This window comes from Sitophilus oryzae, unplaced genomic scaffold (assembly GCF_002938485.1).
Source record: "Sitophilus oryzae breed Bouriz unplaced genomic scaffold, Soryzae_2.0 scaffold_813_pilon_pilon, whole genome shotgun sequence".
Classification (NCBI taxonomy): Eukaryota; Metazoa; Arthropoda; class Insecta; order Coleoptera; family Curculionidae; genus Sitophilus; species Sitophilus oryzae.
Window position 1 is genome coordinate 1,681,956 of NW_022147432.1, and position 237,840 is coordinate 1,919,795.

Genomic DNA, 237,840 nt, shown 5'->3' on the forward strand with positions numbered 1-237,840 from the left:
GTTAATACCATTTTCCCAAAGTAGAAAACAAACGTTCCCATTAAAATTTCTACCTCTTCGGCAATTTTGCCGACTTAAAATTATAAAGTCTACTCGTAAATATTCCCCAAAACGACACATTTTCGAAGATTCGAAGACGGGAGATCGAAAACTGTCTGCAAAGGGGTTTCTGAAGTAGCAGGGAGCGTAGATGATTAAAAATGACATTAGACGATATACATTGTCGCTAGACACTTCTTGTGATGAGTTTTTATATTAAAATTAACTCCAACTCCGTCTACCATGAATGAATACATGGATTTTTTTTGTGGTGAAAAATCTGCACACCAGAGACCGGTATGTGGTACTGTCGGGATGGTTCAGGTACCTTACCGACTAAAAAAAACTCCACCAGCCGCTTTGAATATCTCCTTGAGGAACTACCGGCATTACTTCTCTAGGAGGCGGTTTTACCGCTATGTTTTAGTTACTTGTAGAATGTACCGTATGATCGAAAAAAAACGGCGTCCAGTTGGCTTGGAAATGACGATCCATGCCATTCCCTGTATAATTTTACATATAAAATGACAGCGATCTTCATTTCATAGCCATCGTTGACGCCGTTTTTATTCGATCATACGGTAGAATGTTTAGGAAGGGAGTTAATCACCGTGACCTTACAGATCTATTGTGTGTTCCCCTTTCTTGAGTTATAACGAGTTATAACTCATCATACAGTCTCAGGGCTTTAACAAAAGCAATTATCGGAGACGGCTCCACAGAGGCCACCTCTCCATCCTCGACATCAGCCGTACCAAAGTTCATGGCAAGAATGGTCGTCGTCTCGGCGCACTCAGTGATAAGGTGTTCTGGTGTTGCTATATCCCCACAGAATCTGCATTCGCCGTTGTTTCTCAGCTTCAGCTTACTGAGGTGTTCGTTGAGGAGACAGTGTCCTGTTAGAAACCCCGTGACAATCCGAAGATTGTTTTTACTTAAATCAAGGAAAACCTTTGATTTTTCTCGGTCGTATTCTGAGGAACTTTTTCGAGTGTCTTAGACCGTTGGAGGACACCCATTCTAAGTTACGGATGGAGTCTTCCAGATTCTTCAGTTCCGCTTTCAGTTGGTTCCCGTTTTGAAAACAGAACGGTTCTGGTCCAGTTGGTGGGAGTGTTCGCTCCTTTCCTAGCTAGATAATTTGCTTTTTCATTGCCTTCTATCCCTTGGTGAGCAGGCACCCAGAGTAGGAGGACTTTTTTAGTTACTTCGTCTAGCTTCTTTTTCTTTTAGATATATTGGTGTCTCCATAAAAGTGTGAACACTATTCCAATTTTCTTGGGATCGAATCATCTCTGGAACTAGATCGGAAATCTTAATTTTATGGACTCGTTTTTTGTATAGAACTTTTCGTTCAGCTGATGTCCATCGGTTACATTTCAAAAGGGTATGCTCCACCGTATCAACATCGGATTCGCCATAGAGACATCTCGGGCTATCAAAAAACTTTATTTTATGTAGGTAATACCTGAAACAACCGTGGCCAGAAAGAAATTGACTCACGGCATAGCTCAGTTCTCCATATTCTCTATTTATCCAATAAGTGTGATTTATAAGTGTTCTAGTCCATTTACCTTTGCCATTTCTGTTTTCACTCCATCTTTTACACCATATTTCCAAAACTCTATTTCTTCTTTCTTCCACTGTTCTTCCTGAATGTATAGCATGTTTTTTTAAACTTGCTACCTTTTTTGATAATAGCCCTTTCTCTTTTTATTAGTTGTTTATAAATTTATCTTAATTAATTATAATATTTAAATATGTCTTTATAATTATTTTATATTTATTTAACAGCAGCGGATAACCTACGAAGTGTTGGCAGTTTCTTTTCAATTTATCTTTCTAATATTTTCCCTAAAATACCTGTTTATTTGGTCAGTACGACAACGCCGCTAACTTCCGTTTTGTGATGTCATTTCTGGATTGTTAAAATATTTGGAGGTTCATTTTGGTTGATGTCTGTTTCCTGGTGGAATCCTTGTCGGTATGGTTCCTGCGTGGCGATTGACAGCGTAATTTTTGGATATGGTTGGAGAATATACTAAATTTTAATAAGGATTTGCCTGAACCAAAATAGATTTGTTTTCTTGGTGTGCCATGTGGCCAGATATTGGGTAAGTTAACTTAAGTAAGTTAAACGTAAGTTTTTTGCCTTTTTCTATTCTTATTCTTTTAATAATTTTCATTAGATTTGGACAATTTTGGAATGGGTCCACTAATTTTGTTAATTGTCGATGGTAGCTGGATGAGTTGTTTAGTTACGCTTTGGGGTAAGGTTTCATTACCTAAAATCCATAAATATTAATTTTAATATTGTCCACACTTGCACGTGATTACACGGTGTCGACACATCCACCCTCTTTTTCAACTCAACAAAGATTTGTGGCTTTGCTGATGCAATTGTAGTTCCTGGAGTTCATCCTGTTCAACCCTGTCCAACATTGCCGTGCTCAGCTGATGCTATTGGATAAGTTACCCAGGCTTGCACACTTTTATTTTGGGGTACACTATAAAAGGTATAGATGGTTAAGTCTGATTTAATTTTATTATTTTTTTTATATGTAATTTTTAATATCTGGAATATTTCACTTAATTTTATTATATACTTTAATTACAAATTTAAATCATATTTTAACTTCAATTGACTTTCAACATTGAAACCTATTTCATTACTTTTTTTGATTGTTATAAAACAAACTTATTTTATAACCAAACATTAATTTTGATTAATATATTTAGATTTAGTAGCGTAGAAACTTATTTGTTTTATTGCATGAATGAGGTTGGGCAAATATCTTTTCCTAATAACAGTTTTCTGAATCTTTAATGTTATTTAACTATTAGGTAGATTCAGTGGCGCTCATTTGAGCATAAATTTTACTCACCCTATATAATGCTCTCTAGGCAAACAGCACCGTCGCCGTAATGCATTAGTAAAATTATATTTTATTATTATGTTGCGTTACAAATAATGTTCTTACCTTTCCATTCTTTTTTCGATTACTATCCCATCTATTGGGGCCATTGAGCTCAAAACTTGTGCAGCCTCCGCAGATATTGTCCTGTATCCACGACATACTCTTATGGCCAATCTTCGTTGTACTGCAAGAAGTTTCTCTCTATGTCTCCGAATATTGCAGGTTTCTCCCCAAATTTCGAATCCATACAGAATAATTGTAGATGCTTGTACAGCAGCTTTTGTTGGACCCAAGGTAGACCAGTTTGGCATAATTCTGGACAAAATGGCGCCCTGTTTTTCTGCTTTCAAAACTGTATGGCGGATATGCTCAGAGAGAGATAGAGGGAGAGAGAGAGTAGTATACGTACAGTAGATCAAGCTCTTGGTTTAAATTGTACTTCTTACTTATTACTTGAGTGACTGTAAATTAGAAAATGAGAACAATAAAAGTTCAAAAGTTCAACGCAACAGTTTACACTCTAGATGCTACATAGTCTAAGGACGTAACTTCCATAAACGGTCGAAGAAAAGCGAAACGAACGAACGATTTCTACTCCGCTCCGCTGACTGGCTGGCCAAACAACCGGAAAATGAATTTCCTTCATCGGATCCGGCCCGGACTTAATTTACGAGTGGCTGTTTATAGATAGATATAAGGCCGCGTACACACGTTCTTCGCCTAGCAGGATCAATCGGGCTGCTGATGCCGGAGTCGCTCTTGCAAGAAGACGATAAGATTTATGCCGGGGCCGGGACGTAATAGGAGCTGCCACGATGGTTATGTTACGGAGAAAAAATATCGTGGAGGAGGAGGAGAGCGTCGACTTAGAGAAGATGGGTAATATTACCATCTTGTTATATTAGAAAGAAAATTTCGTTTTTTTCTTAACTCAGAAATATCTATATTTCAAATCCAATTCTTAAATATAAAAAGTACAACTTATAACATTTCATATAATATATTTTATTACAGTTACCTCAAAGTATGTAAGTAAATGGAGTTTTGCAGAGTTCTCAGTTGGAGGCAATTTAGCTAAATTAAAGGTAGTCTTAAGGGCTTGTCTTGATTTAATCCTATTGTATAGAGTGTATCTAATAATAATATAATAATGGATCCCGTATATAGATAGCGTTTAACGTCTTGGGAGTAGCAAGGCACAGCTTGCCATGCTAGAGCCGTTCGGTATACAAGGAAGGTAATGTGGCTAGCACTACGCTGTAACCGCCTATTATTACCTCAGGATTGTGAATCCCAAGTACTCATTTAAGGCTGAGTCGACCTAGGTGCCCAAACCAAACCAAACCAAACTATTTCTATTTTATTAAAAATAGTCGACTGATGAACTACCGGCTCTAGGATTCGAACCTTCGAACAACCTTTAGATTGGTAGACGAGAGGTGTGCCTCTACACCACCGGTACCATCTCAGATGGATAATATGTTTAATATACGTAATTTTTTTTAATTTAAGTAAGTACCGTTTTGCGATTCCGCCGCCGCAGCGCTACGGTCGGCGTTCCGCGCATGCGCGCTGGTTACCTACATCTCTTGTCTATGCACAGACACCAGTACAGTCTGCAGGTGGATGACACTTCTTATGGGAGAACTGGAAATGGTTGAAAACTTGACTACAAGCGATTTTCTAGGAATCTTCCTTACCGATAAATTATTGACAAGAGTGACAGATAAAGCCTTGACGTTCTTTCAGTATTCCAGTTCTTCTCTTTTTCTTTCTAAAGTGTGCGTTGAAAGGAGACAAAAACAATTTTTGGTGACCCATAATTTGTTATTCGAACACCACTTTTCTCCTTGTCGGGTCGTTGACGTTGACTTGTCGCCATTTTATTTCTTTTGTTTACACGCTGCATTTTGCTTTGCAAGTTTAATACATAAATTATGTAGGCAAATATATAGGTTTTTAATAAAACTCCTCGGACTAACGTGTAGGTAAGTGTTGATATTTTTTTTTTCATCTTAACATGCTCATTGTCGTTCTCCTGATTTTAGGTGACAGAAAAGGATCATCAAATCAACTTGAATTTTATATTTTCCTTCCTATTTATCCTTCCTAAATATCAACGAGATGAGCCATCGGAAGAAAGGGACCATAGTACAAAACAGAAAGGTGATCTTTTTTCTTTCCACTTCGGATATTGAAATTATTATATACTGTAGTCGTGTTCGGCATTATGCTCTGAGAAATATAGATAAACAAAGAACAACAGATATAAAGCATCCCAGAGGAAAAGAGAGGCAATACCTGTATGTACTCTCTCTGATATTTGTGAAAGTTACAGCAAAGTATTGTTGTAAATGTCATCTTTTTGATAGACCTGAAAACTTCGAGCAAAAAGATGACACTTTCAACAATATCCTGACAGATATCAGAGACGACAGGTTTTTCCTCTCTTTTCCCCTGGAATACTTTTAATTTATTATTCTTTGTTTATCTAGATTTCTCAGAGCACTATGAATGAACTCAGCTTGTATGTTTGAAATAATCGTCCAGTTGGCTTAAAAATTATGATCGAAGACATTTCCCATATAATTTTACTTTCAAAATTATGATATCTTTTATTTCTAAGCCATCTATGACGCCATTTTTTTCAGTTTTGTTATAATTAATTTTGTCTCTTGATCTACTTGTAACATTATTTTTTTAATTTTATTAATTTATTGTGGTGAAATTAATTTCTGTTGTATATTTGATATTGATATTAAACATGTTTTTAAAAAGTGGTGTATTTTTTGTGTTTTTGCGTATGTCATAATTAAAAATAAATGAAGAAATAAAATTTTTTTTTTTTTTAAACTTCCCGCCATGCGTGACAATTTAGTCCGTAGTTCCTACAAGCGAAATTGGGGGCGCTAGTAGCAGTAGACTTGTCAACAGTGTCAATTTTAAACGTCAATTTCAATTTCCAATATTTAGCAAGGCGCTCGCACTTCTTCTTGTGTATGTGTTTTGTGACAGTCTGATTCTTCATTGTATACGTTGTTTATTGAGTGTTTAAGATGCCTCCGACAATCGTGAGCCCCGCCGATTGTGAAGTACGGGCTGTCATACGATTTCTTAGTGCTAAAGGCGTAAAACCGATCGATATTCATCGTGAGATCTGTGAAGTTTACGGACAAAACATTATGAGTGATGGAATGGTAAGGAAATGGGTGAGAGCATTTAAAGATGGCCGCACAAATGTGCATGATGAAGAACGGGGGTGGGCGTCCTTCGGTCGTTAATGAAGATTTGGTGCAGAAAGTGGACGAAAAGGTGAAAGAAAACAGACGCTTTACAATTTCATCATTGTGCGACTACTTTCCTCAATGTTCTCGTAGTGTTTTGTATCGCATTGTGACCGAGAACTTGAATTACCGGAAATTGTGTTCACGTTGGGTTCCGAAAATGTTGACGGATTTGCACAAAATCCAACATTTAGGCAGTGCATTTAAGCAAACAATTTCTGCCCGGAAAATCATGTGCACAGTTTTTTGGGGCAGAAAAGGAGTATTGCTAGTGGAGTTTCTGCCTCGTAATGATACAATCAATGCAGTATCTTATTGTGAGACATTGAACAATCTGCGCCGTGCAATCCAAAACAAAAGACGTGGCAAGTTGAGTAAGGGTATTGTTTTGCTGCATGACAATGCCCGTCCACATGTGGCTTATCGGACCAAAGATCTCATCAAATCTTTTAAATGGGAAACTCTAGATCATCCTCCATACAGCCCTGATCTGGCGCCCAGTGACTACCATTTATTCCTGCACTTGAAGAAACACTTGGGCGGTCAGCGTCTTCAAGACGATAACGAAGTCAAAACAGTTGTGATACAGTGGTTAACCAGTCAGGCGGCAGAATTTTATGAGGAGGGTATTGAAAAACTGGTGCCACGTTATGACAAGTGCCTCAATATTCACGGAAATTATGTAGAAAAGTAGATTAAGGTACAGGCTTTCATGTAAAAGTAACATTATTGCGATATCTTTGCACGTTTTTTTTTAATTCCAAAACGGTACTTACTTTAAAAACATGCCTCGTATAATAGAATTACATCAAGACAAGTCCTTAAAACTATCTTTAATTTAGCTCATTTATCTCCAACTGAGAACTCTGCAAAACTACATTTACTCAGGACACAGTTACCTGAAAGTATGTCCTGACTCAGGACATACTTTCAGGCAACTGTAAAGATATATCTATTATTGGAAATGTTATAAGTTGATTGGTAACAAGTTAGATCCTTTATAGTATGGAAGAAAGATCAAAAAGGCAATCTGACATCTAATCAATCAACAGAAGATGTGGCGCCTTTTGACCTACTAAAATTATTTTTTTACAATTGCAAAGAGAGTCAGTGCTCTAAAAATTGCTCTTGTAGAAAACTGGGTCTTAAATGTTCTTCAAAGTGTGGTCAGTGCTACGGAATTAGTTGTACAAACTTTTGTATTTTAGTGGAGGACGAAAATGACACGCAGGATGACGACGCGACGTCGCGTCGTAGCAGATTTTATTTAAAACTTTAATTTAATAATAACTTTTTTAACGATAATTTTATTTAATAAATAATATTTAAACGTTATGTTTAATTGTTTTGATGCATAAATTTATACTTGGTTTATCTCTATTAACACTATACTGTTAACGCAAAAATTATAGCTGATTGGTTTAAAAAACCGGAAAATTTATGAAACGTATAGTAACAAATTGCTCTATCTCTATTACTATTTATTTTAGGAAAAAAATGATTGAAGGTAAAATATTCTAAATTTAATTCCCTACAAAAAATATATCTTTAGATTTTTCGAAAAAAGTTATGCAAACGGAGATATTTGAAAAAAACGAAAGAATCCAAGATGGCGGCGGTTTTTTTCAAATTTCCCCCACTGGGACCGAATGGGACTTTTGAGGGGTTAAATAGGAGATCATTATCTACACATTCCCGTTGAGATCGGTTGGTTACTAATTTTTTCCACCTCAACCTCCAGATTGACTGGCCTATATTCTAAACTATAAATTTTTAGCTAGTTTACAACATTCTTATTTTACGGGATCACATAAATCACTGATATAAATAATAGTTATCTTTTATTCAAGACGATAAAATGTTAGCTAAAAATTTAGATAAAATGGTATTTTAATAAATGGAAATCGTGAGTGAATTAATTTCGGGAGACGATAATGCAATTTTATCATCGTGTATAGAACAATATTTTTTTCTATAGCGACTTACGTTTTAAAAAATATTCAGAAATTATGATTTGAAGGAATTTATTACGAGTAGAAAAAATATTGTGCTGGGTTGGCTTTGGTTTCTATGTAATTTGACAAATAAATCTGTCTCTTTAGTTGTCAGTTTTGAGTCAATATGTTTTAATTCTCTTCCGTGTCGATTGCTGATTGAATTGGAGACAAAAATGGCTCAAAACGAAATAAGTAAATTACCAACAGATATTCAGCCATATCCAAACTACTTCCATTTAAATCCCGAATAACTTATGAAAAGGAATACAAAAAAATTCAAAAATGGAAACAATTAAAAAACGTGCGAGAAGAAATAAAGTTTTTAACCTATCCTCGCTTTAAAGTATCAATTAATCTATCCTTGCAGTTAAAATACTATTTTATCTACTATTTTTGATAGATATAAGGCAATTTTAACAGTTGCTATGGAAAAAGGTATTAAACCTCTTTGTTCATCAATCACTGTTCTACCTAGAAAAAAAATAATAATAAAAAAGTTTAAAAGGCCATAATAATCCACTGCAGTGTAGTAGGGTGTGGGGGGTCGTTTGCATCATTAGGTGCTCGAAATGCAAAACTGTTTAAATAAAGAAGGCAATGAAAGGTGTAATTGATAACTGATGAGGGCTTCTGCGCTGCGCGCTAGTTTTCCACCGAGTTTCGTTCGCTTACGGTTCCGTCAGTCGTCAAATAAACCGAGTTTAACTCAATTAAACTTGAAAAGACATTCGGTTTGTGACAGTTGATTTGCATAAGGCATTCTTTGATTTATTTTATTTTTGGCTTTTATTTTCGTTATATTCTTTTACTTCTAGGTGTGTATTTTACGTAGATACTTAAAATACGGAAAATTTATTTATATATATATATATACACATCGGGACAGGTCAACTCTGTGTATAGGATTTTAACGTGTAAGAGAGTGATGTAGGCAGCTTAATGGCAAATCAAATGTATTAAAAAGAGAAAAAAGTTGGGTGGGTATGGGTGGGAACATTTCTTCTGAGCGGTATTGCCAGATTTTGCATTAAAATTTCAAACCGCATAAGTAGACGTTTCAAAAAAATGTGGCATCTAGGGTTGGATCTGGATTTTCGACAATTAGTTACTCATTTTACTACAACTGTAATAGATTACATTTAGCTTAAATATATTATCTTCATTTCAGTAGTATACATGAACATTTTTAACATAGTTTATTTTATTCTAATTTCTTTAAGACTACGTAATATACTGGTCGGCAAGAGAGAATCTTGGGTCGTTTATTTTAGTCATCATTTACCTACATGTCTAGAAGTGAATCGCTATGGCAATCTTGTAAGTCGGGGAGAGAAAATTATTACTTATCCACTTAATCATAATCATAAATTTAACATAGTTTATTTTATTCTAATTTCTTTAAGACTACGATAATATACTGGTCGGCAAGAGAGAATCTTGGGTCGTTTATTTTAGTCATCATTTACCTACATGTCTAGAAGTGAATCGCTATGGCAATCTTGTAAGTCGGGGAGAGAAAATTATTACCTATCCACTTAATCCGGAGCGCAACTTCATACGCTTGGGAAAATTCTTGCTCTTTTCTCTTTGTTCATTTATACAATCACAGAGTCTATAGGCACGACAATCGGCACCCAAAGCCGTGTGTACATTACCGGTTATATCATTAAATAAACTAACCAAAAAATATGCTGTACTACGTAGTAAATAGTGCAAATCCTATTGTCGACCATTCTAATCAGTATTAAATAATAATGGAGTGAGCCAGTGTGAAGAGAGACATTAAATGATTGATCTTTTTGTTAAATTACCTGATATAACTTAACACAATGATGAATCGTTTAATGTTTCATATGCACCTCCATAATTATTTAATCTGTAATCATACTGATTACAGCGTTCGACAACAGAATTTGCGCTTTTAGTACGTTTTGGAATTAATAGATTATCTGTCTTATTATGCAACTAGGGATGTACGTGTCTACGTAATAGAGCATCAGCATCTCTCTCAATATATCGTATTGTACTGAACACGAGATTGACACACGAGAATCAGCAATCAAAGCCGTGTGTACTCTTCATTAAATAAACTAACCAAAAATTATGCTCTGTTACGTAGTTACGTGCATCCTCAGTTACATAATAGGACCGATAATCAATTAATTACATAATGTTGTAAATATCACAAATTCTATTGTCGACCGATCCGGACTAAGTGGATAGGTAATAAACTTCTCATTTTTCTCCCGTATTTTATAGTCTTTTCTCTTTCGGTATATCGTATTGTACTGAACAAATGTTGACTTTATTCTTCATACACACAATCGGCATACAAAGCCGTACGTTGTACGTTTTATTAAACAAATTAACCTTTTTGTTTATTTATTGGTTCGTTTATGCTTTATTTAATGATTGATATTATTTTGTTAAGTTATACCACCAAGTGCTATAAACTAGTACAAAATTAAAAAAGTTAATTTTAAGTAAAGTTCTTTGAAATATATCTGTATTACTATTATGAATAAGAACTCTTATCGATTTTTAATTTGGAATTATATTAATTGCCATGTGTCATGTTTTTATTATTATTGTCAATTTTCTGCAGATAGCTGATAAATTAATCCATTGTCAATTCAATATGATTATAATATGATGTTCAAATACCATTTTGTTATTCATAAAAACGGCCTTTTTATTACTTCTCTGTCATACTGATCCATCAATAAATATTTCTTACGTGTTGCAGCAGAGGAGCAAAATTTATTAATTTTAGGGTCCTTTATATTTACTCATCCCTGATTCCATCCAATTATGGCCGCTGATGAAGCGGGAGGTAGACGTTTGCTTTCGGTCATAGGCGTACTGAAAACTAAAATTTCTTATCCTCGTATTCAGAATTATAAATAGCAATAAAAAGGATAAAGATAAGTAAAACTTTATACTGATAAGTTTGCTGTACCAATATTAAGAAAATTGGTAGTAGGAAATATTATTTCATAATATTATGACATGATAATGTTATAATGTAATACTATAAAGTAATCCGAACAGCGGTCCTCGGTCAATGACCGAGCAAGTGTCTAAATCGACTCTTACTCACGAGATATCCGATCTCATCCGGCCTCGAACCGGCGTGAATGAGCAGTGTGTGTCAATATATTTTACACTTTTGCCTTTATTGGACAACAGCACGATACAAAGTTTCGAACTGGTCACCCGTCTATCCACTAGTATCGCCTTACGTTGCTTAACTTCGGTGTTCTAATGGGAACCGGTGTTTCGACGTAGCTGGACCGTTGGTTGCCCGTAATACTATAGCTACAACCGTTATAACACTAGTTATACCACCCCGCATAAATTCAGTATTATTATAAATAAGTAATTTATTTCACACCCCTTAAAGTGTAGCACAATTAGAATCATAAAAACGATGCCACTTAACAGTTATATAATGTTTATAATGTTAATTTTAAAGGTCGTTTTACATAAAAATTGTTTATCTGTTTTTATTTATGATACAAAACCCGCTTGATCATAAAACTTTTTGATCATGTCGATGATGATCATGTGAAGGCGTTGTTCCACTGTTTGCATCTTAAACATTGTCAGCTGTCATAAAAAGATTATTATTAAAATTCTAATAAATTAAATTTTACAGAATTCATAAGCAAAACTTTTAAACTAAAATTGGCTGTAATACTAAATCTAAATGAAAATAAAATATTAGTACGCCTATGACTCAAGAGTTTGGTTTGGTTTGGTAGCGACACGTGCGAAGAGATATGCATGGCTTCCACATTTCGTGAGGCGGGGTGAGACCAATCAGCTAAGACAAATCAATTGGTGGGAGAGAATATGGCCGTAGATGCCAGGTCTAGGAAATATTCCCTAACATTAAGGTTTCTATCCAGGAAATACATTTTTAGAAAGCATATTTTTGGACACAATTTAGTGTGTGTATTTAATTTGTTTTCTCAAACTTGGCATTTCTAAAAAGTATCATCAGATAAATATTTTAAAAGAATATTTTTTTGTTGGTTGATTGACAGTGCCAACCAGGCTTCAGGAAATTTTCAAAACTTCATCTGGCAACACTGACAGTATCGAAGTCCTAGAAGGTAGACATACTTTGACACATTTATCAAATCAGTCGGATTTGAAAGGGGTTGGGTGTACATCATTCTACAATATATTTACGATTTTGAAGGTTATCCATACATCTCGAGACGTTTAATCTTTTAACAATAAAAATAATTAAACGTCCGGTTGTATCTATACTGCTCATGTTTTTGTTGCTGTTTCAGCATAAGTTAAAACAAGCATTAAAAAAATGACTAAAAATCAACTTTAAAAAAGGACAATTAGCAAAATAATTATAAAAAATTAAATCAAAGGTTCAAAAATACCTCCCTGTTGTGCTTCGCAATAGCCAAGACGGTTATAAAACTCTGACCTAACTTTAGCTAACATAACAGCGGGGATATTTTCTAACGACTGAACGATTTTTAATCGCAGCTCGTCAATATTCATGGGTCGTTCATGGTATGGCCATAAATGGAATTTTTTACATATCCCCACAGAAAGAAGTCATTGGGCGACAATTCAGGAGAGCGTGGTGGCCAATTAATTGTGCCTTGTGTGGAAATTAGCCGATTGGGAAATGTGGTTTGAAGGAACAGATTTACGTTCCGCGCGTTATGCGCAGGACAGCCATCCTGCTGAAACCACACTTCCTCAAAATTGATTGGCAAATTTCGAACTGCTGGTACAATTTCGTTTTGTAGCATATCCAAATATTTGGCAGCTGTTAACATACAATCAATAAAAAAAGGCCCAATGATAGGATTTTGCAGCATGCCAGCCCAAACATTTATTTTTTGTGGATATTGTGTCCGCAGTGCCATACTAAGGTGCTTATTTTCTCGAGACCAATAACGTACTATCGAAGGATTGTGGTAGCCATGTAAGGGAAACGAGTTTTCATCTAAGAATAATATATTTTCCAAAAATAAATTATTCCGATCGGCTCTTTCTCTTACAGCCTCGCAAAACTCCAGACGTCTGTTACAATCTGCGGGAAAAATTTCTTGCGTGGTCTGATTTTGTAGGACTTATATCCATGCCTTTTTAAAACTCTGCGCACCGTTCGAGCATTGCAACCAACTTGTTCGGCTATATTTCGGCTTGAACAAGGTTCGCTTGTTTCGACAGCGGCACAAATATTAATTTCCTTGTCGGGAATTACCTTCTCTGCGCCTTCCTTATTGTCACAATTTCTGCACGCCGCAATGCAGCCTGTTTGCTCAAATTTATGAACAATGTTGCGTACAGTTGTGGCATAAGGCACAGGGCGATCTTGAAAGGTGAACACATAACGCCCAATGACCTCTTCCACACTTGAGGAAATGTAAAACCATTTAACGATATGCACCTTCTCTTCGGTCGTATAAATAGCCATTTTTGAAACACTTAACGTACACACCGAAACAGCTAGGCGAAAAGAATGATGCAAAAATAGTTTGGATCTCAGGTGATCTATTTCCTTTCCCCACCTTTTCATCTACATAAAGGTGCGTATTCACTATCCGAACGAACGAATGCTACTATCCAACGAGCGAACGTCCAGTCTTGTTCGCGCGGTTCTATAATTCTCATTCGTTTGCGAACGTCTTTGATATACCGAATGGAAACAGATGAGGGAGCGAACCGAATGGCGAACGGCCGCATGCATTCGGTTTGCTGTCCAAATATACCGAATTTCATTCCTTTGTTCTTTCGGATAGTGAATACGAACCTTAACATAAAGCACCGCCCCTCTCAATGCGTTCTCCCACCATGCTTATGCTTTACCTTGCCCACACCCGTAAAACCGGCAACACTGTATCGGTCGCCCGGCTCCTCGCCGGCCCCTTTGATGCTGTCTCTCTGTCTGTCAACCGGTCATTTATATGATTCTCTGTCTTACACGTTAAAATCCTATACACAGTAATCAAATGACCAGGTCGGTATATATATATATATATATATATATATATATATATATATATATATATATATATATATATATATATATATATATATATATATATATGTATATATATATATATTTATAGAAAATTAATTAATTATTAAATATCGAATGTAATATATAATGTATGGCAATAATGTATGTAATGTAATGTAGTAATAATGTATGTAATATGTATGTGTGTGTATGTAATGTATAATAATGTAATGTAATAACATGTAATAATAATAATGTGTGGCCAATAATGTCAGCAATGTAATAATATGTCTTCAACAATAATGTGTGTGTGTGTGTGTATGTGCGTATGTGTATGTAATGTAATGTGTGTCTCAACAATATGTAATGTGTGTAATGTATGTGGCCAATAATATGTGTAATGTAAGCAATAATAATAATAATATGTGTGTCAACCAATAATAATAATAATATATGTAATAATATTAATAATGTATGTAATACGTATGTAATAATAATATATATATATATATATATATATATATATATGTATATATATATATATATATATATATATATATATATATATATATATATATGTATATATATATATATATTTATAGAAAATTAATTAATTATTAAATATCGAATGTAATACCACAAGATGTTTCGGGATTACCGAATAGTACTTTTACCTGACACGAAATGCGATACTCGGCAACACTACGACTCCGAAAGAAGAGTATCGCACCCGGTATCGCATTGAGTGTCAGGCAAAAGTATTAGCTGTGGTATTAGGTAATCCCGAAACATCGAGTTTTATTCAAAATATGATACAACGAAATAAAGTACATATATCTTTCTTATCTTAAACAATAATTTTACCAAATCTGTCTTTTGCCATTTTGTAATAAGAATTGACGGGATATTTTGTGGAACTGACAGAAATGACTTCTGAATTAATATTTCAAAAAAATGACAAAAAATTACAATATGGCCATCAAGCGATAATCACTTAAATGATTATCACTTATTAATCACATCTTTCTATACCGGGTGCCTCTCAAAAGTGGCTCACCCCTATTAACTTTTTTATTTTTTCAGATAAAAAATCGAGATTTGGTATATTAATATGTATATGACATAAAGTAGAATTGATTGACGTATTCAGTTGTTTTCTGTCACTTCCTGTTTCACCGGAAATGACTACAATTTTTTATTTTTAAATGGTACTCTCGGTGTTTTGTTGTTTTATTCGATAGAAAATGACACTCTGAATAGTATGACATATCGTATGTCAACTTTTGATATTTTCGAATATGGTTTATTTGAAATTGTAACATGCCATTTATAACGACAATTTGACTCGAAATACCAAGTGTGTGGTACCAAATTATTCGTAAAAAATTTCTTTTTCCAAATATGCTAATGAGCCACTCTTGTTCCATTAAAAAAAATTGAGATATTAAATTTACGATTAAACGATTAAAAATACGATTTGTGCTTCTTTTAACCAGCCAGGACAAGACACGAATAATATTAGACGATCAAATCTATTTTTCCAAGGTTCCTTGATTAAAAATCAGTGTTTTTAACACAATCATGACACTCTAGATGGAAATTTAAAATTCAATTTTGTTTTAAGTAAAAATGTCAAAAGTTGACATATGATATGTCATTCTATTTAGAATGTCATTTTCTATTGAATAAAGTAAAAAAAAAAACGAAATACCGAAGGTGCCATTTAAAAATCGAAAGTTGTAGTCATTTCCACTGAAACAGGAAGTGACAAACAGGTTATGTCATATACTAACACACCAAATTTCGTTTTTTATCTGAAAAAATAAAAAAGTTATTAAGGGTCAGCCACTTTTGAAACGCACCCGGTATGCTCCATCTTTAATATTTTTACTCATAGAACAAAATATTACTAAAAATCCTGTAATCCTGTTTTGAGTGGTCTAGCTCAAATAATAAAGAAAATGATTCAAGAGGAACAAAAAAAAAACACTGCAATGATGTACTTAGTATACAGAGTGATTGCTGTAAGTAGGTCATGCTTTAGGGGAATGATAGGGGACGTCTCGAAATATTAATTTTGATATAGCACACTATGGATCGGAAATGCCTCTTACGTAAGATACAGGGTTTTAAGGTTTTTGAAAAATTAAAGATAATTCTTTAATAGTTTTTTAACAGTTGAAGAGACACTTTAAATGTAAAAAGAAAAGGTTTCAGTTTCAACCAGTAGTACGCCACTGATGAAAACAAAAATTTCAGAGTTTTTTTATTTACTAGGTTTATTTCCAAGAAAAAATGTCTCTTGCAACTTTCTCCTACCTATCAGCAATTTGTCACCATTAAAAACTAAATACATTTATTAATGGGGACCAAACCTAACTTAACTACAGCGCAGAAACACATGTGCATCGATAGCTCCCTTCATCGCTTACATGTGAATTTAAATAGACCTAAATAAAAAAAAAACTCTTTTAAATTAGAAATTTTATTTATTGTTAATAATAAAATTCTTAGTTTTAAAGTAGTTATAATAATTCGCATATTTAAGGTTCTCATTAAAAAATTTATTTATTTTTAAATTGTCATAAAATGGTGTTATTTATAAAAGTTGCAAGAGACATTTTTTCTTGGACATAAACCGAGTAAATAAAACTCTAAAAATTTTATCTACATCAGTGGCGTGCTATTTTTTTTTTTGAAAAAATTACCCGATGCGTATTCCATCTACGCCACTGGTTGAAACTAAAACATTTTCTTTTTACATTTAAAATGTCTCTGTTAGGTAGAATCAAAGACATTATAAATATAGACCGAACATCTCATTCATAAATACTCGTTGGTAGTGTATCAAACATTCCAATGTGTCAAACAAGGACAGAAGAGATAGAGAAGTCTAAAATTTCCGACCCCGGCAACTAGTCGCATTTGGATTGTTCTAATGGCCAGTGGCGTATCGTTTTTTGGAACGAATTTAATTAGTAAAGTAAAAGTAAAATAATTAGTAAAATGTTTACTCCATATTAATATATATACTACATTAACACTTTTTTGTCAGATGAGTTTTGTTATAAGATCTAATATAATAATATAATTAATATCCCACATATACTTATGTTGAAACGTTAGTAGGTAGTTTCTTGTTTTAATAGCTCAAAATTCAACAAATATAATTAGAAATTATTTTAATTGTGAGAGGCTCCCTTGTGGGACGCCTATGTACGGCGATTACGGCGCGGCGGAAACAATACCTACCTGTGAAAAGACAAATTCGGGTAATTTGAGCTTATTTTTCTACACATTTGACACTGTCGTACCATATTGAAAATTCGCAGATTCAAAAGTACGTTAAACAAAAGCAAAAACTACTGAAAAACACTGAAAAGTTCACTTCGGACTTGATTCCGACTTCAAACACACCGTAAGCTAAACGTAGTACACTATAACGAACCAAGGGCCGTCGCGAGGGGTGGTGGGATAGACGGCTCATTTCATTCTGGAAGACTGGAAGCAGCGACGTTGCCAATAGTTCTAGACGTTTCAGCATATTAAACAGTAAACATGTCCTTTAATAGTAACGCATATATCCTCTGGTTAATAACCATATTATTACGCATGCTTCTTTAAAAATAAACTATTAATTTAATTAAGAAATTGAGATTTATTGATATCCGGTGAAGGTTTTAAAGTCACCTTTTCTGCAAATCAAACTAAGTAGATAGGCGCAAATTTGAGATGTGGCAATGTCGCCTTGTCTATCTCAATTGGTTTTTACAGTACGTAGTCAACCTCCGATTGTTTGATCGGATTAAAATGCAAAATGTGATATCTGTTCTTCCTAAATCTATGGGTAGAATCCTATTATACAATTTTATAACGATATCTTTAACTGTTAAAAAAACTATTAAAGAATATCTTTAATTTTTCAACAAATATAACACCCTGTATCTTGCGTAAGAGGCATTTCCGACTCATAGTGTGCTATATCAAAATTAATATTTGGACGTCCCTCATCATTCCTCGAAAGCATGACCGACTTACAGGAATCACCGTGTATTGCCTTAAAAATACCTCCATAGACATTTTCCGATGCACGTCATCAATCATATCGACATTGACAATAAAGTCTATAAACCTGACTAAATTAAATTTTGGCAAAAATGTTTAAATTTGTTGTATAATTTGAGATACCGAGCAGCTCTTCATTTTACATTTTAGAACAAATGATTGCAACATATATTTTATTTAGATTAAAGCTGCAAAAATTAGTTTAAACTGAATTTTATTATCGCTATGTTGGTCACATTGCACCGTTTTCAGCTAGGTTGTCGTTTATTATTTGACAATTATCCTAATGTCAGTCATTATTTTGTATAATATCGTGTTGCTGTGTTGTTGCTGAATCTTTGTGAGTAATTCTCGTTTTTTTGCCTATTTTCATAGTCTTTTTTTTAAATTGTACTTTGAAGCACAAATAGCTCTTTTAAGAACTAAATTTTCGAGTTTTTGTATTGCATTTCTTGAAATTGTATGTTGAAAACGTGATAATAAAGGTCCTTTATTACCCTTGACTGCAGTCAGAGAAGCAAGTTTGTTTGATAAGCACATTACAGCACTTTCAAAGTTATTTCTACGTTAGTTTCCGAGTTAGTTTCTATTAAATTCTGTGATTTTTAGTTTGGGCATTAATAGCACCCTCTTACTTGTTATTACCACTTATGGCGTTGTAAGATGTACATCAATAAATAAATAAATAACCCATTATAATGCTTAGAATAATCTTCATAATGTACTAGTTTTTGCCAATATGTAATAAGTAAAATAAGCTATAAAAAAATCAATTAATTACTAAAATATTAGTTATTAAATTAAAAATAAACGTGTAAAAATCGTATAATAAATATATTGTTTGGCACTTTTAAATTAAGATTCATGTCATAAATCCATTACAATCTGGCAGCGCTGTCGCCATCGTTTGTCACTCAAAGTTGATCACGTGCATCGGAAACTGTTTTGCGATTACTCTAAAAAAATCTTTCAATATAAAACGTCTGCCTCCTCCATACCTCCAAACAGGTATCTCATTCCCCCCTTTCCGCTCTCACGAGCCACAGTCCGGGGTACGCGCCATCGCGTAGGTACGTACGAGTGTAAAGTACACCCGATTTGTCAACACCAAACGGTTTTCCGGTAAAACGGCCACGAAGGGGGTCACGGTCCAGCGGAGCGCACGCCGCGCCCTTTAGTTCCGGAACGCTGGGTGCGAGGCCGCCGCCGCCGGGGCGGCGTCCCTCAAAGTGCACCCACCGATGGACCGACTGTCGGTCGGCGAGACGCATCTGGAGAGCTGAAATAATTACTTTGAAGTTGTAGATGAGAGAGGTGGTGTGGGTATGTATGCGGAGGATTCGGCGAGACGTGAAAGGCTTGAAAAAATGTTTTTAAGCAGATTTAATTGAGGGGAAAGCAAGCCAGTTATTCTGTGCTGCAATGGAATATTTCAATGCCAATGCAAATATTTTAAAATAATGTCTGTAACGAGGTCTATACCTTTGTAGCAGATTAATTTCTCCGAAAAAGTTTTTTGGGTATTTTGCCACTTGCACTGTAAAAAAAATCTACAAAATAAAATAGTTATTTTTTTTACACCCCTGCGTTAATCCAACGGACCAAATAAAACACTAAATCACCACAATACACCAAAACACTTTTACTTTTACAGTGGACGCGCGTTTCGCTAACCATGTTAGCATCATCAGCAGATTATTAAGACTCAGATTTTGTCTTAATCATCTGCAATAATATGTCTAACGGACAAAAAATGCTTAACGTTGCAAGCTGCGTCCACATTGCTCGCGAGCAGGCCGAACGAACACGTGAAACACGAAAAACATGGCAAATAGTCGGAGCGAGATGTTCGCGGCGTGGCGCTCGCGACTTTTTTATTCAGAATTACAAATATTTGTGTTCTGTTCTTGGATTAATAATATTAAATATACCTTTAATAAAATATAACTCTATATTTATATTGCCTACTTATCTTAATCTGATTTTTGAGAACTTTATTTATATTTGGGCATAGACCTGGTATTATTTTTGAAATGCTTTGCTTGGAAACTTTGGATAAATAACCTAAACTGGTATGTGAGTCTCCAGTTGCAAGAAATCTTAATGTTACGGCCAATCTTTATTTGCCTCTTTCTTTACCCGGAATACACTTCCTAAAAGTTGTATTTTTTCTTTCTATACGGGACCGGGGCCGGGGGGTCAATTAAGTTAATAAGTCTTTCAAAATCAGTAGAGGACATGCGATAAAAATTATTAAAAAACATTCTGTTTGTAAATCGCATAGATGTTTATTTTCACTGTGCTGGGATCTACTTTGGAAATTATTAGACTTTCAACACCGCCTTTTTTCACTTTGTCTCCTTTTTGCAATAATATAATCGCACTAGCAACCGCTACTAAAAATAGTTCAGTATCATCCATGCCCGAACAGCACGAACGCAAGCACTACATTACAATGTAGACGACGTTGCTTGCGATCCGACAGGTCTTGAGAAACACGATACACAGGAAGCGCAAGCAACACAAGCACACTCAGAAGCAAAAGCGCGAGCAGGATCACGAGCAATATGGACGCACCTTAAGGAGTCGCATATACTCTAATTAGCAATAGTATATTACATACCGAGGAGGGAAGTGTTTTGTTACTGTCGAGAGATTAACTAAATCTTGAGACAATAATGAAAATTTTCCTCCGAGGTTTGTATACTATTTTGTTTACAACCACATCATTAATTAAAAAATAGGGACAGTATTTTATTTTGAAAAAAAATAAATATGCGAAAATTTGTCGTTTTCTGTTTTGACATTTCCATTAAATCTATAGCATTGCCTGGAAACTTATATGGTGAAATTTTGATAAAATAATTTAGTACACACTAAAAACACGGTATATCGCTAGTGGTAGGAAAAATAATTTTTAGAGGTTACTAGTTTATTTGGTTGCCTGTGATATGCATATACAGGGTGTTTCCTAATTAATCTAAAAAATAAAAAATTGTTAGAAAACGAGTTGCCTGTGATATGCGTATACAGGGTGTTTCCTAATTAATCTGAAAAATAAAAAATCGCTAGAAAACGAATTAAGGCGGGCTCTTAATAAGTATATTTTTTTTCTCGACAACCGTTTGATGAAGAAGAAAAACTCAAAAGATCAATTTTGTTGAAAAAAGATGACCAGTCAAGAAAAAAATATTTTTTCTTTCAAAAAGCAGTGGTGTACCATTTATGTTAAGCAAAAAAATCGATTTTTTTAATTTTTAACACCCTGTAGATCGGAAAGGAAGTACTTTAGACCTAATGGTTATATAAAAATTGTTTTAAGAACACATGAGGAATCACACCATAATTTTTTAGATTAATTCGAAAAAACCCTGTATATTGTCAACTTGACAATGACTGCTGAAAAATTTTGATTTTTATTGAATTTTTCGGCCTGCGTCTGCAAATACTGGTTTGTTTTTTAATTTTCTATCGATCTAAATTTTAAATATCATAGTCAGAAATAGTTTTATTATTTATTAACTGTAAAAATGGTGTTTTCTTGTTGTGTTGCATCTTGCAAGAAACTGACAAAACTGCAAAATGCACGTATTTCCAAAAGACGATAAGGTATGTATCTTAGATAAAAGAAAAATATATGGTATGTATTCGTTGTTTGATTTTTTTTTCGTTTGCTTTAAAATCTATAAATCTCGGTCTATTCATTAGACAGCCAGTCGACTTACGATCATTTACATGAAATTGTAAAATAAATAAAAAAATAAATTGTAAAATATATATATTCTTATGTTTTATTAAAGTTACTCTGATATATTAATATATCAGTGTAACTTTAAAAATAAATCCTTTGAATTCAAATATAAACATAAAAAATATTTACAGTAGAAAAGGCGAAGGCGCTGGGTTAAACGTAGTCTCCACTAAAAACACGGAGGGGCGCTTTGACCCAAAATTTTACTATTAAATTTCATATCTATCTTAATAGTAGATTATTTTCTTTTATCTATGATCTATAGCTACCGGTACCAGTGGTTGTTAAGTGACAGTTTTGAATTTCTCGTTCGCTTTTTCGAATTTATATAACATAGAAAGCCAGAATGTTGTCGGAAAGTTCTGATAATGAAGACTGCTTTAATATTGGTACTCCACCAGAACTTACAGAAGCTGCAAAAAGAGCAGAAGCCAGTTTACTTCCAGTGAAAAGTAGGGAGCGATATGAAATAGCATTGAAAATATACGAAAAATGGTGTGCCGAAAGAAATGCTAAGAATATTGCTTCGGAGACAGTCTTGATGACATATTTTAGCGACATGGCAAGGCAAAAAAAGCCATCTACTCTTTGGTCTACGTACATCATGATACGGACAATGCTAGAATTAAGGGAAAAGACTAACATATCAAAATTTGTTCTCGTCGCTTTTTTTAAAACGCCAGAATGTGTGTTTTAAGCATGTTTTAAGCCAAAGAAGTCTAGCATTTTTACCTTCAACAAATAAATGTATTAAAATCTTCAATTATTATTGTTAATCTTCTTGTGGGTGCTTAATTAAATGAGGCGAGAAATAGGAAAAACCGAGTGAGGGAAATGGGTGAGGAAAATAGATGAGGGAAATGAGTGAGAGAAATGGAAGAGGGAAGAAATGTAGATAATTCGACACTTTCAATTTTTTTAAAAGTCAGTAATGTCAGTATTACAATACGCGGTTGTAAATAAACATAATAATATATGCCTTGATTCCCTTCCCTATTATACTTCCAACTGTTCATTTCTCTATATATAAGAATTATTAATGGACATAACCTTGAAGTCTAATTTTATCCGAACAAAACGAGCGCGATAATCGCGTCCGTCCCCGTTCTTTCACTGCACAAAAGAGTCTCGGAATCGAGGGGCTTTCCGTAAACCGCCCCAAATTTAAACGTCTACATTCAAATGAAAGCCTCGCAAAGGCATTTCTCAACAGCGTGTTGCTGCTGATTGCGGCCTCCGTTACAATAATTGCAAGTTGGTTCACACGTAGCACACCCCTCGAACGGTTTTCGGGGCGCGGAAAGCGACCGAACCGTGCAAAGGCGCCCGCGGAGGAGCACTGGCGGGGTGCCGGGTCCCCGAGGGGCTACCGATCGTAGCCTCGATTAACGAACGTCTAATTAGATGGGAAAGAGTGCAACAGGGTTAATTTCAAATAGTCGAATTTAGGAGTAATTAGGGTGATAATTTATTCCAATACCCATAGTAATCATATAACATTACTAGCGTGTACCAGCGACTTCGTTCGCGTCGAATTAATCATTTGTAATGGTGATGATAAAGTGAAGCAAGACATCCATTAACATAAAAAATGGATAAAATTTTCTCACATTTATGTCAGCATGAGAAAAAACAATATGGCGATATTATTATATAATTTGGTAATATTTGAGGGGTAGTTTCATTTCGTTGGAATTTGGCTTTCGAAAAATCCGTTTGCCAAAAATAAGCTTTTTACGTCAAGCAGTTTAAGCACAATCGTGCTTAAGAAATTACCCAACTTTTTTGAACACCCTGTATGATTTTTTAAAAAAAATTCAAAACATGTAAAAAAAACAAATAAATTATGCTTGTCCAAGCGTTTTCCCGAAAGACTAACCTTTTTTTAAATAACAAATATTGTAATATTTGAGGGGCGTTTTCACCCTCTTGGAATTTGAGATTCGAGAAACCCCTCCTTATCGAACCTCTACACCCTACAGTCAACCCGTTTGCCAAAAATCAGCTTTAAACGTCAAGCAGTTTAAGCAGAATCGCCATTACTCAATGGTCATATTTTATGAAATACCCTGTATAAATTTATAAAAAATCTTAAAATATGTAAATCAACAAAATAAAATTACGTGTTTAAGAGTTTTTCTGAAAAACTCACCGGTTTTTAAATAAAAAATATTTTAATATTTGAGGGATAGTTTCGACACCCCTTAGAATTCGAGTTTCGAAAAATCCCTTCTTATCGAACCTATACACCTTAAAGTCAATCTGCTTTCCAAAAATCAGCTTTTTACGTCAAGCGCTTTAACAGGAGCGTGATTAATCAATGACCAGATTTTTTGAAACACCCTGTATACATTTTTTAAAAATCTTAAAAAATGTAAAAAAATAAAATAAAATATACGCGTTTTTTCGGAAACTTGGCCGTTTTTTAAATAAAAAATATTGTAATATTTAAGGGATGGTCTCTTGGAACTGGAATTTCGAAAAATCCCTTCTTATCGAACATCTACACTCTAGAATCAACCTGTATGTCAAAATTGAGCTTCTTACGTTGAATGGTTTGAGCAGGATCGTGATTAATCAGTATGTCAGTCACTTAAGGATTTTATATATTAGTATAGATTTATTTAAAAAAATAAATCGAAAAGCTATCTAAGGCTGTATTCCGTTATTCCGTTGCAAAACCAGGCGAACCAGACCGGTAAACTACGGTAAAGAGCGGTTCCTGAAAAACATCGGTTTGATAGGGAACGGTTTGGTAAAATACTGAAAACGTCAAATGTTGACGTTTTCTGAATTTCAATACCTCTATTATAAATTTTATCTTTTATGCATTTTTAATGTACCTATTCTCTGCTTTTATACGTTTGCTTCTTTCCAATGGAGTTTAATATTGAAAAGTACTTTATTAATAAACTGTTAAACTCGTTAGCCAGCTGAAGTGAAGATTTGCAGGTCCAATATTAAAACAGATCAATAATAAATATACAAATCTAATCAATACCTATTTATATTTTTATAGCTTACAAAACATTCACGGTTACTTGTTGTCTTGTTTTTCATGTTTTCTTTAAATGTTCCTGACTTTAAGAAACAATGGCTGCATGATTTTTAAATGGTCCTAAAAAGTCATTCTATTTAGTTAATGAAATTTATTTACCTTTGCTGCCTACCTCCATTGCTTTTGGATATAACAAAATATTATTATTATACAAAATTATTAATATACAAATTAAAATATTATACAAAATATTATTACAATTTTAGTTCGGTGACAGTTATAACCGAATTTTTCAGGAACCGTGTTCCATAATAAGAAAACTTTCGAAAAGAAAACCGACAAAAACGGAACATAAAACCATAACCAAGGTAAGCAACGGAATAGACCCTAACAATAAAAAAAATTAATTAACTTTTTTTCCATAGCAACTGTTAAAATTGCCTTATATCTATCAAAAATAGTAGATAAAATAGTACTTTAACCGCAAGGGTAGATTAAATGATACTTTAACAGCGAGGATAGGTTAAAAACTTTATTTCTTCTCGCACGTTTTTTAATTGCTTCCATTTTTGAAAATTTTTGTATTCCTTTTCATAAGTTATTCGGGATTTAAATGGAAGTAGTTTGGATATAGCGTTTGTCGCCTCAGCTTGGATATCTGTTGGTAATTTACTTATTTCGTTTTGCTTAATGCTTATAACTTGCTTAACTTTTGCTTATGTTTTCGTTAATGCTTATTTATAACAACAGAGGCGTTCATTTTCATAACTTATTATTAAATTGATTTCTGAGTCAAATCCACATTTGTCTAGAACAATTTATTAATTAAAACAATTAAGTACCAATGTAATTAACTAATTTTTGGGTGAAGTAATGGTGGTATATTTAATTGGTATACTCTTTTACAAAGATTTAAATACTTTTCTTTTTGTAAACAAATAGGCTTGCAATATTATTATTTTTACCACAGGTACATTTTGTAGATATCTTGCTTTAAAAAAATCTAAAATGTTAATATTCCATGGGTAATAGTGATAAATGAGGTCTAAATTATAATAAAATAGATTTTCTATGAAAACTTAAAGAGATAGGTAAAAAATGGTATAATACAATTTGATAGACAACTAAATTGTGCATCTCATTCACCTAAAATATACAGGGTATTCCATTTAAATTAAACAAGTTATTGCCATTTATATCTAATAATTATTTAATATAAATTTTTGGACACTCTGTATCAGGTAGTATAATTTTTATTATTGCAACACAATATCTAATCAATAAATAATCTTCGGTAAATATTTAGTATTAAAAACTTTGATAACCTAGGAGAAATGAAGCCTTAAAATTGTTACTGCAATTTCAATAAAATTGAAAATATTTCAAAAAGGGTAAGGCTTAAGTGTGATAAACCTTAAACTTTATCAAATTTACCTTTATTTCAATCGTAGAATCTAAAAATAGAATAATATACAGGGGCTTCCATTTAAAAAAATACAACTATAATATTTTTTACTTATTTGGGACACTCTGTATCTTGTAAAATTATTTTTAAATTGTAGCTCTAATAGTCCTTCAACGAACCCAAAACTTACAATTTGTAAAAATCTAATCATTTAGCTACAATACTCCGTGTCGTATGTGCATGGTGAACAACACTGTAGAAAGATTAAAAAGGGATAGAACGTTTCCAGACACACAAATAATTCTATTTCCAAAGTAGCTTGATATTTGTGTTACTAGTGCAAAAAGGACATATTTTTGCACGACCGACGCGACGCATGAGTTTTGCAGTTCGGGACGAACTCGAGAACTGCAACAAACCAAATAAATTGCTTGGAAACTTTGCTGATTAGAACTAGTGTTGCACAAGAGTCTTGAAATAGTAATTCAAGACAAGACTTTCAAAATTTCTTGTCTTGAATTTCAAGACAAGACAAGACTTTAATATGCAAGAAATTTCAAAAGTCTTGCAAGATATCTTGAATTAAAAATTTCTTGAAAGTTAGAAATGATACATTTTTTTAAGTGATAATTGGGTCTTTGGGCAGGTTATGCCGGGTTTATACAACATTTACATAGTCGTAATCACAATCATAGTCATAACCATAAAAATTAAACTATCTACAGTACGTCTGCTGGATCTGTGTCTGTGAAAGGAATGCGGACAAAAAACATTTAAATAAACAGCAATATATTTTATTCGTCGACTTGACGAGTACGGCACCGCAAATCGCTCCGCCCACTCATTTTATTGGCTACTTGCAAATTTGTCGAATTTTTATTGATGGGACGCGTCGTCTAATTTTTTACGAAAAACATCGAGAGATTAGCGTTTCCCCTCTCACGGATACCCCGTAGCTACAGAACGGACAGACGTACTGTACTTCTTATAAACCTGTTGACATCTACCATGAACTTAGCCTTTAATTATGTTACCCAACTTCACTGATATAAAAATTATGATTATGAAAATGTTCTATAAACGTACATTAAAATTGCATGCGTTGTGATTATGACGATGATCAAGACTGTGACTTATGCAAATGTTGTATAAACCCGGCATTAATATTGACTAGTGTTAATTTTTTTTTCTATCATAGTCAGTGTTTTAGAGTTGAGAATGAAATAAAATAAAGTCGAGGCAACAAACCGTATATATCGGTAATTGGTATTATACACAAAATTATATTGGTATATAATGGTATTATAAAAAAAACTGTAATAAAGAATGTAAAATTTTCCAAGCCAAGAAATTTCAAGAGTCTTGCAAGGCAAGACAAGACTTTGCCATTCAAGAAATCTGCAAGACAAGACAAGAAATTGATTTTCAAGACAAAAATTCCTGTCTTGCGCAACACTAATTAGAACAAATTAGTTTGAGTATTATAGAAAAGCATCTAGGCGAATCGGAGACCAACAAAGAAAGAAGGAAGACATAACAGGAGGACGACCACCTCGAAGCAAACGAGACCAAAAAATAAGCCGCCATCGCGTCGAGTTTGTCTCGAAACGATCAAATTAAGCGGAAGGACCGTTCGTTGGTTTCTCGTTCTAAAGCCGGTTTAAGTTAAGTTACTCTGGGAAGCCGCGACAGCACAAGAAGATCATTCTAAATTGAAGTTCTTTGTTGTCAAACTACAATTATTAAAAATTATGTATTATAGGGTAAAGGGAGGATAGATGGACCACTATTTATATAAAAATAAATATAATTTCTTTATTAACCCATTAGTGCATAAGGTTGTAAAAGTAGAAAATTTAACATTTTTTTCTTCTAAAAATGTTCCATTTAGGATCAAATAAAAATATGATTTTTTAACCGAATTATAACGAGAAAACTTTCTTGGACTGGGTCCTTTCGAACTGGATGGCTTGTGTCCATCAGCAGTTTACCATTAGCTGAAGAAGCACGTTCCTTGGATTGGGGGGTAAAAATTAATTATTAAATAACATTATTATCATCAAAAGAATATATTAGAATCGAATTATAACGAGAAAACTTTCTTGGACTGGGTCCTTTCGAACTGAATGGCATGTGTCCATCAGCTGTTTACCATTAGCTGAAGAAGCACGTTTTTTGGATTGGGGGTTAAAATTTAATTATTAAATAACATTATTATCATCAAAAGAATATATTAAAACCGAATTATAACGAGAAAACTTTCTTGGACTGGGTCCTTTCCAACTGGATGGCATGTGTCCATCAGCAGTTTACCATTAGCTGAAGAAGTATGATTCTTCGGTTGGGGGTTAAAAATTATTTATTAAATAACATTATTATCATCAAAAGAATATATTAAAACCGAATTATAACGAGAGAACTTTTTTGGCCTGGATCCTTTCGAACTGGATGGCATGTGTCCATCAGCTGTTTACCATTAGCCAGCCCCGGATCTACAATTTTTTTGAGCTTAAAGTATCACAACACTATTTATTTAAACCAAATATTCGTAATACAAAACTAAAGTGTCAAAACGAATGACAATGTCAAGAAATAAATAAATAAATGCGGCAACTTGACATTTTTTTACAGCAGAGCTACCACCTGAATCCCCAGCGCGAAATTTAAATTCCAGTTAGTCAGCCCGGCACAGAATATGTCCATGGTTGGCAACAATGAATTTAAAAATTGCGCTCTCGATTACGTAACTAAAAGTTTAATTAATATGAAATATAGGTAGGCATTTTTCGTAAACGGGACAGAATGAGCCTTTAGGATGTGTTCAAAAACTAACTGGACGTTTTAAAATTAAATGAATCCTTGATAGAAGAAATTTTTCGCTTTGTGGAGCATTTTTTTTATTTTCAACTATATTATATTATGATTTTAGCGCCCCCTGACATTGGCGCCCGGGGCAGGTGCCCCGGTTTGCCCCTTAGATCCGGGGCTGTCATTAGCTGAAGAAGCACGTTCCTTAGATTGGGGGTAAAAATTAATTATTAAATAACATTATTATCATCAAAAGAATATATTAAAACCGAATTATAACGAGAAAACTTTCTTGGACTGGGTCCTTTCGAACTGGATGGCATGTGTCCATCAGCAGTTTACCATTAGCTGAAGAAGCAAGTTCCTTGGATTGGGGGGTAAAAATTAATTATTAAATAACATTATTATCATTAAAGGAATATATTAAAACCGAATTATAACGAGAAAAGTTTCTTGGACTGGGTCCTTTCGAACTGGATGGCATGTGTCCATCAGCAGTTTACCATTAGCTGAAGAAGCACGAAAAATGTTCCATTATTATAACTCGAGAAATTATATTTCTTTGTATAATATTATACTGTGTATATATAATAAATGTGTATTTTTTGTGTCTGTATGTATGTCATAATTGAAAACAGCTAAAGAATTAAAATTTTTAATTTTTTCACCTTCCCGCCATACGTGACGATATAGTCCGTAGTTCCTACAAGCGATATTGGGGGCGCTATTTCATTTTCCAATATTTAACAGGGCGCTTGCACTTCTTGCTTGTATGTGTTTTGTAACTACGGTACAGTATTCTATAACCGCTGCGCTGTAAACGACTTTAAATCAGTGTGCAGCGGCGCAGAGCAAATACCGGATGTCTCGGACAGGCTGGTGATTTTCGATCACGTTGCGCATCTTCTTATTTCCTCAATCCACGCCAGAAGACCTTTTTGAAGAAACGAATCCGCCAATAATGTTAATAGACATAATTAACATATTCTAAATCATCTATTAAACTAGAATTTTTGCACTTTCTAAAATCTAAAATTAACAGAACACGATACGAAATAATAAGACAACGCCCCGATTTTTTCTATTCACCATTCCGCCCTTCTCACCCCTTTACATACGGCATACCTTTACACTGCAACAAGTCGGTATTAAGTATCGCAGCCAGGTCGGATTTCACGCTTTCCACACTGATCGTTGGCGAACCAGGCGGCATTTTACAAGGAACGATTTTTAAATACCGACGCACGCCAACTAGGTATAGCTATAGTAGAGTAGGTATATCGCTCGATCTTGAATTTTTGTAGTTCTAATGCAGGCAGTTTGTTTTTATTTTCGGTTTTCAATTCCGTCGCATATAGAACGACTTTCATGTAGGTTTTTTATCGTATATGTTACAGTGAAAGTCGAAAATTCAGTGATTGTTAACATTCACTAGGAAATGCTAGCAATTACGGATTGGACCAGTGATCAGTGAATGTGGTATTTTAAAGAGATCTCTCGACTTTTCCTAGTAACTTCTAACATTCACTAGTGAAAGTAACATTTACTAAAGGGTGCCAGTAAAAGTTATTCTATTGCACAGGCCGAGTGTGGTGAGGAAGAATGTTGCTGGAAGTTAGAACAAATAAAACTTTTAAGAATATTGGATCACCTCAATATCCAAGCTGATCCACATATATTAAAATTACAATTTACTTTTTTGGAATATTTAATAAAACATATAAAAAATAGCGTACAAAAGCGTACCTACAAAATTAAAAAAAAGACATTCATAACTGATTTCTTCGACTGATTTTCGTACTGATTTCTTTCGAAAATCGACATCTATGAAACTATGATCCCTTCCTCGACACAAACGGTACATTGTGAGTCAGAAAATTGTGCCCTATAACATAAGATACAAAATTTTAATGAACAGTGCTTTCCATAAAATCAATAAAATGAAAAATATAAGAAATAATATACATGTACTGATTTCTTTCGAAAATCGACAACTATGAAACTATGAACCCTTCCCGGACACAAACGGTACATTGTGAAACAGGAAATTGTAGAGAGAAACAAGCCTATAACATAGGATACAATATTTTAATGAATAGTGCTTTCCATAAAATCAATAAAATGAAAAATATACGAAATAATATACATGTACTGATTTCTTTCGAAAATCGACAACTATGAAACTATGAACCCTTCCCGGACACAAACGGTACATTGTGAGATAGGAAATTGTAGAGAGAAATAAGCCCTATAACATAGGATACAATATTTTAATATCTTTTTCTCTTGCATGCATGCTTGATTTTTGTTTGCTATTTGCTATGACTTAATTATATTTCAAAAATGAATAACAAACACTATTACATTCTTGCGAGTGCCTAGTTTACTTTAATTTTTTACAGAAAATTTTTTCCATAAGAAAAATACCGCACAGCACTTTTTACAACGATAACAAACAAATTATACATAACCACAAAAAACAAAACGAATTTAGGCCAGATGTCTGTCAACGTTGCCAACATTTATTGTTATTCTTATATTGCCTATTATCAGAGATACAGGAATTTAGTTTATCGCGGATACAGGAATTTTATTTATTATATCGCGGATACAGGAATTTATTTAGGGGCGGCTCAAAAAAAAGTAACGTAGAATACGCTTTTTAGGGCGCCATTTTTAACCCAAAAGGCTAATATTTAAGCAGATTTACAGATTTTAGGGAGGGGGGCAGGCCCCATGGGCCCTCCCTCTGTATCCGCCACTCCCTATTATTCAACTTATCCTTGTTTATCTTTACATTTTACAACATGTGGCAATACCGCGCTAACTGAATCTTTCAAACTCACTGCTAACATCCAGGGAATGCTAACATCTGTGGCTAACATTCACTAGTAAGAGTTGGTGTCAACAATACAATATTCTTTCAATTTTTTTACTCTCTCTTTCATTTTCGTTACAGTCACGAGACTACGAGGACCCTACATAAATTGGCTGACTATTGAAGTGTTATTTTCGATAATGTTATTTTTGAAGGGGAACATTACTTGATTGTATCTGAAAACACCCTTTGCCCAATATCTCAGTTTCCTTCTCCTCCACCATGCGAGTGTTGGCTTCGTCCCTTATAATTAAATGTTTATGTAGTTTATGCATATTTAATGTTTAACTCCCCTCCTAAACATTCTACATTCTACAATAAAAATCAACGTTTTTTTTAATCTCAAATTTTGGAAATAAATAACTAGTAGTATTGTTTAAAAGAGTCTCTTGTAAGAATTAGATTTCTAGAAAGACTATGAAGTTACAAAAGAATATAGAAAAATGTGTCCTTTTGTGTAGTTTTAAAGTGGCGGGTAATATGAAATAGGTATGGCGGGCAATATGGGATAGGATAAATAATTATACAAAATGGACGGTAAACAAAATTTACTACCTACTACTGTTTTATGTACAAAAATCGCACAAAAATACTTCCGTCTCGGCATTTGTGCAAGTTTAGATATAGAGAACAACTTAGAAACTTAGACAATGGAAGGTAATTCATTTTTACACTAGATAGATTTTGACCCGCTTGGCTCATTTTGTCACGCTTGGTTAGTACCAACAGAGTGTAGATAATAGTTATAGACAATTGTAGATAATAGTTTAGTTTTAATCATCTGCTGATGATGCTGAAATGGTTTGCCAAACGTGCGTCCATTGTTAAAAGTAATGTGTTTTGTTGTATTCTTTTGTGAATTATTGTTTTATTTTGCTGTAGTAAAATCAAAGGTACTAACCCCTAACTATAAGGTTTAAAAATAATTTTATTAAAAATATTCTATAAACTATTCACCCTTCAATGATTATGGTCGCGCGATATGAAATACTCACATGTCGTGTAATATGAAATATTCCATATTACCTGCAATACGTGTTTCAGAAACAACAGAATATTATTAAACATTAACCCGAAGGTATTAACTAAATACATTGTAAACGAATAGAGTATACATTGTTTAGCCTTACCTGACCAAAGAAACAACTCTTTTTATTAAAATATCTACACAATTAAAATTTAACCAACACCTGTAAAAAACTTTGGTATAACCGTCAATTTGTAATTTTCAGTTTTATGAACGACTGAGACATTAGTGTTTAAGTTTTTCCAATCATGTGAGCTGTAATTCATCTACTATTAGAATTTTAACTATTAGAACATTGACGGCGCAAATTGTTTTCGAAATACAAGGTATTCGGCATTACCCGGTCTATTCCATATTACCCGAAATTACTCTATTCCATTTTTATTCTACAAGTTATACTTCTGTTCTTACGCAGACCTATTAACGTTTTATCGACTGACTTATTTATTAGAATTGACAGACCCTGCTACCAACTAACCCAAACCCACCCCAAGCACAAAATTCCCTTTTTTCCATCAAATAGCGAACATAGTCGTCCGGCAGTTTCATTGTTCCCTTTTAAGAAACATTTAAATTCGAGGCGATTTTCTAAAAAGGGCCCCTTCGTTCTTAGACCTTGGGCCTTAGAGTGGTCCCCCTCCTGCAATTATTACGCACTTTAACTAAATGCGCTCTTAAACGTTTTTATTCTGGGAGGGCGTTTTTCGTTTAAGAAAAGGGAAGAAAAGAACGGTAAACGGTCCATTCTTTTCTACAAGAATCGCTCTTTTTTCTCACTAGATTCGATAATGCTGGATAGACATTCTGAGTTTGTACCTACTTTGTTGGAAGAGATTCTGTCGTTCCTATAAAGGTTGTTCACCACATACGACACGAAGTATTGTAGCTAAACGATTAGATTTTTATAAATTGTAAGTTTTGGATTCGTTGAAGGACTATTACAGCTACAATTTAAAAATAATTTTACAAGATACAGAGTGTACCAAATAAGTAAAAAATATTATAGTTGTATTTTTTTAAATGGAACTGTATATTATTCTATTTTTAGATTCTACGATTGAAATAAAGATAAATTTGATTAAGGTTTATCACACTTAAACCTTACTGTTTTTGAAATATTTTCAAAGAGAAACCCATAAGAAAAGTCTAGACACTAAGTATTTATTTTTATTTATCTGTTTGTTATCCCCACAGCCGATCTATAAAAGAAATTTTGTACATTTCTGTTAAATAAATCATTTTGCCCCCAAGCTAGGTCGCGACAATACACTTAAACAAATTTAAATGACCCTAACATTGACAACTAGTGATGGGCATTTCGATTCTTTTTAGTGAATCGAATCACACGATTCAATTTCTCATATTGAATCGACTCCTACGATTAGTTTATTTGAACAAACCACATGTACCATTTACGATTCATAAAAACAAAAATCGTAATCGTTGGTAGGACAATTACTTAAGGGACCAGAAAAAGAAATATACAGTTAGTAGTAAATTGAACAAACCGTATTCTAAGCAATGAATCAATTCTCACGACTCTTTGAACGCACGATCGCGTTATGATCCGATTCAATTCTCACGATTCTTTTTTACGGCTCAACGTTCAAATCTTATGGACCCGTGCTGGCCACGATTTAATTGAAGAACCGTATTGTAAGCAATGAATCAATTCTCACGACTCTTTGAACGCACGATCGCATTGTGATCCGATTCAGTTCTCACGATTCTTTTTTACGGCTCAACGTTCAAATCTTATGGACCTGTGCTGGCCACGATTCAATTGAACGAACCGTATTGTAAGCAATGAATCAATTCTTACGACTCTTTGAACGCACGATCGCATTGTGATCCGATTCAATTCTCACGATTCGTTTTTACGGCTCATCGTTCAAATCTTATCGATCTGTACTGGCCACGATTCAATTGAACGAACCGTATTCTAAGCAATGAATCAATTCTCACGACTCTTTGAACGCACGATCGCGTTAGGATCCGATTCAATTCTCACGATTCGTTTTTACTGCTCAACGTTCAAATCTTATGGAGCCGTGCTGGCCACGATTCAATTGAACGAACCGTATTGTAAGCAATGAATCAATTCTCACGACTCTTTTAACGCACGATCGCATTGTGATCCGATTCAATTCTCACGATTCTTTTTCACGGCTCAATGTTCAAATCTTATGGATCCGTGCTGGCCACGATTCAATTGAACGAGCAGCAATGAATCGAATCTGACGATTAATTTTTAATACTCGTTCAAATGAACGACTCGTTCAATCTTTGCCCACCTCTACTGACAACTACTGACCTGGAGCGAGACAACAATTTTCTGAAATTAACTATACTATTTAATAATAAACTACTTAATATTGCCACAACAGTTGAAGAGAGGTATATTATACAGATAAGATATAAATATAGAAGAACTGGTCAAATTTCAAAATTATATTTTAGTCATTTTAGTCACTTCTGATTCATATTATACTCACCCACTTTTATCTAATATATTGTTCCCTACTATTATGTTGCTTGCATTTTCCACAGTTGTCTCCGGACCACATTAGCCGTCTTATTTTGCACATGATGTACGACCGAGACTTCGAGCCTTTTTATTAGCGTCGACCCTAATTTCGAGGCGATCCCATTGTACACCCCGACTAACTGTAACTAAAATGGTTAAGTGTGAACTTTATTGTGGCGATTCGTTACGTACTTAATACGAGTGTGCGGGACAAATGGAGATGGCGCGACATGTTTATCAGCATCGTTAATGGTCAACAGTGCGAAAACACGCATTTTTTGCTGTCGTTAGATCCAAGAGTTTATTATTGGAAGTAGACGGTCCTCGGGATATGTTATTTTTTATAATTTCTTCACAGTGACTTTTAAAAATTTCTTTTTGAAGGCTACAGCGGGGGTGTAAAACTTTAGAAAAAAATTGTCAAGCGATCAAGCTCTGAAAACTCTTATGATCAGATATACAAAAATGCCGTTTTCACATTACAGTTCATATACCAAATAAATTTTAGTTACGTGATTAAGCTTGACCGGCACAGCGTTGCCTGCTTTTATACGCGGTGTCCCAGAAATAAGTGCAAGTATGTTAACTGGTAGTATAGTTCAACCCCAAAAACACGCCAATGAGGTTTTTTTCTCGAAATTTTTTTTGAAAATTCTAAATTTTTTGAAAAATTTTTTGGAAATTTTTTGAAAAATTTTTTGGAAATTTTTTTAGTTTTTAGTTAAAAAAACATAATTTCTATTACATTAAATTTACAAGAAAGAAAATCCAGAAAAGATCCGGTGGTTCTCAAAACTTTAGCAAAAAATTCATTTTTTTGGAAATTTTCAAAGTAAAATAACTCCGTTATTTTGGACTTATTTGAAAAACGATGTAGAGAAAATATGTTTCTTTTATCGAGATCTACCAGCCCTTAAAATACTTGCACTTGTTTCTGGGACACCCTGTATATTTTCTTTTTATTTCAAAATATTTTTAAGGAAACAAAAATAAATTAATTATAAATAAAAATAAATTAATTATACCGGGTGGTGCACCGTCGCGTCGTTGGAAACATAGGAAATCCCATGCAAATTTTGAACTGTCCAGATATTGGCTCTCCTACTGATTTTATGGGGAAATCGTAAACCGATTTTTTTAAGGTCTACATTTGTGGTAAACACACATGCCAAATTTGAACAATTTTTTATCAGTAATTTGGGAAAAAACTTTGTAGTGTAACAACCCAAATTCGTCAACAGAGTTGAAGAGGTAATATTTTGGCCAACTGTATAACAAGAAATTTAAATGCAAGAAAAAAACCTACGTTGTGTTAAATATTTTTTTTATGATTACCTCGGATGCGCCTCGATAGAAGCAATATTTTGGGAAATTTAAGGAGAATAGGTTATGTAAATAAAACGCTAAATTTGTAAATAGCCCTACTTATTTTATTAAACGAAATGAATGGAGTGCCGTACTCTGCCTGGAATTCACATGTAAAAGAGCACGGCAGAGAAAACCATGATCACTATTCCAGAGAATCTAACTATGCTGTCCTGAACTTTAATAAAAGAGAAACAATAAAGAAACTGTCCTCATACCTAGGTTTATAGTTTAATACATTCAAAATATGCCACATTTATATCGTTCAAAACTGAAGAGTTTTTTGTTAGTTTAACTGGTCCCCACCCCGGTTTTAATTTAAAAATATAGATGCAATCTTTTTTAAATTACTTAAAATAGGCTGGTCCAAAATTGTTCAAATTTGGCATGTGTATATTATTTACCATACATAAACCTTTAAAAAATCTATTTCCGACTTCGCTGTAAAATCAATAGAGGAGCCAATATTTGAATAATTCAAAATTAGCATGGGATTGCCTATGTTTCCAACGACGATGCACCTCCCAGTATATATTATTTCACAGACCTGGAACAGTACTTAAGGGACATAAAGGGCCATCACTACCGCTTTCCCGTTTAAAATATTCTAATAAAGTTGCGATGAGTTTTTTACGACTATTAAGCTATCTTGTATAGGGTGGTCGAAATTGGTCTGTTTTAACAGAAAAAACCTATTTCCTGACTAGATAGAGCAAAACCGACATAGATGTCATGGGATCGATTTCTGACACACGTTTAATGGCGTAAACGGCCTGTCGATATTTACTGCCAACTGAGATACGGGGTCTTTTTGATTTTTTTACCATTGTGAAATTGCCCATAACTTTTTTATTTCGTGGAATAATAAAATTCTGCAAAAACGTTTTTAAGGCACTTTTTTAAGCACAATCCAGTGGCGTAGTCAGTTTTTTTCTATACTTGCTCTTTTTGTCAGAAATGATAAAAAATATAATTTTTTAAATGGAAATCATAGTTGGCTATGAACTTAAAAAAATGATGGCGTTTAACCCTTTCCAACGATATAAAGTTATGTGTATTTATTTCTAAGAATGTGGGAAATATTAGGTTTTTTATCTTTGTATCGAAGCGGGCCCTAATTGACTTAGTTGCCTAATTATTTTTTATCACAATTTAATATTTTATATTATTATTTATCTGCATAATTAAAGACTTTTGAAAAGGTAAATCACCATTCTATATTAGTATTACCATTTATAATTAAAACGCCAGGGTTACAACTGAACTATTAAGTGGAGAATTTAGAGAGAATTGGAACGTCCCTTGTTCCATACCTTAGCCTGCTAGGTCCTGTGATTTAACTCGTTTCGACTTTTTTTATGGGAGAAATTAAAAGACCTCATACAAGGGAAGAACCATTGGGACGAGAGAAGAATTGCAGAAGGCTACTAGGCAAGCTTTTGGATCTCTGTAATTTTGTACGCAAAAGATGTTTATTGTGTATTCAACAAGGAGCTGTTTGAACATCTTTGATGCTTTTTTTAGAAAACTATATTCGTCATTCAAAAAATACGTTTTCTTAGTTTTGTTCTTTGTTTATTGTATCGATTTCAATTGTAATAACCTACTAATACTAATATATTTTAGAATGTTAATTTACCTTTCCAAAAGTTTTTAATTATGCATATATGATAAATAATAATATAGAATGTTAAATTGTGATAAATAATAATTAGGCAAATAGGTCAACACAAAATCAAGGCCCGCTTCGATATAAAGAAAAAAAACCTAATATTTCTCACATTCTCAGAAATAAATACACATAACTTTATATCGTTGGAAAGGGTTAAACTTCATCATTTTTTAAGTTCACAGCCAACTATGATTTCTATTTAAAAAATTACATTTTCTATTATTTCTGACAAAAAGAGCAAACATAGAAAGAAGCTGACTACGCCACTGGATTGTGCTTAAAAAAGTGCCTTAAGAACGTTTTTACAGAATTTTATTATTCCGCGAAATAAAAAAGTTATGGGCAATTTTTAAAATGGTAAAAAATTCAAAAAGACCTTGTATCTCAGTTGGCAGTGAAAATATCAACAGGCGGTTTACGCCATTAAACGTGTCTCAGAAATCGAGCCCATGACATCTATGTCGGTTTTGCTCTATCTAGTCAGGAAATAGGTTTTCTCTGTTAAAACAGACCAATTTCGGCCACCCTTTACACTTCGCACTCAGAGAGGTTATAAAAAAACAATGTTCGGCTGCAAGGTCTGCCAGTAAAAATTTTTAAACTTGAAGAATCACAACACTATTTATTCAAACCAAAAACTCGTAGTAAAAGACTAAAGTGTCAAAACGAATAATAATGTCGGTAAATAAATAAATGCGGCAACTTGGCATTTTTTACAGCAAAGCTACCACCTGAATCCCTAGCGCGAAATTTAAATTCCAGTTAATCAGCGAATATGTCCATTGGTTGGCAACAATGAATCTAAGCTGGGAGAGAAATTATTTGGTCGCCAATTAGGCAAGTTCATTTTAGTATACATAAATAATCAGAGGCTATCCAGAGTACACCGCGAGAAGGCGAGCTAGCATAAACATCGTTTTAAATCGCTTTAAATCTAATCAACCACTTTAACATAGTTTATGTGTAAAGATGAAATCTCTAAAGATCCTTCAAAATATTATATCCCCCACAATCCGCATTATCCACTCATCTACGCAAACAAACTCTACCTACATCCACTCACTTGCTTTTCAATATCACACCGACACGTGAAAATTCTCTCACCGCAGATTTAGAGATCTCTCTTTCCAGATACAGCATCAGTCAGCGACGCGTACATCTATGACCCAGATTTAAAATGGTAACAAATTGGGATTAGACCGCACGGTGATTTGCACTCGCAACAGCCCCTTGGGCGCTCTTTCGGCGCTTCTCTAAAACGTTCGATCCCCTCTTTACGTTGGCGGTGGTTCGTGAATCATCTCTACGGTGACGAAGGGGGTGGGCGAATTAGCGTTTGGATCCTAATCGGAAAGATTCCAAAGTAATTTTTGAGTATATTCAGATTTAACGTGTGATAATTAAAGGGGTAAGATTTTTATTATTAATTGTGTAAGTTTTAAAGTTTTTTTAAGAGTTTAAGTTTTAAAGGTCGTTGTACTCGACAATAAATTAGAATGGGATATTTGTTTTATTATTTACATTTAATTTTGATTTTTGATCATGAGCTACCGTTTTCAGAAAACGAACAGAATTCGAAAAAGAACACAAAATGGAAACGGTATGCCACAAATAAGAAACATTTTCGAAAATCAGCCTGAAATAATCCTGAAATTGCTACATCTTGAAATGTTTCGATGCGGAATCAAAACTTTTAGAGGAAATATTTCGAAACATTTTTTGCATGAAAAAATGAAAAATCTCGAAATATCCTTATGGCTCAAAAGTTAGTTGTGTAGTCGCTAATGGTAACCGACTTTCCGGTGATAATAATAGGAGGACCGGTGATAGGATTGTTTTAAAAATGTTGATTTTTATATAAAGGCACCTGCTCCATCTATTTAAAATATTATCAGGGTTACAGTGTTACCGTATCATTTGAAAAGTGGTAGCAGCTTTGTTATTTTAAATGGAAGTATATTATTACATTTTTGTAAACTACTCTCTATCTCTTAAGTCTCGTTTTCGAGATAAAAAATAAAATATGTGTAAAATTGACAAAAAAATAATTTTGAATAAGCATTGGTAAAATCATGAATTGAACATTTTTATAATTGATTTTTCAATTATAACGAAAGTCGGAAACACAAATCGTTAGAAAACTAGAATTAATTCAATTGATGTTATCCGACTTAATTAATTATACGATAATTTAAAGTTTATGAATTATAGTCAAACTTCTTTAATATTATTTTGAATGACCCGAAAAAAATAGAAGGATAACCTACAAAAAAAAATAAGATCCCATCAAAAACATAGAATGTAAAAAAATGCCAAGTCTCACAACACAATTCCTCCGGTAGGTATAAAAAGTTGTGAGATCTCATGTAAAACCAAGTCAGTTTATTTTATTTAGTCTCTCTTTAAGCACCTATTCAACAATGTTGTTATAAATTATTGTTAGTATCAATATTATACCTAGTCATTTTTATTTCTATAATAATTATAATGACTTGGTATACGATATAATAGGTATTCTATAGTAATTAAAAAACTTCATTCTTAAGTACATCGCACCGTTTAGATTTACTTAATAATCGAAATAGTAGATTATTCTTTTTTATAATTATGGTGCCGTGCATGCAATTGCCAAGTCATCTTTATTTCTATAAGAATTATTATAATGACTTGGCAATTGCACGATATGATATTCTCTAGTAATTAAACTTTAGTCTTAAGTGCACCGTTTATTAGATTTACTTAGTAATCGAAATAGTAGATTATTCTTTTTTATAATTATGGTGCCGTGCATGCAATTGCCAAGTCATCTTTATTTCTATAAGAATTATTATAATGACTTGGAAATTGCACGATATGATATTCTCTAATAATTAAAAAACTTTAGTCTTAAGTGCACCGTTTATTAGATTTACTTAGTAATCGAAATAGTAGATTATTCTTTTTTATAATTATGGTGCCGTGCATGCAATTGCCAAGTCATTATGATTATTATAGAAATTAAGATGACTAATATTGATACTAACAATTTATATCAAAATTGTTGAATAGATGCTTAAAGAGAGACTAAATAAAATAAACTGACTTGGTTTTACATGAGATCTAACAATTTTTTATAGCGGAGGAATTGTGTTGCGAGACTTGGCATTTTTTTACATTCTATGTTTTTGATGGGATGATATTTTTGGCAAAATTCTGACGTTGGTTACTAGAAATAATGCAGTGGTATGATTTTAAATACAAATAACACCCGTAGAGTTTAATATCGATTCTTTTTGTGCAAAAATATAGAGCTCGGGATACGTCCCTGAAAATGTTCCTCGTTTCGTTCGTAATGCTTTCGTAGGGTGCGAAGCATTCGACTGAACGTAACAGCTGATGTCACTCTGTCCCCTAAAATTCGGCGGCCGCGCGCGGCCAGAGACAGAATTTTCATTAAAATTATTTGTGCGCCCTTCGCCCAAACTGCGATAATTTCGTAAAATATGTATTCCGCTTCCTTATCTTCGCTATATAAATGTCGCGGATGAAGGGGGTTGGGTTATTAAGTTATCTGCGTTGGGTCCTCCGAATGCGATTCTATTTTTTGTTACCTTTTTCCTATTTTTTTTTGTATTTTTGTATTTTTTATAACTGTACGTTGTTAGTTACTATCTCAGATAAAGAATATAAATAGACAAAACTTACTGTAAAAATCAAAAACATGATCTATATAAATGTTGCGAATTTTGGAAATCCTATTTTCATATGTTTTATGGGGTTTCTCGTTTATGATGTTGTGGTTTTCACATCACTGCACTTTTTAATTAATTTCGACAAATTACTGACATTATTTTTGTTTTAACTGACAGAAAATGATAATTATATATTATAATATTAATCTTGTCTCATCATGTATAACTTATTAGGACAAGTTTCTATTTGATTTAAAGTCAAATAGTTAAATAATAGATTATATTAGGCTATACCGGGTAAATTCCAATCAGGGTTCGGAAGTAGTTAATTAAGACGTAATTTACTTGATTAACTACGTGTAGTTTTTCTTCAAAAACTACGTATTTTCCTGTTCATTAACTACATGAAAACTATGTTAATAAACTATGTATTGAAATTATGAATAATTTCCCTTTGTATGAGGTGTAATAGAGATAATATGATGTAAATATTATATTTAAAGTCATATTTCTTCTGTTTTCTTAAATACATTATGTGTTTTTAAAGCTTCAACTTATAATAACCTCACCTCAAACCTTTGATATTTGAAAGTTACATACATAGGTTACATAAACTACATCCTCTACATAAACTACATTAACTACATGTAATGTAGTTTATGTAGTTTTTAAAAGTAACATGTAGTTTTCCGAACCCTGATTCCAATTTAGGTAGGTTTTATTGCAATTTAAAATTTGTTCTTCATTTTTAGAAAATGTTAAATATGTCAAAAACCTTTCATTTTAGTCATATACTTCACTAATAAAACTCACCATGATTTGTCTCCTAGAATCCATAAATCAATTAATATATAGGGTGTGCCATTAAAAAAAAGCCAACTTTGATGTGTAACTTTCTTTGTAGTCATCCTGTAGAACTCTCTATGTTTTTAAAAAAATGGTCTAAATTAACCTACATATGCTTACAAAATTTCATTTCAATACAAACTGTCATTCTCCTTGGAGCCTCCGCGACGTATGATAAGCGCCACCCTCTATACTAATTCATTATAATAAAATTAAATCATAAAAATATTGTAATTATATTCCTGCAGTCTGCAGTTTAAGTGAAAAGTTTTGTTCTTAAATATTTACTATACATATTATAAACGTGATGTGTTCAAATATTAATTTTGTGGAATATACATTTTTTATTTATTTGTTAATATCTCTCAAATTATTGAAATATATTTACTCATATCTAAGGATTATGTAAAGTGATCTGAAAAGAAGCTAAAAATGCAATAATACACAAGGTGTTCCATTTAAAAAAAATCATTCTGATTCACTCACACTTTTTTGAGCCACCCTATAGAAGTTAAAATATTTTCCTGGAATACATCCTAGAACATACTTTAGATTTGCACTTAAATAAAATTCTTAAGTTTTTTATTCTGCGAACTACAGATACCCGACGCACTATTGCCGGACCCTGTATATCAACATAAAACGAGATGTAATTAGCGAAATATCATCGTAACAATAGATATTTTAGAAACGTCTAGGTTTACTTATTTCACTGAAATTTATGAAAAAAAAAATCTTTGCCTCCGGTACAGATACCGCCACGTTTTGGAAATAGCTTTAAACAAAACTAAATTGAACGAGGCAACAAAAAACGGCAAAAAATCCCCCCTCGCCCTCCTCACGAGTAGTTTTCAGGCGCTTTTAAGAATCGAAAGTAGATCCAGGCAAACCGAAGTGGGTCAAGACAACTGGAAATAAATTGAAATGCGTTCAAAGTTGGGCAACGAAATGCGATCTTGACATGTTTCGAATTGCTTCTGGCATAGTGTGTATGCTGTTTAACATAAAACATTTATTTGCATCTAAATAAAAACCTTGGCCAACGTTTATTGAAAGGGCTGTATGAAAAAACCTTAACCCGATTTAAGTAGATAAGTAAGATATATATATATATATATATATATATATATATATATATATATATATATATATATATATATATATATATATATATATATATATATATATATATATATATATATATATATATATATATATATATATATATATATATATATATATATATATATATATATATATATATATATATATATGTAGCTGTATTAGAGAATAACACCACCAAGATATACTGGGACTTTACAGTAGAAACAGATACAGGAGTAGAACATAATAAACCCGATATGGTAATATGGAATAAACCTGAAAAAACCGCCATCATAATCGACTTCTCAGTACCGCAGGATTATAACGTGGCTAAAGCCTATGCAGATAAGATAAACAAGTACGCTGCACTTTCTCAGGAAATAAAAGCAATCTGGGAACTGCGGAAGGTGATTATAGTACCGTTAATAATAAGTGCCAATGGACTTGTGCACAAAATGACAAACCAACATATCAAAGAACTAAACCTCCCGAACAACACCATAATGTGGATGCAAAAAGCAGTTGTGCTTGGTACCGTCGGAATTATTCGAAGAATTGTCTCACCTTATTGACAATATTCGTCGTGCCCTTGGCTGGTTACAGCCCGGACATGGACTAGAACTACCACTAACAGTGTGAAAAAAAAAAAAAAAAAATATATATATATATATATATATATATATATATATATATATATATATATATATATATATATATATATATATATATATATATATATATATATATATATATATATATATAACCACCTTCGCTAAGAAATCATTACAAACTTAAACAGAAAGCAAAAATGTCCCAACATAGACTATTATACTCGTAGTATGATTATAACTAATATAATGATTACTACCGTGAGTTGTCATAACTAGTAAAGTTATGATACGCACTTAACCTAACCTCCGCTCCTGCGTTTCAAAGAAATGGCGCGCTTTTGCTCGCAGCACCCCCAGGCGGCCGCTCCGCTCCCGTCCCGCCACAAATCGGTCACCGTGGCGCCCTCTTAGCGTCAGCTTTACATTCCGCACGAATGAGCACCGCGATCGATACCACGCCTCCGCCTACCTTCCACCCCATTGGCCCTGCGTCCAACGTCTGCGTTCCCATTGGCCGACGCGGACAGGCGAGTACACCTAGCAAGGTGTGCTGCTCGCCCATACGAGGGCCGTCAGTCGAAAGTACTCGGTCGAGAAGGGTGTTTGGGGAGTTTGCGGTGGCCCGCTTGATGAGGGAAAATAGGAATATTCACGTGGAGGCTCATCATCAGCTCATTGAGTTCGAATTCGTCGATTCTTCGGAGTTGTTGACTCGAGCCTAATCGGGTAAACGGGAATTGGTTAATTGCCTTTGAGTAATTTTTGTTTTTTTTTGTCTTCGTTTGGAATCATCGATTGAATCGAAATTATAGTTTTGCCGTCGCGTCGTTTACTGTTTTTGATGATATATGATGGTGCTATAGTGATGCCCATTTGAATGATCATCGTAACATCTCTTTGAATTTTGTAAGTTTGTTTTATTTTTTTCTTCTATTTTTAATGTTAGTTTTAGTGACCTTTGTTATTAAAAATATCTAGTTTATGAAATCATTCGATTGCTGTACCTGCGTTTATAAAAATTTCATATTTTAAATAAAAAAAAATAAAGAAAGTTGATAATTCTATAAAATTATAAAATTTATTTTTTCAAGCACGTCTTTATTTTAATGTACCTATTTAATATCTTGTTAAATATTATTACACAGATTTATTGGTACTGTTTAGTCTATATCAAATTTTTACTTGGTATTATTTGAATGATCATCGTAACGTCTCTTTGAATTTTGTAAGCTTGTTTTATTTTTTCTTCTTTTATTTTTAGTGTTAGTTTTAGTGACCTTTATATTATTATTATATTTATATTATTTTTTTTTATATTTAAAGAAATATATATTTTTTAAATTGCTTTTTTTAGTTATTTTATTACACTTACTTTGTTTTTATATATTAGATTATTTACTTAGATAATTTTTTTTCATTTTGTTTAAATTTTTGTTTTATCCAAAAACATTAGTCGAAAGTTTATAACAAAAATAACAATTAATATCTAATTATTACATTCTGATTTTGTCAACAATTTTTTTAAATATAAAATAAAGGCAATTAAATTTAAAATTGCATTACCTACCCTGTGTGCCCACCAGTAAAAATATAGGTAACTAAAATCTGTAAAAAAGTTAAATATTAAATTTAATTTTAATTTATTTTAATATTTTTTTGAGTTTAAACTCAAGGTTAGATATTCAACCTATAATTATTATATAATATATTTTTTAAATAATAGGAAATAATATAAAATATATATATAAATATATAAACAGTTATCATTTATATCAACAAAACTTACCTTATCAACAGCACTTAAGGAACATGGCCATTTACCATTACTACTGCTCTGTTGAAAATATTGTAATAAAGTTGCGATGAGTGGTTTACGGCTATTAAGCTACCTTGTACACTTTCGCACTAAAAGAGGTTCTAAAAAGAACAATGTTCGACTGCAAGGTCTGCTAGTAAACATCTTCATAAAGTATCACAACACTATTTATTTAAACCAAAAACTCGTAATACAAAACTCAAGTATCAAAACGAATCGGTGTCAGGAAATGAATAAATAAATTTGGCAACTTGAATAAATAATACTTAAGTTTAAGAATACAAAAGAACTTCGCGAAATATAGACTGTCCAGTAAAATTATTAGTAACTATCGAACATTTTCTTCCAAACATAAAATTAAAAAAATATGGGATTAGGAAGTAATCCAAAAAATAAAAATGTCATAATTTTCTTCTACTCATAAATATATTTTTTTCTTAATATGTTTTTCTTAGACTTAAGTTTTTTAGTAATTTCTATACATATATGCAGAGTAATCCTCCATGCATCATTTCGCCATTAATAATTGAAGACCTTGGGGGAAAATAGTAATAAGCCACATTTCAATCGTTTAGAGAAAAACACGATAAACGTTTTCCATTAAATCCTGAAATGAGGATAATTAAAACATACCTATAAATAATTGTTTTTCTTGTTTATACGACAAAATAGTATCATTCGTTTCCGCAATAAGAAAAATGTCGTGACGGATTTTGAAAAAAAGATGAAATTTTGGAAAAAATGTGGCTTGTTACCTTTTTGCAAAATATTATACATGTTAAATATTTACCAAAGAATGAAAAGCATGATAAATATAAGTAAAGTAAAATATTTATTGAAATCAAAATGTCAATGCAAAATCAAAACAGATATTAGGTTATTTGATTTTAACGAGAAAAATAAACTACTTAATCGGATTCAGAGTCACCATCGATATTTTCCACTCCACCTTCTTGGTCTTCACCGTCATCATCGATTTCATTAACAGTAGTTTTGACACCAACACTAGCATAATAGTTGTGGTAAACTCCAGGAATATATGGAAGTAAAACCTTCAAATTCGCCAACTTTTTTGCATTAATAGGAACTGGGCCAACATACTTCTTTTCTAATGCATTAAGCTCTTCTATCTGTATTTTTTGTCCTCTTCCCAATGTTGACTGCCTTGAATGCTTCATTCAAAAAATGCTTAATAAACATTGTATTATGATGACTTTCTTCGAACTTGAAGCAACGTACTTTGGAAAAATCTACATTTTCTTTTTCATCAGTCAACTTTTTCTTGCTTAGAGATTTACTTATTTTTTCAAAAGAAAAAATGTCATTCTGATTGATTCTATATACCGTAAATGGATTTTGAATTTTCGAATCTTTGACGGCCTCTACCCAACATTCAGGAGAGTAAACTTGTCCCAAGTATTTTTTATGCTTTTCAATTGCAGCAAAGTCTCGATCGCATGGTAAGTGGGTGTGCCCAGCGACAAGGAATCTATGTTCAATAGATTTATATACTTTAGTCCTTACTAGATGAAGCCATAATGCCATAATAGTCCAATTTTTATTTTGGCCCCCACAGTTATCAGTAAACACTATCAGGTGTTGTTGGGAGTGGGAGGATGCTCCTTGATATATTTGAGAAGGCAGCTGGCTATTTCATCGGAGCCTCGTTTCGCCACATCTTCCGTCCACATATTCATATAACTTTTTCCAGTTTTACCGTCATAAATTCCTAAGTTATACATCCAGATTTTTCGTAAGTAGAAAGCTTTACCTACTGTCAGCTGAGGAATAGGCAAGACTTGTTGTAAATCAAAGCATATAACTTCCAAGTTATTTTCATTTTTAGATCTTTGAATTTCATTCTTCATGTTTGTCTGCATCGCTTCTGCTCATCTTTGGTGTAGGTCTAAATTTGTTTTGATTTCCTTCAATTTGTTCTCATCACCTTTGTGGGTATTAAGCAAAGTATTATATTCATCACACGTTGCACACGTGTCGCTCTTAGGGAGTTTAAATCCGATGTTGTATTCAGAACAAAAGATTCTGCGATATCTATCTTCCTTTGCGGGAATAATGTTCCGTTCTTGACACCAAGGGATATAGTATTTTTTGTATAGAGAAGATATAGATATATCGTGATCAATATAGCATTTTTGTCGGTTACGTTCTCTACTATAATGACTACGATATTTCGGAATGGCCTTAATGTGGTCATGAATAGACTGGATAGTTTCTTCAGGTAACCTGTTTTTCCGATTCTTGTGTCTTCCGCGACCATCGCTCTTTGGTGTGTGAAGTCCTTGGTTTATCTGGGTACAGATATTATAAACTCGTCTTTTTGAATTTTGCAAACCATGGATAGATAAAAACTCTTGTTTACAAACTTCTTGGTCTTTTCCGTTGATTTTTACAAAGTACCTAAACGTAGTAGATCTTGAGGATGTCTGCCTTTTGGTTTTCTTTGGGTAGACTCGTTTTTTACCGACACTCTTGATTGTGCCAAATAAATAAGCGTTTTGTTTATCGAACGTTTGTAGGTCCCAAAATGATTGAAATATCGCCATTTCTACTCCGTGTAGTAATTCTCTGCATTTCTTCTTGCAGCTACATGGTGGGCCCGAAGTTCTAGGTATTTGAGTCTTTCCTTGTGTAGTGGTATATCCATGTCCGAGATTTCGTCTATGTTGGGCTTTAACTTTCTTCCCGCATTCTGTGTTGATTTGTCTTTTCCTGGCGGCCTTCTTTTTCTCCGGCGTTTCGATGAATCCTCTAGTAGCACGTCCACCCTGGATAAAAAAATAATACATTACCTTTTTATCGGTTGTTTTCACCAAAACTGAAATTGATAATTTTTTATGCAAAAAGGTAATAAGCCACAAGCCATCTGAAATAACCTAACCTAACCTCTTTCTATTCAAAAATCTTACGCCTTTTTTAGAATAAGAGTACGTTCCATAAACTCAGGTGGAAATAAATACCCAACGCATATTCCAAGTTGCAATAATTGAAATATTTTTAAGCTTTCAAAAACGTTCAAAATTTTAGTTAAAAACGTAACAAGCCACGTTATATTCTATTTACCTCTGAGGTGACAACACTGCTGTCATCGCTGCTGCTACTCGAATTAAAATAGTCCTTATCCCTTACACTATCATCCGTTTCACTCGAAATATCACTACTGTCGCTGTTTTCATCATAAATAAACAACTTTCGCTTAACCGCACTATCTCTGCCGGTCGCCATGATTAAAATATGTGGCTTGTTCCGTTCTTCCGTCAACATCAGACAGCATTCAGTCCTGACCGAAGAACGTCACTAGATAACTGTGGCGCCATCTGTTGCCCAAATACCGCACTTTCTTCCTTGTGGCTTGTTACGTTCTTAAATCAATAAATCATAATATTAAATCAATTTCACTCATGTTGTGGCTTGTTACTATTTTCCCCCGAGGTCTTCAATTAATCCAACAGAAAGTATTTTTTTAAGTTAACAAAATTTTAGTTAAAAAAAAATTAAACTAAGTTAGTTTTTTGCAAAAAAATGCCTCATGAAATTTTTGAAAATCATACGTATTGCTTATTTTAAATGGAATACACCGTATAGTTTACCTAATTTTATTATTAAAGAGAATTTCTGTTCAACTGTTTTGTATCATTTTCTCTAACAGTTTCTCGATATACCTATAACCTATACTGTAAAGCAATATACAGACAACATTATTTCGTTTTTGTAAATCACCGACGCATAAGGGTTGGGACTATTCTAATATATACGTGTCGGTACTTTATCAATCATCAGTCACTGTACCTTACCTAATCCGAGCGGCTAATGTGTCGGCGAATTCCGAATCCCGGAACAAAAGAATAGAGCACATCAAGCAGTCACTGCAAATCCATACAATCCAAGACTGGTAGACAACTTTAAAACTGCCAACAACACGCTTCAAAGAGAACTGCGCCAACTAAAGGATAACTGGTGGTCACAAAAAGCGAATCAGATTCAAGAGTACGCCATGCATCACGATTATCGTAAATTCTTCGGGGCTGTAAAAGAAGTATATATACGGTCTAACCAAGAAGGTAAGCTGCCCAATCATGGCACAAAATGATGGCGTAAGAGGTAGAACAAATGAGAAATCGCTGGAAAGAGCATTACAGCAATATCCTTAACCAAGAAAACAACCTCAATATGGAAGCACTAAACACAATACCTCAGTATAACAGCCTCGATGTATTAGACATCCCGATAACAGAACAGGAAATAAAGGCCTCCGTAAAACAGCTTAAAAACAACAAATCAGCTGGCTGTGACGCGATTCCGGCGGAAATCTATAAGTGTACAAGAATAGAACTCATTGGTCATCTTAAGGCTCTCTTCGATGTCATATGGGAAAACGGAGAGGTAGGTACCTCAGGACTTTCGCAACGCGAATATAGTGAATATATTTAAGAACAAAGGAAGTGCATCAGACTATTGGCTATCGAAGGAAAAATTCTTGCAAAAACTATGTTAAACCGCCTGCACCTATATATAGAAAAAATCCTCCCAGAATCGCAAATGGGTTTCCGTACCAACCGCGGCATCATCGATTCCATATTTTCTATCCGCCAACTACAGAAAAAAGTAAAAGAGAAGCAGCATAACTTCATGTTGCGTTCATCGATCTAACAAAAGCCTTCGACTCTATGAACAGAGATGCGCTTTGGGCAATTTATGAAACTGTTCGGAGTACCCAACAAATTTCTTACATCAGTGTGTAAAAGCCTCCATAACAACAAGTCAAGAGTATCACCATCATGGATCACTGAGCGATCGCTTCCTAACAAATACAGGAGTTAGGCAAGGATGTGTCTTAGCGCCTCTCCTATTCACCATATTCATGGCAGCGCTCTCCATTATAGTGGACAGCAAATTGCAGAAGAGAGGTTTGGGCATTAGACACAGATACGAGACGGCCGGCGCCGGTCGCGGCGGTCTGTTCAACATAAAAAGACTCATGGCAAAAACACGTACAAAATTCATCACAAAACTTCAATACGCTGATGACTGCGTTCTAGTTGCAAACACGTTACAACAATTACAAGAAATGTTGAACGCATATATACCTGAGCATACGAGGCTTTGAGTCTTAAGCTAAACATCGACAAAACCAAAAGTATGTGCACTCCCCGGATGATCACAACAATGCTGTAAAAATCGGAGAAGAACTATTAGAGTATGTCGCGGAATTCAATTATCTCGGCAGTTTGATTTCGGAAAAGGCCAATATTGATTCTGAAATTCAGCACAGGATTAGCAGCGCCTTAAGAGCATTCTGGAAATTAAAAGACAGGGTTTTCTACAATCATGAAACTTGCAGTGTGCCGAGTAATTATAATCCCCACCATGTTATATGGGAGCGAAACCTGGGTGCCGTACCGCCGACACATAAACGCATTAATCAAGTTGCAACAGAGACACCTTAGACAACTCACATCATGTCTCAAACGTATCAGTCTTTGAAAAAGCTAACTGCGAGAGTATTTAAGTTATGGTTACAAAATCCCGCTTAAGATGGGCTGGTCACGTATGCAGAATGCAAGAAAATCGCATACCAAAATCTCTGCTTTACGGTGAGCTTGTAGTTAAGGGGAGGTCGGGTGGACAACTGAAAAGAAACAAGGATATTTTCCACGGAAACTTAAAAGGGATTAACATGCAGAATGAGTGGGAAGAAGCAGCTCACAATAGAACTCAATGGAAAAGAATTGTAAACTCAGTTAACAGCGAAAACCAAAAAGTAAAGAGGCAACAACAGTGCGGTAGGCAGATAACATCAAGTATCGTGCTTTTCAGTCACAGAAAAGCTGATGAAAGACAACGCCTTGCGTGACCATCTTCTGATGCGTGTCGAATACTCGTCAGCGAGTAATGGCAGTAGAATTCCAAATATGCGGCCGGGTCTGCTAGTATAAACTATAACAATTAAAATTGCAACTAGATTTTTTTCGTTATATACATTGTAATGCCAAAAGTTCCAACTATATTGTGCCTTTTAAGTAATACCTATAAATGATTAATTAAATGCTAATAATTGTTCTAATTTCAGTTTTTTATGACATCTATACAACATTTTATATTTTAGATCATTTTCACAAATTTGAATTAAACTCTGAAATGTAATTCGTTCGAATTAAAGTTAAAAAAACGCTCTCCGAAATAATATAAATTTCCCGAAACAAAATCCCGGATAAAAAAATCGCTTGCTGGATTTATGGCGCCCTATATTTTCCAAATTCCCCTTCTGTCTCGTATTTCAGTAACCCCCTACAAAGATAAATTGTTACTAATTAGTAGATAGGGCAAATCTAAAGTATTTCAGCGTTGTTGGCTCTGCACCGTCCACAAATACACTCTAAGCGAATTAATTTCATTAACTCTATCAATAAGGGCCGATGCAGTGACACGAGTAAAGGAATGCCACTTAAAATATTTTCGCCCTTAGGAATAATACTATCGAATTGTATTTTGTCGTGATTTTGTCTTTTAAGTTAATGGAAATTTGTATTAATAACATGAGCTAATTCAAAAAGAATTCTTGATATTGTTTCGAGTAGCGGCAAGTGGTTCTTTGGGGTGCACATCTATATAGAAAAATATGTTAATAAAAAGTTGGTAGGCAGTTCTTTTAGTTTCAAAGTAAAGGAATTTTCCAATTTTTTTTATCTCAAAAACTGAGACTTTGACTGATTTTGATGTTATTACAAATTTTGTTGCAAATATTATTCCTAATCTTAAATTGAAAACCGCGTTTCGCTAGCTACTGTAATTTCGGAGTTACGATTTTTTTTAAATTTTTAACCCCCTCCCATATCCCTTTACCAACCCCCCACCCCAACCAAAAAACTAATGGCCAGATTCTCGGGTGCCACAGTATTTTTGTGCCAAATTTGGTTAAAATCGGTTTAGCGATTTTTGAGTTATCGTGTTACAGACGGACAGACAGACAGACACTATGAAAATATTTTGTATTTAGGTCATTTATGACCCAAATAACTCATTTTGAGTGAAATTAAAAAAAAAAATTTTTGCCGATCTTAATAGCCTCCATACGTATTGGTATAGTCGGCTAAAAATTACTACATACTACTGCCATTACTCGCTGACGAGTATTTGACACGCATCAGAGGATGGTTACGCAAAGCGTTTTCTTTCATGAGATTTTCTGTGACTGGAAAGCCCGATACGTGATGTCTTCTCACAAAAACGGCAAACAAAAACAATAAATAGAATGATTCATAGAATAATTTATAAAGATTCTAATACATACAGGGTGTCCCAGGAATAAGTGCAAGTATTTTATAAGGGGTGGTAGTTCTCGATAAAAGAAACATATTTTCTCTTTATCGTTTTTCAAATAAGTCCACAATAACGGACTTTACTTTGAAAATTTCCAAAAAAAAATATTTTTTGCTAAAATTTTGAAAACCACTGGATCTTTTCTGGATTTTCTTTCTTGTAAATTTAATCTAATACCTATATTGCCATATTGTCAAGAAATTATGTTTTTAACTAAAAATTAAAAAAAAATTCTAGGAAATATTTTTCAAAAAATTTGGAATTCTCAATTTTTTTTTCGCGTAAAAAAACTCATAGGCGTGTTTCTGGGGTTGGGGGTTGAACTATACTACCAGTTAAAATACTTGCACTTATTTCTGGGACACCCTGTATATCTTCTAAAGATATTGGCACCAAACCTTCAACTTTAGCGTCGAGCTCGCAACAAAGACATTCGTACCTACGGGTGGGCACCCGTTAAACTAACTTTCTTCAGTTTTGAACGATATAAATGTGGCATGTTTTGAATGTATTAAACTATAAGAGAAGAGTTTCTATATTATTATTATTTCCCTTTTATTTAAGTTCAGAACAGCATAGGTGGATTCTCTGGAATAGTGATCGGGGTTTTCTCGTGCTCTTTTACTCGTTAATTCCAGGCAGAGTACGGCACTGCATTTATTTCATTTAATAAAATAAGTAGGGCTATTTACAAATTTAGCGTTTTATTTACATAACCTATTCTCCTCAAATTTCAAAAATATTGCTTCTGTCGAGGCCGCATCCGAGGTAATCACAATAAAAAAATATTTAACACAACGTAGGTGCCTTTCTTTCATTTAAATTGTTTGTTATACAGTTGGCCAAAATATTACCTCTTCAACTTTGTTGACGAACATGGGTTGTTACACTACAATTATTAATTATTTGGTGGGGTTAGTTGCGTTGGTTAGGTTAGCTCCCGAATTTTGGAAGCCGGCGCCGGCAGCTTAGTCACTTCCAAAAGTAAAACACGATCAGACAATAGTGCACAGTTATTAATATATGTTTTTTCTTTGTGATTGCAGGATCTTTGGGGGTGCGTAGTGACATCCCAGGAGCACCATCATTCTCCCCGCACAGCAACTAGGGGCGGCCGTGGCGCCATGGCCCTCTGGGATCACCTCCGTCGACGATATGGCACACAAAGGTAAAGGTAATAGTAACCATTACTAATACATTTTTATACTTATCCCATTTGTCTGACTTATCGCCATCATTCCACCTTCCTAGAACCAATAATTAATTATTATATTTTCTTATATTTTATATTAAACATGGAAATTTACTGTTATATCTTTTGTATAAAGTAATTCTGACTTTATTTGAGTATCACTCTTTATGAATCTAAATTATGAATCTAAACATTTCTTTGGCATTATTGAAAGCCACGGAAGAAATCTATAATTGGGTTGTCGATCTTCAGTAATTAAACCCTTCTGAGAAAATGACCACCTTGGACCAAAGACAAGCTAAAAGAGGCTTTAACATCTTGAGGGGTAAATTTAAGCTCTAGTGAGGTGACAGGGATATTTCTCCGCTTAACGACGCTTGTTTTTTACGTTTTATTTTAGTTTAAAAATTGTATTATGTACTCTTTTATCGACTGCTTTTATATAGCCAAGGATGCAAGTGTGTTCAGTGAGAAGTTAATTTTAAGTTTGTGCAATTATATTTCTATTTTTTTTTTCGCTGGACTTCCTAAATACTCGTAAAAATGACTAGAAAGTGTTTAGTGTGTGAAAGTTCTAATATAAAGGTCCCCGAATTATCTTTTCATAGGCAAGTAAAGTATTCAGTTGTTCTTTTATTTATATTAAGCCACATGGATACTTTCTGGTTAGATTTCCTAAGAATATTAATAGTCGTACGGAGTGGCTAAATGTATTTTTCATATAATTTAATTTTTGTGACAGTAAACATTCAATTTATTGTTCAAATATAAGCATTTTACAAATTAAATTTTAAAAAATAATGTTCAAATTAAGGCCGATAAATGTACTAGTCATAACTAGTAATAACACTTTTAATACCAGCGATTTATTTCGGGTAAACTGCCCAAACAAAGCGTTTGTATATGTTCAATCTAACACGTTTTTGGTCTAGAGTGAAAAAACGCGCCATTTAAGACACGGGCAGCCAATTTCTATCAAGATCTCTATCTATCTTGATTCCTGTCTACTGCCATTTAAGGGATTTGACTCTCTTGGTCTTTTGTCGTATCCATTTTATTCTTTTACAATCTGGTTATTCCCAGTATTTGTTAATAAATAAGTTGCCATCAGTAATTGCACTTTTTGGACATTCCGAACGCAATTCACTTTTAAAGTTGATATTATTTGCAGATTTATTTTATTTAGCTGCCCAAAATTTCACGGTGGCGGAAGGTGGTAAATAAATAATGCAATAGTGTAGATTCACACAACACATTCTTTGAATTGCGTATAATATTATGTGTATTTTCTTTAAAAAAACGACTACTTTTTATGACTGCTCGATACTCGACTTTCCCCCACAATTTTACAGTAACCTTCCAACCGTGAAACTATGAAGCATCGAAAATGGCTCAAATTTTAGTGGGCGGCTTTCAAAAGATGGGCAAACAAATTTTGCAGATTTTGTTGCATGAATGTTGCCATACCTATACGTGGTGATGTCGAAAACTTTTTTAACTAATCATATTTTAATTCACCAAGATGCCAACAAAAAGTTTTAAAAATATCAAGGATTGCTGAGTTTTTTGGAAAAAAACGGATTTTTTTGAAAACTAATTTTATTTTTTCCTGTCGTTACTTTTTAGAAATTCAAAAAACTAATTGCATATTCTCATACCACTTTATTAGGGCTATCTGATAGTATTTTTAGATTTTCAAATTAGCTGATAATTTGTGTGATACAGAGGCCAACTTAATTTTTTTAAATACGGATCTGCATTTTTTATTTCAGATTTTGAAAGAACTCAGTCTCCTGAGTGTAATGATATGCCACACTTTATACTTTTTTTTTGTTTTGGGTACCTTAACAGCAACAAAACTATTTAATTATTATTTAAAAAAATATCAAGTCCGACTCTGTTCTTTAAATTATTTAATCTGTTTATATTCATCGCAACAATATTGATCAGTGCTAATTATCATCGAATAAGGAAAATTGAGCCAACTGAAAGATTCAAATAAATAATATCCATTTTTAACTTTTCTTATTGTGAATTTGAAATTCTCAGTGTACGATCTAATAATTTGCATAATATTAATCGTAGTTATTATGAATAAATTAACTTCTACAAACTAGTTTCTAATGCTTTACATAGTCTACATGTTCGAAAGGGTTACCACCCTCCCTATTGCACAAATTTATTTTTTGTTTGGTTTGGTTCAATTTTATTTATAGCTTTTGAATAGATCTTCTTATACTTTCGAATGCATTTTGTACTCTTTATTGCAACTGCCGAGATGTGTTGATTTCACTTTTTTGTAAAATTTGGACCTGTCAAATTACTTGACGTCATCAGACGGCCCAGGTACCTCACTGGCCATTATACTGCTCTATCATTTCCAATCCTTCCAGGGAAAATGATTGTCTTGATGATGATCTTCCGGGGAAATGATTTGATTGTTTATATTACATTTTATTCATGTTATTTTTTATTATTTTTAATATTGCATTTTGATATTGCATTTGATTTTCCGTATTCAGCCCATGTCACTGTTAAGTTTGAAAGCTTATTAATATTGTAATGATGAATGTATTAAATATTAAAAAAAAACAGAGACGGACTTGAAATTAGTTTAAATAAATTGTATCCAAATTTCCAAAACAAAAAAAAATATTAAGTGTGGCATATCATTTTACTCAGGAGAGCGAGTTCTTTCAAAATCTGAAATAAAAAATGCAGGTCTGTATTTAAAAAAATTAAATTGGCCTCTGTATCTCACAAATTATCAGCTGATTTGAAAATATAAAAATACTGTCAGATAGGCCTAATAAAGTGGGTATGAGAATGTGCAATTAGTTTTTTGATTTTCTAAAAAATGTCGACAGGAAAAAATAAAATTGATTTTCAAAAAAATCAGTTTTTTACAAAAAACTCAGCAATCTTTGAAATTTTTAAAACTTTTTTGATGGCATCGTGGTAAACATCCCAAAGCACAACTTTGCCCCAATTTAATCATGGTCGTATCTATTACGGTTACCGAGTTATCAATGCTCGTACCTCGAATTTGTAGCACCCTGTATAGAATTCAAGTTTCGAAAAATCCCTTCTTATCGAAGCTCTACACCCTAAAGTCAATCCGTTTTCCAAAAATCAGCTTTTTGCGTCAAGCGCTTTAAGCAAGATCGTGATTAATCATCAAAGACCAGATTTCTCGAAACACCCTGTATAAATTTTTAAAAAATCTTAAAATATGTAAAAAAACAAAACAAAATATACGTGTTTAAGCGTTTTTTCGGAAACTTAACCGTTTTTTAAATAAAAAATATTGTAATATTTGAGGGGTGGTTTCACCCCCTTGGAACTGAAAAACTTCTTATCGAACCTCTACACCCTAGAATCAACCTGTATGCCAAAATTGAGATTCTTACGTTGAGTGGTTTGAGCAGGATTGTGATTAATCAGTGAGTCAGTCACTTAAGGATTTTATATATCAGTATAGATACGAATGAAAAAAAAATTATCTACCATTACGTAGAAAGAAACCTAAGCCATAAATCAACACAAAAAAAATACATTTTTTCGAAGCGATCCCAACAAAAATCTCTCATCCTTCATCTTCTTCTTTCGGTATATATGTGTTTCTCAGCGGCCGTGACAAATGGAATCTGCTCGTGAAAGGTGAACACTTCTCCATTTTTCTATATAGATATCGTCTGCACGCGCTGCGAAGAAGGTACGAGAGGGTGCGGGTGACGTCTTGAGCCCCATTCTCTGCACAAAAGTCGATTTTAGGGCCACAAAGCGCCCCCTTGGCGTTTTAATGCCTCCGGCGCGTAAGACGCCGCCGCGTCACATCCAGGGATTTTATGGGTATCGTTTGCCGTGGCTGATGGGTATTATGAGCCCACTGCGGGTTCTTTGTGAACCGCGGAGAATGAACTGAGTGTAATTAATGGCCAAGAGGGGGGATGTAGTATTGTTTATTTTGTAATTGTGTAGGATATTTCGTATTTTATGTCCTTTTCTTTGACAAGTCTAGATATTTTGAATTGGTAAATTAACTTGAATTTAAGTATGCGCTTATAATAGGTATTATTTTTTTTCTGTGTGGCGATGGCGCCTCTCACATGCTGCGAAGACTCCAAGAAGAACGGTAGTTTATATTTATTATACAGGGTTTCAAAACAATAGTGTATCTAATGCCGGGTCCAGACCAAGCAGACAAAACAGTGACAAGACAGAAACATTCATGTTTTACGACAATGTTGTGACAAATCCAATACATTTCTGCGACATTTTTGTCTCATTTTTGTTTTGTTTCAAAATTCTGAGACTTTTCAATGTCCCGTCTCGAGTCGGTAAAGATCAAAGTGTCTATGTTTTGTTCGTATATTTTGCGACAAGTTGCCGGCGCAGTGTGGATGGCGTGTGCTGCCAACAGTGGGAGACCAGTGAAATCATACATGGTTAATAAAACTCATTCGCAATAACTAAACTTTTGACTTTTTTGTACTTTTGTCATTGCGGTGTAGACAATTTGTCTCGAGTTGGTCTTGTCAGAAGGCTCCATTTTTTGTGACAAGTTTGTCTTGTTTTTGTCTCAAAATCGTGTTTATTTTTTGTCACCTTGGTTTGGACCCGGCATAACGTATTAGTAAAATGATAAAATGTAAAGAAATTTTCTATAAATTAATCTCTTGATTTCGCTAATACTAAAATTTTAATCTATAGAATCGTTTGTTGTTTTTGACACCCTGTATTATAGTGAGTTCTACAGGGTGACCTCCAAAAAATTTGCTTACCAAAGTTGTTTTTTTTGGAACGGTTAAAGAGGCATATATTTCACATGTTTTTTTGAAAATGAAGAATATAAACTTTAAATTTTCAAAAAAAAGCTACCCAAATTATAATTTACCCTTTATAGCCTGATATTCAGTTAAAATAGCTATTGTATGTTAAATCAAATTAAAATTTGACACGAAAAGTTATACAGGGTGAGGAAAAATTAATACTGAACATTGGTCATTTTTGAAACGAAGTTTTTACTTTATTTTAAAAGGAACACCCAATATATTATTTTGATATTCAATGGAGAATGCATTTATCTGCTAAATACTTTTACGGTTGCTTATGCCAAAGACAAAGATTTTTAGCTCTGTTCATTTTTATGATTTATTGTCTTAGCTAGATGAAATCAAATGCTCAAAAGATCAAACTGCTTCCTTCCGGTTTACTGCATAAAATGATTCTCTTTTCAAAAGATCGTTTTATGTTAAGAGACATATGTGGACTTATACTTATAAAAGCAGCCACAATCCTTTCTCTCATGTTGTCGACAATAATTTGGTCGAGTGTAAACACTCTTTTTAACATCCGCATAAAAAAGCCTGAACTAGCTAAATCAGAAGCATTTAAGCATTCGATTAATTGGAGAATGCACATTGCAATCACCAATTTATAGAACCATATCAATTCCCTCTGATGTAGGATAAGTTTCCATTTTTTTTGTTTTAACTGACACAAAATGATAACCAGTTTTTAAAATTAGACTAATTTGACAGTTATGTTGAAGTAATGTCAGGTATATCTCCAACAACCTATCAAATAATAAAGACCTACTGACACATAATTATAAAAATGAAAATATCTAGGAAAATCTTTGTTTGAGGGGTAGAAAACCTTAATAGTATTTTGTAGAGACATGAATTCTCCATTGAATATCGGAATAATATACTGGGTATTCCATTTAAAATAAAAGAGTAACTTGTTTTTAAAGGAGACCAATGTTCAATATTAATTTTGTCTCACCCTGCATAACTTTTGGGACAAGTTTTAATTTCATTTAAAGTACAATAAACTAAAGCTTTCATTGAAATTATGAAATTAAAAATTAAGAAATTAAGAAGAATTAAAAATCGTTCACAAAAACTTTACATTTTAGTCACAAACTTAAAATCCTTTTTTCCATAGCAACTGTTAAAATTGCCTTATATCTATCAAAAATAGTAGATAAAATAGTACTTGAACCGCAAGGGTAAATTAAATGATACGAGGATAGGTTAAAAACTATATTTCTTCTCGCACGTTTTTTAATTGCTTCCATTTTTGAAAAAAAATATTCCTTTTCATAAGTTATTCGGGATTTAAATGGAAGTAGTTTGGATATGGCGATTGTCGCCTCAGCCTGAATATCTGTTGGTAATTTGCTTATTTCGTTTTGAGCCATTTCTGGCTCCAATTCAATCAGCAATCGACACGAAAAAGAATTAAAAAATATTCACTCAAAACTGACTAAACTGACAGCTTTATTTCTTTGTCAAATTACATAGAAACCAACGCCAACCCAGCACAATATTTTTTTTACTCGTAATAAATTCCTTGAAATAATAATTTCTGAATATTTTTTAAAATGTAACTCGCTATGGAAAAAAATATTGTTTTTTACACGATGATAAAATTGCATTATCGTCTTGTATAAAAAATAACTATTAACGGTTCATCATGAACATTTAACCTATTATCGCCACGAAATATCCCAGTATAATATTTGTATCTAATTCAATTTTCTCTAAACGTTGATTCTAATTGAGTAATCTGTTCATTGTAGCCCTAATAGTTATGGGTATGCAGTGACCCTTTCTATGTTATTCCTTGTCGCTATCTGTCCTTTCTAATCCCCAACAAGGGGTATTACAAGGGATCAGTCGGTGTGGCATAAGAGACCAACACGCACAAAAGTAACAGTTTCCTTCCCAATCGAGATTCGTTACGCTTTTCAAGAAGGGCCGCATCTGGGGTGACTGACGGCTTTTTTGATGTCTCTATTTTGTTGTTTGTGTTTGCGGTCTGCACTGACGGCTTGTTTGCGTGATTTTCGGAAAACGGGTCCTAATACGCCGAAAAGGACAGATGGGAGCTCTTTACAATGATTAGGTTGTACTATGAGGGAATTTTTAAAATGTACCGACAGGGTCCACTTTTCTTTATTATCTCTATACAGAGTGGTCCGAACTGTATTCCGGAAACTTCGGCAGCATATTTTGCAGATAAAAATAAGTAAAAAATTTCGTATAAATGTATATCCTATAATGCTTAGTTTCGGAGATACAGGGTGTAGAAGTTTTATTTTTATTTCAATTTTTTTCAAATAATTTATAAAGTAACGTAAATATTTGGATGAAAATTGGTGTCTGGGACTTCTTTGATGTGAAAAATTTGATTTTGATGTCAATATGCCTCCTATTTATAGGGGACGCCATCTACATGTGTTTTACCTGTTTTGAAGACTAATAACTTTTCGTCCGTTTACCTGAGTGAAAAAATACACATTTCCGTGACTTTTTACGTAAAAAATGTCTCTTTGTAAGAGATATTTTTCTTTATTTTTTGTCAATAATGACATGTATTGACTATTTCCATTCTAAATATCTTCGTCCCGTAGAACAGTAGATTTTTTAACGATTGTTTTTACAAAGATACATTTATTACGTAAAAAGTCAGGGAAATGTATATTTTTTTCACTCAGTAGTTTTATACAGGTACGGACGAAAAGTTATTACTCTTCAAAACAGTTAAAACACATATAGGTGGCGTTCCCTATAGATAAGACTCATATTAACATCAAAATCGAATTTCTCATGTCAAAAAACTCCCAGACATCAATTTTCATCCAAATATTGACGTTACTTCAGAAATTATTTGAAAAAAATCGAAATAAAAATAAAACTTCTACACCCTGTATCTCCCAAACTAAGCATTTTGGGACATACATTTATTTTTATCCGCAGAATATGCTGCCGAAGTTTCAATCATTTCAACAGAAGTCATCAATCATTTCCCTATATCCATAAAATCAAATCTGATTTTCTAGAAAACAATCGGTATATATTGCATTTAATCTCACAAATCATTTATCACGACCACCACCGCATCTGGCGCCAAAAAGAAATATATAGAAAGAAAAACGAACGGTTTCCTTAAATTTTTCATCAATAACGCCTACCAGACAGGAAGAGAAACTCGGCTGAATTCCATAAATCAGCAAAAAGGCGGCCTTTAGAAGTGACTCGGGCAAAAGAGCGACATTTTTCATTTTTTTTGTCCGTGTATATGGTATTTCTCCAAAGTGGTAAATGAATCTGGCATAGAGGAGCGAAATTGTATTAGTAATAGAAAGTTAAGTTTTTAAGAGGCGATAAAATATAAAAGGTCCAGGCGGAAAACATGATATAAGTGCCAATTTCTTAATTAGTAATACAGTAAGTCTAACTACCCTGGCCCCTATTGGTACGAGAGCTAGCAAGGTCGGAAAAACAAGTATTTTAAGACGACGGGATCTTTGATATATCTTTTACTATGCTCTCTAGAACAGCATGCGGCCCGTCTGGCTGCCGATAAACGTTGCGTTTCCTACTGCGCATTGAAAGAAGATCCTATATTTTTATTAGTCCTTTAAATTCTAGTATTGAATATAAATCGAACATGTCCCCATAGCGCAGTGTGTAGAGTTTCCGACCACGAACCGATGATTCAGATTTCGAATCCGGGTCAGGATAAAGACTTTTTTATTTTATTTTCGTTTATATTCTGATAGTAAAGTATTAAATATTTGTTTTTTTTAATCACCAGATTTATTTAATACTTTACTATCAGAATATAAACGAAAATAAAATAAAAAAAAGTCTTTGTCCTAAACCGGATTCGAACTCTGAATCATCGGTTCGTGGTCGGAAACTCTAGGGAGAGCGCACTGCGCTATGGAGACACGTTCGATTTATATTCAATACTAGAGTTTATAGGACTAAATTAATAAAAAATATAGGATCTTCTTCCGATGCGCAGTAGTGAACGCAACGGGTATCGGCAGCCAGACGGGCCGCATGCTGTTCAGAGAGCATAGCAAAAGATATACCAAAGAGCCAGACGTCTTAAAATACTTTCTCGAAAACGTTGTTAGCTCCTAGCTATTAGAGAGAGACAAAATTAATATTGAACATTGGTTACTTTTAAAAGGATGTTACTTTTTTATTTTAAATGGAACACCCAGTATATTATTCCGATATTCAATAGAGAATTCATGTCTCTTCAAAATACTATTAAGGTTGCCTACCCCTCAAAAAAAGATTTTCCTAGATATTTTCATTTAGATGATTTGATCTGAGTAGATCTTTATTATTTGATAAAATCTAGGTCGCTGGTGATATGTCTGACGTTACTTTAACATAGCTGTCTAATTAGTCCAACTTTAACAACCAATTATCATTGTGTGTCAGTTAAAAAAAATTCTCAGAAATTTGCAAAAAATTGAAAATGCAAACTTATCCTACATCAGAAAGAATTGATATGATTCTATTAGTTGGTGAATGCAGTGTGCATTCACCAATTAATAGAATACTTAAATGCTGCTGATTTTATCTAGTCTGGTTTTTTTATGGGGATATGTTAAAGACAGTGTTTAAAAAACTCGACCAACTATTGTCGACAACATGAGAGAAATTATGGTAGCTGTTTTACGAGGTAGAACTCCACATATGCCTTTTAAAATAAAATGAACAGGAAAGGAAGCATTTTGAGCATTTGATTTCATCTATCTAGTTTTTGTCACATAATTATAGGTTTATATCTAGTTTTAATTCTGTAATAATTAAAATATGTTTTAAACGTGTACCTTTTTATTACCGTTGAGTATTTTACTTTACAATCTTTAATTTTTGTTAAATTAATAAAAGGTATATCACACAGCCACCTAGATTTTTTCAAATAATAAAGATCTGCGTCAGTACGCAAAATCATAAAAATTTAAATATCTATGAAAATCTTTATCTGAGGGGTACGCAACCTTAATAATATTTTGAAGATATGTAAATTCCCCATTGAACACCGGAAAAATATACTGGGTGTTCCATTTAAAATAAAGGAGTAACTCGCTTTTAAAAGTGACTAATGTTCCATATTAATTTTGTCTCAATCTCTATAACTTTTTGGGTCAAATTTCAATTTGGTTTAACAATGGTTACTGTGATTGAATATCAGGCTATACAAGGTCAAATAAAATTTAGGCAGCTGTTATCGAAATTTAAAATTTACTCTTTACTTGCTGCCAAAATTTCATTTCGATATAAACTACTGTTCTCCTTGGAGCTTCCGCGGCGTATGAGAGGCGCCACCCTGTATAGAGGGTTCAGTTACCAAGTTGCTAGACTTTTTGAAAACTATACCACTGGAGAGTGTAACTTAAGGGATCAGAAGAGGAATACAATAGATCTGGAATAAGATAAATCAGGTCGAGAGCCACCTCGAAGAATCTAAACTAGTGTTTATTAGAATCATTAGAGATAGGTAACAAAAATCGTCTGCAACTTTGAAACAAAGGTACATCTTTAACACATTTTGCATAAGGTTTTTTAGATATGTTTTATTTTATGAGAATTCCGATTTTTCTTCAAATCGTGAACTGCTTCCTATCTAAATTAGCCCTTTTTCGAAGTCCATTTAAGAGAAAAAGCTAAAAGACATCGTAAAAGCCCTTTGCTGCGTCCCAAAACACATCCGAGTGACTCTTCCTTTATCGCCGTCGATAAAAAGGGCGACGGCACTTTGCCCTTTTCTTCTCTTTCAGGCGAGTCCATCGCTGGTCCGCCCTTATTTTCTCGCTTTGCCGTCTCTTCAGACCTGAATTGTAACCGGTGCTTAAGGATATTTACGGCGATGGAAGGGCTAGGGTATTTGGGGACATTATATCGATTCCGACGTCTCATCCAATTTGTTGGTTTCCGTTGTTTCTACACAGTTATTTTTTACTTTTTTTAACAGAAAAAATTATTAAGTTTACACAAATAATTTTGTTTATAACGGTTTTTGTTTATACAATGTTTATACACGCCGCATTTTAATAATCATGTGAGCACTATCACCAATAAAATTGATGAAAGCTTCATTCAAAACCTCCCAATTAGTGGAATAAATTAGTCACTTTATACTTTTTAGTTTACGATCATTCACAACGTCTAAGAAACACAATTAAAATTAATAAAATATCCTAGCAACAGCTTACGGTAGTCTGTTGTATCCATAGAGAAAGCATAATATTTAGCTTATAAAACAATAAACTTGATTTCTAACCAAACTTTTTCTTAACGGGTGATAATCAAAGGCCAAAATGACATTCCTCGCAAATTTTGAAGTATAATTAGTGGAAAAGTCAAAAGTTTGTTAACTTTTTCCAATAATTGGAAATTACTACCACTAATTATGACGTTCTGAATGCTTACATTAAAATTCGATGAACAAACTTCTACGGCTGATTGAAACTACTAATTTATTCCACTGATTTCGAGGTTCTGAATGAAGCTTAAAGCTTCATTCGGAACCTCGCAATTAGTGGAAAAATTCGCCGGGTTATAAGCGAAGTTAAGTGCTTTCTTCAAAGAATGGCGGCAAATTCGGCGGCGAATGAGCATTTTGTGGTGAAAACAATTTATTGAAAGTTAGTTGTTGTAATCAAAAATTACTATGCCAAGTCCTTGTTGTGTGCCTGGGTGCAAATCCAATTATAAAACTTGTCTTGATGCAGGAGAATCAGCGGTATCTGTTTTTACCTTTCCAAAGGATGAAAACCTTAAAACCCAATGGCTTCGGAATATTCCTAGGGAGGCATGGTCACCCTCAAAATATTCTGTGGTTTGTGCTAAGCATTTTGTAGAAAGTGACATTATTAGGGACGAGGATTATCGCTTGCCAGATGGATCAATGCAAAAGGTACCTACTAAAACTAGACTAAAGTTAAATACAGTGCCTAGTATCTTAATTGCCACATTACTTATCAAAAACAGTCCCTGTTCCCCGAAAAAGTCCTGCTGAAAGAACCAAAGAAATGCAAGATCGAAGTGAGCAATTTAAGCATTTCTTTGGTTCTTTCAGCAGGACTTTTTCGGGGAACAGGGACTGTTTTTGACAAGTAATGTGGCAATTTTTTTTAGTTTTATGTGGCAAATTTGAACAAACTTTAAATTAACTTAAAAATACGCGCCTCGATAGCCGGTAAAACGGCCCGTCGCGCATTCCCGCTCGCTAGAAACCGAGCTGAATCTCTTGCCGGTTGCGGCATTGCCAAATGGTTGTTCACGGCTTGTTAAGTAGAGTCGGGCTGTGATATTACGGTCAAAAAAGAACAGTCCTGTGGAATAGAGGACGGTTGGCAACCCTAGGTTTAAGCTTTAACGCGAGATAAGCAATTCAATGATGTTTTTGTGTATAAATTTCAAGGCTATGGTGAATCGACTTGAACTAAATACAATGAAAGAATATTTTTTAAGAACAAGCATTAAATTTGGGTATTCGCCACTGAAAATAAAAACACGTTGCAAAACAAGAAACGGTATTTTTCTGGATAGCTCTAAGCGTTTAATATTCTCAGCGGCACATCCCCCAGTCTAGATCCTGTGTCTTTCCCCCTTTTCCGTGAAAAGTTTGCGCAAAATTTTATCGCCGACCCGAGACGGGGATGATTGACGTTTTCGTCGGGATTTTGCCATTCCTACTGATTTCTCAAAGAATTTCTTTACACTTGTCGATTCCTTTATTTTCGACGTCGTCTAAACCGTTTCGACATTCGATTCACGTCGCCGCAAACTATACACAAGATAAATTTTAGAATTCGAGAGTGTAATATCGACGACATTTTATTCTTCTTTGAGGATGGGGTGATTTTTTTCCCTTTTTTTCGATGGTTCGATTCTGTTTGCGTGGTTCATGTCAAAATATCGGCAGTCAAAAACAAAGAATCCTTTTATTTTTTTATTATTCTTATGACAACCATAGCCATCTCAAAACGTTGATAAAATATAAATATTTTTTACATTATTGCATGTAATCGGTTTAAAATATTTAAAACAATATTACGAAAATATTAAATCAAGCAGCTAATCGCATTAACACACAATATCAGAATAACAGACAAAAACGAAATAATAAGCCTGGTAACAAAATTCTACAGCGACCTATATAAAGCCCCAGAAAACATATATTATGAAGAAAGACTGTCCCTACCACAAGACGATGCCCCAGAAGTTGGTTAGGTTGTAGAAGTGGGAAAAGTAGGGGGAAGTAGAAAAATCGTGGTCTAAAGCAGAGTCCCGTGAGAGAAGTAGAAAAATTTATAAATAAATGCCTTTATTGTCAAAAAATTTAAATTATTAAAAAAATTATTAAAAGGTAAAGTAAACAAACAAAGTAAACAAACAAACAAACAAAAGAGAATACAAAACATTATACAAATTACATTGTCAGTCTTATTGTTTAAAATAAACATTTATAAATGTTTACAATGTCAAAGAATAAAAAAAAATAAAAATAAGATTCAAAATATTTAGTAAATTTTTAGTAAATATCAATGACCTCTAAATAAATTTATTTCAATGTCATTGGTAAATATAGTAATAGCAAACATTAGACCAGTGTTTACAAGATCAAATTCGATTATCAAAATATGTCATTTACGGCGTAGAAAGCCTTGTCTAATAAATAAGATTTCAATGCTTTGTGAAATGAAGAAAATGATGTTATGGATGATTTCAAATGGCAGGCGATTGTGCATTTTTTTCGAATTGTAGAATATTGAACTTTTAACTAACTCTGAGCGTGGGGTAGGTAGATAAAGATCTTGCTCCGCGTTCCTGAGTGGATAAGTGTAAGGTGGCCTTTCTTGAGAAGCTGATACATGCTAACGTATTAGGCAAACGGATTCAAATATAAATAAGGAAGGAAGATTTTAGTAGTTTTATACAGGTACGGAAGAAAAGTTATAACTCTTCAAATATACATTTATACGAACTTTTTTACTTATTTTTATCTGCAGAATATGCTGCCAAAGTTTCCGGAATACAGTTCGGACCACCCTGTATATTTATTAATTTAACTAGAAATATAATAATTACATTTCCTCCATTCCTATCCTAACCCATAAACATTATAAAATTTAGATTTAGAACCTAAATATGTAATATATTTAAATAAATAAAAGCTGAATATTTTACTTCACGTTAATATACAATTATTAAACATATCATACATATAAGTTTTAATATATTTTTTAGATATTATATTATCTTGTATCGATCAAAGATTTTAACCTTATTTCACTTCGAAATATATTCAGCTTTTATACCCGTTCTATTTCTCATATTAGTTGTCTTTTTTACAGGTAATTCAAGATGAATAAATACATCTTGATGCCTGAGGTAATATAACGAGGATCCAGAAATTAGGTGCCGATAGGTCTACTAATTTTTACAAGTCATTTTTGTACAATTTAGGTTAAAATCCTTGCTGTTGCAGGAGGGAATTACGCAAATCTAGAACAATACACTAGTTTATTTCAAACTTAGACTTATATTTTGCTTTACATGTTGACATTATCTGTTAATGATTAAGTGCAAAGTTAGTTTTAATCAGCTGTTAATGATGCTGACACTGGTAGCAAAATATGCGTGTGAAGTTAGTTATATTTTAAAATCTGAGTTGCCAACGTTTAGCCCAATTTAATGTTATTTTTATATTGCCTATTATTCATCGTATCCTTATTTATATCTACATTTTACAACATGTGGCAACCGCGCTAACTGAATCTTAGAAACTCACTGCTATTGCCCAGGGAATGCTAACATTCACTAGTAAAAGTTGGTTTCAAAAATAGCTGTCGAACTTTTGCTGGCGCAGTCTTGGCAAATCAGTGAATCAGTTTTTGCTAGTGATTGTTAACAATCACTGATTTCCAACTTTTACTGTAATGTTACAGTTACATATAATCCACAGTTTATATAGAAATATAGGAATATTTTTACTTTGTTAAGAATTGGTGGATATCTATCGATATTTTGACTGATGTTTCTGTATCCCCGTTGTCGAGCGAGGTCGTCAGTTGACGACAGATCATTCTTTAGCTCGTTATTACACCGGTGATAACATGTGCACAGTTACATTGTTCTTTGTGTGTGAATATTATATTTAACTCGTCATACATGATCTAAGTTTTTACAAAGGCTATTAAAGTAATACAGCGATTACATATTTTCTATAAACAAACTATTTATAATCAGAAACGTGAAAATATATACCTTATAAGATTAAAAACGGAGTATCAGAAGTAGCTAAGTTGTGAATAAAAACATAAATTTCAGAAATTAGAGTATTTTAGATAGTAATGTTGCTTGTTTGAATTTACAGTTAAAGTACACTTGATCTAAGTTTCTGTGTATATCAGGTAGATAATTTTAATACATAAGGGGAATATAATCAAATTAATGAGTAGCAAACTATAACTTGGCTTATTAATTAATTCTCAACATATTCTGTGAACAATCAGTAATCAGACTATTTAGTACAGCTACTGTACCTTGTAAACTCTCTTTGTAAACTAAATATTTAATTATATTGTATTAGAGCCAATAATAATGTTCGTATTAAAATTTGAGTATATTTTCTTCCGATCAGGGTAAGAAATTATTGTTTTTTTTTAAATAATAACTTAGATCTTTTTAAGGCGACTCTTAAATAAGTGCAACAGAAAGACGTTAATGAGATTTTTTTCGCAAAAAAATGAAAATTTGGATTTTTTTGAAAAAAATTTTAGAACTTTTTTATTTCTAGTTAAAAAACGTAATATCTTCATAATATGACAACATAGGTAGTAGATAAAATTTACAAGAAAGAAAACCCAGCAAAAATCCAGTGGTATTCAAAATATAAGCAAAAAATCTTTTTTTTTGAAATTTTCAAATTAAAATACATAACTCGGTTATTTTGGAATTATTTGAAAAACGGTAAAGACAAAAAAGTTGTTCCACTGCAAGTTCTGCTAGTAAACAGCTTTAAGCTTAAAGAACAACACTTAGTGCTTAAAAAACACAAAACTATTTATTTAAACCAAAAACTCGTTATACCTACAAAACTAAAATGTCAAAACGAATGAAAATGTCTGGAAATAAATAAATAAATGTGGCAACTTGACATTTTTTACAGCAGAGCTACCACCTGAATCCCCAACGCGAAATTTAAATTCCAGTTAGTCAACCCGGCGTCGAATATGTTCATGATTGGCAACAATGAATTTAGAAATCGCATCCTCGATTACGCAACTAAAAGTTTATTTGGTATCAAATATATGTCAAAATATCTTGCACACATACAAATCTATTTGATATGAAATATGCTTTTATTCGAATAAAAATCAATTTCAATAAACTCATTTAGTAAGCATTCGATATTTCCCATCACTAGCAGATCGGGGAAGTTAGCAACTCACTGAAAGCAGGAATTATAAAATACGATCCTGCTTGGGCTGCTACAATCCTGCTTTATCCTGCTTCAAATCCCAACCCAGCCACACCTACCAATTTTGAGCTATAGGTATTTTTATTTTGGTTGCTAACTTCCCAGTTGGCAACACATGAGAAACAGGATCGCCAAAACTGGTTCCTACTTACGCTGCTATACCCCTGTTGCATCCTGCTCTAAATTTCATCCCAGCAACACTTGCTGGTTTTAAGATACAGCAAGTTTAAGTCTGATTGGTGACGTCACACATAGCAACACAATAAAAGCAGGATGGCTGAAACAAGTTCCTGCTTTTGCTGCTATAATCCTGCCTTATCTTATTTCAAACCCTATACCAGCCTCTTGCCGTTTTTGAAATACAGCAAATTTCGTTTTGATTATTGGAAATCGGGAGTTGGGGAATTGGAGTTTTCCAATCATGTAATCTGTAAAAGATCAAATATAAAATGCTTCTAATGATTCCTTTCACAACGAGACGGGCACCATTTACGGACAAATTACGTAAGAAACCCCATGGGCTCGTTGGGGATGTGAACTGGAAAAAAACATTAAACAAATATCTATGAAAAATAAAATTTTTATTAAACAAAATACTAAAAAAACTATGAATCACGAAAGATGACCATCACGTGACAATTTTACTGTTTATCAAAAACAATCGATACCGCTAATTCAAATGTGTTAGACAGAGACAAAAACAAACACTCCAAAAGCCGCGAGAAATACCAACATATATTGCAAATTAAATAAAAGCTTTTAAAAACATTTTTAAAAACAAGCTTTTATTTAAATGTTCTAAAAAGAAGAAAATAATTTTCTGTAACACTTTTACTATCAACTTATAATCTCATTACACAATTTATATGATATAAAAGCTTGTTGCTGACTTGTCCGCTAGGGCACGGAACAAAACGTAAAAAACAAAAGTTTAAGGATAGATTGACAAACAAAAAAAACAAAATAACACAAATCACACTTGCGAGAACTATGAATTCAAATTCATAGTAGAAAACTGGAAAATTTGAGGTTTTGGTTCGCGGGTACGTTAAGGCGCTTTCGGATGACTAAAAACTCTAAAGTTACTCCTGAGAATACTGAACCTGCCTTATTTTGTTCAACTGTTCGGAATAATTATTTATGGCTTGGAAGCTTATACATATTTTAAGCAAATAAAGCAAAAAATAGCAGCCTAAGCTGAAACTTATCAAGTTAAAAAAAATCATTCCTAATCTTAATGTGCGACTGATTACCAGGAATCGATTCGTTCTATTTTAAAAACGACAAGCGTGGCTGGTATGAGGTTTAAAGCAGGATAAGGCAGGATTATATTAGCCAAAGCTGGAACATGTTTCAGCCATCTTGCTTTTATTGTGTTGCTATGTGTGACGTCACCAATCAGACTTAAACTTGCTGTATCTTAAAACCAGCAAATGTTGCTGGGATCAAATTTAGAGTAGGATGCAACAGGGGTATAGCAGCGCAAGCAGGAACCAATTTTGGCGATCCTGCTTCTCATATGTTGCCAACTGGGAAGTTAGCAACCAAAATAAAAATACCTATAGCTCAAAATTGGTAGGTGTGGCTGAGTTGGGATTTGAAGCAGGATAAAGCAGGATTGTAGCAGCCCAAGCAGGATCGTATTTTATAATTCCTGCTTTCAATGAGTTGCTAACTTCCCCGATCTATCACTAGCTGTCAGTATTAGGCAATATTCTCTAAATTAAGGGATTTTCTTAATAATATAGCGATATTGTAATTATCAACAGCAAATCAGTATTTTTTAAGTGGTTTTAAACAAAAAACCAAAAAAAGCTAGACGAAACTTAGATCATTTTATGGCGAGTTGGCCTAATGAGTTCTACTTAACCTAACGTTGCGTTATTATGTGACTGTGGACAGGCCATAGCGGTGTGAACCAGCTAGGGGGTGTGTTCGTCAGCGGGCGCCCCCTGCCCGACTCCACACGGCAGAAAATCGTGGAGCTGGCCCACTCGGGAGCCCGACCCTGCGACATATCCAGGATACTGCAGGTGTCCAACGGATGCGTGTCCAAGATACTCGGCAGGTATATCTGGTTCATTCAATGTAGAGCGTGTTGATTTTTTTTATTTTGTATTTAATTTTTTTTTTCGTAATGATGGTGTCGTGTGGTTGGTTGATTTCCTTAGATATGATTTATGTTTTTTATTGTACTGTTCTGAATATACAGGGTTGCCAAAAAGGTACCAATAAATAGTAGTTAAATTATGAAATAGAATATTTATGAGGTGTGTAAGTTATAAGTACTAAGGATATCTAAATCGGATCTCATACGATCGAAAAAAAACGGCATGTTGTCAACATATTCCAAATATCGTATGATCGAAAAACAAATAGCCTGATATACAGCTGGGCAATCACAATCGATGATTATTGCGGTAAGGTCAAGCCCTAGACGTCATTTACTGGGCCCGTACTCTTCCTTATTTTTTAATGGCGCTCACTGTCAGTTGGCCTGAAGATTTATTAGCTATTAAGATCGGCAAAAAAAGTTTTTTTTAATTTCATTTAAAATGAGTTATTTGGGTCATAAATGACCTAAATACAAAATATTTTCATGGTTTCTGTCTGTCTGTGTGTCTGTCTGTCTGTCCGTCTGTAACACGATAACTCAAAAACCGTTAAACCGATTTTAACCAAATTTGGCACAAAAATACTGTGGCACCCGAGAATCTGTCCATTAGTTTTTGGCGGGGGTGGGGGGTTAAAAAATTTTATTATGGCATGGGGTTAAAAATTTTAAAAAATCGTAACTCCAAAATTACTTAACGTTACTTAAGTTAATTACTATTAACGCGGTTTTCAATTTAAGATTAGGAATAATATTTGCAACAAAATTTGCAATAACATCAAAATCAGTCAAAGTCGCAGTTTTTGAGATATTCCGTGTTTCCGTAGTCCGTTTTTGAGAAAATCGGTGTGGAGAACTCCAAACTCCCATCGGACTCAACCCCAGGTGGCGGATAGGGGAGATAACCGCGGACCAAAATTGGAAAAATTCCTTTACTTTGAAACTAAAAGAACTGCCTACCAACTTTTCATTAACATATTTTAGTATGGGCGGCTATACGTGTCTACCTGCGCCGGCGGCAATTTTTTTTATTTTGAATACAAATGATTTTTAAATATTGAAGGTATATTCTATATAAATTCGAGAAACAATATTTTGTTCTTTTTTAATTTTTCTATGATTAGTGTTAATTTTTGACAAGTTTAATATCAATTTTTAGTAAATGAATTGACCTATTTAAAGGCCAACTGACAGTGAGCGCTATTAAAAAATACGGAAGGGTACGGGCCCAGTAAATGACGTCTAGGGCTTGACCTCGCCAAAATTATCATCGATTGTGATTGCCCAGCCGTATTTGACGCATTGTTTTTTCGATCATACGATATTTGCAATATGTTGACAGCAACTTTCATATTTGAAATTAATACACCCATTTTTTATAGAATTAAATTTTCTGTAAAATTGGGTGAATTTTGATATCAAATACTGTCTAATCTAACGTAAAACTATATAGTCTATTTTGATAATAAAATAAAGAATGTGTGTGATTTTAATTGAAAAAAGTGAGTTAACATAACTTTTTTGAACTATATTTACTATTCTTTGACAGAGATATCGCATAACATACTAATACGTAATAATACTGTATGATCGAAAAAAACGGCGTTGAAAAAAAGTTGGCTTGAAAATGACGATCAGTCACATTCCCCATATAATTCTACATACAGGTTGTTAATTTGTTTATTACTCGCAGCAAGAGCTTTATGGTTGAAATATGGCAACCTCGACCCGCTCGTCGACGAGACGGGACGAGTAGGCAGTGTTGCCATTCTGTTCCCCAATAAGTAACCGTCCAGTTAACAATCTGTATAAAATAGCAGTGATATTCATAGCGTTCATTTCATAGTCATCGCGGCACTTTTTGTTCGATCATACGTACTGTATGATCAAAAAAATTATTATCGATTTTATTAGAAGTAAAAATGATACTTTTTGCGGGGAGGCTCTACGTTTTAATCATTTTTACTCTGAAACGTCACAAATAATTTTAAACAATTTTAAACGGTGCAAATACTATAAAAAAAATATTTAAAAGTATTACCTTCTAAGTACATAATTATATATCGAGAAACTATAGTTACAGTCGTTGAATTTAACACTTTATGTCAGTTTAATAATATTGTTTCGTATTTTTGCACTAGGCGTAAAACCGTTTTACTTTTATGCCTAGGCGTTAAAATTACTATTTTATATTGTTAACCACGTCCACGTCGCAAAAATTAATACTTTTATGACGTTTGAAAAAAAAATATTTTAATGTATATTTTTTGATATAAAGAATGCTATATACTTAATTTTGATAACTCGATATTAAAAATAGTCAACATTTATTGCGAATTTTTGGCAATCCCTCTATTTTCTATACAGGGTGCGTCTCAAAAGTGGCTCACCGCTATAACTTTTTTGTTCTCTTAGATAAATAACGAGATTTGGTATGTTAATATATGATATAAATTAGGATTGATTGACATATTCAATAATTGTTTTCGGTCTATTTCTGTTTCACCGGAAATTACTACAACTTTTGATTTTAAATGGAATTTTTTTACTTTATTCGATAGAAAATGACACCCTTAATAGAATGACATTATATGGTTTATTTAAAACTGTAATATACGGTTCATTTGCATATGTGCAAACAAGAGCCACCCTCATTCCATTTGAAAAAATTGAGATGATTAAAAATACGATTTGGGCATTTTTAGCCGGCCTGGACAACACACTAAAAACATTAGGCGATCAAATTTATTTCTCGAAGGCTCCTTGATTAAAAATTATTGTTTTTAACACAACCATGGCACTCTAGATTGAAATTTAAAATACAGTCTTTTTAAGCCATGTGATATGCCTACTACTAATGAAAGTATCATTTTCTATCGAATAAAGTAAAAAAATGCCTAGGGTGTCATATACAAATCAAAAGTTGTAGTAATTTCCTGTGAAACAGGAAGCAGCGGAAAAGATTTGTATGCGTCAATCAATCCTAATTTATATCATATACTAACATATCAAATCTCGTTTTTATAACTGAAAAAATAATAAAGTTATAGGGGTGACCCACTTCTGAGATGCACCCGGTATACCTAATGTAATTACAACACTATAATTTCGGATATAATTAGTACCAAGGAATTGATTAAAATTCGATGCTTTTCGTTCTTTTTTTCTTTTTTATAGGTACTACGAGACGGGGTCCATCAGACCGCGCGCCATCGGCGGGTCCAAGCCTCGAGTAGCTACAGCAGAGGTCGTCTCCAAGATCTCGTCCTACAAGAGAGAATGCCCGTCGATATTCGCTTGGGAGATCAGGGATCGGCTGCTACAGGAAGGAGTGTGCACCAACGATAATATTCCCAGCGTAAGTCCATTTATAATAATTTGCCCATTATTAAAATATTAGTATTGAACTTTGATTGACTTGGTATGCAATGTTTCAACGCCGTTTTTAAATGCTAAAATTTATCGAAAATTTGACTATTTCAATGTAATAAAATAATTTCAATTTTTTTTCCATAGCAACTGTTAAAATGTCCTTATATCTATCAAAAATAGTAGATATGTAGTTGATAAAATAGTACTTTAACCGCAAGGGTAGATTAAATGATACTTTAACAGCGAGGATAGGTTAAAAAATTTATTTCTTCTCGCACGTTGTTTAATTGCTTCCATTTTTGAACATTTTTGTATTCCTTTTCATAAGATATTCGGGATTTAAATGGAAGTAGTTTGGATATGGCGTTTGTCGCCTCAGCCTGAATATCTGTTGGTAATTTACTTATTTCGTTTTGAGCCATTTCTGGCTCCAATTCAATCAGCAATCGACACGAAAGAGAATTAAAAAATATTGACTCAAAACTGACAACTAAAGAGACAGCTTTATTTATTTGTCAAATTACATAGAAACCAACGCCAACCCAGCACAATATTTTTTCTACTCGTAATAAATTCCTTGATAAAATATTTTCTGAATATTTTTTAAAACGTAACTCGCTATGGAAAACCATATTGTTTTATACACGACGATAAAATTGCATTATCGTCTCCCGAAGTTAATTCACTCGCGATTTTATCGCTCCTGAATTATTCTTTTCGGTTGACGATAAAATATAATTTTATCGTCTTGTATAAAAAATAACTATTACGTATTTCATGGAAAGCAAGTACCTATTGCTACAGATTGGCTCCTAACTTTTTTTGAGTTGAATGGGTTATGCGGTGTTTACACGGGTCGATTTTCGCCGTGTGGCAAGTTGCTTCGACAACGCCTTGCCAAAGCCGCATAGCTTCCCCATTTACACAGTCTACTGAAATCGCAAGTGACTCAGTCTATATTTTTCGAAAATGTTAAGTAGAGCAGGTGTTTTACGTGCTGGCATCAAAATAGTTAGTAAATTAATTACTCAGGAATTGCTGAAAGAGCAAAGAAAGAAGAAAAGGAAAACAATACACCAGCTTTGGCTTGGTAAAATAATAAATACTTACTTATTAAACTATTGTAGGTAAATTAAATAAAAGTAGACCGTTATAAATTTAAATAAAGTCCATGAACTAATGTCGATTTTGAAAATAGCTACTAACTGTCACTAGCAAATTGCTATGGCGACATAAGCCATTACGATTGCCATTTTATTGAAAAATAGCTTTTTATTCAAAATCTGAGCCAGATAGGTATATAGGAAACCCTGATATAGTTTGAAAGAGCACTTAAATCTGCTTCGACTTATTTAAAAAAATACATAGTGTTGTATTTGAAATAACGAAGTTTTTATGTAATATAAATATTTAAAATAGACCAGCAATTTCTGATACCCCTGTACACATTTAAGGTAGCAATATTTTTTTTTAGTAAAGTTTATTTCTCTGGCTTCAAAGCCAGCACAAGAATTAAATCTACAGGGTGTTGACAAACTTTTTTTATTATAGCATGCATATTTAAATATCTTTAAATATCTGAAAAACCAAAGCATTTAAACATATTAAACCCTTATAATAAATGCCTTATTCTATGCCCAAGAATTCAAAAATGAAATAAAATACCGGGTGTTCCATAAGAAAAATATAACTTTGGTATGGATTTTAGTTCTGACACATCCAATTTGAAAACAATTTTAAATTATGAACATTGTCTCTCTACATTAACCCATAAAAAATTTGTTTCTACATCTTTCCGTTTTCGTATAATAACCGAGGCGAATGAGGTGCGCCACCCTGTAAACCAAAATTGTTGAATAGGTAAGTGCTTCAAAGGAAACCAAATAAAATAAAGTGCGTTGGTTTTACATGAGATATGACAACTTTTTGTAGAGAAAGAATTGTGTTGCGCGACTTGGCTTTTAGTATTGAAAATACTTCTGGCCGCGTTTATATGGGACCCATCTTTGAAAAAACGACATGCTAGAAGCAACATGGGTTCAATAACCTGCCTGTCAACACGTACTTAAGTTGATAGAGCCGGCATTGATGAGCGAATAGGGCAAGGTCGAGTCTAGACCGGCGGATAAAGACAGCGATATTATTTTAAAAAAAATATGTCAAGGCATGGGTTGTTAGGTACAGTTTGGCTATTTTAATCTAACTATTTCCGTACGAGAAACAAGGGGCAAATTATACGAGAAAGAGCAGAATCACATAAATAATAAATTTAGACTAATTACCATATTTTTTTTATATGATTATTATATTTTTAATTATAAACTTAGGATAAAGAAAAAGTTTGCATGGTTTCCACCGCGAACAGGCGTTAAAACAAATAAATCCAAGGCGTTGTCAAATATTTATTGGGATAAGTTGATAAGTTTTTACCGTTTGAATATTGTTGTAAATAATAATTATTATCATTTAATTAGTGCTAACTTATCAAAATTCACAACACGGCGAAATTTCAACAAAATCGGCCAACGGATCTTTGAAATATTAATTAAAAAATGTCTATTAGGACTTGATACCCTGTATCTTTAAAATTATGCATTTCCGGATACATGTTTATATTAACATTTTACCTTAAAAACACATAGAATCACCTTCTGAAGTTGGCCAGATACTTAATTAACAGCCTGTATTTAAAAATGGCTAGCTAGCAATTTTGTAAGTAAAGCTATGTTTATTTTAATAGAAAAAAAAAAATACATTTCATAAAAAATAAACAAACCCACAATTCAATTACTATACACTACAAAATAAAACAGTAAATCACAACAGTACACCAAAACACTTTTAAAACACATGGTTAGCGAAACGCGCGTCCAGTGTAAAAGTAAAAGTGTTTTGGTGTATTGTGGTGATTTAGTGTTTTATTTTGCTGTGTAACACCAAAGGTTCCAACCCTCAACTGTAATACTATACACTAATTAATTAATTTTAAATGTATCTAAATAGGCACTTTAATAATTGAAAAATGGACATGAGCACTTCATAGAGTATACCAAATATGTAAACAAATTCCAGTAACAAAACCACAAATGGCACATTAAAATCTGCATTATCTGAAATCAAACTATAGGTACCTAAACGGCCAATCAGCCAGACAACAGTCACAAGACGCCGACATCGATAACGCCGATGAGCAGTTTTTAATAATTATTCCGAGTTAATACTTCAAGTAGCATTCCTTCAAACAAATTTTAATTTAAGTATTGTTAATACATATATTCATATTAATGATTATAGCCTGTATGATTTCTAAAATAAAAAATCCAGCGTGTTTTTATCAGAATAACTATTAAATGATTAACTAGAAATAATTAATATTTATTAACTTCGTAAGTGTTATTTTTTAATATAATTATGAATTTAATAATTAAATAATTATCTTAAGTTTAAATTGTGGTAAACTTGTTATGAATTTCAATCATTTATATTTAAAATCTTAGGGAAGGCAATATAAATTTTAGGCAGAAGAACTCAAGGGAAGGACTGTGTATTAGTAATTAAAGTTTTACATTTTTTTTACTTGCCATTTTTCTTGTTTTTCACGTTGCACGTTCACTCTTCGTTGTGTCACACACAATCTGAATTTCGGATATGATGCAGAACTGATAAATTAGACCAAATATATTAATTGCAAGGTATGCAAAGAAATATTTTTCTTAACTTTGCAAATACTTAAGGCATGCAATAATTTAAAAAAAATTGATTGAACGTGAGATTACTTCATAATTCTTGAAAGTCTTGGATGATAAAGATTTGAATTATTATGGGTCTGTTTTGTTTAAGAAGCTAACAAATAATTTCAAAAACTTAACTATCAAAATATAATGGTAGAAAATGTTTAAAAGTATGTATAGGTATAATATTCCATATTAATTGGACATACTGAATGTAAACTAGGAATACATAGTTGCTGCAGTCGATAATATATTTTGCTGTTTATTTTCCTCATAACAAAAAACCGTCAATGCCGCTACTCACATTATGGGCACCTTTTTATACTTAAATCTCTTAATGATGTTTAAAAATACATATGTAGGTACATACTATAAGTAGTGGTTGTCGTGGTTTTTTTATTAGGTATGATGAAAAGAAGCTGCAAACTAAATTATCGTTGGAGCCAACTATATTTTAATTTATTTTTATCTACAGTAACTATGCACGGTAAGGGTTCAAAATATGCCTATACTGTAAGGTAAAAATACATTTCCTCCATAAATTTACATCGTAAGTTCGAATATTAGTTAAACCTAGGAATACCCAGGTAATAGTCGGAAATATGCAAAAGAAGGGGTGAGTTTAGGTTAGATTAGAATTAGGTTTTAGTTGGTTTTGAATTAATAAAAATATAGACCTAATCTAAACTTAACCGAAACTGACCCACTTTTTGGTATATTTCTGGCTCCTACGTGGGCAACTCTACGTTTAACCAATATTCGGGCTTTTACGGTAACATAATACTCATTCTGATTGGTTTAATCTGGCTCCATAACAAAACTGTGGGTTCGAAGTGCTATTGCAAATTAATGCACTTAATTCTATGTATACACTCTCATAAAAAGCCATCACGATACAAATTAAATATCAAAATTATTTAACGTTGCTAACGGTTCACTTGTTCACTATACGTATCTGGAATATATTTGCGAATGGCGATCAGCGATACGATGGTGCGTCCAAACCTGGGGAGACGAGCGCGAGACATTCCAAATTCGCTGTGTGGACGAGTCTCGCGAAAGCGTCGCGAGTCAACCTCCGGAGCCTCGTTGCTATCCGTCCCCTGTCGGTTTTCCAACGGCCGAGAGATCAAAGAAAGCTCGAAAGTCTCGACCTGTTTTTGGTACGCCCCACCCGACTGCGAGATATTAGCTCTGATTTATAAATTTCGACCATTTAAAATTAAGTAATCTCAAATTTCTATTATCATTTTTTCTGATAGAATTTACAAATTTGATGTCACTAATAATTTTTACCCTACCGAAATCCAACATTTCTTTAAACAAATTGAATTATTACAACATCTATTAATTTTAGATATATAATATCAAAAAATGGTAAGAAAAGTTACCGAATTGTATGTACGTATGTATAACCCAATAATAAAATAAAAAATAGGGTATTCCCATTAGAAAATATGTTATATCCGCAACACTTTTTTGAATTACCCTGTATACTCTATAGTAATGTTAAAATGTGCTTCTTAACCTTACCAATAACTATTTTATTTAACATTTTGTTCTAAAAACGTTAAAAAACGTATTATGTATAAAACGACGTGTAAGGGATAAAGGGGAAAACAGCCAAAAGGGGAAAACCGACGATGAATACCATGTTAAAGACCGAATATCATATTAAAGATACAAAAATGTATTACTGTATGCGTTGTTATTTGGCCATCGTTTGTTATATTCAATTGCAATTTAATATGTGTTTGGCTTTCTTTCACTATGATCCCACTCGGCTTGTCTCAGGTTGTGGCAGGTTGGCGTAAAAAATGGATAGAAAATGTCTCGCTCTCGTCTCGCTCTTGTCTTGCTCTCGTCTCGCGCTCGGCTCGTCAGGTCTGGACGCACCATAGACTGCCGGAGTGGTGACGTCACGAATGTCAAATTGCTTTCCAAACAAGGTTTAGTTCTTTATATTTCTATTGAGCTCTTCCAAATGACGTCACAAATTAATATAAAATGTAAAAAAACAGGTGATTGCCGACAACCGCCGACTTGTATCTGGTATTTTCAATACGCCTATGATGGTTGCGTATGTTGCAAAATCTGGGATTTTTTTTACATTCTATGTTGATGGAATAAGTAAATTACTCCTATGATAAGAAACCGTCAGTTTCTTGTTCGTGTTTCATCAGGCTATAGCCTTGCTGGGTGGCACGGCAGTGTCAAGTAATACCTCTCCCTTCTTATTTTCCTCATCTCGTCTCTCCCTCGCCGTCGCGTCGGTCGGCAGTATCATATGACGGCGGCTTTTCCACGTCAACAGAGCCTCTGCCGTGTCGGCTTCACGGCCCACCGGATTCCGTCTCATCCGATTACTCGCGGCCTGCTGCGCCGCCTCACCTTGCCGCCCCGCCGCCCACCGCATCTACAAGGCAAGCCTTTTCCTTCTTCAGTTTCCGCACAAACTCGAGTTACTTGTTTACTACGCTGAATTTTTACTTTTAATTCTCGATTGTAGTTTTTTTACTATCGAATAGCTTGCTCTACTCGTAAAGAAGAGAAAAAAAAAGAAATATATTTCTGTTTTCTAAATTTTAGTTATTTAATTTTTTTAAATAAATTTTATTCTAAAATTTATTTTTATTTTATTTTAAATTTAATTTTTTAATTGATATTAAACATACAATAAACAACAAAATAGCTATTTATGTAACAAGTTGCGAAATGAATGTGTTTTAAGCACTGGACGCAAAATTCGTCGCAATGCGTCGAGTGCTTAAAACACTCTTTACGCAACGAATTTCATACAAGATATTTTGTGCAAGCGGATAATTTGAGATTTTCATACTATTATTATTATTTACTAGCTTTTTCCCGCGACTACGTTCGCGTTACACCTCGTTCATACATTGATTTAAATGATTGTTTACATCTTTATAGATATAGAGCTAGTGAGCCTTACAAATGCAATATTAAAACTATGTTTTTAAGAGTTTTAGAGCTACTCGTATTTTATATGAAAGTTAGCAATTGTCGATTTTCTGGGTTTCATACAGGGCGAGTCTTGAATAAGCGCAAATATTTTCAGGGCTAGTAGATCTCGATAAAAGAAACATATTTACTCTTTACCGTTTTTCAAATAACTCCAAAATCACCGAGTTATTTTACTTTAAAAATTTCCAAAACAAAATATTTTTTGCTTAATTTTTAAGAATGACTGGAGTTTTTCGGGTTTTTCTGTCAGGTAAATTTAATCTACTACCTATGTTGCCATATTATAAGAAATGATGGTTTTTAACTAAAAATTAAAAAAAAACCTAAAAAGTTAAATAATTTTAATAATTCTAGAAGTTGTTATCGAAATCAAAGTATTTCAAAGAAGTTCAATTTTGGCCCCAAAATGATTTTGATATCTTGCTTTTTAACACTTTTTCTCAAATTTCAAACTACTTCCATTGACTGAAACTAATTATGTATGGTTGGAAAGAGGGTGGATGTGGTTTTTTATTTCTTAATTATGTATAGGGTGTTTTAGAAATCAGACCAAAGTCGAAATTTTGCAAAATCTGAAAAAAGAAAATCTCTTGAAAATAATAAATAGTGAAATGACTATTTACCCTCTATAGATAGAGCCCTACCTATGGTCCCATATAAACTGTACTACTAAAATAAAGAGCTTTGCCATATAAAGTTTTCAATTGAATATTTGAATTTTCCAATTGTCGCTTTTCTTGAATAGGTATTCTCCTGATTTATTTTTATTTTTCAAGAGCATTAATATTCTCTTTATACGTTATTTTTTATTCCTAGAAGGATGGTTTGAAGAAGAAAGATTTCGTTTATATTATTGATGTCACTAAATAAACCCTTGTATAAAATTTTATACTTCTAGATGTTATACTTAGTAATGCATTTTCTTACAACCAAACTTTCATTCCCTATTCTACTCCCTATGGGTATGAATTTCATAAATTTTCTATGTCCAAATAATTAACTAATGTCTTTTAAATGACCCTTTGTGCAAATTTTTATGTGTGTAATCCAGAGGTCACGAAGGTTTATACAAATTTTTACTAACTTTACCCATTTGGTTGATAAATTTCAATAATCTCTTCTAATTCTTTCTGTAGAATTTCATTCTTCTAGACTAGATAGTAAGGAATTTTCATACAAAAGATTGTTCGACATAATTTTACACTCAAGAGGATGAATTTCCTAAAATCACTTTGCGTAGCTAATTCACTAAGCACTAATGCCATAAACGAACCTATTGTGCTAATATTTATGTATCTAAAGCTGGCAGTATTAACTGACCCCTAAAATATCTAAAAACTTGATATATAATCTAACGAATCTAACTGACATACCACTGACAATGACAAATAATTTATTTCTGGAGGTATTGTGTATAGGTGTTTTTCAGGTACGTTTTAGTATTTAGTCGTTTTATACAAAGAAATAGCCATTAAACAATATAAAAATACTTCATAACAAATCTAGACATATATACCTTTTATTTAAAAAAAGAATCATCAAGATTGGTGAAGCGGTTTCGACGGGATGGATGTAACAAAAAAAACCTTTGAGCTTTTCTATATGTATATGGATTTTTAAACATTTTTTAAAATGTTCTGGTAATCGGTTTCTAAGGAATTGTTTGTGCGCATTGTTTAATGACAAAGTTCTGTGAGGTTCAAACGTCGCCGTATTTCCTACAAAGTTTTGTGAAAAAATGAGTGATAATGACGAGTCTTTGGATATTCAACAAGCTGCTGAAACTGCGCTATCCACGTTAATGCCCGAGAAGTCGAAAAACTTATACGAGACCACCTACAACAACTTTGAAACCTGGGCCAAAGAAAAACATGTTGAGAATTTCGCAAAAGAGGTGTTGCTAGCCTATTTACTGAAGTTATCCACTACCTTAAAGCCGTCAACTCTGTGGAGTAAATATTCGATGCTCTCCGCACAATTATTTACCTGAACAGAAACGTAGATATTAGCAAATTCACATACTTTATTGCATTTTTAAAAAGAAAAGCTTCCGGATATCAGGCAAAGAAATCAAAAGTATTTACAAAACTGGAAATAGAACGCTTTATGAAAGAAGCCGATGACAAAGAATTCCTGTTAGCTAAAGTTGCCTTAATCGTTGGAGTATTTGGAGCACGTAGGAGAGAAGAAATCACGTTTTTGACCGTAGATGCCATTAAAGATTGTCAGTCATTTATTAGTGTGAAGATTTCGAATAGAAAAACTCATTTTCCAAGAGTGTTTACGATTACTGTGGGACCAATAGATGGTATCAATTTCTTACATGTATTTCGTAAGTACGCAAAACTTCGACCACTCAATGTGACACATCAGCGATTTTTTTTGACGTATCGAAAAAATCAATGCTGTACCCTGCCTGTTGGAATCAATACAATTGGTGGTATGCCAAGAAAGATAGCGGAATTTCTAGGACTCTCCAACGCCATTGAATACACTGGTCATTGTTTCCGGCGCAGCTCTGCAACAATGCTGGCAGATTCAGGAGCGGACATAACAGTTTTAAAGCGACATAGAGGTTGGCGATCAAGCTCGGTTGCTGAAGGTTACATTAAAGATTCTATTTGGGATATCCTGTACACATACATGCCCTTTAGTGAGCGACTTTAAAATTTCTGGGTCCTTAATACTTACTTGACGCATTCTGCATTGTATTCTGAATCTGCAGTAGAGGCGAAGGTGTCCAATAAGTCTGCAACTTGAAGATATATGTTTTATTAATATTTTTCGAATTTTATCTGTAGCTAATAACGACCCCCTTAACCCACCTCCATCTACAAGCGCAGCCGCAGCCGAAAGAATTCATATTAAACGGAGATTTAATCGGATTTCTTTTTTAGTTTAGACGAGTAACGAGTTTTTCGCTCCGCAACCCGCCAATAGCGGAGGCGCGTGGCGGCCACGTGGCCCTTCGCGCACTCGGATTATTGCGCATTAGAATTTTCGACGCCGCTCTGTAGAGCGTCGCGGCGCTCGATCCGATTAGGCGCCGGACCGGAAAAACTCTGGGGATATTGAGGAAGGGGGTGGCGCGAGTTTAAATCGCCGCTGGGGCACGTGTACCAAATTGTAAAAAGGAGTCGTTTTTATTAAAACGGGTGTTTTATGTTATACTATAGCTTTTTGCCTGCAGCTGTCATTTTCCAATGATCAATTATGTCATAAAATAATATTTTATATTTCTAGAACCAGACGTAATAAATGTATACAGGGTGTTTCAAAAAATATGTGCCATCTCTTGTAGGAAGATTTGTCATATAAAAATAAGATTTATTTTTTATATCAATATAGGTCCGATTCTGCTTTGTTTCGTAGATATAGGAGGTTACAGTTATTCAAGTCTTTATTTTTTTTATTTATTATGAATTTCTTCTAAATGCTTTTAGTTTAATAGCTAAAATTTTGTTGCTACTCTAATGAGTTGAGCAACAAATGGCAAACTGCGATTCACTCGCAGCGATTTTAAAATCGCTACCGTATAACCTGCGATTGGCTCTTTTAAAAAACTGCGCCTGCGGTTTCTTCTATTTGCAAGTTCCAATTTAGGCAACCAATTTTGCTATAGTTGCGATTTGAGACTTTGCTGCGATTTGCTATTTCTTCTATTTTCGAATTTCAATTTAGGCAACCCATATTACTATAGTTGCGAATTGCGTTGCATGATAACCTTCTACCTGCGAGTATGATTTTTTAGGAGTTGAGATTTGCGATTTTGTTGCGAATTAAATTTTGTGGTCCAAAAACCAAACCAAACCAACAGGTATGGTAGGCTATTAAGATCGGCAAAAAAAAGTTTTTTTAATTTCACTCAAAATGAGTTATTTGGGTCATAAATGACGTAAATACAGACACCATGAAAATACAAAATATTTTTATGGTGTCTGTCTGTCTGTCTGTCTGTCTGCCGTCTGCAACACGATAACTCAAAAACCGCTAAACCGATTTTAACCAAATTTGGCACAAAAATACTGTGGCACCAGAGAATCTGGCCATTAGTTTTCGGTGGGGGTGGAGGGTTGGTAAGGGTGTATGGGAGGGGGTTAAAAATTCCAATCTCCAACTCCAAAATTACGAGGGTAGCGAAACGAGGTTTTCAATTTAAGATTAGGAATAGTGATGGGAATACCGGTTCCACATAAGTCACGTTACAATAGCGACCGTTCCAGAAAAATACCGCGACAAAATACCGCGATTTTGTAATCGAGGTTCCAACTTCCTAAGTGTCGCGGTCCTCGCTTATGTAGTATTTCTGGCATTGGTACCTACTTTTATTTTATACTACCTACCTAGTCCCATAAACCACTGTCAAAAAAAAATCTTTATTGGTTTGGTTTCGGCAATTCCAGCCATCATCAGACCTTAAAAATAGATATAAACAATAAAACTTATATAAATGTATAAAAGCAAATAAATTTTTCATTTTATTTTATTTGCTTTTACGTTTCATCTTTCAAACAACACTATTTTATACCATGCTTAGTACATACCAAAAATCGCTATTTCAAAAGTAACGTAGCGACGGGAGCACCAACGCCAATAGTAACCGACCAAATCGCTACAGGCGAAAACGAAACCCTAGAAGCGCTACAGCGACTGCTTGAACGAAGTAAGCCGCCTCCGAGGTCGAGCGTCGATAGCCAGTTACAGCAGTTACGCGACGGGGAACTACAACTCTAGGAGCGCGACGGCGACGGCTGGAACGAACACGTCGCCATCGAGATCCCCGACGCTACGTACAGTTCCAGTAACTATTGTAGGCGACCGACGAAATCGCGACGGCTGGAGCTAAACACGTCGCTATGCTCGTTGTTCTTCAGTAACAGGTTCCCTATTCGTTGTGGAGCGCGACATGGCGTTACAAAAAAATACTGCTCCAAAATCGCTTTACTCAAATACCGACACATCACTAATTAGGAGTAATATTTGCAACAAAATTTGTAATAACATCAAAATCAGTCAAAGTCGCAGTTTTTGAAATATTCCGTGTTTCCGTAGTCCGTTTTTGAGAAAATCCGCGTGGAGAACTCCCATCCGACGCGACCCCAGGTTCCGCGGTTATTTCCCCTATCCGCCGACCAAAATTGGAAAAATTCCCTTACTTTGAAACTAAAAGAACTGCCTACCAACTTTTTATTAACATATTTTAGTATGGGCGGCTATACGTGCCTACCGGCGCCAATTTTTTTTAAATTATATAGAGTTCTACAGGGTGTCCCCCAAAAAAGTTACACATCAAAGTTGTGTTTTTGTAATGGAACACACTATATATTAATTGATTTTCGGATTCTAGTAAAAAAACAAAGGCGAGTTTCATTAGAAAAGTATATGACTAAAATGTATAGTTTTTGCAACCAAACCAAACCAAACCAAACCTTAAAACTTTGATGTAATTTAAAGTTTAATATATTTTGTTCTAGTAGGCCGATTTTGATGATTTTTTAGTATCTCTTTCTGAATTAAAAATGAAACTCTCCATCTGTTAAATATACGAGGGAAAACAAAATGTAGATATTTTAGTGAAAGTTTGAAACAACCTGTGGAATATGTTAAAACAGTAAGAAATTTAGAAATAATTTTATCATCTAGATACATCCTGTCTCGATAGTTTGTTTTTTGGTTCATATCATTATCTTTATTTGTGTTGGAGATATTCGCTTTTGAATAACACACTAACATTTTTTCGTAATTTTTACATTAAGACCATGCCTTTGCTTTTGTTCCTAGTCAACAGATCTAGTAAGTTCTGGTCACGAAGCAGGCATACTTGACATAAGATTTGCTTCATTTAGTTTTTTTCTTAGAGTCCGTTAGTTAATATGTACCTTCCTTAGGTGCAATTCATTATAAATTTGAAAAGCTGGCAATGGCGGTTTCTTAGCAATAAACTTATAATAAGTCGATCGTCTCGATTAGAAGTTCTCATACGAAGGTTCCTGGACGTCTAGAATGACGTCCTCATTAGTGATGGGAAAACCCGATTAATTTCAATAATCGAGTATACTCGAGTTTCAAGCGATTGCAATAACCGAGTGATCGCTCGAGCGAAATATCACTCGTATTTAAAAATACGGGTTTTCACCTGTCGCTTGTTGTATAAGTACTCGTTAACGCCAAGCGCCAAGCAGTAAGTTGCGTGCGCAGTGATGATTGTCAAGTAGCAAGCGGCGAGCGATTCGCTTGATCGCTTAATTTAGTTTATTTCAAAGTATTGTCGATGTAGGTCGTAAAATTTTGTCTCTCAGATACGCAACGGATAAATATATATACGGCGTCGTATAAATTTGCTACCTGCAATGTATGTAGAAAATTCGCACGGCTTTTTATCGAGTATGTTACATTAAAATCGGATTTCAATTTATTTCATTCTAGGATCGCTTGCGTTCGTCGCTTGGTACTCGTCACTTGCATCGCTCGTTCATAATCGAGCGATGTCGGTTATGTCAATAATTTTCGCTCGAGTATCCATCACTAGTCCTTATGAACGTGATCATAATTCAAAAATCACTCAGTATACCATACGGAACAAATACAAAATAAATAGAAAGCGATGACAAAGAGTATATAAGTTAATTAAAGAGTACATGTTGGGGGTCAAGGCGATCTTTTTCCCCCCTTTATAAACTTCGTTCGCTTGGGTCGGCGCGTCGCATGGGGTGTCGATAGCCATCCACCTCCCCGTCTTCGCTTTCTTAACGGCAAACGAGCGTCAAATCTATGCACCCTCCGCCTGGCGAGTTCACGGTTTGCTGCCCGCCACCCTTGGACTTTGCTCACAACAGTGCCAGGGTTACGAAGCGTCAGTATTTCGTTGCAGGATGAGTTTATGAGAGAACATCTCTTAACAGGCGTTATTTTCTCATATTTATATTAATTCTGTGTGTCTCTTACTTCAAATTAATAGAAATACCTACTCTCAGTGAGGTAACGCTTAATTCTATTTCATTTTTTTTCTACTAATGTTTTCATAAGTCAAAATATACAGGGTGGTCCGAACTGTATTTCGGAAACTTCGGGAGCATATTCTGCAGATGAAAACAAGTGAAAAAGTTCGTATAAATGTATGTTCTAAAATGCTTAGTTTCGGAGATACGCTAATTTCGATTTTTTCGCGTTTGGGAGTTTTTTGACATGACAAATTTGATTTTGATATTAATCTTGCCTGTAGAGGGCGCCACCTACATATTTTTTAATTGGTTTGAAGAGGATTGAAAATTTTTGTCCGTACCGGGTGGCCAACTAAGAATGGACGCCGGCTGTATCTCAGAAACTACTTATCGTATAACTTTGGGAAAACAATTATATTAAGTAAATTGACCAAGAGAAATCGCTGTAAATTATTTTCGAAAAGTGTCCGCTAGGGGGCGTTTCTTTGATAGCCAATCAGAAAACAGGGATTTTCTCAAAAATATGCAGGTGAACAGGTATTTTAAATATTACTATTATAATCATCGAGAAATTTGTAATTTTTTTGATATAGAATATTTTGCTCTATCTCATAAAATAAAGTGGTGGGGGAAGGTTAAACTTGCTTTTATTAAAATAAGGATAACTCTGGTTTGGGTTAACCGATTTAAACAAACTAGGGCTTGTTTAAAAGAGTTTTTCTTCTTTAATGATCTCCACTATACATTTTGTTTCCATACATTTTTTTAGTAGCTAGAGGGCGCCGTTTGACATCAAAGCAGATACTGCGCTTTTGCATAAAAAAAACTAAATAGGAGTCTTTGTACACAGTTAAATAGAGCACAAAATTTCCAAAATATTAGCTCAAACCGCAACTTTCTATCTTCTCTCTAACCGGAGATATTAAGAGAACAAATCATGTTAGGCTGCCGCTTAGGAATATATGGTCTAAAAATTATAGTAGTAGGCTAGGAAACAAAAAGAGGTAAATTGGTTACGTCAAAATATCAAAACGTTTAAGTTCAGTTTTCTGAACTTAAACGTTTGTTCTCTCATTTGTTCTCATTTGTGAACTCATGATTTGTTCTCTTAATATCTCCGTTTAGAAAGCAGATAGAAAGTGGCAGTTTGCGCTGATCTTTTGGAAATTTTGTGCTCTATTTAACTGTACAAAAAGAAATATAGCCTCCAATTTAAATTTTATATGCAAAAGCACAATATCTGTTATGATGTCAAACAGCTCCCTCTAGCTACCACGAAAAAAATTATGGAAACAAAATTTATACTAGAGCTCATTAAGGAAGAAAAGCTCTTTTAAACTTTTAAATCAGTGAAACGCCCCCTAGCGGACATTTTTCGAACTTGAAAATAATTTCCAGCGATTTCTCTTGGTCGATTTACTTATTATAATTTTTTTCCCAAAGTTATGCGATAAGTATTTTCTGAGATACAGCCGGCGTCCATTCTTAGTTGGCCACCCGCCTAAGTAGCAAAATCAGTTTTATAAGTGCATTAAAAACTGCTATACAGCATATCTTATAGAACTACGAAAGTCTTATAACGCCCTTTACAGCTCTAATCGAATAGCTATACAACCAAAAAAGGCCCAAATTATAAGCCCCTATTCAGTTCTTTAACATATACTTATATCCTCCTTATATCATCCTAATAAAATATGTTTCTGTTTTATTAAAAAAACTATTTTATAAGGATGTTTTTTCGAGGTGTTAATACAACCTATCCAAACATGCACTATACGACCATTATATTTATATTTCTTGACGCTCCTATACCGCAAGCATAAAATTATTTTATAAGATTGATAAAACGCTGCCTGTTTTAAACTTAATCTATATATATAAATCTGACTGTCCTGACTGATACTGACTCATCAACGCCCAGACCAAACCCTTGACCCTAGAAAGCTGAAATTTTGCACAGGGGTTCCTTTTATGATGTTTACGTAAGATAAGAAAGGATTTTTTTAAATTCATCCCCTAAGGGGGTAAAAAGGGGGGTGGAATATTACAATATTTTTTATTTAAAAACGGTCAAGTTTCCGAAAAACGCTTAAACACGTATATTTTATTTTTCTTTTTTACATATTTTAAGATTTTTAAAAATATATACAGGGTGTTTCCAAAATCTGGTCATTGATTAATCACGATCCTGCTTAAAATGCTTGACGTAAAAAGATGATTCTTGGAAAACGGATTGACTTTAGGGTGTAGAGGTTCGATAAGAAGGAATTTTCCGAAACTCGAATTCTAAGGGTGTGAAACCACCCCTCAAATATTAGAATATTTTTTATTTAAAACCGGTGAGTTTTTCGGAAAACTCTTAAACACGTATATTTTTATTTTGTTGTTTTACATATTTTAAGATTTTTTAAAAATTTATACAGGGTGTTTCATAAAATATGGCCATTGAGTAATCACGATTCTGCTTAAACTGCTTGACGTTTAAAGCTGATTTTGGCAAGCGGATTGACTGTGGGGTGAGAGGTTCGATAAGGAGGGGTTTCTCGAACCTCAAATTCCAAGAGGGTGAAAACGTCCCTCAAATAATCTATACTAATATATAACATTCTTAAATGACTCACTGATTAATCACGATCCTGCTCAAACCACTCAACGTAAGAAGCTCAATTTTGGCATACAGGTTGATTCTAGAGTGTAGTGATTCAATAAGAAGGGATTTTTCGAAATCCCAGTTCCAAGGGGGTGAAACCACCCCTCAAGTATTACCATAATTTTTATTTAAAAAACGATCAAGTTTCCGAAAAAACGCTCGCACACGTATATTTTATTTTGTTTTTTACATATTTTAAGATATTTTAAAAATGTATACAGGGTGTTTCGAAAAATCTGGTCATTGATTAATCACGATCCTGCTTAAAGCGCTTGGCGTAAAAGCTGATTTTGGAAAACGGATTGACTTTAGGGTTTAGAGGTTCGATAAGAAGGGATTTTTCGAAACTCTAATTCTAAGGGGTGACACCACCCCTCAAATATTAGAATATTTTTTATTTAAAACCGGTGAGTTTTTCGAAAAACTCTTAAACACGTATATTTTATTTTGTTGTTTTACATATTTTAAGGTTTTTTATAAATTTATACAGGGTGTTTCATAAAATATGACCATTGAGTAATCACGATTCTGCTTAAACTGCTTGACGTTTAAAGCTGATTTTGGCAAACTGGTTGACTGTGGGGTGTAGAGGTTCGATGAGGAGGGGTTTCTCTAATCTCAAATTCCAAGAAGAAAACGCCCCTCAAATATTACAATATTTGTAATTTAAAAAACGGTTAGTCTTTTAGGAAAACGGTTGGACACGTATAATTTATTTTGTTTTTTACATATTTTTAAATTTTTTAAAAAATCATACAGGGTGTTCCAAAAAGTTGGGTAATTGATTAACCACGATTCTGCTCCAGTTTGTATGTTAATGGAAATTCTTGCTTTGCTTTATCATATCACCATTACAAATTTTTAATTCGACGCGAACGAAGTCGCGGGTACATGCTAGTACGATATATTTGTTTTTTTGTGTCACTGCTTGCAATAAAAATATCGAATAAAGCATATATAATGTAGAAAAATATTTTCACCTACTTGTTCACCATAATCCGAAAAGATGAAATTATTAAAGTGTCGCCATCATGCGAAATGGATGATAAGAAAATTATCTATACTATCTATACTTAGTGTAGGTATATTATGACTTGCGATAATTGATCTAGCGCCCAGAATTTGCTTGCGCAACAAATTTTTCTGATAAAATATATGTATGTATTATCAAAAAATAGAAGCGCCTTAGATTCGACGGTAATTAGCCGATCTGATAAAAATATGAAAATATTTAAATATTTTTGAAAGGTATAATTTTTGATCTAAAGGGCCTTTGAACTCATGTTTTAACTCAATAAATCCGATATAGCACCTTACATCTTTATAAAAGGCATGAATATTGTGCTAATTTGGATTTTTTTATTTGTCGTGAGCAATGGCGGCCACTGATAAACCCTTAAATTCACATAAACATGGCGTTAAGTAATACAACAAATATGTGTCATTTAAAAACATTATAAACCATAATATTCAATAAAATTGTTTTTACAAGCCCTATGAAATTATTTTTCAAAAAAGGACAGTCAGAGATTGTATTCATTTCAAAGGTTGTCAAATTTAGTATTGGATTCATACAATAAGAATATTCATGTAAATAATTTGTAATTTAGCATAGGAAGAGAGAGGTACCAGGTACCTAGGTATTAATTATCATTGTATGTATTACCATACCTTTATCCTTATTAAATACTGATGCTGATTTCTTATCATAATTTTATTAAGCTGCAATAATCAAAATTAATTCAATTAAATTAGGGGTCAAATTAAATAGATCTTATACAGGACTTACAGATACACGCAACTTATCAAAAAATATAAAACAATATCATATTGTACAATATCAATATTAACCCACATAATTAGGTAATAACTTTTTAAGTAGGTACTAATTTCGGTATATATTTTGCTAAACGTGGCAACCCCGTATCATATTTTTCGGTGAGTATCGTGTAAGGAAGTAGTAAACATCTTTAAGAAACAGAATGCTTTCATAGAGTTCCGTCTATAGTATTTTTAATACCTATTTAGAGGTACCAGCCGTCTTTGTAACTTAACGTATGCGGCTTCTTGAACCATCTGAACCCGCATGAAAAACTGGAACTTTTAGTGCTTCGGACGCTTTTTAACGGAATTGCCTTAAATCGAGATCCTAAATCGTTTTGAAAATAGTTTACTACATTAAGCATAAGTTTTTTGGATACATCAGAATATCGCATTTTTATATCTTATTTTGCGTTATGACATTAACATGAAATCAAAATTTGACGTAACTTCAGAAACGTGACATCTAACAAATTAGTTATCGACGTTCATTTTTGTTGGTAATTTTTTGTTTCAACTCATTTATTAATAAGGATGGTGTTATCGTAAATAGGTATTAAAAATACTATAGCTGCACTTTACGACTAATCGGTTATTTTGTGCTGCATTATCTGTTTTATAAAATATTAGCGGGGTGTGACTCCTGTTTCGTTTGACGGGAGTTGGTAGTTTTGTGAAACGGAATGCTGATTATTAATTATAATTATTTGTCAACCGGTAAACGAATTTAATTTTATTGCTTGTTATTCTTTTTCATAATTTACTAGGTATGCCCACCTATATTATTCAAACAACGCAATATCAATTACGATACTCTTTCGCTTTACATGCGAAGGACTAGAATAATACTTCTTCCGTTTAACGGATAGGAGTCACGGCCATTCAAATTCTAACCTAACTCAACTTTTCCAGGTTAAAAGGTGGTAAATTAATTTGTCTTATTATTTTGTCCAAAAAGAGAGCAATAATATTTAAAATTGTGGAGACTATCGAGAAAGGCAGAAAAGAGTTGACGATTGTGTCGGAAAGCTGGGATAATGGCTAAGGAATATTATTTTGGCCCAAAAAATTTACTACCAAATTATAAAGGGACTCTACATCTTCTCCGGACCCAAGTTGGTACACTTTCTACTGCAAATTGAAAAGGGGTAATTTGGCTTTTATTTGCGCTCCTTTTGAAATGCCCACTCCTTTTCATCTTCTTCCATGTGTAATAAATCCATATTGGGAATTTCTCGCAAAACATCAATAATTATGATGGTGTTAATCTTTTTTGAGGTTAAGAAGACATTAATTTTATATTGAAGTAATGTGTGACTCTATAGTTCTTTAAGAATTTTATAATAGTGCAAACATGGGCAGTTATACGGCATTTATAAAAATATTTTATTTAGTATTTATAGTGCACAAAATCTTTTTAACCCATTTATTAACATTGTAAGCAACGCCCTTATAGATATACTATAGAACAATTTTATAATTATTTCATAAAGCATTTTGTCTTTGTCCTAAAAAACTGTTTTATTTATCACCTTACGCAGCCTTTATAGAGCTTGTATATAACTTTTACAAAATTGTTTTTTAATGCGGAAATTAAACATGTTATACATAAACAATATAAACTTTATAAAGCTTTTAAAGAACTTCCTTAAACAGTTTTTAAAGCAGTTATATAATGCGCTACACAGCAGTTAAACAATATTTCAAGCGAAAAGAACTTTCATTTTTATAATGCAAGTTGTATAAACAATTATACGATATGAATATAAAACGATTTGCTATAAAAACAAAAATGTCGCGGTCAACCTCCTTAAATGATAAATTACTTCTTAATTCGGCATTAGAAAATACTTATAAAATACTTTAGTTTCGTAAAGCAATTATTTTGTTACTTGGGCGGTACATATAGTTATTAGACTGAAACCAAAAATTTGAAATGTTTTTGTGCCAAAGGTTCAACAGAAATTGTTTTATCATCATTTTTTGCGAAGAAAAAATTATGATTAGTTTAAAAGAATAAAAATTTCCCAAATTTATAATTTCAATCAAATAACTATCTACTCAACATGTATTGACTATTTCCATTCTTCATATCTTAAGAACGGTTACTCGTAGCGATTTTTACCAAAAGAGATTTTTTACGTAAAAAATCATGAAAATGCATATTTTTTCACTCAGTAGTTTTATACAGGTATGGACAAAATATAATTATTTCATACTTTCACACTTAAAAAAACTTTCCTTATTTATTATTATATTTACCGTTTTGTGGCCATTCTCGTGACTGCTTTTGCAATACCACAGAAGGCTTCTGGGCCTATTGGAAAAAAAGCATAGTGCCTTCCTGCAACAATATTGTGTTATATCAAAGTAGCCAGGAAAAGCAGTTTAATTCTAAATTCATTTCGTATTGAACCAGAAACAGGTTTATTCAAATATCTTTTTCCGATTTTTCCCTTATTTAATTTAACAACGCTAGCGTTCGGGTTTGATTACGCTTATGATGTTGCCTATCGCAGCCCTCATTAATATCATCCCTCTAATGTTAAGAGCGTTGAAAATTGAACCGGCGGGCGGCGTATCTGCGTCCTGACGCCGCAGAAATCGACGCCAACGACGACGCCTCTCCTTATTGTGCCCGGTTTAAGTAATTGATTAGGAAGAGATTTATCGTCTTTGAAATTCATCCTCGCAGCAGCTATTGAGCAGGAGTTTGCTCTTTTCCCCTTTGGCATGCTAAAGACGCAGCACGATTGAGGTTGAATAGGTTGAAGTTTATCCTTATTTATAATAAAAGTTGAGGGGGGGAGGTTATTAATACTTACAAGCATAAATTACTGATTTATACAAAAATAAAATAACGTTTGTTAGTCTGATTAAAACTGGAAAATTTTAATGCTTTGCGAAATGAAGAAAATAATGATAGGAATTTGATTTCAAATGGCAGTTGATTGTGCATTTTTTTCGAGTTGTATAATATTGAACTTTTAACTAACTCTGAGTGTGGGGTAGGTAGATAAATATTTTGCTCCGCGTTTCTGAGTGGATAAGTGTGAGATGGCCTTTCTTGAGAAACTGATACATGCTTACGTATTAGGCAAACGGATTCAAATATAAATAAGGAAAGAAGAGTTAATATTTTTTAAAAAAGTCCTGCATGGCAATGAGTTCTGCTGTTTAGTCCCAGTGAATATTGAACAGCTCTCTTCTATAGCTTGAAAATGCGGTCAAATTTAGTCGCACAACACGCACCCCAGAAAGGAAGGGCATATCTGAGGTGCAACTCAAAAAGTGCATAATAAACAGTTCTAGTCACCGACAAGTTAAGCTCCTTAGAAACATATCTTAATGCAAAACAGGCAGAGCTTATTTTTTTCGACAAAGCGTCGATATGCATGTCCCATTTTAGAGAATTGTCTACAACAATCCCTAAGAATTTTACAGATTTTACGACGTCAATGGTGGTGTTGTTAAGTACAAAAGGCTGCAGCGAGTTTTTATACGACGAAGCTTTAGTTTTAGAAATGTTGAGACTCAGAAGGTTCGAATCGCACCAAGATTTAATGGTGATTAAGTCATTTGACATAATCCTGTGAAGTGCCGTGACGTCTTTGTTGCTCCAAGTGAAGCTAGTGTCGTCCGCAAAAAGACCACTATTTTACCACTGATGTTTATATTAGTAATGTCGTGAATAAAAAGAAGAAACAAAATAGGGCCTAGTACTGAGCGTGGTATCCACCCTCACAAGTTGACTTCTGTTGCTCAGATATGACTTAAACCATTCGAGAGATGTTCCCCTGAACCCATAGTGCTGCAGTTTATTAATTAGAATCTTATGATTTACACAGTCGAACGCCTTAGAAAAATCACAGAAAATTATTGCTGTAGAATGATAGTTATTTAGGCTGGAGTAAACTTTATTAAGAAGAGAAAACATAGCGTCATTTGTGGACTTGATGCTGAGAAATCCAAATTGATGTTCAGTAAGTATTTTGTACTTAAACAGAACAGATACCAGCCTCTTTTTAACCAACCTTTCTATGATCTTAGATAGCGGTGGAAGGAGTGCAATTGAGCGATAGTTAGAAGCTTGCTCTTTGTCTCCTCCTTTATGCAGAGGAATGATTATTGCCGTCTTAAGATATTTTGAAAAAATACAATTTTGGAATGACATGTTTATTAAAGTAGTTAGGTCACTCAGAGTGCTTTCTGGCAGATTCGAAAACATTTTTAAAGATGATTCTTTTTTTCTTTTGATGATTTCTATTTTGTTGGATTCGTCCGACGTTTACATTTTCTTGACACAATAGTAGACGACAGGTTTTTGTCTAGGTGAGCAGGTTTGTTTTTTTAGAGGCGTAAAAACAGAAGGCAGATTTTTATGCTTTTATATACTATTTTTGTTTTATATAGAACACTACTTTAGGTCCATGTACGGTTACGTTGGTGAAGCAAGCTTGTTTGTTCCAGTAGGCCGCAGGTTTTATTTGGTGGTACGGTTCGAAGGATGTGTGCGACTGTCGCTAGATGGCGAGATCGTCTAGACTTCGTCATTGTAGTGGTACTTTTCTGATATTCTCTGATTGACAATTATGATGGCGACTGAAAGTATATGATTGAAAAATGCATTTCAATGAGATCTCCTCGATCTAATAAATCTTCTTCATTTCCGCTCGTTTAACTTCATGGTACAAAGAATATACCCTATTTTTTTCTCAGGTAAGATTTCGACAGACGATGACAGAAAAAAAGCAGATGACTTCCATACCAATTCATTTATTTCACTAAAAAAAGTTTCTAATATTTTTTAAGTTAACTATGGATGGGTTTATAAATAAATACGTCATGCGTCGTCTCTTGTTGTTTTTAACCAGTTTTATTGGTTTATTTCAAAAATGACATCATATTTCCATATTATTGGTTTCACGCAACCATGAACGACAAACGGACGCCTATGCGTATGAACTCGACATAAGATATTTGAGAATTGTCAAACTCTTGCCAAGTTATAGGTTACAATTTTGTGTCAAATTATGTCAAATAGAAATGATAAATGTTTTGCATTTTGGACTGTGTTGTTACTTGTGTTTCGTGTTTTTTAAAATTAAGTGGAGGAAAACTCGAGGGAAAATTAAGTGTTGACCCAGACCATAGTTTACAGTTAATATTCGGTGCACAGAGACCGCCAGAGACACAGTTTGCCAGAGACTATGGCCAGAGAGTTGTATTAGCCACAAATAAAGTTGTATACCATCTCATATATGGTACCAAAAACTGGAGTATCTGTAAAATAACATCACACAATAGGTAAATAATACATTTTAGTTCTGAAGACCAACCAACCAAACCAAGATTAGATTTTTTCAGTTTTATACAGTTTTTGTTCACAATATTTTGAAGTAATCACTTGTCACTCAAAATTTAAATATATTAATTATGTGTCCCAATTGTACCAACTTATTTCTTTGTAAAATAAAATAAACTACTTTGAAATTAAAATGACAGACACATCTATCACTGTCAAGGATTTTGTCGTTGGACAGACTATACAAGGTATGATCGATAGCGGCTCCAATTTCGTTCAGTTCGCGCATACCACCTGTGACGTCGCTAGGAAAATATTAAATAAATAAAAAGTTGACAGGAGATCTGAATTTTTTGTATTTTTTAGGGTTAGGGTTAAGAATTGTTTATTATTTCCGACTTTTTAGTTCGTTTAATTTAATAATTACTAAACCAGCAGTTCCAAAAATATATTTAAAAATAAAAGACAAAAATTCCAAATATTAATTATCTATTGACATGGATTTGGACGATAATAAGTAAGAATACTAAGTTTATTTTTATATTCGGTATAAACTTGTTTCTTAGGTTTTTAGTTTGCGATGTTTATGGGGACAGAGATGAGGATATCATGGAAAAGTAACCACAAAAGGAATTGTTACATCGTTTAAAAAATGTTGGGAAGTTGATTGTTTTGGTTTGGTTGAAGAAGTTTTTATTGTTTATCTAAAGCCGGCTACAGACGGCATGGCAAGCCATGGCCAGCGTTTCAGCAAACGTTTGTAGAAGCGTTTGGTCTTTGCTTGATATTCGCGCATCGACGACCATACACACTACATGTTTTATCTTTGCCAGTCTTTTCGCGGCAAGTGAAGGCGAGCGTTGTACAAGGGTACAAATAACACAAGAAATGGAGTTCGACTCCGATGATGAAGTATGAGCGTCTGCTATACCTTTAATTTCAACTGCATTACTTCTGTCAATAATAGAGTACTTTTCATATAAATTAAGGAATTCCATAACGGTTTCATTGCTCCAGTTTTCAGTCATTTCTGTCTTTTAAAGAAAACAATAGTTGACAACAAGAAATATTATTAAATGTACTGCAGTACTTTACCGTGCACGACAAACTTCTTCAAGGGATACCATAAACTATTCAAACGAATTAGAATTGTAGTGTCATTTAAACTCAAGCTCTCTTGGACTAACATATGTCGTGTGTACGGCGATCAAGCCCACTGGCGAGTTTCAACAAGTCCCTTTGATTTGTGTCGAAAATACCGCTTCATAGGCGAATCCTGGCCAGCGCCAACCTTGCCTTTGTTTTGCCATATGTTTTGCATACACACATCATACACACGATGCGCCAACGTTGTAACGACGTTGTAACGAGCGGACACTGGCCAAGGCTTGCCATGCCGTCTGTAGCCGCCTTAAGACTGTTTCCCATTGAAAAGTAGAAAATGTCAATGCAGATGAATGTATTGTAATTGTAATAGAAGTAATTCCAAGGGTGAAATAAGTGAAATTTATTATAATTAGTGGAAGTAATTCCAAGGGTGAAGTTTATTATAATTAGTGACCTGTGCTTCTTTTTATATGTAGATGTTTCAGGTTTTGAGAATAAATCGGTTGAACGAAACTCAAAATTTAAGTACTTGCATACCCAGAATATGCCCATCCAGGAGTATAACTCAAATTTCCTTTAATGGTAAGCAAGTATTCAATACAAATTAACTTTTTAAGTGACTGAAATATTAAATAGTTTATAATATGGTATATCACTGTAAAAATATATTACTTTTAGGTACAATTAGGGCCCGATACATTTCAAAAATTAGAATATTATTTTATATTAAATGATGTATTGTACCAACAATCAATTTATATTAATAACGGATATTAAAAAATAACAGAATAAATTGTTCTTTTTTTATACTACAAAAATAAACTATAGAATACAACAGTATTTAAAAAATTAAATAAAAAATTCACAGTCCTTTACAAAGATGCAACCGGGGGGCATTGAAAATGATGAATAAAAACGTAAAAATATGATTAGTGTTAATATGAGTGTATTACATACATATGTTTAAATAACGAACTTAACAAAAAACAACAGATTTAAAGATTCACTGAAAAAGTAGTAATGTTAACATTAAATAAAACATTATAAATAATAATTATCCGATCGTACCTATCCGTAAAACAAGCAAGCAACAAGCAAAAAAACAAAATAACATACAAAACATCAGGTTAACATGATGACAGATCATGATCGATGACAGATATAGAATTCTTACGGAAAGTTACATTTTACGATATAATTTTTTAACTGTTAAAGGCAAACCCCATTTAAACACAAAACTTTTTAACACCTACTACTGTATCTAAAAGACATTTTTTTTAAATTACTAAATTCTTAGCCACGCTTCTGTTTTTCTTGGCTGTTGTGCGTCACGTCACAGATTAACAGGCCCACGTTTGCACCAAAGGCGATGCTGCAGACTACTAGGTAGACCGGTCGTAGAAATTTATGTTATACAACTTGTAGTCAATCTACACAAATATTATCAAAAACTTTTTTTCTTTTAAAATGTGTTCAGATTTTATAAAAAGTATAAGTCAAAATCGCAAAACTTAAATTTGATATGAGTTTCTTAGTTTTTAACTAATATAGTGGCGAATTACAAAAATTCCTTTTCAATGAAAATTAATGAGTTAAATAAAATAATTTAATAAATTACTAGCTTTTTCTCGCAACTACGTTCGCGTTACACCTCGAATCGTTTATGCATTGATTTAAATGATTTTTTACTTCTTTATAGAGAGCTAGTGAACATATAGATGTTTTTTATTTTTCATCTTTTTTTTATTTATTAAGAGCACTAATACTCTCTTTATAGGTTATTTTTTATTCTTTGAAGGATAATTGAGGAAGATATATTTCCTTATGATGTCACTAAATAAACCCTTGTATAAAATTTTATACTGTCTGGTTTATAATGTTATAGTATTGCATTTTCGTACAGCAAACTTTCATTCCCTATTTTACTCCCTAAGGGTATAAATTTCATAAATTCGCTTTACCTTTGTGCCAATTTTTATGTGTATAATCCAGACGTCACCAAGTTTTATATAAATTTTTACTAACTTTACCCATTTGGTTGATGAATTTCAAAAATTTCTTCTAATTCTTTTTGTAGGATTTCATTCTTCTAGACGAAATAGTAAGGAATTTTCATACAACAAACTGTTCCGAGATAATTTTACTCTCTAAGAGGATGAATTTCCTAAAATCGCTTTGTGTAGCTAATTCACTAATGTCGTTTAAACGAACCTTTGTGCTAATATTTATGTATCTAAAGCTGGCGGCATCAACTCACTCTAAAATATCTAAAAACGTAATATATAATCTAACTGACACACCACTGACAATGACAAATAATTTATTTCTGGAGGTATTGTGTGTAGGTGTTTTTCAGGTATGTTTTAGTATTTAGTCGTTTTACACAAAGAAATAGCCATTAAGCACTATAAAAATACTTCATAACAAATCTACACATATATACCTTTCATTTAAAAAAAGAATCATCAAGATTGGTAAAGCGGTTTCAGCGGGATGGATGCAACCAAACCGAAAAAAACCCTTTGAGCTTTTATATACAGGGTCCGGCAATAGTGCGTCGAGCATCTGTAGCTCCTAAAATAAAAAACTTGGGAATTTTGTTTAAGTGCAAACCTAAAGTATGTACTAGGATGCATTTCAAGAAAATATTTTGACTTCTATAGAGTGGCTCAAAAAAGTGTGAGTGGATCGGGATGCATTTTTTTAAATAGAACACCCTGTATATTATTGCATTTTTGGCTTCCTTTCAGATCACTTTACATAATTCTAAGACATGAGTAAATATATTTCGATAATTTCAGAGATATTAATAAATAAATAAAAATTATATATTTTTCAGCCTTTCTTAAAAAAATAATTAATAATACAAGAACTGTCCTGAAATCAAAACTATATTAGATATTTACTTTAGATGGTCTGTACTTACTTTGGTATAAATATGGAAATCGTAAATCATACAGGATGTTTAAAATTAGACGCCAAACTTTTAAAAATATATAATAATTTTTCTTTGTTTTTTTAAATGGAACACCCTGTATATTATTTTTTCAATAGATGGAAAATTAAAAAATGAACATTTTTAGCATTTAGAGTATTTCAAAATTTTTAACAGTTTCGCAGATATTCCCGGTTTTGTATTTTATATGGCATTTTCCACAGTAAATTTTTATCAAAGCCACCTGATGATTTTTCTCTCGTATTTTACCATTGAAAGAGCCATATGAAATAATACTGCGTGTATCCGGAAAATTATTAAAAATTTTGAAATACTTTAAATAGGTACAAAAAATGTTCATTTTTTATTTCTCCATCAAATAGAAAAATAATATACAAGGTGTTCCATTTAAAAAAATGAAGAAAAATTATTTTATATCTTTGAAAGTTTGGCACACCACTGACAATGACAAATAATTTATATAATTAGGTGACTAAAAATACACTAAAATAATTAGAAAAAAAATCTTGTACTTATTTAGTAATTACGTCATTATTAATTAATTGACTTTCTAGTCTATTTTATTTTATGTACAAATATATTATTAAATTTTAATCTAAGCATTAAGTAATAAAACACTTTGTGCCCTCTTATATCGTAAGAGGTTACGAAATATACTCCTGGTTACACCCCTTACAGAAAACAGTGTAAGTAAATTGTATAATCACTGTTTTTTATAATAAAAACTATAAAACATTTCTTATTTGTGAGATTAAAAAAACAAAACAATGCATTGGTTAAAATATTGTCAAGAAATGCTGGCCTATCTGTTATAATATAATATAGCCATACTATTGCCTGCACTACTTTATCCGCCAGAAATTAATATGACTGTGTTCAGGCGCTATTTCTTTAACGAATTAACTCCTTGTAACAGACATTTATATGCCCAGTATATTTTTGTTTAACAAACGCAATCAGAGAAAAATCGAGAACCTACCGTCAATAGGCCTCACACGATCAATCGATAACTGTCAATAAGTTTTTGAAATTTCAATATACCGCGTCAATATTTGAAAGTTGGACAATTACGGTCCAATACATCTTATATCAATATTAAGTTTGTTGTGTGATATTAAGTTAATTATACCCTATGCCAAAAAATTTAGAAGATAAAAAAGTTAAGTCATTTTATCGTGAGTGTCAATCAGTGGACCCGGAATATGGAACAACATAGAGGAAAAATACTTAAGAAAAAGTGTTATAATAAAATATGGATATCCAAAAAGAAAAAAGGCTCGGCCTTAACTAAATCTTCTTTAGAATACGTTGAAAGAAACGGTAGCCTGATAATTGCGACGATCTAAAACTGGTGAAAACAACGACGGCGATGTTCCGTCTTCTCCGCCATGGTTACGAATAAACTAGTCAAATTTTTGTCAATCATGTGCGACTCAACGATCAATATATTGTCCATTACTAGGCTCCGCCTTTAATATTGACGATAATTTGTGTGAGTACCCGATTTCTCCATCAATATATTGTAACAGATATTTACAACATGCCCAGTATATTGTCAATAATTCAAAAATATTGAGGAATATTATTGAAAACCTGAGGGCCGCTTTATTATAGGAGGTATAAGATGATTAAACTTATATAATGACAATGATGACAACTACTTATCGGATAAGAAATTAATTACTACTGTCAGCTAGTTCAGCTACTGTCTAGGTAGAATATACCTAGAGTACCTACACCTGGCCGATGATGTAGGTAGATTAAAGCTTATTTTGACTTTACCTCTCACTTCGGTATCACAAGCTGAATTTTTCAGGGATGGAAGTACAGTACATGATATGGGGACCCTTATTCCGAAAGTAGTACAAAATTAGACCGGGTAAAAGGGCACTATCATCAAAAATCGATATATTAATACCACCGTATAGAAAACAAATACTTATTTTTTGATTCAGTACACAATAAAGTCTTCGCAGGGAGTAATTTTTTATAATTATTTACAAAAAAACATCTCCATTAGCGCTTATGACCAAAAAAAACTTTAAACATGAATAATCGTTTCAATCATGCGAAAATTTAGTTTAAAAATAGATTTTTTTTTTAATATAACTTTCATTTAACGAAAAACGAAGGCCTAAATGAAAAAAAGAAACAATTTAAAAGTTTCGCTTATGTCTTGACAAGGTATAAAAGCAAACCCCATATTTTTTGCTTTTAAACTAATAAAGATATATCAATAAACAATTAGCGATGTAATGGTTTTTGCGCGCGCTGGCCGACTGCCGCCGCTGCGCCGAGATTTCCTATACCCTTGTATATATGACGTCATGGTGTGGCAAATGTAGCATTTTAATTCGATTTGGGCTCCCTTATATAGGATAACAGAAACATTTTCAATGTTAAAAGTTATGCCCCGGCCGAGATTCGAACTCCGGTCTCTCGCTTCCTAGCCTGACTCTTCACGCACTGCTCCACAGTAACTTGCTTAGCGATAGTTCAATGATGGTATATAAACAAAAAAACAGGTTCATTACAATATCTTGATGATTTGAATTGGTGCGCGGAGCGTGCTGACCAATATCGCCTGTTATCACCTGTGACGTAGCGACCAACCTGCGCAATATCATACCTTGTTTTCTTTGTACCATGGTTTCACTTCATGTAGTACAAGTTGTTTTCTATGTTTCCTACTCAATCGAAGAAACCAAAACCCTCTACCCTTAACACTCCCTTTCCCCATCCACCAGCACCGGCACCGTCGTGAGACCCATGGCGTTCACATCGCGATTACATCGGCATTTCGAAATTAAAAAATCTCGACAATTGCCCCTCAGACTCCCGGTATATTACTTGCGCCAGTCGGCGTTTTACTCCTCGTAGTCTGTCGATGTTGTCAATGCAATAGTGGACGGCGGGGGGCCACCATTCACCCTGTCGCCCCGTGATACCTATTGTGACCTTTTTTCGCTTTCAGCAGCTTCTTTGTGCCCGAGGACGTCGGAGAGAAGAAAACATAAAGTTCTATACGGGCTTTTCTGGCTTTTATCACTCGGAGCGATGCTGATATGTGTGTCGGCGTTCTTTAACTTGTTTTTTACATTATTCTGTTGGATTTAAAGTCTGACGGGACTGTCGAACGCACGAAAGAATTATTTCGATAGACGACATTCAAAAATTGACTGAAAAATCATTTTACTTTAGAAATAACTTGCAATGTTCAAATACAGGGTGTTTCAAAAAACATGTGCCATCTCTCGTGGGGAGATTTCTCACGTAAAAATAAGATTTATTTTTCATATCAACATAGGTCCGATTCTGCTTTGTTTCGTAGCTACAGGGTATTAAAGTCTTAATATTTTTTTGATTTATTATAATTTTCTTCTTAGAAGTACTTTTATTGTTTCGAATGAAATTTTGATGGTGAAAGTTGCTATAAATGCGACATATTTTAAAGCTAAAAAAGTGTCGACATATTCACCACGGACGTGTATATGGGTTATCACTGGAATATCATTTTAAAAAAAGCATGTACGGCACTGACTTTTTTTTCTCTTGCTAGCAAAATAGTGTAAGCAGTTTAATGCCGATTAAAAGTTATCTCTTGATATTTTGTCGATTTCGACCTCCTTGATGAGATAAACGCAATTTTATTAATTTGCCTTGATCCAAGTCTAATAGCAGCCTTTAAAAAAAATTAATATTATTAACTTGCAAAAATTTTAAATAAGTACTCATTGATTTCTCATAAAAAATATGAAAAAAGTTCCTATAAACATGGGTACGGAAATTCATAGTTTTAGAGTTTATATTTTTATTATAATTTTATTAATTGTATATATAAGTCCGGTTCTACAGCGTGATCCGCCTTCCGGTTCCTTGCCGCCATTGCCTTCTGTCCATCCAGTCATCGGCCTGTAAATTGCGCAATGACATTGCCTTTGTTACCCCCTTTAACCTTTAAGCTTTTATTAATTGTGATTAATAAAATTGCGTTTATTTCATCAGCAGGCCGAATTCAACGAAATATCAAAAGACAACTTTTAATTGGCATTAAACGGCCTTTTTTGATATCAAAAGAGAAAAATTCAGTGGCGCACATGTTTTTCTTTGAAAAATATTCCAGTGAACCCATATGCACGTCCCTGATGAATTTATCGGCACTTTTTCAGCATTAAAATATGTAGCACTTATAGTAAGATTTACCCTCAAAATTCCATTCGAATCGCTAAAAGTACTTGAAAGAAAATTATAATAAATCGAAAGAAAATATAAAAACATCCTGTATAAATTGTCCCTTTCTAAATCTGCAAATAATTTTTCAACTACTTCTGCCAGTGTTGCCAACTGTCCGAAATCTATATTTCCTACGAAGACGGTCAAAAAAAAATTTCCCATTTTTACCAAAAATTCCCACGAATTACTCAATATCAGTTATAGTTTTGTCGAGAATCAATATTTTTTTCTTACATCCGACGAACTAGACATTATAAAAATATAAAATTAATATAAAAATTGTTTTTTTTAAATTTGAGAGCCACTGGATTTTTTTTGTGATAATTTGTTCCTCTAATTTTAATCTAGTACCGATGTTGTTACGTTTTTTTAGATATATATTTTTAACTGAAAATTTCACACCTCTACTTTTCAACCAATAACATGCTTTAATGTTGACTAGTTACCATGGCAACTGAAAAAATTTCCGGAAATTTTTTCGAGGCGCCACGAAACTTTAGTGGAAATTTTTTGACAGTTGAAAAAGTAAACATAAGATCTACAATCATAATGTGAATGAACTACGATGTCTATATATTGAAATATTACCCATTTGAGTTTTAGCATTTGATGTAACTAATTAAAAATATAATAATATTTGTTAATATTATTAACAAATTCAAATTATTTTAAAATGTCATGTTGGATTAATATTTTTTTTTTCAAATTTAGGTGTGAAATTTTCTTACCGAATACCACGCAAGCTTAAATTATTCCTGGAAATTTTCTTTCGGGCACGAATATTTTAGGAAAATTATCCCTCGTCTTCGACTCGGGATAATTTTCAAAATATTCGTGCCCTCAAAAAATTTCCGAAAATAATTTAAGCTCTTGTGATATTATAAGTGAAAATTTCACACCTCTACTTTTCAACCAATAACATGCTTTAATGTTGACTAGTTACCATGGCAACTGAAAAAATTTCGGAAATTTTTCGAGGCGCCACGAAACTTTAGTGGAAATTTTTTGACAGTTGAAAAGGTAAACATAAGATCTACAATCATAATGTGAATAACTACAATGTCTATATATTGAAATATTACCCATTTGAGTTTTAGCATTTGATGTAACTAAGGTTGGTAATATTTTTTATTTAAGGAAATATGTTAGATATACCTACATATGAATTTCTTCGAAATTGCCATGTTCTAAAAAATATAGTTCTGCCGCCTTTATTTAACTAAAGCTGGTATTTTTCTATTTAACGAAATATGATGGATATATCTATATGATTTTTTTAGAATTTATTTCATGTTGAATTATCTTCAATGCCAAATCTTTAATGATATCGACTAATATAGCAAAATAATAACGAAACACATTTAGTAATTATAGGTTTTATTAATATTAAAAACACAATTATTGTAAATGTTTGTAGGCTGGCTTGAATTGGTGGTTTGAATCTGGGTATTTTCTGTTTTATTTTGCATTGTGCTCTGATCATGATTGAACTGGCTAGTACTTGATGAAATGCTCCTCATGGATTCAATCATCTGTTGATGATGTTCAGCGTCCAACTGTAAGTAAGGTTTGATCGACTGACTATTACTATGTCCAGTAATTTTAATGAGCTGTTGTTCACCAACTCCTTTCTTGGCCAAATTCGAAACAGCTGTTGCTCTTGCAGAATGATTGGTTATTTTAACTTTTTTAGTGTCAATTCCTATATCTGAAGCTGCTGATTTAAACCATGAAGATACAATGTTCTTACCAACTGGGCTATTCTTGTACCATCCTTTCGAATTGGGTTGATTCCAGTATGGGTTTGGTGTTAAGAATAGTCTGTCGGTTTGAATAAGATTTCCCCTTTTTTCCATCAACTTTCTAAACAAGCGAACCGGACACATTTGTGGATTTTCGAAATTTCTAATCAACCATTTACTATCCGACAGTTTTTTAGAACCACCTTGTGTGGTTTTAGAGAAAATTGGATTATATTCTATCCGACCTTTTGGGTTTCCGAAATTATCAGTTTCTTCTTTGAAGTATTGGATACAAGCAGAATGTCCTTCCCCTCCTCTCCATGCCAGCTCATGTGAAACTATGTGAAAAAATTTACGCTGCAACCCATCTGGAGTATTTTCATCCCACATTTCAATAATTTTTTTGTATTCGTCACTGGTTAAGGCTGAAGCACTCACTTTTCTTTTTGCTGAATCTCTCTGTAGTATTTTGCGCTTAGCATCGCGTGCAGCTCTGGCGGTCACAAATTCCACATCAGAAAACGGATTAAATTTTATTTTATATTTTTCGTAATAAATTTCTTGCAACTGCTTAGCAGTAGAGTTCCACATCACTTTGACCACACTTTCCTTATAATCTTCAAAATTTTTCTTTTTCATATTAAATGCGTAGTCCTCCAGTATAGTAGCCAGCTGTACTACACTCATACACTCATGAATATTATACGACTTTTCATCACAAAATTCAACAAACTGTTTCCATACACTTGATTTTGATTTTCGGGTGTTATCTGGTTTTATATTTTCAATTTCTTCTTTAATGACTTGTTGGTTTACTTTTCCAAATCGCGACATTTCGCTATACACTTCTTACTCTACGTACAGACGTTTTAAAACTAGTAATAGCTTAATGACAGAATCGCAAACAAAAATGACAAAACACATAATATGTCAAAAACATCAATACCTTGGCCAACTTAACAAATTGAAATTATTTTAAAATGTCATGTTGGATTAATATATTTTTTTTCAAATTTAGGTGTGAAATTTTCTTACCGAATACCACGCAAGCTTAAATTATTCCTGGAAATTTTCTTTCGGGCACGAATATTTTAGGAAAATTATCCCTCGTCTTCGACTCGGGATAATTTTCAAAATATTCGTGCCCTCAAAAAAATTTCCGAAAATAATTTAAGCTCTTGTGATATTATAAGTGAAAATGTTCGGAAATGCAGTGTACATTCACCAATTAATAGAATAACATAAATGCTCCTGATTTTATCTAGTCTGTTTTTTTATGGGGATATGTTAAAGACAGTGTTTACAAAACTCCACCAACTATTGTCGACAACATGAAAGAAATTATTGTAGCTGCTTTTTGAGGTCGAACTCCACATATTCCTTTTAAAATGAAAAGATCCTTTTGAAAAGACAACCATTTTATGCACTTTTATTAGAAACATTTTGAGCATTTGATTATTTCATCTAGATAATTTTTAGGTTTATATCTAGTTTTAATTCTGTAATAATTAAAATATGTTTTAAACGTGTATCTTTTTTTATTACCATTGAGTATTTTACTCTACAATCTTTAATTTTTGTCAAATTAACAAAAAGTATATCACAACCACCTAGATTTTTTTCAAATAATGAAGATGTACTGACGCAAAATCATAAAAATTAAAATATCTAGGACAATCTTTGTTTGAGAAGTAGGCAACTAATAGTATTTTAAAGATATATAAATTTCCCATTGAAAACCGGAATAATATATTGGGTGTTCCATTTAAAATAAAGGAGTAACTTGCTTTTAAAAGTGACTAATGTTCCATATTAATTTTGTCTCACCCTGTATAACTTTTCGGGTCAAATTTGAATTTGGTTTAACATACAATGGTTATTATAATTAAATATCAGGCTATACAAGGTCAACTAAAATTTAGGTAGCAGTTATCGAAATTCAAAATTTACTCTTCATTTTCACAAAATGTGAAATATGTCAAAATCCTTAGATTTTAGGTATATGCTTCTTTAATAAAACTCACCTTTATTTTTTCCTAGAATCCGAAAATCAATTGATATATAGGGTGTTCCATTAGAAAAAACACAACTTTCATGTGTAACTTTTTTTGGGGACACACTGTATAATTCTGTATATTTTTATAAAATGCTTTCAGTTAACTTACATATGCTGTCAAAATTTAATTTAGATATAAATTACCGTTCTCATTGGAGCTTTCGCGGCGTATGAGAGGCGCCACCCTGTATATGGCTGCAAATTTTTCTTTATTTTAAAATATTATTCTAATATACAGGGTGGTCCGAACTGTATTCCGGAAACTTCTGCAGCATATTCTGCAGATATAAATAAGTAAAAAAGTTCTAAAATGTCCTAAAATGCTTAGTTTCGGAGATACAGGTGTAGAAGTTTCATTTTTATTTCAAAATTTTCTCCAAATAATTTATGAAGTAACGTAAATATTTGGATGAAAATTGGTATCTGGAAGTTTTTTGACATGAGAAATTTGATGTATAATGAAAATGTATAATTTTTCACTCAGTAGGGGGCCCTTTTATACAGGTACGGACGAAAAGTTATTACTCTTCAAAACTGTTAAAACACATGTAGGTGCTGCCACCTACAAATGGGAGTCATATTGACATCAAAATCAAATTTCTCGTGTCAAAAAACTCCCATACACCAATTTTCATGCAAATATTGACGTTACTTCAGAAATTATTTAGAAAAAATAATTATTATATCATATATACAGTGTGAGTTTCCTACGATGTTTTTTTACCAAAATTTTCTCCAAATAATTTATGAAGTAACGTAAATATTTGGATGAAAATTGGTATCTGGAAGTTTTTTGACATGAGAAATTTGATGTATAATGAAAATGTATAATTTTTCACTCAGTAGGGGGCCCTTTTATACAGGTACGGACGAAAAGTTATTACTCTTCAAAACTTTTAAAACACATGTAGGTGCTGCCACCTACAAATGGGAGTCATATTGACATCAAAATCAAATTTCTCGTGTCAAAAAACTCCCATACACCAATTTTCATGCAAATATTGACGTTACTTCAGAAATTATTTAGAAAAAATAATTATTATATCATATATACAGTGTGAGTTTCCTACGATGTTCTCTATGGGTATCTCGGAAACTACTGGAGATAGAGAGTCAGTTAAATGTGGAAAGAATTGCAGTTTTGTGGGGTCAGTACGTTACGTCGTGAACGTTACGTTTTTTAGAAAACGGTTTTCAAGACATGTTAGAAAAGTTAAATTTAGATACTCGCGCATTAATACAGTGGTTCCAATATGACTTTCATTATGACGCACCAACACCCCCACAATGAAAGAAATGTTATTTAAAAAATTATTTATATCATAATTATGTAGACTCAGGGAGGTGGACCAATTGCATGGGTCCCCTCGGTCACCTGACCTATCCATTTTAGATTTTTTTATGCGGTATGGTTAACAACAAGGTTTACAAAAAAACTTATGAATTAAGAGAGGCACTCGAAGAGGCGGAACAGGAGAAGGTTAAATAAGTCGACCGGTCGTTCTGTGACAATAGCTAGAAATTCAGTTTTAAAAAGATGCATTTATGTACTCAAAATAATTGCGGATTTTTTAAACATTTTCTAAAATAACTTAAAGTGTACGTAGTGATATTATTTTTTTGAGTTTTAGTTTGTGTAATCTAAATTGTAAAGAGCCGTTTAATAACATATTTTGTCTTTTTATAAGTTATAAATCACAACAAAATTTGAACACCATGGAAAAACCGTTCTCTAAAAAACGTAAGTAACTTTCACCGGTCAACGTATCCTGTATATCCAAGAAAAGTTGAACCAATAATCCTACACGCTTTTCTTCATTTGAAAAATTTTTATTTACAATTTTTGTTTATTTTAATTTACAAAGATTGGATGTGACACAATTTCACATTTCTGAGAGCAACGACGATTGAACTTGTTTCCATGGCTAACTAAGTGAAATTAGTCAAGAATTATAAGAATTGGCTATAACTGAGTAATTTTGTGAATGAAACATATTATAGCTTATATTGCTGAAAAGCTTAAAAAATGGCGCTTTTTATGAAGTCATGGCCAAATATGGTTTCAATTTAAAAAAACATATGTTTGTGTCATATGTCAAAAATGACAGGTTTTATGAAAAATCGAAGAACACAAACTCATTAGGAATATGATTATCTACAACTTTTATCTGAACACTTTTTGTCTAAAATAGATTGTAATGGAATTAGGGACAATTTTTAAAATAGCCAAAATTTGTTTTTTTCGCGCATATTTATGACCCCACAAAACTGCAATTCTTTCCCCATTTAACTGACTCTCTATCTCCAGTAGTTTCCGAGATACCCATAGAGAACATCGTAGGAAACTCACACTGTATATATGATATAATAATTATTTTTTCTAAATAATTTCTGAAGTAACGTCAATATTTGCATGAAAATTGGTGTATGGGAGTTTTTTGACACGAGAAATTTGATTTTGATGTTAATATGACTCCCATTTGTAGGTGGCAGCACCTACATGTGTTTTAACAGTTTTGAAGAGTAATAACTTTTCGTCCGTACCTCTATAAAAGGGCCCCCTACTGAGTGAAAAATTATACATTTCCATTATACATCAAATTTCTCATGTCAAAAAACTTCCAGACACCAATTTTCATCCAAATATTTACGTTGCTTCATAAATTATTTGGAGAAAATTTTGAAATAAAAATGAAATTTCTACGCCCTATATCTCCGAATCTAAGCATTTTAGGATATATATGTATACGAACTTTTTTACTTATTTTTATCTGTAGAATATGCTGCTGAAGTTTCCGGAATACAGTTCGGACCACCCTGTAGAGACTATTCTTATTATAATATGAGCAGAACTGTATATTAATATAATGTAATTGTTATAAAGGTTTTCTATGGTTAATATAATAATGAAGTAATTTGATAAAACCGCCAGCTATTTGGCGGAAAGTGTACTTAAATCCTCCATCCCACTCGAGACCAACCAACATCGTCGAGTCAAAACTTTTCTCCAAATTGATAAAGCGCGGCGTCGATCGGCGTCGAAATTTCATTTTAATATAAACGTTCCCCTCTTGGATCTCCCCTCGACTCCCCCCACACTCCGTCACGGGAATTTATTTAATCCGGTCTCCTCCGGATGCGAAATCATAAGCTGATGAGAGCCTGGCTCTGCCTCGGCATTTCCCCCTCCTCAGCCGGTCGACTCCCCTTCTCGCCCCCCTATCCAAGTTTCTCTAACCGTAGAAGTCGATGTTATGAGAACGCCAGATGGAAAACGAAACATGGAAAACGGATCGATAGTCGAACGAATGTCTTGGATTGTAACCGAATGGATCGGAATTCTTGGCGTGTCCTAACCGATTTCTAGACATTACGGGTATTTTTAAATTTAATAGGCTATTATATAGCGAGTAACGCCGTGGAAGGAAGAACTGGAGCTGATTTTTGGATGGGAGGTTTATTTTGTGTGCTCGGTCGGCTTGCAGGCTATCCGATTGACGGAAAAGGATTATTTTATATAAAACGTGGTTTTATACCTATGTTCAGCAATAAAGTAGTCGAAAAAGAAACGCTACACAGTGTTTTATGACATAGGAACTAGGGGACAAAAATAATTTATTTTGCTATACAGCCGGTATAATAATACTATTACTCTATATTTGTCAATCATATATTCAAGGGTATCTATACACATAATTCATATTTAAAAAAAAACAATATTATTAGTTAATTAAATACAAAATTTAATTCATAATTAATGAAGTTTTCTATGAGTCAATTAATAAAAGAATTCTGCCCGCGCCATAATTGATTGTATTCATGTTTTATAAATAGTGGTTTCTTACTTTTTATTCACTGAACTGAAATCAACTTAATATATTACATCTATGTATACTTAACACTAAATAGGTTCATAACAGAGATCAATATAAAAAATGTAGAAATAACAAATTAGTCGAAGGATACTGCTCCTGCTAATTGATTATATTAATGTTTAATAAATAGTGTTTTCTTACTTTTTTTTTACTGAACTGAAATCGACTTAATATCTATCTATATTTATGTATACTTAACACTGAATAGGTTTATAACAGAGATCAATATAACAAAAATGTAGAAATAACCAATTAGTCGGAATCTTCACTTTCTGAATCATTTTCCACTAAATTAGACAAATCAAGAGGCAGGGATAAATCTGTTCCCTCACCAGTATCAGTCACATCAATAATATCATTAATGATCACAATAATCAATATTAATTATTAGGTATCACATATTAATATCATTTCGGCTAACATTAGGTAACATTATCCTGGTGTTCAGCCAAGTTTTATTATTTTCCACACAACGCGAGCGAATTGCTTTCCTTCCACTTTGCGACCATTTTTAGATAAACAAAAATATTTACTTGTCTGCTAAATGAGTTTGTTTAAATTCGTGTCTTAACCATTGGGTATTAAAAGGCTTTACAGTTTTTCGGCAACACAAACCATTCCTCAAATAAGACCGATTTTTTACATGAATCTCCCTTCCTAAAAAAAATTAAGAAAAAAGGTTTGGGGCAAGTTGGGGCAAATTTGTATTACGGTTTCGAAAACTACATAGTTTAAAGATTATTATCAGCCAAAAATCCTGAGGGGGTTTTTGGGGGTATTTTTGAAAAGCCGTAATGAAACGTAAAAATATATATTGTTTTCGCATTTTAACAGGCAAAATTCTAGATACATAAATATATATGTATAGAACATAATTTTCATATGAAAATATTAAAACCATAAAGTACATACCTTGGATAATATTATCCATTATTTACACGATTATATTCACAAATTTACCTGTCACAAAACAACGTCAAAATATAGAAATGACAGAGCTGATATGGCGATCAGAATCCGATCCGAATATCGCTTGTTTTTACAGCCTACTTATAACTAAAATATTCCGTTGCTGAAGTTTTACGTTTACATTTCCTTGACTTCAATAAGTTATCATAATAAATAAGAATATTATAAACATTGATACGTAATTTTTTTTATTTATGTCCATTAGACAAAACACTGTGCGCTGTACCTATAGCCCTAGCTATAAACCCAAGGAATATGTAAATGAGCTAACTTGAATCATATTATTGAACGCATTGAGGAAGAACTCACTCGAAGAACATCGTCGTGGAAAAACAATGAAACTGAAAAAGCTAGTTAACATTGGAAATTCTTCATAAATATTCTTAATTTGTAATATAGCAAATGTTCTTTCCCAGTTTTTAATCACGGAAGATCCTGTAAATAGAATAGATGAAAAAATATGAAATTTAAAATGAGAAGCATTGAAAGGGGTTTGAGAACCAATGATTCATACAAATGAGCTGAATAAATATACGGGATGTCCCAGGCTGAGCGTGCATTGGAAGTTTCTAGAGAACTACAATATCTAGACCGGAGATTTTTTGCACATCACTGTTTCACAACGAGATCTATCGATTAAAAATATTTTCTATATGGCGGCACTTCCGGAAATACCGGAAGTTGACAGCAATTTTCTTATTTTAAATGGATGCTCCCATTTTTTACTACACACTACTAACATTAACCGTTTTGAGAAAAAAAAAATATTTTAAATTTTTGGAGGAAAAAAACTGCCTGTCTAAAAACTCTGTATAGTCTAAACGACCAATTTTGTGATTACCACAGCCACTATGGCATAATAGTCTAAGAGCTGGCTACATAAAAAATCTTATCATCGTTACATGGCTATTTTTTTGTGTGAAGTATCCTTTTGTGTAGCCATTATGAAATAGTCATCCCGGGGCTTAAAGCGGGGACGACCAATTGAAAGGGTGAAATTTTGACACTAAAAATATTATAAGATACATGAGTTATAATTGCGAAAATCGCTTTTATTTATTATTAAGAAACGTGGAAAATCGTTGGCAGACATTTTACTAGTCGCTAAAACAGACAACGCGAAAGAGGCATGAATTTTTAAAAATTATTAAAAAATGAAATTTAAAGAATGAAAAAAATTATGGCATATTTGCATGCCGATTGGTGAAATGTCATATTTATTTATTTTAAAAGCCGTATGCAAAGGAATGCAAGGAATATGCAGGGAACGCTGGCCGCCTCATCCATTTAAGTATAGATAGATCATATAATAGGATTATATTATAAATACATTTTTTTTATTTCAATAACGATTTTTTTGTCTGTCCTTTTGCACATACGGCTTTTTAAATGAATTAACAATAAACATGACATTCCACCAACCGACATGCATGAATGCGATGATTTTCTTTTGTCAAAATTCTATGCCTCTTACGCGTTGTCTGCCGGCATTTCAGCCACGAGAAAAATGTCTGTCAACAATTTTACACGTTTCCTAATAATAAATAAAAGCTATTTGGCAATTATAACTTGTGTACCTTATAATATTTTTAGTGTCAAAATTTCACCCTTTCGATTGGCCGCCCCCGCTTTAAGCCCCGGGATCGCGCTGGCAGACATGATTATTTCACAATGGCTACAAAAAAGAATACTTCACACAAAAAATTAGCCATGTAACGATGATAAGGTTTTTTATGTAGCCAGCTCTCGGTCTATAAGGAGAATACATATGGCTATCTATTTCAAAAATTAAATTGATCGAATGACATATAATATTGGTCTAGCTGTCCTGGAATTGTGCGATTAAAAAATTATCATAAATCATTTTTTTTTAAATGGAAACCCACTTTTTTATTTAACTAGAGAAAAGGTTCTTTTAATTCATTACTTTTTGATTATGTATACATATACATGTTCCTATACCTAAAATAAATTGTTTTTAAGACATTTAAGATTTAGTTTTAAAGGTATATTTTTTGTTTTTTAACCAATAGCTTATGACTTTAAACGTCACGCGATATAAAACTTTATAGATATAGAAATTCATAAAATTTTACAGAGAATTTAAGCACGTAATAAAAAATGGGGGTACCCATTTAAAATAAGAAAGTCGCTGTCAACTTCCGGTATTTGCGGAAGTGCCGCCATATTGAAAATATTTTTAATCGATAGATCTCGTTGTGAAACAGTGATGTGCAAAAAATCTCCAATCTAGATATTTTAGTTCTCCAGAAACTTCTGCTGAACGCTCAGTCTGGGACACCCTGTATACATGCATGTACCATACGATCGAAAAAAAAAACGTTAAAGATGACTGAGGAATGACAATCGATAATAATTTTAGTGAGGTCAAGCTGTACGTCATTCCTTAGCCCGTACTTTTCTTTATTTTTTTATGGCGCTTCAGTCTCAGGGACTGTCAGTTGATTTTAAGAAGATTGTAATTTATTTTTATATTGAGTAGAAATTATTTTTTGGTGTAGTTTAAAATTCGAGAAAATATAGATTTTTGAAATGGGGTTCCAGTAATGTTTCTACCAATGACTAAAGAATATAAGGACATGTAACGCCCATATACGGGCTGGAGCAGAATTTGTGAATTTAGACGCCATTCTTTTGATGGCAAACAATGAGTCATCATCTGGTCAATTTTAACGATTTTTAATAGTTTGTGTATAGTGAACTTTGTATAAACTTTATTACAATGGCGATTAGTTGTTCAGCTTTCAAGTGTAAAAGCAGCAGCGATAAGTAAGAGCTAGGAGTTATGTTTTCATAGGTAAAGAAACAGTCCGCACCACCTTTTTAGCGTTTTCTTAGTTTTCTTATTGAATTCGATAATTATTTTTCTGATATTATACATATGTACTTGATGTGTGCTATACGTCGATACTAGTTTTGTACCTTTGCTTAAAATTTTAATACGTTTTTTTCGTAAGTAACGTATTTTCGTATACATCATATAGGCGTAGTGAAAACATTTATCAAAAAATATAAATATCTCTTCAAACAGCTAGGTTAAGAAAAATATGTGCCACGGCACTGTTTGGTGACATCGTCACAATTGTCTCTCAGGTGTTATTTGTCCTTGGATTCTTTAGTCATTGGTTTCTACAAATCCCCATTAATGGACTTTGAACTATCGGGATTAGGTTAGGTTTGGTTTATAGATTGGTTGTTTGGTATTATAGATTGAAGCTTCTTTCTGTGCAGTTTTGATCGTTCTGTATATCTAACTATTCCCACCAAAATTACAGTTCGAAAATTCACACAAATGACCGCATTTTCGATGCCTTCTTACGATAAAGTGCCCCTTACGCACTTTCAAGTCGGTATTCCGGTTCCACCCAGCAGCGGCGCCCCATTCATTCATCGCAGCCCCTCAATGGGAATAACGGCAGCAGCCAGCCACTTGTTGTTTGCATTATTATATTTCTATTAATTGGCGAGTCCTTCGGCGACACAAAGAACACAGCGGAGGGATTCTGTGACTGTGCGACCCGCACAATAAACCAAGTAATTTAATACTGAGGTTTTGAAGGACGAATGTCAAAATATTGTCTGGGAGGCTTTATTGAGAGTTTTCCTTTTATTTTGGTGTTTAGTACATGAGTTCTTAAGTGACACGATAACAATATCCCAAAAATTAACTTTTTTCCATAGCAACTGTTAAAATTGCCTTATATCTATCAAAAATAGTAGATAAAATAGTATTTTAACCATAATTTAAAGGGTAGATTAAATGATACTTTAACAGCGAGGATAGGTTAAAAACTTTATTTCTTCTCGCACGTTTTTTAATTGCTTTCAGTTTTGAAAAATTTTGTATTCCTTTTCATAAGGTATTCGGGATTTAAATGGAAGTAGTTTGGATATGGCGTTTGTTGTCTCAGCCTGAATATCTGTTGGTAATTTACGTATTTCGTTTTGAGCCATTTCTGGCTCCAATTCAATCAGCAATCGACACGAAAGAGAATTAAAAAATATTGACTTAAAACTGACAACCTGACAACTAAAGAGACATCTTTATTTATTTGTCAAATTACATAGAAGCAGGGTTGGAAAAAATCATGATTTTTTAAAAAAAAATAAAAAAAATCAAATTTTTTTGATTTAAATCAGATTTTTTTGATTTTTTTTGATTTTAATAGAAAACATTATTTAAATCGGATTTTCAAATAATTAGGACTTAATTCCAATTAAATTCTTATCCTAAATGGTTAAATCGTCATAACTCTGCCCAATACTGACAACATTAACAATTCTACGGGGCGTGCCATTTTCCCAGACATCGGTCACCAATATATTCTGCAAAAAAAGTCGCTAGCTTCAGATCAAAAGGATTTTTTTGAAATGCCACAAGAGTATTAATTTTTGTCATTTCAACGCCTAGGCATAAAAGTAAATCACTTTTACGCCTAAGCACAAAAGTACCAAAATATATTATTAAACTGATATTAAGCGTCAATTTCAACGAGTGTACAAATTGTTACTCGATTACTTACAAGGCATTACTTTTTATATTATTTGCAACGTTTGAAATTGATTAAAAAATTATTTGTAATGTTTAATTTGTAAAAATATAGTATATTCTACTCGGAGTAAAAATGTACTTTTGTGCGTCCCTGTTTACGCTATATAGTCCGTCAAACGTACAACCTCGTCAAAAAAAGTATAATTTTTACTCCTTACACAATACATTATTGTTCGGAAATAGTCTTAAGTCGAGAATGAAATTAGTATTATCTATTGTCAAAGTGTAAAATAAAAAGATATAAAACAGCATATTTTCTGACAACAATTTGAAGATATCGTCTAACATCAAAAGAACCTTTTTCTGCACTAGAGGTTGCGAATGGAATCTATTCGAACAGCATTTTTTTGTCACTTGTACATAAATTTCAAAATAAATCCCTGCCCTTTAGAAGTCTAATGGATTCATACGAAATTACTTCAAAAGTCGGTCCAACATTTTAATCGCTGAATAGATATGTAATAGGTATATTATATGTGTTATACAAATCATTTTTATATAGTTTTATAACATTTACAATTTTTTTTCGATTTATTAAACGTATTTAAACATTACAATAGTAAGTGTAACATTTCATTTAACCAATATATATAGGGTATATATGTTATAGAAATATTTTTATAGTTTTCTATGACACATTTTTATAACTTTTATAGTTATTTTTCGATTTATTGTAAAGTTTTAAAAAAGTTGATTTTTTGATTTAAATCACATGATTAAAATTAAAAAAATCACTTGATTTAAATCACGATTTAAATCATGCCAACCCTGCATAGAAACCAACGCCAACCCAGCACAATATTTTTTCTACTCGTAATAAATTCCTTGAAATAATAATTTCTGGATATTTTTTAAAACGTAACTTGCTATGGAAAAAATATTGTTTTATACACGACCATAAAATTGCATTATCGTCTTCCGAAATTAATTCACGACCGATGAAATCGCTCGTGAATTAATCTTTTCGGTCAACGATTAAATACCATTTTATCGTCTTGTATAAAAAATAACTATAACTTAAATACTGTTACCACCTGTTACTCTGTATCAATAAACCATGATAAATGAATAATTAAATTATGAGGAACTCTTTATAGTGTCAATTATTTAAGGTAGCTGATACTGCTGATTGTGCACTCGTATTTCCTTGACGTTGACTAATTAACAGAACATCAGAAAAATGTAGCAACAAGTATGTAACATCTATACAGGGTCCGGCCATAGCGCGTCGGGCATCTGTACCTCCTAGAATAAAAAACTTGAAAATTTTGTTTAAGTGCAAACCTAAAGTATGTATGAGGATGTATTTCAGGAAAATATTTATAACTTCTATATGGTGGCTCAAAAAAGTGTGAGTGGATCGGAATGTTTTTTTTAAATGGAACACTCTGAATTCACTTTACATAATCCTAAGATATGAATTAATTATGTTTCGATAGTTTCAGAGATATTAATAAATAAATAAAAAAATTCTATTTTTCAATCTTCATTAAAAAAAAAATATTACAAATACAAGAACTGTCCTGAAATCAAAACTACATTAGATATTTACTATATATGGTCCATGATATGAATATCGTAATCTTAAATCATACAGGATGTTCAAAATTATACGCCAAATTTTCTAACATATAAAATATTTTTTTATATTTTAGAAAATTTGGCGTAGCTATTTTTTTTTATTAGATGGAGAATTAAAAAATAAACATTTTTTGTATTTAAAGTATTTCAAAACTTTTAATGGTTTCGCAGATACACGCAGTATTGAAGAATTTTGGTTTTTCGGGTTATTAGGCCGTCGTCGGTTAGAATTGCTTCCTAACGTTTCGCTAGCACGAGTGGCTAGCATCTTCAGAGGTGTGTTTGCTCCGATTGCTCACACTAGACTGATGCCTCCGCGTCGGCGTAGCGCGTATTTATGCGTCGGCGGAGGGGGCGTGGCGCCATATGAAATATAAAATGGCGAATATCTGCGAAACCGTTAAAAATTTTGAAATACTCTAAATACAAAAATATTTTATTTTTTAATTCTTCATCTATTGAAGAAATAATAGACAGGGTGTTCCTTTTAAAAAAACGAAGAAAAATTATTTTATATTTTGGCAAGTTTGGCGTAAAATTTTGAACATCCTGTATGATATACGATAACCATTTTTATAGCAAAGTAAGTACAGACCATCAAAAACCAAGTAAATATTTAATATCAAGATCAAGTAAATATTTAATATAATTTTGATTTCAGGACAGTTCTTGTATTTTTAATAATTTTTTTAAGAAAGTTTGAAAAATACATATTTTTTATTTGTTTATTAATATCTCTGAAACTATCGAAATATATTTACTTATATCATAGGATTATGTAAAATGATCTGAAAAGATGCCAAAAACGCAATAATATACTGGGTGTTCCAAAAAACCATTCCGCTCCACACACTATTGAGCCAGCCTAAAGAAGTTAAAATATTTTCCTGGAATATATCGTTAGAACATACTTATACAAGGTGTTTCAAAAAACATGTGCCATCTCTCGTGGGGAGATTCCTCACGTAAAAATAAGATTTATTTTTCATATCAACATAAGTCCGATTCTGCTTTGTTTCGTAGCTACATGGTGTTAATGTCTACGTACCATGGCCGTAAATCGCTCTGTATAGTCTCATTTGTATATCTGTATCTTTCCCTTTCCAGTTTCGGCAAATCTCTGTTACCGTCAGTAAAAATTTCAAATTTTGTAATAATACCCAATTTTTGTACAGTCATGAAATTTTAATTATTTGTATATTAGAGTTCAAAATGACATATTTTGGTACATTGTGGAAGATTTTTGTAATTTTCATTGGTAAAACATTTTACCTTCAAGTACCCCAGATTTACGATTCAATGCAACTATCAACCGATAAAATCACAGCCCCTCAAAACCGAAACCTGACGATATCCGATTCCCATGCGAGGTGGTCCGACCCGGTGACACGGCGACGTTTCGAGGGTACGGGGCGCAGCAGTAGTGTTCCGGTCTGTCAAAAGCGAACAAAGTGGAGAGAAAGGGCCACTTGTCGTCAGTCGGCCCTAAATGCCATTTAATTGCGGCCTAGTACGCGAAATAATTGTGAGATCGTGCGACCTTCCTTAATAGGGCTAGCCCAAGTTTGTTTTTGCGTTGACCGAGGAGGGGCGGGAACGGTTTTTGTCCAGGCGAAAACTGAGATTGTAAGGGTGTTAACGTCCTTGCTCAATACTTCCGGCGTTGTTGCTTCTAGTTTAATTTAATTTACAGAAACTACTTAAATTAGTATTTAAGAGATGAGGACATTCGGATTCATCCACTTCTGGATATAGGTCCCTCCTATCCGTTTCCATGTCTCCCTGTTTTGTACTGTATTTAACCACCGTTTACCTGCCACTTCCCTCATGTCATCCAGCCAACGTTTCTGTGGACGTTCCAAACTTTATTTAGTTTGTCTTTGTCTCCACACTGTTATTCTGTGCGCCGATCTGTCTTTATCCAGAAGGGTGTCCGTTATTTACAAAGTTGACCATTTCTCTTACGACGCCCTCTAAATTTTTAGTTTATTGTCTAAAAAAATAACAGACCATTGTAAACCCTTAATATTCACAATAAACCTTGTTCCAAAGACGATTTATTTTCCATTTAAATTACCTATATGGGAATTTCCACTTTTTGCAAATAATTTTTTTTCTATCGATCTTGTTCTCTAGTAGCCATAACAATTACATATTCCTGTACAGAATTGAACGTTCTAGAAAAAAGGCTTCTTACAATTTTTCGATAAACCTACTCCTTCAAAAGTTATTCACGGTTAAATTTAACCACTCAGTAAATTCCTAAATTTTTCAAGTTTTTTGACAAAATTATAATTATTTTAAAAAAATTTAATCTATTATTTGAAAAAAAAGCAATTTTTATGATACCATGATAAACAATTTTGAATCATGAAAAACAGTTGAATGCATGACAGGTAGTTAATTCTAATACTTATTATAGTAGGTATCAGGCAGAAAATGGTTGAAGCTTTAAAAGTGAATAATGACGAAGAGTTCGATATTTCTAGAAGCTTAATTTTTAATCAGGATGATTTTAAATGGTTTATAAACAAAAACATTGATTATTTCATAAATTCAAATTCGTTACAATTTTATACACGGTTTAATATTGATACCGATAGATAATATAAGTTTTCTGTAGTCAGACAGTACGGAATGGTTAAAGGACCCTGGAAAGAGGCTTAGAAATTGTGAAAAAATTGAGAGTAGTTAATGATACTGCAGAAAGAGCTGTTAAATTGTCAGAAGAATTCATTAATATTTTATCTAGAAGTGAAGAGGAAAAACAATATGTGATTCAGATTGTAAGCGAGTATAAGAAGAAATATTATAATCCAGCTAAAGAATGTTTATTAAAATAAATCAGCTATAGTTAAATGGTTTAAACTTTATTAGACTTGAAGATTTCATAATTCCCAACCTTAACACCATCAGAATTGTATATTTTTACAGTAATAGATTAAATTTTTCAAAAATAATAATCATCATTTTGTCAAAAAAGTTAAAGAATTTAGGAATTTACCGAGTAGTTAACTTTAACCGTGAATAACTTTTGAAAGGGTAGGTTTATCGAAAAATTGTAAAAGACCTTTTTTGTAGAGTGTTCAATTCTGTACAGGGATATGTAATTGTCGTGGCTGCGAGAGAACAAGATCGAGAGAGAAAAAAATATTTGCAAAAGGTGCCAAATTCCCATGTAATTTAAATGGTAAATGAATCGTCTTTGGGGCAAGGTTTATTGTGAATATTAAAAATTGTTAAATCCAACAATGATCTGTTATTTTTTTTAGACCATAAACTAAAAATTTAGAGGGCGTCGTAAGAGAAATGATCAACTTTGTAAATAACGGACACCCTATTATCCAGTCTAGCAAAATGACCAGCCCAATGCCATTTCATTTTAGCCATTTCCTGAATTATATTGGTAACTCTTGTTTGTCTCCTGATGTTTTCATTACGAATTTTGTCTCGTAGACAGACCTCTAGCATAATCGTTCCATAGCTCTTTGAGTTGTTAAGAGCTTATTTGCAAATGATTTTGTTAGACTGGTCGTTTCCAGTCCGTATGTTTGCACAGGCAAAATACATGGGTTATATACCGTATGATCAAAAAAAAATGGCGTCCAGTTGGCTGGGAAATGACGATCAATGATATTTCCCATATAAGTTTACATATAAAATGACAGCGATCTTCATTTCATAGCCATCGTTGACTATTCGCTTCAGATTTATAGGGATCGTATTGTTTTTCAGAATATGTCCCAATTTGCCGAATGCTATCCATGCTAATCGTATACGCCATGTAAGTCTAATATTGTCGCCTAAATATACATGGTGGTCCGAAATGTATTCCGGAAACTTCGGCAGCATATTCTGCAGATAAAAATAAGTAAAAAAGTTCATATAAATGTATGTCCATAAATACTTAGTTTCGAAGATACAGGGTGTAGAAGTTTCATTTTTATTTCGATTTTTTCCAAATAATTTCTGAAGTAACGCCAATATTTGGATGAAAATTGGTGTTTGGGAGTTTTTTGACATGAGAAATTTGATTTTGATGTCAATATGGCTCCTACTAGTAGAGGGCGCTACCTACATATTTTTAACTGGTTTGGAGAGTAATAACTTTTCGTCCGTACCTGTATAAAACTACTGAGTAAAAAAATATACATTTACGACGTTTTTTACGTTAAAAATGTCTCTTGGCAAAAATCGCTACGAGTATTCGTTTTCGAGATATTTGGAATCGAAATTATCAATACCTGTCATCATTGACATACATTAAACATATGTTGACTTATTAGTTATTAGACTGAGATCATAAATTTGAAAGTTTTTGTGAGGAAATTTCAACAGAAACTGTTTTATCATCATTTTTTGCAGAAAAATTTATGATTAATTTAAAAAAAGAAAAATTTTCCAAATTTATTATTTCAGTGAAATAACTATCTACTCAATTTGTTTATTGCTCGTCAATAACGACATGTATTGACTATTTCCATTCTAAATATCTTGAGAACGGTTGCTCGTAGCGATTTTTACAAAGATATATTTTTTACGTAAAAAGTGACAGAGATGAATATTTTTCCCTCGATAGTTTTATACAGGTACGGACAAAAAGTTATTACGCTTCAAAACATTTAAAACACATATAGGTGTCGCCCTCTACCAGTAGGAGTCATATTGATATCAAAATCAAATTTCTCATATCAAAAAACTCCCACACACCAATTTTCATCCAAATATTGACGTTACTTCAGAAATTATTTGGAAAAAAGCGAAATAAAAATGAAATTTCTACATCTCTGAAACTAAACATTTTAGGACTTACATATATACGAACTTTTTTACTTATTTTTATCTGCAGAATATGCTGCCGAAGTTTCCGGAATACAGTTCGGACCACCCTGTATATATTTTCTCACACATTCGATCTCTTTTGAATATGTATCTTCAGAACTCAGTACTTTTGTTTTATTAAAGTTCATGTTCAGTCCTATCTTTGTAGCTGATAGATGTACATACATAATTCATTTAACATTTCATCTATAGTTCTGAGAAGTTACCTATTAGAACTATAACATCTGCAAATCTGAGGTGGTTTAGTCTGATATCACCTATGCTAATGTCCTTGGTGTCCCATTCCAGCTTTTTAATACCTCTTCTAGAGCTAGAGTAGACAGTTTAGGTGACATGGTGTCTCCCTGTTTCACATCTCTCTCCAAAACTATTCTGTTGGTCGTAGTTGTTGAATCTAATCGAATATGCATTGTTGCTTCCTGGTAAATATTTTCAATGATTTGAGTATATCTTGAGTTGAGAAACTGGATATATTGCTATTTAAACGTAAATTTATAGGATACAAGTTTTTTTTGTCCAAATGCCACCTCATCTGTCTATTACAAGTGGAAAAAAATATTATTATAGCAGGATGTTTGCAACACCCTTTTAAATGGTTTAACAAATTAAGTTGCATCTTTTCTCAACAGTTTTTTTAGGTCACCTCAATAGCTTTATTTTTATTGAAGATATTTACTTTTGAAGGCAATAAGTGGTCTCCGGTATGATCGAAAAAAAAACGGCGTCAAAGACGGCTGAAAAATAAATAAATGCGGCAACTTGACATTTTTTGCAGCAGAGCTACCAGATGAATCCCCAGCGGGAAATTTAAATTCCAGTTAGTCAGCGCGGCACCGAATATGTCCATGGTTGGCAACAATGAATTTAAAAATCGCTCCCTAGATTACGTAACTAAAAGTTTAATTGGTATTGAATATAGTTATATTTGATTGGATTAAAAAACACTATATTATTTTTAGTTTAAAAAATATTGGTTCTTTCATTAAAATTGTTGTATAGTTATTTGAATATTTTTTCTGTTCAACAACAAATAATTTAAACAAAGGTATATAACACAAGAAAATGAGAAGAAAAAGAAAGTAGAGCATAGAGATCCCGAGGAAAACCAACTTCTTAACAAGATAAAAGCTTTAATTAACTTTTTCATGGTTTATCGTCTCTTAACTTCCTTTTTTATCCTCTTTGGACGGTAAACGTGAAACTTTTACTGTGTAGAATCTGACATTGGACTCTAAATCTCGCCGAGATGGTGGAAGATTATTTTTTAAAGTTAAGAAAAGTAACAATGCTTTTTATAAAAGAATTATTAAGTTTCTCTAAAAAGATATTTGCTTTTGAACTAAAATCCAAATATGAATCATCTCAATAAAGTTGTATGCGACAAGTGCGTTGACTAGGGAGAAGATACAAGGTGTCCCAGAAATAAGTGCTTAGCTTAATTTATATAATATAAGCTTAATTTATATTTATATTATAAGCTTAATAAGCTTATAATAAGTAAAATAAGTTTAACTGGTAGTATAGTTCAACCCCAGAAACACGCCTATGAAGTTTTTTTGGATTTGTTTTTAGTTTTTAGTTAAAAAACATAATTTCTTGGTAATATGGTAACATAGGTAGTAGATTAAATTTACAAGAAAGAAAATCCAGAAAAGATACGGTGGTTCTCAATATTAGACCAAAAAATCATTTTTTTTAATTTTCAAAGTAAAATAACTCCGTTATTTTGGATTTATTTGAAAAACCATAAAGAGGAAATATGTTTCGTTTATCGAGATCTACCACCCCTTAAAATACTTGCACTTATTTCTGGGATACCCTGTAGGGGGAGAGGTAGTAACAGTGAGACGGCTAGAACACTGAGACAATTGCCGTACCGAGCAAGCAATTTTAAATTTGACGCCAAAATAAACAAAATCCGTTGCAGATGGCGTTGTCTGATACTCGCCGGTAAAGTCCCTAGATATATAAAGTACCGCAATTGGTTTGTTCAATGTTATTGGCGCCAAAATGGCGGATTTTTGGGGTATTTCTGGAAAAACTGTAGTGGTAGGACTGTTTAAATGTCACATTTGTCTGAATTTGTCATGTCAAATGTTGAGAGGCTGTCAATTTCAGGATAAAAATATCGTTGTTTATGTTGAACCATAAAGTAGCACATTAAACAGTTATTTTTTATATTGCTAGGATTATATATTTAATAATTTGTAAAATATTTTATTTAGGAACAATGAGACATTCTTTGTGATGGAACACTAAGACTATGCTATTAAATAGTTGTGCTTGTAGAATTTAGTGCTAAACAGAAAGTGTGTGTAAAAAAATAATGCTTGTAGAATTTAGTGTAAACAGAAAGTCTATTATGTGGGAAAAATTATATCACAATGCAATGAAAATGAATATGAAGTTTTATTCATGAGGAAGAGTACAAAAGGCTTTGATAGTTTTTTTGCTCCAAATGTCCCAGATTTGTCATTGCTCGTGGAAAAAGATATAAAAATGATTGAACACAGGGATTAACAAAAAGGCAAACATCTTTGTTAAAATTTGAAATTAATTTCACTAATTTAAACATAAAATAGATTTTAAAGTAATTAAGATAATGTTACATTGAATTAAGAAGCAAATTTTGAATGTTTATTTAAGTTTAAAAATACGTCATAAGCAATGTCTCATTGGTCTGACCAAGAGTTAGAAGAGTGGGACATTTCCGTTTTTTTAATAAACATTTTTTAAGTTTATTTTTCGTTTTTTCATTTGAACTGAGTTTACTAATTAGTTCCTAACGACATACAAAAAACTGAGTTTAATTTGCAGTGAAATATATCTTATAATTATAAATATTAAAAGATATATATATATATATATATATATATATATATATATATATATATATATATATATATATATATATAATATATATATATATGCTATATATGCTATATATATATATATATATATATATATATATATAAAGATATTTTGTCTTAAAATGTTGTGTCTCACTGTTACTACCTCTCCCCTATATAGGTCGTTATTAAAACAAAAAAACTGTATAAACTAAAAAAATCAATTTCAATTCTTACACCTGACACATAATTCTTATCAATTTTTTTCATTTTGTATATTTTTTGACTTGTAAAAATACTTTTTTTCTACAAATGTCAGTAAAAATGTAATTTTTAACGCATGCTGTCAGTGCCTAAAATGTGACATTATGTCACTGATGGTAAAAGTAATTTACTTTTAGCACTGGTGCTAAAAGTAAGTCACGTGATTTACTTTTAACACTGAAGCGATAATTGTTACCCTAGAAACCATAAACTTCATAATTAATTTGTTTTCAAAATGACATATTATGAATTATTCATTAACGTAAACAGTAATAATACCTTGATATATACAAGCATAAACTTTTGTTTGTAGAAAAAATAGTGCTAGATAAAAGACTTATACTATTAAATAGATAGGCAACTTATAATACATTTCAATTTTATTATACAAGGGCGCCTCTGGTAGTCGGAGGGAAAAAATACTAATGGAAGAGAGGGGCGCGGGGAAGAGGGGTTGTTTTAGTTAATTTAAAATAAATTTAGAAATACATGTAAGAACACTTTGTGTGCTTTTAATTAGGTCGATACATAACATACATATTATAAACGATAAACATATTATAAACGATAAATCAACTTAATTAAAAGCATACAAAGTGTTCTTATATGTCGGATATTAATTAAAAAAAAAATATTAAAAAGACTAAAAATAGTATATATTAAGTTGTTACAGTTATAATTTAATCTTTGGCAATTTTCAGCAAATAGCAGGCAGTTTTACATAATTTTCCTCCCTTTGAAGTGAATTAGAAAGAGCTATATAATTTTGGTATAGGCGAGATTCCCAGTTTGTTTCCGTTTGAGACCTGAAATAATAAAAACAAATTAAATTAGATGTAGTCATCTGTTGATCATGCTAATATAACGCAACGCGCGTCCTTAATTCCTTACATGCACCGTAAAAAAATTAAATAACTGCTCAGCAAGTAGCATTTATTCGCAGTACTAATTTAAAAAATCTATTACTGTAAATAGATATGTTTAATTTACTTACCATTGTATCCTTCGGAAACCAGGTGTACAACAATTAAACTCCATGATAAAAAATAATTAAGAGTCTATACAAAACACAAATTGTCCCTCCATTTTTAAAAAACAAATTGTCTAAAACAGAATACTGGCAAAAAATCTGAAGGAATTTAATTTTACAATAATTCGACAAATCAAAACGAAATCAAACCGTAAAATCACAACAAAAGCGTCTCTGAGTGACAGCATAGATAAATGAAACAAGTTTAGATTGAAAGTACCCATAAGGATAATGTAAACACTATTTGGCGCTATTCTTGCAACGGTCGCGACCCAAAACATTTGAAAAGTTCGGAGCGGTTCGGCTTTTTCCGGAATTATATCGCCAAATATTGTTTATTCAAATTTATTATTATTTGCTTTTAATTTTATAAATAAAATACAGTATGTTGCATACAAGAAACTTTATTTTATATAAGGATATGTATGAAATACCTATGAAACATTGGAAACCGACGTTATGCCACGATCCACGATGGTTTTTGCAGTTCACAGTTCACAGCACAGCTTTTTAAGTTCTTAGTGCCACTTTTTCACAATTATCACCAGTTGGAGTAAATAAAACTTGAATTAAACTCTTAATTCATTCATAAAACTCGAATTAAACAACAAGATAGAAATAATTACTTTGAAAATGGACGTTATAAACACTTTTCGGAATTTCTTTAATGAGAGCGGTTTAGATTTTGACAGATTTTATGATTTTTGAAGATTCTGACTTTGACAAGAGAAAATTATTTCTGTTTTTGTTTGCCGTTGTTCTTGGCGATCGCTATAGCAGCGCCAGATCGCATATAACGGTCGCGACCCAAAATAATTTCGCGACCCAAAATTTTTACAGGCTTTCCAAACCGTAAAATCACAACAAAAGCGTCTCTGAGTGACAGTTAAAAATCAAATTTTATTATTGTCAGATATTGACATTTGCATTGTTAATATTGACAGTTTTAATATTTTGCGCCTCTGCATCTTGGAGGAAAAACTATTTTTAATGAACCGTCATTTCCATTTAAGTTTCCCAGCCATGAAATAGTGTATGGTATGTGTGCTAAAAGTGATCTTATTTTGTTCGAAGGGATGGTTTGGTTTCCCAAGGGATGGGAGCTTCCCTTCTCACAAAATAAAATACCACTTTTAGCAGTTATCATAAGTAACTATTCTTGTATGCTATTATCCAAAGCTATTATCCTTGTTTAATATACAAGGCTATTACTAATAAATAAACTAAACTAAACTAAGAATATTATTAAAAAATCAGAAATTCTTAAATATCAGCCACAAATTATCTCATCCAGGTTATATCCGTATTTTTCGTACCTGTCTATTTAAAAATCTACAGAATAACAAAAAATGTTAAGAAGAAGGGGAGCAAAATCCTTTTCTATTTTCATTTAGTTATCAATTCAAATTTGACGAGACCACAATTGCATAAAGTTCCGGATTTTCTTTTGTTTGTCTATCCGTCCATCCACAGAGTTTTCAACGTTGCCCCAGCGGCGTACGTAATAGATTTTTTTTTATTTTATTATTGTACAATGTGTGCAAGATATTTTGACATATATTTGATACCAATTTAACTTTTAGTTACGTAATCGAGGGCGCGAATTTAAATTAATTGTTGCCAACGATGGAGATATTCAGCGCCGAGCCTGCATATTCGAGCGACACATTAGCCCCTCGGATTAGGTCGGGTACAGCGACGAACGGTTGATAAAGTACCGACGTATTAGACTAGTCCCAACCCTTATGCGTCGGTGATTTACGAAAACGAAATACTTTTGTCTGCACATTGCGTTACAGTAGGTTATATATCGAGAACTGTTACTGAAAATGATACAAAACAGACTTAAATAGAAATTATATTTAATACTAAAATTAAACTATACGGTGTATTCCATTTAAAATAAGCAATATATGATTTTCAAAAATTTCGTGAGGCAATTTTCAATTTGTCATTTTTAGTATAAAATTCTAACTAAAATTTTGTTAGCTTAAAAAATTTTTTTCTTTCTGTTAAATAAATATTAATGGCGAAATCATGGTGGATTTTACTCTGTATATTATAGAAATACTATATAACTTGAGTCAAAGAAAAACATATTATCAAAAAAAACATATGAATAGAAAAAAATTAAGACGTGTTTTTTTGGATTTATTACCTCCCAATCCCATATTTTTTAATTTTGTGTCTGAAAGAAATTGTTTGATATAGTTACTAATAATTTTACTAGATTGTCTATATTTCGGGAAGTTCTTTTGCGGCTTGGTTTCTTATTTTTCTTTTGTTTGTCATCAAAATGGTAGTGATACAATCTCTTAAATGCTTATTAGACGCAGTCTCAGAGCCAATCTTAAAATGTTTTTGAAACTCTTTCAAAAATATTTATCTTCCAACATTTAACAAGGCAGTTTTCCATTCTATAATAAAATAATAATAAACTAAAATTTACTCGCTAACCAGTTTTAAGCTTCCATGTCGATAATACAATGATTGGAGCCTTAATAAAGGGAAAGTTAAGTTTTATGACTAATCGCAAAAACCGTATGATAAAAAAAAACAGCGTCTAGTTGGTTTGAAAATGACGATCAATGAATGACATTTCCTATATAATTTTACATATAAAATGACAGCTATCTTTATTTCCAAGGCAGCTCTGACGCCATTTTTTTCGATCGTATGGTATATCTAACATTCACATGAAAGCGTACAAGACTTTTGCGCAGTATAAACAAAAGCATATTATCTGTGCTATTACTATTTATTTTGTATTAACGATACATTAATAACATTACTGTTATTATTTAATTTCTCTGCAAAAAGCAACATATATGGAAATTGGAACAATTTCCGTTGCACGTCATCAATGACACCATGCGTCGTCTTATGGAGTTTGCTGGTGGTATTACTATGATGTGCAACGGAAGTTATTTTAATTTCCTTATATCTAAAATTTGTTATTATCAGTAATCTGCAATCTAAGTTTATTGGAGGCTATTTCTTTATCAGGTACAGCTGGTAATGTCCTAAAATCCATGTTTTTGAATTAGCAATCTGCTCGAAATGTGCTAATCACTGGAAAACAATTAAAACTACCTACAGACGATTACTTATTGATCATAAAAAATTACTAATACCCATTACAGACGCAGATCAAATTAATCCGATTTACAAATTTGCGAAAAAAGAAACAATATTTTGAGCGCATTATAAATCGCCGACGTATTAGACTAATACGTCGGTACTTTACGCAGCACCCGAACTTTCCCGAGCGGCTAATGTGTCGGCGAATTCCGAATATGCGCGCCGGGCTGACTAACTGAAATTTAAATTTCCCGCTGGGGATTTAGGTGGTAGCTCTGCTGAAAAAAATGTCAAGTTGTCACATTTATTTATTTATTTCCTGACATTGACATTTGTTTTGACACTTTAGTTTTGTATTACGAGTTTTTGGTTTAAATGAATTGTATTGTGATAATTTAAGCTCAAAAATTTTTACTAGAGAAAGCGGTGATAATGGTCCTTTATGTCCCTTAAGTGCTGTTAAAGAGGTGAGTTTTGTTGATGTAAATAATAACTGTCTATATATTTATAATTAATTTATTTTTTATTTTCTAAAATACTTTGATTAAAAGAAAATATGTAAAAGTTGGCAACGCTGTGCCGGTCATGCTTAATCACGTTACTAAAAGTCTATTTGATATGAACTAGTATATACTAAGGATTGGCAAAGGTTAGTTTTGGGTCGAGATTTCCATATGTAAGAAGAGTATAATGCGTTTATAATGTACTGAACAGAGAGATAATAGTAAAAACGTTGCCAAACGTATGAAATAAACCGAGAATCTGTGCACATTGCTAAGAGACGTGGAAGGGGATATAGCAGATTCGTCGCGGCTAACCGGTACTAAAATGCTAGAGAAAGGTACATATCAGTTCAGCTTCACGATTTAATTACGTCTAGTGATACTTTATTGTAAGCAGAATGCATTGTTATTATTAGAAAAAGAAAATCCTAATTCTTCCTCTCGAGAAATATCGTTTCATACGTTCATCGTTCATCGTTTTGACTCACACTGTATATATAAAACCAGATTGCAAATTTTTGTAGACTGAACTTTAAAGAAGAGACTATTATACAGTAGTTTCTGATAAACCATTTAGAATTCTTGAAATTTAAAATTTTGAAAGGATTTTAAATAAGCATATAGATTTAGTTTAAAAACGGTTATATTTAAAAAAAACACGCGGTATAGTATATTATATTATAGTATATCTGGAATGGAAATTTAATGTAAAATCCACTGAGCTAAAACAATATATACAGAGTGAGTCTTAAATAAATGCAAATATTTTCAGGGCTGGTAGAGCTCGATAAAAGAAACATATTTTCTCTTATACCATTTTTCAGATAAGTCTAAAATAACCGAGTTATTTAAGTTTGAAAATTTAGAAAGGAATTGATTTTTTTTTGAAAAAATTTTGAGAGCCACCGGATTTTTTTTGTATTTGCATCCCTTTTATTGCTGTAACCATAGAGCAAAGCCGTAACTATGGTAATATCTGAGATAAAGGAATTATACGGCGGGAAAATTTGCGGTGAACAGGCAGTTCTAAAAAGTTTTCGAAAATATACAGGGAAATTTAAAAGAAAATGTACGATTTTCAACCTCTTTTTTTAGCGAAAAAAAAACTCATAGACGTGCTCCTGGGGTCGAAATATACCACCCCTGAAAATACTTGCACTTATTTAAGACTCACCCTGTAGTATTCCGTTTAAATATATCTGAACATTTGTACAAAAAATAGATCAATTATTAAGTTATTATATCAAGTGATGTGAAACAATATAAATTATGAATTTTAATATGTAATTAAAAAAATTTGCCACCGTAATAAATATATTTAATTTTTTACGCATCCCAGCCCTAGTTATGATTATCTTCCACGCTGGCCCCACACCGACGCATTGATTGGAGCATCTCGCAGCCAGTGGAGCGAAACAAATCAACTTTAAAACGGCCCCTCGCTCGTTTCTGCCCTCCTTTCCCCTCTTATCCTCTGTCTGGTTTTTCCAGTTTTCCATCCCTTACATTTGTTTTTCTCTCGCATTTAGCATTTTCCTAAACCTCCCTTTTTACTTTCTATAATTCAAATTTTTTTGTTGAATGCGGATACACTATTTAGAAAATATTGGCTTTTCTAAAGTAGTTTGGCACTTATAGGAAAGTCGGTTGTTTTATTAATTACCTTCTCAATAGTTAGTGGTCGACCGTGGCTCAGTTACAAGTATGTTTGCTACTGATAATATTGAGTTTGGTTTTTTGACCGAAAATATTGGGTTTGGTGCCTAGCAACCATACCCGCTTTATATATTGAAATAATACAATACGGTCGAAAAAATTACGGTGTCAAAAACGGATGAGGAATGGCAATCAATGATTTTATTAGGCGCTTACTTGGTCTTGAATTACAAGAAGGTTGTAACTGTGGTTGTAATTTATTTTGGTTGTATTTGGTTGAAATACCATTGATTGGCAATCCATGACTGACACAGCCCATTCTTTGACGCTATTTTTTTTTTGATAATACTGTAGGATATTCTTTTTATTAGGAGTAAAAATTATACATTTTGTGGCGAAAGTTTACGTTTGATACATTACAAGAAGCCATTTTTTACTCCGAATAGAACATGCTATTTTTTCAAACGTCACAAATAAATTTTTAAACAATTTAAAACGGTGATGTAAGAAAGAGATAGCATAAGGAAATAAGATACGCAACCTAATGGGCGAATTCGTGACAAGGCTGATTTGATTTCCCTTTACGTCTCAAGTGCTGTACGATGGAAACACCAATCGTTCTGCGGTCAACGCATAAAACACTTATTTTCCCTAATCCGGTTAGCGAAAGCATATCGAAGACGGTGTGGAACCAGAGTACGTAAATCGACGAGTAGCGACAGTCCGGTTTTCAATATTTTTGCGGATGCGCGAAATAGATAGTCTATCTGTCATATGAAGAAGGGAAGTTGTCACTGTTGCCATTTATCAAGTATCTCTATACACTGCTGGCAAAGGAACATTAGCAATAAGAGGTTTTCAATGCGATAAAAAAGATGGTAAGGCTGCAAAATACACTGCAGTGCAACGGAGACGGATAAAGTGTCTTTTCCCTACCATCCTATAGGGGAAGTGATCATAGAAGTGATACGACGAGAGAGCCTCTGCGAGAGAGGGCGCCGGGCGGGTCTTTAAGACGCTTGTGTGGGGGCCACCGCCTATTAATAGAATAGCATCGAAAAAATAGAAACAGGACGGACAGTGTTGCCATTCTATTAAATCGAAATTATGTTGGCTTATCCCAAATCCCAAATCTTCTAACCCCATTATCTTGCCTGCTTAATGAAACATTAAATAAAGTACGAAACAATTTTAAGAATGTTTTCTCTAGGCACATAACTTCTTTCTAAAATGAAAAGTAACATGTAAAACTTTGAAATCATTTCTGAAATAGCAAGTGCAATTCTATGAAATGGCAATACTGTACGATCTTCCTAGTAGTCGCCCCGACACCGTCGGTCGGCGGCGGCGGTGACAAAGGAATTAGCCCAAAAAAACTTTATAAACGAATAGCCGAACAGGGTTGCCGGGTTTGTTAGATTATAATTCCATACGAGAACAAAATTCTCGGTAGATCTTCAACAAAAATCAGTACAGAAACAAAATAAAATATAATATTTAAGTCCAAAATTAGCATTCCTATATGTCGTAATAATAGATCACTCAAATAAAATACAAATATAATAAATATAACAAGAATTAGAAATAGCTAGGTATATTATATATATTGATATTAAAAAAAATATTGAATTAAATAATATTAATATCGAGATTAATATATTAATAAAACATATAAAACTATAACAAGTATAGATAGCAGTCACAAATTAATGTAGCAGTCACTCTTTACCTTTGTACAAATTTTTATCAGTGATATCTAAAATTAATTTCATTTCAATGGGAAAGCTGTAGCAACTCACAACTCTTTTTTCATATTAATATATTTTTTTGACAGGAAAATCACTAAAATATTTGTCCGAATTTAGGTTGTTTCTTAACTTAAATTTTGTTTTTTGTTTACATTTTTTTGGGGAAAATATGGGTTCAACTTTAGTAGATGAATGAAACAAAATCTTTTCAAAAGATATCAACTTCTTCGGGTATGTCGCCAATACCGCGCCTAATAAAGAGTAATAAGGATTTTTAGGAATATCGTTGTAACTCTGCAACTAGACAGAACGATGACATGTATGCGTGTTATTACTAAATAAAATTTAATGAAACAATAATAAAGTCAGATTATACAGATTCCAACACGGCAGTCGCTTAATTTTTAGTCAAATAAGTCAGCTTTTTAAAAGTGCTTTCATTGTAAAAACTAAGGACGCAGTTGAACATATCGTTAGATTTTTCTTTAAATCGGTAGATCGGTAGCTTACAGACGAAACTGGTAGACCTGACAACTCTGTGATGAACTGACGGGAGAGGGAATAGCGAATTGAGGTGGCGCGGGAAGGGAAATAAAATAATGGCGATAAATAAAGGGCAGGGGGATGGGTATCATGAGTGATGGGAGGTGGCGGAATTTCCAAAATTTGTTATCTTATTGGAGTTTGTCTAAGTAAACAGTCGTAGTGGACGTGGAAACGGGGAAGTTGTTGTCCATCTCTGTTTAAGCATAGACTTTTTATAGGCGTTTCATTCCAATGCATGTAATTCCTATGCCTAGAGATCCATTACTGGGCCTGTATACTCTATTTCAAGTACCTACGCATCAGGCAAAGAATTAATTTTCCTAAATAATTTTTTTAATTATTTATTAACTGTAAGATATTTTATGAGATTCTTATTAATTATATCATTATATTCCAAAAAATATTATCTATACTTAATTCCACTTCAAATTATGAGCAGTGTATACCATGTTTATAGGACCACTTCATAAGTTGACCAGTTATATAGGTAGTCTATCTGTCAAACACGTCAAAAGAAAGAGAAAGAAAATTTGGTCCCACCCAAATCGTAACCACCGTAATAACAAGGCCGGACAGCTGTGACGTAAAAATCTCGTGACGTCACCAACTGGAAGCCCAACTCTATTTAGCAGCGTTGATCATCACCAGATATATTTCGAAGTTTTAAAATGTCTTGTTCCGAGTTTTTAAAAATATTATAGTATCTATATAAAAATAGTTTTAATGAAGACGGCAAACAGACGTACCAGTGAATACATGTTTATCTATCACTTTTTATCAATCAAATTTAATAAAGGAATATTTTAAGTTCACAATAGTGTATAATATGAGAAAAAAACAATAAAAAAATAGATATTTTTTATAGTATATATTAAATTATTATTTTCTCGATATTTTACACCCCACGGCGCCGTGCGGCGGCTCCTGTCGTAGCGCGGAGCGGTGAAGAGCGGGGTGGTACTGCCGCAGTTGACAGTCATCGATTTATCGGTAGGTGTGCGGACGTGGTAAGTAGTAATTATAATCGATAATAGAAGGGTGAAAAAAGTTATAAATCTGTAAAAAGAGGTGTTTAAACTATATAGTGATTATAAGTGTGTGCAATTATACAATTTAAAAGGTATAATGCCTTATAATGTTCCGTGCCGCGCTGTAAATTACGGCCTAACCTCAAAAACCACGTTTTTTGCTTTCCTAATGATAGGAATATTCAGAAATAGTGGCTCCAAGCTCATCGTGATGAATTTATGGTGACAAAATACAGCAGGATGTGTGATCACCATTTTGATAAGGAAAGTATACTTTGGTTTATCACATATACAGATGAAAAATCCGGCTTTTTTTAATTATTAAATACATAGGATATTTAGATCTGAAATTAGAAATCTATTTTTATGGCCAAAATATTACAGTTCAGGTAAATGAACGAAAAACACCATTTGAAAGATTTATTATAAATGAAATTAATGAAATTGATAGATTCACTAGTTTTACAAAGCTAATAGTAAATAGTAATACTGATCAAATTATTAGTCATGCTTGTTATTTACTAAATTTTTTAAAATGCGATGAAAATAAAAAATTTCTAACTTTTATCTGTGTTCAATATTAAAGTTATTTTAATTTCAGTTGAGTAACAGGTTGAGCTTGAAGTAATAAAATATTGTTTTAATGAGTAAAATATGAGGTATGTTTTACTAGAGAACTTGCAAACTGATCCTCTTGAAAGTAGGTTTGGAAAATATAGACAGTTAGCTGGGAGTCAGTACAGTATTTGTGTTGGACATGTATATGAAGGCGAAAAGAATCTTAAGATTCAGTCATTAATGTACCTAAAAATAATTTAACATTTTCAGACCACATTGATATTGAACAAAATTCACTTATAAAAAACCTTACTTAAGGCAGTTTTGGGTTTCCAAAAGATGAAATTACTAATATATGTTAGCGGCGTTTAATAAATTATTGCATTCTAAACAAATTTTTATCAAGAAGGTTCGTTGTCAAGAGCGGGAACCGGTGGGAAAATGTCGCCTTATTAAAAAATGTCGCCTTACTTAAAGTGTCGCCTTAAGTATTTGATCCAAATTTTTATCATATAGTTTTATTTGAATATATAATTTTTAACAAAGTTTTGCAAAGCCATGAGGAGTTTCTCAAAATTCACAATAAAAAAATATTTTCATCAAAAATATCTTTGGATTACATTAAAAATAATAACACCATTATTAAAATTTCCGCAATGTACTATTTATAATGCTAAGTTATTGTAAAAATTATCATAAATTCTATTAGAAATACACGTCTTAAAAACTACTGTTGTTAAAAAATAATGATAGACTTGGAAAAGGAAATAAAAGAAACTTAGACACACTTACAGCATAAATAAATACAATGACGATGGATAATGTGAGATGGGATATCAATCTGATGTTTTTTAAATTTTATGTTTAATTATTATTTATTAATAATTCAGTGGAATTAAAGATTATATCCGTTATACAGACCTGGTCATTCTATTACTGTGTATAGGATTTTAACGTGTAAGACAGTGATGTAAACAGCTTAATGGCAAATCAAATGTATTAAAAAGAGAAAAAAGTTGGTTGGGTATGGGTGGGTACATTTCTTCTGAGCAGTATTGCCGGATTTTGCATCAAAATTTCAAACCGCATAAGTAGACGTTTCATAAAAATGTTGCATCTAGGGTTGGATCTGGATTTTCGATAATTATTTACTCATTTTACTACAACTGTAATATATTACATTTAGCTTAGATATATTATCTTCATTTCAGTAGTATACATGAACATTTTTAACATAGTTTATTTTATTCTAATTTCTTTAAGACTACGATAATACTGATCGGCAAGAGAAAATCTTGGGTCGTTTATTTTAGTCGTCATTTACCTACATATCTAGAAGTGAATCGCTATGGCAATCTTGTAAGTCGGGGAGAGAAAATTATTACCTATCCACTTAATCCGGAGCTCAACTTCATGCGCTTGGGAAAATTCTTGCTCTTTTCTCTTTGTTCATTTACACAATCACAGAGTTTATAGACTCTGTGCACGACAATCGGCACCCAAAGCCGTGTGTACATTATCGGTTATATCATTAAATAAACTAACAAAAAATATGCTGTATTACGTAGTCACGTACATCCACAGTTACATAATGAGACAGATAATCAATTAATTACATAATGTAGTAAATAGTGCAAATACTATTGTCGACCATTCTAATCAGTATTAAATAATAATGGAGTGAGACAGTGTGAAGTGAGACACATTAAATGATTGATCTTTTTGTTAAATTATGTGTGTTATATCACAATGATGAATCGTTTAATGTTTCATATGCACCTCCATAATTATTTAATACATAATTTTATACTGATTACAGCGTTCGATAACAGAATTTGCGCTTTTAGTACGTTATGTAATTAATAGATTATCTGTCTTATTATGCAACTAGGGATGTACGTGTCTACGTAATAGAGCATCAGCATATCGTATTGTACTGAACACGGTGACACACGAGAATCAGCAACCAAAGCCGTGTGTACGCTTCGTTAAATAAACTAACCAAAAATATGCTCTATTACGTAGTTACGTACATCCTCAGTTACATAATAGGACAGATAATCAATTAATTACATAATGTTGTAAATATCACAAATTCTATTGTCGACCGATCCGGATTAAGTGGATAGGTAATAAACTTCTCATTTTTCTCCCGTATTTTATAGACTTTTCTCTTTCAGCATATCGTATTGTACTGAACATACGTTGACTGTATTCTTCATACACACGACAATCGGCATCCAAAGCCGTACGTTGTACGTTTTATTAAATAAATTAACCTTTTTGTTTATTTATTGGTTCGTTTATGCTTTATTTAATGATTGATATTATTTTGTTAAGTTATAACACCAAGTGCCATAAACTAGTACAAAATTAAAAAAGTTAATTTTAAGTAAAGTTCTTTGAAATATATCTATATTACTATTATGATGAGAACTCTTATCGATTTTAATTTGGAATTAAAATTAATTGCCATGTGTCATGTTTTAATAGCTATTGTCAATTTTCTGGATAAGCTTATAAATTAATCTATTGTCAATTCAATTTGATTATAATATGATGTTCAAATACCATTTCTAGATTATTCATAAACAGCTTTTTATTACTTCTCTGCTACTGATCCATCAATAAATATTTTTGATAAAAATTGAATAACGGATTTATATTTAAACCCATCCATAGTTAACTTAAAAATACTGCTCAGAAGAAATGTACCCACCACTGCAACCAACTTTTCTCTTTTTTAATACATTTGATTTGCCATTAAGCTGTTTACATCACTGTCTTACACGTTAAAATCCTATACACAGTAATAGAATGACCAGGTCTGTATAATGGATATAATCTTTAATTCCACTGAATTATTAATAAATAATAATTAAACATAAATTTAAAAAGCAGCCAGATTGATATCCATCTCACATTATCCATCGTCATTGTATTTATTTTATGCTGTAAGTGTGTCTAAGTTTCTTTATTTCCTTTTCAGTCCTATCATTATTTTTAACAACAGTAGTTTTTAAGACGTGTATTTCTAATAGAATTTATGATAATTTTACAATAACTTAGCATTATAAATAATTTTGAAATTTTAATAATGGTGTTATTATTTTTAATGTAATCCAAAGATATTTTTGATGAAAATATTTTTTTATTGTGAATTTTGAGAAACTCCTCATGGCTTTACAAAACTTTGTTAAAAATTATATATTCAAATAAAACTATATGATAAAAATTGGATCAAATACTTAAGGCGACACCGTAGTCAAGGCAAGACTGAGCTCTGCCCGGGGCAACCGATCTCATTTTCCCACCGGTTCCCGCTCTTGACAACGAACCTTCTTGATAAAAATTTGTTTAGAATGCAATAATTTGCAATAATTTATTAAACGCCGCTAACACGGTATATATATATATATATATATATATATATATATATATATATATATATATATATATATATATATATAACTCTTCATATATATATATATATATATATATTTAATTTTAAACAAATCAGAAAAGATGTGAGTAGGTAATCTGAATTCGTCGCGCCTCTGGTAGGCAGTTTTAATTGAATTAGGGTCCGGTGTGTGGCGCTGCGCAAACGCCGCCTGCCGAAAATGGAAACGATTTTCCACGGAAAGCGATAGTGAAAAACTGATACTGGGGAATTGCCGGCGTCGGGCGTCGGAACGCGTCGAAAACGGAGCGGAAAAAAGGGTAGTGGCGTCCTTTAAGGGTGTCTTTTGAGACGAAGATCGTTAAAAACAGGAACTGCCTCCTGCTTTTTGGGGACCGATAACGGCGTATTTAAGCTCCTCGTTCTTTCTTTAAGATCCTTAAGTCAGAGACGTGCACTTTAAAACTTTCCAAAAAAATGTTGCCAATTATTAGGTCAGTGTATGTTCATCTTATTTGTTACGTACTTACTTTCAGTATATTGTATTGTTTTGGTGCCTTTTCTATTTTTAGACGTTGACGATCATCATATATATTATGATGATCGTCATATTATAGTCTGTCCAACGACAAGATCATTGACAGTCATAGATGTGTCTGTCATTTTCATTTCAAAGTAGTTTATTTTATTTTATTTTACAAAGAAATTTCACTGATAAGTTATTACTTTAAAATATTGTGAAAAAAATGTATAAAACTGAAAAAATGTAATCGAGTTATTTTATTTAAAAAAAACGGTATGTGTTAATACAAAACAAACAAGAACAAAACACCACATACCAAAAAAAGATAAAAAAAAGGACTATTTCTTACTTTCAAGCTTCAAGAAACTTTCTCCATTTATTATTATATTTATCAATATAACTTATGTACAAATACAAATTTGTAATATTCTACAGGAATAAATAAAACAACATAAATAAAATAAATTATTTTATTAATAATAACACTTACCAAATTTTATACCTTAAAGGTTAATTAATTACAACCTTTTGACATGATTTTTCTGCAGTACTAAAATCCATTATTTACATATCGTGTGATGTCGATATTTTACAGCTACTTCAGTTTTTAGTATATGTTTAGTACGATTATTGTACCATATAAAAGATGCACTTATTTACGACGAGATGGTATACAAACTTTATTGATGGTAACTTTATTGGTGTATAAGACTTTCTGCCTGGGCAGTGAGTATTAACTATAAACTGTACAGGGTGGATCAAATTCGACGCTTTTAAATGGAAACACCTTTTTCTATAGGAGATAGACGAAAACTAATATCGGTGTCTGGAGCTCAATTTTTATAAAAAAACATGATGGTGAAAACCGCACATCAATATCTGTTACCGTTTCGGAGTTACAGGGTGTTTTTCAAAAATGTGCATTTTTAACAAATCGCTGTAACTTTTTTGCTATGGAAAATTTTGTATTTCCATGAAAACATTTCCAAAGCACCCTTTTTCGTAGGATTTAATGGTTTAAGTATAATTTTTTTAAATTAATAATTTAAGAGTTATCAACTGAAAAATTCATATTTTATTTGGGACACCCTCTATATTTTAATTAACTGAAAAGAATTTAAAATTACCTATCCAAAAATATAGCACACTTGATATTTTGTTATAATCCCCTTCCAAATACAGAATTTTTAAAAGTTGGCTACTTTTAACTAGTAGGCTTTGGACCCCTTATTAATGATGCCCTTAATGGAACTCGAAAACATATTTTTCCAGCAAGACGACGCACCGCCTCAGAACGCTGAAGTTGTCAGCAAATTTTTGTAGCCAATTTCAAGAATAATTGAGTAGCTAACCAAGATCCCAGCCGTTGGCCGTTGAGGCCGCCTGACTTAGTGCCCATTGATCTAATCCTACGGATATATTTGCGGAAAAATAAAGGTTTCTTATTCTTCCGTATAATCTAGACAAGAATTAGAAATACTTAGCAGTTATGAGGGGATATCTTTCACCCTTACTGAGTTAATGAATTCCGCGAGAAATGTTCAAAAACGGCCCCGTCTGTCCATAACAGAAGACGGTCTATATGTCGAACACCTGTAGCAAAATCTCATGTCTTGGTTTGCTATTTATTTTTATTGTTATTAGATATTATAGTTTAAATGTGTTGCTGTTGGTTAAATATATTTTAAATTGTTATAAAATTCTGCATCTCTCATAGCAAATATTATTTTTGTTTTAATTGATGCTCACAGCTAAAATTATTTGGCATTACAGCCGGTGCCGTTCCAATCCTACTTATTTTAAGCCGGCGAATTTTTATAATTCTATATCTCGAAGAGGAATCGAGCAAAATATCAAGTGTGTCATATTTTTGGAAAGGTAATTTTAAATTATTTTCAATACATTAAAAATATACAGGGTGTTCCATATAAAAAATCAAATTTTCTGTTGATAATTCTTAAATTATTAATTTTAAAAAAATTATACTTAAAGCATTAAATTCTACGTAAAAAGGTGATTTGGAAATGTTTTAATAAAAATACAGAATTTTCCATAGCAAAAAACTTACAGCGATTTGTTAAAAATGCATATTTTTGAAAAACACCCCGTAACTCCGAAAAGGTAAGAGATATTGATATGCGGTTTTCACCATCATGTTTTTGACAAAAATTCAGCTCCAGACACCGATATTAGTTTTTTTCTATCTCTTATAGAAAAGGGTGTTTTCATTTAAGAGCGTCGAATTTGACCCACCCTGTACTCTGGGTCTACAGTTAATTTTCCCTCGATTTTTCCTCCACTTTACTTCAAAAGACACAAAACACACGTAATAACACGAATCAAAATGCATCATCTTCCAAAACACAGATATTTGACATAAGTTGACACAAAATTATAACCTATAATTTGGCAAGACTTTGACAAGCCTCAAAATATAATAAAACTGGTTAAAAACAACAAGAGACGACGTATAACGGATTTATATTTAAACCCATCCATAGTTAACTTAAAAAATATTAGAAACTTTTTTTAGTAAAATAAATAGATTGGTATGAGACGTCATCTGGTTTTCTTCTGTTATCGTCTGTCGAAAACTTACCTGAGAAAAAAAACAGAGTATATAACCATGGTTTTGGAATCTGTCTCAGCCGTAGGCCACTCTAAAAGGTGCTCAAGTTGCAGACCTGTCTACTGTCTTATATTTCGTAATCACATTTTTTTTTCGTTTAATTTAGCGTGTTCCTTACACGTTTTTCTGAATAACAAAGAGAAGTAAGAAGTAGTGATATGTCGGTATTTGAGTAACGCGATTTTGGAGCGATATTTTCTTGTAACGTCGTGTCGCGCTCCACAACGAATCAGGAACCTGTTACTGAAGAACGACGATCGTAATAACGACAAAACTATAAATTATTTATAATTTGCGAATAAAGTCAGCCGTCGCGCTCCTAGGGTCGCGATTTTATCGGTCATGAACAGTAGTAACTCGAACTGGTAACCACGTAGCGTCGCGCGATCTCGACCGGTTCGTCTGTTGCGAAAAGATGTAACTTGTAACGTTAAAAATACTTACTGTTTTCGATTTAATATTTTTGTTTCTCTATTTAAATAAGATTTAGTTGTAAAAGTGAAAACAATACATACGTATAGCGCCCATCGGCCGACTATTTGATTGCACGTGAGCACGGCTCCATAAGAATTATATTGCTTACAGATCTGCGACTAAGAATTGCCTATGTCACCCCCAGGCTTATTTTCCAATATTTCCTTTTACAGTATCCAAACTATTTAAAAACGTAAGTCAGAGAATTCAAGGTGTCTTGTTTTTCAAATTAATATTGTTTTTTAGAAAATATGCGATAATTGTTTTTAGTAGTTTATATGCAATAAATTAATTACTTTAATAATTATTAATTATTACTTTAATTAAAAAACTCATCTTATTTAAATAGAGATACTTTAAATAGATATTTTAATAGAGATTTAAATAGAGATACGACTAAATACTTTAGTCGGAAACGCGTAGTTCTCCCGCGCTCATAGTCACGGCTAAATAATTTTGGTGTTTAGAGAATGTTTGGTCATTACAATCTGTCTGACTGATTAAATATAACTTTATAATAGCTGTCTTAATTACATATGTAAAAATAAGTAAAGGTCATTTATTTCTTTTAGTTATCTTTCTCACCTGGTATCTGCCAAGGTTTCACAGGGAAAACCCCACAAACACGCCGGTATTGAAAGCACTTGAGAACACTACTGAGAGCCTAAGGTTTCATCCTTGTGAAAATAAGTAATGTCTGATCGCTCTGGAATATTGCACAATTTTATGTTAAATATTATTCCACTTTATAATTGATAGTATTGTAAATTTTTTGTTTTTTATATTTTAAATAAGCTCAGAAATTAAATAAACCTTTACTAAGAATACCAAATTCTTTTTTCAGGTATCTTCTATCAACAGGGTACTTCGCAATCTAGCAGCTCAAAAAGAGCAGTCTTCTCAGAACCCGCCTTCTACAACAGCCAACGACAGTGTCTACGACAAGTTGCGGTTGCTCAACGGAAACCAACCCAATTGGAGACCAACACCATGGTATTCTGCAGGGAATACATTTCCATTACAACCGCTTAGTCCACCTCCTACCATTCTCTCAGATGACACTAACAAGAAAGGTGAGTCACACATTTAAATATTATGGTAAATGGTAATAAATGTTATTCAGTGTTATACATTCTATATAAGTATTTTTAGCCGACCATACCAAAAGGTATGGTAGTTTCACTCAAAATGAGTTATTTGGGTTATAAATGACCTAAATACAAAATATTTTCATGGTGTCTGTATGTCTGTCTGCGTCTGTCCGTCTGTCCGTCTGTCTGTAACACGATAACTCAAAAACCGCTAAACAAGAAACACTGTGGCACCCGAGAATCTGGCCATTAGTTTTTGGTGGGGGTGGGGGATTGGTAAGGGGGTATGAGAGGGGGTTAAAAATTTAAAAAAATCGTAGCTCCAAAATTACAGTAGCTAGCGAAACGCGGTTTTCAATTTAAGATTAGGAATAATATTTGCAACAAAATTTGTAATAACATCAAAATCAGTCATTTTTTGTCGCAGTTTTTGAAATTAAAAATATTGGAAAAATTCCTTTACTTTGAAACTAAAAGAACTGTCTACCAACTATTTATTAACATATTTTAGTATGGGCGGCTATACGTGCCTCCCGGCGCCAATTTTTAGAAACAAATTTAATCATATTTTCATGTTTTTTTTTATTTTCTGTAAAACGATATGTAAATTTAGAAATGTATAAACGAGTTTTACAATTTTAGAGCAAACAAAATGTTTTTATTCAGAATGCATTGTTCTGAAAGTGTTAATTATAAAAAAGGTTTTCTTCTTGTAAAGGCAATCAAGGGACATACTGTAGATATACATAATGATATTCCCGCCAAAAAAACAAGATTAAGTGTACCGTATGATCGAAAAAAATCGGCGTCAGCGATGGCTATGAAATGAAGATCGCTGTCATTTTATATGTAAAGTTATATGGGAAATGTTATCGATTGTCATTTTCTATCCAACTTTTCGATCATACGGTATTATTAGGAGGAAAATAGGGTATTTTAGATAAGAAAAATATCAGATTTCTTAAAATATTGTATAAATATCTGAGAAATAGTTAATTTGAGCATAAGGTTTACATTTCAAACTAATATTTCTACATTTCTTGCATTTATTAAAATAAGCAATTTACTAACCAAAATTCCTATATTTATAAATAATTTTTGAAATAGTGCTTACTATATTAATAAAATATTTTAATGTTGCATTATTGTTATGAAGGTTATTTAATTTAGAAATTTAATAAAAGAATATCTGTGAATCATTTGTTGATAAATTATGCATAGTAATTCCTTCCAAGGTTCCTGGAATCTATATCTTAAAATTTATCTTATGTTTTCAAAATATATGACTAAAATTTCTTTTATTGACTTAATCTTCAATTATTATTTTTTGTATTTATAAATCTGTAAGTATCTGTTTGATATTAATTGTTAAAATTTAAATCTAATCTCATTTTTATTCGCGGTACTGCCTCTACATTTTTGCATTTATTAAAATATTTACTTTAACTAGCAAAATCGTTATATTATTTATAAAATATTCTCGAAATACTATTTACTATATTGATTAAAGATTTTATTTTTAAATAATTTTTATAAAAGTAACTAAACTAGAAATTGAATTAAGAATATCTGCGAATCATTCGTTGATAAATTATGCATAGTAATTTTTAAGGCACGGTTTCTGGAATATAAATCTTAAAATTTTCTATATTAAAATACATAACTAAAATTTCTTTTTTTCATAGCAGCTGTTAAAATTGCCTTAAATCTATCAAAAATAATAGATAAAATAGTACTTTAACTGCAAGGGTAGATTAAATGATACTTTAACAGCGAGGATAGGTTAAAAACTTTATTTCTTCTCGCGCGTTTCTTAATTGCTTCCATTTTTGAAAATTTTTGTATTTCTATTCATAAGTTATTCGGGATTTAAATGGAAGTAGTTTGGATATGGCGTTTGTCGCCTCAGCCTGAATATCTGTTGGTAATTTACTTATTTCTGTTTGAGCCAGTTCTGACTCCATTTCAATCAGCAATTGACACGAAAGAGAATTAAAAAATATTGACTCAAAACTGACAACTAAAGAGACAGCTTTATTTATTTGTCAAACTACATAGAAACCAACGCCAGCCCAGCACAATATTGTTTCTACTCGTAATAAATTTCTTGAAATAATAATTTCTGAATATGTTTTAAAACGTAACTCGCTATGGAAATAAAAATATTGTTCTATACACGACGATAAAATTGCATTATCGTCTCCCGAAATTAATTCGCTCGCCATTTTATCGCTCGTGAATTAATCTTTTCGGTCGACGATAAAATACCATTTTATCGTCTTGTATAAAAAATAACTATTAATTAATTTATTATTTAATTATTATTTTTGTATATAAATTAAGCACATAATATCCATGGTACTAAAGATTTAATTAGTAACATTTTGGCGAAATATTCAGCTTTTTTGTTTTCCCGGAATACTAGTATATTGTAATTTACAAAAAAAACATGTATAAATGTATTATTAGACACTAAGTAGGGTAATTTAGACAAGAAAAATATCATATTTCTTAAAATAATACTTGTTAACAATGGATATATTGTATAAAATTCTGAAAGCTGAGAAATTGTTAATTTGCGCAAAAGGTTTACATCTAAAACTCGGAATTTATAAAGATATTTCTTATAAATGCACTGTGATTTCTGGTAATATTCGAACAAAGACAAATTCTAAAGTTCAATCAAGCGATTTTTTGCTTTTGAAAATAAAGAAAACCGAAAAAAGACGGATCAAAATACACAAACCCTGCCACAAATTTATTACAAATTCAGCGAATAACGCAGAAAGGAGACTAGGCGTCCCACAATGCGGATATCTACATTTTTTACTGTCGTATCAATCTTTCTTGCATCTACAGAGTCGCACTGGAAATTCTAATAAAAGGAATTTGGTTCTATAATGTTCTTTTCTTTCAGTTTTTTTAGCCATTTAAAAGATAATAATTTATTGTATTATAGTCAATTATAGTCAAAACCATGACAAATATTCAGACTTTATAATAGTCCAAAATGCCAGAGCGATCTGACATAACTTATTTTCACAAGGATGAAACCTTAGGCTCCCAATAGTGCTCTCAAGTGCTTTGAATACCGGCGTGTTAGGGGAGTTCGCCCTGTGACACCTTGGCAGATACAGGGTGAGAAAGATAACTAAAAATAAGAGTTACTTAACTTAAATTTGTATGGCTGATTTTTGTATAAATATTGTAGAATATTACTCTGAAGTAGTGTTAAAAGTATCAGACACTTTCCATGGACCTGAACTTTTATCAGACGATAGCAAATCAAAAAGTAGATCTTTGATAAAGATAGACTTTATCAAAGCTACACAAAAAATAAATGAACTTTAGTTATTTTTACATGTCTGATTTTTATATATTATGTTATTAAGACAGCTATTATAAAGTTATATTTAATCATTCAGACAGATTGTAATGACCAAACATACACACCTCTAAACACAAAAATTATTTAGACGTGACTATGAGCGCGGGAGAACTATATGCATGCGTTTCCGAGTAAAGTATTTAAATATTTTAAAAATACTTACTGCTTTCGATTATTTTTGAATCTCTATTTAAATAAGATGAGCTTTTTTATTAAAGTAATAATTAATAGTTATTAAAGTAAATTAATTTATTGCATAACATAAACTATTCAAAAACAATTATCGCATATTTTCTAAAAAAAATATTAATTTGAAAAACAAGACACTTTGAATTATCTGACTTACGTTTTTAAATAGTTTGGATACTGTAAAGGGAAATATTCGAAAATAAGTCTGGGAGTGAGATGCAATTGTTAGTCGACCGATTATCTTTAAAAAAGTTTTCTAAGCCGTTGGGACTTCAAACACCCTGTATATTATTATACTTTTTTTCTTACGCTTTTCACGCGTACCCTTATCCTCCAGAAGAAAATCAAAACGTCAACAAACAAATGACATTAGGTTAGGCCTTCTTGATCTCTCCCTTCCGGAATTGAGCCCTCGGGGTCTAACAATCAATATTTCCTTTTTTATTTGAGAATGTAAAACAGGAAGTGTATAAAAAAGGGGAGAGGTTTAAACTATATGTACTGTATTATACTCTTTTGTTAACGAATATCCTATATGTAGATATTTGGAGAAAGTATTGAGCGTAATCAAAACAATCATCATATTTTATTTGTGAATGAAACACACGAAAAGTAAAATCAGTGATGGTCCTTCGATAAGCGCACATACAGGGTGTTCCAATATTGCGTGGATATAGAATTTATGGAATCAAAATAAGTTCATTCGACACAATTTACCTACCTATACAAAAATGCTTCGTGTTTTTTTATTTCGGGAGACGATAATGCACCCAAGTAGCATTTTGACGACTTGCGACCACATGTTTACTAAACACAACGTTGGATTAGTTACAAAAAATAGTTAGCTCCCTACCTTGGGTATTAAAATAAATTTAAACGTTTTTATAACGTTGTGCCGACGTTGGACTAGTACTACAGCAAAGTAGAAGCTTCTGCGACGTCGAATAAACGTTGTCTTGTAACCTTTTTGCTTAAGTGATCTTTAGGTGATTCGGACAACGTAATTACAACGTTGGACAATATAGAGTTTTCCGACGTCAGTTTCAGGACCTATTCCAACGTTATGCAAACGTCGTCTGTTTTACTAATTCCAACGTTGTTTAGATTTCCTTACTCTTACGTTGGTAGGACGTCGAGTCACTACCTTTTTGCAACTGTATTGAACCATAACCTTAAATCTTAAATTTTCACTTCATTGTTCTGTTCAGTCAGATAGTTCAGTGCTGTTTTTATTTTTATAAAAAAAACTTAATTAAAATGGGACATAAGAAAGGTACATATAAAACTAAATTTAAATATACATCGACATATATTACCGATAGTTTATCCACTCCCTCGTTAATTTAGATTATAGAGGGCGGCACAAGCTAGACTCTAGGATGACTAAATTAGGCAATCTTGCGACTAGTATACTACTTGTTAAGGCCGAACTGCGACTTTATTAGTCCAGTATGCGACTACTCGAACTACTCCATCTTAATCTCCAAAACAACAAAGTTAAAGCCGCCATGTTGTTAAATAAGAAAATGTTTCGTTCCTAAAATAGCAATTCCTGCTTTTTGAATACGTTAACTTGAAATATTTGACCCTAAAAAACACGCGGAAACAATTTTTTCGACTGCGAATAAATTATTCACATTTTACTAAAAAAAAAAATCAAGAAAATTTTTAAAACTTCTTTAATTTTAAGGCCCATTAGTATTTTTCAAAGTAGAAACAATACATTTATCAATAAAGTTGTTTGCGTTTAACTTTTTTGCCTTGGGTAACGAGTTACAGAGTCGGTTAAAGTGTTTTCAATAATTATGATCTTCAAACATCCTCCACGCTTAAATACTTTTGTTTTGTTTTTCCTTCACTGCCATCTGACATATGTCTCTAACTAAATCATAAAAATAATATTTTTACTATAATTATCCCAATTTAGGATAAAACGCGACTTAGACGCCATATTAGTTTTGTATTTCTGTGAATTAGGATTTTAAACAACGTTGCAGTTTGTACTAAATTAGGCTTCTAGCCAACGTCGGTATCCAACGTCGTTTCGACCCAAAAATTATTCTCCAAACTAGTGCAGACTAGGGTTGGCACGAGGTTGTGCCGACGTTGCGCCCCGACGTTTGGTCGCGTCACACAACGTTGTCCCGACGTCCAAATGCTGCTTGGGCAATTTTATAGTCGTGTATAAAACAGTTTTTTTTTCCATAGCGAGTTACGTTTTAAAAAATATTCAGAAATTATTATTTCAAAGAATTTATTACGAGTAGAGAAAATATTGTGCTGGGTTGGCGTTGGTTTCTATTTCTATGTAATTTGACAAATAAATAAAGCTGTCCCTTTAGTTGTCAGTCAATATTTTTTAATTCTCTTTCGTGTCGATTGCTGAGTGAATTGGAGCCAGAAATGGCTCAAAACGAAATAAATAAATTACCAACAATAAAAAATAAAATAAAAATAAATAGACTTTGAATTAATGTACAGGTTGATTTTTGATTGATGCTTTCTAAAGGGCAAACAAAGCATTTTTATATAGAGGTAAATTGTGTGAAATTAACTTGTTTTGATCCAAAAAATACGTAGTGGTTCTATGTCTACGGAATATTGGAACTCCCTGTATATTTTCTAGGTCTGATTTGGAAAGAAAATATTTTCTAAAAATGTTTACCTCAAAGACGATATGGTGTTTTTTTTGCAAGAGACTAAAATTGTAGTAAATACTAGGGGACCATTTTAGCACCGGAAATTTTTTTCTATGCTGTTAGTCACGGGCAAACGCTAGTATATTTTAAAAATATAATTCCTAAATGCCATGCTTGTTTGGTATAGATATAACATTGTACAAATCTAATTTTCTGGTTATCAAAAACGCACAAACATCCGGCGATATTAACCGAGTGCAAACAACAACCGCCACCCTTTTCCATGCACCACCCCCTCTTTGTCTTTGTAGCATCGAAATGCCGCCAACCCTGAGGCTCGCCTACTGCTACTGTATCGGTTAGAGCCCGGTTTTGATTCTGCAAGTGACACATTTGTTAAAAATTCAAAACCGGCGCTGCCTGCCTCCGCTTTGCTGCCCCCGGGGAGACACGCCGCTAATTGAAATTTCACCCGTCCCCCACGACCCCTCTGCTTTGTTGCCGTACTGATGCAATTTTGTTTTGGGATAGGCAACCGCCGCGGCAGCCGCAAACCGTTTTCGGAACGGCCTCTAATGAAATTATTACGCATTAATTAAAATTTATTCAATTTGCTAAGTTATGCTTTGTGCACCGATTACGCGCGTTGGTATCGTTTTGCCGGTTTTCATTTTCGAGCTGTCGCTTTTGGCTCTCTGTTTTCCTTTTTTGCTCTTTCTTTTAATGTTCATACGATTTTTCGATGTGTCTGTTGTTGTTATTGTTGGTAGTTATGTTTTAATTTGTTCTGTGTTCATCGGTTTAAAAATAAATAAATTTTTTCCATTGCAACCGTTAAGATTGCCTTATATCTATCAAAAATAGTAGATAAAATAGTACTTTAACCGCAAGGGTAGATTAAATGATACTTTAACAGCGAGGATAGGTTAAAAACTTTATTTCTTTTCGCACGTTTTTTAATTGCTTCCATTTTTGAACATTTTTGTATTCCTTTTCATAAGTTATTCGGAATTTAAATGGAAGTAGTTTGGATGTGGCGATTGTTGCCTCAGCCTGAATATCTGTTGGTAATTTACTTCGCTTTGAGTCTGGCTCCAATTCAATCAGCACAAAAGAGAATTAAAAATTATTGACTCAAAACTGACGACTAAAGAGAAAGCTTTATTTATTTGTCAAATTACACAGAAACCAACGCCAACCCAGCACAATATTTTTTCTACTTGTAATAAATTCATGCATATACTTGGGCATTAGAGGCTTTGGGCCTTAAGCTAACATCGACAAAACCAAAATCATGTGCACTCCCCCGGAAGATCACATCAATGCTATAAAAATCGGAGAAGAACTATAGGAATATGTGGCGGAATTTACTTACCTCGGCAGTTTGATTTCGGAAAAAGCCAATATTGACTCTGAAATTCAGCACAGGATTAGCAGCGCCTCAAGAGCATTCTGGAAATTAAAAGACAGGGTTTTCTACAATCATGACTTGAGTACAAAAACGAAACTTGCAGTGTACCGAGCAATTATAATCCCCACCATGTTATATGGGAGCGAAACCTGGGTGCCGTACCGCCGACACATGAAAGCATTAAACAAGTTGCAACAGAGACACCTTAGACAACTCTTAAGAATCCGGTGGTTCCATCATGTCTCAAAGGTATCGGTCCTTGAAAAAGCTAACTACGAGAGTATTGGAGTCATGGTTACAAAATCCCGCTTAAGATGGGCTGGTCACGTATGCAGAATGCAAGAAAACCGCATACCAAAATCTCTGCCGTACGATGAGCTTGTAGACGGTAAGAGGAGGCCGGGTGGACAACTGAAAAGGTACAAGGATATTTTCCACGAAAACTTAAAGGGGATTAACATGCAGAATGAGTGGGAAGAAGCAGCCACAATATAATTCAATGGAGAAGAATTATAAACTCAGTTAACAGCGACAACCAAAAAGTAAAGAGGCGACAAAGCAATGAGATTTTTGATTGTCTGGAGTGCGGTAGGCAGATAACATCACGTATCGAGCTTTTCAGTCATAGAAAAGCTCATAAAAGTATGTATGTACATTCACAACACTTGCCAAATCTTATTAACATTTCCGAAAATTTAGAGAAGACCCATAGTTTTGCTACCCGTATATTGTTAACGCGGAATCTCCAGGCGCAATTCCAAGATATTAAATGCGCCTCTGACGTGTCTGTGTGTATCTCTACGCCCAAGTTTTAATAGAAACAGAGCTGGACTTGCCCCGCGGGGCCCTAGCACAAAACAGGGCCGGGACAAAACAGAAGAGAAATCCTGGAGCGGAGCGTGGGAGAGACGTTTTTGATGAAAGGGAGACCCGGTCCGTACCTCTAGCCCGACTGTTAAGATATTTACCACGGGAATTGCAAATGAAAAGGAAAAACGGGGAGAAGGAAATAGAGAAGTACATAAATGTCTTTTAAAGTGATTAAAATCTTCAGAAATGTATTTTTTCTTCAGAATTTTAAAATTTACAAGTCTTACAAGTTACTTCTACGTTTAGTTAAAGGAAAATAAATCTAAAAATAAATATAAATTCTGTTAAAATGAAACCTATCCTTACATTTTTAAACAGGCCGTTCGGTGCCATTTCACTAAAAATCCAGAATCCAGTCAATGTTCTCTACACAAATTTTCCACGGTAGGATTTAAAATACACATAAATAATAATGTCACAAAAATATAAATGCATATATACACATACACAATTCTAAAAGTTTTATTTCACATTTTTTTTATATTTTAAGTCAATGCGGCGTTCTTTCTCTAAACGTTTTTCGAAATTTAAGCAATTGTTTTCTTTTAACCGCACGATTTCACAAACTAAACACCATGTTGTCTACTTTAAAATATCTATTCCAGAATCAGTCAACCACAGTTCATCATTTATCCATAACTAGAAAATTATGAATTATTACTTACAGAAATTTTGCGCTACACCTCAAACTAGATGGAATTTCCTTCGATATTAAAAATTCAAATATTGCTTTATATTGACTAAACCAAACATTATACGCGATAAACTATACAAAAACCTAGGTTGTTTTATAATTTGAGTTTATATAAACACCGAAACTGCCCAAACGACGAAATTTTTCTAACGACTGAAATTTAATTAAAAAAAATACTAAATTTTCTACAAGTAGTATACCTTACCTTGTTGGCGTTACAAGCCGAGGAATTTGGAGTTTAATACGTGCAAAACATAGCGGGAACGAAGGACAAAATTAAATTTTAACCGGCAGTAGAGAAAATGGGTAAAATAAAACGTTTTGAAGCAAAAATTGGACAAATTGATGGTTTTTATTTGAAAAACGATAGAGAGAAAATATGTTTCTTTTCTCGAGATGTAACCTCTTAAAATACTTGCACTTATTTCTGGGACACCCTGTATATTGAAAATGACAGACCCGCAGAACAGAACTATAAAATCGCCATTTCTGTTAAGGAAAATCACATTTTTAAAACAAAAAATTATATACACCATATTCTTTGGAATTAAAAAAAATATCCTACTAAATCATACCATAACAAAGTTTATTTAACAAACTAAAATAAATAAAAAAACAATAAATAATAATTACAGAAATTATCCAAAAGTGTTAAAACATACTAATCACTGAAAGCTCTGGACAAAGCTCGAACTGTACGGAGTATTAATAATGGCAGTATATGCAGAAGACACCACTGGAACAGCTTGCACTGGAGCGAAATTTTGGTATTCTACCACTTGGGCGACTTGAGGAACTTCCTGGATTTTAGCAAAAGCTGGAACAGCTTGTACTGGAACCAATCTGGGTTGCTGCACTTGTTGAACTTGGGCTGGTACGACTAACTTTGCCGAGGTAATAGGGGCAGAAGCGTATATCAAGTTTTGAGCTTGTGGTACTACTACATAGAGGGCGGCAGGATTGATTGAAGCTTGTGGAGTGTCGGTTAGTTTGTCTTTGGTTGGGGAAACTTTGAAACTTTCAGCCTGTGTTAAATAATTAAGAATAAATATATACTTACAGCATATATACAAGCAATAGAAGGCTTGTTTTAAGATGTAAGAGAGAAGTATGATGAAAGAACAAGTTTATGCTATCTCAAATAATAATTAAGAATATTCGTGTGAAAAAAGTAGTGAATTATTGCAAGAAGAAAACCTACAGGTTTATGAAAAATATAAGTTATACTATACCTGAGGTTCCAAAGTTGTTGTGGCTTCTATGGTTTCAGTGGTAGTAGGTGTTTCAGTTGTTGGTTCAGCTGGTGGACCATACTCCTGAGGGGGTGGACCATAGGAAGCCGCTGGTACAGGAAGTTGTTGTTGCCTTTGAGATCTACAATTCAGAATATCGTATAAAGTAACGTATAATATCGTATAAAGTCATAGATAAAGGGAATAAATTTAGATTGGAATGGCCGTCAAAATTTTGGGTCGCGAAATTGTTTTGGGTCGCGACCGTTGTACGCGATCTTGCGCTGCTATAGCGGTTGCTAAAAACAACCGCAAACAAAAACGGAAATAATTTTTTTTTGGCCATATCTCTTGTCAAAGTCAGAATCTTCAAAAAATATAAAATCTTTTAAAATCTAAACCGCTCTCATTGAATAAAATTCAAAAAGTGTTTAAAGTGTCCATTTTCAAAGTACTTATTGCTATCTTGTGAGTTTAATTTAAGTTTTATTTACTCAAACCCGTGATAACTATTGTGAAAAAGTGGCATTAAAAACTTAAAAAGCTGTGCTGTGAACTGTGAACTGCAAAAACCATCGTGGATCGTGGCATAACGTCGGTTTCCAATGTTCCATAGGTTTATCATGCATGTCCTTATATAAAATAGAGTTTCTTGTATGCAACACACTGTATTTTATTTATAAAATTAAAAGAAAATAATAATAAATTTGAATAAACAATATTTGGCGATATAATTCCGGAAAAAGCCGAACCGCTCCTAAATTTTCAAAAGCTTTGGGTCGCGACCGTTGCAAGAATAGCGCCAAACACATTTACATTGCTCTTATTATATACCTATCCTTATGGGCACTTGACAAGCGCGTCAGGGAATATTTTGACTGATGACATAAAAAATTTACGATAATATGAATATAATTCATGGTACAAAGAAAACAAGGTATGATCGATAGCGGCTCCAATTTCGTTAAGTTTGCGCATACCACCTGTGACGTCATACGCCATACAAAAAAATATCAATATTGTTCAATTGCCACTAATATAAAAAGACCTAAAATAGGGAAGAATTAGGACACAACCCCAAAAGTTATGTTTTGACATCGAGCTTGACATTTGAAAAATTATTTTCACATTTTGACACAATCAAATTTCACAGATGACACAATCTGTTTGACAATTTGAAATTGGCGCGCAAAACTTGCCGACCAATGGTGCCGTTTATCACCTGTGACGTAGTGACCAACCTGCGCAATATCATACCTTGTATTCTTTGTATCATGAATATAATTTAAAATTGTAGACAACATCTGTCACTGTCTTGTATCTTTTGGTAGGACAGACTTTACCTCCTTTATTTCATTTAAATTATCTAATTCAGTATTCACTATTGCAACAATATGCTATTCTATACTAGGGTGGATTCAATTTTGAATGTATATGATTAAAGTAGTCTAATTTTAATATATTATCAATTATTTATAAATTTATTAATAATTTTTATAATTAAGCAGATAACTGTTGATGTTCTGATAAGCTGGTAAGCTGGAACCGTTACAAAGACGTGTCACTGCAAAAAATGTAAAACATTTTCTTTATATGCTGTTAGATTATGTATAAAAAAAACACTTACTAAAATGTTTATGGCCCTTATAACATCAATGGCTTTTCCAAGAAATTAAGGTATATTTTTGTGGCGAGTTAACCAACCGTTTCCAGAAATAAAACCGTCAGAAAAGTAAAGATATTATTTATTTTAAATTTTAATAATTTGTTTACCTTTGGGGTAGATTGAATGCAGGTCCTGCAGGTCTGAACCCTCTTGCTTGGTAAGGCGGTTGTTCTTGGCGTGCCAGAACTCCACCACGTACTGGCGGTTCTGCAGCTGAAAGGCTGATGATAACAAGAATAAAAGCAACGGAGTACTGAAAATAAACAAAAATAAATAATTAAATATACAGGGTGAGTCTTAAATAAGTGCAAATATTTTCAGGGATGGCATATTTCGACCCCAGGAACACGTCTATGAGGTTGTTTTCGCAAAAAAAAGATGTTGAAAATCGTGCATTTTCTTATAAATTTCCTTGTATATTTTTCGAAATCTTTTTAGAACTGCCTGTTCACCGCAAATTTTCCCACGGTATAATTTCTTAATCTGTGACATTCATACAGAAAAAAATCCGTTTTTTTTTTAAATTTTAAACTTAAATAGCTCGGTTATAGGTTGTAACCGATGTAAGTTACATATTTATATTTCAATGATCGATTGAGACTCCTGCTTGGTTTAAAACGAAATAAATAATATTAAGATATATATTGAAAACGGTCTATAAATTCACAGATTTCTTAATGGATAAATTCATTTAAATAAAGCAACTAGATTCGAAATAAAAAAGGCTAGTAAGGATTTTCCCTATATCTACAATATCGAAAGATGCGTACACCTTATTTTATATAGGAACTATCGGAAACAAGAAATAGCCATCTTATCTGCTAGTCAGCAGCGTTAAAAGCGATCAACTCAGTATCCATCAATTCGAAGTTGAAATAACCCCAATTATGACCCCATGCACTAGCAAAACCAATGCGTAAAACCCTTGATTATGAATAGATAATGATAAAACTATGCCCGCTACTATTTTTTATTTAGAATAACAATTTATAATTCAAGTTAAGCTTGATTTTCATGCATCCGTTATACGTTGATACGATCGATGGTCCGACGGTGCTCGGATTATGTCATAGCGTTTTCGCGCCACTTTTCATCCGTAAGTATTTTACTTCAGCCCGCCAACGGACCCGTTCATACCATAACGGACGTTTTGACACTTTTTTGACCAATTTAATCTAACCTTAATAAAAATATAAGTAAAATAGAAAAATCTTTATGGAAACGAAAATATAAAATAACACCGACGTATATCCGATAAACGGAGGCATGAAAATGCAATAAATTTAAAAACTGCGATATTTTCTAACCAATAAAGTCTTTAAATTCTACCAATAAAATTAATATCGTATCAACGTATCGTCAGACAACGGATGCATGAAAATCAAGCTTTAGACCTTCTAAAGATATCAAAATATTTACTTTTTATTTATACTGCTAGGGTTTACACATATTATAATTACACTTTTAGAATAATTATTATATAATAAATTTTTCATATATATATACTCGCTATTTAAACCCGTGTATATACCGGGTGCGTCTCGAAAGTGGTTTACCCCTATAACTTTTTTATTTTTTCAGATAAAAAAACGAGATTTGGTATGTTAGTATATGACATAAATTACTTACTTACTGCCATTACTCGCTGACGAGTGTTTGACACACATCAGAAGATGTGTGTCAAATACTCGTCATTGGTTACGCAAGGCGTTTCCTGTCATGAGCTTTTCTGTGACTGAAAAGCCGATTGATTGACGTATTCAGATTGACGTATTCAAATGTTTTTGGTCACCTCCTGTTTCACCGGAAATGACTACAACTTTTGATTTTTAAATAGCACCCTTGGTAGGTATATTTCTACTTTATTCGATAGAAAATGACACTCTGAATAGAACGCCATATCATATGTTAACTTTTGATATTTGCGCTTTAAAAAAAATTATATTTTAAATTCCAATCTAGCCGTAGCTGTGTTAAAATCACTAATTTTTAATAAAGGAGCCTTGGAAAAATAAATTTGATTTTCTAATGTTTTTCGTGTCTTGTCCTCGCCAGTTAAAAGATGCCCAAATAGTATTTTTAAACAAATCTCAATTTTTTCAAATGGAACGAGTATGGCTCATTAGCATATTTGGAAAAAACAATTTTTTACGAATAATTTGGTACCATACACTTGGTGTTTCCAGTCAAGTTGTCATGTAGCGCATGTTACAATTTCAAATAAACCAATGCGAAAATGTCAAAAGTTGACATATGAAGTGTCATTCTATTCAGAGTGTTATTTTCTATCTAATAAAGTATAAATATACCGAGAGTGCCATTTAAAAATCAAAAGTTGTAGTAATTTCCGCTGAAACAGGAATTGACCAAAAACAATTGAATACGTCAATCAATCCTAATTTATGTTATATACTAACATACCAAATTTCGTTTTTTATCTGGAAAAATAAAAAAGTTGTAGTTTTTAGTCGTTTACGATATTCTCCGATTTTGGTAGCACTGGCGGAGAATGCACTAAGCCTATATTTAACAAATAAAATAAAATAAAACCTTGTTTCAATCCTTAATTCGTACGTACATCAACAAAAGTAAAGAACTCCCATCTATTACTATCAGCTTCTACCGGTAGTACCCTAGCTGCATTTCTGTTATTCGGTCTCATCTCCTCACTAAACCCGACTTTTGTTTCTTTTTACCCCGTTTTTTACGCTGAACTGAACCCGATCACTTCGAATCTATCTAAAATCGATGGTTCGTACGTACCTTCATGGTGGTTCTTTTTTTGTGTCGGCTTTTGGCTTCGGCTAAGAAGGTTTTTGGTGGTACTCGTTCGCTATCGAACCCAGAACTGATAACCATCGGTCTAGTCCATGTCGTATTTATATTTGGCGCTTGATAGGATGGGACGTGATTGGCCTTAAATGACATAATCGAAAAAGACGGTTGGGTTTGAAGGTAAAATTGACCTATTGTTGTTATTTTGTTTGATATATGTTGTTACTATTATACTCTTAATAGTAATTAGTAATAGTATATTACTATAAATACATACATGGCCAAAATTATTGCATATATCGTTTAAAAATATATGGAAAGGAATTTAAAGAATCTTTTTTTATACATAGCTTTGATAATCTGTAATAAACATTTTTTTGTTATAAAGGATCTGGTAAACAATGTTTATCATTCAGACCCAATATTATTACAAATTCTTGCACATTTCGATTTGTGGTCTCTAGGGTTTCAGAAGAAATTTGATAATTGTTTTGGCCTTAAAATGCCTAGAAACATTTTTTCACAGTTTAATAGAGTCAGAATAGTAACACTGTCTCAACAGGGCTGCCCGCAAGTTGCAATAACTGAAATTGTAGGAGTTAACCAAAGCGATGTTTCGCGAATATTAAAAAAATAAAGGGAGACAAACGAGGTTACAGACCGGCCTGGAAGAGGTAGAAAGAGAGTTCCTACTGCTGTGCAAGACCGTCAAATATCCCTAATTGCACGACGCAATCCCCTGCTTTCTAATACTGCTATTAAAAATGAGTTAGTTGGCCTTGAAGGAGTAAATGTTTCAAGAAAGACCATAGCAAGAAGATTCCATGACAGGGAATTACATTTAAGGAGGCCTCTACGTGTTCCGAAACTTAATTTAGTGCACAAAATTACGCGACTACAATGGGCTGAGGAGATGAGAGCAAATGGACTTAATTGGAATTTCGTCATGTTTAGTAAGAATAGGCCTAGTGTGAAACTCGCGACGAACTTTAGTCTGGAGAGCATCTGGAAGACGAGCACGCTTGAATGCAGTTCAACCCCGTGTCCCGTTTCAAGGGGGAAGCATTATTGTATGGACAGGTATAATGCACGGAGTTCGAACTCCTCTTGTTTCTATTGATGGCACAATGACATATCTTAGAGACGTTTTAGAGCCTATTATGCGTCCATTTCGAGGGACAGTGGGGGATGAATTTGTTTACATGGACGACAATGCTCCTCCCCATCGCACTTAAGCGATTCGCGAATTTTGTAAGGAAGAGGGTATAAGAAAACTGTGGTGGCCACCGATGTCTCCAGATATGAATGTGATCGGGCATGTTTGGGACATGCTAAAACGCCATATTACCAAAAGGAATGATCTCCCCGTACCTTAAATGAATTGAAAATTGCTGCGCACGTAACATAGGAAGTCGTTCCCTTTATTTAGTTTATTTCAAGGCATTGTCGAAGTAGGTCGTAAAATTTTGTCACTCAGATACGCAACGGATAACATCGTCTAAATTTGCTATAGTCTGTCCAACGAGAAGATCCTTGACAGTGATAGATGTGTCTGTCATTATAATTTCAAAGTAGTTTATTTTATTTTACAAAGAAATAAGTTGGTACAACTGGAACGCATAGCAGCAAATTAATATATTTAAAATTTGACTGACAGTGATTACTGCAAAATATTGTGAAAAAAACTGTATAAAACTGAAAAAATATAATCGAGTTATTTTATTTAATAAAAAACGGTAGGTGTTAATACAAAACAAACAAGAACAAGGCACCACATACGAAAAAAAATATATAAAAAAGAACTATTTCTTTCTTTCAAGCTTTATGAAACTTCCCGCATTTATGATTATATTTATCAATATAACTTATGTACAAATACAAATTTGTAATATTCCACAGAAATAAATAAAACAGCATAAATAAAACAAACTATTTTATTAATAATAACACCTACCAAATTTTATACCTTAAAGGTTGATTAATTAACTTTAATCTTAATTTTTTTAAACCAGTACCTTTTGACATTATTTTTCTGCAGTACTAAAATCCATTATTTACCTATCGTGTGATGTCGATATTTTACAGCTACTCCAGTTTTTAGTATATGTTTAGTATGGTCCTTCTACCATATTCGAAATGCACTTATCTACGACGAGATGGTATACGAACTTTATTAATAGTAACTTTATTGGTGTATAAGACTTTCTGCCTGGGCAGCGAGTATTAACCATAAACTGTGCTCTAGGTCTACAGTTAATTTTCACTCGATTTTTCCTCCACTTGACTTCAAAAGACACAAAACACACGTAATAACACGGATCAAAATGCATCATCTTCCGCTTCCAAAACGCAGGGTATTTGACAAAAGTTAAAAGTTGACACAAAATTCTAACCTATAATTTGGCAAGACTTTGACAAGCGTCAAAAATCTAAAGGCGAGTTCATACGCATCGGCGTCCGTTTGTCATTCATCGTTCCGTCAAACCAATAAAATTGAAACACGATCTGTCATTTTTGAAATAAACCAATAAAACTGGTTAAAAACAACAAGAGACGACGCATGACGGATTTATATTTAAACCCATCCATAGTTAACTTGAAAATTATTAGAAACTTTTTTTAGTAAAATAAATAGATTGGTATGGGACGTCATCTGCTTCTTCTGTCATCGTCTGTCGAAATCTTACCTGAGAAAAAAAAACAGAGTATACCTGCAATGTATGTAGAAAATTCGCTCCGCTTTTTATCGAATATGTCACATTAAAATCGTATTTCAATTTATTTCATTCTAGATTCGCTGGCGTTCGTCGCTCGTAACTCGTCACTTGCATCGCGCGTTCATAATCGAGCGATGTCGGTTATTTTAATAATCGAGTACTCGAGTGAATTTTCGCTCTAAATGACTTTTTTAAGGTTGGTTAATCACTCTTTGCTAATTTAACGTTAAAAAAGTAAAAAATATATATCTAATTCATCTGAGAACACGCATTTAATGGTCCTAAAGTCCTGCCTTAAGTATTTTTATTATTTCTTAAAATTAGATTATAAAAAAAAGCTCTTAACCATATTCAATAAAAAAGCTTATTACAAGTTTGGAAACAAATTAATGTTAAGTAGATTGCTTGTGCTTACAGTTTTCTGGTAGTACAACTCGTTAAAATGCAGTACAAATATTGACATTGACCCGCTACGCGTACACAACCGTTTAGTTACTTTTTTGATGCGTGAGTTATTTTGTTTTGGGTTAAACGATCTTGAAGAACTTTATTTTTAGATGGAATCCTAGAAACCCTTCTTCCTCCTTACGATTTTAATCGGTCTAGGTCTTTGAGTTTAAACAATGAATTATTTATTAATTTTAAGGGGTTTATCAAATTGCCAAATCATACAGGGTGTCCCAGAAATAAGTGCAAATATTTGAAGGGGTGGTAGACCTCGATAAAAGAAACATATTTTCTTTTTATCGTTTTTCAAATAAGTCCAAAATAACGGAGTTAGGGAATGCAATCCCGCACCAAAATTTCAATTCCGCAAACCCGCGGGATTAACGCAATCAATCCCGCGGATGCGCAAAATTGCGGGATTGTAAACAATAAATGCTCTTCTTTTCTCTCTCCGATTTTGGGATGAGGTTTGGACCAGGTTTTAGACACATCGATTGTGATTAAGATGCTATGTGGTTTTCGAAAATATATTTAGCGAATTCTCGTATACAGAGTGGTTTATAATAGTGTACAAATTTGGTTAAGAATTTTTTTACCGAAAATTTACAATTTTTGAAAAATCGAAATTTTAACTATGTACGACTAATCTGTATTGAAATTAGAAAAAACAATTTGGTGTTTTTTTTTAAATTTTTTTGTTTTAAGGAAAATACGATTTTTTTTCGAAAAATATGCATTTATAATCATACATTTGGTCCTAAATGGTACAAAAGGCATTGTACATTTTGCATAGGCCCTCAATATACTGATATAGGGTGTATCTTAAACTAGCTGAACAGAAATTTGGACCGATGTATATGGGGTGTTCAAAAAATATATTTAATATTAAATAAACTTAAATTTTATTATAATTTATCTACTTATTTTATAAATAAAAGTATTATTCTGATGTTGAAGGTTTTTTTTCAATTTGTGTTAGTTATCTACTTTTAGATACACTCTATATCAATAATTTTTTGGCATATGCAGAATGTACAAAGCTTTTTGTACCATTTAGGACCATCGAATGACTATAATGCATATTTTTCGAAAAGACGTCGTATTTTCCTTAAAACAAAAAAAAAACAATCAAATTGTTTTTTCTAATTTCAATACAGATTAGTCGTACTTGGTAAAAATTTCGATTTTTTAAAAACTGTAAATTTGCGGTAAAAAAAATGCTTAGCCAAATTTTCAAACACTTTTATAAAACACCCTGTATATGAGAATTCGCTAAATATATTTTCGAAAATCACATAGTATCTTAATCACAATAGATGCATCTAAAACCTGGTCTAAACCGATAAGCGTGTTTCTGGGGTTGAACTATAATAACAGTTAAAATACTTGCACTTATTTCTGGGACACCCTGTATTATATAAAACGTAACTTTTTATTTCATTCAAGTGTTTACAACCCTTTAATTAAGCTTCCTAAGTTAAAACTGTTATGTCGCAATTTCATTGTCTATATATCGTTAATCTAAGGTGTTTTTGGTTGAATTTGAATAAAACAATTTCTTATTATATTTTTATTCCAATGCGGTTAATCCGGTTCAGAACCGGTAAATTCCGGTACTGAAACATCGGGAATCGCCGGTTCTTTTGAAACATTAAAGAACCGGCACTGGAAATTATTAATTCCCGGTCGTTCCCGGTACTTTCGTGACTCGCTACTTCGAGTAACAATAATAAAAAAATGATTTTTTGTTTCATGCGAAAGGCCATTGATACTTTCTAGCAATCAGAATCAAACTCTTTTATACAGGGTGTCCCAGAAATAAGTGCAAGTATTTTAACTGGTAGTATAGTTTCTCCAAACCCAGAAACACGCCAATGAGTTTTTTTTCGCGAAAAAAAAATGAAAATTCGAAGTTTTTTGGGTCTTTTTTTAGTTTTTAGTTAAAAAACATAATTTCTTAATAATATGGCAACATAGGTATTAGATTAAATTTGCAAAAAAGAAAATCCAGAAAAGATTCAGTGGTTCTCAAAATTTTAGCAAAAAATTTTTTTTCGTTTTTTTTTTTTGAAAATTTTCAAAGTAAAATAACTCCGTTATTTTGGACTTGTATAAGTAGTGATGCTATATTATTGTTTTTGCTTCTGAAGTTCTTTGAAGTTCCTATTATGTTTGTTAGCAATTATTGAAGTTTAAATGTAGATATTATTTTATTATTTAGTGTGATGTTGCTAAATGGCTGTTAGATATATTTATGTTATGTTTTTATAGGCATTTGATTTTTAATTGAAAATGTAAGGTCGAATCTGCTTGCTGTGTGAAAAACTAACTATCCGAAAAGTCGGAGTTGTTTAAATCAGAAAACAATTTTTTGAAAGTACGAAAGCTCGAATATAACAATATATCATTTCAATTGAAATAATATCTACCGCCTTTAAAGAAAGGTTACTAAATTGTGTGGATTTTTGGCAATAAAATATTCCTAATCCGTATAAAAACAATTAAGTCTATTTGTTAAGTGTATTTATTAACTAATTATATTCACATCACATTATATACATATATTATTTTGTTATCTAGGCGATCGATACGATAATTACCCAATTCGTAGGTTAGGCGCCATGGTAAAAAACGAATTTTATTTTAATTAAATTCATTAATTGAGTACATGCTTTAAAAAAGGGAACATTTTTTAACAAATTTGATTACACTTGTACGTTTCTTATGTCTTATTTTTAGTTGATTAGCTGATAGTGGCTTTTGTCAAAGTCCTGAGAGTGTATGATGAGTCATAACTCGTTATAACTCAAGAAATGGAAACAGAATGTAAGGTTGCGGCTTGAGGTAGGTTGCGGTGATTAACATCCTTCCTAAAAGTGGCTGCTCGTCAGGGCCTTAAACTATGGTCAGGGTATGCAAGGTAGGCGGCGCCTACCCTAAAATGTTGGCAGAATTTAAGCGGTTTATTACATTACATTATTTACTATTAATGTTGCCAATACATAAAAATATAAAAATACCTTTAATACACGGAAGTGTGTTGTAATAATCATTATTATTTTAATATTTGTGGTCTTGTATATTAAAATATTCACTACCGCTTGTGTACAGGGTGTCCTTTTTTGATTGAAATCATACGGTATCTCTGTTATTCGTAAAGATAGAAGGGTGCGGTTTGCACAAACCTGTGCCACTTTTTTGTCAAACGGAAGATGCCGTAAACAAAATTTTCATAGCTCTCTTCGTTTCTGAGCTACAGGGTCTTTTTGAAAATTTTGCAACTTGGGATACCCCCTGTATCTCTGTTATTGTTAAAGGTATTGAGACGATGAAAACTGTTTATTGTAGAACTTTTTAGTAGAATACAGTGGCGTAGTCTGTTATTCTACGAAAAGAATATTTTTAAAGAATGAACTAAAGTTATGTTTTGTTAAATGTAACACCCTGTATATTTATAAATTATATGATCTGGCTTGCCATAAGCTCCTCAAAAATATATAACACTCTATATTTATTTTCATTATTTAATGCAATATTTAAAAAAATATATTAAAAGATCATATTTATAAGTAGGCCATGATTGATAATAAAAGAAACTAAATAATTCTTAAAATTAATACTGCTATCTATCTCTTGTTTTATTACGTGAAATATACTTTCAGCCAATATGGGACTCCCCCTCACAACTTAACTTACAACGAAATATTCGAATTTTTTTAAATTATAATTTCTCAAATCAATTAATTGGAACCAATCTACCCATATGATGGCCTTCCTGATTCCCGGATTTGTCCGTTCTCGATTTCTGATTTTGGGGATTTTTGAAATATGAAATATATCGTGGCAACTAATACGATGTCGAACACCTAGAAAATGCTTTAATAATGCTAGCTTTTAGATATTTGCAAACCCCATCACATTATAATAAATTCCGTTATAAAAAAGGGAAAAATATATTCAGAGATTCAGTGGTAACAGTTCAAAAGTAAAATATATCAATTCAAATTAAAATTTTAATATGTGTCTGTCTGTTTTAGTAAATACCATTTTGATTTTGTTATTTATCACGGCCTACTAATAAGAAAATGATATATTTTAAATATTTCAGTAAATAGTGAAAATAAATATAGAGTGATATCTTAGAGTGATATATATATATATATATATATATATATATATATATATATATATATATATATATATATATATATATATATATATATATATATATATATATATATATATATATATATATATATATATATATATATCTTAATCACAATAGATGCATCTAAAACCTGGTCTAAACCGATAAGCGTGTTTCTGGGGTTGAACTATAATACCAGTTAAAATACTTGCACTTATTTCTGGGACACCCTGTATTATATAAAACGTAACTTTTTATTTCATTCAAGTGTTTACAACCCTTTAATTAAGCTTCCTAAGTTAAAACTGTTATGTCGCAATTTCATTGTCTATATATCGTTAATCTAAGGTGTTTTTGGTTGAATTTGAATAAAACAATTTCTTATTATATTTTTATTCCAATGCGGTTAATCCGGTTCAGAACCGGTAAATTCCGGTACTGAAACATCGGGAATCGCCGGTTCTTTTGAAACATTAAAGAACCGGCACTGGAAATTATTATTAATCCCGGTCGTTCCCGGTACTTTCGTGACTCGCTACTTCAAGTAACAATAATAAAAAATGATTTTTTGTTTCATGCGAAAGGCCATTGATACTTTCTAGCAATCAGAATCAAACTCTTTTATTAATAATTATATATATATATATATATATATATATATATATATATATATATATATATATATCGCGTCGATGTATCTGAGCGAGTAGACGTGTATGTCACGATGTATGTTCGTCGATGTATGTTGAGCTACTGACCGAGTAGACGTGTCTTTTAGCACGCTCCCCATATTTTCTAAAATTTAGTTATTTTTAGTGGTTTATAGTAAAAAATAAAACCTAAAAGACTCCGTTAATGAGTTTTTAGATTTAAAAACCAACTAATATTTATTGGCTAATTAAAAATTGACCAATCAAAACTCTGTATACCATATTAGAGAAGTTCAGCAACATGGGACGGAATGAAACACCTCCTGTTCCTGCTCCCAGCACCAGAAGTACAAGTAACTCACGAAAAACTGAGGACGATCTGGAAAAACTGATCAATAAGGTATGTGCTACTTTTATCAATCAACTAAAAGAAGAATTAAATGATAAAACCAAGCAAATTGATGTTAAAATAACCCAGGTCTGTGAGATACTAAAGAACATTGAAAATTGATAGCAATAAAAAAGAAATTTCCGAACTGCAGCATCGTGTCCAAAATTTGGAACAAAGATCAAAGGCGAACTCTCTATGAATATGTGGAATTAAAAGAACTAAAGATGAAGACCTACCAGCCATCCTGACTGATATTCTTTCAGAAAAATTGAATATACAAGTGTCTTTAAAAGACATTGACTATGCTTTTCGATTAAAATCAAAAAATGATGAACGAGATGGACCGACGCCGATTATTGTAAACTTTGTAAGCAATATGACACGTAATAAGATTTACCAGGCGAAAAAAGAACTGAAGCATACCCCTATTTCGATATTTGAAGACTTAACTCGAGCCCGATACAATTTATTAATAAAAACCAAGGAAAAATTCCGAAAACACATGGCATGGACTGAAAATGATAAAGTTTTCGCTTGGGATGCTCCAACAAAGAAGAAAATAGCTGTAAATATTAACAGCGACAACGCGGTTTCTCTCTAATATTTTTTGTTTAAATGTTTGGTTTTTGACAAAAAAAGGAATAATGTATTTATTTTTGAGATAGCAAATACTTTTTTATTCTTAATCTTGGCAAATACCATGGAAAAGGGAATTTAGGTATTGTCCTGCAATAATCTGATTTCATTTCTAATTTGTTTACTTTTTTAATACGGAATTTATAGCCTGTAATTTTTTATTAATTATATGAATAATAGCTTTGTTCGCGGAGGTGATCCCTGACTAATCCCTGACTGGCGCGCCGGCGCGCTTTGAATATGAGCGTTCGCGGTACAATAAGTTCCGGATTCTGACAAACAATCAGTCGTTCGCGGAAGCGCTTAATCGAATCGAGGACTGGTACGGGATCGATCAGAATAGTCAGCGGATAGATGCCTGTACTTCTTGTCAGGTGCATGCGTATTGCGGACTATGGCATTTGTTGACAAAAGCACTTCTCTGTGAGAGGCATTTTTTTAGTTCTGTGTGTTTATAGAGATCCAAAAAAAGTAACGTATCACCATGACTCCATCTATAAAATTTTTCTTCGACAGTACTGGAATTAAATTCCAAAAATTCGCTTATCTCTGTAGCAAAAAAAAACATCGGTTAGGAATATAAACAAATAATTTAATATTTTAAAAAATATAAATGTTTACCACGTTCTATATCACTGCTCATTATTAATCAATGTATTTTGTTTATACGATTAATAATTACCAAGAAGTTTTGTGGATTTTACTGCGGTTTTAATTAACTGTCGTAATTTTATCCGTATCGTTAATTTAAAAGTTCAAAACAAATGTACAAAACGCGTTCGCGGAGAAATGTCAATCCCAAACCTGTTTTGAAACGCGCATGCGTATAGTCTGTCCAACGAGAAGATCCTTGACAGTGATAGATGTGTCTGTCATTTTAATTTTAAAGTACCTAGTTTATTTTATTTTACAAAGAAATAAGTTGGTACAACTGGAACGCATAGCAGGAAATTATTATATTTAAAATTTGACTGACAAGTGATTACTTCAAAATATTGTGAAAAAAACTGTATAAAACTGAAAAAATGTAATCGAGTTATTTAATTTAATAAAAAACGGTATGTGTTAACGTTAATACAAAACAAACAAGAACAAGACACCACATACCAAAAAAATATAAAAAAACTATTTCTCACTTTCAAGCTTTATGAAGCTTCCCGCATTTATGATTATATTTATCAATATAACTTATGTACAAATACAAATTTGTAATATTCCGCAGGAATAAATAAAACAACATAAATAAAACAAACTATTTTATTATTAATAACACTTACCAAATTTTATGGGTACCTTAAAGGTTGATTAATTAACTTTAATCTTAATTTTTAAAACCGGTACCTTTGGCATTATTTTTCTTGTGCAGTACTAAAATCCATTATTTACGTATCGTGTGATGTCGATATTTTACAGCTACTCCAGTTTTTAGCATGTGTTTAGTATGGTCCTTCTACCATATTCGAGATGCACTTATCTACGACGAGATGGTATACGAACTTTAATGATGGTATCTTTATTGGTGTATAAGACTTTTTGCCTGGGCAGCGAGTATTAACCATAAACTGTGCTCTGGGTCTGGGTTTACAGTTAATTTTCACTCGATTTTTCCTTCACTTGACTTCAAAAGACACAAAACACACGTCATAACACGAATCAAAATGCATCATCTTCAAAAACGCAGGGTATTTGACAAAACTGACAAAAGTTGACACAAAATTATAACCTCTAATTTGGCAAGACTTTGACAAGCGTCAAAACTAAAGGCGAGTTCATACGCATCGGCGTCCGTTTGTCGTTCATCGTTCAGTCAAACCAATAAAATTGAAATACGATCTGTCATTTTTGAAATAGAATAAAATAAAACTGAAATAGACCAATAAAACTGGTTAAAAACAACAAGAGACGACGTATGACGGATTTATATTTAAACCCATCCATAGTTAACTTAAAAATTATTAGAAACTTTTTATAGTAAAATAAATAGATTGGTATGGGACGTCATCTGCTTTTTTTCTGTCATCGTCTGTCGAAATCTTACCTGAGAAAAAAAAACAGAGTATAGTTGATAAATCAGTTATTTGTCGCGGATTTGTCAGGGGTTAGTCAGGGATCGCTACCGCGAACAAAGCTAATGTGTAAATATTGTTTATCTCTCTATTGTTATTTTGGAACTGTCTAGTATATTTTGATTTCTTTACATTGAAGATCATCCTGGAAATTAAATTTATTTTTGTTATTATAATTTCTCAATATAATTAATTACTGGTATAATTATGAATTATGAATAATTTTCAGCTGAGTTAACTATCAAATATATATTTTAATATTGTTATATTTTTGGAATTCATGTGCTATATTGGTGTTAGGTTGAAAGTATTATGCATTTGTTCTCATATTAAATTCTTTTTATTTAAGAGTAATGGGGAACTACAATTTTAATTTTAGGAGTGTTAATTGAATAATGTTTATTCCCAAAAGCATTTTTTTATTTGATAGTTTTTTGTTTTGTAATTTGAAGGGTATGAGCGGATATAAGAGGGGAGGCATTTTCTTTTGGATGGTTTATTTGTCTGGGGATGGCTAGCATCATGGACTCGGGCGGTCAGCAGAGCAATAGAACGAGTAAAAAATTTTGTGTAGGACATTTAAGTGTTCGTTCTCTTAATACCGGTTTTGACGAATTTGTACACTATTTGAATGATTACCGGTTGGATGCCTTGGGTCTATCTGAAACTTGGTTGTCATCTAACTATGGAAATGATGCTTTCAATGTTACTGGATATTCTTTTGTTAGAAAGGATAGAGATGGTCGAGGAGGGAGTGTGGCATTATATATAAAAAAACATTTATCATACGAAATTGCTCATTTGGGCATTGCTACTAATTCGTGTGAATTTATAGCCGTCCAGTTGACTATAAAGCAAAGAAAGTTTTTATTTTTCAATGTATATAGGCCTCCTTCGTCAAGTATTGAAGATTTTATTAACTTCCTGGAAAACTTGTTGAGTTATACTGTGCCATTTTATGATAATGTGATATTTATGGGTGATTTTAATATTAACTTTTTAAAACAGTCTCCTGTGACATTGAAAATATCTAAAATTTTAGAGTCTTTTAATCTTGTACAAGTTATCAACGAACCTACTCGTGTTTCGGATGGTGCCTGCAGCCTAATTGATGTAATGATCACAAATAATAATTTTAATTATGATTTCAGTACTTCCGTCCCTGTATCTGAGTCAGTTTCTGATCATTGTTTGATATATGTTATATTTACTCTACAAATATCCCATAGCTCTACGAAATATATTGAATATAGAGATTATAATCATATTAACCAGGAAAATTTTAAAAAAGATGCAATTATGTTACCTTGGGAAAATATTTTTTATATAGCGGATATTAATATTAAAATAAAAACTCTATATAATTACATTTTTTATCTCCTCAATAAACATGCACCGTTGCAAAAGAAGAAAATCGCAGATAAACCATATTTACCCTGGATAAGGGATAACATTAAATTATTAATCAAACTTAGAGACAAAGCACATCAAAAATATTTAAAACAACGATCTGAAGCCAAATTACAATATTATCGTCAACTCAGGAATTTTACAAAACATGCTATGGTTTATCGGAAAAGACTGGTAAAGACTTCTGGAAAGATGCTAAACGACTTAAGTTAACATTTAAATCAAGTCCGGAAGTTCCTGAAAACTTAGCGGATGTAGATAAGCTTAATATTTTTTTTTCGAACTGTCAGAATTGCATTAATAGTACATCAAATAAAAAAAATAGATTTTTATAGACAAAATAAGCATGAAAAAATAGGGAATGATGTTCTAAATTTCAAACTAATAGATGAGGTATCGTTACATCAAATATTCGGTCTAATGCTGTCGGTGAAGATGATTTATCAATTAAAGCACTAAAGTTGTGCATGCCTTACTGTGGTAAAGCGGTAATAAATATAATTAATACTTCTATTTCAGACACTGTCTATCCCGAAATATGGATTATAACACCTCTATAACACTATTATAACACCTCTCTGTAAAATTTCCAAACCTTTAAATAACAACGATCTAAAACCCGTGAGTAGTTTGCCAGCAATTTCTAAAATTATAGAAAAACATCTACATAATCAAATTGTTTCATTTGTAGATTCAAATAAACTAATACCTGAATGCCAATCTGGTTTTCGTAAGAACTACAGCACTACCACTTGTTTACTGAAGCTGGTTAATGATATTAGAGCAAATCAAGAAAATAAAAATATGACGTGTCTTAGCTTACTAGACCTTAGTAAAGCATTTGATACTCTAGACCATTCATTGCTCCTAGCAAAATTACAGTATTTTGGATTTTCAGACGGCTCTTTAGAATTGGTAAAAATCCTTTTAAAAGATAGATTACATTGTGTTGTCATGAAACGGGGAAGTTTAAAACAAAAATCTAGTTATATTCCTATGATTTCTGGGGTTCCTCAGGGATCTATTCAGGGGCCACTTTTATTTTCGTTATATGTAGCTGATATGAATAAGGAATTATAGTTTTCTGAATTGCAGCAATATGCAGATGATTCTCAAATTTATTGCAGAATAGATACTAATAATTTGGCACAATTTCAGTTAAATTTTAACGACGATCTTAATAAAATTATTAATAAAAAAAATCTTAATAAAAATAAATTAATTAATTTGAAATTAAATGCCGGTAAATCTTGTGTTTTAGTATTTAGTAGTGATATAAACAAAATTACAAATACGGCTGGTAACATGAATATCCATATAGATAATGTTGCGATACCCATTCTTACAGAGACTAAAAATCTTGGAGTCTATTTTGATGCACATGCATGGAGTCTTTTCAGGCACATATAACTACTAAATTAAAGGCTGCTTATATACGGTTGAAGAATTTTTCGTCTCTTAAGAAATATATACCATCAAAGACTAAGTATCAATTATGTGACACACTTATTTTATCTTTATTTGATTATAGCGATGTTGTTTATGGTACATCCATAAACGCTAGATTCTCTAGAAAAATCCAAATACTTAAAAACTCGTGTCCACGGTTTTCTTTTAACATTCCTTTTAGAGATCATATAACGCCACATCTTAAAAATTTATCTATTTTATGCATGACTAACAGACGACAATTTCATTTAATGACATTCATTTATCGAATTTTAACTACAGAGCAGCCTCCCTATTTGTTCTCATTGTTTCACTACGTTGACCATGATCATTCGACTAGACAAGTGCATTATTTTAAAATTCCTCAACACCGAACAGCACCTTTCAATCCTTTACAGATTATAAAAACAAATTAAAAATAATTTACTAAATTCGTAAATATTATAATTTCTTCGACTGATTTGTCAGATCTTGTTCTTCTGATATGCCCGTCATTGGTTGCTGTTCCGGTTTTTACACTGTTTCATTATGCCTCTCTGCTTATCTCCGCTCATCCCTGATAAAATTATATTTTCACTTTTTTTATATAATTTTAATTTTGTTTATTTCTATAATTTAATTTATTTCTATTTTGTATTTGGGGTCTCACCACTCTGGCACTTTGTGCCATTGTATCGGTTTTTTAATCGCGGTGCGATCCCTTTAGACACACATTAATTAATACTAATATTATTCTGTAAAACTTAATGGGGTCTAATAAAGAAATTTGAATTTGAATTTGAATTTGAATATATTTGAGAAGCTCATAGCAAGGCGGACCATATAATTTATAAATATACAGGGTGTTCGATTTGAAAAAACATAACTTTAATTCATATTTTCAAAAATATTTTTTTCGTAGAAAAACAGACTACGCCACTGTATTCTACGTAAAAATTACTACAAGAATCAGTTTTTACCTTCTCGATATCATTCAAAATAACGGAGATACAGAAGCTGTCCCAACGTGCAAAATTTTCGAAAAGACCCTGTAGCTCAGAAACGAAGAGGGCTATGAAAATTTTGTTGACAGCATCTTCCATTTGACAAAAAAGTGGCACAGGTTTGTGTAAACCGCACCCTTCTATCTTCACGAATAACGGAAATACCGTATGGTTTCAACTAAAATGGGACAACCTGTACGCTGACTGTGCCGTTGCGTTAGAAAACAAAATAATTTTGACCGTTGGAGGGAGTCATGCAAACGCCTTTGTTCGGCGATTTCTACATCACCTACTATCAGAGTCGATGCACGACGTACGGCAGTCTTCTGTCTCTATCTAACTCATCGTGAGGTAGCGACGCGACGTAAGTCGGAGTTGTCTCGTATTAAGGCGGGGCTTAGGCGAAATCTCCGGTCGCCTTCGCATGAAGCCGTGGAGGCTCGATAGGCTTAGAAGTTAAGGGGATATTCCCGATATTTCATAAGGGGATATATTACATTTCGTTAAGGGGATATTTCATATGATTCATTATAATTATACGTAGCATTTAAAACTTTTATATGAAAATTCAAAAAGCGTTTAAAACAAATTGGAAACGTTATTCAAAATGATATAACCGATTGTATTTCAGAACACGCCACAGAAATAAACGAATCCGAAATAAAAGAGTGCGTTATTTTATTCGGTGCAAGAAGACGATACAACAGATATTACAGAAAAGTCTAAATGTTTTTAACCCAGAAACCAAACAATATATACTGACGAACTGGGTTAGGGTATTATGTAAATTTAGGAGGGGGGGGGGGGGGCAAATAGACGCAACTAAATTTTTGTCGCCTACCCAGTCACACGGGTCACGAGCCGCCACTGCTTCCTAAACATTCTACATTCTAGCACATATTGCTATTTTCTATGGAATTTTGCTCAATGTATTTATTTTCTATGGAAAGTTGTACAGCTTTTTAAAACAATATGTTAATACGAAAAAAGATTCAGGAAATAGTATCTAACAGAACAACAACAAAACAGAATGTACAAGGGAGGCAACGTCATCGTAATAATAGAAGATATTTTTTCAGAAGAATTGTCAAATAATATTTTTAAAACTCCAATCTCAGTAATATACAGGGTGGTCCGAACTGTATTTCGGAAACTTCGGCAGCATATTTTACAGATAAAAATAAGAAAAAAGTTCGTATAAATGTATGTCCTAAAATGCTAAGTTTTGGAGATACAGGGTGTAGAAGTTACAATTTTATTTCGATTTCTTCCAAATAATTTCTGAAGTAACGTAAATATTTGGATTAAAATTAGTGTCTGGGAGTTTTTTAACATGATAAATTTGATTTTGATGTCAATATGACTCCTACTTGTAGAGGGCACCACGTACATATTTTTAACTGTTTTAAAGAGTAATAACTTTTCGTCCGTACCTGTACAAAACAACTGAGTAAAAAATATGCATTTACAACGTTTTTTACGTAAAAAATGTCTCTTAGTAAAAACCGCTACGAGTAATGGTTCTCGAAATATTTGGAATCGAAATTATCAAAACCTGTCATCTTTGTCATAAATTAAGCATGTTGACTAAATAGTTATTAGGCTGAACTCATACATCTGAAATGTTTTTGTGCTAAAAGTTCTTTATCATCATTTTTTCTCAGAAGAATTTAAGATTAATTTAAAAAAAAAAAGTTCCCAAATTTATCATTTCAGTCAAATATCTGTCTACTCAACATGCTTATTTTTTGTCAATAATGACATATGTATTGACTATTTCCATTCTAAATATCTTCAAAACGGTTGTTCGTAGCGACCTTTACTAAGAGACATTCTTTACGTAGAAAATCACGGAAATGTACATTTTTCACTCAGTAGTTTTATACAGGTACGGACGAAAAGTTATTGCTCTCCAAAACAGTTAAAACACATGTAGGTGGCGTCCTCTACAAATAGGAATCATATTGACATCAGAATCAAATTTCTCATGTCAAAAAATTCCCAGATACCAATTTTCATCCACATATTGGCGTTACTTCAGAAATTATTTGGAAAGAATCGAAATAAAAATGAAACTTCTACACCCTCTTTCTCCGAAACTAAGCAATTTAGGACCTACGTTTATATGAACTTTTTTATTTATTTTTATCTGCAGAATATGCTGCCGAAGTTTCCGGAATACAATTCCGACCACCCCGTATAGTCTCAGAATATATTACTCGAAAAAGGAGCCAAATAAATTAAAAAATAATACAATTTTCAAAGTCGTTTTCGCTTCCTCGGCTACCTACGGTAATTTTCGAAAAATCCGCCAAGCAAATCCGCAATTTAAACTCCCCAATCGCTACCAGTTCCCCATATTGTGCCTCCGCCCGTTTAGTCAGGCTTCGTTAAACAGCCATTCTGCGAAACATTGCCGGTCAGGCTTGTTGAACACCGGTTTCCACTATAGACTTTAGAAAATGTAGATTTCCCAGTCGAAATAGCAGTCTAACAGATAACATCATGGGATTTTTTATTTGTCGCTTTTTTCCATATAATTTTTCTTTCTAAGTACTCAACTTAAGTTTAAATTTTTTTTAAACTTAAACCCTAAATAGTATTTGGTTAAGTTCGCTAAACACATGTTTTATAACATATTTTTTATAATTTGATCAGACACCGTTTTTATGGGGAATATACCTAATAATAAGTAAATAATTTTACAAGTAAGGAAACCTGAAAAGTACATTTTGACATGTAGTAAAAAGGAAATAATTTCCAACGATGTGGTCACATTAAGAATGAACGCCAGGTATATATCAGAAAGTACTTATCGTATCACTTTTTGACAAAAAATTCTAATAAGTAAATCGGCTAAGAGAAATCGTTGGAAATTATTTTCAAGTTCGAATAAAGGGGGGATTTCTTATGGTCAATCAGGTAACTTGCTTTTTTAGAAACTATTTAATCTCGATTTAAATATCAGATCAAAAAGAGACATAAGCCTACCATTTAATTTTTTTTTGCAAGCTCGCAATATCTAGTATGATGTCACAAGCCGTGATAAATCCACCCACCACTGTAAATTTGTGGAGACAAAGTTTATATTGCAGATTATTCAGGAAGCAAACCTCCTTTAAAAGAGAGCCTCAGTTTGTTTAAAATAAAGACATAGAGCGGTAAGCATATTACTGTTCTAGGTATTTAGTACTTATAATATCAATAGTACCCCACCTCCTTCCTTCGAATTTTAGAGTTTAGTTTGGCCCTGGGACCACTTAAAATCTATCGGTATGACCATCTACCGCCACCCCCTGATATAAGACCCTTGGGGTAGTTTTAAATTCGATTGTGAGGGTTGCCTCAAGCAGTTTGTTAATATCAATTTTATTAAGATACTAGCGTGTACCCGCGATTTCGTTCGCGTCGAAAAAACAATATGGCGATATTATTATATAACTTGGTAATATTTGAGGGGTAGTTTCATTTCGTTGAAATTTGACTTTCGAAAAATCCGTTTGCCAAAAATAAGCTTTTTACGTCAAGCAGTTTAAGCAGAATCGTGGTTAATCAATTACTCAACTTTTTGGAACACCCTGTATGATTTTTTAAAAAATTTCAAAACATATAAAAAAAACAAAATAAATTATGCGTGTCCAAGTATTTTCCCGATAGACTAACCGTTTTTTAAATAACAGATATTGTAATATTTGAGGGGCGTTTTCACCCTCTTGGAATTTGAGATTCGAGAAACCCCTCCTTATCGAACCTCTACACCCCACAATAAATCCGTTTACCAAAAATCAGCTTTAAACGTCAATCAGTTTAAGCAGAATCGTGATTACTCAATGGTCATATTTTATGAAACACCCTGTATAAATTTTCAAAAAATCTAAAAATATGTAAAACAACAAAATAAAATATGTGTTTAAGAGTTTTTTTCCGAAAAACTCACCGGTTTTTAAATAAAATTTATTCTAATATTTAAGGGATGGTTTCACCCCCTTAGAATTCAAGTTTCGAAAAATCCCTTCTTATCGAACCTCTACATCCTGAAGTCAATCCGTTTTCCAAAAATCAGCTTTTTACGTCAAGCGCTTTGGGCAGGATCGTGATTAATCAATGACCAGATTTTTCGAAACACCCTGTATACATTTTTAAAAAATCTTAAACTATGTAAAAAAACAAAATAAAATATACATGTTTAAGCGTTTTTTCGCAAACTTGACCGTTTTTTAAATAAAAAATATTGTAATATTTGAAGGGTGATTTCACCCCCTTGGAACTGGAATTTCGAAAAATCCCTTCTTATCGAACCTCTACACCTTAGAATCAACCTGTATGCCAAAATTGAGCTTCTTACGTTGAGTGGTTCGAGCAGGATCGTGATTAATCAGTATGTCAGTCACTTAAGGATTTTATATATTAGTATAGATGTTGGTTTGTTATTATTCTGATTAAAATATAATAATACATAGTTTTAAAATAGTAAATTAAATAAGGGCAAAAATCAATCTTAGTCTAATAGAACTTACGTTACTAGTGTGGCGTTTATGATTTTTTTTAAACAGATAAACATTGTGTTATGGAACGGAAAAGATTAAAATGTTACTATTTGTTGAATTTTAGACCACTGAACAATAAATCTGTACACTTTCAGCTACCTTATAGCCTAGGTACCATTAGCAATCTTTGTATGCCATACATATGTAAGTAGTAGTGTATATGTAAGTAGACATATTCCAGGATAAAAAATAAAACTGTTTTAAATACAAAACCGATACTTTAACGAGTTTCAAATAAACGGAATGTCGATGAACCATGGACATATATGTATAAAGTTTAATATGTAAAGTTTAGATCACATTCTAAAGAAATAAACTTTCAGATTCAATAAACCAGATTACTTGAGCAGAAAATGTTATAGTTTGTATTACAAAGTTGAGTTATAACTGCTTTGATTACTACTGCTTTTATCCGCATTCCTTTTGCAGCTTCAGATCCATTTGTCATATAATAGTACATAAGTACATTTTTGGTATTTATTAAAACGAAATCTACATTTTTTCTTTATTATAGGACCTATAGATGTTCCACGGTCCGCTGCAGACTCCTGCAAGAAATAACGTATGGTCGAAAGAAAGACGGTTGGCAAAAGATTGTTGGTTAATTATCAATGGCAATCATCTAAATGATATAAAATCTTCATTTCCAAGTCAACGCTGACGCAGTTCTTTTTTCGGTCGTATGGTACTTACCAAATTATTTTCAACGCCAATATCGTAAGCGTAAAGTGTACAATGTGTTCAAAATATAATGTCAAAATTGTAGTGCTGGCCACGATTCAATTGAACGAACCGTATTGTAAGCAATGAATCAATTCTCACGACTCTTTAAACGCACGATCGCATTGTGATCCGATTCAATTCTCACGATTCTTTTTTACGGCTCATCGTTCAAATGTTATGGATCCGTGCTGGCCACGATTCAATTGAACGAACCGTATTGTAAGCAGTGAATCGAATCACACGATTCATTTTTAATAGTCTTTCAAAATGAACGACTCGTTCAATCTTTGCCCACCTCTAGTACAGATTTAATAACAAAACATCTTGCTAAATGGGACAACGAGATTTAACCGCCCGATTAAATACACCGACCCCACCGCCAAATTCCTCGAATATTGAGGAATTTTCTTCCATCCCCCGCTTTCTCCCTCGCCTCCTCCAATATCCCCAAACCTCTTTGTTTGTTTGTTCTTCTCGTTACGACACGCACACTCTCACACGGGGCCGCTATACTCTCGCCCTCTATCTGCGTATCTGATACATGCATGTTACTGTTTCCGTCGGCAAACCGGCAGGCAGGCAGGCGGCCTGATGACGGAACGGAGCCCCCCTTTTCTTTGTCCCGATATTGAAATGGAACCGTTTGGGCGTAAGTAATTCGCTTTACCGTGGCCCCGCTGTTGCCGTTCCGCGTCCCTTTCCCTTTCGCTTCGGTCGCTGTACGCCGCTTTGGCTCCTCTGAACGTAAACAGCGCCAGGTTTGCTTTTTGCACAGGTCCGGCCTTGGCATTTTCTAACAACGCGCTTTTTAACACGTTTTCATTAGTTATTTTACCTTTAGAATGCAGACTGTGGAATGTATCGGAGGGGGGTTAATCACCGTGACAGATCTATTGTGTCTCCCTTTCTTGAGTTATAACCTCATCATATAGTCTAAGGGCTTAGACAGAAGCCAATATCTGAGACGGCTCCACAGAGACCAGTTCTCCATCCTCGACATCAGCCGTACCAAAGTTCATGGCACGAATGGTTTCCCAATTTTTTCCACAGAATCTGCATTCGCCGTTGTTTCTTAGCTTCAATCTACTGAGGTGGTGGTTGGGGAGACACTGTCCTGTTAAAAACCCCGTAACAATCCAATGATTGTTCTTACGTACAGGGTCTCCGAGGCTTAGCGTGCATTAGAAGTTTCTAGAGAACTACAATATCTGAAACGGATATTTTTTGCACATCACTGTTTCACAACGAGATCTATCGATTAAAAATATTTTTAATATGGCGGCACTTCTGGAAATACCGGAAGTTGACAACCTATTTAGGTACCCCCATTTTTTTTACATACTTAAATTCTCTGTAAAATTTTGTGTATTTTGATATTTAACACTCTATACCTAATATTAAATGTTTTGAGAAAAAAATATTTAAAATTTTTGGAGGAAAAAAACTGCCTGTCGAAAAAATCGGGTTAGCCTAAACAAATTTAGTAATGTTGTTCGAATGTCATACAATATTGGCCGTAGCTGTCATGGAATTGAGGGATTAAAAAATTATCGTAAATAATTTTTTTCAAATGGAAACCCACATTTTTTATTTCGCCAGTGAAAAGATTTTCAAATTTATTACTTTTTGATTATATATGTTCCTATACCTAAAATAAATCGTTTCAAGTTATTTAAGATTTAGTTTTAAAGGGTATATTTTTTTGTTCTTTAAGCAGTAGCTATAACTTAATGGTGCGTTTAGACTTGAGCACGCACGCACTGATCCTTCGCGAATGCTCAAGTATAAACGGCTGTGCGCGCACGCTCACTCTGAATCTGTCTATGCGCGAGCAGCCGCGAACGTGAGTCATCTAGTGTCGGTTTTTGATCCGTGCTCAAAGAGATTTTATGTGTGCGCGAACGCTCAGTTTGCACCGGCAATTTGTTTTCTCTGCGTGCGCGCGTGCCTTCACCAACACAACTCTGCTGTTCGTGCATAAATGGATCACTCCATTCGTCGAAAAATAAGTTGTTAATTTAAACGGAGTCGAGAGTGCGAACGAATGCCGTTCGCGTACATTCAGCTCGTGCGTGCTCAAGTCTAAACGCACCTTTAAACGTCACGCCATGTAAATACTATATCTGGCCATGTCATATTGCCATTAGCTATCACTAAAATACGAGATATATTTTTATAAATACACGTTATAAAGTTTTACCAGCAGTATTTATAATATACGAAATTCAAATATTTAGTTTTTTGACAGAAGGAAGTATATTGTCTGATGGTTTGACACTTAATGTCAATGGAAGCTAGATAAATAAAATCAATAAAAAAAATACGCTTTAAAACTAAATCTTAAATAACTTAAACATATTTACTTTAGGTATAGGAGCATGTATAATCAAAAAGTAATGAATTGAACTTTTCACCAGTGAAATAAAAAAAGTGGGTTTCCATTTGAAAAAAATGATTTATGATAATGTTTTAATCGCTCAATTCCATGAGAGCTACCTACGGCTAATATTATATGACATTCGAACAATTTAAATTTTGAAATAGATAGCCACATGTCTTCTCTTTATGCCATAGTGACTGTGGTAATCATTAAATTTGTGGTTTAGACTATACCAATTTTTTTGACAGGCAGTTTCTTTCCTAAATAAATAAAGGCAGATTCTTTTCTAAAAAAAAAAATAATAATTTTATTTTTTTTTTCAAAAACGGTTAATGTTAGATATAGTGTTTGATATTAAAATTCATAAAATTTTGCAGAGAATTTAAGTATTTACTAAAAAATGGGGGTACCCATTTAAAATAAGAAAGTTGTTGTCAACTTCCGGTATTTCCGGAAGTGCCGCCATATTGAAAATATTTTTAATCGATAGATCTCGTTGTGAAACAGTAATGTGCAAAAAATCTCCGATTTAGATATTGTAGTTCTCTAAAAACTTCTAATGCACGCTCAGCCTGGGACACCATGTATATCTAGGAAAATCTTTGATTTTTCTTGGTCGTAAGTTCTGAGAAATTTCTTCGAGTACCTTCGACCGTTGGAGGATTCCCATTCCATGTTATGGCTGGAGTATTCCAGGTTCTTCAGTTCTGCTTTAAGTTTTGTTTTCCACTTGGGAAGAAAACTGTTCTGGTCCAGTTAAGTGGAGTGTTTGCTCCTTTTCTAGCTAGATGGTTTGCTTTTTCATTATCTTCTATCCCTCGATGGTCTGACACCTAGGGTAGGAGGACTTTATTTTCTTTGCCAAATTTGTTCAGCTTCTCTAGGCATTCTTCGACCAACTTTGAATTGATGGTTAGTGAGTTGATCGCTTTTAATGCTGCTTGACTATCATTTAAGATGGCTATTTCTTGTTTTCGACAGTTCTTACTTAAGATAAGTTGTGGGCATCTTTTTATAGTGTAGATTTCTACCTCAAGGATGCTAGGGTAGGTGCCCATTGGTTTGGAGTGTTTAGTTTTCGGCCCAAATACTCCTATCCCCCTTTCAAAAATATAAAAACATTATCAAACAAAGTTTCTTACATCAAAATCAAAATCAAACAAACATTATCCACAAATTATTATTTTTCTTTCTTCATGTGTCAAATTTAATATCTAGATGTTAGGTAAATATGGTTAGTATTATAAAAGCTGGTTCAATATCACCTGGTTTACCCTAATATTACTACTGAACAGAAATACAATGAGGCATCAGTAATAATTGGTTTAATTGAAACGAAATAAAGTGAACAAACTGCACCCCTTCACCAGAACAATTACAGTTTACATTTCAGCATGCAACGCTCTCGATTTCAATCGGGTAAAAAAGCGGAAACAAAAAGTATAATATTACCACTCAAAACCCAACAATACGCCGAGCTTGCACCTTTCCACTTGATAAAAGTCAGAAAGGCAGCACAAGCCACCATCCAATGAAAAGAGTCACAAAATGCCAAAGTAACATTAATATTGATATATCAATGTGCGCGTTTCACGGTATAAGGGGCGGCACCCGTACGTACGTTCTCACCCTAGCGTATCTAAAAAGGCCTTAAGTACTGTTCGCTTATGAAATATGGCTACCGAATGACAATGATACGTTTTTCGGCGTACAGAGGGCAGCAAATTAGTATTGTAGTTGACGAGTGACTGTGAATTGTTCCCATTAATAAAGCGGCACTAAAGAGGTGGCGGGAATGTGGGGGGCGGAGGGGCTGAAGTGTCGAAAGGGGGCAGGAATGTAACCGATACGATTGAAAAACGTCAAACTCACTTAACGCGAGATAATAAAAACGAGACATTTATTTTAAACTAGCTGACCTAACAATTTTTCCATTACAGCTGTTGAACCTCTGGTGCTACAACAGCAAAATAAACTAAAACACTCTACTTTTAAACGCTGAACGTGCATTTCGCTAACCATATTAGCATCATCAGCAGATAATTAAACTTTAGTTTTAAAATGCAGTTTTAAATTAAAACAACTTTTTTATAAAATTTTGATCCTTTCAATGCTCTTGCCTATAAACAACTATGCTTAACGTTTTGGGAGGTATATGTCCCCCCGTCGGTCGTCAGAAGCAAAAAAAAACAAAGAACAAAGAAAAAACTATTTAAAATATCTATATACAACTATTCAACATGTTAGTCTTTTATCTGCCGTCAGTGAGTTAAGAAACTCTTAACTCACGCATTTTCATTACCGCACTCCTTGTTTAGATGACTACCAAAGAGAAAAAAATATTTTGTAAAACATTTATTTTGCACTAAATTATGTTATGAGTACCTTTTCATTTTCATAGTTGTGTACTTTTTTTTCGGTGCACCATTTTTCATAATTGAGAGTATGTAGTTCATACTTCTGCTTCGATCTTGCTGGAAGCAATCCAGAAATGGCTCTGAATGCCTCTTCTTCAATGTCAGAGGGAATACTTTCTGAATCGCTCATTTTTTAAACTAGTGACATCAATATTATTTACTGTCATATTGGCATTTCCATGCATGGTGTTATTTGAACAAAGGTATTAAGGTAATTGATTTTTAGGATAGGTATATAGTTAAGTACAATAATTTTTAAAATTCATTGTATGTTTTTATAGTTAGACGTAGATAAAAAAATATTGTACAATACACGCGAGTTAACTCCATTTAAAATACTTGAGTGGTTACACAACTCGTGCTACGCACTCGTTGTGCAACTTTCATACGCGTATCTTAATGGTGCTGTTAACTCACTTGTATCGTAAATATCTATTAGCAGATATTTAGATATAACAGAACAGATAGAACAGAAAATGACATTATATGTGCACCCCGTAGGTACGGCTCGTATATAAAAATGAGAGATGTGTAAAAGAATCACACAATTATTAGCAATTGTGATTGTGATAGATGTATGGGAGGGAACCTTATTCATTCATTCATTCATTGTCATTAGTCGCTGACGAGTATTTGACACGCATCAGAAGGTGGTCACGCAAGGCGTTTTCTTTCGTTAGCTTTTCTGTGAATGAAAAGCCCGATACGTGATGTTATTTGCCTACCGTACTCCAGACATTCAAAAATCTCATTACTTTGTTGTCTCTTTACTTTTTGGTTGTCGCTGTTAACTGAGTTTACAATTCTTCTCCATCATTGCGTTCTGTTGTGCGCTGCTTCCTCCCACTGATTCTGCATGGTTATTCTCTTTAAGTTTTCATGGAAAATATTGTACCTTTTGAGTTGTACCTTGTACCTTTTGAGTTTTCCACCCGGTTTTCTCTTACCGTCTACACGCTCATCGTAAAGAAGAAATCTCGATAGGCGGTTTGCTTGCATCTTACATATGTAACCAGCCCATCTTAAGCGGAATTTAGTAATCATGACTTCGGCACTCTCGCAGCTAACTTTTTCATACAAAGACCGACACGTTTGAGACACGGTGGTACGTGGTACCATTTGATTCTTAATAGTTGTGTAAGGGTTCTCTGTTGCAACTTGCTTAATGCGTTCATGTGCCGGCGGTGCCGGTGGTACGGCACCCAGGTTTCGCTTCCATATAATATGGTGGGGATTAATATTTCCCGGTACACTGCAAGTTACGTTTTTGTGCTCAAGTCATGATTGTAGAAAACCCTGTCTTTTAATTTCCAGACTACTCTTGAGGCGCTCCTAATCCTGTGCTGAATTTATTCAGAGTCGATATTGACAATCTTGAATCTCTTTTTTCAGGAGATAAGGGAGATAAGAGATATTCAGGTATAATTCATCATGCAGGCTATAATAAAAGCTAATATCTGAAACGGTTTTCCAGAGGGTAGTTTTCCATCTTCGATATCAGTCATTTATGGCACGAATGGTTGTTGTCTCGGCGCACTCAGTGATTTTCCCCATAGAATCTGCATTCGCCGTTCTTTCTCAACTTCAATTTACTGAAATGTTTATTGAGGATTATATACGAATAACAGTGTCCTCTCCAAAAAAATCCTCTATGGGTATTTCGCCACTGTAAGAAAATCTACAAAATAAAATAGTTATTTTTTGTAAACACTTCTGCGTTAATCCCAAACGGAAACTACTTGTCAGAAGTTAGGTTTACTGTTATACAAATTTGCCTAACCAACAAAAAAATGCTTAACGTTTCGGAAAGTTTATCTCTTTCCGTCGTCTAGATTGTTAGCATTTTTTTGTTCTTTAGGCAAATTTGTATAACTATAAACCTAACTTCTAACAAGTAGTTTCCGTTTGGGATTAACGCAGAAGTGTTTACAAAAAATAACTATTTTATTTTGTAGATTTTCTGGCAGTGGCGAAATACCCATAGAGGATTTTTTTGGAGAGATGAATCCGCCACATAGGTATAGACATTTTTTATAAACATGTTATCTGTGATAATATTATATGTAAATAAATAATGCTGTAATATGAATGAGATACTGTTCACCTTTTACAAGATAGAAAAACTAAGAAAAAAGAATCTTAAGCTAGCGCTCGCGTCACTGCACAATAACTTATTCGAAAATCCCCCATTAAATGGCTACCTTTTTCAATTATATTCACAATCTAGCCGCTTTCGGCTCGATGCCCAAACAGAAAGACCAGCTCTCCGTTTTTCACCCTCTCTACGTCGTCGATCGGGTGACTTAAAAGGACATGTGTTCCAGGAGAGAGAAGAGAATTACACATTTTTTTCCTTTACGGCCCTTTTCCCATGCAAAAAAGACGTCAGGCAGAGGTATGTTTTCGTGTTTTCGAAATATTTCAATGGGATATGGTTATCGAGCGGATATTTTGACATCTGTTTTGGTTTAGCGGGTGTCAAAAGATGTTAGGACACGGTAATAAAAGAGGATATTTCATACAAACATATGCGAGGGAAAAAAATGGTACTCAAAAAAGTTCGGACTTATACCAATACTGGACGAGCAGAAGCACAAAAGAAAAATTTAGGAGGAGCTAGATAAAAAGTATCTTCTGTAAAATAAGGTTTTTTAATTTATAGTATACATACTAAGGGCTGGCAAAGGTTAGTTTTGGGTCGAGATTTCCGTATGTAAGAAGAGTACAATGCGTTTATAATGTATACCCCGTTTTTTTTTCTCAGGTAAGATTTCGACGGACGATGACAAAAAGCAGATGACGTCCATACCAATCCATTAATTTAACTAAAAAAGTTTCTAATATTTTTTAAGTTAACGTTACCTTATTAGTTAAAAAATCTAATGGAGAGTATAGATTTTGTTTTGATGGACGATTTTTGAACGCTATTACTAAACATGACAGTTTTCCTTTACCTCACGTATATAGATCGTATTTTATGTAACTTACGTAATGCTAAATTTATCTCATCTATTGATCTTCGTAAAGCATTTTGGCAGATTCCACTGGACGAGGCATCTAAAGAAAAAACCGCTTTTTCTATTATTGGTCGTGGTCATTATCAGTTTAATGTCGTAACTTTTGGTTTGTGTAATGCCGTTCAGACTCAGCAACGTCTTGTAGACTCCATATTTGGTCCAAAATATGAACCTCATATTTTTTCTTACCTTGATGATATTTTGATTTGTTCTACTTTTGAACATCATATAGAACTTTTAAAAACAGTACAAAAATTGCTTAAGGAAGCTGGATTAACTATTAATGGACGGGTTTATATATAAATGCGTCATATGCATCATCTCTTGTTGTTTTTAACCAGTTGTATTGGTTTATTTCAAAAATGACAGATCATATTTCAATATTATTGGTTTAACTGAACGATGAACGACAAACGGACGCCGATGCGCCGCACATACCGCAATTATGGCTATTTAGCGTGCCAAAAGTAAAAAAATATGATATTTTTAAAACATATTTTGTCCACGCACGATTGTTCTGAATACGCTGAAGCTCTTATCTGTCGGCATGCCATCAAAAACCGCGAATAAATAAAGTAGCAATAGGCGCGGAAATAGCGCGCTTTAACTCTGAAGTTTTGATAACGTTCGCGATAACATGCAAACACTTGTTTTTAAAATTGGTACTGTTGTTTATTGTTATTACCCAATAATTTCTTTAAAATGGGCTGTGAAGCTTCAGGTTAGTACTTGTTATTTATGTAATTATAATGTATTTTTCTTTTTTATTTGTAAGGAAGGCTTGTCATGGAATAAATTTTATTCATTTTTTTGTGTAAATGACTAGTTTGTGTGAGAGCTATAAAAAAAGTTCCACCTAGTACCACTCTCGGTTCTTCTCTTACAGTTAGATTAGACCTTTATCTTTACAAGCATTAAAAGATTTGCGTCCCCGATTGTCCTCCGTCTGATACAGGGGGTTTTCTTTATAGGTAGTCGGGAGAACATCGATCCGCTTTCCCCCGTAGTAAATGCGTTTTGGATATGTTGCACAATTTATTTTTTTATCATTTTTTGCCCTAATGAGTTAATTTTTGCACTAGTGCCAAAAGTTAAACTTTTAACATAGTACCTAGATAGTGAAAAAGGTAGGAACTTAAGAAAAAAAAATTATCTAAAATGTGAAAGGATCCTGTTAATAAAAAAACTCTGTATATTTTATGTCTATTTGATTGCTCACAATGATATTTCAGGCAAATTCAAGCATAAAAAATCACTTGAATATATACAACTATTTTTGGCACGCTAAACTGGCAGATTTGCCGTATGTGCGCCGTATGAACTCGACTTAAAAATTTTTGAGAGTTGTCAAACTCTTGCCAAATTATAGGTTATAATTTTATGTCAAATATAAATGATAAATGATAAATATTTTGCATTTTGGACTGGTGTTGTTACGTGAGTTTCGTGTTTTTTAAAATTAAGCGGATGAAAACTCAAAGAGGAAATTAAGTGTTGACCCAGACCATAGTTTACAGTTTGCCAGAGATTATGGCTAGAGAGTTGTATTAACCACAAATAAAGTTTGTATACGATACTAAAACTGGAGTATCTGTAAAATAGCAGCACACGATAGGTAGATAATAGTCATATTGAATAATTATATTGATGAATGTAACAATAAATGCAGGAAGTTGCTTGAGCTTCAAACACGGCTTGAAAGTAGGAAATCTTTTTTATATCTTTTTTTGGTATGTGGTGTTCTTTAAAATACACCCTTGCTTGTTTTGTATTAACACATACTGTAATTGTTTTTAATAAAATAACTCGATTAGATTTTTTCAATTTTTTATACATTTTTTTTCACAATATTCTGAAGTAATCACTTGTCACTCAAATTTTAAATATATTAATTTTCCGCTATGCGTTCCAACAAGGTTCCAACTTATTTATTTGTAAAATAAAATAAACATAAACAAAGAAAAAATAAACTACTTTGAAAATAAAATGACAGACACATTTATCACTGTCAAGGATCTTGTCGTTGGACAGACTATACTGAACAAAGAACAAAGAAAGAACAGTTTTATCATAATTTTTATTGGCGCCCTGTATGCAACAAAATGTTTTTAGGATATGCCCCTTTATAAACCATGCAACATCTGTATAATTTTTTTTTTCGTATCTTCGACAACGACGACGATATTGGATTTCACACACGTAAATACGGCCCCAAAAGTAATAGTTGCCAGCAATGTAGAAACATGAATAAATACATAAATTAGTTATTTTTTATACAAGACGATAAAGTGGTATTATATCGTCGACCGAAAAGATTGAATTCATTTCGGGAGACGATAATGCAATTTCATTGTAATACAATCGTTTAATAATGCAATCGTCGTGTATCGTGTATAAAACAATAATTTTTTTCATAGCGAGTTACGTTTTAAAAAATATTCAGAAATTATTATTTCAAGCAATTTATTACGAGTAGAAAAAATATTGTGCTGGGTTGGCATTGGTTTCTATGTGATTTGACAAATAAATAAAGCTGTCTATTTAGTTGTCAGTTTTGAGTCACTTTAATTCTCTTTCGTGTCGATTGCTGATTGAATTGAAGCCAGAAATTGCTCAAAACGAAATAAGTACATTACCAACAGATATTCAAGCTGAGGCGACAAACGCCATATCCAAACTACTTCCATTTAAATCCCGAATAACTTATGAAAAGGAATACAAAGATTTTCAAAAATGGAAGCAATTAAAAACCGTGCGAGAAGAAATATAGTTTTTAACCTATCCTCGCTGTTAAAGTATCATTTAATCTACCCTTGCGGTTAAAGTAATATTTTATCTACTATTTTTGATAGATATAAGGCAATTTTAACAGTTGCTATGGAAAAAAATGGTATTTAAACTTCTTCTTAAACTCCTCTTAAACAATAAATGCGTTTAAGAGGTGTTATACTTTGTCATTATCCTACTGTTAACTAATTTCTTGTCAACTCAACCTTCTGATCCCGAACCCAAACAAAAACACAAGCGAAACCTCGAGAACTAATCCTAAACAAACACGTACACGCAAACTGAAACGGAGCGCCACGCTCGGGGCACAACAAACGCGACGCGACGACAAGCAGATTAGGCCGTGTCGGGAATCGACGAGGGGGCGAACGTGCGGCGCCCCCGGGGGGCACGTCTCCCACCGCTTATTGAATTTGCATCGATTACCGCCCCGACGGATTAAACGGGAAAATACGGGAATTAGACGTGCGGGAAGTTGGACGAATTTGTGTCGTGGTGTGTGACGGCCTTTAGCGGTTTTTTCTTCGATTGTAATCTAATTATCCCATCAAAAACATCGAATGTAAAAAATTCCAAGTCTCGCAACACAATTTTTCAACAATAAAAATCAGAAATGTTCAAGCCGCCGTCATGTTGATCGGATTAAAATAATATTGAAATCGGGGTTTTGTCATATTTAAGTATTTTAGTTTTTTGCTAGTGTAGTTATTGAGACTATAAAACACTCAGGTACAAGGTTTGTATGATGTAACGCTGTTTCGGGTAGTAAAAAATAAGTGAAAAGGAATTCGAACTAGGTGTCTTGTTGTGTTATGACAATTTCAAATGTTAATAAAATTGTCTAAAAAAATGTTAAGGCGTAAAGGAGAGCGTAATTAGGGCGTTGTTGGGTGCAATAACATTCAATAACTCAACTTTCCCGGATATTCAACTCTCCCAAAACATTTTATAGCTTCATAATTTCTGACACTGGTTTGATCAATAGTGTCGCGTCACTAAAACTACCCGTCTTAACAACACGTCTCCTTTGAAATAAAAGTCGCATTTACTTACATATACTATACAACATTTATTAACTACTGAGCTTACTTGCAACTAATAATAAACAAAATCCACGAATAAATGATTAATTAAAAAGAGAATGAAAAAGCGTAAATTTGACAAACCCGGTACGAGTCCGCCTTCAGCTTCCCTTTAAAATCTATACGATACTAAAGACTAAGATCCCAAATATTCAGTTTTCTAAAAAATAAGGCATATGTTTTTAACCCAATACCTACCTCATAAGCCACTTGAACTACGTCCTCGAAGGAACCCTTGTCTTCGATCAGAAATTAATAGACAAGGGTTCACAAGACCAACCGTCACCAACAGTAAATCCATAAACTTTCACTTTTGAATAGGATCGAAGAGGATGAAATATAACTTGCAATATTAATGGTATATGCTTTTTTAATCAACTAGTGATTAAATGTTTTATGGACATCTTCTAAAATTATAATTATGTACCTTTAAAAAATTTCGTTATAGGCGAAATAGCTCCAATTATACCTCACTAGCAAAACCGGTGATAAGACATAAAATTATGCTCGCTACCGTAGTTTTGAACTCATCTAATTTTTTTTAACTGGAATAATAAATTATAATGCAAGTTAGACCTTCTGAAGATATCAAAATATTTACCTTTTTATTTTTTTGTTTAGAATTTCCACGAATTATACTTCCTAATGCTGGAAGTACACACCGGGGCCCGAGACGCCACAAAAAATGCGAGGTCCAGCGAGGCGCCCCGAGACATTGAGCAAAAACACACTATAAAATTTTGCAGTACATAAATAAATATATTCTGAAGAATAATTTTGTAAAAATAAAAACAATCAGCCGCTCAACGAGATAAACTTAATAACACTTATTTAAGAAAGACTGAAAAATATATATTTTTATTTATTTTTAATATCTCTGAAACTATCCAAAATATATTTGCTCATATCTTAGCATTATGTTAAGTGGCCTGAAAGGAATCATTCCAATCCAATCCATTCACACTTTTTTGAGCCACCCTATAGAAGTTAAAATATTTTCCTGAAATACATCATAGGACATAATTTATTTAGGTTTGCACAGGAGCTACAGATGTCCGATGCACTATAGCTGGACCCTGTATATACATATTATATTATAGATTAATGTAAATAATTATTTCCTTATTTTATACAAGGTGTCCCAGAAATAAGTGCAAGTATTTTAACTGGTAGTATAGTTCAACCCCAGAAAGACGCCTATTAAGTTTCCTTCGCGAAAAAAAAATTGAAAATTCGGAATTTTTTGGATTTTTTTTTAGTTTTTAGTTAAAAAACATAATTATTTCTTGATAATATGGCCACATAGGTGGTAGATTAAATTTACAAGAAAGAAAATCCAGAAAATATCCTTCTTCTTACGACGCCGTCTCCTTTCGAAGGTTGGCGATCCAAATAGCTAACGTCATTCTAGATACAGCCATACGAAATATGTCGATTGATGAGCAACCAAACCATATACGAATGTCCTTTAGCCAGGAATTCTGGCGTCTGCCGATAGATCTTTTGCCCTGGACTTTGCCTTCAATTATTAATCTGAGAAGTTCATACTTTTTACCCCTCATTATGTGGCCTATGTAACGTGTTTTTCTTTCTTTGATGGTAAGCATGAGTTCTTTCTGTTTTCTCATTCGATTAAGAACCTCCACATTTGAAACTATTTGGACCCATGATATTCTTAATATACGGCGCTAAATATACATTTCGAAGGCATCTAGTTTTTTTTCTAACGATATGTCAAGAGTCCAACTCTCACACCCGTACAGGAGAACTGAAAAAATGTAGCATCTGACCATGCGTACCCGTAGCTCCAAACTCAAATCTGACCTTGTGAAAAATTGTCTCATATTTATAAATGTTTTTCTAGCCTGTTCTATGCGGCTTCTAATTTCTTTCTTCGGGTCGCATTGATCATTTACAATACACCCCAGATACTTGTATGAAGACACTTGCTCTACTGGGTCACCGTTGATATCCAGGTGAATCTGCACAGGTGTTTTGGTGAATGCAAGAACCTTCGTTTTTGTGGTATTTATGAGGAGACCGCAGTTTTCACTATGCCGAACTAATTCATTCATTAGCCTCTGCAAATCTTGTTCATTCTCGGCCAGCACAACTGTATCGTCGGCATACCTGATATTATTGATCACTTTCCCGTTAATCTTAATTCCACATTCGATTCCTTCTAGAGCTTCTTTGAAGATAGCCTCTGAATATATATTAAATAAGAGCGGTGACAGCACACAGCCCTGTCTTACACCTCGTTTAATCGTGATTTCTTCTGACGATGTTCCTTCAATTTTAACCACTGCGTTTTGCTGCCAGTAGAGATTTATAATCAATCGAATTTCTTCTCTATCTATTCCGGTTGTTTTGAGGACTTTTATAAGTTTTTGATGGTTAACGCAGTCAAAGGCTTTTCTATAATCTATAAAACAAGCGATTACATTGACATTCATGTCTCTCAGAAAATATCCAGTGGTTCTCAAAATTTTAGCAAAAAATCATTTTTTTTTTAAATTTTCAAAGTAAAATAACACCGTTATTTTCGACTTATTTGAAAAACGATAAAGAGAAAATATGTTTCTTTTATCGAGATCTCCCACCCCTTAAAATACTTGCACTTATTTCTGGGACATTCTGTATAATAACATGATCAGAAGGGCATAGTCTAGTGTTGTCGCTATACGGTGGTCTTCCGTCGTGGTCGTCATCATAAAAAGACAGATTGATAGTGAAATCACAGTCGAAGCTATGAAGTAACAGTAAATAAAATATAACGGACAGGTTATTATTACGATAACGATATAAATCACAGTCGCTGTGAGTGTAAAATCACGTTTTCACCCAAATCTAGTCTAATGTACCATGGCCATGAATCACCCTATATAAGAAAACATTTGAAAGAAGTAATATCCAAAACAAATATTCCTTTAAAACATAGAAATTCCGGGCCTGTACCCTACAAACAACAAGCAGAGCCTCACGCACATATTCGAATACCGAAGCGACCCTTCAAACGAGAGAGAAGAACCCTTTTCCTATCCGCCAAGTCCCGCCTCTGTCTGACTTCCTTCGGCCCTTATCATTACTTTCTGGTTGGTTGCGTCCGCCGCCGCCGCCAGCGGGGGAGGGGGTAACGGAGAGAGTCTTATCGCGGGGGGCGGCACTCCTTCTGGCAGCCTCCGTGACGTATTTAGGGGAGCCAAGAAGGGAGGATCGTGTCCTGAGAGATTGTGAGAAGTGGCAGATTTATTTTTTATATTATATTTATCCTGGAAGACTGTAAGGTAAAGAATGTCTGATTGAAAATGGATTTATATTCTTAGAAAAAAATTAAGATTTAAGAAGAGACTTTAAGATTTAAGAGAAAAATTTATGATTTCAATCTAATAATAATAATAGCTCCCGTATATAGCGTTTAACGTCTTGGGAGTAGCAAGATACAGCTTGCCATGCTAGAGCCTTCGGTATAGAAGGAAGGTAATGTGGCTAGCACTACGCTTCAACCGCCTATTATTACCTCAGGATTGTGAATCCCAAGTACTCATTTTAAGGCTGAGTCGACCTAGGTAACCAAACTATTTTTATTTTATTAAAAATAGTCGGCTGATGAAATGCCGGCTGTAGGATTTGAACCCACAACCTTGACATTGGTAGACGAAAGCTGTACCTCTACGCCACCGGGCACCTCCATATTTATTTTTACCGGTGGTAAAATATAATTTTTAGGAGTCTCTCTTTTTGAAACCCTCAAGAAAAAAGGTTTTTTAAAAGCAACATCTAAGTTTGACCAATTCTTGCATCACAACTCTCTTAGTGACGATGAACAGAAAGGTGTTGAGACCCAGCTGCGATCATTTTTCATTGTTTTACATCGAAAGTGGAAAAAAGTTGCTTTTCCTTAAACAAGTTTCGTAAATATAATAAAACGTAGCTATAAAGCATTTTATTAGTCACAGGGATTTCAAGTTTAACCCCCAAAAGTCTCATTTCAACCGGTTAGTATAAAAACAAAACAAAGACTCATTAAAGGGTTAATGGAAGAGCATTCGAAAGAACAATTGGGTTTTGCAACTACTATGAGCTTTAAGGCTAGTGGGAATAAGGATGCTCTTGTAATCGTTGAAACCTTAACTGAAACTCTATCGAAAGGTACTGAGTTCAAAAAATCAATGAGTGACACCAATATTCAATTCGGCAATTTTTCTCCTGAAGAAGCTCTGGCTGTATTTACGGATTTGTAATTGACACAAGCTCAATACCAACTTCTTAAAAATGCGTTAAAATTAAAAAGTCTTAAAGATGCGTTTCCCAGTTACTACTACTACTACTACTACTACTGCCAACTGAATTTACAATTCTCCTCCATTGCGTTCTATTGTGCGCTGCTTCCTCCCACTGATGCTGCATACTTATCCCCTTTAAGTTTTCATGTACAACATCTTTGTATCTTTTGAGTTGTCCACCCGGTTTCCTCTTAGCCTCTACAAGTTCACCGTGAAGAAGAGATTTCGGTAGGTTTCCCAGTTACAATCATAAGCAAGCAAAAAAATTGTAAAAAGGGGCTAAGGCAAATTGTTATCCAAATGGCATGACAATTTCGGAGGAGGTTTCAGCCATTAATCTTCAATCATTACTAAGCCATACCTCAAGAAGATTGATAGAGTTTCAAAAAGAGGTATTATCTTCTTTTGCATCAAATGGCGTATCATTGCTATTTTGTAAAATAGCAATGATACACCATTGAATGATACGCATAGTATCATTGCTATTTTACAAAAATAAGCGAATTCTTACAAAATATCATGCTTTTTGTTAGTATGCATAATAGTTGGTTAGTTTAACACTAGACAAGTATCCTTAGCATTAAGATAATAACCTTAGCCTTAACATAATACACAGAAGTTATCATACTTTTTTTCTAAAAATCCACTTTTGTTTCAGTTATTGATTTGGACGGTCTGAATTCAGATGAGACAAACTCAGGAGACAACTCTAATGCTGGATCTAGCATAGGAACGGATGACGATCAAGCGAGATTGCGGCTCAAAAGGAAACTTCAAAGAAATAGGACGTCATTTACTAACGATCAAATAGACAGTTTAGAAAAAGGTCAGTGACAAATGAACACAATTACACGTTTCAACGTTTTGCATTAGTTTTACAATTCTCTATCATTTTTCAATATCAAGTAGATACTAAAACATTTTGAGCTTCACAATTTATACGCAATTTTATTTTAAAAATTTTGACAACCACTAGATCTTTTCTGGATTTTTTTTCTTGTCAATTTATTCTACTACCTATGTTGCCATATTATCAACAAAATATGTTTTTTAACTAAAAACTAAAAAAAAATTAAAAAAATTCAAATTTTCCAAAATTCATGTTTCTGGGGTCGACATATATTACCTCTAAAAATATTTGCACTTATTTAAGACTCTCCCTGTATAATTATGTTTTCCGTGGTAAATTAAACATTAAATAAATGTTGTACTACTAAATTAAATTCTATTTGTCATAGATTATTGTGTAATCATATACTAAAATATATTAAATGATTTCAAATTATACAGGGTGGCGCACCTCATTCGCCTCGGTTGATTATACGAAATATGTGGCGAGGCAATGTGCACAATTTAAAACTATTTTGAAATATACAGGGTGTCTCAGAACTAAGATCCATACCAAAGTTATATTTTTTCTTATGGAACACCCGGTGTTTTATTTCATTTTTGGATTCTACAAGAGAATTGATTATTAACACCCCGTACATTACTTTTCAGAATTAATTCTGGTGCTGAGTTTAAAGGTAAAGAAATAAACTTTACTCAAAAATGTCATTGCTTCCTTAAATTTATACAGGGGTACCAAAATTTGGTGATCTATTTTAAGGATTTATTTTACATAAAAACTTTGTTATTTCAAATGCAACACCCTCTATTTTTTAAATAAATCGAAGCAGATTCAAATGCTCTTTCAAACTATATTAAGGTTTCCTATACCTATCTATCTCAGATTTTGAATAAAAAGCGATTTTTAAATAAAATGGCAATCAAGATGGCTGCTATCGCCATGGCAATTTTCTAGTGACAGTTAGTAACTATTTTCAAAATCGAAATTTGTTTATAGACTTTATTTAAATTTATACCAGCTTACTTTTATTTAATTTACCTACAATAGTTTAATACTTGTAGATATATGGATTTTCTATAAAAGAGCCAATTACGGCAAATTCAATTCCTTCACTTCCAATGACAGGTTTCTGCCTAATAGGTTTTTAATAAACTACACTACCAACTCTGCGAAATAGGAAATAGGACAAGTTGTTTTTCAAAGGAACACTTATCAGGAAGATTCCTATTTGGATATCTCTGAGCATAAGCTCTTAAGGCCAAGAAATAATTTTCCTCACAAAATAAAATCACTAGTAACATATCCATTCGTTCCGCCAGCAGATACGGCTTTATTTTTCTTCATAAAATAAAGAATACTTACTTATTAAACTATTGTAGGTAAATTTTAGTAAACTGTTTAAATAATAATGTCCATAAACTAATGTCGATTTTGAAAATATTTACTGTCACTAGAAAATTGCCATGGCGATACTAGCTATCTTGATTGCCATGCCATTTTATTTAAAAATCGCTTTTTATTCAAAATCTGAGATAGATAGGTATAGGAAACCTTAATATAGTTTGAAAGAGCATTTGAATCTGCTTCGATTTATTTAAAAAAATACAGGGTGTTGCATTTGAAATAACAAAGTTTTTATGTAAAATAAATCCTTAATATAGATCATAAAGTTTTGGTACCCCTGTATAAATTTAAGGAAGCAATGACATTTTTCAGTAAAACTTATTTATTTACCTTTAAACTCAGCACCAGAATTAATTCTGAAAAGTAATGTACACGGTGTTAATAATCAATTCTTTTGTAGAGTGCATATTTAAATATCTTTAAATATCTCAAAAACCAAAGATTTTAAACATATTTACCCTTTATAATAAATGTCTTTTTTTGGGCCCAAGAATCCAAAAATGAAATAAAATACCGGGTGTTCCATAAGACAAAATATAACTTTGGTATGGATCTTAGTTCTGAGACACCCTGTATGTTTCAAAATAATGTTACGTTTTTCGTCGGTTCCGTGTGGATAGAAAGTCACAATTTATTTAAACACTATTTATTTAACACTAATTAACAAAAACAATAACGATAAGAAATAACGATAAGAGATTTATAGAACTATGTACAAACGATTTATAACTAAGAATTTATTTTGAATTTTAGCGCGTCAACTGCACTCGTCTATTTATAACTGCCCTCTCTAAGCCACAGCCGCCGGCTTTTATACCTACAGTTAAAGTTTACTAGAATAGTCCATAGATCGTTAGGTGCATAGAGAAGGTTTCGAATGTTCTCGTATGTACTACTCCATTCCAGTGGAACTCGATTTTTCTCGAATCTTCGAATGAATCATTACGGTGTCTATTCTTTAATGCGATGTTAAGGTCATCCGAGGGCGGGCCATATAGTTAGGTTAGGTCGAGTCCACACCGGTCCGCAACACTGCCCCCTTCTTAGGTACATGCTCGTCCCGAGATGTACACGGTGAATGAAGGTATTTGCAAAGCTGGCCCCTGGTACATTGCGAAGTCTGGTAGAAATAGCAGTCTACAGTTTTCTCTCCCGATCTCAGCTTTGGGTTGTAGCAGCAAACGAGGATCTCGATTCCCGTAAATCTGAACAAGACTTCAATCATGTTCCGGATTGTACGCCAACTCAAACCATCGAGTCCACACGCCAGCTTCGGAATGGCTAATCGTGCAATGTTGTTGTTTAGCAGGGCTTCTCTCAGTTCAATCAGGGTCTTCCATAGATTGAGATAAGTCGGCTTACTCGGGGACCATTCCTTGGTGACCAGGTAGAAGATGTGCCTTGCTTGACCATGTGCATTGTCGGTTAGCCTCAAGACGCTTCCAACCTCTGGATCCTGTCGGCGTAGTTCTCCGACACGCCCAAACTTCTCATTGAACGTCGCAGCGATTCCTCTGGACATCCGCAAATCTCGAGCCACACAATGAGCGAGCGAATAATCAGGAGGCACGGAAAAGAGGTCTCGTTGATCTTCTTTGGTTACACCATAGCGAGCCTTCTCACTGCTGTTGTATCGGGCCATGAAATCGTCAAAGGACATCTCCGAATCAGGGGGATCAAAGCTGCAGGTTCTCACGGTCCCAGCACGATCTTCTATTTCGCCTTGGTAGGGGCTCAAACGGTTGAAATGGACTACCCTCGGTTTTCCTTTTGGCAATTTTCTGATACGGTATACGACGTCATTAATTCTATCCATGACTTCGTATGGCCCTTCCCACGAGGATTGTAGCTTCGGAGATAACCCACGACGTCTCTGCGGGTTATATAGCCACACCAACTTCCCTGGTTGGTATCCTCCATGCTCAGCTTGAATGTCGTAGTGTTCCTTCATTCGGTCACTAGCACTTTGAATATTTAGGCGGACTCTCTGATGAATGTCGTCCATCCTTTGACGTAGTGTGTGGACATAATCTTCTCCGGCGACTTCTTCTCCCGGTCGGCAACCAAATTTCAGATCACAGGGTAGGCGCACTTCCCGTCCCATAACGATGCTGGCTGGAGTTTGCCCTGTAGATTCTTGGACGGATGAACGGTAGGCCAACAGGAACAGGTGAAGAAATTTGTCCCAGTCTCTTTGGTGGTCAGAGACTACTTTGGCCAGATAACGGTTGATAGTTCTGTTCATGCGTTCAACCATCCCATCGGATTGTGGATGTAGAGCAGTCGTCCTGGTCTTGCGGATGTTCAGGACTTCACAGACGCCTTGGAACAGATTGGACTCAAAGTTTCTTCCCTGATCTGAATGAAGCTCCATGGGAACACCAAACCTGCAGATCCATTCTTTAACAAGGGCATCAGCAATCGTGGACGCTTCTTGATTTGGCAACGCGTAGGCCTCGACCCATTTGCTGAAGTAATCCATTACTACCACAATGTATTTGTTGCCATCGTTCGTCTCCGGGAAAGGACCAGCCACGTCGATCGCTATTCGTTCGAAGGGACTGCCTACATTGTACTGGCGCATAGGGGCTTTACCACGCTTTTGTGGCCCATTGATGGCTGCGCAAATGTCACATTTCTTACACCAGGCCCTCACATCTTCTTTGCAGTTCACCCAGTAGAACCGTTCACGCAGCTTGCCAAGTGTCTTGGTAACACCCAGATGTCCACCGCTGGTTCCATTGTGAACCTCCTCCAAGACTTCTGAGACCATCTTCTTTGGAATGACGATCTGCCTTCTCTCTTCTTGTCTCTCCTGTCTCTCGATCACACGGCGAAGTAGTCCGTTATCTATTACCAAGGAATTCCACTGGGCCAAGTACGACTTTACGTTCGGCGAATATCTGCAAACTTCTTCCCACGCTGGTCTTTGGCATGCGCTTTTCCAGTTAATTACTAAACCTAATTCTGGGTCACTGGTTTGGTCATTTGCAAGATCTTCGGGTTGCCAACTATCATTAACCACAGTTGTTCTTAGGAGTTTCACTTCTTTCTCTTCTGCTCGGGAACAATGTCTTCTGGAAAGTGCGTCGGCATTCCGATGGATTGCCCCAGCTCGATGTTCTGTGTCGAAGTTAAATTCTTGTAATCGTTCAATCCATCTAGCTACCTGCCCTTCGGGATTCTTAAACTGCAACAGCCATTTCAAAGTAGCATGGTCTGTTCTTAACAAGAACTTTCTTCCATAGAGATACTGAAACAGAATATATTAGGTTACTGATTATTTGTTGTTAAATTGCGGAACTACATGGGAATATTTTGGTGTAAATGTAGTAAACCTTATTAACATTCAATGCGTTGAAACACACCTCTTGTAGATGTCGCCGCTCATACCCATTTTATTAAATAAATCTGGTATGCGGATAAAAAATATCTTCGATTTAAGTAAATTTATTTCTACATTTATTCTTAACTTTTGCAAATAACAGCGGCAGCCTGTGGTTTAAAATTTCACCATACATCTTATTAGTTATTATATTTTGTATGAATTAACTTGGTGCTAGGTAAGATTTATCCATAATATTTAAGATCAGCAAATCATTTATATAATTTTCTAGCCATTATAGCAAAGAGTTACTAAAGAGAAAGAGAAATACACGAGGAACTTAAACTATCGCCTTTTACTTCATCAGACCGACCCTCAAAATTTCTCCCTGTTACAATACTTGTAGAAGTGTTCCACTGTTTTAACTACTGCTAGTAATTCTCGTCTGGTTACACAGTAGTTCCTTTCCGGTTTTGACAAGGTCTTACTAAAATAACCAATGACTTTTTCTTGACCATCCTGGATCTTAGACAGAACAGCGCCTAACGCAACATTGCTAGCGTCGGTATCCAATATAAAGTTTCCGTTGCCAAGAGGGTAGCTAAGTATGGGCGCACTAGTCAGGGCCTTCTTCAATTTTCGGAATGACTCGTCAGAATCTGAGTCCCAAGAGAAACGCCTCTCGCCTTCGGTAAGTCTGGTCAATGGTTTTGCGATGGTGGCGAAACCCTGTACATAGCGGCAATAATACTATTGCCGTGCATAGTCCCATAAAGCTTCGTAGTTCATGTTTATCTTTAGGTATTGGCCACTCTTCCACTGTCTTGGTCTTCTGTGGATCTACCGCAACTCCTTGGGAGGAGACTACATGGCCCAAGTAGTGTACCTTTTCTTGACACAGATGACATTTCTTGGGGCTAAGTTTCAAACCAGAGCTCCCTAGTCGCTTGAAAACTTCTTCCAAATTCTTCAGATGATCGTCAAAGGATTTCCCAACCACCATGATGTAATCCAGGTACACTAAACAGGTAGTCCAGGATAGTCCCTTTAACACAGACTCCATTAGTCTCTCAAAGGTAGCTAGCGCGTTGCACAATCCAAAAGGCATGACGGTAAATTGCCACAGTCCGGAGCCCACCGAGAACGCTGTCTTCTCTCTGTCTTTCGGCGCCATGTCGACTTGCCAATATCCACTCTTCAGATCTAACGTAGAGAATATCGTTGACCCCGCCAGCGTGTCTAGAGTATCGTCTATCCTCGGCAGGGGATAACTATCCTTCTTGGTAACATTATTGAGCTGCCGATAATCAACACAGAACCTGGTGGTACCGTCTTTCTTCTTTACTAGTACTACCGGCGATGTCCACGGGCTGTTAGATGGTTCGATGACACCCTCTTCTTTCATTTCTCGAAGGATTTTATCAGCTTCTTCACGTTTGGCGAGCGGAAGTCTTCTCGGATTTTGTTTGATTGGTCGTGCATCTCCGGTATCAATTTTGTGTTGTACTAAATTGGTACGACCTCTCTGTCCTGCTTCTCCTTTATCAAACACATCTTGATACTTGATTATCAGGTTTCTCAATTTTCTTCTATTTTCGGGAGATAATCCTTTAACGTTTACTAACTCCTTCACCATTTTGTCCGGAATTTTTGAAGTCGAAACTTTGGAGGCTTCCACGCTTCGAACGACTGAGGAGACCGAACAACAGTACCCTAAGAGGGTTCCCTTCTTCAAGGATACAGAATAATAATTCGTGTTCATTACTCTCACCGGTACAGTTTTCTTCGCTCGTAGCAGGGCTTTTCCAACAGCGATCCCTCGTCCTATTTCGCTGTCATGGTTCCTTGGCTCCAACAGAATAATACTCCCATTATTCATTTTACCTTCTAGGCAACCATCCAAAAATATCTCACAGCGCTCAGGGATCGAAACATCTTCTGCTACCACCACGCGAAGCGTCTCCTCACATTTTCGATGTAGAACCACTTCTTCATTTATTTTCAAAATTCCCTGTTTGAAGTTTAGTTCAAAACCTCTAGTGGTCATAATGTCCATTCCGAGAATAAGTTCATCTTCGATATCTGCTACTAACACTGGATGTTCAAAACTGGTGCTCCCAATAACAAAATTAAGGCTTACTTCTCCATGGACAGCAGCGGAGCCCCCTGTAGCAGTATGTAGTCGCCATTGTGTTGTTTTAACCTTCTTCGATATTTTAAGAATGTCCGGTCTGATGATAGTTTTCGTCGCACCTGTATCCAACAGCATGGTCCGGAACTCTCCATCAACAAAACCATCCACAAAAATGCTGTTGAATTTGTGTTGTAGCGAGGCGTCTCGAGCAGTTTTCGTTGGGGCATGTTGGGTACAGGTCGACGTGTGCCCCTTCATTTCGACCCTTAGTAGTTTTCCGACCTCGACGAAGCCGGTTCTTCGTTCTTCTCCTTATAACGGCTTCGCACGTGTCCTACCTGTCCGCAGTTCCGGCAACGAATCGGTCCCTTCTTGCCCATGTACTGGTCCATTACTTTCCGAACAATTCCTTCCACGGATTCGTCGGAACATTCGTCGATGGCCCGTACTCTTCCTAAAGACCGAGAACTTTATTTCGCGGCCTCGAATTCTAGGGCACGTGCTAAAGCATCCACCGATGACGTTGGGTGGGCTAGGAGAAGCGCTTGTCTTGTATCGTTGTCACGTAAGCCGTCGGAGAATGCCTGTACTGCCAACCGCTCCATAACATTCTCAGGCGTAGCAGGGTACAGGGTACGCAAGGCGAACGAGGCGGGCTACATCGGCTTCAAACTCCTGCAGAGACTCATTTGCCTTTTGAATGCGATTTTTTAGCTGGGAATGATAGACATGTTCCAAATGAGCTTGGCTGTACCTCATTTCTAAATGTCGTACCAATTGCTGATAATCTCCCTGTTCCGATGGTGACAGTGTCTGCAGGATATCAGTCGCATCTCCTCGCAGTGCGATAGTCAAAGCGGTAGCTTTTTCAGCGATTGTCCAGCCGTTCGCTCTCGCAGCGGCTTCAAATTGGCAAAAATAATTGGCCCAAGCGGTTTTTCCGTCAAACTGTGGAGGTTTCATAACTGATTTTGAGGCATACCTATTTTCGACTAGTTTCGGTCCCTCCGATGTTTCTTGACATTTTGGTGAATTTGCTTTTGCTATTTGTTCTTTCAAAATTTCGATTTTTCTATTTACATCTTCCTCAATCTCTGTTATTTTGTCTTGTAGTTCCGTTGAATTCTCTATAATCTTATTGTTTAAACTTTCTTCTAAATTAAGTATTTTGTCACTAAAACTGGCTTGTAGATCTTTAGAATTTTCTATGATTTTATCCTCTAAAATATTAATTAAATCCTGGGAATTTTCCATAATTTTATCTTTCAAACTGTCTTCTAAATTTTGAGAATTCTCTGTAATTTTATCGTTCAAACTGTCTTCCAATTTTTGAGAATTTTCCGTCATTTTATCTTCTAATTGTTGTAGGCACGAGTCAAGGTCACCTTCCAATTCAAAGCAAAATGTGTCCGGATCCTCGCCTTCCTCCCTCAAAACGTCTCTCAGTCTGGCTTGCAAAATGCTTTTCTTTTCATCTGTCTCGCACTCTCTCTCTTCCAATATGCATTTCAGTTCGGACACTCTCAAGAATTTCAACAATTTTTTCGGAGCCATTATTAGTCTTTTTATTTTTCTAGTCTATCACACACACCACACTTGACACCAATTGTTACGTTTTTCGTCGGTTCCGTGTGGATAGAAAGTCACAATTTATTTAAACACTATTTATTTAACACTAATTAACAAAAACAATAACGATAAGCGATTTATAGAACTATTTAGAAACGATTTATAACTAAGAATTTATTTTGAATTTTAGCGCGTCAACTGCACTCGTCTATTTATAACTGCCCTCTCTAGGCCACAGCCGCCGGCTTTTATACCTACAGTTAAAGTTTACTAGAATAGTCCATAGATCGTTAGGTGCATAGAGAAGGTTTCGAATGTTCTCGTATGTACTACTCCATTCCAGTGGGACTCGATTCTTCTCGAATCTTCGAATGAATCATTACGGTGTCTATTCTTTAATGCGATGTTAAGGTCATCCGAGGGCGGGCCATATAGTTAGGTTAGGTCGAGTCCACACCGGTCCGCAACAATAATTTTAAATTGTGCACATTGCCTCCCCACATATACCCATAAATTTTTTTTTCTACATCTTTCAGTTTTCGTAGAAACAACCGAGGCGAATGAGGTGCGCCACCCTGTATATATATACAGGGTGAGTCTTAAATAAGTGCAAATATTTACAGGGCTGATAGATATCGATAAATTATAATATAATAATAAGGATTTATTTGACGTTTTTCAAATAAGTCCTTATGGTTTAAAAACTAAAAAAATCCAATTTTTTTTTCAAAAAATTCGAAATATACTACCCCTAGAAATATTTGTACTTATTTAAGACTCACCCTGTATATACAAATATTAGGCAATTTTTTTGTGAATTATTTTAGTCACTATATAAGCAGATAACAACAATACCTTGTCTAAAAAGATCAAGTCCTCTCTAAACTACTTATAATGCAGCAACAATATACATGGTGGTCCAAACTCTACTCCGGAAACTTCGGCAACATATTCTGCAGATAAAAATAAGTAAAAAAGTTCGTATACATCTATGTCCTGAAATGCTTAGTTTAGGAGATACAGGGTGTAGAAATTTCATTTTTATTTTGATTTTTTCCAAATAATTTCTTCTTTTTTTTGACACGAGAAATTTGATTTTGAGGTCAATATGACTTCTACTTGTAGAGGGCGCCACCTACCTAATATACAGGGTCCGGCAATAGTGCGTCGGGCATCTGTAGCTCCTAGAATAAAAAACTTAGGAATTCTGTTTAAGTGCAAACCTAAAGTATGTATTAGGATGTATTTCAGGAAAATATTTTAACTTCTATAGGGTGGCTCAAAAAAGTTTGAGTGGAACTGGATGATTTTTTTTAAATGGAACACCCTGTATATTATTGCATTTTTGGCTTCCTTTCAGATCACTTTACAAAATCCTAAAACATCAGTAAATATATTCCGATAATTTCAGAGATATTAATAAATAAATAAAAATTATATATTTTTCAGCCTTTCTTAAAAAAATTATTAATAATACAAGAACTGTCCTGAAATTAAAACTATATTAGATATTTACTGTAGATGGTCTGTACTTAACTTTGCTATAAATATGGAAAACGTAAATCATTCAGGATGTTCAAAACTCTACGCCAAACTTTCTAAAATATAAACTAATTTTTCTTCGTTTTTTTAATGGAACACCCTGTATATTATGTTTTCAATAGATGGAGAATTAAAAAATGAACATTTTTTATATTTAGAGTATTTCAAAATTTTTAACGGTTTCGCAGATATTCGCGGTTTTATATTTCATATGGCATATTCCTCATTAAATTTTTATCAAATCCACCTAATGATTTTTCTCGTGTATTTTACCATTGAAAGCACCATATGAAGTAATACTGCGTGTATCTGCAAAACTATTAAAAATTTTGAAATACTTTAAATACAAAAAATGTTCATTCTTTAACTCTCCATCCAATAAAAAAATAATATACAGGGTGTTTCATTTAAAAAAACATAGAAAAATTATTTTATATTTTAGAAAGTTTGGCGTAGAATATTGAACATCCTGTATGATTGTATGATCTACGATTACCATATTTATAGCAAAGTAAGAACAGACCATCTAAAGTAAATACCTAATATAATTTTGATTTCAGAACAGTTCTTGTATTTTTAATAATTCTTTTTAAGAAGGGCTGAAAAATATATATTTTTGATTTATTGATTAATATCTCTGAAACTATCGAAAAATATTTTGCTCATATCTTAGGATTATGTAAAGTGGTCTAAAAGGACGCCAAAAATGCAACAATATACAGGGTGTTCCATTTAAAAAAATCATCCAGATCCACTCATACTTTTTTGAGCCACCCTATAGAAGTTAAAATATTTTCCTGAGATACATCCTGGTACATACTTTAGGTTTTCACTTAAACAGAATTTACAAGTTTTTTATTGTAGGAGCTACAGATGCCCGACGCACTATTGCCGGACCCTGTATATTTACGACGTTTTTTAAGGAAAAAAAATCGCTACGAGTAATGGTTTTCGAGATATTTGGAATTGATCTTATCAATACCTGTCATCATTGACATAAATTAAACATGTAAACTAAATAGTTATTAGACCAAAATTATAAATTTTAAATGATTTTGTGTCTAAAGTTCAACAGAAACTGTTTTATCATCATTTTTTCCGAGAAAAATTTATGATTAATTTAAAAAATTAAACATTTCCCAAATTTGTAATTTCAGTCAAATAACAATCTACTCAACATGTTTATTTTTGGTCAATAATGACACGTATTGACTATTTACATTCTAAATATCTTGAGAACAGTTACTTGTAGCGATTTTTACCAAAAGATATTTGTTACATAAAAAATCACGGAAATGTATATTTTTTCACTCAGTAGTTTTATACAAGTACGGACGAAAAGTTATGACTCTTCAAAACAGTTAAACACATGTAGGTGGCGTCCCCTACACATAGGAGTCATATTGACATCAAAATCAAATTTATCGTGTCAAAAAACTCCCAGACACCAATTTTCATCTAAATATTGACGTTACTTAAGAAATTATTTGGAAAAAATTGAAATAAACATGAAACTTCTACACCCTCTTTCTCCGAAACTAAGCAATTTAGGACATACATTTATACGAACTTTTTTACTTACTTTTATCTACAGAATATGCTGCCAAAGTTTCCGGAATATAGTTCGGACCACCCTGTAAACGTCTAAATATAATATGACCAAAAAAAACGGCGTCAAAGTGAAGGTGAAAATCGCCTGTTACTTTATATATAAAACTATATCGAAATTTTCATTGATTGTAATTTTCAAACCAATGTTGAATCGGAATTGTATTGAGTGGAATAATTCTAGACAAGAATACTTTCTTAATTACAATCTCCGTTATAAAAATTAAAATAAGAACAACGAATGCAATTTTTTAGAATTTGAGCGGACGCACTATCCGGATGTCTTCGCCAGGGAACGACTAGCTGCCAAGATCGGTTTGCCCGAAGCCAGAATTCAAGTATGGTTCTCAAACAGGAGAGCAAAATGGAGACGAGAAGAAAAATTGAGGAACCAAAGGAGAGGAACCCAGGCACCATCGGATGGGCCAGGACCCAATACGTCCCCTCCTAGATTACAAAACTTCGGAAATACTAGTCCAGCAATGTACTCGCCTATCGCACCCTCCATGTCTATAACAGATACTTACAGGTAAACATAAATTAGACTGTTTTATTATAAATGTCCAGAGTAGTTTAAAAAATTAGTAACATACAGAGCGATCAACAATGACTGAAATAGCTGGCATTTTGGCTATTCTGATTTGGCTTGTTTGGTTGTAAATGAATTAAAGTAATTCGAATATTAATCGGCTATTATCACGAACTTTAAAACAAACAAAAAATTAAATATTTTATTTTTTTTAACGATCTTTACATTCCTTTTCCATCTATCTATCTATTCAGCCTCTTCGGTCCATCGTTGGACATAGGCCTCCCCCAATCTCTTCCACTCTTCCCTCTCTGTCACCGCGCTCATCCATCTTGTGCCTGCATGTTTCCTCAGATCGTCCACCCATCTCATCTGAGACCTTCCTCTACTTCTTCTATTCTCCCAGGGCCTCCAGCTTACGATGCATTTGTTCCATCGATCATCCTTTTGTCTGACATTGTGACCGGCAAACTTCCATTTCAATTTTGCTACTTCACTTCTCACATCCCTTACTTTAGTTTTTCCTCTGATCCACTCATTCCTTTTTCTATCTGCCAGCCTTACATGTAGCATTTGTATTTCCACAGCTCTTTGATATTTTGTTACCTTATCCATATTTGATTTTGTCAGTGTCCAGGTCTGGAATCCGTAAGTAAGAATAGGGAGCGAGACAGGGAGTATACATTGATTATATACTTTGGTTTTGAGGTACTGTGGATAACTTTTGTTTTTTAATATGTAACTTAATTTTCCAGTGCTGCCCAGGCCAGTCTCACTCGTCTCTTTATTTCAGCTGTTTGGTTTTCTTTTTTGAGTTTAATCATTTGTCTCAGATATATATACTCTTCAACTTGTTCTATTTTTTCTTGGTTTATTCTGGTTGTTATGTTTTCATCTGTGTTTGTTATGATTTTAGTTTTAGTGTAGTTCATATTTAGGCTTATTCTTCTAGCTGCTGTGTCCAGTTCTTCCAGCATTTCTACCAGTTCTTCTTTCTTTTCTGTTATTAAGGCGATATCATCCGCATATCTTAGGTGATTCAAATATTGTCGACATATTTTGATACCTTTTTCTTCCCAGTCTAAATTTTTGAAAACGTCTTCTAATGCCTGGTTAAAGAGTTTAGGGGATATTGTGTCACCCTGTCTGACACCTCTTCCTATGCGAATTGGCTTTGTTCCTTCGTGGATTTTAATTGTTGTTGTTGCTTCGCCTACGCGTTGCCAAATCAAGAAGCGTCCACCATTGTTGATGCTCTTGTTAAGGAATGGATCTGCAGGTTTGGTGTTCCCATGGAGCTGCATTCAGATCAGGGAAGAAAATTTGAGTCCAATCTGTTCCAAGGCGTCTGTGAAGTCCTTAACATCCGCAAGACCAGGACGACTGCTCTGCATCCACAATCCGATGGAATGGTTGAACGCATGAACAGAACCATCAACCGTTATTTGGCCAAAGTAGTCTCTGACCACCAAAGAGACTGGGACAAATTTCTTCACCTGTTCCTGTTGGCCTATCGTTCATCCGTCCAAGAATCCACGGGGCAAACTCCAGCCAGCATCGTTATGGGACGGGAAGTGCGCCTACCTTGTGATCTGAAGTTTGGTTGACGACCGGGAGAAGATGTCGCCGGAGAAGATTATGTCCATAGACTACGCCAAAGGATGGACGACATCCATCAGCGAGTCCGCCTAAATATTCAAAGCGCTAGTGACCGAATGAAGAGACGGCGTGGGTTATCTCCGAAGCTACAATCCTCGTGGGAAGGGCCATACGAAGTCATGGATAGGATTAATGACATCGTATACCGTATCAGAAAATTGCCAAAAGGAAAGCCGAGGGTAGTCCATTTCAACCGTTTGAGCCCCTACCAAGGCGAAATAGAAGATCGTGCTGGGACCGTGAGAACCTGCAGCTTTGATCCCCCTGATTCGGAGATGTTCTTTGACGATTTCATGGCCCGATACAACAGCAGTGAGAAGGCTCGCTATGGTGTAACCAAAGAAGATCAACGAGACCTCTTTTCCGTGCCTCCAGATTATTCGCTCGCTCACTGTGTGGCCCGAGATTTGCGGATGTCCAGAGGAATCGCTGCGGCGTTCAATGAGAAGTTTGGGCGTGTCGGAGAACTACGCCGACAGGATCCAGAGGTTGGAAACGTCTTGAGGCTAACCGACAATGCACATGGTCAAGCAAGACACATCTTCTACCTGGTCACCAAGGAATGGTCCCCGAGTAAGCCGACTTATCTCAATCTATGGAAGACCCTGATTGAACTGAGAGAAGCCCTGCTAAACAACAACATTGCACGATTAGCCATTCCGAAGCTGGCGTGTGGACTCGATGGTTTGAGTTGGCGTACAATCCGGAACATGATTGAAGTCTTGTTCAGATTTACGGGAATCGAGATCCTTGTTTGCTGCTACAACCAAATCGAGATCGGGAGAGAAAACTGTAGACTGCTATTTCTACCAGACGCAATGTACCAGGGGCCAGCTTTGCAAATACCTTCATCCACCGTGTACATGTCGGGACGAGCATGTACCTAAGAAGGGGGCAGTGTTGCGGACCGGTGTGGACTCGACCTAACCTAACTATATGGCCCGCCCTCGGATGGCCTTAACATCGCATTAAAGAATAGACACCGTAATGATTCATTCGAAGTTCGAGAAGAATCGAGTTCCACTAGAATGGAGTAGTACATACGAGAACAATCCAAACCTTCTCTATGCACCTAACGATCTATGGACTATTCTAGAGATCTTTAGCTGTCGGTATAAAAGCCGGCGGCTGTGGCCTAGAGAGGGCAGTTATAAATAGACGAGTGCAGTTGACGCGCTAAAATTCAAAATAAATTCTTAGTTATAAATCGTTTGTAAATAGTTCTATAAATCTCTTATCGTTATTGTTTTTGTTAATTAGTGTTAAATAAATAGTGTTTAAATAAATTGTGACTTTCTATCCACACGGAACCGACGAAAAACGTAACAGTATTAACTACAGCTTCTCCGCCGTACTTTAGCATTTCTGTTGTTATTCCGTCTTTTCCAGGTGATTTGTTGTTTTTCATTTTCTTCAATGCTCTTTATTTCCGATTTGCTTATTTCAGGTTGTAGTTCTGAGTTTCTTATTTTTGTTTGGAGTTTCTTTACAGTGTCTACCGGCGGCGGCGGTTCCCGTTTTGTTTCGTATAGTTCTGTATAGAACAACTCTGTGATTTTTATAATGTCATCTTTAATGTTAGTTTCTATGCCGTTCCTGTCCTTTATTTTATTTATTTCGATCTACCTAGAGTGGGTTTTAGACATTTCATACTTTTGTTATTTTTTATTACCCTCTCAATTTGTATTTCTTGGTTCTTTCTTTCATTTTCTTTTATCATTTTTCTTATGGTTTTATTTATCTCTGTGTATTCCATCGATGTCCTTTTTCCTTCTTTGTTCAGGTTACGCCTTTTATCCATGAGATTTTTTATATCTTCTGAGATGTAATTTTCTTTCTTTATGTCCTTTTGTGCAACTTCGTTTCCTACTTTTTTCATCGCTCTTGGCAGTGTATCGTTTATTTCGTCTACAGTTCCGTTTTCACTTCTTAAGGTTTGTTCTAACTGTTCCTTTAGCATTTCTTTATAAATCGTTTTATTCTCTGCAAGTTTATTCATGTCCAGTTGTTCGTGGTTGCTATTAATTTTCTTTTTCATTTCGAAATTACTATCAATAGATATGTTTGCTTTGACCATCCTGTGATCAAGCTGTTTAGGACTGTTATATCCCTAACGATCTTTTTCTTAGTAGTTAGTATATAATCAATTTCGTTTCTCGTTGTTCCATAAGAGTAGCCATGTCCACTTTCGTTGCGGTTTCTTCTTATAGAATGAGTTCATTGCGTATAGGTGTTTTCCTCTAGGTAATTCATTACAGCCGTGCCTCTATCATTCCTTTCTCCATATCCAAAATATCCTTTTCCATAATATAGTGGAATTAAAAAAATAAAATGAGAAATAAATGGATTTAATCTAAATAAATTAAAAAGGAAAAATGTACATTTCTAGACAGGGTGCTACAAATTCGAGGTACGAGCATAGGTATCTCGGTAACCGTAATAGATGCCATCAAAAAAGTTTTGAAAATATCAAGGATTGCTGAGTTTTTTGGTAAAAACCTGATAGAATCTATCTGATAGTATTTTTAGATTTTTTTTTCACCGGAAATGACTACGACTTTTGGTTTAAATTGTAACATGCGGTTCATAACGACATTTTGACTCGAAATACTAAGTGTGTGGTACCAAATTAATCGTAAAAAAATGCTTTTTCCAACTATGCTAATGAGCCACCCTTGTTCCATTTGAAAAAATTTAGATAGGATTAAAAATACGATTTGGGCATCTTTTAACTGGCCAGGACAAGACACGAAAAACGTAAGATCATCAAATCTACTTTTCCAAGGCTCCTTGTTTAAAAATCAGTGTTAAAGTTAAACATAGCCGTGGCACTCTAGATTGAAATTTAAAACACGATTTTTTTTAACAAAAACATGTCACTCTACCCAGAGTGTCATTTTCTATAGAATAAAGTAGAAATATGCCGAGGGTGCTATTTAAAAAACAAAAGTTTTAATAATTTCCGGTGAGACAGGGAATTGACCAAAAACAATTGAATACGTCAGTCAATCCTAATTTATATCATATATGTACTAACATACCAAATCTCGTTTTTTTGCCTGAAAAAATAAAAAAGTTATAAGGATGAGCGAGAAAACTATAAATATTACTTTTGTTTCCACCCAGCATGGTTTGATATAAATCATTTCAAAAATAAGAAATAATTAGACAATTTTTATAATACAAAATCCTCTAAGACAGTATTATCAGCTATTTCAATCAGTGTTGATTGCTCCGTATAAACATTTGGAATATAAAGAACTATTAGATATTGCAAACTTTTTAGTAAATGGTATACTTATCTGTGTTATTAATATAAACTCATTACTATCTTCAGCACAATGTCACCTATGTCCAATTTCACTCACGGCGGACTAGCAACCAGCATGGGTCCCTCACCAGGCGCCTGTCTTCAACAGAGGGAAAGTCCAGGAATGGGAGGCGCCATGGGAAGTTATTGCATGGGTAGACCGTCAGGGTATGACCTTGGTATAGGGTATGGTTCTAGACCGTCACCTTGTAGTCCAGGACAGCCGTATCACATGAACGGACATCAATATAATACGAATGGAACTTCCACAGGTGAGTTGGCCAGATTTAAATAAATGTATTAAAAAGGTGTGTATCATATCCAGATAAATTATGAATTTGAATAAGAAATTAAACCTATTTATATACATTGTTATTACTTTACTTTGGTCCACTTTTAACAAGATTTGACTTTTTTTGTAAAACATTTATTAAAATACAAATTATAGGGTTTTTAGGCGTTAAGTTTTCATCCGAATTGCTGTGTCCCATGAATGTTAACAAATTTATTTAGTAAAAAAACTTCCCTTTTTTAAATAATTCATATGTTCTCTTCGAACATCTTTAAGGTCCATTTTGACCAATTCAATCCTGATCTAAGCTTTTTTTTCAAGAAATGAACTATGTATAAATGATGTAAAGATGAACTATGTACAATAGGGTGTCCGTTATTTACCAAGTTGATCATTTCTCTCACGACGCCCTCTAATTTTTTTTGTTTATTGTCTAATAAAAATAACAGACCATTGTAAACCCTTAATATTCAATTCACAATAAACCTTGCCCCAAAGACGATTCATTTCTCATTTAAATTACATAGGAATTTACCACTTTTTGTAATTTTTTTTTCTTTCGATCTTGTTCTCTCGCAGCCATGACAATCACATATTCTTGTACAGAACTGAACTCTCTAAAAAAGGTCTCTTATAATTTTTCGATAAACCTACTCCTTCAAAAGTTATTCACGGTTAAAGTTAACCACTCGTTAAATTTCTAATTTTTTCAACTTTATGATTATTTTTGAAAAATTTAATCTATTATTTGAAAAAAAGCAATTTTCATGATACCATGACCCAAGTAGCATCTATCTGACTTCGAACTAAATCTGACCTGAAGCGACGTCAGACTTTGTGCAAATTTAGGTCGGGTGCTGGTGATGCGACCTGTGACGTCGCTTTCCTATTAAAAGCGACGTCGTTGCATCCGAGTCGGTAAATCCAACGATCTGTCGACGTACAAAATAACAACGTACCATTTTTATTAATTTCCCAACGTCGTTCCCACGTTGGCTTGCACGACGTACATATACTTGAACTAGCCCGACGTCTACCCGTTGTCCGAATAGGATACGTCTCACTGATAATCCCTAAAGTAACGTCCAATATATTGTTCATATTTATAACCTAATTTACGTATCTCTATTTACGTCGGTAAATACAACCCATTAAGTGGCATTTGCGACCTAATGAACATCATGAACATAACCTAATAAAAAGTTTTTGAAAACAAACTTAATTTTTTATTATGCCTAAAAAAACACTAAAAATGCATTTAGACGTTCATCTACATTTTACAGAAAGAGGTCGAGGCTATTGAAAAATAATAATAGTAGTAGTGATGTCTTGCCTCCACCCGTAAAAGCTTTTTATCCGGAAGAGATGCTGTATTACACTGGTGCATCTTAATTTCATTTTTTAGCTTAGGAAACTAGCAGACCCCATCCTCCGACGACATGTGAGGTTAGGCTTAAAAAAGTGGCTGACAATTTTTTTTAAGAAGAAAACAAAAACTAAAATATAGTTGCACAAATCCACAAATCACTGATACGCAAAGTGAGGTTACGTGGCGTACGTTGGAATTATATACGTCATAATACGATTGCCGGTCGTCCGGTTTGATGACTTCGATCGTGTGAGACGACTAATGTTGGAGACCCGGTCGGAATTGGTATATTGGTAGTTCATATTAAGTCGGACACAGAAATCCGCCATTCTTAACACGTATCCGATTGTCAGCCATTTTAAAATCGTTTTTTGTTTTAAAATTTATATATTCACATTTCGATTTCTAGTAGAATAATATTGATAAGGTTGAGTTTGGGGGGAACCACAGTACAGTTTTATGATTAAACCAGCTAGAAAATAAAAAAAAATATTTTGCGAGTTACTTTTTATAGATATTTTTATTTCATAAATCTACCTAATTTTGAAGGCGCTCGTTGTTTTCCGGAGTATTTTAACCAGATATATCAAGAAAGTGACTTCCGTTGACAAAACTGATGTCTGGATTAATGATTCAGAATTATTATAATATGAAATTAGATAGGCACTTATAGTTATATTCGAGGAGTGATTATGAATCCATTTGTAATTAGGTAGTTTGCTTAGGTTTTTATGTATTTTTGGTAGCGAATATGAAACCAAACGTAACGTAAGTGCTTAGCGACGAATTTTAAGTGACTAAAATCCAACGTAATATGACGTTGGTAATTGGTAGACTTACATTCCCTATTAGGTCAGATACCGACGTCGAGGCGACCCGAATCTGTATTCCCCATTTAGGTGCAAATAAGGGTCGTCAGGCGGTCGAACCGACGTTGGTACCCGACGTCGGGTTTATTGAACGCGACGTATACCCGACGTTAGATAACGTCCAAATGCTACTTGGGGATAAACAATTTTGAATCATAGAAAACAATTGAATGCATATGACAGGTAGTTAATTCTAATACTTATTATTTTTGAGCTTGTATTCTTTTGCAGTACTTAATTAACTATATTTTAAGTACCTCAGTTCGGTAAATTTCTGTTATTTTCCTAACATTTTTTTTCTATTGAGTCGACGATTTGAATTTATTTTTACAAACATTTTTGCCAACATACGGATTTTTTCTACGCAAGCGCACTTCAACGCATTTAGTATATCGACTATACTCACTTGCCTCTAGCCAGACCGGGCAACTCTCCAACTTCCAACCCACAGTTCTGATGGCGGTCGAAGTATCCCGATCATTTTCCAATAATGCCCGCCAAATTTAAAACGTGAGTTATTTTCTTGTCTTTTATTATAAACTTGTAACTTTCGAGAGTAAGTTCTTCAGTAATAGTAGCATAACTTAACCTAAACTTCAAGAACGTACAAATTATAATAATATATAACAGTTCTACAAAATCGGTCGGGTATTTCGCGGGCAATCTATAAACTAAAAAAAATACCCCAGAGAGTAACCAACGCAATCAAAATACGACGTTGTCACAAAAGTTGAAGAATTTAGAAATTTACCGAGTGGTTAACTTTAATCGTGAATAACTTTTGAAGGAGTAGGTTTATCGAAAAATTGTAAGAGACCTTTTTTGTAGAGTGTCAATTCTGTACAGGAATATGTGATTGTTATGGCTGCGAGAGAAAAAGATCGAGAGAAAAAAAATATTTGCAAAAAGTGGCAAATTCCCATGTAATTTAAATGGGAAATGAATCGTCTTTGAGGCAAGGTTTATTGTGAATATTAAGGGTTTATTTACAACCACACATGCAATACTGACATTACTGACTTTTAAAAAATTTGAAAGTGTCAAATTATCTACATTTCTTCCCTCTTCCTTTTCCCTCACTCGGTTTTTCTTATTTCTCGCCTCATTTAATTAAGCAAAATATTCTTGTAATATCTTTATTAAATACTTCTCTAACATCAACAAAAATAAACAAGAAGATTAACAATAATAATTGAAAATTTTGATACATTTATTTGTTGAAGGTAAAAATGCTAGACGTTGGCTTAAAACCTATACATTCTGGCGTTTTAAAAAAGCTACGAGTTTGTGATATTTTGATATGTCAGTCTTTTCCCTTAACTCTAGCATTGTCCGTATCATGATGTACGTAGCCCAAAGAGTAGATGGCTTTTTCTGCCTTGCCATGTCGCTAAAATATGCCATCAAGACTGTCTCGAAAGTAATATTCTTAGCATTTTTTTCGGCACACCATTTTTCGTATACTTTCAATGCTATTTCATATCGCCCCCTACTTTTCTCTGGAAGGAAACTGGCTTCTGCTCTTTTTGCAGCTTCTGTAAGTTCTGGTGGAGTACCAATATTAAAGTAGTCTTCATTATCAGAACTTTCCGACAACATTCTGGCTTTCTATGTTATATAAGTTCTAAAAAGCGAATGAGAAATTCAAAACTGTCACTTAGTTGTCTGTTTTGCTGTTGAAGGTTTGCACCATATCAACCACTACCGGTAACTATAGATATGGAAATGCCAAAACAGAAAACGACAAATTTTATCATATTTATTTTATTTCTGCAAAATAAAATACTGTCCCTATTTTTAATTAATGATGTGGTTGTAAATAAAATAGTATACAAACCTCGGAGGAGAGTTTTCATTATTGTCTTGAGATTTAGTTAATCTCTCGATAGTAATGAAACACTTCCCTCCTCGGTATGTAATATACTATTACAAAGGTCTGTTATTTTTTTTAGATAATAAACTAAAAATTTTATTTAGAGGGCGTCGTGAGAGAAATGATCAACTTGGTAAATAACGGACACCCTAATGTACAATGATGTAAATAAACATGCATAGCAGAGTGCATAATATATTATGACATGTGCCATTATTTTTAACTATTTTGTATGCTTGCTTTGTTTCAGGTCTTATATCACCAGGCGTTTCAGTTCCCATAGCCGTACCAGGTCAAACTGATATGACGTCCCAATACTGGCCGCGTATACAGTGACCCTGGTGGAGTTAAGTGCCACAAACTAAACTCAAAGAGTAATTTCTATCTAACTTTTAACTAGAATTAAAGTGAATGTACAAAATGTAACTCTTACGGATACGAGCGCTAAAACTGTTTCATAATATTTTTATCAGAAAATTTTTAAATAGTGATATAAGAAGGGTAAAAAGCGTTGGATGTTTCAATAGTTAAGGCGACTAACACTTTCAAGTGTTTTTATAACTATTTTTATTTTAACGTAATGTAGATATTCTATTTTTGATCAGATCACTATTTTTATTTTTAGCTTAAAGAAAAATATACAGGGTCGTCCGAACTGTATTCCGGAAATATCGGCAGCATATTCTGCGGATAAAAATAAGTAAAAAAGTGCGTATAAATGTATGTCCTAAAACGCTTAGTTTTGGAGCACAGGGTGTAGAAGTTTAATTTTTATTTCGCTGATTTCGATTTTTTCCAAATAATATATGAAATAACCAATATTTGGATCAAAATTTGTGTCTGGGAGTTTTTTGACATGAGAAATTTGATTTTAATGTCAATATGACTACTTGTAGAGGGCGCCACCTACATATTTTTAACTGGTTTGAAAAATAATAACTTTTCGTCGGTACCTGTATAAAACTACTGAGTAAAAAAAATATACATTTATGACGTTTTTTACCTAAAAAAAGTTTCTTGGTAAAAAATGCTACGAGTAATGGTTCTCGAGATATTTGGAATCGAAATTATCAATACCTGTCATCTCTGACATAAATTAAACATGTTGACTAAATAGTTATTAGACTGAAATCATATATTTTAAGTGTTTTTGTGCCAGAAGTTCAATAGAAACTGTTTTATCATCATTTTTGCGCAGAAAAATTTATGATTAATATAAAAAAATAAATATTTCCCAAATGCATTATTTCATTCAAATAACTATAGTTTGTGAAAGCTTTGAATAAGAAGACTAAGGAAGGAGCATAATGCTATCCATGTATTCATGCATGGTGGGCGGAAAAAGGACTCTAGGGTGGGGATCCGTGACAGTTCTGTCTGACGATTTATTTGACACATTTGAAGTTGATTTGAAATTTTGTGGATTTGTCAGTCTTTACGGAGGTTATTTTATGTTATTTATTATTTATTCTACTACTGATAGTTGCATAACGGTAGCAAATCTAGATGGAAATTGTGGCAGAACTTAAATTAACAGTGACACTATCGCGATTTATCGAAAAATACTCTAAAATAGTTGGTTATGTAGCGTGCGGTAGATCTCGGCAAAAATCGAGTGAAATAATGGAACAACTTTTCGCTAGTAAGTGACTACATAATATACATACGTATAGTAAACTGATCATTTATGAAATTCACTTAAATTAACTAATTATATATCTTTTTCTTGCATTTTTGCTTTTATTTACTAGTCAAAGATTAGATGTCAAGGAATTTAGATACATCAGTTTGACTTACCTGCTTCAGTAGCGTATCGGATGTTTGTGTTAATAATTATTATAACTTATCTATTTTTATTAGAATTTTATATTTTTATAACAATTTTAATAACTACCAACATTTATTCACAACGTAAAATAAAAAAAAACAAATTATTGAGTCTACCCCACGTCTACCCTACATCATAGTTTTACATTTTTTAAATAAAATTAGAACGGCACTGATAAACCGGAATTTAAGTCGGCCATATTTGAGTCCCTTCGGTGGACCTAAGATTTTTGCTATGCTCCTTCCTTAGTCTTCTTATTCAAAGTGTGAAACGAATAACTTTGAATTTGACAGTTCCCGCGGGCTTTTCTAGTATTCATTTTATTAGGTTAGCAACTTGCGCCCATGCTGACGCAATGCCGTCTCTAATAGAACAGCCTCGGAGCGAGATTTATGACGTCACGCTAGTTAGATACTACAGATTTGCATTCGCAAAATTTATATGTATATTTTGCAAGTATCAATGTTCGAAAAATTTGTAAATAATACAATATTATAGAAAAAAAGGCGTCAGCGATGGCTATGAAATAAAAATCGCTGTCATTTTATGTGTAAAATTATTCTAAGATTTTTGATTTTCTTGGGATTTAGGTTCGGGAAAAACGCTGATTAAGTTTTCATTCGGTTTTTTATTATTTTTTTTTGGTTTAAAAAAATGACGTTTCGGCTAACATTATAGCCTTCATCAGTGTTGTGTCATATGAACAAATAGTGTCGAATATAATCCAAAAAATTACATATAAAATATTCACAACCTAACCTAACACCACATAATGTTAACTGCAATTAATAAACTAATATAAACTTGTCAAAAGATGACCACATATTTTTTAAAATTATTATTCTTAACACTAACTGCACTATCTACATTGACTATGGAGTACGATTTCAGCCATAGTCTATGTAGATATTTTTAGCGTTAAGAATAATTTATTATTAATTATTATTAATTAATTGCAGTTAACATTAAGTGGTGTTAGGTTAGGTTGTGAATATTTTATATGTAATTTTTGGATTATATTCGACACTATTTTTTCTAACTAGCGTGACGTCATAAATCTCGCTCCGAGGCTGTTCTATTAGAGACGGCATTGGTCTGATATTTAGAAATGTCAAAAGCTGATGACATTTTACTTTTGACAATTATGACATTTCGTGTTGATTTTTTGCAAGAAGTGTCACTTGTTTTATTATTTTCCTTTTCTATTTCAGGAAAGTAAAAAGAGTTACCTATCTGATTCGTTCAAGCACTCAATTTAAAAAATTTCAGTAACTTTTTTGACAGAGGGTTTTATATTTGCCATGTTGGTAAAAAATAACGGTCAAAATTCAAAGTTATTCATTTTATAGTTATCTACTCAACGTTTTTATTTTTTGTCAATAATGGCATGTATTGATTATTTCCGTTCTAAATATTTTCATAGCGGTTATTCGTAGCGATTTTTACCAAGAGACATTTTTAACGTAAAAAGTCACGGAAATGTATATGTTTTCACTCAGTAGTTTTATACAGGTACCGACGAAACGTTATTACTCTTTAAACAGTTAAAACACATGTAGGCGGCGCCCCCGACAAATAGGACTCATATTGACATCAAAATCAAATTTCTTATGTCAAAAAACTACCAGACACCAATTTTCATCCAAATATTGACGTTACTTCAGAAATTATTTGGAAAAAGTCGTAATAAAAATGAAACATCTACACCTTGTATCTCCGAAACTAAGCATTTTAGGACATACATTTATACGAATTTTTTTCCTTATTTTTATCTGCAGAATAATTCTGCCGAAATCTCCGGAATACAGTTCGGACCACGCTGTATAAAAACAAAACACTTGAAACTGATACAATGGGAATGTGCAAAGGCAACTTCATTTTTTATTAGTACTAAAATTATCAGAGTACTCACTATCAGTCATCGCCAATCAGATATTACAATATCAGTTTGCAAACTGTTTTCTGATTGGTTCTGAATGTTTTGAAACCTATAATAAACCAAGCACATTGCGACATCTAATACTTCGTTTTGTAATTTGAATGTCCATTTTGTAAAAAAATAACCTTATTTTAATCGACACTTGTTAAAAACAAAACGTACTTTAAGCGAAAACAAATTACTGTTTAAAAATAAAAAAATATTTTTGCCAAAAATATTTTCCTTTCCAAAGAATTCGATTGAATGCATGTTTGTATGTATGTCTGTGATGTGTTACTGATGTTAATATAAAGATTTATTTTAAATCTATAATAACTGCTTCAATATTTACATTGGCAATATATCTTTTTCTTATTCCACTAAGTTATGTATTATTAGTTATAATTATTGTCTTTAAAGAAAAGATTATTTTCAAATGATAGCCGAATTGCATTCAGGCAATGTAAGGTCCCTACACATTATAAAATACCGCGATTATTTTACCCCTATTTTGACTCTAAATAGAGGCGAGAAATTTAAAAATAAGAGCGCACAACAATGCAAATCAATGAGAACTAGATCAATGCGATAATTCAACCATCCTACTAATAATCCAGTAAAATTACATATAGGCCTGTTACTTTATAAAGCTATGCCAACAGGAACTAATATACAATTCGTCGACAAACCATTGAATATAAAGATTCCCAACAACCAATAAAGACAAACTAATTGTTGTATTCTATTTATCTAAGGGCTTTATGATTATGTGTCATAAAAGCATCATGTAGTTTCTTTATTATTATACATAATAAAAAATAAAACACTAAATCACCACAATACACCAAAACACTTTTACTTTTACACTGGACGCGCGTTTCACGCACGTAGCATCATCAGCAGATGATTAAAACTAAACTACAATCTACAATTTGAGCGTTTATATACCCGCTCAGTGGGCACCGAGTGGGCGTGGCAAGATCTAGCCAACCGAGTCAGAGCCCACTGAGCGTAACAGTTAGATTTCCGCCACTAGAGTAGTGTAGGAACAAAGAACTTGAAGGAATTGGACCGTTGTCTCTGTTCATACTATCTTTACATTTATTAATTCTGATGCTTTCATATGCATCTAATTGCCTGTAATTTGAGACTTGTTTAATTAATTCTAAATTATTAAGATCTATACAATGTTCTTATTATCAACAATATGTTCAGCAACGCAAGATTTATCCGATCTAACATATCTTATCTGAGCTAAATGTTCTTTAAATCTAGTTAAAATTGATCTTCTAGTTTGCCCAACATATTTCTGATTACAATCTTTACAATAAATTTCATAAATACCCGACCTTTCCAGTGGAGGTGTTTTATCCTTTGGATTACCTAATAATTGTTGTAATTTATTATTAGCACTATACACGAGTTTATAATTGACATTCTTAAAAATAGGAGAATATCCATTACACTCAGCTTCTCCTTCACCAGTTGATAAAATAATTAGAAAACGTAGGATAGGTTAATGATTTCTGAAAATTCGACTTTTCAAGTGGAGAAAAATACGTTAAAATATTTTTCAATACCGTTTGATAGAGAGTTATCTCGTGGTCTAAAAGGAATTTTTAAGAATGTCAATTATTCACTCGTGTATAGTGCTAATAATAAATTACAACAATTATTAGGTAATCCAAAGGATAAAACACCTCCACTGGAAAGGTCGGGTATTTATAAAATTTCTTGTAAAGATTGTAATCAGAAATAGGTTGGGCAAACTAGAAGATCAATTTTAACTAGATTTAAAGAACATTTAGCTTAGATAAGATATGGTAGACCGGAAAAATCTTGCGTTGCTGAACATATTCTTGATAAAGAACATTGTATAGATCTTAATAATTTAAAATTAATTAAATAAGTCTCAAATTACAGGCAATTAGATGCATATGAAAGCATCAGAATTAATAAATGTAAAGATAGTATGAACAGAGACAACGGTCCATTTCCTTCAAGTTCTTTGTTCGTACTACTCTAGTGGCGGAAATCTAACTGTTACGCTCGGTGGGCTCTGACTCGGTTGGCTAGATCTTGCCACGCCCACTCGGTGCCCACTGAGCGAGTATATAAACGCTCAAATTGTAGATTGTAGTTTAGTTTTAATCATCTTGATGATGCTTTTAATCAGCTTTGATGATGCTAATATGGTTAGCGAAACGCGCGTCCAGTGTAAAAGTAAAATTGTTTTGGTGTATTGTGGTGATTTAGTACTTTATTTTGCTGTGTAACACCAAAGGTTCCAACCCCCAACTGTAATTATACATATTGTCAATATCCGTACCATAACCAATAACTAAGAAGATGCTGTATTACTGTTTCGTTTTAATCTTACATTTAATCTCATTTACAGATAAATTGATCTAAGATCAATTTACGTATTACCTATATTGAATTAGTTACACCGATTTATACCTATGATCTATAACCAACTAAGAATATATGAAGTGACAGTGACACTTTTCTATAATTTTTCCAGGAGAATATTATTTTATATTTCGAATGTCGTCTGTCAAAATTGTATATTCTTTGGCTGGTATTGTTATATTTTTTTAAACGTCTGTCTGTACCATATTAAAGAAAAGATATAGATATTCTATTCTGTAAAAAAAAACATATCTATATGAATTATTTTTGTGTGTACGTATGCGATTTATAAAGTGTATAATAAAAATTATTAATTTAAGTAATTTATAATTTTGCAAAAATTATTTGTGTGTAAATAAAATAACCATAACTAAAAATATTTTTGTTTTGTTTTAATCCCTCACAGTATTATATACAGGGTGATCCAAACTGTATTCCGGAAACTTCGGCAGCATATTCTGCAGATAAAAACAATTAAAAAAGTTCGTATAAATGTATGTCCTAAAATGCTTAGTTTCGGAGATACAGGGTGTAGAAGTTTCATTTTTATTTCGATTTTTTTCAAATAATTTCTGCAGTAACGTCAATATTTGGATGAAAATTGGTGTCTGGAAGTTTTTTTTACATGAGAAATTTGATTTTGATGTCAATATGACTCCTACTAGTAGAGGGCGCCACCTACATATTTTTTAACTGGTTTTAAGCGTAATAACTTTTCGTCCGGACCTGTATAAAACTATTGAGTAAAAAAATATACATTTACGACATTTTTTACGTAAAAAATGTCTCTTGGTACAAATCGCTACAAGTGTTAGTTTTCGAAATATTTGGAATCGAATTTATCAATACCTGTCATCATTGACACATAAATTAAAAATGATGACTAAATAGTTATTAGACTGAGATAAAAAATTTTAAAGTTTTTGTGCCAAAAATTAAACACAAACTGTTTTATCATAATTTTTTTGTAGAAAAATTTATAATTAATTTAAAAAAATAAACATTTCCCAAATTTATTATTTCAGTGAAATAACTATCTACTCAACGTGTTTATTTTTCGTCAATAATGACATGTATTGATTATTTCCATTCTAAATATCTTGAGAACGGTTTCTCGTAGCGATTTTAACAAAGAGATATTTTTTACGTACAAAGTCACAGAGATGTATGTTTTTTCCCTCGGTAGTTTTATACAGGTACGGACAAAAAGTTATTACGCTTCAAAACAGTTAAATACATGTAGGTGGCGCCCTCTACCAGTAGGAGTCATACTGACATCAAAATCAAATTTCTCATGCCAAAAAAGTCCTAGACACCAATTTTCATCCAAATATTGACGTTACTTCAGAAATTATTTGGAAAAAATCGAAATAAAAATGTAACTTCTACACCCTGTATTTCCGAAACTAAGCATTTTAGAACATACATTTATACGAACTTTTCACTTGTTTTTATCTGCAGAATATGCTGCCGAAGTTTCCGGAATACAGTTCGGACCACCCTATATATTAGAGCGATTTTTAAGATTTTAATTTATATAAAAGGCAAAAAAATATAAAATCTAAAATTTATTGTTAAACAATATTTTAACAACGAATTATTATCTGTATAACGTTAAATAAATAAATATGAGATCAAACTTAAGCGATAAGTAATAAAAATAATACTTCCTTTAAAAAGGTTATTCAATGTTTAAAAATATCTTTGAATCTTGTAAATCCACCAACCGTCGTGGATCCACCTGTTCTGAGCACATTGGGCAAGAGTCTTCTGTCTTCAATATTCTGAAAAAATAAATAAGTACATATGGCAATCGCAAAACAATTTCCTATGCACGTGTTCAACTTTGAGTGACAAGCGATGGCGACAGCTCTGCCAGATTGTGATGGATTTATGAGATGAATCTTAATTTAAAATTGACAAACAACATACTGGAGGACAGTCATGCGATAACCGCATGCCATTGCCGGACACTGAAGCGTCAGACGCTCACATAGGAAATCAGTTATACATAATTGCACTGAATACCTCGCGTTTATCGCATGCGTCGAACGCATACGTTTCGACGCAGTGGTTCAGTGCAATTATGTACAACTGATTTCCTATGTGAGCGTCTAACGCTTCAGTGTCCGGCAATCGCATGCGGTTATCGCATGACTGCCCTCGAGAGGAGTCTAGACGCACATGCTTTTCAACTGTAATGAAACATAAAATGTTACAATTTTCGCCTGAAGAGGATGAGCTGTTTTCTGAATTGTCTAAATGTTTGTTCGTCGTATCGAAAATGACCTCTTATTAGTAAATGTGCATAACCCTCAGTTTCCCTTTTTTTAAATAATTCTTTTTCGGAGTTTATTATTCCTATATCAAAATGATACTTTTTGCTTCTTCATCCTCCTCTTCTTGTAACAATAATAAATTTACAATATTCTCCATGTTCAAAACTACACACGCTTTAAAATATCAAAATTTGGTACAACAAATTTGCATAGCAACTAAAATATTTTTTTCCAGAACATTATTTTAATATGAAACGCTGATAGAAAAACACAACCTGGTGCGTTTGCCGCCGCACGTTCAACGCATCTAAAAACGCACACGTCAGACGTATGCGTCTCGACGCAGAGAGGAAATCCTACCTTTAGGTGTGGCCCAACATAGCTGCACGCGTAGCGCGGAGCGGAGGGGACAATAAAAAATACGCTCCAATCCGCGCCTGTATGTGGGGCCACTTCTATTTACTTCAATGCATTTAAACGTGTCACGCTCCTCTCCGCTCTACGCTACGCTAGGTTGTACGCGTCATGTGGGGCCACGCATTTAATAAGATCTCTATGCGATTTACTTCCATGCATGTAAATACCAACCCAAAAGAAAGAGTTGCCAGCACGGTATGTAAAATTATGGGAAATGTCATCAATCGTCATTTCTAAAAGCCAACTTTGTTTACATTATCCGTTTTGTTTACGTTATCAATTAATTATTATTATCAATTATATTATATCGTATGATCGAAAAATACGTTGTTTTTGCAAAACAACGTTTTACTATGTTGTTTGCTATGTTTTAGGGCTTGTTGTGGACAATTCTCTGAAATGGGACATACATATCGAAGCTTTGTCGAAAAAATTGAGCTCTGCCTGAATTTTTTTGAGTTAAAATTTTTAATAGTTTAAAAATTCTTTTTCTTGGTAGATACACTTGAAAGTTTATCTATTGTTGCGACTTCCTTATACAGGGTGGTCAATATTTTTTTTGTGACTTTGAAATTTTTTAAATTTCAAGGTGTTTGACAATTGATAAAGTTTGAAACTTTATATTTACAGACATTTTGGTTTGTATTTTTCCCTATACAGGGTGGACAAGCATTAAGTTTTCGACTTTGATTTTGTTTATATCTCTGGGTGTTTGAAATTTGATATAAATTTTAAACGTTATACTTAGCTGAGATTATTTTGATAATTTTACTATACTGGGTGGTCACAATTTGACCATTTTGAATTTGTTTTTGTTGATTAATTGATTGCAATTGATTTAACAGGTTTTGAAATTGTCGATAACGACAGGCTATATTATTTTTGATTTTTATCTTGACAATTTTGAATTTTTTTAAGATGGAGGTTACCGCTTTCCAGTCGGGTCATTTATTGATCGATGAGCTTAATTATGAACTTGAGATTAGACAGACTATCACGGAGCGTCCGATGAATGAGAAACGGAAGATTTTGTGCTGTTTATTAGAGAAGGAACGTATGAAACCTGGTTGTCTGATTGACATGTCATCGTACGATAAACCTTTTGAGCAAGAGTGTACTGAAATTAACTTTACAGTAGATTCTATTAAAACTTTAATTTCTGATTTTGAAGGTTCAGTTTCCGACTCTCTACTTAAGCGCATAAAGTCTAGATTGTTTCATGTGTTAGGCCGTATTAAGCGAGTTCCCTTGCCGTCAGTTGAAGACGAAGACGTGTTGAGACGCGCTAGAACTTTTAAAAACGAAACTTACGCTACTTGTATACAGTTAGAAGCAGACTTGCACGAACGCGTACAGCCTAGTAGAGCTGCCTCTCCAAATCTTTTAGGTTTCGGTGACCCTAGTAGTTTTCAGCCCATCATTAATGTACCTGCACCGGTTATTAATGTTGGTAGGTCTATAAATTTATCCGAATGGGGTATCAAGTTTAGTGGGGATGGTAGACAAGTTTTTAACTTTCTTGAACGCGTTGAAGAACTGGCATTATCGCGCAATGTAAACCGGGATGAGTTGTTTAGATCTGCGGTTGAGCTTTTTACCGGCGAAGCTTTTATCTGGTTTCGTAGTATTAAAGATTCGGTTCATGATTGGGAATCCTTAGTTAAACGGATTAAGTTAGATTTTCTTTCGGCTGAAATTGATGATGACTTGTGGGATCAGATTAAGGGGCGTAAACAGAAGAAAAATGAGACTGTTGTAATTTTTGTTTCGCACATGGAAGCTTTATTTTCTCGTTTGAGTCACCCTCCTCATGAAACGACTAAAGTTAAAATCTTGAGGAAGAATTTATTGGCTATTTTTTCAAATCAGCTCGCGTTAGTTGATATAGTTTCAGTATCAAATTTAGTGGACATGTGTCGGAAACTAGAGGCGAATTTACGTCCAGTTAACGAGCAATCGGTTGCTCATGTTTGTAGTTGTAGTACTAGCGGTCAAGCTGGATCCAGTTCAAGTCAGTCACGTAGCGTGAAGTCTCCTGTCTCAAATTCTGTTAATAATTTTAGAAAAAATTTGAGTAAAAATTTTAAGCAAAATAAAGCAGCACATCCTATAAATACTCCAACCAGTACATCTCAAGAACCAAGTACAAGTTCAGTACCTAAACTCCTTCTACATGTTGGAATTGTGGCCAACAAGGACATTTGTTTTATAATTGTAAATTACAGAGTAAAACGTTTTGTTATCGTTGTGGTTTACCAAACGTAACTATGAGAAATTGTCCTAAGTGTTCAAAAAACTAGTGATAGAGGCGCGTAGGCCCAGTCGACAAACCTCTTCTAGATTTAATATCACAGATTGGGAATCTTGGCTTCGGACAGTTCGGAATTTTCTTAAACGAAGAAATCTGAAGAGACTAAAAACTGATTCTAAAATTTCTACCATTTTATTTAAAAAGCCTTACAAAGCCCTTTGGACAATAGATTTTTTATTAAGATAGATGTTTTTTCTCATGAGTTTACAGTACTTATTGATTCTGGTTGTACAACCACAGTGATTGGTTCAGAAGGTATAAATTTTCTTAGTAAACTTGGCATAACTAAAAATTCTTCAACTTTTTCGACAGTTAGTTTAGCCGATGGTTCTAAAAGAGATGTAGTGGGTGTAATAGATTTACCGATTGTTGTGGATACGTGCTGTTTTGTTATTTCTGCTTTAGTAGTACCGTCTCTTAAGCTCAGTTTTATTTTAGGCAGCGACTTCTTTACACAAAGTGCTGCAATTATTGATTTTAAGACAAATAGTTTTCGCATTCGGAATTGTCAAGATTGTGTTCTTGGTGCTCAAGACTTTGAGGGCGATTTTAATTTTAAAAATAATGATTTATTTTCGATTGATGATTTAACGACTAGACAGCAGAACACGGCTGAAACAATTATTCGATCTTTTGAAGTAATTGATAGCGAACATCGTCTTGGAAGAACGAATAAAATAGAATTAACTATAGAAAGGGTTATGCTGCCGAACTTGGAGGTTTACACGATTTATTTTTGGATGTTAGGAAAAATATGAATAAGGCTTATCTTCAGTACGCAAATGCATACAATCTCCGAAAGAGAGAGATCTCGTTTAGTATAGGAGATAAGGTATGGCGTCGCAACAAGGTTTTGTCGAATGCAGCTAACAAATTCGCGGCTAAGCTAGCACCCAAGTTTGTTTTATGTACAGTAACTAAGAAACTTTCACGCCTTGTTTATACTTTGTCGAATCCTGATGGATCTACTGCCGGAAATTGGCATGTTAAGGATCTTAAGCCTTGCAGTCCCGTAGAAGATGATTCTTCTAGTTCGTCTATGCATTCTGATGCATGAGACTTATGTTTTAGTTTTCCGGCCGTGCGATATATTTGTCTAGGTGACATCTATATCATATTTAGTTTTTGGGTCATTCCCATGGGATATATTTGTCTTGGTGACATCTATATCATATTTAGTTTTTTTGGGTCATTCCCATGAAATATATTTGTCTTGACGACATCTATATCAGATTTAGTTTTTTGGTAAATTTTGGCAGTAAAATCCCATACAGCCGGATTTACAGATACTTGGAGATTCTTATTAGCATACATAGAGGGGTGACGATTTCTCTATTGTACTGCAGATTCTCTATTTATTTTTTTCTGTTTTGGGGTGGTTGTTTCGCGAGCAATCACACCATTATTTTGGTTTAGGATAGCAAGATCAGCAAGATAGTTGTTAGTTTAGTGCCCGATGAGTTGTCATGAAGACAACTACATCCTGTATGACTGTTGGGAAATAGTCATACGTTTATTTAGTTTAAGTTTAGCTTAGTTTAGTACTTTAGCTTATGTACAGTAGTTGTACATATTGGAGTTTGGATTGGAGCAATGTCGCTTCGGACATGTTTGTGACTGTAGTCAGTTTTGGGTTGAACCTAGTACTGGTTTGTTGTAACTCTTTGAGTTTGGTTGTCATTTTGACATTTGGTTTTGTGTTGATCTATGGCTATGACCTAGTCTATGGTCATGGTTTGGGCCGTGTGGCTCGTATCCGCTCTACATGGTGGGCGAATTGAGTGTGCTACTGGTTAGTTGCATACTCAACAGTAAAGAATAGCCATGTACGGGTTCCTCGTGACGGTAAGAGTCCGTCAAATGCCACCGTAGTATGTGAGAACATCGAGAGTGTTGGAAATTCGTTCCATACCCTTATCCACATACTACGTATATGGTGTTACGTGTGTGGTGTTGTGTGGGTGATGTTGCGTATGTGGTACTACGTGAATAGTACTACATATGTGGTATTACCTGTACAGCATTACTTCATCGTAATACCTATTTAATAGGTTTTACTTTAGTAAGTAAAACCTATATTTATTCATTTTTTATATTGATTCGATTGACATACCTGGTTAGGGTTCCGTCGCCATTTGCTTGACAGGGCGTTGACCTTCCGTCGACCACCCTAGGCGATGCGTATTTTGTTTTTTCTTTCTTTCTGAGCTAAGGCTCAGAAGGTTTTTAGTTGCATATTTTTGTTTGTTGAATGTACACGAGTCGGCTTATGCGATTGGTACGGCGCAAAACGTGGCCAATGGCATAAATTGAACTCGGCCATTCACATGTAGAATCATTTTGGGATATCGTGTAGATATGCTCTATTTATCCCATTTTAGTTGATGTACACTACAGTGCATCCCCTCGTGCTGACAGATGTAGGGTATTATTTTTCCATATTCATTTCATTTTAACTTTTCTTTACAGTTCTGTCTCTTGGTGATTATCTCTGGTTTTTGTTGTTGTTGGTTCCAGTCACTGCGTTGGAGAGAAGGGTTGAGCTAGTGCAAATTTTGTTGAGGTGTTTAGGCTCGGTTAGCCTTCTTCAGCCTCTGTTGCTCTAGTCTGTAATTCCTTGTCTGACGTTGTTAGTATGATACATTCCGTTTGAGAGAAGGTTTGAGCTGGAACAGTATATTTGTCTGGTTGTCTTGGTCTTGTAGTACCGACCGTTAACCTTTAACTGCTCTAGTTCAATATAATTCCTTGTCTGGCGTTGTTAGTATTGTTCATTCCGTCTGAGAAAAGGTTTGTACTTGCACAGTAAATTTGTTTGGTTGTTTTGGTTTTAGGTTACCGGCCGTTATATACCTCTATCTGCTCTAGTATTGTAGTGTTCCTTCTCTGGCGTAGTTGATCTGACATGAACTAGAATGTTGGTTTCAGAGACTATCACCAAGGTTATAAACCGAGACGTATCGATACCATGAATGGATCGACGTTCTCTTTAATGATTGTTGAGTCGCGTTGTTTTAGAACAAAGCGTTATTAATTTTGAGTCTGCACCTGTCTAGTCTGAATTATCGATAATTTACACCTATATCGTTTTATAACACCTAACTATAGCAGTATTTTTTTAATCTTGCATACCATAATAGCTGATGTACCTCCGTATTATTTTATATTGGCAGAACAATAACTCGAGTATCTCTGTACTTTACGGCGTATCCAGTAACCAGCAGCTTTAGTAATTTTACACCTTTAAATTTTTTAAGATCTCCAGCGTCATGTATTCTGGAAATTTACGAAGTAGTTCTCTTTGACTTTTTTACTATTCCCAGATTTGTGAAAAAGAAAGTGTACCTTACAGGTCCATTTCTTTTCTTTTCGGAGGAGGGCAGTGTAACGTTTTTAGTTCGTTACATGTCTTTGATTATGATATATGATGTCTGGGCACAACCCTGTTATTGTTTGGCACAACCCTGTTATTGTTTGACAC

The 237,840-nt window shown here is 33.3% G+C and overlaps 2 protein-coding genes across 5 annotated transcripts; one reads left to right on the forward strand and one right to left on the reverse strand.

Moving 5' to 3' along the window:
- Window positions 1-45,551: 45,551 nt before the first annotated feature.
- Window positions 45,552-223,876, forward strand: LOC115889302 (paired box protein Pax-6-like). Of its 3 annotated transcripts, none has more exons than XM_030909257.1 (9): window positions 45,552-45,876; window positions 55,171-55,298; window positions 73,530-73,695; window positions 76,918-77,098; window positions 149,616-149,844; window positions 201,520-201,687; window positions 213,549-213,822; window positions 218,819-219,063; window positions 223,445-223,876. In XM_030909257.1, the coding sequence occupies exons 2-9, from the start codon at window positions 55,280-55,282 to the stop codon at window positions 223,528-223,530; spliced, it is 1,368 nt and encodes a 455-aa protein (XP_030765117.1). In that variant the 5' UTR covers window positions 45,552-45,876; window positions 55,171-55,279; the 3' UTR covers window positions 223,531-223,876. The 3 variants fall into 3 exon arrangements, with proteins under 3 accessions (XP_030765117.1, XP_030765118.1, XP_030765119.1); XM_030909258.1 differs by having other exon boundaries at window positions 55,171-55,292; XM_030909259.1 differs by lacking the exon at window positions 73,530-73,695 and having other exon boundaries at window positions 55,171-55,292.
- Window positions 159,634-164,798, reverse strand: LOC115889303. Of its 2 annotated transcripts, none has more exons than XM_030909262.1 (4): window positions 164,715-164,798; window positions 162,059-162,204; window positions 160,286-160,427; window positions 159,634-160,078 (listed from the first exon to the last, which is right to left on the reverse strand). In XM_030909262.1, the coding sequence occupies exons 1-4, from the start codon at window positions 164,718-164,720 to the stop codon at window positions 159,719-159,721; spliced, it is 654 nt and encodes a 217-aa protein (XP_030765122.1). In that variant the 5' UTR covers window positions 164,721-164,798; the 3' UTR covers window positions 159,634-159,718. The 2 variants fall into 2 exon arrangements, with proteins under 2 accessions (XP_030765122.1, XP_030765120.1); XM_030909260.1 differs by lacking the exon at window positions 164,715-164,798 and adding an exon at window positions 164,530-164,707.
- Window positions 223,877-237,840: the final 13,964 nt, after the last annotated feature.

Bases quoted from the DNA above. Each gene is read 5' to 3' on its own strand.
- LOC115889302 (XM_030909257.1), top strand. The intron at 201,688-213,548 runs GTCAGTGACAAA...GCAATTTTTTAG, and splicing joins AATAGACAGTTTAGAAAAAG to AATTTGAGCGGACGCACTAT. The intron at 213,823-218,818 runs GTAAACATAAAT...TACTATCTTCAG, and splicing joins TCTATAACAGATACTTACAG to CACAATGTCACCTATGTCCA.
- LOC115889303 (XM_030909260.1), bottom strand. From the start codon at position 164,613: ATGAGACCGAATAACAGAAATGCAGCTAGGGTACTACCGGTAGAAGCT. The intron at 160,428-162,058 runs GTAAACAAATTA...TCTGAATTGTAG, and splicing joins GCATTCAATCTACCCCAAAG to ATCTCAAAGGCAACAACAAC. The intron at 160,079-160,285 runs GTATAGTATAAC...TATTTAACACAG, and splicing joins CAACAACTTTGGAACCTCAG to GCTGAAAGTTTCAAAGTTTC.